Genomic DNA, 288,358 nt, shown 5'->3' on the forward strand with positions numbered 1-288,358 from the left:
CGTAGCATCTTTATTTGAGGTAATGTCTATGACCATTTGACCATTTGTCTATGTGGGTGACTAAGACCTTGTGTTTTCTATTTGCTGTGACCAGGTGTCTATCTGTGTTTAGTAGTGTTTTTAACTTTGTTTCTATCTTTGTATTTTGGTTTCTAAATTTTGTATGTCCTTATGTACTCGATATTTCACCACCTATCAAGTGTTTGATTGGCTCGTTGCTATTGGTGGTGTCGGTAATTGTGTGTCTTTCTCAAACTCGGATTACGTTGATGATCTGGCTGGAAGAGTTACAATGTACTTCACATGATCTATAGAGAGAAGAGAGATTGCAGAAAATAACGCTTTTGAAATATAAGAAATGCCCAGAAAAATCTCCAAAGAGGATATAGTTAAGGTACCGATTAACGTCGGTGATATAACCCGGAAAATTTTCAGGATATGACAGTGGTGGTAAAACTTGGAAAACCTGCATATACATGTATGCAAGTCCAACGAAAAAAACAAATACACTAAAACGAGAAATCACATTACCAAAAATTGCTTGTCTAGGACTGGAAGAGATGGAAATCCCTTGATGACTTCCATTGCAATACAATGATATAATAAGCACATAGTTCTTGCCACAATGAGATTGCCAAGACACGATAGTACATTAATTATTTTCTGGATTTCTTCATACTTGCATGCTACCAAATATACAACAAATATATTGAATTTCGTGAACATCTTTAATTCAACGAACATATTTATAGCTGTGTTGTGATTGTCATTGTATTGTATTTAACTGTAAATTAGAATATTAATTGCAGGGAACGTTTTACACACTGTGGCTGTGAAAGTGAAATTATATACATTTAATAAGTATCTATGAACAGTTTTATATTGAATCGATGCTAACGCTGCAAAATCTAAAAATTCACTGATGAAGATGTGTGTAAAAGTGATTATTTCATCCTTCAGTTGCATATTCCAGTAGTGATTAAAAGTTACTGTACTATGTGTACAAGAAACAACAACGTGCAATATTCAAATGATCCAATGTTTAAATGATCCAATTAAAAAGTCGCAATCTTCTCACGTCATAATCACTCCTCACTCTTAACCACTAGTTTCCCAGAGCAGTCATAACACATGCATGACTTTTTGATTAAGGCTTATAAAGTCGTCAAATGCCCTCGCACAAAAACCGATGACTCCATATTGTCATATACACTGAACGTGTTGTGTTATTGATATACATGTAACTCGCAATTTATAATATACACGTGACGGTGTCATACAAAATCTCGATTTTGCACGAAAACGTGCACTGTCTGGAAAAATGCACGGAAACGTTCACTGTATTAAAAAGTGCACGGAAAAGTGCACTGCATGAAGAATGCAATTTAGTGTTTACATATGCACAAAAGTTCTAAATCCATCTAGAACATCCATGTAAGAATATACGAAGTCTGTCACGTCTCAATGAAACATGACTTCATGTCTTTTCTCTTAATATCACAATAAAAGCACATATAAATGCTAAAACCGAAAATTGCATCTTAGCCGACGAGTTGCATCGAGGTTCCTTACAGAAACAGAGAAGTCCGGAACTGGGGCGCGATTCCTCCATACAGACAATGTTGATCATCAGTTTCAGGTTCAGTCGTGTGGAACAGGTCCTGACGTACGTCATCTCACCTTCAAGTTAAAATAGTCAGAGAAACATTTTTATTTGCATGTCAACAGATTTTAAAAAAAATAAAAATAAATATAGTTGATAATTGTTGTTTTCTATATAGTCAATGTGCAATGCTTTGGGTGAAATTTGTATTTTGTTATAATGCAGTGCTTGCCAAACGTGTATCATTTTGCTTGATTTGAATCAGGTGTTTTCGATTACATATTGATAGAAAAAAAATAATTACACCACAAATAAGGAATACAAAATGCATACTAGTCTGATCGATAATCCGATAATCTGTATACCTGTTTTGTCCATATTGGCGATTGGTCCGAGTTCAGTATCGTTAAAGAACTTAATATACTGTTGCTTACTGAATTTTATCTTGAGTTAAATTAAATACACGATATAAGCTTATAAAAATCGAAGTTCTTATTCGGACTAGTTGAACTAGTTTAATGGAAGTTGTGTTTTTAAAGTACATGTGCTAACTCTATCGCTGAGTGCTTACACTAAAATACTAGTATATACGCAGTACTTGACCAGCTATTTAATGTGGATTGTTCAATATGAATTATAATTGTTTCCAAAAGAACACGACCTGCATGCGTCATTTTTTAATTTAATCTTTTTCTATTTCAAAAGTTTAGAACTTCTAACGCATATTTGGCAAGTTGTTCTAAAATTTCATCGATTGCCTCAATTGATAAAACTGATATGGTGATCAATTATTTACAAACGTACTCCTATTTTTAACAACTGCAAAATTAATACTGTATATCAATACGGGAATGCAGGGAGGAAATACTGTATTTTAGGCAACAACTGATATCTTAGGAGAGAGAATAAGTCCGCAACTGTATACTTAACAATATTATGACTGGAAGATAACGGACAATATCATAGCAACAGCAAAACTCTTTTATACCGAATTTCAAGGAGCCACGAAAAGAACTTCAGTATAACCATTATTCGTTGAAAGTTTGTAGAGAATTCGTTATAAAATAGGGAATTACTGAGTAGTCCATATCTAATTTTACACGTTGCAATATTACTTAAGAGATACACAGCAATGTTAAAAGGTCACTGTGGTATGAACTTTGTTCACGTGACGTCCCGTGATCGAATACTATAAAGCCTGAATGGCTTTTCAGTAGATTTGATCTCGTACCAACCAAGTTCATATCCCGGTGAACTATTTAACATGTTGTTTATTACTTATATTCATGTTTGAGAAACAAGACTCAAATCGTTCAGAATTATGAACCTAATTGTTGTTATATAATGCAAAAAAACCAAACCATTAGCACGCGCAAGGGTCATGGTAACATTGTACATGTAAATATGATATCTTAACACGTTAAATAATTCACAAAGATATGAACTGTTTTGCTCTTCTGCAGGTTCATAAGAACAAATTACGACGATATACAACCAAATTGAACGATATTAACAGTTTAACAAAACATTTAAATCGCCATCTTGTGACGTAGTTTCTTAAAAAGTATAAGTGTAGGTGCAGTGAGATACCTTAATAAATCTATACACTATGTATAGGTAACATTGTTTCTGGAAATCATTCTCATAGCTGTAAGGCTTTGACCAAAGTTACTGACCAGGACGAGGCTGCCTGACCCACTTGACACAGTGTCCCTCACAGATAGAGACATTCTGGGCCAGCATGGTGGCGTTGAATGGGTCGGAGCAGTAGTTAGGATCATCAGAGGAAGTCTGACACTCGTAGCAATACAGTGGCTTCATGTCTGGAAAACAAGAAAATGTGTTAGTACGGCGTAGAAAGAGTGTAATCAGGATAATACAAATACAAGAAATACAATGCTCAACTCTGTAGTGCTAATATGACGCAATTAAAATGCAATCCTTTTAAGAAGATATTGTCAGTATAGGCATGCTGTCATCTGTTGCTCCTCCCTCCGTGTTACTTACACCCTTCACATTCCTCATCTTGTGCTCTGTTTAAATCAATGGTGATCAGAACTGAAAGAGAGGAAAAAAGAGATGAATAATTACATAGTAAGGATTAGATTTGTTCCTGTACAGAGCTGCTGCATTTTGTCCAATTTTCGTATTACATGTAAAAATGACATTCATTACAATGATAATGTAATGAATGATGATGTAATGTATGAATTGATATATATGATCATAGACATTACATTAATACGTACATTACAAATGATATCATGTCGTTCAAATGTTTATCGTGTATGTGCTTTTAATGCACAATGTATAGAAACTATTTATATACATGTATAAACAATACTGTATTTATTGAATACAAATTCCGTACTATAGTTATGAAAACCATTGATAATTCACGATATAATAAATACAATTTCTCGTTATTCAGATTATCATTGGAAATAACCTTATCAAAGAAAAATGTGACATATTTCTTTTCTTTCTTTGAATTCTTTCTTTCTTTGAATTCTTTCTTTCTTTTTCTCTTTCTTTCTTTCTTTCTTTCTTTCTTTATTATGCAAGTTTTAAGAGAGCTTTGAGAAATCCTATCAATTATGCACAAGAACATTGTTTTCCCAATTACTCGGCGTGAAATCAAATTAGCGCTCATGACGCTTTTAGAATTCGGGGTAAATCAGTAAATCAAACGTCCACGTTGTGTTTTCTTGTATTCTCACAAAATCATGTCCTTTTTGGGGGGAGGGGGGGGGGGCTTTGCCCCAATAGCGAAATATAAATTAGATTACAGAGTTATACATTTTCTTTACGTCATTCTTGCGATAAATAAAGATATACATGTATTATATATATATTATAGTTATGGTAAATCCCAACTTTATCTTGTTCGTTATAAGCATTATCATCTTCCCAAGTCAAAGGTTTCTGATCTGGATCAGAAACCCTTGACTTGGGAAGATGAAGCATTATAAGTCATACAGTCATGACAAAAATGATAAATGATTTTTTGGTTTTTTATTTGCATTTTAAAAATGAATATTCACTGTATGTATACTCTATTTGTAGGAGTGTCCGGATGCATCACCTACTGTTTACATATATATGAGTGTTGTACCGTAATTTATGAAAATTATAAACTGTTATTGACTTTATCGAGTGCCATGCGTTTTTCAAATAAAGGACCATCTGCAACATTCCGTTATACCAAATATACAAGTAAGGTAAACATTGAATCTATGTGCTGTAAATTAATGGGTTTTTTGTTCCAATCTGTCACCAGTTGTTATTTAAATTTTTCGATATGACCGGCAAAGAAGGTCAATTGTAAAAATTATTTTTTTATTGTATTTTCAACTCCTATACTTATGGCTACGACCTATCGCCGGTTCAGTGAAAGAGAAGTCAATTTGATCACAGGCGAGGTGTCAGCAATGCAAGATTTGTATTTTGATTTTAGTACATATTTAAAGCAATATTACTTTTTTATTTGATTTCTTTATTTCATTATTTGATTTTCTCTGGTATTTGTGTATCAAATAAATCAATCTTTAAGTTATTAAACCAATTTGTAGGTTTGAATCATTTTTGCTACTAAGAAAAAATATAAAGCCATTAAATTATTAATTGACACCTGTTGGTCGCGTTCGAAACAGTGTCCTCCGCATGTGAAACGATTATGTGAATCTATTGAAAAACCGTATATATGTATCTGGTAATTTTCGCGATGATCTAATTTTTGCTTTTACATCGCAAACTTTTTAATACACGGATATCATACCCGGTATTTTTTGCTTAAAGAAACTTTATAAATCGCAAAAATGACTGACACAAATTTAAAAATTAAACATTTTCCCCTTTTTTGAAAATTTTATGACACGTGAAAAAAACCCTTGATATACGTTAACTAGAATGGGCTATTCAATGATTGTGTGGCGGATCAACTTTTCATCAAACATGAAAATGTCCTTCACAAACACTTAAACCTTTAATCTTGGGGAGCTTTAATGATTTTTGTCCACTGCATAGATCCTTTTAGCTGTTAAATACAGATAAAGCATCAAATAAAAGATGACACTGGCATTTTGACCCGGAATCAAGGACACTCTAGTCCACACGAGAGATTTTGACAAACAGAATATCAAGGCTAACATTGATTAGGACGTCACCCGGACGTTATGACAAATATTGAGATAATCTTAAGGAGGTCGTACAGGATTTTCAGAGCGTACAAAACGGAGAAACATCTGCTGCATGCATTAGTAAAATTATACTTGTATGTTTTATATTTCTTTGTTCTTTTCCATTGATGCTTAAAAAGACATTGATCGTAAAACTTCGAGAGAGAAAATAAATATTTTGCTTAAAAATGAGGGCATTTCATTTGAATTTTCTTTGAATAGTGGGGTAAGATAAAAAGTATAATAAGAGAGAGAGAGAGAGAGAGAGAGAGAGAGAGAGAGAGAGAGAGAGAGAAGGATCTCTGAAGAGTTAACTTAAGCTTCATCCGCAATTCATGGAAGAGAAAATCATTACCTGGTACATATAACAAATAACTTTTGAAAGAAAAAAAGCTCTCTAACTGCTAATGATAATGTACGTGTACTCACTCAAAACTAAGTAGTGCAAATATCCGGCAAATTTATGCTCCATATTCCCTGCAAAATGCACATCTCCATGCTTTGGGAATGACGATGGAGTTTTCACAATGCTTGTGTACGAGGTGAGGGTATTGTCCTGTCCTAAATATCAATAAGTAACAGGACTCCAATCATACCGAATTACGCCAATTAGCAGGTTCCCCTCCCAATCGATGATAGAGGTGCCAGAAAATATTAACCTAACCATATAAACACTTCCCAACCTAGTGATGTCACGTGACCGCGACCCCAGAATCAAAATGAGCAACCAGGATGATGTTGTTGTCCTGAGTCAAGAGAACATCTAGCTTCAGTGTATGTCTCTCTGTGGTTCTTATAAACTTCATGTAACGTGTATATGTCTAGAGGAAACACCTATATCGAAATGATGCGGCGTCAGAAATCAATAGGGGTAAAAATGTTTCTCGCCCCGTGTAGGACAACGTGAAATGCTATTGAAGAGAAGAGCTAAGCTGTAATTAATTGCAATTATTACATTCTATTCGTGTACGATATGTAATTGGCACTCTGTTTAAGTGTTGTTGGTTTTTTCTTCTTCTCGTATTGCCTCATCAGCCCGTTTGCATTCAATTAGCTATTAAAAAGATACCATACATGTATATCGAACAGTGATAAAAGCGACTGATCTTTTTTGAAAGAATATAAAAACCCAACAATGATTATTGATTGATACCTAGGGTGACCCTTTGCTCGAGAACGATTTAGTTATAGATTTTGGGAAGGCAGCACGATGCCTAGGATAAACAAAAGGTTGAAATCATTAAAAGTAATCCAAACAATTAAAAATCTATTTTCAAGAAATGATAAATTCAACCTACTGTTGAAACTGCTAATGCGCGATTATTAGCGTAATTTTCCGAGCAACAAACAGCCCATTAAATCCGTTATTCAAAACTTGGCCATACAATTAGTTTGTACCGATTTCCAAACCAGTGGCCTCTTCCTGTCCACAGGTCCTGTGTTGCAGACAAGTGTTTCAATACATACTGTCCGATCGATGTATGAGACCCTTTTGTAACTGTATGTAAACATCCGAATCAAATACTACAGAATGGTTCGCAAACATATTCAGAGTCAGAATTTTTTTTTAACTTTGCTCTGCATGTTTCAATGCTAAATATAACCTAGGAAGGCCGAGTTATTGGCTATGTCTCGCGAGATGCGGTGATTGAATGGACCCAAACCAGCCTTCACTGAAATCTGAATAACGGTTTGAACAAGCATTCTTTTTGAGAATATCGATACCTATTAAATTACGAGTTTTCTCCATAGAGATAATTTACATTCATCTCACATAGCTATGGAAATTGAAACACTCAGAAATAAAAAAAAATGATTTAATTTCATTTTACCATGGTTAAAACAAATCAATTTGAATATTTAAAAAAAGTGGTAAACGTTATGACATATATTAACTTTTCTCAGATTTCTTGTATGACCTTTAAGCTTCTGTCAAAGCTAAAAGATATCAAACGGTTTGCAAAATCTTCAGATCGTTATTTTTTGTATGCAAGCATTTATCGTGTTTTCCCCTCCTCATTCGACGAATACGTCCTCGAACAGGTTTGAAGTTCCTCCGATCAAAAAGTTTTAAGCCAAACCTTAAGCCTGGAACAACATGGCTGTGTCTTCATGCATTTTGTTCGTAACTCATGTGCTGGATCGGTCGGTTATCGTTGATATCTTATGACATTCGCGTGGAAATAAGTTGATATCCAATAATATCCGCGTTGATATCCATTGTTATTTGCACTAATTCCTAAATATGCATTAACTCTGACTCATAGTCGGACCACTAGCAGATGTGCAAATGGTAAACGGGACTTATCCAACATGAACATACGCTTTCGTTAGTCTTTCAGTTTCTAGTGTGTTGCGCATTTGTTTTATCCAGCATGCTTGTCTACTTGTCCGTTTCTCAAACGGTCTTCGTTAGCTGACAGTTGCTTGTATTGAACTTTTACGTTAATGATGCCGTTTTACAGTAATTACAAAACCTCCAAACCCCGATGGGACGACTTTCATTTAAAGACAATAAAAGTATATACATGCAGTTCTATGTCATTTGTTTATTGGTTGGCCGTCCGATACATGTATCATGATCCGGTGAGATGTGTGTACAGATATACATGTAGGTGGCGTAAGTCGCGACGGAGTAAAAACAAGCACCTTGCGTTATATCTTTGTTTGTAATTAGAAAAAAATATACCCCTGCATAATAAAACACTTATACTCTATATTAAAACGCTATCATTGTATAATTATTCAGGGGTATATTTTCATTACAAATTTTAAAACGAAGCCGAGTACAGTTCGGGTGCGCATGACTTTGCGCATCTTTTTATTTTCATAAAGTCGTATGTGCAAAGTTATAAGTTTCTTTTGTACTGTGTTTTTTTTAACAACATTAATGTTATATGTAACGTTTCTTAATTAGGAAATAGTGATTTTATTACTCTCATGCGCGGATCCAGAAAATTTTTCCAGGGGGGGTCCGAAGGATAATTGTGTTTGCCAGGGGGGGTCCGAGGCATATTTTCGCGATAATTTTACTATGTAAATTTAATAAATTTTCATTTTCCAGGGGGGGGTCGGGACCCCCCCGACCCCCCCCCCCCCCCTCTAGATCCGCGCATGACTCTGATAGGATAATATGCTAAATTGGCGCAAACGCGTCATCGTTTCCCGGTATTGTAAACTATGCATAAAGCCGAAGAAAAAAGTATGATTCGCTCATTCATTCGAGACGGCCGCGATGGAATAAAAAAATATATTGACAAAGCATTAATAGAAACATATTAGCATTTTAAAAGTGTTATTTAGTTTTTAAAAAATTCATAAGCCCATTTATACTGGAATTAGCTGCAAGTCTGTAGCTCCCGGTCTGAAGAATTTTTTTTTTCAGACCGGAAGCTAATACCGCGATATGTCATTTGGGGGTAGGAGGTGTGGGGGTGGGTGGGGGTCGGGGTGATTTCACTCCTGGACTTAACCACGAGGTAAACATTTTTTGTTGTTGATAAATTTCATTATTTGGTGACTTTCTGTCAAACTTGGATAAATGTTTAATGGCAAAAATAGACAACTATAATTTAAAATATCTCTTTTCTTCAATATTTTTTGTATATTGTTTTTTTGCCCCCCCCCCCAAAAAAAAAGAAGATATTTAAAAAAAAACAGGGTAGTATATGTTCGGAGTCTTTTCATGTTCGTCTCAAGTTCACGCTATGATTTTATATCGTGATAAAAAATCATCAGACTAGATGGTTTCTTGACCTTGGCACGTCTTTACACTATGGAGAAAGTCAATACTGGGCAGCGATTTTGCAATTATAATTGCATGAATGCGCGGCCTGACCCTTCAGAGGAATCATTAAGAGTCTCACAGGTCCGTGGTATATTTACATGTATACATACACTCTACACCGAATTATACATATAATGCATGCTACCGTTGTTATATTTTCCTCCGAATAGATATCGATGGATTGGCAGGGCAGGGGGTCGTTTTTAATTATGCATGAATGCATTGATTTCAGAGGCAATTGTTGAATCGGACTTTCTTAGTACTAATCAGACCGATATATAAAAACCTGGATATAATCCGTACGTAATCTCAATATCTATTCCTGAGTACATAATTCATACAAACTCAATTAATTAAACTTTAACTTCAAAACAGTTCTTGCATTATTATACATGTATAATAAAACTTTTTCTTCAGAATTTCTTATTATTTTAATTTTTCGAAAAAGATGATAAAGAATGGGTTGTACGTGGAATGTTAGGTACATGTGCGATCCGCAGTCGCGACAGAATGGGGTGCGTTATATAACATCTTTTAGGCATTTCTATCTAATATCTGTAATCTTGTATGCCCTCTAACTCGTTTATCGACTCTCATCATATGCACATGGAGAGTTCTGTCATTCATTCAACTGTAACGTGACTAACATACTTTTAATTAGTTGGCTGAATGACAAAGGTTAGTCTTTTTTTCAGTCAGTTTGCGGAAAAATACGGTTTTGTTGTGTGTGACGTTGGTTCTTGTCTTTTGATCGGGATCGAGAAACACTATGAAAGTCACATGACATCACGATGGCGAGTACAACTGGAAAAGTCTCCAGTGTATTTAGGACGGGGTTATTTAATGGAAAAGTGGCGATTGTTACCGGTGGCAGCACTGGTATTGGTCGTGCAATTACACAAGAGCTTCTGTTTTTAGGTTTGGAACCACATCTACTCTTAACTATCGAATCAAAGTGGAAATTAATAAGATTATCTTTGATCAAGTTGATCTTGCGGTAAAAACGAATTCTTACAGAATCTTCATGCTTTAAAAATTTAATGTTAAGACCATGCCACAATTAACTTTTAGGATGTAAAGTAATTATCGCGTCAAGGAATGAGCAGAGACTTGCTTCTGCTGCAAATGTGATTAGAAATCAAATTCCTAGAGACAGCCCAGCTGAAATTGCTGACATTCAGTGTAACATACGGAAAGAAGAGCAGGTGCCAAAATCACAACACTTTTAGACAAAACTTTTTGTACCAGTGGTTAATAAAATGCATATGTTTAAATAATTCATGATTTATGAAATATGTTACTGACATACAATTATACTTGCCATTCAGGTTCAGAGACTAATTTCTGACACAATTAAGAAGTTTGGAAAAATTGATTTCCTTGTCAATAATGGAGGAGGGCAGTTTCCAGGTCCTGCATCATCATTTAGTCTTAAAGGATGGAATGCTGTCATCGAAACAAATCTGACAGGGACATTTCTCTGCTGTAGAGAAGGTATATATATAATACATGTACAAATTTAATAACTGTTGTAATAGTATTGTAGATTCCTATTAAAACACGAGGAATTAAAATCCATGTAAAATTGTGAAAAGCATGTCTCACAGATTTTAAAATATCAGTTTAATTTTTTGGACAGATGTATACTAAGTGAAACTCTGAAAAAATTTGGCAATTTTATATTCTCACAATTACATGTAATACAAAAAGGGAGAATCACAGAATTAATTACTCTTGTAAAATAAGGAATCTACAGTACAGTAAAACACGGTTATAACGAAGTGCCAGGGACGGGCGAATTAGCTTCGTTATAAGCGTAATTCGTTATATCCGTCAAGGTTACAACATGTTATATAGTAATGGGGAATGAAAATCACTTTGCTGTAAGCGTCAATTCATTATAAGCGTGTTCGCTATAACTGTGTTTTACTGTACATCAGGGTTGTCTCTAAGACCCGGGAGGCGGGGAATTTCCCCGCCTAAACTGACGTAATTACCCGGCTATTATTGCATTTCAAACACAATCTAGCTATAAGCTAGACCTCCAGACCCCCTTCTACTTTTTCATTTCTCCCTTCTACTTTAATTTTAGAGACAACCCTGGTACATGCATGTATACCATTTTGTGTGTTGAATTCGATTTAAAGAGAGAGAGAGAGAGAAAGAGAGAGAGAAATACGAAAAATTAAATTTTGATATGGCAAGCTTCCATATCTAGAATATCATAAAGATATTGACTTGGAATTCCAAACCAGTTCAATTTTTATTTCAAACTCTCTGGATTTCTCAAAATTTTTGATTGGCCCTATGAGGTTGTAGATAACAAAGATTAGGTTCGACTGTTTTATTGTCAATGCCCATGTTCAATATATTAAGTTGAATTTCTTGGGGTTTTTTTTCTAGTGTATAATCAGTGGATGGGTGAACATGGTGGTGTGATCATTAATATTGTTGCAGATTTTTGGAAAGGATTCCCAGGAATGAGGTTGGACAAAATCTATACTAACTTCAAAAAGATATTAAGTAATGCTTTAATTCACTGATGAGGACATTCAATTTTACAAATGTCCATACCATTTGGGTAATGTCAATATTTATCAAGTTCTTATGTTCCATTTAGTCATACTGGAGCCGCTCGTTCAGCAGTGGATAATCTGACTAAATCCTTGTCCATAGAGTGGGCCAACTCTGGAGTCCGTGTCAATGCAGTTGCCCCAGTAAGTAAAACTTTTTTTTTCATTTTTTTTTTCATCCAGCTGATGCTGTGACATAAATCCTAACAGATGAAATTTTTTTAAGTTCGTTTTTTATTGTTTTTTTTATTCCTCTTTTATATGTGGTACACTGTAGTGTTTAATATACTTTAGGGCATGGTCTATTCCGAGACAGCTGCTGCAAACTACAGTGATAAAGGATTATTTAGCCGAGCCATTCCCTCTATCCCAGCTAAACGATTAGGAACCCCTGCTGAGGTACATGCATGTTTACTGTAAAATTATTAATACTGCTCAATTTTCCTGAATTCCATTGGCACCTCTTGCCCACAAATGTCAATCCTCAATGAATCATGCAACTTAATAGTAAGTAAAATCACAATACTACCTACATGTCCTCAAATCTGTTGAAAAAAACTGTCAGTCCATGAAAAATCAGCCCCCACAAATTTTATTAATTTAAAAAATTATTCATTATATTTAATTGATTTAAGAGTATTCATTAAAGAAAAATGATTGCATTTCTAGATTTTATATACTGTAGAAGCACATATTTTCGCCAATGGGTCAAAATTTTGTTGTTTTTAAACCAAACGTACGGTAATCTCTCTGTATTCGTTAATACTTGGGTTAAAAATCCGTCATGGATTTAATTTTGTTGATTTATACTGCCAACAAAAATAACGAAAATAAATCCTCAACAAATATTTCTGCTCTAACATAAATGTATTGATCTGCTTTGGTGTAATTCATTTGCAATTTGAAGACATACTGCTTATGAAAAAGAATACCCAGTATTAAGTCTAATGGCTAATAAAACAGCTAAAGAGTATTCTTAGTTTTTTTGTAACATGAATTTTTGTAGATTTCAGCAGCTGTATGCTTTCTATTATCGCCTGCTGCAGCTTTTATCTCTGGAGAAACACTGAAAGTTGATGGTGCAGCTAGTTTGTACAGAACCACTGGCTGGGAAATCCCAGGTAAGCCTACACATACAGAGAAATGATGTACAATAATCATGACAATGTACATCACGACAGATTGTAGCACGACCGAGGGTGCAAACTTGATTTTCTACAGTTTTCTATAAATGAATCTATTTTAATTCTCCTTAAACTTCCTTTTTTGGTAGCGTAAAATAAATGTCCTATTAGAACCATTTTAACAAGACCTTGGACTTTTGGTTCAACGTAGCTATCTATTTCTTGCGTCAAAACAAGTTTAAAATGACGCAGTTTCAAGTGAAATATGCACCAATTGTGTAGTATTAGCTCAAAAGCCAGACAAATCTTGTTGATTTCAAAGAGCCATGGCTGAGTGGCCAGCAAAGAAATAGACAGGCCTACGTACGTCACATTGCTGTTTGACACAACTACCCAAAGTCCAAGCTCCTGTAAAAATGGTTCTATCTATTAACAAATTTATTCCGTTTTAGTACATACTAACAATTTACAAAAGAATAGGTCACTTTCTAACTCTGACTCTCGAACTACTCTCTCACACTCGCGCTTTCACCCATATACCGTATATACAAAAATGGGGGAAGCTCCACCGGAGCCTCTAGAACCCGGCAGCTCCTCTCAGTAGCTGCTGGTCAGTTATTACATATTATATATACACATGATTTTATTGACAAATCACTCTCTACAACTTGTATTTGAATAGAAATAACAAATTATTGGGAACATTTTTTAAAAAATGTGCAATTGATACATTTATTTTTTTTACATTCCTAATACACTCTAAGAAATCACAATCTATCAATCCGAGCTGATATTTACAAGGTATAATGGCTTCACGTGAAATGGGAAATATTTGTTTTTTTGTTTAACTGGCATAAATCATTATCATTTTTTGGCAAGTTTCAAAGGATTGCATTTCCTAAAGGTTTGTTGATTTTGTATAAAAAAAAAAAAATAAAAAACATGTACACAGAATTTTACACCTGATTAATTTTTTTTGAAAATTGGGAAAAAATAAAATCCCATTTAAAAAGTTCCTTGAATTACAAGACAGTAAGAAATAGAATTCATATGGTTTGCATCTCCCAATTTTAGTGGCGTCCAGAATTTCGGTGGAGTGCATTAAATATGAGTTACCTTCCTTTATACATATCTATAAAAACCCCAAACACATGAGTTGTATTTTGCACAAATGTGAACATGTGGCTTTTGATTTTTAAAATCCTAATTCATAGGCTTCAAGACAATTTTTTGTCTTAAGTAATACATGTAAGAAGATTATATGTGAAAATTATTGTTGCCATTACAATTTACATCATGCATCTCTTCTACTCTATTGTACACGTAGCTTGTTCCCCCAGGGGAAAAAGACTACTAGTTTTCCAGGGGGGAGGAGAGAGAAAAGGTGTGATATAACACAGTTTTTACTATATATGTATTTGTAAAGTGAAGTTTATAATTTAGTATGTTTATATAAGGAAGTAACAAAAACTGTCTCATCTTTCATCTAAATTATAAACTCAATCAAACAATACAGAGGAATGATTAAACAAAAGAAATTAAAACCATCACAGAAAACCCAACAGTTGCGTGCATGAACAAATCATAAATATTTGTTCCTCCATTTTAGATCACAAGAATATACCTGCATATGACTGGGAAACAGATGAAGATGAAAGGAAACCAAAACCAAAGCTTTAATATAACAGCAACAGACAGGTCCGGTTTTCTCATCTGGATTTCACATTCTGAACAAAAATTGGGAAAAGGTGTCTTTCCTAATTGAATAACTGTGATTTGAAATGTCCAATAGTATAAGTCCATGTAACTTTTGGATGAAATTGTATGTGCATTTTATAGCCAGTGACTAGGTGTATCTGGCCTCCAATCATAACTCTATGCATATAAATATACACTTCATACTGTTGTTTTAATTTGTATGAATTGAGAGAATGAATTTCAATTCTTGAATGCTGCACATACATGTACTTGTATTATGTCAGTATCTTGCATTTTCCCATGTTACTCAGTGATTATTAAATGACTAGTTTGGATATACTTCTAATGTTTAGTTAGTGAAAATTATTTGACAGCTAGCAATTTGTGTGGGGAGATAGTTACAGCTCATGTACTGGGGTGACTGTAAATGCTTGTACTAAAACATTTGGACATGTTGTCATTAAAATTTTTATAAAGACTATATTGGTTTTATTTTCTTATTTTCAATTAAGCTACACTAGGCATATTTATAGTGCTTTATGATCTTTTTTCGCTTGAATGATGTGTTGTGAGGTTCCATAAATAGATTTGAAGTGAATTGTGGATTAATGAGAATGTGAGATAGAAATACTTGTAAATGATTTTATCAAAAGGGCCATGTCATCCTGTTCCTTAAAACTTTTTCCTCTCTGACATGTGCTCTTTGTTTCACAGTGTCGTATTCCGACTTTTTACCCTGCATCTGTGTATCTTCTTATCGTGTACAATATATTCACAAAAGAATCTAATCATCGCTAATAGAAGAACTTAATTTGTGTTAACAATGAAAACTAAAAAGGACATTAGTTAGGATGAAAAAACAAACAAACTATAGTCTTTGAACATAAAGTAAACAAAGATCAACAGTCAAGTGCAATAGGCGACATACAAACGCATAACAGGGATAAGTTATGGAAGATCAAATAAAGACATGAATGAGGGGTGTACATGTAGTAGCAAGCTATGAACAAATCTTTCAACTCTGAACCATTCTGAAGTTAACGTCTTTTGGAAAAACTTTCTTCTCAAGAAATATGAAATACCATATCTTTATCAAAGAAAATAGAATATAGAAGGCTTCCTTTTAATTAAACAAATCTCTTCTTGTCAAAGACTTAAACACAAATCGTACAATATACAGATAAATTGCATATCACCTTAATCCCTGTTGATAAATGAAAAGACATTGCTTTTTTGAAATTTTGTATTCATTACTCATTCAGTAACACATATTGACAAATACTGCATGTACATGTATGAACATTGAAACAATCCTTCATTTACATCATACATGTATAATATTTTGTCATTAAAATCAAACATGTTGTAAATAAACATCATTAATACTTGTATGCCATTTTCTATTTTAATTAATGTTTAAATAATTGACTTTATTTAATACTTAGGGACATATAAAAGAAAACAATATCTCAAATAATCAAATAACATATAATGTTTTTTTTTTAAATTGACAACCAATAAACCAAAACAATTAACTAAATTACTTTAAATCAAAAGTGTACAAGTCATGTATAAAGGTTAAAAGGTTAAAAATGTTGCATTTCGTTGTGAGTGAAATTCCAACTTCTCACATTTGAAATACATCGTACACTATATAAAGAGCACCTGAGTTCACATGGCTTTTATTAGAGAGTTTTGATTCTCATTTAAATATTCTCATAATTTATTATTATAATTTTAATTCCCTCTCTTCTGGTAAAGGTGAGAAGTACCAGTCCACTTTCTGTGGGGTCACTTTTTCTAAAGTCGCTGGATTCCACTTTGGACTCTGATCTTTATCTACTAGAACTGAATAAAAATACAATGTATCAAAGATTTTGAAATCATTTCTTTTAATTATTCATGTATTATGTCCAGTAAATATACAGGGATATTATGAAACTTTGAAAACATGGATGCTTACTTTTGTTAAACATGTTTATAGGATAAAAGGATTAAAAGTTTCATCTTGTGTATAAGGAATATAATCCTGGGGCAAACATTATGATTCAGCTTGAATATTCTCAATACTGGTTTCTAAAATTTCACAATTTTATGACATTTCCTGTGGAACAATTTTGCTTGTAAAATAAAAATCTACCCCCTTGAGGCCATTCACAATAGTCATTGTACAAACAAACTTGAAACTTTTATACTCTAAGTGGTTTTAATATTCCACGATGTTAAAATTTCACAATTTCTCTAAAAGTACCAATCACGTTAGTTTTAATTTTACCCTCCAAGGAAACCAGTTGATCAAAGTATAAACAATAAAACATTTTAAAAACTTATGTTAATATTTACGAAGGATTTAATTTTGAGGAAAAAAGATAAATCATGAACATAGTGAAATTAAAATCATCGTGATTATTTGCCAATCTATAGTATACCAGCTTTCTGCAGCATTAACTTTTTCCAGCTATTTCTGATACAAATTTTGACCCCCTTTGGATTTTTCCTGAGCCCTTTAAGTTAAAGTTTGAACTCTAAAGCCCTTCCCCACAAGATGCACCGTGCAAAGGTTTGGCTCTGTGGACTTAGACAAGACGATGAAAATGTGAAGAGTAAATACCGAAACAATGACAAATATTGATCAGGAAAGTTGAGCCTTCAGCTCTGGCGATCTACAGAGATTAGGCATTCTTACGTGCTCTAACACCCTCGTAAAAGTCGTGGTCCTCTACACAGTGCTGACTAAGTCGGTATTCCATGACAAGAACATCCTGCAAGGTCATCGTCTCTGCCTCAAGAATCTGTCGCAGGGTTATTTTCATTGATGTAGGGGACTACAAATGTTCAGATTTTTAAATTTTTAAGAATTGTTTAAAAATCTAGAGAAACACATTATATGCAATATATAAAACACCAAACACAATCCTTAATCAAAATTAAACATGTATCTACACCAATATACATGCATGTATAAGTCTCATAAAACGTTGTACATTTATGTTTCATACTGTATAAAGGTATACCTGTTGTATTTTTGCCCCTTTTGCCCTTGTTGTCAACGGGAAAATTTAAGACTGGACTTAATGCAAGCTCAAATTATCTCTCTTATAACACAACTTTGTCTGGGTAAATTCAAACATGGCAAAAATTTCTTCAAGTAATAAGGGCAAAAATAACATGGGCGAAAATATACAGCCCATATATACAGTATTTGTGTAATATAAATCAAATGCAAAGGAATCTTGAGAGTTTACAATGCACTGCACTTCTTTTCCTTCTTTATACCATTTTGCTGAGTGTATCCAGCTGTTTCCTGGCCCATTCTGATCCCTCCATTTTCAAATTGTGTACGATTTCTTCAACTGTGTCGCCGTTGAACAGCCTGTCAATCTCCTCTATATGGGGCTCCAACACAAAATCTGTATCCGGTATGTCTGTGCTCTATAAATACACACATATCCATCTTTATAAAATGAAAAAATGAAATGCTGGAAAATTGACCCCAAAAATTGTTGCTACCTACCATGCTTTGGTACTTGTCCAAGACTTCCCCTATATCATGAGCACGTGCATTTTCCATTGCTAACAGGGATTTTTCTAAGTCTGCTAATTTATCTGACTGTACAAAATGAGTAGCCACCCCAGCTTTCAGCACATCTCTGCCTTTTAGTCTGAATCCACTGAGGGCCAAGTAAATCCCCAGTTTGCCTCCTAGTCGCGGCAAGAAGTACCCTCCTCCAACGTCAGGAAACAGACCTATAGAAACATACCAGTAAGTGTATAACAGACGGGTATGCGGGAGTCAGGTGTGCACAGGTATTGTCCATCAGTATCTTGATACGTCTTCCATAATTATATGTTTGATGATGTAAATTAAGCTCTGGGGAATATTACTGACTTTATAAATACTGTAAATTCCTAATTTAACGCAAGGAATTAATATCCGTGTAAAATCGTGAGAAGCCCGTCTCGTGAATTCTATAATCTTGCTTTCAATTTTGGAACACATGTAAACTACATGTACATCGAACTATGATAAAATTTCGACATTTGCGATTTTTTGTGTTCCCGCGATTTGATGGTAAATCATTGAATCGCGGTATTAAGTACTCGCGTAAAATAAGGGCGTAAAATAAGGAATTTACAGTACTGGTATACATTTTCCAATTATCTAATGAACTAGCTCCCACAAAGTCCAATTTTTTCAGACCGGGAGCTACAGACCTGCAGATACTAATAAAATTAACAGACTTAATTCAATCTAGACTTAATGTACATGCAGTACCGATCAGACCCCACCTAACAGAACGTAAACCCCAACTAAACCCTGGGTTTACTTTTGGGGTTTACTTAAGGTTTACTAGAGTAGACCCAGTGTAAACTCTGAGTAAACCCAAAGGAAAGCCAGAGTGGCAAAAGAGAGTAAACCCTGATCAGGAATATACCCCTAAAAGCAGATGCTGCAAGTGTATTTGGAATATAGAAGGGGCTGGATTAACAGGTAGTAGGATGGTAAGATAAAAGACGGGTCTGCTTCACACTTCAGTGTGTACAGTGGACCCAAAAAGCAAACCCAGAGTAAACCCATTGTAAACCCCGAGTGGACAAAAGTTTTCATAAAGCAGACCCAGAGTAAACCCCCCAAAGTACCGGTACATGTGTAAACCCGGGGTTTAGTTGGGGTCTGCTCTGGTATTAGGTTGGGTCTGATTGGTATTGTACATGTGTCATTATTTGAAGTGTGTAGAAATTTCACTGTTTGTAGGATGTTTCAATTTTGTTACCTTCATCGATTGTTTTGATTCTCATTGCACTTATATGTATACTGTGGAATCATTTCATTTCGTGGGGGCCAATTTTCGTGGATTGTTGGTTTTTTGCTTGTTCATGGGGATCTAATTTTGAGGATGAGTCAGTTTTCAGTCTCAGTAGGTAAATCAAACCTTTTATAATTAGTTTTCGTTGAGGATGTAATTTTGTGGGCGAGGGCTACCCACGAATACCACGAAAATTGAGCCACCATGAATTTTAATGATTCCACAGTATTCAATTAAGAAATAAACGGCAATTTAAAAAGTTCACCAAAATATGTACTTGGCTTCTCAGATGATTTGACCACACATCAACCAAGTTCATATCCCATGCAGTGAACTTTTTAACATTGCTGTTTATTACATATATTTACGTTTGAGAATGGCAAATCATTGAGAATCAATAATATAACAATATTTTACATTTACAATATTGCAACTGTCAAATGATGAGTGTGTGCCATAATCATTGAGATGTCATAAATTTGTAAAAAGTTCACAAAAAATTGAATGTTTTCGCCATCGAATAGGTTCATATAAGGAAGCGTATTTGCAAATGTTAATATTAATATTTAATAATTATTAAGTGGAAGTGCATGCATTACCTATGGCTGTCTCTGGCATTGCAAACAATGTTCTCTCTGTAGCAACCCTGAACATTCCATGCACTGATAACCCAACACCCTGTCAAAATAAACATATATCAAACAACATTATACAAGTACACCTGTAAACCAACTTTCATTCACAGCAACTTTATGTCATGATTTACTGGGTCTAAACTGGCTCGTGGTGACTAATTCTCACAATTGAGAATTCGATTATTTCAAAATAAATATACCAGAGACCTTTGATTGTTGCTTTGCGGCAGAAATATTCACATCAACAAGGCTCTTGTGAACCTCACAAAATATTCTAGCAGGCGAATAAAAGTTGGTTTACAGTATTCAGTTACAGTGTATGGGCTGTCAAAATTCCATACCACAGCTACATTTACATCTGTATAAGCTGTTTGTACTTACCCCTCCCATAGTTATACCATCTATCAGTGCAACGTATGGGATTTCATATGTGCCTGGAGAGTAAATCAACAAATGTTTTTAGGTATATATTTTTAAATAATATTCTTATCATAGGAACAAATTAACAAATCCTCACTGCCAGAAATCCAAACAATAACAACAATTAACAAATCAACAACATAATGAAAAAAAAAATACCAATGTTGGCTTTAAGCAGTTATTTTGTTTTTGATATCTTTTCAAGAATTATGAAGCAATGCTTTCAGATCTTACCAATTTTGTTATTAAGCATGTATTCCTCTTTAAAGAAATCTTGAGACAGTCTGTCACCAACTTTCCCTGCCTCCGTAACAGCTGCAGAACAAAAAAAAAAACTCCTCCTTTTAAGTTTAAATCATAGCTTAATATGGCTTTCATCATGCTCAATTTTAAAAAAAAGTTTCTCTATTAACAATCAAAATTCATAATTTCATAGTAGATTATGTTATAAGACTGGTCCCCCTTGGTCTAGTATCAGTGAAGCAAATACTGTAAACCAACTTTTATTCGCGTGTGAGAAATTTTCACGAGGTTCGCGAGAGCCTCGTTGTCGCGAATATTTCTCACCGCAAACCAGTCTTTATCATATGGTTGTTATAACAAAATACGGGTCTGGATAAGGCTTGGACGCGAACATTAATTTAGTCGGCGCGAACCAGTTTATTGGAAGTAAATCGCGAAATAAAGTAGCCGCGAGCGAATAAATGTTGGTTTACGGTATATAAGACAGATACACAGCCAGGTACAAAAACATACACATATACCAGCATGGTTCAATTTAAGAAACATATTACAGACCTCTGATATCACCCCCAGCACAAAATGCCTTATCCCCGGCTCCTTTAATAATCACCATTGTTGTGAGAGGTTCATTCTCCCATGCCTGGAAAATAAAAACATTGCAATCAAAATTTTTCTTCTACATATATATTGGACATTAATATCACAAGCATTATTGTGCAGCAGTGTGAAAAGAGGCCCTCAATGTCTTTCTTCATCTTACATGTACATACTGTATAGTGTATATTTACATTAGTATTTGCTTATTTCCATCAATACAAGTAAAGAAAAATACTAGCTGTCACATGACATTTTGAACTGACAAGGGCTATCTGCAGTATTTCTTTAGATAGTTAACATATGAGACAAGACTTGTTGATAAATGTTCAAAAAGTAATTCACCGTTAAGCCAATACAAGCATATTGTAACGAACTAAACAAAACAAAAAAAACTTCATGTACAATGTTCAAATATGGTCACTCAAATTCATCATACAAGAATGGTTTATTATGAATTCAAAATCAAGTTATGTGCATATAGTGTATTACTAACTGTTAATTGTGGGTGAATCTTCCTGATCATGGAAAGGTTCAACGAATTCAGAACTTTTGGTCTGTTGAGAGTTATCACCCCCTTAGTGTCGATTGTCTCTAATATCACATCATCTGGTGCTGATGTACTAAAGTTGTACGATGAAGTCATTTTCTAGACAGATAAAAAAATCATCAAAATTCTATAATAAAATAAAAAAAAGCAATAAAAGATTTTAATATTCAAAATTTATGATCAAAAATCAGCTAGATTTAATACCATTAAATCATTACGTAATTAATTGATGCTAAACATGATATGTACTCACAACATGCTGAAACACCACTGACAACCGCTGGAGACTTCTATAAACATTAATTATATTTTTTACGAGTAAAAGCGAAATGATGACAAAATGTATGAACATCTAGTGTATTCTTATATATTGATTCTATTATAAAACATAAAACGACTAATTATCATTTAATGTGTCTCATAAATCTCAGTGTTGGAAAGAAAAATGCAAAATTGTTTAAACTATCAATTAGCAGAAATATCTCGTTATTACATAATCAAAACTCCATAGCGTGAAATTTGATACCATACCGTCTTATCAGCATGTCTGTGTCCGAAGTACTTTCAACGCCTGAAAGAACAGATTAAATAGATATAAAAAAGCAAAGTGTTAATGCATACGGCAATTACACTTTGCTTAAAAATAGCAAAGACACTAGATAAATATGTTTGTTAAATATGTAAAATGATGAACAACTTAGTGTGTTCGGTAAATATATAGTTTTTAGCTGTTACACTGTAACGTTACGCGTCGGATTATAATTCTATCTTAAATAATTTCTTACTTTTCATTCCTTAAGCATAAATAACGGTACACTTAAAAGCCCACACTATTAAAAAATCTACCCTGATTTAGATGTTAGTCGCAATGTACTGAATAGATAAGCATGCAAATATTTGGGGATCTCACTTTACCTGATGAAGGACAACGAACTCTCCGGTCAATGAAGATAAGTTTAGTGGCCAAAATGACTAAACGAAGAACCGATGGATGATATGGCTGAGAAATATGAATCCGAAAGGACATGCTTTGCATATTGAATGAAATGCAATCTTATAACTTATGACATAATCGTAACAGATGAATCATATATCTATTCTCATAAAAAAGTCGTATTCAGAGGGCTTATTTGAATAATAATAAAAATATTTTTGTTAATAACCCGAATTCAGGTTATATTCAGTGATTGCAAATGATAAAAACCGCAAAAAATAATTTGCAGGGAAACGCGGAATGTTTTCTGCTTATGGTGACGGAGTTTGGGTATTCGGGGATATATAGGAAAAAAATCTATAGGTGATGAGATATCCATGTAGAAGACCTTTCGGTCGACATTCAGTTGACTGAATGGCAGAGCTTCTTCCTGTGATTCAAACACCTACTGCATGAAGTCCTTGTCTCAGTAACGAACAGACGAGGGTGTGATGATCATGCATGATCATATTCACTGATTAAAAATGTGAACTGAATTAGCGTTTGTTTATTTATTTATGTAGGTAAATATTTCACTTGCTTTAAGGCTCCGCTAAATTTGATCTGATAATAAAGAAGAAAAATTATTACAGCGATATGAAAAATGGGAATGTATTATTTTTTTTAATATATTGTTTTGACTTTAGTCTGTAGAATTCAGGGGTAACTGAATGGGTCGGTAAGTACGACTTGTTGAGGTTTCAGGGGGATTTAATGGAAACATCTCCCGGTCCTAAAAGAAATAAAATTTTCTATATTTCATAGCAGAGAGAGAGAGAGAGAGAGAGAGAGGGAGAGAGAGAGAGAGAGCGAGCTTGCTTACTACGGGATCAGTAAAGAAGTCTTCTATCTGTTTTCGTCTTGCCGCTCTGGCTCCCTAGATACTTCCCTGCAAGGTTTCTCATTATCACCCTTATAAATGACAAAAATGTCAAAAGTATATTTTGAATACATAAAATATTTCAGCAAATTTAACTTGGGATATATAAGCGATTTTGGATAATTAAGACGATGCTACTGCATGTATACTCCATCTGAAGTCTTTTTTTAGCCAATATCGTAATATCCTCTTCGAATTTATTAATTTTGAAAATTAATTCAATATGTTTTCTTTGTGCTTATGCAACACAAACCTCGTCTTCATTTGACGATCCAGTCTGGATCAAAGACCACTTCTTAGTTGAGCCCTCGCTTTGTAAATACGATGTTGCTGGTTGTTGTTTGTGTCGTTATTCAGTAAATAGAATTTTGGTAAAATGAAAATTAAGAAGCAGTTATAAAATGGAAAAAAGATAAATAAACGGATAAATAAATGGATACCGGTACAATTTTTATCTTGACTTAAAGTTGACATGTTTCTTACATGATGATCGTCCTTGACATCAGCGAGTTGGTGACCTAGCTTTGATAATCTGTGTGCAACTTCCGGTCTCTATAATTCCGTCACTCAGAGATTTCTGTGATAAATAAAGGTAGATTTATAGGACTGTGTAAATGAAATAAATAATCATGATATCACTATAATTGCTTTGAGATAATATTTTCAGGTAGGTTAGTGTCAAAGTTAACAACCTTGACGATATAGTTTCCACCATCGTTTGATGTGACCCTCGATAAAGAAAGAGGTTCTACAGGCCTGGATCTCGAGGTAACTTCTCCAGTTTTAGTATTCGAGATACAAATCTATGAATAGGCAAAAAAAAAATAAAATCAGATACTGTTCTTTCTCGCCCCACAAACGGTCACTATTTACTCTCTCACCAGACTCTTCTAAATTTTTCTCTCTTTTCTCGCTCACAACCCATCTAAGACCATTCAATCTACTCTCACCACGCTCTTCTTTAACTCCACTATGTTCCCTTTCTCTCTCTTTACTCTCGTCTCTCTTACCCCTCCCTCTCATCCAACCCTGTAACCCCCCCCCCCCCAATCTCTCTCAACCTACTCATCCGTATCTCTCACCCCTCAAACTCACCCCACTATCTCACTGTACTTTCTCGCACAACACAATCACCCCTCTCTCTCACACACAAATCACTCACCCCTCAATCTCTCTCGCCCCACTCACTAACCCCTTCTCTCTCTCGCCAAATTCACTCATCCCTCACACTCTCTTTCGCCACACTTACCTTTCTCTCTCTCTCGCCCACTTACTCTCCCCTCTTTCTCTCGCCCCACTCACTCCCCTCTCTCTCTCTCTGGCCGCATTCACACACCCCTTCTCTCTCGTCTCACTCAATTATCCTTCTCTCTCGCACCACTCACTCATCCCTCACCCTCTCTCTCTCGCTTACTCACCTCACTCTCTCCACTCACCCCCTCTCTCTCTCTCACCCCACACACTCACCCCTCACTCTCTCTTGCCCCACTCATCATCTCTCACTCTCTCGCCCCACCCACTTATCCCTCACTCTCTTGCCCTATTCACTCATTCCTCACCCTCTGTGTCTTCCCCACTCACTCACCCCTCTCTTCCTCCACTTACTTACCTATCTTACTCTCTCGCCCAATCACTCACCCATCTCTCGCTCCACTAACTCAACCCTGTTTTTCTCGCCCCACTCACATCCCTCACTCTCTCTTTCGCCCAACTCACTCACCTCTCACTCCACCCACCCCTCTCTCTTTCGCCCCCTTACTCTTCCCTCTATTTCTCGTTCCACTCACTCACTCCCTCTCTCTCTAGCTACTCTCACACATCCCGTCTCTCTCGCCCCCTCATTTCTCTCTCTCGCCCCACTAACTCAACCCCCTCTCTCTCTCGCACTACTTACTCTACCTAGTCTCTCTCTCGCCCAACTCACTCACCCCTCTCTCTCGCCCCACTCTCATTTGTTACTCTCTTTCGCCCCACCTACTCACCTCTCATTCCACTCACACCTCTCTCTTTCACCACACCTACTCTACCCTCTCTCTCTCTCTCTCCCGTCCCACTCACCCCTCTCTCTCTCGCCCCACTCACTCATTTGTTACTCTCTTTCGCCCCACCTACTCACCTCTCATTCCCATCACCCCTCTCTCTTTCACCACACCTACTCTACCCTCTCTCTCTCTCTCTCTCTCCCGTCCCACTCACCCCTTCTTTTGCTCGCCTTGCTCATACCTCACTCTCTTTCGCCCGACTCACTCGCCCCGCTCACTCACCTCTCTCTCTTTCGCCCCACATACTTACCCCTTCTTTCACTTGCCCCACTCATCCCTCACTCTCTTTTGCCCCACTCACCCCTCTCTCTCTCGCCCCACTCACTCACCCCTCTCTCTTGCCCCACTCACTCATCTCTCTCTCTCGCCCCACTTACTCACCCTCTCTCTCGCCCCACTCACCCTCTCTCTCTCCCCTCTCACGCCCATATCATTCACCCTCTCTCTCGCCCACTCACTCCTCTCTCTCACCCCACTCACCAATCCCTCTCTCTCGCCCCTCTCATTTCTCACGCCCTACTCTCTCACCCCTCACCCTCGCCCCACTCACTCACCCCTCTCTCTCGCCCCACTCACTCACCCCACTCACTCATCCCTCACCCCACTCACTCACCCCCCCTCTCTCTCTCTTGCCCCATTCACCCTCTCTCTCCTCTCACGCCCCACTCATTCACCCCTCTCCCTCGCCTCTCTCCCTCTCCCCTCTCACTCACCCCCTCTCTCTCTCGCCCCACTCACTCACCCCCCTCTCTCTCTCGCCCCACTCACTCATCCCTCTCTCTCTCGCCCTACTCACCCTCTCTCGCCCCACTCACTCACCCCTCTCTCTCGCCCCACTCACTCACCCCTCTCTCTCGCCCCACTCACTCACCTCTCTCGCCCCACTCACTCACCTCTCTCTCGCTCCACTCACTCACCTCTCTCTCGCTCCACTCACTCACCCCTCTCTCTCTCGCCCCACTCACCCTCTCTCCCCTCTCATTCACCCCTCTCTCTCGCCCCACTCACTCACCCCTCTCTCTCGCCCCACTCACTCACCCCTTTCTCTCGCCCCACTCACCCCTCTCACTCACCCCACTCACTCACCCCTCTCTTTCGCCCCACTCACTCACCCCTCTCACTCGCCCCACTCACTCACCTTTCTCTTTCGCCCCTCTCACTCGCCCCACTCACTCGCCCCACTCACCCCTCTCTCTTGCCCCACTCACTCACCCTCTCTCTCGCCCCACTCACTCACCCCTCTCTCTCGCCCCACTCACTCACCCCTCTCACTCACCCCTCTCACTCGCCCCACTCACTCACCTCTATTTCTCTTGCCCCAAACACTTACTCCTTCTCTCTCGCTCCACTCACTCATCCCTTTCTCCCTTGTTCCACCCACTCATCCCTCACTCACTCCCACTTACTCCTTGCTCTCTACACTCACTTTTTCTCAGCTCACTCACTCCCTCTCTCTCTAGCTACACTCACACATCTCACCTCTCGCCCGCCCCACTCTTTCTTTTTAGATGGGAGAAAGGGGTGAGGTGTGAGAGGGGATAGTTGGGTGAAAAAATGAGTGAAATGGGGGAGAGGAAAAAGCGTGGGGCGAGTGAGTGAATGAGTGAGCAAGTGCTTCCCTTACTCACACTTTCAATTTAATCTCCCGAACACTCACTCTCCCCCTGATCTCCTCCTCCTCACTCACTTCCTCTCCTAAAGATAACAACAAGACATATAACTTTATTCATATAACTTAAACCGTGTAAACATCCAAGTCCAAATCAAATTATTTTAAGAAGTTGCACAAATTTTCTTCAGTGGCGTCTCTGTACTTTTTCAAGAAATCAAACATACACAATCAAGACGTCTTTTATTGCCCGGGAGAATTCCAATACCAGCAGTTGCGTTTCGAGTTTCATGAACTAACTTCTTAATGATGAATCCTTTGTACATGTTATTCGTGATGCTCCTCAATAGGTTTTGATGCTCTGTCCTCTTCATTAGCTACAAAGACATAAACAAAGACATAGGTAATCACAACCTTGATCATAATAAATGTACATGAAATCATAGTTAATGTTCTTTTATCAAAGTATAGGATATTGCAGAGTGGTTTGCACAATATCATATCATAAAATACAAAATTGTTTGATAAAATATGTCATGATACAACATAGCTATAACAATATCATATTAAATAAAATAAAATTGTATCATGTTATATAATACATCATCGTTTCATATAATACAACATTGTGTCATAATTATGAAACAGTATCATATTTATATATACAATATCATATCCATAGACGAAATATCATATGATATGATATCATGTCATATGATACAATATATTACAACATAATATCTTAAAATATCTTATCATATAAAACAATATATTATATTATATGATAATTTTATATATATATATATATATATATATATATATATATATATATATATATATATATATATATATATATATATATATATATATATATATATATATATTTTATATATATATATATATATATATATATATATATATATATATATATATATATATATATATATATATATATATATATATATATATATATATATATATATATATATATGATATTGTATCATGTGATATTTTGTATCATATGATACAACATTATTAAACCACATGATACAATATTATATAATACAATATCATATGATTCAATATAAAAGGGATTAGGAATAATAATGATATATATCACATATCAACAATCGTATCTATCAAGCAATTCTGAGTGAGGAAGGGCAATGTTGTCATAGTATCCTTGGTGATGGAGTTTAGACCCTCTGTCTCGGCCTATATGTACCCCCCCCCCCCCCATCTCAAATTACTGATCATAGGCGTCGGAACGGGGGGGGGGCACTTTTTTGAAAAGGTAACTATTAGATACATAGCATCAGGGAGGGACTAGCCTCCCCACTTTTTTCGCAGCAAAAATAATTGTTCCTAAATTTACCTTAGTGAAGAAAAATATTGCAAGTGATACTGAAAATTGGTAATGAGATTATACTAGCACAAGATATATTTTGAATCAATGCAAACCTGTAATTAACTGTTCAAAAAACTTAAACCTAATCCAGCATCAAGATAATCGCGATCAAGCTCTGTATCTGAAGCTATCCCTATTTACACACCCATTGTTACATTTAACTGTTTAAGACTGTTTAAGTCTACTTCATTTTGTAAACAGTTCCAAGACCCTAACACAATTTAAGTTGTTCTAAAATTAGGGATGATAATCGGTTACAAAATTGCTTACCGGTTAATTGCATGAAGTTTCGACCGATTAACCGGTTACATGTAACCATATCAGAAATTACTTTTTGGAGACATATCTTTTTTATTTCATTTCAAAAAAAAATTTACGTGCACGAAGACTCAAATTACGTAAATTTGTCAGAATGGTCATGTTTAATGAGAACACTTCATTATTTAAAAAATGAGAGAAAATAGTAACGCACATGTGACAATGAACAAGCATTAAATAGCATGTGCATTTTTTTTTTCATAGTTACACTACATTGTCACTATCATCATATTAAACCAGCAATCCTTTCGTTTCAGTTTTTGTTAAAAAAAATACTATCGGATCAATAACGACAGATGATAATCGGCTTTTTAAGTTTGTTAACAATGATGCCTGTCGCAAAAAATATCTTTTTAGATGGCAGTGATGTACCTGGTAATAATAAATATTTCTTGCTAGACCAAAAAAATTTTGAAACAGTACTTATTCAGTTTCAGACCACCATTTCAGAGGATCAACGTTTTGTCTTCAGATTGTTTTGAAAAGCTGTTAGAAAGTCCAACAATTATTTAGCTTTACATTTGTTTTGGAGGGGTGGGGGTGTTGTTCTGTGCTGATGCGCTCAAGTTGCGCGCGTTTAATAAATGGTAAATCATCCAGCAGAAATGAGAATGTAATTTTGAAACTGTCAGTATATTTTATGCACCTTTCACACGTAGTTGTATTGTGTGGTCTATACAATGAAAAAATTTAAGATTATGAGATTTAGAGAACGAAGCAACCACATTATTAGCAATATTACATTTGTATGTACAAAAGCAAAGATTTTCCCATAAAAACGGCGACAGAAAGAATATGTATAGTATCAAAATGGGATTTCATGATCATTCACGCATAATTAACCCCCCCCCCCCCCAAAAAAAAAAAACGCCGCTGGACATTAAGGACAATTTCTAGGTGTTTAAACAGAAATAAGCACCTTTAACTCCAGTACACATCCCACGATTTAATCAACACGGTGTAATACCTAAACGGCTGCTATTGGTAAAAATAACGCGGTCAATGTTTCTATTCGAAAATTATAAGGCTACTAGCTGAAATAGTAAGTATTTTTCTTCGTACATTGAAGAAAATGCTCTTATATTCAAACATTTTAGCTTACTAGTGTAGTAGTTGACAACCCTTACGGAACAAAACCCATATTTTGACACTAAACTATCAGTCTATTTTGCTACAAAAAAAGGATTTAAATTAAACCATACAAGCGATTAATTGTCGTTGATTTGGGCACATGTCCAAGCAAACTAGTCTTTTGAACTTGATTGCGCCATATTTAAAGAAAATTCTAAGAAACTGAAGCGACATATTATTTGATATTAGTACTGTGTATAGTTTACTGGTCAGAATTTTCCATTTTAATCGTTTATTAAAAAACTATAAAGATATAACTTCAAAGAACCCATGTTACGGCTACTATTAGACAACAATACCGGTTTCTATTGGAAATATAAAGTTCCTAACTTTAATGAAGTTACTTCCCCGTTATGCATTGAATTAAACAATTATGTTCAGTGTTTCTATACTACACTGTGATCTAAAAGGAAATCAGTTATCTATTAATGAAAGCTCTTAGCGATGTTTGAAAATGTTAAATTATGAACGTTCATCGTTCTTGGTGCATGTTGAATTTTTATGAAATTTTTCCGATTTATTTCTAATCTGATTAACCGATTACAAAATTAGTTTCTACAATTTTAAATCTAGATAAGCAAAATCACTTCCGGTATCTGAAGCTACATCTATGATTCATTTACATAGTGAAATCAATCAAGCAAATTTGAATAATTACGATTATTTGCATAAACATGTGGCCAGCTCCAAAAATCTTAATCTCCTCCAGCATCCGAAACCTATGGCTTAGATTCAGCATCCAAGCCTGTGGAGTGCATCATTTTCAGAAACGTTCGGAATCCCTCTCCCTTGAATTGAATTTTCATATTAAATATTTGAATTCTTCGTTAATCCAGCTTGTGATCACGTAAATATCTAATGCAGGGAACGACAACACGTCTTGATCAGAGAAGCTCACTTGATTTTACTGCAGGTAAAGTATGTCTCGGTTTCTCCTTTCTTTCTCATTTTAATGATTATTTGGTTTTCACAATAATCTTGGTATGAAAAGTATATCAATTTAGCGAAAAATATGGATAAATGTTATGTTTGTTTGTTCAAATGTCGCCTTTATCTTTTCAGAATAAAGGACATTGCTTAAAATAGTTGGTCTACCTACTAAACTTCGTATTGCAAACGACATGAAAGTACCCGGAAGGTTATATTGATAAATTGAGCAAAATGTTCAAAAAGTGTCCAAACGATTCCCAATGGTTTTCATTTCTGACAATTTCTCAGTGAAAAAAGGGAACATGTCATACGAATAAAATTTGATGGGACAGGGTTTAGTATAAATATTTTTAAAAAAAAAAACACACTTACAGAAGATAAAAGTACAAGTTGCGAAACTTTGATGATGATGATGATGATGATGATGATGATGATGATGATGATGATGATGATGATGATGATTGTAAACAAGCTGTTCAACGTCTTTCTTTGCTGTAACAAAATAGTTCCCCTAGAATGAAAAAAATTAAGAACATTAATTTGTATTTTACAAATGACTTACGGTGGTATGGGATACCTCCAGATTGTGACGTATTATTTATCGAAATAAACAATGAAATCAAATATAACTTTGTAAGCACTTTCTACTCCATGTTTGTAATCTAACAGCGTAGCGCAGTGGGTAAGAGGGTTCACTTCGGATCTGTAAGTCATGCGTTCGAATTTCTCTTGGGATTTTAAAACTTTTACCTTTCCTAAAAATTTTAAAACGTATTTTTCGAATAAATATTGGGAAATTTGAAAATTCTTAACCGGTGAAAGTATTCAATTGTATATCGACAGATGTCCCATACCACCTTAATGTTCCTCGAGCTCTTCCCACCAATAAATCATTTGATAAACTAGACAACATTGAGATCATGACGATCTCAAAGGGCCCCGCTTAGTGGACATAATGATGAGAAGTATTTCAGAGAATTTTGCTTTGACCTTGACTTCGAAATTTTCCACCTGGCATAGAATGTCTAATTCAATCTCATTACCAATTACATAGAGGCATTTTTGTTCAATCTGAACAGATTAACCAAATGGTAAATAATCTAATGGTCTTAAACTGATTATAAAGAGATATGCTATAGTCTTCACATTGACTTGGTTCAAGGTCAATGAACCTGAACGCCATTAACCAAAAAGTCTGTTATACATGTATATATATAATATCATAATTATATATTTTGGCAATATTTTTAGTCAGTTTCGGGCAGAAACAAGCCAGTTCAAGAAATGTTTACATTCTTATCCTCAAATGTACAAGATGGCAGCACACCTCCCTTAAGCAAGACCTATTTACAGTAACTTTACTCTGTACAATGTACATTCAAAAAGTATGAATTATCCAGGGATGGATTGACCCAATCTAGATCCTCGTGTGTATTGGTATACCCCTTTTAATAAATAACTACATTTTTTAAACAATAAAAGAATGTACTACGCGGATCAATTATTGTTCCATCGTAAGGGGTGGGAAATCCGAGTTTTAATGTTCCCGAGCTCCCTGAACTCCGCACATGCAATGAATAACTCTTGCTAAAATAATTTAAGCTCCATGTAACTTTAGACAACTTACATGTTTTTTGTTATTGTTGTTTTTTTAAAAAGAGAAAACAAATATGTTCAAGTTTGTTAAGGTTACGCCCATGCACTTGTATAAAAATACCAAGTATTATTCCCTCTATTTCTTATATAGTTAATTCATAGCTCTAAAGAATCAGCCAGACTGAAATCTACACGCCCCGTTCATAGATTGGTCGAAATCTACAGCGGCTGAAACTGAGAAGAAATTGAAAGGTCTGAAACTGACACGCCCTGTTTATCGATTAAATTGGTCTAAATATACAGCGACCTACGAAATATCACGGACTGCACGAAATAATCATGATGATGTCAGACTCAAAGTATCACAGGAGACGATTTGGCTGTTGCTTTTAGCTAACGTACTTGGTATGTACATTAACAGTAATTTAGTAAATTTTACTTACTTTTCTTAATCAATTTATTAATTAGTTAAAAGGAAGATGTAAATATAAACAATAACATGCTCTCTTTGATGATTTATGTGGGTTATGAAGGTAGCAATCATTGCAGAAAAAATTTACATAACCCCTAATGTCGCTACCTTCATATCCCGAATGAATCCCCAAGGAAAGCATTTTATTGTTTAAATGAATACTAACAGACATTTTTAACATTTTTGGGGGGCAGACATTGCATGTTTTAATATTAGACAATTTAATTAAACATACAGAACGTACGTACCAGTTTTGCATAGCAATAGAATTACTAATTTTAAAAAAATGTTTGCTATACATTCATTTTTTTAAAATATAATTCAGGCACGTAGCATCGTTTTTTTAATGTTGAAAGGGTGGACTATCCCGAATATTTTCAAGCAAACAAACAAAAACAAAACTTTGCTATTTATTAAAATACAAAATCAATAGGGGTGGTGGCAGTTCGTTCAAAATTCATTTTTTATATACGCTCTATAAATTTAATCAAGAGAAAATTTCTTATTTGCAAAATAAGGGGGGGAGGGAGGGAGTCGCCCCTTGTCTACTCCCCCATTACCATCTGACCACCTTAAACTACATGTACGTGTCTGATTGTAACTAAAGCATTTTAACTTACTTTTGAAGACCCGTGTTGAATTTCTATTGTAATTGTCTTCCGTCAGTGTAGTGTTTCGTTTCTAATTGCTAAGATTTCCCAGCTACAAGCCTTTCTTTGTCAGTTTCAGCGCAGGCGCAGGGAAAGATTAAGAGATTTCTTCTACATGTAATATAAAAAAGAAGGCAATGTGAATAAATATTTTTTAATAAACGCATTAAAGAACGCATTCGCAGTCATGTAGCTACGGGCGCTGATCTAGAGAAGGATGTCAAAGAGTTTGAATATCTCACCCTTCAGAAAATATCAAACCCTATACATTTACATAATTAAATTACGGAAAAGTAAGATTTTGGTTTCCCAGGCAAGCAAAAATATTCCTCGGACCCACCCCCCTCTCCCAATTTGAATTTTTTTTTATCAGTTTAGCAGAGCTGTTGCAAGTAAAATTTGGATGTTTCACTGCCATTGTTTAACAAATTCCAGGATAAATACCAATTGCACGAATTTTTTGTTTAAAATAAAAGGTAAAAAGTTGTTGATTGTCGAATAGATTGTTAAACGCAAAAATACAGGCACGTAGCAACCACTTTTTCTCGCAGCTACAATTTTTCTTTAATTTACATGTAAAAAATACAACCCGCACTTTTTTGGGAGTATGAAAATAAGGAAATGAAGAGTGAACTTAAAATTAAAGAGATACTTTGTTTGGCTTGTCAACCCCCCCCCCCCCCCCCCAAAACACACACACTTTCAAAAACGATGCTACGTGCCTGAAATAAATCACCAAATGACATAAAAATGCGAACATGTAGTGCAAATGTATTTGAATTTCTACGTACCTTTTGAATTTTACCAGCTCTTTAAACTAAAACAAATTTCCAGACAGGATTCTGTTCTTGTAGGCCGCGCAAGACTATTTAACGCCCATTACCCTCGAAGACTGCTCAGAACAATGTGTGTCCCTGCTCTTGGTCACGTCGGCAATCAGATCGACCGTACGATGAGCGATCATCATGGACACACTTGTTGGGCAATCAACCTTTAACCATGGAGTCAATGAATTTCAGACAGAACAGGTGTCATATTATACTCATGAATCAACTACCATCTAGGTGAACCTTGAGGCACCGAAATTTTAAATGAATATGATATTTCTGTCAAAATTATGTTAAGTTACATGATGCAAAAATATGGGCAAAGATATAGAAAATATTAATTTTTCTTAAAAAGTACAGTGTAAGATCAATATACTTAATTATATACTTGTAATTGTACATGTATCATGTATTAGGTAGAATAAATTAAAAAAAATTAGGAAGCAATTTCTACAGTACCGGTTAAAAAATATATCTTATTATGCAAAACTTTGGACAGCAGAAAGAATATTTTGCAAATTGAACACTGAATTTTCAAAAACAAACGAACGCTAGATGGCGCGCAAGACTCTCGTTTTCCGTTTCTAAGTACCGAACGTTATTTTTACCCAAATATCATTGCGTCGTATTTTTTTTATGACGTCATAATCGTTCCCGAATTAAAAATGAAAGTTGTGCGGGTTTCAACAGCGTTGAAAGGAGGAGATTTTGTTTTTGTGCGAATTAGTTTTTTTTAGTTTAAACAATATTTATTTAGTGAATTTCATCATACATATTATAATAACAGTACACAGAAGATTGAGAAACAAGCCAAAATGCTTATGTTAATCTCGCTCTCGTCATTTTACAAATGAGAGGTGGGTAAAATTTTCAATTACAATAACACTGCATATAAACATTGATTAGGAAAAATGTAGGAAAAAGAAAAAAGAAAATGAAAGGCGAGAAAAGAATAGCTGGAATTGAGTATTGGGACAATTGTATCAAACCAATAGATAATGTCTATACTAATAGACTAAGGTTACTTTAACATGTATTAATATTGAACCATAATGTTGCTTAGTAGCTCTAAATAAGCATTATATATCTGTGAACATACAGGTACATACAAATATGGTATTTAATGTAATACAGTAGTTATAGTAAAACAAAAGGTGAACTCAGAACCTTTTACTTTCAACAAGAAATTTCTGGACAAGGTAAAATAATATTGTTGTTTTCACTTTCAGATAAATTAGCGTTACCATATAACAATAATTCAACATTAAGAAAATATGGAAGTGTCCTAACTCTGGAATATGTATTACAGTGTAATAAAAAATGGTCAGTACTTTCAACTTCGCCGCAAATACAAAGAGGCGAGTCGCTTAATTTTCTTTGAAACAAATGAAGATTAAGACCACTACATTCTAGTCTTAATTTGGAGTGAAGAGTTTGGCCTATTCTGGTACCTAAATGCGAATGCGAATTCTTAAAGTTTTCATTGGAATTACCGAAAAAAAAACGCGATGGAACTTCCAAGCAAATTATGTTTGATTAAAAACTATGCAATATGTTGTTAAAAAAAGATTTGAGCAAACATATTCTTAAGTAAAAAGAATTCATCAAACATAGATATATCTGTTTTACGACATATGAAGTTTCAGGATCTGTTGATAACATCGCCCATGCCCTTTTGATGACATTTATGCAGGCCACCAAATGTCTTTTCTTTATGCTTGTAATATATATTTACATATTCAGATGATGAATATTCATCACATTCTTGCGTTGATAAAGAAAATGGAGGAAGGGGGGGGGGGGGGCGGACCCCCCCCCCCGCAAATTTAAATTTCTTTAAATCTACAGTATAGAATTACCAAAAATATATCGCAGACCCCCTAGAAAACTCAAAATACCGGCAGACCCCTCCTTAGAAAAATTTTCTGGACCCGCTCATGATATTTATTCTTTACTTTGGTCAGGTATTGGCTTCTCGTGATGGAACATTAAGGCGAGAAGATGAGCTGATCTCCTTTTACATCCGAAAGGTAACAAAACATCCCAAATCCTAACTTAGACCTGACTGATCTTTAACATATTAGTCAGAGTATGTTATTCCGTTATTAATTCACACTTTTTCTTTTCGCTTTAGGTGGTTGTCCTGAATATTAAGACTGTAGAAATTATTTTCAGACCCAGATTTACAGAACCAGTTGATCTGAACTGGGCCACATCAAACGATGCTGGAGACTGCATTGTCAAGGTAGTTCGTTTTTTGACACCAAAAGGCAAGACTATTTACCATTTACATTTTTTTCTACTTCATCTGATCTTAAAATACATGTATAATTATAATAATCGCGACTTTTCCCTTCAGAAATCGGTGAATGACGGGATGAAAGAGACAGGGGGATACAGTCACGTGATCACAGGAAGAAACTCTAAAACCACCGAAGTCAAGGGCGATAATGAAGTAAGTAAAGTTTGACTCAGCATTTATTAATTCATTCATTTTTTCTTCCTAATTTCTATCATCATATCTTTTTCTCCTGTGTAGAAACACGACAGGAACAACAACCAGCGTCGGAAACAGACCAAGGGGCCGACTACAAACTGGTCTCCAATTCAATCTGTTCCTGCAGCTATACAGGAGGTTTGTATCGTAACTACGATTTAGAGATTTATAGATGCATGTGGATGATGTGTCACATTGTTAATAAAAAAAAAACTTTCAAATTTTAAGGAAAAAATTAAAGAATTGTTGTTGTTTATCAGGGCAATAACAGTGAAACAAAAGGACAAGAAAAGGTGAAGGCCCGAGCGGCAAGACGAAGACAGAGATTGAAGATTTCTTTACTGATCCCGTGGTAAGCTCTCTCTCTCTCTCTCTCTCTCTCTCTCTCTCTCTCTCTCTCTCTCTCTCTCTCTTAAAATGACGAAGCGGTGATCTGATAATGATAAAAATAAGATAAAGCTCCAGTAATCCAGCAATCAGTATAATGCTAAATAATGGAACGGAGTTTGTTTAAATGTTTGAACATAACATAAACGAAAAATGTTTATCAATTTAATCTAAAAACAAAACAGATTATGGGTCAAACATAGATCTATGTACTAGGAAAGAATCAAGATAACCCCGAAAACATTATATATAATAAAAAAGATATTGTTTAAACATTTTATTGTGACATCATCGATCATAATTATGTACAGTATAGGACCCTTATTTCTGACGTCATAATACGATGACTTCATCGTTACGTCACAATCAACTTCAATATCAACGTCACAATGCATTCAGATAGTTACAGCTGAAACATTGAGAAGGTGAGTAAATCGCAGTGATTAATATTATTGAATATTTTGAACACTGATTAGATAGTAACGTGAAAATTTAATCAAAACAGTTGTCTTGTAGGTTCATGTCATATTACAAAAAGAAATAAGTTCTTCTGACGATGGCAACGTGTATTGGCTATTACGATGAAGTCGAGAGAGAGATGGAAAGGGTGAGCAATTCTACAGCAACCTCATTATCCACAATGCATCCGTGAGCCATGCACCAATCTTCAAAATGAACAAACGATTACTGTCTATCTAACCACCCCGTATCGCGGGTATTTCACAAGCAGTTTTTAATTTAATTTTTACTTAATTTGTAGAGATTTTTCCCGAGGGAGGTGATCGACGAGTACCAAGACTCCTTCTATAGACAGTATGGGATTATACCAAATACTGCAAGGCCGCTACTGAGTGACTTAACCCACCAAAAGGTGGCTATACAATCTAATTGCAGGCAGCGTGTCCTGGAAATTAATTGATTTTGCATAATATTGAGTTATTAAATATTTATAAAATAATCATTTCAAATAAAACTTTTTATAATCATCAATCATACTTTATTTCCTCTGTTAAGAGATATATGACAACATACAACTAGCATATGATTATATACAATTTATATACACACACACACACACACACACACACACACACACACACACACACATTACATGTACACATACATGAAAATGAAAACAAGAGAAAAAGTTATTTACAGTGTCCCATAGGGGTAATAGCCTTGAAGTGGATCAGGTAGTAGCGGAAGTGGCAACTGTTATGGATCGGAAGTATGCTGCCGCTGTCGCCCGAACAAGATTGAAGTTCAGAATGTGGAATGATTTATTGTCCGATTCATGACTTGTACGACGCCCGAGAAGTACATGAAATAGGTCGTTTTCAGAAAGACCACATAGTTCCGCGCATAATTCTATGTTGAAACAGTTTGTTATTATGTTCCACCAATTTTCACGTATTACCACAGTAGCTGGACAGACACAAGAAGAATGTTGAAACACGTCGACAAAGGATTTACCGCACAGAATACATGAATAGGGATTTCCATTGAAACTTACACTTGTGCAGAGTTTACAGATGAACTTGCAGAGTTTGATTTCCGAATAGTTTTCAGGTATATTCCAAATCGAGGAGGGTTTTGACTCTCTGAAAATTTCTGTGAAAACTAGGAAGTCAGGGTCATGAGACATCCGCGCTTTTCGTTGAGAAAGGTGTGAATTAGTAACATTGTTGCGGACAATTTTCTTCCAGCAAGGTTTCTCGGGAAAGGTTCCGTCTTTTAGAAAATCCCACAAGTAAACTGTAAGGTTGTAAGATTGGAGAACCTTTATAATATCAGGAATAAAGCCAAACTGATTTACGGAAAGATCGTGTAAGTAAGAAAATAATCTCGTTAGAAATATCCTTTTTGTTAGCGTTTTTGGGTCTAAACGACAAAGTCTCCCAAAGAATAAAAGCTTCCGAACGTCAATCTCTGCGTTGATAGGTAAGACGTCAAAAAAGGATTCGCACATGTCTGATCTGCACAGTTTTGGTAAATCCAGCGAGTTCTTACAGACAAAGTGTTGAAATGCGTTTAGTTTGTTTTTGTCTGTTAGAGACAAGTTGCACCAAAGTTCGCATCCATAAAGCACTGATGGGAGTACAATTTTTTTGTATAGATGGGATAACGTATTAGGGTTAAGAAATGGTGTGCCAAGATCGGATAATGCAAAGTAGGATTTTCGTCCTTTGTTGCATGCTTCGTTTATTCTATCTGAAAGTTTACACTTGTGGTTGATTACGATTCCTAGATGGTTGTAAGATTGTTCACAAGACACTTTTGCAGGACCTAGATGCCAGTTTGTGTTATCTAGTTTAGCTTTTTTAGCGCGAAACTGTAGAACACATGATTTAGACGCATTAAATGTAAATCGCCACTTGCAGGAATAGTTGTATGCAATATTTAACAGTGTTTGTAGCGCAAGCGGAGAAATACCAATTAGAGCCAAGTCATCTGCTAAGGAAGTGCAGCTGCTAGGTATATTGAGTATACCTGTGTTTGGACTACCGGACTGTATGGCATGGATGAGATCATTTATGTAGACAAGATAAAGGAACGTTGATAGTACGCCACCCTGTCGAACACCTTGTTGTACGGGAAACCACTCTGAATGAGTTTGATTTACGACAATTGAGCTTAGGGTGTTTTGGTGGCATTTGTTAATGAGAGACCATAATTTGCCATTAATACCAAGTTCATATAGTTTAAACATTAGTCCAGGCCTCCACACCGTGTCAAATGCCTTGCTGGTGTCAAGAAAACATACGAATACATTGCTTCCTTGTTCTAAATTATGTATTATTGTCTCTTGGAGATTAAATGACGCTGTCAGACAACCTAGTTCCTTCTGAAAACCCTGTTGTTGAGAATGTGGAAAATCTTTAGTTTGTAAAAGTTGTTGATTGATTCGATTGTACACAACCTTTTCAAAAAGTTTAAAGAGGCATGGTAATAAGGCTATTGGTCTGTAGTTGTTGCAGGAATCTTTAGACTTGTTTCCTCCTTTATGTAATGGAACTATAAGACCACGTTTCCAACAGAGAGGGATATAGTTATATTGCACAATAGCATTAAACAGCTTCAAAATACAAGCGATAAGTGATGCACCACCATGAATTATGTGTTCATTGGTTACAGAGTCGTCACCGGGTGCTTTACGTAATTTGAGTGTATTTATGGCTGACGTTATTTCTGCTGTTGTAAGTTGACCCCCTGGTATATACCCTGTATCCTCTTCACATTCAGTCGTAAGATGTTGGTACTTATCACTAATCGTGTTTCTGAATGCGTGATCGAAACTATCGTCCTCCAACGGAGTATATAGTTTCCTATAGAACGAAGCGAACGTTTCCGCAACACCTTGTGGGTCTGTATGAGTAACTCCTTCTTCGTCGCGGATTTCTGGGTAGATTCGGGATCTCCTTGGCTTTCTGCGTTTGGTTAATTTCCAAAACAGGCGGACGTCAATTTCTGCGGCTTTGTCAATGTCACTGTATACTTTTCGCATATATTTTTCGTGTTCCTCATTAAGAGCATTTCGAAATTGTCGCTTTGCCCGCTTGTACTCTCGGTATGGCTTAAATTCCATCCCACGGGGTCTTCCCTCGGACACCCATACCCTACGTTTGTTCCGTTCAATTGTATGTAGATTTTTGACAAATTTAGTCCATTCTGGTCTAGTGTAAGGGTTGTATTTGGAAAAGGGGACCGAGTTTTGAGCGCAAGTAATTAATATTTCCGTTATATCACTGACGAATTTATCAATGTCTTTATCCACCCTGATTTCGCTTAGTAGTAACTTGTGTATGTTGCGTTCCACTTGGTTTCTATATGTTACAATGGATTCAGGTGTTGCCTTGTGCCATGCGGGTAATATGGTGTTAGAGTTCATTAGAGAGTGCCTTTGAATTTTAAGGTCAAAATATGCTAAAACCGGTAGATGATCAGATGTGATGGAAAATGCACCCTCCTCAATAATCTTATACCGTTTCAACCCATTGAGAACATGTTTGTCAAAAAGAATATAGTCTAGTGTTGTACTCTTCTGGGTAAACGTGAACTGTTCCCCCTCAACGACAAAATCCTTGTTTTGGATACACAATTGATACTTGGAGACAAAATTAGATAATAATTCCGCCTTAATCAGGTTTGTATCACTTGTGTCAACTAAACTTCCGTTGAAGTCACCTGCAATAATAACTTTACCATAACATGAGTAATATGTGTATAGGTTTTCGAGTATGCTAAGTTCTTGCGTGTAAGCATCAATATTGCTATCAGCTGGCAAATAAACACCGATTATGTAGTATGTGTTACCAGAATGATCATCGAGTTTAATTCCTATAATTCGTCTGGTATTATAACAACTGACCTCTTTTACAGAAAACATTAGGGATTTCTTATACATGATAGCGACGCCCCCTTTACCGGTGAACGCCGAATTACCGTGCATTATATTTTCATCGTCAAGTTTGACAAAACAAGCATATTCATTGTGAATAGAGTCAAGATAATTGTGTGTACTTTCTTTAAGTTTATGCTCTGTTATGACCACAATATCACACTTTTCTTTTTCTAAAAGAGTTGATAAACAAGTTGTAGATGAGATCACACCCCTTACGTTCCATGTCATCAACACAACCATTGAGATAGTAAAGTGTAAAATACTAGTTTTGTTCCACATGTATGTTTAGGTATTTGTCTGGGTGCGGACGTCAGTAGGAGTTTGATCAGTAGTTGACATGGGCGTCAGTGTCCCAGTCCTCCTTATCAAGTTGGTTCGCACATTTTTCCTCCCATTCCCTATTACTCATCCATCGCCTGCATCGAACTCCTTCAGGCCAAAAATCGGGAGCTTCAACAGTTTTAACAAATTCTAACGGAATGTTTACTTTTGCAGACAGGCGGGATCGGTAATATTTCGGTGTGAATAACATTAAATGGGTTGTTTTTACTCCTTTGCACTCGATAAAGTTAGCTATTCCGGACTTTGTAGATTTTTTATCAATGCCCGATAGATAATATCTTGCGGTCTTTCGATAGGTTACACCAATGAAAATATTTTCTTCATGTTTAGCCGGTATTTTCGATTTTTGTTTATCATCTAGCGTTACCACGCAAGACTTGCCATCATACTCGACTGATCTGAAGTCTGGTTTTCCTCTTGATTCGTTAACGGTAGAGTCTTTCTCTAAGGTTCTTTTTTCCTCAGGGCTCAGTGACCGCGACCGTAATACTTCAGAGTTAGTGAAGCGAGACGGTGCAGAACCGTTATATCGACTGTCACCCAAAGTTGATCTCGTAGAGGTGCACAGTGGGGAGCTTATAATCTGGGTCGAATCTACTTGGGATCTTGAAGAACAGAAAGTTTTGTGAGGTGTGACGACACTTTCGCGTAATTCATGCACTTTTTCGGCTATTATTTGTTGGGTGCGGTCTAGTGATGTAGCGGGTGATGTTGTCAGCGAAGGGTCATCTGCCTGCTCCGATCCCCTACATGATTCGCTAATACTAACGTTACTCCCTCTTCGGTTTTTGATTGTATCTTTGATAGTACTCGCATATGTTTTGCTTGGACTTAGCGCGCTGATTTGTTTTTGAAAATTGGTGCTTACTTTCGAGAGCCGTTTTAACTCTTCGTTGGTTTTGGTTTTGTCCATTTGATATTCCATTTTTTCTGTGTCCAAAATCTTAAAATTGTCGGACGTGAGCTTTTGGAAAGCATCATATTTAGTAAACCTTGACATTGATTCTCCCTTGAGACGGTCATGATCGGACTGAAGTTGTTCGAAATCTGATTTAAGTGTGTTGAAATCAGATGTTAAAGAGACAATTGTTTTATCCTTAGAATTGACTAAGTTCTCTAAGCTTGCTACTTTTTGTACGAGTAATTGAATTGTGGTCTTTATTTCTACAGCGTTGATTTTGTTCAGGTCTGACACATATGAAGAACTCTTGTTCTTATCGAAAATCTCGCTGACACAAGACTTATCACCCATGAGAAACATATACAAAATATAACAGTCTTTAGCATATTTTGTAATGCTTGAACCGCCTTTTGTGGATTTTCTACTCAAGAGTTTACCTGGTGGACAGTCTGGTAGGGTTTTTGCACGCGAGCACAAAGCATTTCGATACCAGCAGATAAGTGTTTCATCATTCGAACACAAGTCTAGCAGCTTAGTCATGTAACATTCTTTTGGTAAGTTTTGAAGCTGAGTATCTAAATTCTCAATATCAATCGTATCTACTGCAGTATGATATTCATTATCTGCTAACACTGGGGAGGTTTGTGACACAAAGTTACTAAGCATATTAGGGTGACCTTCTTCGTAAGGAGTACTCACGGTTTGCGAAGTAAACAATGCCGCAAAATCATCGTTATCCATCGAATTTTCACAATTCAACACATCTGTCAAAAGATTACTTCTAGAATCATTTGCTGTACCAATTTGGCGATCATTGACGCTCTCAGAAAGGTTTAGAATTGTTTTGTTTTGGTGAGGCGGTTTGACGCGCCCGCTACTACTGGCTGCCATTTTAAGAAAAAAACAAATTTTAAGGAAAAAATTAAAGAATTGTTGTTGTTTATCAGGGCAATAACAGTGAAACAAAAGGACAAGAAAAGGTGAAGGCCCGAGCGGCAAGACGAAGACAGAGATTGAAGATTTCTTTACTGATCCCGTGGTAAGCTCTCTCTCTCTCTCTCTCTCTCTCTCTCTCTCTCTCTCTCTCTCTCTCTTTAAAATGACGAAGCGGTGATCTGATAATGATAAAAATAAGATAAAGCTCCAGTAATCCAGCAATCAGTATAATGCTAAATAATGGAACGGAGTTTGTTTAAATGTTTGAACATAACATAAACGAAAAATGTTTATCAATTTAATCTAAAAACAAAACAGATTATGGGTCAAACATAGATCTATGTACTAGGAAAGAATCAAGATAACCCCGAAAACATTATATATAATAAAAAAGATATTGTTTAAACATTTTATTGTGACATCATCGATCATAATTATGTACAGTATAGGACCCTTATTTCTGACGTCATAATACGATGACTTCATCGTTACGTCACAATCAACTTCAATATCAACGTCACAATGCATTCAGATAGTTACAGCTGAAACATTGAGAAGGTGAGTAAATCGCAGTGATTAATATTATTGAATATTTTGAACACTGATTAGATAGTAACGTGAAAATTTAATCAAAACAGTTGTCTTGTAGGTTCATGTCATATTACAAAAAGAAATAAGTTCTTCTGACGATGGCAACGTGTATTGGCTATTACGATGAAGTCGAGAGAGAGATGGAAAGGGTGAGCAATTCTACAGCAACCTCATTATCCACAATGCATCCGTGAGCCATGCACCAATCTTCAAAATGAACAAACGATTACTGTCTATCTAACCACCCCGTATCGCGGGTATTTCACAAGCAGTTTTTAATTTAATTTTTACTTAATTTGTAGAGATTTTTCCCGAGGGAGGTGATCGACGAGTACCAAGACTCCTTCTATAGACAGTATGGGATTATACCAAATACTGCAAGGCCGCTACTGAGTGACTTAACCCACCAAAAGGTGGCTATACAATCTAATTGCAGGCAGCGTGTCCTGGAAATTAATTGATTTTGCATAATATTGAGTTATTAAATATTTATAAAATAATCATTTCAAATAAAACTTTTTATAATCATATTTTCTACCTTTTTGTTTGCGAATAATGTAATAGGTAATTAATTCTGATTAAATTCTATCTTATGTATAACAATTAAGATTTTTTTTCTAGAAACAGCGAGAAGACGCTTTAAGCATTGAGAAAGTCTTGAACCGAGTAAAGGTACAACTCTTTATATTTCTAAACTTTAAGGGAATAAATGATATGACAGTGATATCCATGTGTCCATATCTGGCAACTTTATTTAGAAATAAAGATTTACTTTAGATTTTACTCGTCAGAATAATATGATTACCGTTAGTTAAACCGGTATACATCTATGACATTTTGGCAAGGCTGCTTTTTCCGTGATAGCGTTCAGTATTATAGTGCCTAAAATCTTGTTTAGTCAAAGACACGTCTTTATCCTCGTTACTTTCACCTCAATATATGATTTAATAGACGTGATTGATTCATTTAAAATAATATTCGTCACTGAACATTTATGCTTCTAAACACAGGAGTACTTTAGAGAAATCCTCAAGGATTGCAGAAAAAGCATCAGAAGCGAACTTTTAAAAGGCAGACTTCCTAACCACGTCTTGGTAAAGGTATGTTATACATCAAATTGACACATTTTATGGAATAATCATGCATGCAATCATATATTATTTCCTTTGCATTTATTCTTTAAAAAATCATTCAAACATCATTCTGTTTGTTACTTTAAACAGGCCAAAAAGCTACTTGATATGTTTAAAGCAAAGAGAAAGTATCTAAAGAAAATGCGCCCGGAACAGTTTCTGGTGAGTAATGAAACTACATGTATTTTATTGTAATCTAACAAAAAAACATTCATGCATACTATATGTGTAACAAATTTATCAATGCATACTTTAGTGGGAATTGTACAAATACATGTACATGCGTGTATGAAAATAATTAGTTCCGGTTTTAACCTCTTTCTAGACTCTTCTAAACGACCACAATATAACAACAGAATATTTGAGGCAGTACATGCTGGACAAGCCGAAGCACTCTGCAAAAGAGAAAACAGACCTCTCATGGTGTGTCACAAAGCAAAAACCGGAACTGACGTCAGGGAACAGAAAATGGGATATCTCAATGGACAAACTACTGAAGGTGGAGATAGAGCAAGAGGAAGATGAAGAGGATGACGGTTTTGCGCCTCGTAAATTGTTCCTTTCTGGCATAGAAAGCTTCAAGCCAACCCCTGCAAAGGATGAGGTGCAGATCATGGAATGGTAAATAGCACTAAAAATATTTATACAGCAGATACATGTGTATAATTGTTATTCATTAGTGTATATTGTACTGTGCAATAGAGTTACGTGTACTTTGTCAGCTACAGGTATGTATAATTCCATGTTTGTTTATCATTACAGCAAGACCATTCGTCTGAGACGTTGATTGCAATCATTCCTAACCTTAGAAAAATTTGAAGAGGATGTTTGCTTAGTTCTGGAAAAAAACCCAGCTGAATCACACATTTGTTGCAATATTTTGACATTTTAAAGGAAATAATGCTCATCGATGGACGTATTTACAAATGAAAAGAAAAGAGAGTGTTTGAACCAAAGACCCGTGAACAGTTCTTGATCTACACTATTTCATGTTTTAAATGCTATAGGATGCAATTGACTTTTAACCTAAAGTTTTGGAAATCTTGTAATACACTAGTATTGGCTCTAGAACTGCATGATTACAGGTTCTCATTTTATATATTTTTTTACTATCAATTTTACATAGTTACATATACATGAGTTGATTTCGATTCTTTTCTATTCTCTTTTCTTTGTCAATTTTCTTATTAGTGTGATATCTTTATATTAAAAATTGAAACATTATTGCAGAGTTTACATTGAATGCAGGTCATTTTTTAACGGAAAAAGATTGAATACTAGTATTTTGACGATTTAATTTTCTCTCTTTGTAATAAATTTGTTGTTTGAACATTTTGTTGTCATGTGTTGTCAATTATACTAAATTTGTTTATGACTTGAACAACAAATCACCATTACCTTCTCATATTAATACTGAATAAATTGAGATAACCACTAGATGAAAAGTCGCTTGGCTCAAAGAAAGACCTGAATATACGTACGGATTATCCAGGTAAAACTTCATCTAATTGTACATGCGCTAAAACAAAGCCTATATATACCACGAATCCGTTCTATTACTATGGACAACATATTTCCTTTTAGATGTATTGGAAACCTATATCAATTTGTAGGTTACTGTATTATTTCATTACTGGTATTTTTATAGTCTAGGGTCATTTCTTGAAACACAATCGTTTATGAAAATATGACCCATCGATTCACGGATCTCGGACTTCGACCTCTGGTAATTAGAATACGAAAAATTACACAAATCGCAAAAAAAAAAAAAAACAAGGCGATCGGCGATAAATAAAAAAACGACAAAGAAAACGGACGAATATGGAGGTCAATGACTGATAGAAATGTTGATCCTTATTGCAAGGGGGTGGACGAAAATGGATATCATGACCCATTAACAAGAATGAAATTGTCACAACAGTTGGTGTCAAATGAATTTCCTTTCTTTACCTCAATTTTTAGATGTGTAACACACTACAGATGATAAAATTTTTACCGACACAAGGAAATACTACGTTGATTGATAAATCGATATATTCATCTACATGTGAGTTAATTTCCCATGAGACCTAATCTCACTGCAGCTAGGTTTTTGCTGAGTAAACATTGAATCAACACCCGTGTAGCTTCCATTTGATACGAAATTTCACAAACAAATTACCTAGAAACCACAGTTTGCCCCGAAACAAAAGATCTAAATGATGAATAGTTCCGCTCTCAGGAATTTACATATTATATTATTTATACGCTATGCACAAATATCGAAGTTATTATGAAAACATGTTTAGATATGTTAGATAACAGAAAATAATGAAATTCAATTATAAAATATATTTACCACGGCATATAAATCTTCAAAAGTTACTCATACTGAATATCCTGTAAAACTGTACTGGATAAATAAAATAAAAATTCATCATTTAACTGGATATATGATTTCAAGTCATTTTGATTTCAAAACTTTTACTAGTATTGCAATGGTTAAACAGACATTTACAACCAAGGGAATAATATTCGAACTTGCATAATTATATGCATTATACTCATATTTAACACAAAAGGTCAACAATGTTACCTTATATACATAAGAATAAATCATTAAAATTGTTTAAAATCTTCACCCAATGCATGCATGGTTGATCAAATTCCACACAAGAGGTTCGTACTTAAATGAAAAGTTTTCTGTAATGTAGGTATATTGGAACAGGTGACAAAAACTCTCTTTGAAAAAGCTATTTTGTATAATTGTAAAAACATCTTTTGAATAAAAGGAATAAATGGATTAACTGACCAATATTTACATTCAATTAGAGTCTTGAAGTCAAACCATACACTGATGTGTGCATTATTGTACTTCACATATGAAGAACCCCAATACAGTATAACAACGTATTTCTATTAAGAAATATTGATTGTATGGATAATTCAAGAAAGTACTTGCATAAAATCTCTCAAATCAAAACAAAAACTGAACAAAATATCTGAATACTAAAGTAAGTGTAAAATGTTGGCACTCATTCTATTATGACAAAACAAAGTTTAATATAGTTGAAGTTAAATGTGTTACATGTATGTTTGAAATTTTATGCATTTCTGGTCTACAATGGTGTAAAATAGAACACTATTCTATAAATGTACAATGTAAAATATACAATGAACATCAAATCAGACATAAGCATAAAAATACACGTCATGGTATTGTCTTATTTGGAGTCAATCATGTTTTTCTCCGTTTATGTTTTGTACATGTCAAAAATATTGCATTTAATACCGGGCAAGGGAACACATTGAAAGACTGGAGACCAATTGTATGTTATGATTCCTCGTCTTCGACTATTTCTTGTAACGCTTCTTCATCCATCCTTTTTTCTAGTTTTATAGCGACCTTGACCTTTGCCCAATCTCTCCGGACGGAACTCCCACTCCCTGGGTACATCATGCTACTGATGACACTTCCGGGGTGCCCTCGTCCTAGAAAAAAGTTTATTCACAACAGAAAATGTAAGTTTTACTCACTAGTAAATAATATAACTGCTTAAAAAAAATTATTATTTTATAATATTATTTTATTAATTAATTAAAGACTAATTATATATAAGGCCTGCATATTTCCACAAGCCTCATATCTATCAATATGAGAATCATGATACTAACCAGCATGTCTTAACCCTCCAACATGAGACTCCGGTTCCTCGTAATGCTCTTGCAGATACTCAACATTCAAATGCAGCATTTTTGATTCTAAAGGTAAACAACACAACGTGTTAGTGCCAATCCTAAATTTCGAAAATCCTTATTAATTAAAAAAAAATTTCATAAACGATGTTATTTAAAACATTCATTACTAATGCCTATTAAATTCTACGTAGATAAGTTCTTAAAAGTCCTCCACCCATCTGGAAACAGTTCTGTATGGAAGCCCAAACGTCTAAACAACTTAAATCTAGCACGTGTTTGACATGAAAATAAAAGAAAAAATTTCGATTTTGGGGAAAAATCGACTTTTACAATTTTTACCACTATTTATAAAAACCAAAGTCCCTGTAGTATTCGAGCTCTGGACCTGCAGATCAAAGTTTCGACCACTGCGCTAGAGCGATATACACCAACTACTGGCAACGTAAACAGTTTCTTAATGGGTTAAAATCGCCATTTTAGTGACGTACTTCCATAAAAAGTAGAAGCCACAGGGTGTCGAGTATCTTTCATTGAAAATATTCTCAATCAAGTATATCATATGATGTTGAAAACAACAATATTATTAAAAATCCTCGAAATATTTACTTTGAGCTTCAATTTCCCAGCTGTAGTGAAGATTGTCACCAATGTTTTTATCTTTCTTCATTAGTTCAAATTTGGTTTTTCTAAGTGGTGCTTCTGAACCCTCCAACCCCTTTCTTTGGTTAAGCTTGGACCAATGTCGTTCCTTATGCTACAGCAGAGAAATATATAGTTTCAATTATTTACGTCAATGATAAGCATTTTCAAAAGATTGAATAATACTTGCATCTGTTGAATAGGCTAAATGTTTAGTTGTTTAATTTCTATCAGCAGCTGGTTGAATCAGCGGAGAGTTGTATCATAATGTATATTATATGCAACCGGAATGCAATCATTACATAACCACGTACTCTGGCCGCAAGCTCGTCACTCTTTTCTTGTTTTTCCAAATCCATTTCCAACTCTTCTTCTGTGCGAACGGCGAACTCTGCCAGTTTTTGTTCGACGTGTGTTTTAACTATATTTAATATGATAAAGTTATAGATTTGTTAGATACACAATCACTAAGGTAAATTCTTTTTATTATTTTTTAAAATATGAAGCATACCGATATCTTAACACCGTAATGATAAATAAAAATAGCGTTTCCCGGTGTTATAATGTTACATTCTTATGTTGCTTTTTTCAGATAATTATCAATAACTCTTCTACAATATTTACCATTAGGATCGTCAATTGCTCTCAAAGCACATAGGTTGATAACAAGCAACCAACAAGGTGTATCCCCAGCCTCTATCCCATCTTTCACCAGACTTAAACACGTGACGCTTTGATATCGTAAGATGGTGTCGTCACCATTTGGATTAATTTTCATCTGGATAGCCATTTGACACTTAAATTCCTCCATGTCAAATATCTGTGAGATAATTAATATTAACAATTGTATTCATGTGTATATTCATATTAGATTTTGTATTGCAGTTTAGAATTAACAGAAAAATATGTATCAAAAACATATCCAATACTGTTGACAGACCAATCTCACATTTATATCATTTTTCCCTGTTCAAAATTCGTTCTGATACTTTTGTGCTGATTTAACGAAAACTTGTAACATAATTATCTTCCACTTAAACACGTCTTGGAAAAAACCAAATGCAGCGAGGTTCCAAGAAGCGAAAATGAAGCTGATACAAAAAATTTTCCTAGCAAACAGTACACCACTGTACTTAAACGTACGTGAATAACTAGGTTGAACATATCAAAATAAGCGGGCTAATACGCCTTGGCAATTAACCACACACACATAAAAACAGATGAAAATTCAAGATATGAAAACACTCATTTAAAACTGTTTAATAAAATCTATGTTGCATGTACATTTAAGGTAAAAATAGCATCAAAACAAAATATAATGTAGATACGATGTATTAGTGTATTGTAAAGTTTACCTTCACGGGCACATGGTGAGGCAGTTTCCCCTCGTGATTGATGACATCCAGAGAGAAGCAGTGTTCTGAGGGGTCGTCATGGCCTCTCACGATCACGGGGTTCTTGCCTAGCCGTGTCGCCGTGATGCTCCCGTCCATGTCTTTCCGGAGTTTTACTCCCTACCGGGAAATGAATCGATCGCTTAGACATTCTTCAATACATATGTAATTAATTGCAAGGGATGATTAGATTGTATCATGAATAAATGACGATCAAATATAAGTTCTTTATAATTGTTTCAACGTAATTTTAATAAAACATTTCTTAATTAAAGAAAAAACATTTCTTTTCTCTGTTTACTCGAGTGAAGAATGTAGGTGAGCAGTTTTTTGTTTTTTACTACGGTGACTGTATTTACCTTAAAATTATTTCACAACCGTTACAAACTCTACAAGGAATCATTCGTGTTACAGTTATAAACGCACCTGGCCAACATAAGGCAATATACTGGCTGTTTCGTCGTCCCGATATTCATTACGGAAGTAGGACAGGCTTATTCTTTGAAGGTAAACAAAAACCATATTCAGTAATTGATATTAATAAATGTACCATGATTAAAAATCCATAGAAAATGTGATTTTTTTTAAATGGCCATTCCGAATACGAAATGTTCATATACAAAAACTTTAAAACATGAAATCTCTCTATTTTTCTTGTTGTTATTGAATATTTTTTGAAAGGAAATGTTGCTACATGACCCGCTATCTTTGTTAAATAGCAATATGAAATGATAATAAAAAACGTGCTTTATCGAGGCGACAGTGAGCCTTAAATCATGAACAGGAAGTTAATAGTAAAAGTATTTGTTTGCATTGTTTGTTTGTTTTTTTTCTCTTTACTTTAATTGTCTAAATAAACATTAATATTTGAAAAATAGCAATAAAAAAACTACCCTCGAAAGTTATTAACAATAATGTCATTTTAGGATCACAGAAACTAACTTTGTTATGTTCAAACTAATAAAACGGAGAGGGTACACGAAAGCTTCAAAGTAACAGTTGAAAAAAATGTCCTTAGTTACCTTTCTCCGTCAAACTCTGAACCAACTTTTCCGTCGATGGTCACCTCTCTCTCTAGTATGTAAAACTTTTGAACAATTCTATCTCTTTCGAGGTAAACTATTTTGCACCAGGCATCAGGATCAACAGATTTCCATTTTGCGTATAAATGAGCCAGAGATTCCTGAATTAGAAAAATGGAATTTTTTATTTATAAACAAATTGTAGAATGTATTATTATAATACGACATCGGAAATGGTTATCATTTTAGCATGTGTATTTTTCCCCTGCCTTAAAATTGTTGAAATTGATCTTGTCACCGGATTTGTCAAATGTGCTAATTATGGTTACATGTATATATTGTATGTGCAAATGAAACTTATATCATATTAATAAAAAAATGTTTAGTATGTGTATACGGAAAAAAATAAGATAATATACCTTGGATACTATATGTATGTATACTGTTCCTAATGATAAAATATCTCTACATTTTGTACACTAAATACAATGTACATTGTTTTTAAATCTTGGATTCGACGATTACCTGTAAGTAAGTAGAATTTTCTTTACGATACCCCGTTTCCTAAATTCAAGTATTTAATGTTAACAAACGAAAAAAACCCCCAAAACACTAGCAACTGACATTAGGAGGAGAAAAAAAATAGACTGGCAAACCTGAATAATACTGTTCTCCATGGATTAGAATTACATGTAACACATGTCACAACCACCGAGTCCCCAAACACTGATGATAGAACATTAACCCAGGCGCTATATACGCTGTGTTCGACTGTGCATAAACGTTGAAATCGATACAGGGCGACTATAGGAGGACGGACGCTTTATAACGCACGAAACATATTGTTATGGGTGTGTTTATCAATTACAAGGCCATCTTAAATTTGTGCAGGTGACTGTGTTACATGGTGATTATTTAAATAACCACTTCCTTCTTTAATATTTTGTCATCCCACATATTAAAATCATATTATCAAACTTTTTTTTACCAAGTATACGAAAAAGTATTTCAAATGTACAAAATTATACATATATGCATAAATATTTTGTGGTATTTTTCTAATTAAAAATCAATATAAGTTATTTTTTTGGCTCTAGATATGAGGAACTATACCTGGGCAATTTGATACAATTGACGTCTTGAAGCACCATACCCAGATCTAAACGGATGGAAAGTAAAAAAAGTTTTGAGAAAAAAAGAAACTCATTGCAATCGTTTAAATCAAATATTATTTCCTTTATTACCAAGCCATTCTGAGGCTGTGAAATGAATTTATCATCAAATTGCTTTAAAAGGTGTCATGTTATTTGTATTCTTTGTTAACTGTTCTATTTAATCCATTACGAGTTACCAGTAATTCACTGCTTTCATTTATACCTAGAATTATAATACTCGGATTGCACCTGACCACCGTAGTGAAAACTATCCTCCATTCTATCATAGTCTGGAGCGTCGTATATATCGTCATCCATACGCCTCGGTAGTCCTCTCCTGACATACTGAGATTGTCTGGTACTTCTTCTCCTCAGTTCTTGCTCTTCCAGCTGTTCAATTCAAAATGAGGATTTTAAAGTAGCATTATGACTTGCATACTGGTGGAGTCAAAATTAACTGTAACTCAATTTTCGTATAATTATTCTGTGGGTAGCTCCTTGCCAAAAATTAACATTCACGTGCAAAATGAATAAACGAAAACATTTTTTAATTATTGCACGCAAAAGCTGATGAACTACATACTTAACAACCCGACGAGCCATTACAACATTAGCAAATCACAAAAAAGCCTCATTAAATGATCCCACGTTTTATTATATGAGACTTAACTCTTTGTGTCTGTAAATAAAACACGCAAAAGGAAAAAAAAATACTTTATCACTCTTACTTTTTTTTTATAATGATGTTTGTCAAGATCATTCGTTGAAACCATTATATGAAACAGCTGATCTCCTGTTTTGGCCACAATGTTTCCAAGAGAGAACACTTGATCTTTGCAATATGTTATATATTGCATCATGTCCAGAAACTTTCTACGGGCAAGATACATCTGAATTGTAGTTTGAATCAAACGAAGATCCGAGATAAACTTTTCCAAACACATGTTTAGTTGATCCACATGCCAGTATTTCAGAAACACCTGCGAGGCAAAAAAAGTTTCTGGTAAGTCCATATGATTCACACTGAGAGAGAGAGAGAGAGAGAGAGAGAGAGAGAGAGAGAGAGAGAGAGAGAGATTCGTTTTAGTGTTTGGTAAAGCAGTCAGATCATACCTTTGATTTTCCAATTTGATAGTCGTACAGTTGAGCTTTCTGTAATATTCTATCGCAGTTGGCTGGATTTATTTCAACGGATCCAGTAACAGGAAAGCCGACTACTTTATACCTAATTTATGATTGCATGAAAACAATATTTTATTGCAAATGTTTATCATTTTTTAAAAAAAATGCTTGATAAATGGTAACAAAAGTAGGCCCCTTGAATTATTAACACAAAATAACTAGAAATTAACATACATGTATTAATTTTATCTTCAGAGTCAAGAGTAAACCGATGAATGTCAAACTATTAGAATCTCACAATACCTAATGTTTTTAGCAATTTATAAGAAACATCCACAAGTGAGAGGTAGACAATACCTGTTAATGAAATCTTGCATGTGCATACGAGTAGGATATCCCAATTTTCTTATTCTGGTCGTGTCGAATACACCAGTGTTGAGAAGCTGATTATGAACAAGTTTTACGTCAAAAAATCCGTATTGTTTTTCTGCATTTGCCCGAATACATCTACATAGAACAAAACATTAACTGAGTGAAATCGAATTGATGAAAGAATTTAAAATAAAACAATGCTATACAAAGCTAGCCTTACCGAACGAACTGGGGTTCTGATGCTTTGAGATTCTCCATAAGAGACGCAAGTGAATTCTGAAGAAAAAACAAAACAGTAAACTTAAATAGGCATTAACTTGACTTAAAATATCAAGTAATTAAATGCTAATGAAGAATAATCGGATAATACAATTATATTCAGTTTCTGAATTAAATTTATTTAGCATATTAAATAAAATCATAGTTCCAAGAAATTCATTTTAATCAATTTATAAGATTTATTTTACATATAAGTCTTATTGTTATAATCGACGAAACGCTTATTTTTTCAAATATAAACATGTTTTGCTAAGTTGTCAAACTATTCGTTGTTCAGTAGTTCACGTAAACCCATATTAAAACATAACCTTTATTACAAACCCTAGTTCTTTTTTCATAAAGGACGAAGTGTCTAACATATTTGACCTACCCTGAAATGAACACTTGTTGAAGTACTTGACGAATTGGGTATAGCAGGGAGTGGGCGATCTATATTTGTTCTAAATATAAAAAAAATCCGCTGATATAAGAATAAACATAACGATTGATCAAAATAATTTCATTGTCCCTGTAAAAGGTAGAGCTGAAGGACAATTTCGCTATCACTAATCTTCACCTTTGTTTTATTTTCTTTCCTGCTCGTTTTGAGAGGGTTTCCCCTGGACCTAACGCTGGCATGTTTGGTTGGTTCCACTCAGGTACCGTCCATTGGCTGTTCCGTTTGTCAATGTTTCTAACAATGTTCAAGCAAAATAATATGAAAATAATATTAAGACAATCCGAAGAATTTATAAAATGTAATGTCGCTTTTTTGAAAAAAAAAAAAACCCTATCATATGTAATAGACTGTATTACCTGGTGTAACTGTCAGGTCGGTCATCAAATAGCTCATTGATTAACCAGTTGTGACTATTTTGCATAAGGCTTATGAAATTGGTACCCAACGTCTCTCTGTTTTTCTTAATAAAACCAATGGCGTTGTATGTGACCTGTTTAATGCAATATTATTAATATGTAAAATTGCAAAGGAGTCAGAATGTAATGCTAAAACAAAGTGAGTTTCAAATTCTTAATATGATGTCGCGGCTTATTGATTCTTAAACTAAGGCATTTAAAACAACAGTCAAAGACAAACAAACAGAAAAACAAAAAATAAAAAAAACCTCCAAAAAACTTAACTTAAAAACCCCAACTTACCTGGCCTGCGTAGTGTTCGATTGTAAAAACCGGATCTCTTGATTTGCACCTTTTATATACATCATTCTTCCCGAATTCTTTATTCATGTGATCTACAAATGTGCCATCTGTTGACATTTGCAATCTGCATTCATCTTCCAAAATGGCAAACAATCCGATAGGTCTCTATTCAAGATATAACAATACGTAAGTCTGAAGATACTTCAAAAATTAAATTCATGATAATATAGTAAAATGATCACAGATAGAGTATTATAAGCTTCAAACTCACATCAAAGAAGAGACCAAGAATTTCGTTATTGTTGGTAAATTTGATCTTTGGCTGTTTAATACCCTCTGCTTGATATTCTTGCAGTTCCCAGGAAAATATGTAAGTATTGAAAAAGCTCTGCAATTGTTCATTAGCACTGTTAATGCACAACTGTTCAAAACTGTTCACTTGAAACCTCTCAAATCCAGCCATGTCCAGTAAGCTTATAATTCCAGCATCAATATACCTATACATGTAGATTACAAAGAAAGAGTTAAATATAGGTTTTGATTAAAAAAAAAGTGTATCATATACTGTAAATTCCTAATTAAAAGCGTGGAATTAATATCCGCGTAAAATCGCGAGAGACACGTTTCGCGAATTCTAAAATCTCGCTTTTAATTTTAGGACACATGTAATCTACATGAAACTATGATAAAATTTATACATTCGCGATTTTATGTTCTTGCGATTTGATGGAAAATCGTTGAATCGCGGAATTAAGTACTCGCGTAAAATAAGGAATCTACAGTAATGAAACTGTGAATATATATCTAAATGATCCTCAATGTGTGCCTTGATAACTTTATGTATAAGTTATATTTTCTGTTACTTATTTAATGTAATTTACATCAATTTATGAAATTTTTGTGTCAACAGATACCCATTTGTAGCCGGGCTCTGCTTGGCAAATCGCCAATGTTACTATAAATAGCACAATTTCAAAAGTAAACAAAAAGCCAAACAGCGTCAAAATAAAAGCTTCCTCCATACCAAATAGTTACACAAAGAGCCACGTTTTGTCAAAAGTGTCGGCATTTTGTTTCTTTTTTTAAGTTTTCTTATTAATAATGTGTTTTTAAAAAAGACTGTGCATTTTGGACACATACAATGCACATGAATTTCCATGAACTACTTTGCTGCGCGATGAAGAAATCAGTATTGAATACTTAGAACTTGTTGCAAAATTAAAGGCAGCAACTATTGAACTTTTTTTCTTCTAGACAGACATAATTTTGTTTATAGCCGCTTACAAAATTTGGTCGCTCTCTGACGCTTTGCCGACATTAAAAGCATGAGAGAGAGAGAGAGAAAGAGAGAGAGAGAGAGAGAGAGAGAGAGAGATTTTCAGTCTTTACTACGCAATATGCATAAAGACACACCAACAGAGCCCGGCTTTCAGTATTTCAGTACTTTGATTTATTCAGACCCACTTAACTGTGTTGAACAATAAACCTATAGAAGATGTATTCAAATAAATTACGACGTGTTAACCTAGCACCAAATGAAGACCCATAAGGAGAGAAACAAAAAAAAAAGATTACAAAAACTGACCGATCTTGGTCGTCCTGGACATGAATGACTTGGTTGATTCTTTTCACTATCCAAGTAAACAGTCGGCTATATAGGGCTTTACACAAGGCATCCCTGCCATCACACGCCTCGTGCATTGACTTCAGTCTCACGATCCTCTCGCCTTCACAGAATAATAAAATAAAACTTAAATTTCAAGACACCTTACCAATAGCTGATCATCATGCCATGCACATTTCAAAACGATTGTAAGATTATTTTAAAAAGAAGAATAACTGAATGTTGTTATAAAGGTTTTAATCTATGCTAACCTCTGACAAAGCTTGATGAAGCTATCAGGACTGTTACCAGGTCGTCAGCTTGCAGGGAGAGTAGTCGGCTTCCTAAGCAAATATATTATGTATTAGAATATATTCTTAAAAAGTTAACAAACGATTACATGTAAGTAGAAAAAGAATGGAGTAAAAAGAAATAGTTACCGTAATCCACCTCGTCTTCGTTCACTATGATGAGCTGCTGAAGTTCGGGGTCTGGAGCAAAGTCGATGTTACTGAGATGCAGGATGCCAGCCATGATGGCAAAAATTATATTAACGATCTGAAAAGTAGCAAACACATTGAATACCGTTGTAATTATTGACGAATTCTTTGAAGTATTTTCATGAATTGTGTCTCACCTGAGAAGGAAACCCTGTGTCATTCATGGCTTCTTTCAATTCTTCAAATCCGCTCCTGTTTGCCTCATAATCCATTTGAGAAGTAAAAACTGGTGCCCCGTGTCTAGGGTCCGTGATTCTACGTTGGTAGAATAGATATGTACAATTTCTATTGCTACATGTATACTTCTAGTATAGGGTCAAAATTCAATTCAAAAAAATGAGTTTTAGTGGGCGTTTAGCTTAGTTTGTATCAGTCAAAAATTCCGAATATTTCAACTTCAAGTTTGAATATTTTCCTTTACCTTTATATATAGTTCTTCTCTTTAGAAGATTAAAAGATTATCAAAATGGAAAGGGACACGACCACAACAAATAATATTACCTGTAGTGTTCCGGACGACTCAGATAGAAATGTTCGATTTCGTATTGAGACAATCCAGCAAACATATAGTAGAATATATGGAAGGACCTTTCACCATTTCCACAGTGTACGACTCGACTTTTCTCTAACATGTGTTCCGTCACCTTTGCTGAATAGACATGCAAATGAAAACTGTAATAATTGCTTGATTTTGTGTAAAAATACTCTGAAACATGCTTGTATTTACAGGGTTTTGAGCATTAAACCCTTTACCTCCAATAATCTTTCCTTGCTTGTTGAACATGACTTCAATGAGCTTCCCAAATCTACTGGAATTGTCGTTCATTGTTGTCTTAGCGTTTCCAAAAGCCTCTAGTATAGGGTTTATCTGTAATGAAAGTCACAATTTTTTATCCTCTTGCCCATTTAATAAAACGTACATTGTAACTTTTGTTTTTGTAACTTTTGTTACTATATGTATAAATACATATAATACTGATATTTATTTTGTAAATGACCCAACCTCGACTATTTGTTCGGCAAGTTTAGTTGGCTCCTGTGACTTTGACATACGGGCTAGCTGGGCTATTGTCATTTTCGTGCTCTCCGTTTTACCTACCAACGATATTGGGCAATAAGGAAGCAATGCACGAAGATTGATAAAACATCACATTTTTGTTGCAAAGAACATGTAGTATAAAAATACTTATAATGAAATTATACAGATGAATTGAAATTATTCATATCTCTTATTCTAATAGATTACAATGTTACATGTACATGTATCTACATCAATGATATTTTAATAAAATGATAATAATAATATTTCTACAAACGCATTATGCACTCAACAGATGTATCACCTGCACATATAATGAAATGCAAGAAACTATTCTAACATGAGACGTTCGCTACCTGCTCCTGATTCGCCGCTGACTAGAATAGCTTGGTTGACTCTGCCCCATATCAAATTCCTGTAGGCTTTACTTGCAATTGCATATATGTGTGGAGACTGATCTTTAAGACTCTTGGCTTCAGAATAAACCAACCCCACCTGAAAATAATAATCTTATTTCATTACTGTATATAAAAATATAAACGAGGATTCTTCAGTAATTATATTTGCTTAAAGTAGCTATGTTTTGGCAAGGAGGGCAAATCTGTCGCAGACAGTAAATTTTAGTATTTAACAAGTAAATTCGTTTTGTCCATACCTCCCCTCCATAAATTGGCAGCATCATGTTTGGGTTGACGGCCACTAGTATGTCTCCAAGATAAGTCTAAAAAAAAATTAATCATTTGAACGTAAATATTGTTACCAAAATATGTATTACATGTATACTCTTTAGATTTATGTACTGTTAGATGAATGGAGAGTGTATGATTTAGCGGGTACACTTTTTGCGCTTCTTTTGGTTTTATTACAATGTTCTTAAAACATACAGTAGATGAAAATATCATTTATAATGTATTTTAAGATAATGATCATTAAATCAGGATCATTGATTGTCTCAATTGTATCTGATATGATTTGTGAAGCCTATTACATGTACTTTAAATTTCACAGCGCTGAAAATGAAAATTCACAATATTAAAGACGACAGTACTGATTTGTTTTTTATGAATGAATGTAAAACACCCGTCACTATTCAAAAACATGTAGTTTAAGTGACTGCAACAAATCATGGGCGAACGATCTGTATTGTATTTACTTTAATTGAAGGTAGAAAACATAGCAAAACATCTCCTTTTTTTTTTTAAAATTCCACTTAATGATTTGTATGCAAATTTAGCTATTATATAGTATTTCTAACTTTTATTGCGAGGTTTATTGTTTGCATAATTTAAAGTTTGTTAACTAGAAACAGTCAGCTTGCTTATAATGCCTAATATTTTGTAAGCGAAATTCTGCAATAAATTTTCTAAAATATCTGCATGACTAAACAAAGTTCTGAGGGTTGCGTGAATCATGTGAGTGTGTAGTATTAGTTTGCATCTGATTCTATAACTACAAATAATACTAGAATTACGATTATTCGTTGTGGCAAACCCTGGCGTTAAGGGGTCATGATCACAAATTAAACAAATCTTAGTTTCATCAAAATATACAATATAAAGTCAGATATTACTTTAAATAGTTTTCTTATAATTTTCTCCAAAAATATATTTGTTCCCGTTATACGTCTAAGTTCACAGTCAAGAAAACTTAAACTGACAAAATTTTTAATTTGTAAGACACTTCATTAAATGTATAAAATGGAAGAGATTTTTAATGGTTTTCCTTATATTAAAGTTTGGTATCTATCTTGCAGCTCTAAAGCATTTCTGGTAGTCAGAGTGCAAACAAGTTGGGATGTTTAATCAACGGATGACCAATATTGAAACTTTCTTTTAACTATCGGCGTATCTAGATCAATGTTTGTTGAAGATTTTCATTCACTTTATTCCCCGAATTTCATATGTCTCGATGATTCCCATCTTTGGATGTTTTGTGTCTAGCTTTGATTGAAATACTCGAAAGAAGTTAAAATATGAAGAGATAACAAAAGGTGGATTGCAAATAGAGTGACAAAAAGTTTTAAAAGACAACATATATTTAGATACCATTTGTGATTAGGTAACAGCGAGTAGCTACGAAATATTTCAAATGGTAATGTTGATAACTTTATTTCAGAAGAAGATAATTGTTGGCAACCTCTAAGTGTACACATTAAACGAATCGCCATGTATTGCAATATAGTTGTTTTAAGATAGTGCTTAGTTTTTGAGTGACAGACAATAAGGTGTAAACCCGATACAACATTTGCGAATATTGGGGTCAGATATCATGACAACATAATTAAACTTTAGTCACGTAGGGTTGAACCATCTTCCAAAACCAAGGATTTCTGATCCCCATCTCTGCCCACAAACGGCGGGTTGTAAACCCTTGACTTGGGAAGAAGGATTCAACAAGTGCCATCAATTCTACATGTTAAGTTTACAGTTTATAACACTTTGAAAGGATGCAACGAGTTATTAAAGGGTATCTTACATATATGATATTTCTTTCATATCGTCGTTTTAATTCATGAAGAAGAGAATCCTCTGTCAGATCCCCAATAACTGCCATATCGTCGCCATAACTCTTTTCTGGTACTGCCATTTTGTTTTCTGCTTAGAAACCACTTGATGACATTATTTTTTTATCCTGTAAAAAAAACTTCATGGTTGCAACGGAATGTTTTATATCTTGATACATTGAAATTACTTATCTCTAGATAATTTTTTTTTCTAAACATGGTATCTTTAATCAATACAGCAAACTCGGAACGCTGTGCTTTTTATGTCTAGATTCAGTTGCTTTGATTTGATAGTGAACAACCAAAAATACACAAAAGGTCAAGTTTCCTATTATTTTATTCATTCTAACATTAAATTGTGATATAAAAACACGTTGAATATAATTTTTAAATGATCTTAAAGCCGTAGGGAAAATGATACTAGTACAGAAAATATTGTTTTGAATGAGGAAGTATTAAAGCAATTTAAGACCTTAATCTCTGTAACCTATTCAACCCGTAATGGACAATAAACTACACAGTAAACTGCCGTGAGAATGAATTGCAATTATGCGAGGGATCCATTGTAAACAGCTGATAGTTCACCCGTGTGTATTTCTACATCGTAAAGACTCCTCTATAGGTTGTAATGTTGCCTTTCAGACCGACCCTGCCTTATTTTATTTTTGTACGCTTTGCAAACTAAACACAATTCTAAAGAAAGACGAAGAATAATATGATAGAAACGATTAAACTACATGAGTTTCAAAATATCTTTTTAAATACAATTGAATTAAGAGCTGTATGTATTAACGAATTTCTTTACGGTCTAACAATTACAGTGTAAAGGACACCAAGTGTGTCTGTTTAAGTTTTTCAAGGTTACTAGAGCTAGTGTATCTTTTTCTCTTTATTACAGATGAATGCAACGTTGATAGGTCTGACATTTCATTGTACAAAATAGGTGGAATGCTACTTATCTTATGAGCGTTCAGAGCAAAACTAACATTCCTTGTTCATATTTGGATTTAATTAATAGGGTTTTTTGTAAGAACTCTGCAATTGATTTGATGTAATTATGTAAACAACGAGCAAATTTTTAAATTTTCTACACAGGAATGTGAGGGTCTATTCATTTTTTATTAGATGATTAAGAAGTAGAAATGGACAGTTATGATTTCAATGATATCGGACATTCGAAGACAAACTGGGTCTTATTTTTAACTTTCAACAAACCATATTATTAGATAACAGAATTCTATATCAGTTTATGTATTACTAAGATGACTTTTAATAGAAATGACATAGCTAACTATAGGATACTTTAGGTTCACATGCATCAAATTTATTTTGGCAGTTTCTTAAAAAAATCATTTTTTTTTCAAACTCGTGTATGACAAATTTACGGTAGTTTGTTATGAAGAGGTTTAGAATAACAGCACTCCTTTGCAGTGATTCATTTACATGTAGGTCCCAATAATCATCAATTATATCAAATTGACAATAATTTTAATAAGCAGTTTTATACCTCTAGATTTAGATTAAAAAACAAAGTCCATTCTTTGAAGTAGACATTGTGTTTAAGATTAATGTGTAAATCCAGCAGTAAATCATTTATTTCTATTTCAAATATGTTATACGGTTTTTTTTCTTGAATTCATGTCATGCACTACATATGAATTATCGATATAAAGTAATGATTTTCAAAGATCCCAAGAACTTTCCTAAATCGAGTAACTGTAAACGCAGACAAGGTCTCGTTACAAAAAAGTAATGCACTTTATTCAAGTATTTATCGATTTTTGCCATTTTATACCACGGTCTTCTTTTAGTTCGCAACATTACTCAAAGAGAAAACGGTCTTATGAAGTTTACACTTTTTACATATATGCAAGGTTCAAGATATGGTCTATATAAAAGACGAGTATTTCAAACTGATTTAAAATACATGAATCCGAGTTGATATCGAAGTTATCGAGTAAGCAGGTGTTGTAAAATGTTTTGCTCTTGGAAGTTATCTAGAAGATAAGAGCTAATTCATACCTTTAAAAAACGTCAATTGCAACATCTTCAACACTTGTTCTTAAAAGTCGCCATATTCTATTTTAGGTTTTACCTACTTCGAGATCGTTAATATAACACATTTCCTCGTCAGGTTAGCAGATACAACACAACAGTTCAGCAACATCAAATGTCATCATATATAAACATCTTGTTAACTAATTATTTCTTTATCGATAGAAACTGAATATACAAATACACTGCAGCGATTGCTTTTGCGAGAATTTAGATTCTTAGAGTGATCGTTAATAGTGCTTGTCCTATTTCTAATCCAATCAAGTACAACACTTTAAACTCATAATCAATCTCCGTTTGAATGATCAATGACACAAGAGCTATTGTAATCAATACCTACCGTCAAGATTATACAACTTCCATGACATCATGAACAACAACATCCAAATATAGCGACCACATCGCCATCCATTTTTTTACCCACACACAAAATGAAAATCGCCGCGGCACAGTGTAAATTTTTAGGTAAAATCACGTTTAAAGGGTAGAATTACAGCTGCTTTGTATTGTCGGGGCACCCAGTAAGGGGTTGAGATCACTAGAAAGAGTGCAGTATTTCAATAATCTTATCAGCTGATTGCTGGGACGCCTGTCAATTGCAAGGAGACTCGATATGGATAACCTCCGTATGCTCCTCTTAATATAAACTGTATTGAATATCGTTATCAGCAAATTCGTTTAGGAGTAGGACTACCTACTTTTTACAAACACGTGTACACTTTCTATTTTGTGTGTATTTACAACAGTAAACTAGCATTATGGTTTGTGCCTTTGATTTTTCTTTTATCCCTAATATTAAGATAGTATGCATAACTTAATTATTCAAGATATTAGACTCATTAAGTTTCGGTTTATTCTTGCTGATGTACATGTAGATACGTAGTTTCCCCCCTTTGTATTTTGGGTCGTCATGTATTGATTTCTGGATGCACCTGTTACATGCATGGCAGATCATCAATAAATCTTTACAAGAAGGAAGTAAAATTCAGCGTCATCGGTTCAGTGTAATAAGGCTTTTTTAAACCCAAATAATAAGCAAGATATGTCTCAATTCAATTTTTTTACACCTGCATAGCGGGTCAATAACCGAAATATCGTATGTAAACTTTTAATCTCATAATAAATTTGTTCGATGATGGATTTATGTGACTTCTTTACATTTTCAAGAAGCAGGAAGTTCAGATGATTCGATACCTTTATATTGATTTAAGTTGGTTAGTCATCTCTGCATTGTAGCATGAGATAAAACAGGCTTGTTTGGTCATTCTTCAAGTATGTGCAATATTCCGCCAAATTTTACTCAAATGCTGAATTTATTTTTTTTTTAAAAGTTTGTTACTCCACAAGATTAGTGTTACTTCGATAATTTGCTTTCTAATTATTTCAAAAATATTTTTTATATCTGAATTCCATCAAAAATCTCATCTCAGTTATCTAAAAACACTTCCATATTTGCAATGTATAATGCGATATGGATAAAAATATTAATAAGGAACATCATTTGACTAAGTCTAGTTTTATTTACTATGCAAAGGCTACACCGAATGGCAGACGAGGACTGATTAACATCAACAAATAAAAACAACAATAAATGGATACAGCTGGGTTGCAAGCACATCACTATTCACAAATACATGTATAATCATACAATATCAGCAAAAGTTATACATCTTCCTTGATTAAGAATATTTTATCCATTTGTATGCACGGAATGTACTAATCAAGCCTGAGCAATGGCGTTAAACCTATACAAAAATATCTTCTTACAAAGTAAGAAAAAAATATTTTCACAACCAACATATTTATACATTCTTGTAAAATCCAAAAGGGTATGTAATGAAATCGTTGTTTCTTTAAAGATAATATAAAGAATAGCATTCATTAAATATGAAGGCCTTAATACTTTTCAGATACTCATTAGAAATGATATAGAGATATTTATATATTTATCACAGGGTTCTTTGAGACTTCAAGTTTCATGATTTATTGTTCTGCAAACATAAAACTCTATCACATGATCCCAGACACAAACAAAAACTTGAAAAAGGACAAACGTATTGTAAATAAATGTAAAAACGGACGGATTAAGTGCAATATACAAACCAAGTAACAAGAAATAAAATTAAATTTTAACAAGAACATAAAATTCTATAATACCTACATGTAAATATTAATTATTTTTCAGTTACTACTGATATGAATAAAAATTTCCAAAAATTATCTTAATAACAGACTTCGTCAAATATAGAAATATGCTACATTTAAGCAATTTAAGATATCACTATTTAAAATATGCAAATAATTCGTTAGGCTAAATTACCTTTCAACCTGTTCATGAAGCACTTTCTACATAGTAAAAATTCTTAGTTTATTACATTACACTAGCTTTATTTGATAAACACCTAAACTGAAAGCACATCTTGTCTACATAGAAAAAATACAACGCAACATATTTAATCATTTAACTTGACTAAGGTTGAGCGGCAGCTTTATTAAGGCCAAGATAGTTCACAATTTCTCCTCTAATTTTCTCTGATATGGCATTTCCTGGTGAGACAGTTATGTCTAAGATGGTAGTGTTACATTTGAGTAACTCCACTAGCTTCCTTCCTCCTTCATCAGAAATAGACCCTTCCTCTAACTCCAGCACCTTCAGTGTTTGATTGTCTTTCAATCCACTGACAAGACCAGCGATGCCATCATCCTCAATCTTGTTGAAGTCCAGAGTCAACGTATGAAGGGTGGTGTTCTTTTTCAGCGCCTTTCCGAGTCGTTTCCATCCCGCCACTGTGATTTTGGTGTTCCCATTTAGGTTCAGTGTTTTCAGTGATGTGTTGGATTCTAGAAGAGTCGATATATGTTCAACTCCCTCATCTCCGATGGCAGTATCTCCAAGATCCAGTTCCAGAAGCCGACAGTATTTTGGTGGATTTTCTTCGTCTTTGTGGGAAAGATATGCGCTATGAATATCTTTCAGGCTTTCTGAAATGTACTTGATTCCTGTGTCTCCGACTGGGTTCCCATGAAGTCTGTTAAAGTCCAATAACAAAATTACATTGTAAAACTACACTACCAGTACATAAATTGAAACTGTAGTTACAAAAATTCATTTAAATTGTCATGTTAATAAATTTTCTAGTAATAAAGTATTCATATCTTTTAATTGCACTGAAGATAAACTTCTTACAATAGAATCTGTAGCGACGGTTTCTCCACAAGAAGTTCTCCAATCTCTTTTGCAGAAGTTGCGTTGAGTTTATTCAGGTTCATATTGATCATCTACAATCAAAAGGAGAATGTAATGAAGGTCACAAAAATGGATACCTAAAATGAACCTTCCTGATATCAATAATTAAAGATTACCTACCTGTATTTCTGATTTTGTTGTTTTCAGAGCTTTTAGAATGTTTTCAAACTTGTCACTGTCCAGACACGCATTTCTGAGTGAGAATGTCTTGATGTCGTCTTTCTTAGCCAAATAGTCCGAAATTTCAGTTACCTGAAATAAAATCAAAATTTCTTAATAACAGTTAAAACAACTAAGCATAAAAGTGTTTTACTTAAGAAATGTAAAATAAATCAATTAAAACCCATTTTATTCGAAATGTGTTTACCTGTTCGTTGGATAGAGCTATGCTGTTAAGATCTATATCAGATTTCCCCTCAAACATTGGTGTAACGGATCCCTCAACTGGGATGCCTGGTTTTACTCCAATTCGGGACAAATAAGATGTAGCACCCTTTCCACCAGCCTCTACCTCATCAGGATCATTTCCTGTCAAAAATTAATGCAGATATATCACTTAATACGTTTTTGAGACATTTTCACATGAATGCTTATTACTTGCTGTTGAATACTAATGGTCAGAATCAGTTTTGACAAGATTTACCATTTTTAATAAATAAAAGCAATTGGAAAATTGAAAAGTTTCACAAAACAAGTGTTCTACCTCCATGCATGTTTTCACCATCAGTGTCACTGTTGAAAATCGAGACTTTCTTGTCAGTATCACTCTCGCTGATAGGCAAATCTTTTTGTTCTTTAACAGACTTCGCATTGGAATCACTCTTTATATCTTTTTCCTCAGGTTTTTCTGCAATTAGTTTAAATTTTAAATTTCAGTAAATTTTATTTTTGATATTTCAAATAAGCATAACTAAAGTCTCGCAGTGTATACAACGGCAAATATATATCAGGATTTAGTATTTTAATCTATATTCATTAAATTAAAAGAAATGTTGAAGTAATGGTCGTTTAAAAAAATTAAAACAAAAGGTCTCATCGCAGAAAGTAATGTTTTTTCAACAACACAAACTAAATTTAAGGATAGGATTGACGATCAATCTACCAGAAAAGTGAACAAGATTTCATTACAAAAATACATCTAAAAGAGATTTGAAAGAAATACACTTAACACAAATCCATAGAATGTTTTTTCTTATGCGTATACTAGAGCTTCAGAAAGAAACAATTAAAACTATTAATTATGAAACATGTTGACGTTATAAATATGCTCGGTTTATCAACTGATCGCATCGCCCTAATACCCGTTGATTCTTGATGTTAATTATCAAATTATCAAAAACTTGCACAAAACTTCTCTAGTTAAAATTCAATTTCTACTACATGTACTTCAAAATCAAAAGATTAATATTTTTCATCCAAAACCAGAATGAGAATTCTTCTTTAACACAGCAATCATAAAAACTACGCAAATAAAAATCAATAAACAGGCCATTAACTAAAAATCAACTGATTAAGTGAAAACCACAACTATTTCAATGCCACCATGTGCATGCGAAAACTTTACAATCTACTTTTTTCCCATACCTATTTCTAACTGTCTTGATTCACGGAAGGGCGTCAGTGGAGCAGAATTATAAATATTAACAGAGGAACATAGGAAGATGTTAGTCGAAAGGTGAATGTAACATACAACATAAATAATTCGGTGTCTGATCTGAATGAATTTTATGACCAGTGCAATTCTTTTGGGAGGGCAGCAGCGGCATATTATTACATAGGATTAAAAAAAATGTGGACAAAGACACAAGAACTACTTTTAAAAAGAGTTTGTGAAAATTAATTGTACTTCAATGGACGGGGAGGTGGTGTATAAAACGTATCCTTTCATTATTCAAGTTTCTTTACAAAAATTCCAAACATTCAAAAATAGAATTGTTCTTCTAAGGCATTACCTAACAAATACTGCACCAATAAAAATAATATAGATGCAAAACTACATTAATCTGAATTGAAATTCTTAAATCTATATTATTAAAAAAAGTAAGATTTAAATTCCTTCCCTTTCTACAACAGTATTTGTTACCATCTAGATGCATTATTTAAATCTGGTTAAAATAAGAGACAGAAGATTAGTGGATTGAGAACAAAGAACAAAGACAGACATATAGGAGTGCACTACAACAGCATGTTAGTCAAATTATAAGAGAAAGAGAGAGAGAGGGGGTGTTAGGTGGGTACTGCTCCAGAAGATTGCTGCTCGCCCTGCCCTGTAGATGAGAAAACAGATGTGTTAATTGTTGACAGTTATCTTATCCTAACGTAGTCATCAAGTTATCACAGTTATCTTATCCTAACGTAGTCATCAATAACTCTTGACTGAGCTTTAAACAATTGCTTATGGCAACATTGCCCTCACTAGCAAGATATATTTAATCAGAATCATCATATTGAAGTAAATAAAAAAAATTATGATATGAAATCATAGTTTGCTCCATTTGTGTAAAAGCTTTTGAACACAGTGCATTACCTTTGGATTTCTTTTTCTCTTCCTCGTTCTCGCTTTCAGAGTCGGAAGATGAAGAACCAGAATCAGAACTGCTGTCTTCGCTACCACTTGACTCATCTGTACATTTATGATACAGTAACATATAAGTAAAACAAACTATACATCTAAATTAAGGTTTTATCATTAAAGTAAACTTCTAAAAATTAAATAAGAGAAATGATAAAAAAAGCAATCTAATAACCTTTTTTTGTTTCTGTATCTGGTGCTGGCTTTTCAACTATCTTTTCAATGACCGGAGAAGACACCTTTGGTCCAGGGGGTGGTGAGGGTACTTTTGTCACAACAGGTTTCTCGGATCTATCAGTTTCTGTTTCTGACGAGTCACTACTGCCAGAACTGGAACTACTTGAAATTACCGCCGGTTTTGTTGTGGCTTCTCCTGGCTTTTCCACTTGCTTTTCTATGACAGGGGATGAGGGTTTCGGTCCCGGAGGTGGGGAGGGTACTTTCGTCACAGGGGGTTTCTCTGATCTGTCAGTTTCTGTTCCTGATGAGTCACTACTGCCTGAACTGGAACTACTTGAACTTGACGCCGGTTTTGTTGTGGCATCCGCTGGTTTTTGCACTCTTTTTTCTATGACAGGAGATGAGGGTTTCGGTCCCGGAGGTGGGGATGGTACTTTCGTCACAGGAGGTTTCTCTGACCTGTCAGTTTCTGTTTCTGATGAGTCGCTGCTGCTTGAACTGGAACTTGAAACAGATTTTGTAGGCTTTGCTTGTTCTTCTGACTTTGTAATAACAGTTTCTTCTTTTCTCTGAACAGGAGGGGACGATGGCTTTACGGATGGTTTAGGGGCTTCCGTCTCCGTTTCCGATGAACTACTAGAACCACTGCTTGAACTACTTGACTTTTTCGCATCTTTCAACTCCTCAGACACTGGAAGAGGAACACTCGCCTTCCTTTGCTCTTCAATGGTCACGCTTTGCTGTTCAATGTTTCCACTTAGGGGGCTAGATTTATTCTTTCCATCTTCTGTTCTAGCTGTCGTCGACTCTGAGTCACTTGAACTGCTCGATGAGGAAGAAGAAGATGGTTTCCTGCTAAATTTTGTAACAGCGGGTGGGGATGGGCTTTTCCTTGGTGGTGATGGAATCTTTGTTGTCTTATCAGATTCTGACTCACTTGATGAACTGCTAGATTTCTTTTTGGAAACAAAGCTCGAGGTTTTCTTCTTTCTACTATCTGAATCAGAATCTGAACTACTCTTTTTATCCTTTGTAGCTTTTGCTCCAAACTTTCTTTTTGCTTCTGTGGAACTGGTACTGGAGCTTGAACTTCTTCTAATTTTTTTCTTTTTCTCATCATTTTCCGACTCGCTGGAGGAGGACGAGGAATGCTTTGTTGTGCTAGGGAATTGTTTCTTACCTCCATCTGAAGACGAGTTCGATGAAGTAGAACTCTTTCTGAAACTTTTCAATTTGTCTTGTCGTGGTGGCGAATCCTCGTATTGTTTTTTATATTGAAATTCCTTAGGAAGTGGAGACCGTGGTCTAAAAGATTCTTCCTCTGTAATGGATTTTCCAACATCACCACTTGTAACCGATTCTGTATAACTCGTGTAATTAAATTCAACAGGTACGGAATCCTTCCTAACTATTGGTGTAGGTCTTGGTTGAGAATCTAACTGCCTTGACTTTCCTATTAAAACTTTATCTGTTTCCTCCTTATCCTCAGGCTCTGATACGTGCACAGTTGAAGTAGATGAGGCCGAGGATATAGATGCTCTACGAACCGGTGAGGGAGACCGTCTTCCTGGGGGTGATGGTGATCTTCTGGCAGGTTCTGGGGATGGCGACTTCCTTTTAGGCTCTGGAGAAGGTGATTTTCTTTTTTCAACAGGCGATGGAGACCTATCTTTTGATTGGGATTTCGCAACAATGACTTTTTCAGGAGTTCTAGACCTTGACCTTGAACTTGATGAGCTAGATGATGAGCTGAAAATAAAAGGTCCGAGTTGAATTAAAAATAAAATATGTTTGTCAAGAAATCCAAAACAGAGGATTGGGCTTAAAAAATGAAATGCCCTTGCTTTATCCATACCTCGAACTACGTTGACGTCTGATAATTGTCTTTTCTTGTGATTGAACTATAGCAGAAGAAAAAAATAACTAACATGAAAATTTACAGAGTCTCCAACACATGACACCTTTTCCGTCTGCATTTTGATATAAAAATTCATAAAAGTAAGAAACGTGACAATTCTGGAGGAGGACAATTTAGTGTTGCATTAATATTCATTGCATATCATTGGTTTGCGACAAAATGAGCAATTAAATAAATGACAAAACCAACAAAGAGATTACCAAAAAGAGCAACTGTGAAAATTAGAGTACAATATTTCAACATTCATTATTATACCTTTAGTTGCGGCATTCTGCTCCTTGCTATATTTTTCTCCATCTGGGTATTCTTCCTCATCAGAATATCCAGATACCTGTATATATATATCAAACAAATTAAGAGGGTTCGATGGTCATGGCTAATTTTAGACTGTATTGATCTCCTTTAAAGAGTAGTTCTTTATAAAAATATAAGTAAATACCCAAACTTATAAGGTAAAATATATGGATTTTTTTCTATACTAAATAATAGTTTATAACTAAACATATAATATCTTAAAAATCTTAGGGAGGTCTTGTGATAATTTGTAGACCACCAAGCCACCTTTAGAAGCCTCGGTATAAACTATGATTTTACAGAATAAATTAATTTTTTCCTGTCTTTACTCAAAATATTTACCTTTCTGATTTCGCTAACACTTTCTTTATCCGTCTCCGTTTTCTCAGTTCTGGTATCCTCATCGGCGGCCAGGCCTACTATTTTTTTCTTTTTCTTGTCTTCATACACGAAATGTGAAACAGCGTTTCTATCACCCTCCTCCTCCTCCTCAGACTCGGAGTGAGATGGCGACGATGATCTTGAAGATGACCGCGAGGAATGGGATGATGCGGATTCTGGTTTTTCTGTAATTATTAAAATCTTTTATTTTAAAAACACATCTTCAATGAACTCTTTTCATCAAATTATAAAAAGGGTATTGTTATCATCTTCAAAAGTGAATAGAAATCTTACCTTTATTTCTTTGCCAGAAAATTTCTGCTCTGCACAGAACTCCCATTTCAAAGCAATTGTAATTATAATTTATGTATGTAGGAGTAGTATTGTGTGTACTCTATATACATTTTAAATCCATTAAAATTCAAAATGTTTAATGCAAAAAAAGGAACAAATATGATCGCATCTCTATTTATTAAACATAAATGAACAATGGTATATTTTTTCTTTTCACCTCGTGAAATACAATTGTAAGATTTAAAAAATAAATTAAGCTTTAAGTAAATATATGATATTATATATTTAAAACAAAATGATAAAAATCACAAAAACACTGGACAAAAAAAAAGGATTTTGATTAACAATACAGACACAAAGTAATAGTAATAATGTGTTGATAAACCACTTCGAAATCCCGCTCAAGAAAGTGATATTTCTATGTGTCCTTTCACCGCCTCTTGTTTTTAGACGACCGTTATTCCCTTTGGTATTGGCAGGCATTTCTTTCTTTCTTGCCTTGTGTATTTAAACGATTGTTTTTTCTTCTGATATAACTGACAAACATTCTTCTCTTTCTTTTAATTCAGCTGAAATGAACATGGCGCGTATTCTTTCAAAATTTAAGTCAAAATGTATAGAGTGACATGGAAGCTGAATTTTGTCGTTCAATAAAAAAAATGGCAAACTTTTTATGCTTCTTTTTACTATAAAAAACCCCAAAACACTTGTTTTTCAGACTTGTACAATCTTAAAGAGAGAGGAAACAAATTACCCATCAGATCTGCCTTATAAATATGATACTTTTTACCATACACTTTCTATAAGTAAAGAAAAAATCTATATATTTTAGATTTGACGTTCTAAACATATTTTTGAAAGAGTGTTTTGTTAAAGGAGATTTATATTATCTACAAATCTACTATTTAGCCCTCTTAGAATGTTGAATTTTTCAAAATTCCAAATAAGTGTTGCAAACAAACATCCAACAATAAAATCAATCAATTTTAATCAATCTTAAATAGCTAGTCAATAAGTTGAATGGTTGAAATTTTCAAAAAAAGAGCAAAAACATAATTTTTCATAAACATGCAAAATGAAACAGATCGATTCACAAACACATAATATCCGCAGGAAAAACAATGAAGCAGAGAAAAGAAGTCTAGTAATCGGTATAAAACCGACTGACCAATACAAAAGTCTCTAAGGCAACAACCTTTGCAAGAGTAAAGCAGAGTGAAAATACGATGGAAATACGGGTTACACCTTGCAGCCAGGCATTTCATGACAGCACAGTTAACAAGCACATATTTTAAGGTGTGCATTGCTGAAGACGACTTAGGTACGTATAGTGAAAAACATGCTTAATAGGCATGCTTTATTTATTTGAGAGATGTGCAGTGCTTTGACTTGTGGAATGCTCCTCAGATATTGTTGACATAACATCAATATTATAAGCTACCGCCATAACTTTTTTGTAAGTTTCTTTGTCTAAATTTTCTAAATTATCTAAGTCGATCATCTGACCATCAATTTCCAAGAAGTTTGGGGTACCATCAGTCGATTTGTCATTTTGAAAATCTTTTGGGTATTTGACCTCTTCTCCATTCATATAGAATTTAATATCCGTTTCTGAAGACTCTGAACTAGAACTTACAGAAGCATTAGAATCTTTCCTCTCACAAAGTTTTTGGTTTTTCGCTTCTTGATCAGTTTGAATTTTATCAGTATCAGTTTGAGCTTTCTTCACATGCTCCTCCTTGTTTCCGTTCATTTTGTCTTGTTCATTTAGTGTGTTAAGAGCAGTAACCTCTTTGTGTCCTTGATCGGTATCCTTTATCTCGATTTCATCGACCTTATTTTTAGAAGTTGAATTTGATTTGTCAATTCCGCTGGAAATGACACTCGCTTCTTTTACGGCAATGCGTGGTGAATTATGTCCTGTGTTCTCTTTACTTCTATCAGGCACTTTTTCTTTCCCTTCGTTTGTCTTGAATATGGTTTTTTTTATTGCCATCTGATCTGTCTCTGCATACTGGACAATCAATGCTCCCGATTTTGCTTTCACGAGGCGTGGCAATTCCTGTGATTTGTTCAAAGATTCACTAACATCTACCACATCAACCACGGGACAAGCAATGGATCTTACCTCTTCTTTCTCAATTGGGATAGGTTCTAAATTTGATATTTCCGAATCATCATGGATGTCTTGCAATTCAACTTGAGGAATGAAATTATTTTCATCTGCTGTTAAATGCAGTGACTTTTCCTCATTTATTCCACGAGTAAACGACGTCGAGATTTCTTCAATTTTTGTTTCTCTTAATACTAAATGGTCTGTGTGTAAACTCGCTGTATTTTCGCTATCAAAATTGGCACTGTCGGTCACAGCATTTGATCTATCATTGATCTGTTCATCGTTTTTCCTACTTTCCTCATTTGACATGCCTTCGATCACTCTCTTAACAATTAATGATGCTTCCTCACTCGTACACAAAGAGAAATCGTCCTCATTTTGCTCAGTTAGTGAATTCTGTTGTATTTCTAAAGTCGTTTCTCTATCAACAGCCTCAAACAAATTATGCAAAGCTTCCTGGCGCTTTAACGGTCTTGGTTTGCTGAATTCTTCTTTTTGTTTAGGTAAGCTCTCTGCAGAATAGACCTTTTCTTCTTCAGGAGAACTTTTTACGTTTGTTTCTGGCGGACCATGTGTATATATAACATGCTCTTTCACAGTAGATTCCTCAGCTAAACAGTGTGTGACTTGTCCATCGGGGTCAGTGCGAGGTGTAATGGGCTTCTCTTGATTCCTGATCTTCCCATCTGTATGTTTATCAAATAACTTCATCTCTTCTGATTTAACTCTTTGCAACACATCTTCAACTATTAATTCAGCTTCCTTTGTTGTATCTATGGACACGGTATCTTCTTTTTTGTCGTTCGATGTTAAAGTCTTATCTATTGAATCGCTTTCCTTAACACAAGGTTGTCCCATTGATAACTTAACTTTTTGCAATACATGCTCAACAATTATTCCTGCTTCTATGCTTATATCTAATAAACTTTCTTCGTCTTTTTGTGCATTTTCGCAATCCATTTCTTTTTTGGGGTCACTTATTGAGTTAAGGGTTTTCAGCAAATCGTCAACAATAAGATCTGCTTCTGCACTCGTGTCTAAAGATATTCTATCTTGTTGCTGGTCATCTGATGCGCAACTCAAGGGGACGTCTTCTTCAGAACTCTTGTGAACAAGGATCGAAGACTCCGAATCATCACTAAATTTGATGGTTTCACCTTTTTCTTTCACTAATGTGTTTCGTGGGGTTGAACATTTCGTAGAGGAGGAAAAATCATCTGTGATCATTTCCCTTACCTTAACATCAACAGTCTCAGTGTACAATGTTTCATCTTTTGCTATATAAACAAAGGTTTTGGGTTTGACAACTTCAATTTCTTTTTTCTTTACAACAATCGGCATTGATTGAGATCGCCTTTGTTTTGTTAGCATGCTTTCTTCATGAAATAGATATGCATTCTCGGATTTTTGTCTCATGAATGGTGACGATGAATTGTATGCGTTCTCATTTTCCTTTGAACACTGTGCAGCATCGGTGAGTGAAAGTTCCTTCACTGTTTCATGTTCCTGACCCTGTTTTCTTTTGTCCTGTTCATCAAAATAGGTGCTATAATCTGTGTACTGATACTCGACAGGTATATGCATTTCTTCTACAGACGTTTGTACTTCGCCGTCTAATTGATCTTGGCTGTTTTTAGGAATATCAAATATTTCATGTATTTCATCGCAAACATTTATTTCGTCTCTGTTTGGTAAGATATCTACATCCTGAAAGTCAAATAAATTGGTCTTGTGCAATTCTGACACATCACTTTTAATTGGTTTGTGAGGAGTGTCTGGATCAGATATCTTATCTAATAAACTGACAACCATATCGAAATCTTTATCACTTATGCTGTGGAATTTATCCTCTACAGAAAGGTTGTCAAAATCTTCTAGGTAAAATTGCTTAATTTTCGTATTTCGTTTCGACGGTTGCTTTTCTAGTTCCTGACTATGGTCATATTTGATTTCTTCCACTGTATCCGTTTCCTTTCTTAAATCAAAGGTTAAAGCAACTTTTTCCTCCTCACTTGTATTCATGTTTGCCTCATGTTCTGTTTCAGAAATTACGACACCTTCTTTACCAATTAGAGGGTCATCGTTCTGATTTGATGTTGAATTAACATTTACAGCTTCTTCAACTTTTTCTGTAGGTTCGTTATCGTTAACAATGCAGGCAAAATCTTTCTCTGTTTGCTTAAAGGTATTAATAGCTTTCATTGCTGTATCTATTGCTTGTTGCGAGGCTTCCACAACCTGTTTGGATGATTCGTTCACTTGTTTGGAAGACTCATTCACTTGCTTTGAAGATTCATTGACTTGTTTACTTGATTCTAATACTTCTTTTGAAGAGTTAACTACTAGTTTTGATGACTCAGTGACTTGTTGGATTGAGATAGCCATTTGTTTTTGCGACTCCAAGACAGCTTTCACGACTTCTTGTGATGCTTCTAAAGCCTGTTCAACGCTTCTATGGCTATCAAAGCTTCTAATACTAGCATCAGATAATCTTCTTGCTCTCCCATTAGTCTCTGATGATATTCTACCGCTATCAGTTAAAGAGCTTGCACTTGAAACCTTCTTCTTTCTCTTTTTCTTTTCTAAAACAATAGGTTGTAGTTTCTTTTTCCCATTAGGCTGATTTTCAAATGGTAAAGAAGACAATGACGTTTGGGAACCAAGTCTTCCTGATTCCTTTTCAAGGGAGCTGGATGAACCAAATCCTTCAGAAGTTGTTTCTTTTTGTCCGTCTTGATCGCTTTCTGAATCAACAGACATTCTCGACTGCATTTCTCTTTTCTTTCTTCTTACTTTCATCAGAAGTGTTGCAAGAGGTCCAATTATGTTCATGTCTTCATACGTTGTTTTTAAGGGACCCTGTCTCAGTTCTTCATTTTCGCTATCCTCTTCTACATAAAATTTCTTTTCCTCATCAAATGACTTCATGCTTATTGTTTCGGGATTTGGTTGTGCATTCTCATTTACAGACACACATGCATTTTCATCATGCTGTGAAAGCTTGTCTCCATTACATGCATAAGCTTCATCGTAATACTCACCACATCTGGATGCGTTTGGAACTGAATTTTTGTGGTCTTGTGTTTTTTGCTTTTCATCTTGATCTTTAAGGGAAATAACTGTGCTTTCACTAGAACCTTCAAAGTCATCAGAGTAATTATCATCTGATTGTTTGTCCTGCGGTTTGTTGTCATGCTCTATTACTTTATTTTCAGCATCATCCTTTTCATTTCTTTTCTTTTTGGAATCCCCTTGGCTTTCACTTTCTTTCTCAACTTTCATGTTATCATTTTCTTTAATTTTCCGAGGAGATTCCAAGTCAGTCTCTATTTCAGAAACTTCATCACAAGTATCCATAGCACCTTCATCTTCATTATTTACTAATGCATTTGGGTTCCCATCTTTCACATCTTCTGGTTTTACATCCTCAATTTTAGCTTTATCATCTTCATCATTCACTATCTCTGGCCTACTTAATGAGGACTCTGGTGTTCCCATTTTTTGTACCTCAGCATTAAATCTGACTTGTTTGTTTGTCGTTTTCAGATTTTGCTCTTTACCATTTATTTCCCCTTCTTCATTTTCTTTTTTGTCTCCTGACTTTTTCTCAAATGAACAAGGATTTTCTAAACCCTCAATGGTCTCGCCGTGAATTTCTGAAATATTACAAAGAATTTCTTGCAAATTTTTTTCATTATTGTATTATAGAAACTCTTTTAAAAGTTTTAACAAATTGAAATATCCTGCTTTAAAAATGAGCAATACTGACTTACTACAGAATGAAAAAAAATTGAATCTATATAAATATCTTGACTTGAGTTATCAAAGATTGCAACTAACCTTACAACGAGATTCTCAACATCTGGTACATTGTGGTAAGTGATGACCAGGGGGTGGTGTTGTGTACAGGTTGGTGATGGGCAGTTCTCAAACAACATCAGTTTATTAGTGACTTCAGTTTAACAAAGGCCAGAAAACGCAAGCATATAAACAAATAATGAGTGAAAAAATCAGCTGTGCTTTGTGTTTGATTTAAAATTAATAAAGGAAAGTCTGAGGAATTCGGGATGCAATTTAATTTTTTGTTCATATTTAATCAACCAAACTATTAAATTGCATATCATAGTTTTTAAAAACCAAATATAAAAAACAAGTAGGGTCTTCAAAAACAAACAAGATGGGGGAAGGCATGATTATTCTAAATTTATTACAAAAAGATTCTGTACATATAAGCACAATATAAAGTGATCATTGGCTAATTTTGGATAAATTAATTCACACATGCAATTTCATACTTTAACCTTGGTCAGGGAAAATCATTAATTGGCAAGAGTATATTTATATATACCAAAAATCCTATATGATTATCGTTTTATGTGAGCAACTTTTAAGCCCAGAATATATATTATCTGCCCTGCCAAGGAAAAAATATGAAATCAACATGCTAATCTAAAATCTAATATATAAATTTTACTCAAAGGCATGATATAATTCTAACATGGACAAGTTTCTATTTACATCAATCATAATGAAAAATATAGAGAAAATAAGAAAACATTTAAATGTGGTTTACAAACATATATTCCATTTAAAAATAAAACCAAGAAAGTCGAAGATTTTCACTGACCAAGGTGTTTGAATTCTAATTGTGATAACTTCACACAGATTTTAATTTTTGTCACAAAACAGACAGTTCACAATAAATTTTAATCACCATTATTTGAAGAATCATCCTGATCTCCTGTCAATTGTGGAGAGGAATAATGTAGAATCAATCAAGAAAAGGTTGCAAACAAAGTGAACACTTTGTCTTGTATTAACTATTTAAAGCCTCAAGAACAATGAAATAAAATATTGAATATTATACCACTTTTTTTCTAAATTGTCAAAGTTCTTCTCTTTTTTTTTTTTTTTTTACTAAACATTGATAAAATATAGTCACAGTTCTTTTTTGTTTTTTTCTTATAAACTATAATAAAATAAAGTATCTATCTAAAAAGTAAATAAATATAATATCAATGAAAAAAATGTAAATACAGCATCTTGATAGTTATTGTTTTCTTGTATCTACAAAAGCAATAGGTATGTGTGTAGAAAACGGCCTTCTAATTCAACTGAAACTATGCTTGTGATTAAGGGTCAACAGAAGTATACACTTATCACATTTGGTCAATAATATTGAGTGCATTCATCGATCAGTCTGTAAAATCAATGCAATAAATGGTCCAACAATTGCTTTGAAATGTGGAGTTCTGTTACAGATATAACCATAAAAAATATTGAGAAACTTTTACGATTTTTTCCTCAGATGAAAACCTTACCTTTTTCTTCATCCTTTTTCTCTTCTTCTTCATCTTCATCATCATCAAAATCATCGTCATATTTTTCATCTGTAAAGATATTGTAATCTAGTTTAAAGCATATTTTATGTCATAATATTTCATTAAGTTTGTAGGGGAGTTCATGTTAAGAAAAGTAAAATTAATTGTTACAAGTAGATCTAGTCATAATGAATATAGAAACAATATCATAAATCTTAGAAAGATACTTTACTAAAGATACAACTGTATACATTTATAGGGTATATTATTTTCAAAAAGCAAGCGTGCTAAACACATATACAAGTTGGTACACAAAACATAATCATTACAATTCCAATGCAAACATGGATGAAATGCAGGTTTGCAAAGCTTGTAAAGGTTAACATGACAAATACTAAATTTTCTAATTCTGTATGATTGTTCTAAATATATACACATCATTTTCCATGATACCAATAATGAAGATTTAGTGATTGTGACATTACCTATATTTGTGATGTTGAGACACAGAAGTACTTTACATGTATGTGGTTTAATTAAAGTGTTTTTTTTTAAATACATAAATGATACGAATGAAAATTTTAAGTAAGGAAATATTAAGAGTGTTTAAAAATTTAAAAAGTTATTTAAGAGTGAAATATGAAGTATGTGTAATCAAGATGATGTGTGGTGTTTAGAATTGCACAATAGCGGTGAGTTTCAAGAGGACACTAAACACAGAAAAACAGCAGGGGTACCTGCTTCCTCAGGGGAAATAACCTCATCTTTCACTTCCTCTTTAACCTTTGGACTTTCCTTGTTTTTAAATTTACTAACTGTGTAAATCAAATGTAAAGGTTGCATCACAAATATGCTTTTAATATGATATTCAATATTATCATTATCACATCAGCTCTAATGAAATAAATGTGTGTATGATTGACTACAATATTTCCAACACCAACAATTAAACTATGATAGCATACATCTGCAAAAATATAAGCATTGACTTAATTTGTTTCTTTTTAAAGGGAATACTGTTTTAGAAAACAACAATTGGAACATATAAGGTGATTTATCAGACAATGTTTAATAGCATCATCGTAGAAAACCCTTTCCTGACAAGCAGTGATTTGCATTTCAAAATCGAAAACAACAACAAAAAAAGGGCAGGACATGCTTTCAAATAAAGAAACATTTGGGATCAAAAATATCTCACATAGACTTCAGAATGAAAAATGTTTAAAAGTAATCTCAATTAACGTAATCTAATTTTCTGGCTGTTAAACTCTCATTTCATGCTGAAATAATATGACATATATGTGTAGCTGGCATTTCGAATCTACAGCTGCCCACAAACTAAGGGATGACACTAGCATGCTATAACACATAGAATTCTACCATCTTTCTCCCTATCCTCAGTAGGGTTTGGGTCAATGAAAGTGTCACATTTGTTCTTTTGTTGAGTGGAATCATCCTCCACAGGAATTTCCACATTTTCATCCTCCTCCTCATTCACTGGTCAGTGGATATACATTGTAGATAATGTTAATATAACCCTAATCAACTTGTTTCCATTTTTGATACTTATCAATTGAAGTAAAAAGAAAGATTCTGTGGATATGTTGACCAGTTTCCATGGTAAATACATACCTTCACTACTCAGTTCCTGTACATGGCGTCTATCGACAACAATGACCTCCTCCTTCAATTGTTCAGGCTGTTTCTGGGTCTTTGGGGGCCTCTTCAAAGATCTTGGACTAGCCTTACTGGTCAGCTTACACCTAGACAACCATTTAACAGAGTTGAATTTTCTACTGACTAAGGTTTGGAAAAATAATTAATAGTTCAAACTTATACAAACTTATAGATATTTGCACACTGAGGTTTAAATGTACACTGGCCCTTAATTATGCTCACTTGTAACATGGAGTGGCACCTTCCACTTTTAGGAGACTGAAATGGCCCATCTTCCCGCCAAGTTTTACTCCCTTTGCATGCTTATACTCGCAGCAAGTGCTGACACGACAGTCTACCCGACCATCCATGAAAATGGACAGACTGAAGGGGAAGCCGCGGTGTCGACGAGAAATAAAACTGAAGGTGTCTACAACAATCAAATGAACAAACTGATTCTTGCATTTGTTAAAGTCATGACATTTAATAAAAAAAATAATTGTACAATCATATAGTCTAGAATGTGTTTGTTGTCTTTAAAAAGTAAAATTTGCAATTATAGCTTTAGTATCTTGATCACCAATATCTCCAAAACCATATGCATGAATATGCCAAAGTTATCATTCTTTCTTCAGACCACATCAAGTTTAAATGTATATGAGATAAATAACTTTGACTGTAAATAAGCAACAGAAATGAACATACCACCAGGTTTCAGATTTTCTTTAAACACAGTCAAGGTATTTCCTCCACAGTGTTGTTGGTCAATAGAAATATTCTGGGTGGGGTCATACTGATCCCTGGGGAGGGTCAGGTTAGGCCCATGGTACTTCATAGTGATCTCACAAAGGGTCTGCACCTCCCCCTGGTGCAACATGGCAGGTTCCTGTCGGTGCAGCATCAGTGTTCCCTGTGGGTCAAATTAAATATATATATTTACATACAATTAAAGTATTTTTTTGCCATTATTGTTATTAATACACCATATCTTTAAAAAAAATTCACTTTTTAAAAATTTCATCTAAAAGATATTGAAGAATTTGTTCTGTAATGTACCGGTAGATGCAATGAAAATACATTGGTAAATGATTATGTGAAAACCTTTACCTTTTAAGCCAAAAGCATTTAATCGCCACTGTTGTTGCTATATAACTAAATTGCTAACTTGACATTACTAATAGCAACTTCCTTAAAGTAAATATCTAATACAAAAACACACATTTGTTTGCTATTGTTGAAAACATTTGCCTATCAGTTTTGTATTCTTTTGGTATTAATCCTCAAATTTATTACATTTGGAATGATAATTCAAATCAAAATGCATAACATCTTGAAAAGTGTTACCTTTTGGCAATTGTATATGTATAAAGCTAATATCTGATTGTTAAAGATGGCCGTTTTCAATGAAGCATTGCAAAAAGTCAAAAAAGGCATTTATTTTCTTGTGGCATAAATTTGATCAAATAAAATATGTCTATATATTGCATGCATATGCAATCTCATCATACAAGATGATTAGATCCAATGAGAATCCATAAAACTGTCTACACTGTGTTGCTAAAAGGTAAACATAAAAATTATCAACATGCATGCAATGGTTTTATATGAGTACTCTGGTACATGCATCAATAAAATCAATAACTAGTTAATAAGCAATTCGCTAATTTGAAAAAATAACTACGAATATGTGTAAACATTAAACTAAAAAAAAACTCATCTAATATCTAAATGCTTTTTCCCAAAATTTAAAAGCATCAGGTTTCCCACCATCATGCTGTTAGATAACTGAGGCATGCTAAAATGAACTTGTTACAACTCAGAATAAAAGGGGGGTGTGCAAGGAGATACTATGCATACTTCCACAACTCTTGGTCTATTAAGAGGTCGTCTTTGGTAGCCGTTTCGAGGGCCTCGGGAAGGGGTACCCTTTAAAGAGTGGTCCCGCTCAGAGCTTACACTATAGCTCCTCTCGGAACCTCTCTCTGATGATTGTGCAGACTGAAATTCCATGGACATTGAAGGTGATAAATCATTAAAAATGGTTTTATATGAGTTTAGTATACAAAGAAATGAATCAGGTTGCAAATTCAAACAATGCTGTCACAGAACAAACAATCTATATTAGACCTGAATAGAGGATGAAAAATGAAAACCTGCCTTATCAGTAAATTTCTTTACTCTTACACATATATTTTGTTGACAATTTGGTTAAATGGGTCAAATCAATTCAAGAATTGATCCAAATATATCAAGATGCCTGAAGAGGGGAAGAAAAGGTTGACACCAATTGCCAATATAAAAGACAAGTAGTAAATTATGATACCTTCTTCTCCCTTGGGCTTAAACTGCGATGGGGTTCTGCAGTCCTTGGGCGGGAGCGAATGCGAGGTCGTGACCCCACGCGGTTGCCACGGTGGCTCCGGGGAGGAGTGGGAAGAGGGGAGTGCAGATATGGAGACATAGATTCCTGCTCAATACGAGACAACTGAAGGGCATATTTCCTCAAGGCTGCGGAGTCCAGCTGTTCAGAGAGAGAAAAGGATTAAGCATTACTTACTTGTAGACTTAATGTATATTATTGATACTGATTTCATACAGTCCCTGAAATGTTCTACTTTCACTTTTTTCCGTGCGTTCACCATGCGCTCACCATGTGTTCATGTATTTACTTTGCACTCTGTTTGCGCTCTGCATTCGCTCATCTTTCACTGTTCATAAGCGCTCACTAACTTCCATTTAGCATGCATGAGCTCACATTTTGCTCCGGTTGCGCTCAACTTTTGCTCACCGGTTATTCACCGTTCAAGTGGGAAAGTAGAACATTTCAGGGACTGTAACAATTCCTAGATTATCATTCATTACTTAAAAGTTTTAGAAATCACATTTTAAATGAATAACTTTTAAAAAGATATGCTTGAATTCCCTTCCCTTAAAAAAAACTCCCTGCTTTTCATTATGTCTTTCAGATAAGAATCTTTAAAGAAATTTTAATGAAATACAAAAATACTTACAGCATAAAGGTGCTTAGTATCAATTTCCTGGGGCTTAGCCTTGGTTGTTCGAAAGTCCTCACGTCCATTTGGACTCAGTTCACGGCCATGTTCATCCACATATACAACCTGATAATTCACGTGTTAACATCTTTGAATCAAAGTTATACTTGTAGCTTTATGCCTGAAAATTTTATTTGCAAAATTTCTAAAATTTCATCACAAATTCTGTTGTTTTGGTAATATAATAGTAAAATCTAAAAGTTTTAATATCTGATACTCAATTTAAACATAAACGTTTTAATAAAATTGTATAAGAAAAAGTACATTAATTTTGTATATGTGTGTTTTTTTTATTTCCTGAATTAACAACTAAAAGAAAAATAAATATCATTTGTTACATGTATTAATTCAAAAGTAAGTCTTTGCGTTATACATATATTACATATAATTGTATATGAAGCAATCCAGCAACATCATTCATTACAATGGATTAAAAAGCATTAAACCATGTAAGCAGCTAGCAACCACATTATTGACATTATAATTAAGTTTTACAACTAAATCACATAAGCCTAATTAGCTATGATTTTTCTAAAATTCTTAAGATATAGAGTCTAAAAGTCTTATGTTGTGTACATATTAATCAACTGACAACTAGCAAGAGCATCATATGCATATACATGTATTAAAGCATCTACTTTTGCTACTTTTATGTGATTTAACAATGAAAGACTACTGCATATACTGTGTACTTAAAAGAATATATGTATGTTTGATGCTTATTTAATAAGATTTTTTTTTAAAACTGATGTTCTTTCAGTTAATTGCTGCTGCATGCATTACTTAATTAAGTAATTAAAACACAGATGAGAGCTTAATTATTGCCATGCAATGAACATGCAATTCTTTCAAATTATTTAAGTTGATCTGACAAATGATGTAAATTATAAATACTGCAAGTTGCATAGGTGCACATTATGACGTATATTTATATGTATACATGAATATATGCCAACATTGTGAAATTGTAACGATTGTCATCATGCATGTATTTCAACATTGCAATCATCATTCTGCTGACAGTGAAGTTTTGAAAGTGGGGACCTGAGTGACTTACATTCTCATAATGATTTCCCGAGGGGGCACTTTGCGGCCTATACCTCTGTTGATTAGCTGTTTCAGGGCGGCTGGCGGAACGACTTGACCGCGGGGATAAATACGGCAAAATCTCTTCATCCCCTTTTCTCCCTCTTGAGCTCTAGCATTAAAAAGCATTAACAGGTACAGAATACAAATATCACTTCAAAACTCCATTAAGGGATTAATTCTGCAATACCACACTGTTAATGTGTTAGCTTAATTATCACCATAGTTCTAGATAATGTAATGTTAGTTGAAACAATGCACTAAGAGGACTTAAAATATTGGACTCTGTCGCATTCTAATGCCCTGGAAAACAACTCAGTTTTATCTTCATAATGTTATAGATACTACTAAAAAATGGTTGTTGCATGTAAATCATTGCTTTTCTGACCAAAAAAATCAATACGGCATATATATATATTCGATCATTACTAGGGCCAATGATTCCCCTGAACAGCTTTATCAATTATTCAAGCCAGCTTGTCTTTGTACAAGACAAGTGAATCCTTCTCCATTCAATGCGTTACTGTGTTCTTGAATATGTACAAGGTATTCCCTTAGAATTATTTTTCTATTTAGTTGACCTTGCAAATTGAACTTACAGAATATACCACAATTTTTTCATCTTTTTAAAACCTACACATCAATCATGTTTGTATTTAAAAAAAAACATGTACAGTGATATTTTAATGTTCATTAGGAAAAATTTCTGCTTAACTAGTTATACCCATAATGGGTTGGGCACCGTTGCCGGGGTATGTTTATTAAAACACTTTTCAAGGATTTGTCCATTCAAATGCATTATACATATGCATATGATATAGCACTTAACTCTTTAAAGCCATCAATAAAACATTAATTAAAGTGTAATCAATTTTCACTTAATTTTTAATCATTCAAAATCAATGCATGAAAAAAAAATCACATCTAATTAGCTATTAGGCAATCTAAGATCTACATTTCAGATTAATTTTGCCATTTAATATTAATGGTACAAGTGTACTTCAGTTGATACACCTTAACAAATTTGAACATTTTTGATAATCTTCAAGACCATTTATTATTTTTTTTGTCTTTAGATTTATAAGCATTTAATCTTTTATCGGATCAATGAATCTCTATAACAGTTTATTGAACAGTTTAAGCTGATTGAGTTACAGGTATTAAAATCTGATGCACTTGTACAATTCTATCAACCTAATCCTTAAGTTTTGAATTTCATTAAGCTTTTAAGAGTATCGGTAATTCATGCACATATATCACAAACGTCTTCGTTTTGAGTTGAAGTGTGGCCTGTCTGCAATATTGAAGCAATACTGTGGAGTTTAATAAAACAACTCTTTCTGTATGCACATTCTACAGTTACATGTATTACCACTCAGTGCATGATAATTAAAGAATTAGTCACACACAAATTTAATAAGTGATGCCTATACCAAATGAAAACAACAAAAGTTTATAATAACACATCTATTAAAGAAGTCAACTCTGGTCAATGAAGACACTTTCACAAACTTTTTCTTCCTCCTCCTCTTCCTCTGGGGGTGGCGGGGGTGGGGTTGGAGTGGGGGGTGGGACCCATTTGGTTCGTGGTGACAGAAGTGGCAGCAAATAAGAGTCATTGCTGTGTTTATCATTCTAAAATATGTCATATGCTATATGTACGTCCACACCAAGAGACAAACTTGAAACTATATATCACCATCTGAGTAATTGCTCTGACAACTTCCCATACCAAAAAAAAGCACTAAAAAGTTATACCTATGAGCCCTTAAAAAAGTTACAAAAAAGTCATAACTAAGTTAGCACAATTTGGAACCATCTGATCAATTATGGTTCCAAATTAGCATCAAAAAGTTATACCTATATTGTAACTTTTTGCTTAAGTACAAAAAAGTCATAACTAGAGTGTAACTATTGACAATTTATTTTTTTCATAAAAATAAATAGGTATAAAAAAGTTATCAAAAAGTTATAATAAAGTTATCATTTAGGTACAAAAAAGTTACAAATTAAAGTTACAGAAAAGTTATCATTTAGGTACAAAAAAGTTATACATATAGGTACAGAAAAGTTATCATTTAGGTACAGAAAAGTTATAGATGTAGGTACAGAAAAGTTATACATATAGTTACAGAAAAGTTATCATTTAGGTACAGAAAAGTTATACGTATAGTTACAGAAAAGTTATCATTTAGGTACAGAAAAGTTATAGACGTAGGTACAGAAAAGTTATACATATAGTTACAGAAAAGTTATAGATGTAGGTACAGAAAAGTTATACATATAGGTACAGAAAAGTTATACATATAGTTACAGAAAAGTTATCATTTAGGTACAGAAAAGTTATACATATAGTTACAAAAAAGTTATCATTTAGGTACAGAAAAGTTATAGATGTAGGTACAGATAAGTTATACATAAAGTTACAGAAAAGTTATTGTTTTGGTACAGAAAAGTTATAGATGTAGGTACAAAAAAGTTATCATTTAGGTACAGAAAAGTTACACAGAAAAATTACAGATGTAGGCAAAAAATATCTATCTGTATCATAAACTTCAGATAAAAAAAAAACCCCAGGTACATGTACAGGTGTTATACTGATAAAAAAAAAAGTCCCTAATGTTGACATAAAGAACTTTTCATCAAATTGCTTTTGCTCTTGAATAGGAATTTAAAATCATATCTGTTCATGTGAGCAAAAGAACACAAGTCAATGTTTTTGTTAATCAATATGTTTACCGAATTATATTTACATCTAATGCGTATGCTTTCTTCCATTTCTAATGGAAACTTATAGTTAACGCCTTGTTTAACGATTGGTCGAAACTTACAATGACCTTAGAAAAATCACTGAAATAATCAGGAGGATATCAGACTCACATTCCCATTGAAGACAATTTGGCTGTTTCTTTTAGCTAACGTACTGATGCACATTAAGAATAATATAGTAAATTTAACATACTCTTTACAAACAATTTATTAATTTGTTCAAAGAAAGATGTAAATATAAACAATATAATGCTTTCTTTGACGATTCATTCAGGTAATGAAGGGAGCAATTATTGCAGAAAATTTTTACATAACTCGCTAATGCGGGTAATGTATTTTTTCTGCAATGTCGCTACATTCATATCCCGCATATATCACCAAAGAAAGCATTTTATTGTTTACATAATTATCACAAATCATTACAGACCCTATAGGCAAGTTTTTAAAATAAAGCAATAATCTAACATAAAAGCATTTGGGATTACATGTGTGTCTAATGTTCTTGCTCAATTTGAATAGAAAGTTTGAGAAACATTATTTTGTAAACCAAAATTTGACCAAAACCTTCATAAAGCATGTTTTAGGTTAAATTCCTAACATATACTAGCATGATTTTGTTCCAAATATACTAGAATGATTTTTAAAACAGTCCTGGTTCTAGATGATACCAATGACCTGCAGTAATTTATCAGCAAACAACTGGATCTGTTTCTTGAATCTGTTCCTAAAATGTATAAAAAAGAATGTTTCATTATGGCAATTTCTTACTATACATGTGCTTTCATTGTTACTGTTAAAATCCTTGACAACTACCTTATACTTAAAACATAATTATATAGCATACCCATGTTGAATATAAATGTGACCAGCACCTGGCAGGTGAAAACTGGTTTCTGTTGACATGGCTGCATGTATTTCTATGGGAACGGTTGCTCTTGCTCTTTCATAGTATTATCCTCGTCCTCCATTAATCTAAAAGAAGGCAATAAAATTTAAAACATGACACTGTTTGACAATTTTCAATATACGTAGCATAAATTATTATTAAATATCAGTAAAACTTTTCAATTCTCTGTTGACCTGCCCCCCCCCCCCCCCCCCCCCCCCTCTAAAAAGTCAACATTGATACAGCAGTTGCCATTATATTCTCAGATTTACAATAATTCATTTACTAAAAGATATACATAATATATGGTTAAAATCTGTATATCTTTACTTGATAAACACACACACTTACCTTTTTTCATCTTGTATTAATGATGTATCTTCAATCTGGTGTACAGTCTGCTAGCTGGACTTGGTTGGGATTTTTTCTGCAATACAATGATACTCTTTTTAAAACGGTCGGCCATAATTTGATTATATATAGAATGTACATCACTAGATATACATGGCTGCATAGACTTTGATATAGATGATAAAATCATGCATTTCATATTAAAATTCTAGAAATATTCCAAATGGAATTCATTTCTAAGTGCAAAGCAATAATATAGAAATTGAGATAAGCAAACACAAATGAATTATTTCAAATGACTTGTTTGTATATCAGACTTACCCTGAATGGAAATGGTCATCCACAACTAAAGCCATATCATCCAGGTCTTAAGCATGTCTATCTTTATGAAACCACTGCTTGCAGTTTCATTACTACATACAACACGCTGTGATTCTGCACATTTCTTGAAAAAATCTGGAAAATCTTCACAACAACTCCTGTCTTCTTTGCCCATTTCAAAATTTGATGGCGGAATGGCAATTGTCCAATCAGAATTCACGAAAGTCCAAGTTTGAAATTTTGACCAATCACGATACAGCCACGATTAATACCGGGATAAATCTTTAAATTTATTTTAGTTAAAAAACAATATTATTTACTTAATATTATCTTAAGAATTCTGCATTTAAATGAAACAAATTTTAGTAATACTTTCTTTCCTTACAACCTGTTAGTTTATTAACCGATCATCAAAACTTGGCATTTCCGGTCTCAAGAGCCGCCATTTTGAATAATTTGAGGGAATTTTAAAAACTAAATGAATTTAAATACCAATGCATTTTTACAATTGATGAATATGTAAAACCAAAAATTATAACATCTTTTTGAAATAAAACATGTTTCCCAAAGTTTAAAACACAGTCCTTATAGCTATGTGCTGTTATAAATTACGATGAGAGATAGGCTAGTACTGGGAAAACATACAGATGGAAATAGCAGTACTGTTCTTTGTTAACAGCATGTCTATTTATCAAATATGTGAATAAATATGGTGACCCCATCTCATAATAACAAACAATGCCACCACCCCTCCCCCACCCCACCCCCCTTTTCTTCGCATGCATTCGATGTCGTGGGAAAATTCTGAATCAATTTATAGGAATCTACTCTATTCCTTTATTCATGGGGAAGGCCATGAAAAGTTGGGAAAATTTTCAGTGATAATATAAAGTTGATGCTACCCCTTAGTATTTAACAGTGTTTAAACGAAATCGTAATATGTCTAATGATGTTCAACAGACAGATAACAAAATAATGCTTGCAGGAGCAAAATAAAAATGTCTGCTGGTCAAAACACACACATAAACTTTTTATCTTAAACAAACATCAGTGTCATCACAGCACGGACTAATCATGACCTCTTTAGACACCCTTTACTGTTAACCTGGGATGTGTGTGCGTTCAGGCGGAAAGTGATTTCCTGTTTCTGCCTTATAAAAACAATAAAATTTTGGACAGGTATTTGTGTTGCAATTGATGGACTGGATTCCCGTTATAATGGTTATGTCATTGTTTTCAAACAAATCTTAGTGATTTTACTACCCAGTGTGTGATTAACCTACATCTACCCCCCCCACCCCCACACTCATGGTGATTTTTATAAAAAAAAGAAAAAAAAAGTTATAACGATATTTTATATTAGTTTTTAGATTTATTGTGATAAAAGTCTACTTTAGACTTGAAACTCTTGGATAAGATACTCTTAAATTTTTAGTGTAAAAATGACAAAGTCCAAACACATTCACAAATTGATTAAGTTCAATGTAGGTACATTTTAGTTATACTGAAAAGTTTCTAAGTTCAATGTAGGTACATTTCAGTTATACTAAAAAGTTTCTAAGTTCAATGTAGGTACATTTCAGTTATACTAAGAAATTTCTAAGTTCAATGTAGGTACATTTCAGTTATACTAAGAAATTTCTAAGTTCAATGTAGGTACAATTTAGTTATACTGAAAAGTTTCTAAGTTCAATGTAGGTACATTTCAGTTATACTGAAAAGTTTCTAAGTTCAATGTAGGTACATTTTAGTTATACTGAAAAGTTTCTAAGTTCAATGTAGGTACATTTTAGTTATACTAAGAAATTTCTAAGTTCCATGTAGGTACATTTTAGTTATAGGGCAAAAAGTTTAAGTCCAATCTAGGTACAAAAAAGTTATAACTTTTATGTGCCCAAATCTTGGGTACATAAAAGTTACACTTTAGTTACAGAAAAGTTATGACTAAGTGTAACTTTTTTTTGTATGGGTTAACATCGATCTCCAAGCTACATGCATTTATTTAATATCTAATTTCTAATCTTTTGACAAATTAAGTCATTTACTAAAATGCAACGCACATTCCTATAATTCAATCATTTCCTGCACGCAATTTACTCATGAATTCAATTAATATATTGATCGAACATCAGCATGTGTAAATTGATGAAACTTTACATAATGACTCTGAGTCATACTAATTGTCATGCAATAAAACTTATTGACAAACCTGACATACCTACAATTTTAGTAAATGTAATTCTAATGGAGAGTCTCTATGGAACTTATACCTGGCGTACAATTAGGTTGCAAGTAAACGAGAACTAAAGAGAACATATTGAATTTTCTTCCTGCACCAAAGTCCTGCGTTACTAAGAAATTAATCACTACTGTGATAAAATCAATAGTCTTTGGGCCCTGATAAGATATACTCATGAAAAAATAATAATCCAGACAAATCTTGCACATTAAAATGATGAGGATTTAACATATCAATAGATATTTTGCAGGCCTGAGGAACAAATTCTGTTTACCATGAAGCATTAAGGCATTGATCTGAACTGTCTACAGTACTCATCTGCAAAACAGTGCACATGACACAAATATGTGTAGGAAAATGAAATTTACACACTTTTTAAAAAAAGATCTGCACTGTTCAATTTGATGGATATAATATATATATTCTATTAAATATCTATAAAAATTGGTTATGCACATGCATGTATATTACAATATGCATTCGAATAAATATGTTGAATGTCGGGGGATTTTATTCACCATGTATGAGCTAGTGTATTCATGCAATTTGCTCTGTCCCTTGTATACATGTCATGATATTATACATATATGACGTACAGCAGGATAAAAATTAGTGATGTGTCTACAGGGAGATAACTCTGAAGCAGGAATGTTTCCATAGTGACACCAGATACCCTTAAAAAGCAAACTGGCGGGATTCGGTTACTGCAATTGTACATGAATGAACCTAGCAGATGCAAACTATCTAACATGCATAGCAATATTACACTGCTTTTTTGACATTAACTTGAGTCCTACAGATCACTGTATACTTCATTGAAATTGTACTGCTAGTGACTCTGCAGAAGACCTTGAATTGTCACCCATAGTATATAATATGATAGACTACTTGCAGACACCGGCAATCAAATGTGTGAATTTCATTCTCACCCGATAACGATTTCTACCAATTTTCTCCTCCTTAACCACTGTTTTATCCTAGTTGTAAATAACACAGATATATTTTATATAGGAGCTAGTCATGGAGTTTTCTTCAGCATGCTTGCTCTTTCAGACTGTGACAGATGTTAAAACACAACGATATATGTATTGTACATCCCAAACATCTGAACATGAATACATCCTAAGCAGTAACATGCACTCTTATCGTAAATGTTCCATTCCATTAATGGCTGTGTTCAATCAGTTTCATATGCTGGTCAGAGTATCATAAAAACTTTATTGTCTTCTTTAAAATTTTGATCATTCAAAAAATTTCAATTTCACAACCTGCTCACTTAAAACATTTATAGGTTGCAAAATTCTGAGCTAATGATGATGATGCTAGAATAAATGAATATATAAATCACAATTCTTTCCTCCCTTTTCCCATCACTGATATTGGGCCTATGTAATTCTTAAGTCTCTTACCCTCACTCTTCTAACGAGCTCAATCTTGGCAATCTCCTCCAGCTTTCTCCGGATTTCCACTTGCCGGGTGCGTTCCATGTCCAGCGACTTGTGTACAATGGCCTGAGCTAACATGTCCTTCACATGCTTCTTGTGCTCTTTTCTAGCCATGTTGAGTCTATACTGATTTTCTGATAACAGTTCCCCGCGTTTGTTCACCTAAAATTGAATTTTCATATAATTTCATGTTTAACATGACCCGTATAGTAATTTTCTTCATTTGAAACAAAATTTATCTTCCAGTGACTGCAAACAAATGTTTGCCATATCAAAAATTTTATGAAAAAAACATACTTTAATACTAGTATACGAATCAATACAAGTTATTTTTCACTTTTTTTTTTGGTAGAGTTATATGCAAATTATCAATCTGGTTAAAAAAAATAATAAAGGGCAGAGTTCTTGAAATCTTTCGGTCCTGTCGGCAAGACCGATAAAAATAACCAAGGACCGATTACTTGAGGTTGCCTGTCAGTCCAAATGACCGGTAGATATGGACAGAGTAACTTGCGAAAATATAACTAATTTTCGTACAAAAGCAACAGAAATATGATGAAAACTCTAGCCTCTGTGTAATCACTGAGGATATCCGAACGCATAGGATAAATCTAGAGGAGTTTTTCCGCATTTTTTTCGCGCTCTCTAGACTTATCATACATTTTCGGAACACCTCAGTAATTATTACTTCCGTTGCTTTCGATAAGTTTGGCGAGTATTTCGTACATATTGAAACGGTGCGTTTATAATGCAGCTAACAGATGTAGTCAGACAATAGGAATAAGTCTTTCAATCATTTTCCAACCTAGATTTCGTCAGAAATCATGGGGAAAATTGGAGAACTTGTTTAAAACATAGCGTGAACTGAGGGCCCTATATAAATCAAAGATGGCGAGTGTTGTCTCGGTACGTTTTTTCAATGTACATTGCATACACCGAAACAGGGTTTTCAGTGAATGTTTTTATTGCAATACACAGAAAAACACACACAAAAATCCCAATGTAATCATTTATAATTTTTTTCGGGAAATAATAAGAACTCCGCTATCTGACAACCGAGCCCTAGTTACATATAAGATGTGCAGAAAGAGAATGAGAAAGAGAGAACAAGAAGAAAGTTGATAATTACAGAGGGAAGGAAATAAAAATAATAAATGAAGTGATAAATAAGAATGTTATCAGGGGCCAGAATGTGAAAGTTAGGAGAAATCAGAATAATTAAGGTAAAAATGAGAGAAATAAGAAGGCAAATATACATCGTACATGTAGTTTTTTCATCTTTCTATTGAAAATGTTTGGACTGACAGAAATCAGTCTGGACTGACAAACCCCTGATGGTTGTCAGTCCAAATGACTGACAGTGGAAAAAAGATTTCAAGAACTCTGATAAAGGGTATTAAAAGATTTGATAATGTCCAAAAGTTTCTCTCTTAATTAAATATACATAGCATGCTTGTGCAGTAGAACTGAGCTCATACCAGTCCGGCCTTGCGAAGGTGTCTTCTCATGCGGGTGTTGGAGAAGTACCCTGACAGGTTCCTGTCCGTCAGGCTGTTGTAGGTGGCCAGAGGCCTGTTTCATACCCAAAAAAAATCAGATCATTAGAAAATTGATAATATAAAACCAATTAATAAAAGCCCATGTATTCAGGCTTCAGAAGAGGGAGTTCTAACACTTGATTGAGTCACATTCATGAAATCAATTTAAAGTAGTCTGTACTATATTTGTTAAGATATTTTTACAAAGATTTGTTTGCCTCAGTTTCAGTTTCTGGACCGCCCAAATGTCTCACTACCACACTCAAGATATTTTTGTCTCTATCATATCCAATCATAATTCTGGTTGTTTGAAGACCTTATTTCTCTCTTCGTTAAAATGAAATAATTTTTCTCCAACTTACCAAGCTTAAGTTTGAACATTGTATCTGATCATGAGGGCAAACAACCATTGTTTTTAAGGTGCATGGTCTTAATATACAAAATAAAAACTATTTCATCAGCTTTGCAATAATTTACAGTGAAATATTATGTGTAGCTACATATTAACACAATAACATAAATATTACATGTAAGGGGTAATTGATAGATCGATCTACGCATGCATGCATGTTTATAAGTACATATACCTTTTTTAAAACTATATGATATACTGACATTCGTCTTTGTCAAGTTATCTAGATGAATCAATGACTATAAAGAGAATTAAGTTGCAAAGCATATTATTATAATTTCAGAATGATTTTCAATTATTTGTAATTCATATACATGTAACATGTTTATGCTATGATTTAAACATCAAAATCATGTAAACTTTCCATGAATATCCATTTAATTCTGAAGTAATTGATTCTTCATAAAACTCAGGAGCATTCATTTTCATGATATCCTACAGCCACCTAATCTCCTTAGCAGTGATAAGGTCTCAACACACTAAATCTGCTCCCTGGCTTGTGTGACGATTTATCAAACAAATTATTCAAATCAGCGACCCCCTATTCTAAGTAGCATGATACTAGGAGACTCAAAATTACAGGCTAAACATACCCCCGACTGGTTGTTGGTGCAAATATTGATTGATTCGAAGTTAAACATAGAAACCAAAACAGACATGCATTGTTTGGTCTATATCAACATTAGGCATTTTATATATGCATGCTTGGGAAACTTAAAGAGTTTATAGTCATGCGATGTAAAAAACTCTCTCAAACTCTCTCTCTCTCCCTCTCTCTCTCCCTTCTCTCTCTCTCTCCTCTCTCTCTCTCTCTCTCTCTCTCTCTCTCTCTCTCTCTCTCTCTCTCTCTCTCTCTCTCTCTCTCTCTCTCTCTCTCCTGTAAAACATTAAAAACAACCCCAAGTTCACCCTATTATAAATTTATTGATTTTAAAAAGGAGAAATATTAATCAAAGCTTCATTAACTATATATTTTCTGAGTAAAAAATGATAAAAAATTTAATGTTTTATGAGACCTGTGTGAAGAGAGAATGCCTGAATACACAAATGACTTGAAATGTAAATAACACTGCATGTTTATTTTATATGCAATTAATCATGCATGCAGCAGATATTTAAATAAAATGAATCAAATACGCTATGTATACTGCTAACATGATAACTTGCCCTTACATTAATTAAGCTACTGGTATCTGTCTGAAAAGCTAATATTACCGGTAACATTGGGAATTGTGTTCAGAACTGTATCTAAATTAATTAACACCTCAAAAAAGATATTAACTTGCATAACTAAAATTTAAGTTTTTGTCAATGAAAGATTCATAATGAATTTAGACAGTCGATGATCTCCATCCTGCAGTGTTTATAAATTTAAACTGACCCATTATGAATATACTCATCATATATATCTCTGTCATGTAGGTTTCCTTTGAGAAAACTTGCATTAAAAGATCTTTATGTACAATAGAAAACAAATGATCGAACTTTTGAAAGATATATCGATCAATATATAAAACCAATGATTAAAAAAAGTACATCATGAAAAAAATCAAGCTTTTTTTATTTTTTCCAGACCATATACCGGAGGTTAATAAAACCATGCAATTTAATAAGAATATGAAGGCAGTAAAATCTATATAATGCATGGGGTTCATTCCCCAGATTTGATGTTTAAAAATTATATTGAAAATTCACCAAGTATTTTTTTTATGAAGGTCACTCTATAGATACCGGGTAATAAGACTTTATTTGTCAGTGGTATATTTAATCAATGTGTAAAATGTTCATTTCAAAATATTTCTTAATAAAGGTTTATTGTTAGTGTCTTTAAAAATATTAGCAATATTTGTAACTGATAAAAATTAATTATCTTATCTTCAACTTAATTCGGTCATAATAATTGTAATGGTACATTCAACATGTTCAAAGAGGTGCACCTAATTTCAATAATTTTGTTTAAATTAGATTTCATCTCATGAACCCATGCCCATACTCCATTATGGTTAAAAGTAGACACCTTATTTTTTCAATACTAAAATTTACAGATATATAATCTACTTGAAGCTATCAATGCATTGATTAACATTACAGAAATCCTGTTCATCAACTTACCCTTCGTAAACGTGACTCATTTTTACTTTATGCGTTCGTATAAATTGGTTTCATCAATCCATGTCTCGAAATTACTCCATCATTATGGGAAAAACTAGGAACAACAGTTTTCAACACAGCTCGTCGCCGGGGTGAACCACGTGATCAAACAAAGTGCGAGATTCCCGAGTGCTCTCTAGACTTTACCATTCACATACACATAAATCCTGTTTCCGAAATTACGGAAGTTGATAAATAATCTAAAATCAGACACCACTCATTCGCTGAATATATAATCCCGGAAAATATAAAGGTTTAATCGTGTTTTGAATATATAAATATGTGTTATTTATGTCAAACGAAAACAATGTAAAAAATTAATAAAAAATAATCACTACAGAATAAGGACGTACATCAAGAAAAAAAAAAGAAAGAAGAAAATTATTTTACTTCGTAAAAGGTTTTTTCTTTTACTCACATCCTCGTTGCATCATGGCGACGCCAGGGAAAAAAGCTCCGACTCAAAGTCCAGAACCTGAAAATGGTCTTTCTGTCGCGTATCTTGTTGCTTACAATGTGTTGCAGATGATAGGGTAAGATAAATATGAAATATTTGTTTCATATTTGCAATGTGTAGCATTATTGATTTATTCTGTGCTGAGTGTGCTCCTTTGAGGGGAGGGTTGCTCCCTGGGTAACAGTCAAATCGACACATGTTCATTTAGGCATTTACACATCTATAGTCAATTCGGTACTGAATGAAATAGAAAAAACTGTCAAGTATAATTAATTATTTTTTTAAAAAATGCATTTAAGTATGCATCTATTGTTGAGTGAAAGATGACTTGGAACAGACCAGGATTCAAAAGTAGGACTGGCCTTAATCTATAGTCAAGTAATATAACAACTCAGCTATCTGACAATGACAGTTGAACCAATTAGACTGTCACATTCCTCCCAGCTTTTCTATTTTGAGAAGTGGACACTGGACAGGCATAGCCTACATCCACGTCTCTTCGCAAGCCCTCATATTTTAAATTAATTGATTCTGGAAAATGTGTAAATGTGGGAACCAGAGACGGTTTAGGCTTCGACCCATATTTCGACTCCAGTTTCCCTATATTTTCGTAAAGACCCATTATTTCTTCATTTTTAACATAAATGCATGCATATATCAAAAAACAATGAACACTAACCTGCTGTCTGTATACTCCTAATTGACAATTCTAGTATATTAAACTGAACCCAGCTAATGCTTGTTGGGGTCGTCTTCTGTGATATGGTTCACTTTTGATATCCAATCTGTGTCTTATGCCCAGGTTGGTTTCAGTGTAATATTTATAAAGATAAGTAAATGTATATACTGAATTAACTTGAGAATACCATACTGTGCATGTACATGTATCTTCATAAATGTAAAAGTGGGATTAATTCTCTCTGAAAGAGTCTTTGTGTTTTCATTGTCATTCATCTTATTTTATTTATTTCTAGATGGACACTCTTAATGTTTAAATTAGTCTATCACATGGCCTTCGAACAAACTGTTGCTGGATTGTATGACGAAGTCGCAACTTTCCTGAATATTTTTCAAACGGCAGCAATTTTAGAGGTAAGTCAAGTTATATACAGAAATTTCATAAATGTGATGTGCATTAAACAGAATTATGCATTCCATTTTTTTTTTAATTTGTGATTTTTATATTTTTTTTATTCACCATTAGTTATTTTTTAACTACAAAGTTTCCATGACAAAATGAAGGTTATTTTAGAGTTCTTTGATTTAATATGCACACTGATTTTGCAAACCACAAATTATTGGTGAGAATTTGTTCAAATATTGAACTGCTGTATCCCTGGTACTTTTTCAATGTACATGTAAGATTGAACATAATATAGACAAAGTGTAAAAAGATTTATTGCTGTACTTCACTGAACCTGTGACAGATTCTTCACTGTGCTCTGGGGTTGGTGCGGTCCAATGTGGTGCTTACAGCCTTCCAGGTGTTCTCCAGAGTTTTTCTCACCTGGGCAATTACCTACAGTGTTCCATCGGTAAGTCTTATGATTACCTTTATCAATGGCATATTGTACTATTTTGTACAATACAGTACGTGTATTAGAGATATCAGTTACTGGTGACTTAGTTATTTGTCATATTTACATGGAAAGTCTTCATGTGCTTTTGAAAACTGTCCCTTGCCAAGTCTGTCTATTTCTATCAACTGGATTGATAATTTATTGGGACTGTATTGGGACATTAACTGAAAATATACTTTTGTTTATCAGGCTGCCAAAGTAAAAAGTATTCTTTGCCACAATTTATGTTCTATGATGGATAATGTCAATTCGCATGATGAAATCATAAACAAATATTGACTAATTCTATTTACAGTCTCAAAGTTCATATGGGGTCCTCTTGTTTGTAACTGCTTGGACAATCACGGAAATCATCCGATATTCATTCTACTTTTTTACACTACTTGGAGGTGTCCCATATCTTATTGTATGGTGTCGGTAAGTCTAGAAGTTGTATGCTGATATACATGTATGTACAGGTATTACGGGTACATGCAGTTGATTACCCATTCAGAGTTTGCAGGTGTACAGTCCTATCTATGTAATAGTTAGATCATATCTTATTTGCGTAAATTTTACTTAATATAATCTAACTTACTTAGAACATAACCCACTTTTTCATTGGCTGATCAAACGTTCTGCACCAGTCAGGCATTATCTCTCTTTTGTTTACGACTCTGTTAGCTGTCAATCGAAATATGACTTCGCCTTGAATTTAGAGAAATTCTTAACGGTTAAAAACATCACTTAATAGAATAGTTAGCAACTGCTGATTGGATGAAAAAGTGGGTTATGTTCTAAGTTTGGGTTCAAGGGGGTTTAAATGAACTAAACTGCTCAAGCAGTTCCTTTATTTTCCAATACAGCTATGGAATGGATTGCCTTTAAATGTATATTTACTCATGAGAAAATGCCAAAAAAAATGTTTCTTTGCAATTCTGCTCCTAACCCCACTCGTACAGTACACATGCATACACTCAGGCCAAAATGAAATTTTGTTTGTTTGGAATTGCCTCCTGCCTTATTGAATTATCCCCTGCTGATAAAATTTTATGTGGAGATTTTTATTTGTTTTACCAAAAAAATTCCCTCCCTCCCTACTGGGCCTAGAAACCTCTAGGCAGCAATTTCAAACAAACATTTTTTTAAAGGTTGGCCTCATGCTTCCATTACCCCCTTTGTGACTATGTTTGTTTTTATGTCTGATTCTTATCAATAAAACTTGAACATGTAAGCTCAATCAGATTCTATTGAAATGTAATTTTTTTATTTCAGGTACACCTTCTTCATTGTCCTGTATCCCATAGGAGTAACAGTAAGTATGAAAAAAGAATAATCCTGAATATATCTATTTTTTTTTTAAATTTTAAATTTTTTTTTATGACAATAATACAATAAAAAAAAATAGAATAATAAGTTAACAAAATCTCATAAATAAGAAATATTTGCATGCACCATTTGGTAAAGTGTTGTTTGACGTTTTTTGAGAAGCCCTAACTTTTACAGTTGATTCTGACACTGGCATCCAAATCTGCATTATTTGACAAGAAAAGAATTGATGATAATCGATCATTATATGTTTTCCTAAGTCATCCTATGTAAAGAGCATAGAGCTTGAACAATTTCAATTGTGAGAATGAATCTTAATATATTGAATAGTGTTTGGGTAATATGAAAAAAATGCTCAGAATGAGGGGAGACAGAACACCATCCTTATTCAAAATGGGTAACTGCAGTACATTTTATCAATTTCTTTATGTCTGAAGGAATCAATTCAGGTATTCAAAAAAAAAATTCTGAAGGAATAAGGAGCAGATTTGGTTGAGGGAGAGGGTTTGAGGTTAGGTTGGTATTGGTTTAAATATAAATTAAAAGTATTCTTTAAAAAATATACACTACAGCCAGATGAGTCTGTAAAAGTCAGCACTTTTCCCCAAAAGCTAACATTATATACTATAGCATTGAATCCTGATTTTTTGAAGTATACACTCTCATAACTGCAGCGGTGTGTGCATACAAATTGAGTAACGCGCTAACGCGCGTTACTCAATTTGTATGCACACACCGCTGCAGTTATGAGAGTGTATACTTCAAAAAATCAGGATTCAATGCTTATATTTACATTTTTTTTAACTTCTTGCCTTGTCTGCAAATGTGATTCATACCTTAAAATTCCTATCTTATCCTAAGGGTAAGTTAATATTGATGGAAGAGCCACAATAACAGCCACAAGCGTGAACTTTGATTTTCGCTTGTGACGTTGCAGTTTACAGCGTTCAACGTTTGTGACGTCATAATAAAACTCGTCAATTTGACCTTTGACTACTTGTTGCATTTAGAGGCATTTAAACATCACAGAATTTAATGGAAAAACACAGTAGAATGTAAATATATAAGCATATGCGAAAAAGGAGAACAATGAAAAAATAAAATCAACATAAAAAAAAACATGTTCACACAAGTTGTGTCCAGAAAAATAAAACACAATCACATATGTTGGCCCATGGTGTCTACAGCTTGGTGCAACTTTTCTCAAACTAAGAACATTAATCACTTTTTATAGATTATAGCACAAAAATAAACAGAAGTATGAAATAGTCGTCTGATCTTGTGTGTTTTAGAGCATTTGATTGAATTTAACATTTTTTTCCAGGGAGAACTTATAACTGTCTATAGCAGTCTAAAAGAAGTCCATGACAAGAAACTGTATTACCTTCAACTGCCAAATGCAGCCAACATTGCATTTAACTACTTCTATTTCCTTGTCTTCTTTATGATCATGTATATTCCAGGTAAGGAGAGAGAGAGAGAGAGAGAGAGAGAGAGAGAGAGAGAGAGCTTATTTCTGTAGTATTTTGATATGCTGCTTTTCATGCAAATCTGTTACTGTTTCGTTTCGTTTTGCTTAACAGTTTTCCCTCAACTCTACACTCATATGCTGGGACAGAGAAGGAAAGTGTTGGGAAAGATTGATAAACCCAAGACTCAGTGAACATGGTGGGAAATCCAGTGTTTTTAAATAAATGCTTTTATAAAGTGAGGACTGAATGCACCATTGAATAAATGGAAAAGTAAACAACCTGAATGGTCAATTGTCCATTTTTTTCTTTCCAATTAAGGACACACGAGATGTTCCTCAATTTGATATACATGTAATTTTCTTTGATATATTATTTCTTATTTATTTACAGTTAAACCTGTTAATTCCTAAAAATTCAGGGTACATTACATGTACCAGGCTCTTGTCGGAGCTAAAACATTTGGAATTTTCTTTAAAATAGCGTGCAAAATTCATTTGAATGCTTACGAATAGAGATATATATTTTCAATTGAACACGTTATATCTAAAAAAAAGTATCATAAAACATGAAAATATAATTATGGAATTACTTAGTGGAAATCTTCACTTTGTGGAGAAAGGAAAAAATGGAAGAAAGGCTGCCTCTGACTTCAATGAAGTTAATTTTGTTAATTTTCCTGTTCTAAAACAAGGGCGACATAAAATCAATTATATCATACTTTCATTTGAGCTAGGAAACAGGAAAGCAAGAAAAATATGCAATTTAGCCTATTCTCAGTATCCCTATATAAATTAACATATAGGATCTCTCATAATTTGGATGGTGTAGGATTTTTATCCATGAGTTGTGTGTTTTCTCTATCCCCGAGCCTTGGCAAGATTATGTGCAGTTATGCAAGAATGATTCAAATAAGAAAACTTTTAAAGATTTGGCGAAAAGTTAAAAATTGAATGAAAACAGAAAATGACATTTCCCACCCAAATACGATACTACGTGCCAGCTGGAATGGTACCGTATTGGTCGTTGTTCAAGATACTGTTGTCTACTTTGCCTAGATTATTGTGGGTACTATAATCGTAAGTTTTATCGCAGTCAAAATCTTTGGATGTATTATAGACATCACTACCGATATTGGTGACATCAGCACATGATTTGCTTACGTCATACACATTGACATCTCCTAAATTGTGAGTGTCTTGGTGCTCATGTAGATGATCATAGTCATTTTCAAGATGAGTTTCATCATAGACGGGTTGTTTTGGTTTTTCGATAAGCTGGTGTTCATTTGGTTCTGGTTTTGGTTGAATATGTCTTGCCCGCTTTCTAAAATGTTGATGAATAAACAACTTACGGAGTCTGAGAATATTTTTGATTTTCATAATAAAGTGTTTTAAATGGGTTGTCATTAAATATGCTGATTTCTTACCTCTTAATATAAATTATGATCAGCAAAATAAGCAAGACAGTGGCTGTTCCAGCAATTCCACCAATCACTATATTAGTAATTTGATTGGGCGCTAAAAAATGCAACTGAATTACTCGACTTTTGAAAATATTTTACATTTTAAAAGCATCTATTTTGTAATATATTCGACACTATATATATTATCTTTGAATAATTGATGAATTTCTTACGAAAGCTTATTTTGCAAAAAAAGGTTAAATCTAGTTTCCCAGTTAATTATGAGTTTTATAGGAAATTTCATGGATTACGAAAGAAGAGAATGCATGATTATAAGTAATCTGTTGTTATGAATATTCATGCACCTATTTATTTTCACATTTATAATTATTATTTAAAACATTAGCGTGGCAAATAAGGTGCATCGGAGCATAAATGTAGGGGAACACAACCCTACCCCTCCCATTGGAATAAACATGTTTGAAACTATTATTTTTAATGTAATGAGAAGAAAAGGAAAACAAAAAAAAAAACATACACAACGGTTTTCCGACATCTTACTTAGAATGTATTCAGATTGCTAAAAGTTTTTTTTCTCAGAGGATGGTGTGATAGAGCCGTAGATAAATGAGTTAACTTTGTTTTGCTGTATGCTGAATAATATTTCGTTGACAATATTCCTCATCATGGAAAGGTTCTAACAAATTGCGATTTACTAGTAAACTCGTGTATTTGAATTTCTTTGAAAAAAACCCGACAATACACCATGCAAAATGTCGTTACGTGAATTTGAAATATCTAAATTCTTACAAACCCTGCATTTCTGACTGTCTTTTGTCTTTTGTTGATTTTTGATGTGGATTTTCAGTACTTGTAACAATTTTTTGCGTTGTTTCGCCTTTCGTTTCATCTAAAAAAATAATATATGTAAATTACTTACATGTAGGTATGTTTATTTTCGTTAGAAATCGTCAAAAAAGTGATGGACGCAGAAACTTAGGGACAGGGTATAGTAACAGGCTAATGGTATTTTAGCATTTCATTCATTTAAACAATAAAATGCGTCCTTTGGTGATATGAATGTAGCGGCGACGGGATGTAATTTTTCTGCAATAATCGCTACCTTCATAACCGGCATTAATCATCAAAGAAAGCATTTTATTGTTTATATTTACATTTTTCTTTCAACAAATTAATGTAAGTAAGTGAATTTAACTGAATTATTGATACTTTACATCAGTGTTTTATAAAAAGCAAGAAACAGCCAAATCGCCGTCTATCGGAATTTGAGTCTGATGTCAACATTACGTGATTATTTCGTGCAGTCCGTGATTTTTCTGAGGTTACTAAAGGTTTCGTCCAATCGATAAACGGGGCGTGTAGATTTCAGTCCCGTCGGTATGGTGTCCGGATAGGGCCATTTGCGTTAGCGCGACATCGCGTTCAGATAAACGAGACATCGCGCTAACACACAACACGCCGTCGCGCTAACGCAACTTTGCACAACACGCCGTCGCGCTAACACAACTTTGCACAAACATGCCATCGCGCTAACATACAATACACTATCGCGCTAACACACAACACGCCGTCGCGCTAACGCAACTTTGCATAACACGCCGTTGCGCTAACACAACTTTGCACAACACGCCGTCGCGCTAACACAACTTTGCACAACACGCCGTCGCGCTAACACAACTTTGCACAACACGCCGTCGCGCCAACGCAACCATTGCAAGTTTCACAGTCTAGTAGGAAGTCGTGTCCGGAAATATTAGACTGCGCATGCTGAAATTTGTAGGCCTGCATGCAAGCATGGATGAAAAATAAATAAAATGTACTTTGAAATACATATATTATTTTCAATTATTATCAATACATTTGAATAAAAATATAGTTACTAGTATGTCACTGTATAAGGATATGCTAGAGTGCATATAAATTATTAATGAATCTACCAATTGATAAATTTACCTTAAATATTTGATGTAATTAATTAATTCAGCAATGATATATTTATAACATGTACATGTCACAAATTCATATTAGGTGCTCTGTATATTATCAAAGCAAAGAAATTTTAAAATGTAAAATTACAGGTATATAACATGTCACAGTGGCGTCGGAAGCAAATTGAAAGTGGGGGGCTAGACTGATCCTCAGAAATATTGAGAGAAAAAAACCTTATTCCCAAAATCATGAAAATCCTAATCCGTGGGGGGGTTGGGGGTTATTCCTTTTACTCAAACTTCTAAATCTTTCAAACGTACATTACGGAACAATTATGTTTCCTGCGAAAAAAAGGGGGGGGGGGGGCTGAACCCCCTATTCTGCTATGTTCCTAATGGTAAGGTATAACTTAGCAAACCCCCCCCCCCCCCCCCCCCCCCCCGGTTGCGACGTATATGTGTCATGAATATATTATTGTTGATTTAATGAATTTTATTAGATATTTAAGGTAAATGTTTCAATTGGTAGATTTTATAATAATTCATATCCTTATACAGTGACACACTAGTAACTATATTTTTATTTATATGCATTGATGATAAATGAAAATAATATATATATTTCAAAGTACATTTTATTTATTTTTCATCCATGCTTGCGTGAATGCATACATATTTAAGCATGCGCAGTTTGATATTTCCGGACACGGCTTCCTACTAGACTGTGAAACTTGCAAAGTTGCGTTAGAGCGACGGCGTGTTGTGCAAAGTTGTGTTAGCGCGACGGCGTGTTGTGTGTTAGCGCGACGGCGTGTTGTGCAAAGTTGCGTTAGCGCGACGGCGTGTTGTTTGTTAGTGCGACGGCGTGTTGTGCAAAGTTGCGTTAGCGCGACGGCGTGTTGTGTGTTAGCGCGATGTCTCGTTTATCTGAACGCGATGTCGCGCTAACGCAAATGGCCATATCAGGACACCATACGTCGGTATATACAGAGCTATAAATTACACCCAATTTTCGTAACAAAAAAGAGGGAATCATACTTGGTGGGTGTAAATATATTTCTTTGACCGTGGAATTGGACTTAGTATCTAATACTAGATTCTCTCACGCTCTTTATGCGTGTTAAAATGGTAACTCGATATCTTTTAATTTGTACTTTTGGGAAATTTAAGAGACGAACGTATATATAATCATAACTACAAGTATCTTTGGGGTCAAATGCTGGTACGGGTCTCAAGAGGTGTTACTTATGTCACTAGGTTTCACCATTTAAAACCTTGAGTTAATGCCCACCGTCTCTATATAGGTTTTGTCAGCAATTCAGTCACGTGCCACACCTCCTCGTGGTGGCCCTGGTAATGCTTAAGGATGACGTTTACTCAGGGTTTGAGTTCTCGCATACGGATTGTTATAAAGTTCAATGTCATGAGTTTTTGTATTATCATCATTCAATTTTTTGTAAAATTGGATCAAAAATGGGTAGGAATTTGAAAAGTGATAGAGGAAATTCGGACAGGAATATTTATAAAAATTGTGAAGGAAAACTTAATGCTTTGTATGTATTTAGTGTCACTGCCATTCATAAATTGTTTTTCATTTTCAAAAGTGTTGAGCAATTTGTATTATTTTCACAATTAAGAAAATCTCAATCATAGTATAAAATTTTCGATGATTTTCCTTTAATTTTCCAAAAATATACAATGGACATTAACTCAAAAAGTAGGTCATTGACCTACTTTTTTGAAAATGAAAAATAACACTACAATAAAAGGTCTATAACCCACACTAGTTGGTTTTTCATTATCATCAGTGGAATTTTTTTTCATTCTGAGTAAACGTCATCCTTAAGTAGCTAAGTGGCAGTGGCAAAAGGCGAGTATCCGGCGCCTTGAAATAACTGGAACCGGTTTCTATGGGAAGGTCACACTGACAGAAAAACCACTGGCTCTCCGAGTCCAGGGAGTTGAGTAGGGCTAACAACCCTAACTCAGAAAAAAGTACATTTGTATTGTTACGGAAACAGTAACGAGGAACAAATCTATACCTGTGAATGAGAGTCTCCTTAGGACCAGCACTGGAACAAGTGTGACTGTAGGTAGTGAAAGCCATTGGGAAACTACGAACATGAATAGGGAGGCCCCCAACACGGCCAAAACCAAGATCAGAATAGGATTCTGGAATGTACGCCACCGGTAAACCAGCACAAATCGGAAAATCAGCACAAATAACAGCAGAGATGAGAAGATACAAACTTCATGTGCTGGGAGTTAGTGAAAGTAGATGGACTGATTCAGGTAGAATGCGAACAACAACAGGTGAAACACTATTGTATTCTGGTCGAGAAGATGGACAACGTCATGAGGGGTTGCTATTATCCTGAAAAAGGGGATTGAAAAGTCTTTGATGGAATGGAAGCCAATCTGTAATAGAATGTTAACAGTACGGCTTAGAGGAAAGCAAGTCAATATGACAATATTCCAATGCCATGCACCCGTAAACGATGCAGATTAAAAGGTCAAGAATGCTTTTTGTGAACAACTACAGCATGAACTAGACAACACACTAGACCATGATATTAAGATCATCATGGGTGATTTGAATGCCAAAGTCGGAGTTGATAATAAACTGTACAACAGGGCAATGGTAGATCATGGTTATGGAATTATGAATGAAAATGGAGAGAGACTCGCAGATTTTTGTACTACCAACAAGTATGTCATTAGAGGAACACTATTTCCTCACTGAAACATCTACAAGTTAACCTGACACTCTCCAAGCATGATAGATAAAAACCAGATTGATCACAACATGATAAATGGAAAATGAAGACGATATTTAATGGATGAAAGAGTGAAGAGAGTTGCCGATGTTGTTAGTGATCACCACCTGATTATAGCAAATATCAAACTAAAACTACGTAACAGAAAGGGAAAAACATGGCAAGAAAGAAATTCGACTTGGACAAACTTAAAGACACCAAAACACGAAATGATTTCAACATCATGCTCAGAAATAAGTTTACATGTAACATACTTAGAAATTTGGAACTAGAGAACAACATACAAGTAACATCAATCGATAAAAAGTGGGTGGGGGGGGGGGGGGGTCAGCAACATCTACATAGAAACTATTGAAAATGTATTGGATATAGGCAAAAACAACGGAGTAAGACTGGATAACACCTAGCACATGGGAAATGATTGGCTCAAGAAGAGATGCCAAAAAGGAAGTAAATGAGGCTAAATCAGTAAAACTTAGAGACACATCAAAAGGAATACAGAGAAATTCAGAAGGAAGTAAAAAAAGGTTATACGCACAGATAAGAGATAACACACATAGATGCCAAAGCAACACAAACAGAAGAGGCAGTAAGTAGAGGAGAGCAAGGAAACCTTTACAAAATAACAAAGGCAGTGAGTGGCAGGAATAGGCCATCTCCAAATCTACATGTACCAGTCAAGGACAAAAGAGGAAAGCTACTGTCACCAGAGAAAGAGATGGGAAAATGATGGACAGAGCATTTTAAGGAAATCCTGAACAGCCCACCTCCAACCCATGAATCTGATATCAGTGATCCAGCAGCTGACCTAAACATCAGCATTGAACCACCATAAATTCCAGAGATTGTCCCTGCAGTACAATATCTAAAAATGGAAAAACCCTTGGATAAGACAACTTAAATGCAGAATTATTCAAAACAGAACCTTTCCTTACAGCCACAAATTTACAGCCAATTTTTCACGACATCTGGGAAAGAATCAAAGTACTGAAGTACTGAAAGCCGGGCTCTTTTGATGTCTCTTTATGCATAGTGTAGTAAAGACTGAAAATCTCGCTCTCTCTCTCTCTCTCTCTCTCTCTCTCTTTCTCTCTCTCTCTCTCATGCTTTTATTGTCGGCAAAGCGTCAGAGAGCGACCACATTTTGTAAGCAGCTATAAACAAAAATATGTTTGTCTAGTATAGAAAAAAATTAATAGTTGCTGCCTTGAATTTTGCAACAAGCGTTATATATTCAATCCCCATTTCTTCAACGCGCAGCAAAGTAGTTAATGAAAATTCATGCGCATTGTATGTGTCCAAAATGCATAGTCTTGTTTTTAAAACACGATATTAATAAGAAAACTAAAAAAGATAGACAATTCTCTCGAAATTAAAAAAAGAAACAAAATGCCATCATTTTTGACAAAACGTGGCTCTTTGTGTAACTATTTAGTATAGCGGAAGCTTTTACTTTGACACTGTTTGGTTTTTTGTTTACATTTGAAGTTGTGCTATTTATAGTAACATTGGCGATTTGCCTGCCCACAGCCAGGACTCAGTTTTCAGCAGAGCCCGGCTAAAAACCATACCAATGAATGGAACAATGGAGTCATCATTAAAATACCAAAAAAGGCAACCTGAATAACTGCAACAATTGGCGAGGAATAACACCTCTTTCCATCCCTAGTAAGATCATGGCCAAAATCATCATCAGACTATCCATAGCAGTAGATGTCAAACTGCGTAAAGAATAAGCAGGATTCAGACCAAATCTTTACATAAGAAACATCATAGAACAATGTACAGAATGGTAACGGTAATTATATATTAACTTTATTAATTTTGAAAAAGCCTTTGACAGCATTCATAAGAACAGTCTCTGGAAAATTGTGCGGTCATATGGCATCCCACAACATCTGATAGATATTATCAAGATCTTTTATGTCAACTTCAGATGCAGAGTTGGAAACACCATCATCGAGTTTGATGTTAAACAGGAGTCCGTAAGACTGTGTAATGTCATCAACACTTTTTTCATTATAGCCATTGACTGGATCATGAAGAATACATCATCAGACATCCCGAGAGGCATCAGATTGGGAACATTTACAGCACTAGAAGACCCGGACATAGCCTTATTCTCTCACTCCCACCAACACATTCAAGAGAAGACCAACAAACTCCACAAATACGCAGGAAGCATTGGGCTAAAGATAAACACCAATAAAAATCAGAGGCCATGACCCTAAATGTTAACAACCCAACAGCTGTCAAAGTGGAAGATCACATCCTCCCATGCACCAACACCTTTACGTACTTTGGTATCGAAGTAACAACAGACAGTGGAGCAGAGACTGATATCAGTCAGAGACTATCCAAGGCAAGAGCAGCATTTAATAACCTGCAAACTGATAGCCTAAGGTTACTTAGTCAGTATACCACTAGAACAAAACTAAAACTAAACAAAAGCTGCATTTTACCTATCTTTTGTACGGATCAGAGCTTGAGAATGACAAAGACTGATCTGAGCAAACTGTTAACTTTCCATACAAAGTCTCCGAGACGGATCTTAAGATTATTTTGCCCCAATATCATCTCAAATCAGGACCTTCTCGACAGGTGTCAGCAAGAGGACATGACCACTGTCATCTTCAGAAGACGGTGGTACTGGCTCGGTCATGTATTTAGGAGGGAATCGGACAGTATTATAAAGACAGCTCTATTCTGGACACCAGAGGGAAAACGGAAGAGAAGAAGGCCCAAAGTCACTTGGCGGCGGACAGTGGAAGTCGTATAAAAGCTGGGGCACAATCCAAAAGCTATCCAATGACAGACACGGATGGAGAATGCTCGTTGCTGCTCTATACGCCAATGGTGTCACGGGCAGTAAGTAAGGGAGTCACAAGTATCTTTGAGATAATGTTCCTCATTCGTCAGAGTGTTATTTAGATTAGCTAGCAAGTAAAAAGCTTGCATTTTGATATTATATTTAGATGAATGTAAAAGAATGGTACATCGTTGACATACAACTCATTTATATATAACAGCTATGCGTTGCAATTTTCCTCGATTTCTGAAGAAATCCGATCGTGCATACACAGGTACAAAACGATTCACAATCTGACCAGTTTCAATCAATTTTTCCTCATGTGAATAAAAAACTGTACATTCACCTTCCTCGAGCTTTTTGATACAGTTACTGCATCAAAATGCATCATTGCATGAGCAGTGATTGATTAATGACGACGCACGGACTGATAAGAGTCAGACTTCTGCATAGTGCTTAACATTTTTAGTTATGCAACGTATTTTAAAGTTAATGAAATAGCAATATTTACCTACTCTCACTCTCTATTTATTGATAAATAAAGAGGAATATGTAGAGATATGCGAAGACAAAAAGACAATAAAAGTCCTCCTGACATTTTACAGTATTTGTATGTTTATAGTAAATATAATTTACAGTACAAATGAAGATTCTAGTTGGTTCAACTATATCAAGTTTAGAACTTGGGAATGTAAAGAATAATGAAAGAAATGTCAAATAAGGATGCAGAAAAATGTACGTTTATTTCAATCAAATTTAAAAAAAATTGTCTAAGTTAAAATGTTGACAAAGCCACGCATACCTTTTTCATGACATTCATAATAATAATTTTCCAGGCATGATCCAAACTCAACATTTCCTAGTTCAGGGTCATAGTAGCCACACTTGATTGATGTGGTCAGTAATTTTGGATCTAGATATATTTAAGACAAGATATCAATGTGAATGATATTGTATTTTTATTAAGAAAAGGTGTACAATTTTTAATCACACAATGCTATCATCATCAACATCATCATCATCGTTATCATTTATCAACATCATGCACCGCAATTATTATCATTATAAAGGAATTATGTTTTATTCTTACCAAATTGATAGTTTATGTAACTCCATATACGATGCCCAATCCAAAATCGTGATGAAGGAAAAATGGTATTCGAGGATTCTGAATTTACATTTCTTTCTTTAATTTCGTTTAAAGATGTTAAATGTCCTTCACATTCAATTTTGAAATCGTCCCAAGTCATATTCTCTTTTTGGTTCAGACGTATGCCGTCCGCTAAATTTGATAAACAGGCAAATTGTTAAGTCCGACAACCAACAACACACGATTTAATGCTTGAAATTGATGATAAATTGTAACCAATGGTAGTAATGAAAATATACGTAATATCAACACCTTAATATATAGACGCATATTTAAAAAGGATATCATATGGAACTGACAAGCCTCAAGTAAGGGTGACCGCTTTTATTGCTATGAACTGCTCATTTACATGATTACTGTTATATTGCAATAAAACATCCATATTCTGCAGAAATATATTGGCTTTTTATTTTTCTAATCAATATTTACTATTTGAAAGCCCTGTGCAATATGCTCCTTTTTGTTCACTGCAGTTACTAAATGTTGCTTTTTTCACACTGGGCTGCACGGATCCACATCCTGCGATCTGATTGGCTGTGAAATCTGAGTGGCAATAAACGGAGTACATATAAAGGTTACAACAATGTACAAACTTTTAACTCTGATCTTCCCACCCTTACGATATTCCCCAAATGAAAATGACTATTTTTTACATTGTACATGTTATGTCATGTAATAATATAAAATTATGCATGCACGAGAGACACAATGCTTATCCGTGACTGAATCACCTGATTAGTTTCATAAATGATAATACATATTCTAGCAGGATAAATTTCGTTATCTGGATAACAATGAAATGGTCATAAATTCATTATTTCTCAAGGTTTGAGATGTTCAAACTTTACTGGAACTCTTTGTTACTAGTTAATTTTAAACTTGTTACAGCCCCCTCTGCTCTTTTGGGATGCTGAAAATTCCCTTTTTTACACAATTGTCTATGACTTTTGGTGATATTTTATTGTAGTATTTATCTTAATATGTAATTACTCACATTGTAAAACTTTGTACCCCCCCCCCTTTTAATAGCAGAGACGTCATGGGTACAGCAAACTTTAAAGAGGCCCATTTTATTTATTCTGGCGAAAAGAAGTTTATCTTTCTCCGACATTTATCTCGTATATTTAAAACTGTGGTCACTTTAACATTCATCTAACATATTGTGGCACATGATATTCAGTGTGCACATGTATATTGCGTGATAACATTTATATTGAAATTTATTGTAACCATTACCCGGCACTATTGGTATTAATGCGGTTAGAACAACATTCATATCAAAGAACAGACACATATTGATTTTGAGCCTGAAAAATAAGCACCATTGCACAATTGAAACACTAGCTTTTAGACTCGCTTTGTAACTGAATCCCAAAGCATTTTTCGTTTTTAGCTCACCGAGACATAGTAGGGGGAAGCTTATGCTTAACCCTATGGGTCGGCGTTCGTACCTGGTTAAAGGTTTTGGAGCAGGCCCCAAATCTAACCTATTACTAGTTCTAACTTCACCAAACCTCCATGAATACTGAATCTGAGCATAAACTTTTAATGCGTGAGCAGGTTAATTATAAGGTTGTTGGAGCAGGTTAAAGTTTTTTAAGCAGGTGCCACTTGATGGCTATATCTACATGTAAGTAATAACTGGTCCTATCTACACCAAACTTGAACTGATGGTGCATCGTATAATACTTTTTTGGATGCTGAAGGAGGTTAAGCTTTTTAAAGCTTCGCATCTTCTATGATCTGATAATTCCTGCATGGTTAATCGACCTGCTCTGGTCATTTATATCAAGATACTGTTGTGATTAGATAGATAGAACGAAAGATAGATAGATAGATAGATAGATAGATAGATAGATAGATAGATAGATTATTACATGTTATTTTTATATCACATCCTATATTAGCCGAGGTCGCTGTATATTAGCCAGAGAGCCGTCTTATCTTATATTATTATCTTTGATTGCCTATCTGTACATATTGATATTAAGCTTGATCATGCGTACGAAAACATTAATTATTCCTTTGCATCATGATACTTATGTTGCCCCGCTTAGTGTTATGTTGCCCTTTGTATATTTCTTTTTCATTAATGTTTTACAAAAGTATTAAGATATTAAATATTATTCAAATAAAAGAGAAGGAAGTTTTACGTAGTATTAAAACTTACTGTAAGAAACGTCGATTTCATATACTGCATACGAACTGTTGTCACCTTGGCATTTTACTGCTGTATAAGATGTGTCTCCCTGGGGAATGGTGTCTTCAAGAGATTTGTTGAGACAAGAACAACTATTTCCCTACAATGAAATGTAAGACATACATACACATGATTGTTTTTTAACATCATACAGATTGTGTAGAATTATATTACAAAGGTAATAAATCGTTTGCACGGTTTGATCTTAATTAATAATAATTGGCATTAATTGTATTTTATTTTGCATTTTAAGCCAATTTATAAAAACTAGTACATGTATGCGATGGAAATTAATATTCAGGGTACCTTTACCACGAAAATAAGCTTGTCTTGTTAACATTCTGAATTTTAAATATTCTTGGCGACAAATAAGATGCAAAATTAATTTTTCAAACAAAAATATATATGTATATAACAAATATATATATAAACACATATGATCTTTGTAAAATTTATTACGTTACATAATTGCATGTAAAACAAAATTAATTTTTCAAACAAAAATATATATGTATATAACAAATATATATATAAACACATATGATTTTTGTAAAATGTATTACGTTACATAATTGCATGTAAAACTAACTTGAAGGATAGTTTTCTGTCAAATACGTGTACACAAAATGTTTTCATACTTAAAATAAGTTTAAATTGAGTCTTTTATTCACATCGTTTAATGGTAAGATAATTTCAATATCTAAATTTTCAAAATTGTGTTAACATACCTTCATAAGTAGAGTCTTTATATTCGCTTCCCTATTAGTTTGATTAAACCAACAGAAATGGTAGCAGTTAGTAATGTTGTTCTTCTCCATCACTGTGCTTGATTTAATTATTTGACTCGTTAAATTGTGACAACCTGTGAAAATCCGATCATAGCCCTACCATTCGTTTGAAAACAACCGTTTTTATTGTCATTTCGCGAACAATGAATTCAAAACATCCATCTCTAGTATATTGCATATATACAGCGATAAAGTGTATTTACCTACCTTTTGTAATAATTGGATAGGTCATTATTTGTACAAAAGGTTGCCAGATTTTGGAACTGTGTTCACCATTACAATTGTCTGCATTAAATATCTTGAGATTGCAAGAATTAATTGCGTTTTTCCAATTGTCTGCACCTCTGTACGTTCTACTTGCAAATAATGGTAGAACTACAAATTGGAAATATGGATCATTATTATACGTTTTAAGCGAAAACATATAAATTTTATTGTTTGCACTGAGGAAGTTTCTGAAGAATAATTCAAAATGAACTCAAAAAGTTATAATAAGAACAATATCTTATTTATATATAGAAGCAAACAGGTTTTACTACAAGATGATTATATATATATATATATATATATATATATATATATATATATATATATATATATATATATATATATATATATATATATATATATATTGGTTGGTTGTAATATATAGGAACAGCAATCAAAAGAAAGGGAAAATATTTTTTTTTAATTTTTGTTACTCTAAGAGCATTCTGTGAGACTGAAAATATTGACGACTCTGTCTTAAGTTATTTTGTAAAACCGAGCTCTGATCCCAATGGATATCAAATTACTACATGCAACACATTTTACATAATTCTATGATTTAAACCCCTGTGTGTCTCTTTAACTTGCTCCTTATAGATAATGTCTAAAATTATGATATTCGTAATAACAATTTAATTCAAAGAAGACGCATTTTATTTATTTATTTGGTCCCCTTTCTTCTCGAGAATTCAAGACATGATTTACTTGCCAATATACAGTACAAATGGAAAAGAAAAAAAATTAAAGATATTTGTAACCGCTAGACATTCGATATTTGCATATCTCTATAATTAATATCAAACGTTTACTTCTCAAAAGTATTTCATTATTTTGAATTGCCGTTGCTTTATTTTTTTTCAAATTTTTTATTCCTTGGATTTCAACATAAAAAAGCTTGAAAATTTGCTTGAAGCTTGCAATTTATTAATTTATTATTTATTAGTATTAAATCAACAAATCATATCAAATCATATCCTCAGTACAGCTGTATCTATTCGGAAAAATGAAAATACATGTATACATTTACATTTCCCAGTGTCTTTGTTAGTGATAACGATACGATCTACTCTATAATATTTAGTCCAATACATATCATCAATTTTTGTTTTAATATTTAATCATTCAGCTGTTGAAATCATATAAGTAATAAGGAATCAATAATTTAATATTATGAGGTAGTCAAATACTGCCGGGATTGATCAAAATAAGAAAATAATCAATCGACTGCCAACTTCACGCTTGATTAAGTTAATTAGCTAATTAAAATTGTCCGAGTTAATAAAGTTAAAAACGGGGGTTCAAATTTTCATTTATTGTATTGTATTGTTTATTACCAAGAACCATACGATTCATAGGTTTAACATATATACATAAGTGAACAAACATATGAAAACAATTTTTAAAAACAGAAACAAAAAAGAAAGACCATCACAATCTTGTATTAGACTGCGTGTGCACACAGCAGTCTGCAAAATTTACATAACAGAAGTAAACAGGATAATGAAGAGTATACTATCAAAACAAAAACTAATTATAATTTTATCGTAATTTTGAGCATTTATATAAGTATTTTCCCAAATTGCACAACTCTTTGATATTCTTTGTTGAAAGTAATTGAATAAGTTTAAAAACAGAAGGCTTTTCATAATAATATTTTTTTACATACAACTTTCTTATTTCCTTATAAAATGGACAGATTAAAATAAAATGAAACTCATCTTCAATCTGTGATAGAGATTATAAATCCACCTGTATCTCAAACGACCGTGTAGTGAGCGACCAGCGTGCTAGTTTCCCTTCGTCATCGAAAGCGCGATTTATGTCTTGCCTAGATGGCCCAGTGGTTAGAGCGGTGGCCGCTCACTGCTAGGAGAATGAGTTCCAGAGGTCGTAAGTTCTAGCCCCGGCATCATTTTTTGTGTTGTTTAAAATAAGAATAATATGTTTAATTTATTTAATTCTCTATCTCTAACATGAACTGATATGTTGATAACTTAGGTCACAATTTTACACAAAGTTAGAGGGATTTGGAGAACTGAGTAACCACCTCCTCATTCAACTCCCATTTTTATCGTAGCTGTCCATAAATCTTCCTGCATAAAATTGAAACTGAGAACATTTAATCCTTTTCAAAGATCATAAACCATAGAGCTAAACAGAGACATGGAAAATTGTGCATATCACATATACGTAACTAACGAATCTTATCTTAATTAATACAATGCTAACTTGATACGTTTTTTTTTCAAATACCTCGGACAATGATTTAAAATACATACCCCAACACATATAATAGATGATGAAAAACATAGCTCCCGTCGTTTTTAGTTTTAGTTTAAAACTATCTTTTAGACGTTTGACGTCTCATTTAAAAAGCGGAAATTTATCATCGTCTAAGAACGTATCTGAATGACATACAGAGCTGAGATCTTCCTGCACACATCCACACTACAAACACACTGTGGCACAGTATAACTATTACGAAAACACACATATATACTTTCCCCTCTCTAGCTTTGCTTTCATCTTTTACACGCCTGCTGTTTTCGTTTGATAACGTAATAAACGTCTCATTTTCCAGAACGGAAACTTCTCCTTATCTTAAAAGTATAGTTACATGAATGTATGACATATCTAGACAGGGCAGAGATCTTCCTGCATTCACAAACACACATTGTGACATACATGTAAAGTTAGTATTGAGAACACACACATATTCTCTCTCTCTCTCTCTCTCTCTCTCTCTCTCTTCCAAGTCCATTTCTGATTAGTGTAATTATTTTTAGACTTCAGATCGTCTGTATTTTTAAGAGGCGAACTGTTTTGATATGTGAAATGTTTTTCTTGAAAATCAACAATGACGGTTCTGAGTAACTATTACATGCAAATGATATTTAATCTCCTTAAGATCAGAAAACATATTTTTCATAAGTAGTTAGCTAATTCGATTAGTCGGACGATTGATATAAGTAATCCGAGCAATAGTCAAGTACTCAAATGCAGTTCTAAATCAAGTGGATACTAAAGGCGGTTTGTTACAGATAAACTATATAGAATTCCATGAATGAAATTATATAATTAATACAACCTGACATCATTTAATCAAATTGAATATATATTTAATTCGTATTTCGCGATGTAGGTTTTTAAAGGATTACGTTTACTCAGAATGAAAAAAAATACACTGATGATGATGAAAAACCATTTCTTGTATGTAAACTTTTTAATATTAGTGTACTGCCTAAAATGTTTAAGCGGAAAACTAAATCTGCAAAATTTTTAGCCTAATTCCATATTAAGGTAAAAATATCAAATGTAATGTCAATAATAATTCATTTCATAAATATTTTTGTGTTTAGAACATGTTTTACTCATGACATTGAACTTTATAACGATCAGAATTTGAGAACTCAAATCCTGAGTAAACAACACCATTAAAAAGAACAGTTCATTTTGTTTTGCTGTTTCAATGATACTGTTTGCGATTGTGTTACATCAAACTGTTTTTGGATCATTCCCCGAAATGAAAACCTTTAATTTTTGTCTGAAATATCTGTACACATAAGTTGATAAGTCCATAAAGGATAAGTTGATCTAAATTTATACTGTTGGCTTTATATCAGCTTGAAAGCATATTATTTTGTAAGGCTGTGTTAATCACGTTTTTCTTCCATAAAGGATAAGTTAATAAAAATTTATACTGTTGGCTTTGTTTCAGCTTAAAAGCTTGTCATGTGTTTTATTCTAATGTTGTTTCTTAATACGTAACAAATACAACGAATATGAAAAAAAGAGATAAAAGAAAACCCAACCTAGAGTAACAAGACAGCAAAGACGACAATCTATACGGTTGTGATTTTGAAATGTTTAGTTAATATTTGTTTTCTACTAGCTCGTTTCAATGCTAGAAATAGCTGACATAACTTTAAATCAAATAAATGCCGAACAAACATACAATCTTTAAACAAAAGGATTATCTTTCCTTCAGTTATTTGGGTAAAGTTTTCATATGGTCAAAATTGATATTGATCAGTTCCATGAAAACATATTTTTTCTCCCATAGATTTACGGTAAGATCTTTGTAGCATATCACTGTAATACTAGTAATTTATTTTGCGAGTCCGTTGATCAAAAGAGTTTTCAAGAAAGGCGATGCCTGTGAGTCCAGCCCAAACACAATATCTACTTGTGCCCCCCTAGAGCTAGATTTTAATTTGAAAACAATAATTTTACAATATGACTTGGCCAAAAAAGAGAAAATGTCCAAAATGTTCTTTGTTGTTATGTTGACATTTTTTGACATATGGTTAAAATTAATTCTTTCATTATTGTATATTAAAGTCAACTTGAGCACATAGTTTTATAGACAGAGATGTTATTTTTCCTTATTTGGATAAATAATCTTTTAACTCTATAACAATAAACCGATTTGATCAGAAAAAAAGAAAATCAACAAAAAAAGAAAAATCTTAAACATTGAATGATGTTCTTCCATCATGTAATACACTATTATTTTAAATATAAAAAAAAATCAGCTAAAAAGATTGCCGTGATTATTTTGTTTTCAACAAAATACTTCAAAATGTTATAACAGGTACATATATGAAAAAGAATTTTATACAGAATGAATTTATTTCATCTTAAACGTGATCAGATATTGTATATTGTTTCATTTTATATGAATCGTTTGTATTCTACATTGTTTGGCTTTAGGCAGTTGACTTGGAGATAAGTTAAATATTTATTATTTTTATACCCGCACTTTCTAAAGAAAGTTCGGGTATATTGTTGTTACTCTGTTCCGTCTGTCTGTCACGTTTTACTTTCTCAAACTGCTCTTACATCTTATGAACCAGCAAACTGAACTCTTGGAGTTCGATTTGGGGTATCATGTTGTTTTGTAAAAAGGTTTCAAAAATTCTCTGTTAGTCCTGGGGGTAAAATAATTGGTAAAATATGACGTTTTTACACAAAAAACCTTCTTCCTGGAACTCCTCCTACATTTATAACAGTAGACAAATCATCTTTTGGAATATGTTTTAGGGTATCCTATAGATGCGCAATAAGGTTTCGGATTTTTCAATTTTGTCCTGGGGGTCATTTAATGGCTGAAAAATGACGTTTTTTGGGTTTTTTTAACAAAAAAACTGGTTTCAAAAACGTCATTTTTTTTTACAGTAGCCAAATGATCTTCTAACATATGATTTGGGGTGTCATATTGAGGTGTGATCAGGTTCCAGAATTTTTTTTTCATTAAGGGGATCAGTGGACAACAAAAAATGACGGTTTTTTTGCAAAAAAAGTATGGTTCCCAGAACTCCTCTTACAACTTTTGGAGTAGCTACGTCATCTCTTGGGATATAATTGGGGCTATCCTCTAGATGTGCAATAAGGTTTTAAGAATTTAAATTTCATCCAGGGAGTCAAATATTAGCAGAAAATTGGCGTTTATCACTAAAAAAAAACATAGATCCAAGAGCTCTTCTTCTGATTTAATGGATAGACACATCATATCTTGGGATATGATAGGGACTGTTCTATAGATGTGCAGTGAGGTTTTAAAAATTTAGATTTCATCCAGGGAGTCGAAAAGTAGCAGACAATTGACGTTTATCACTTCAAAAAAACATAGATCCTAGAATTCCTTTTATGATTTAATGGATAGACACATCATATCTTGGGATATGATAGGAACTGTTCCATAGATGTGCATTACGGTTTTGAAAAATTAAATTTAACCCTGAGACCCATTACCTACATACCTTTTAATGCCATTTAAGGATGAAGAATATATATGGTTAAGGGGTGGGGATCTCAACCGTTTTCGAGATATTCGTGCACTTCCTGTTCGAGGGGGGTCACGACCACCCCCGGGGCCCATGACCTACATACCGTTTGATGCCCCTTGACACAAGGAACAAGAATATATATGGTTTCAGGGTGGGGATCTCAACTGTTTTGAAGATATTAAGGGACTTGCTGTTTGAGGGCGTCAGGACCATCCACAGGGCCCATGACCTACATAAAATTTGATGCCCCTTGACATCAGAAACATGAATATCAAACCCTGACTAGTCATCTGAAATTGGAAACATTATATTAGATTAGATTGTACATTTGGTATTGACTTCAAATATTATTCTTGATCATTTAAATCAAAACGTTATGTAGATGGGCATACTTTTGGATAAACCTCGTGTGAGTAACATAAATTTTCTTACTTTGGTAAAACTAATTTAATTTCATTACTACAGTGAAGCATTGCTTGACTGTTATATGATTATTTATTGTGCAATTAATGTATTTGAAAGACGGAAAGCAATTTGATTGAAAATAAAATTTGATCGATTGAAATGCAGATGTCGGAACAATTATCTAATGATGACGGTTTTAGTATCATTCTTAACATTTGCTATTAACTTTTCGTCTGTTTTAGGAAATAATACTTTGAATATATTAATAACCTTCAGCAGCATTTTTAAGATTTTTTTTATTACTGTGACACCTAGGAAGTACATTCATTTGTCCTTCATTCGTTCGCATATTGTTTTTACTTCTTTATTTCTAATATTTGATTTTCGACATGATCAAATAGTTTCAGTCACAATATGACTGTAAATTCACAATATTAACAGAATGTCACAGAGTCAATTTTCGCATGGACGTTCGGATATCGTTTATGACAAATTCGCAAGAATGCTTTTTGGAGGTATTTATCCTTGCAAAAACTCTACAAATCTTTTATGAAAATCATATGTATATCCCGCGGTTTGTCGAGAGCCATTCAATTCACAAATATTCTACACTCACCTTATGATTGATGTTATCTTACATTCCATAAACGGCAAAAAAGGTATTTGAATAAGAATTTCTTGGTTTTTTTTTGTATCAACCATATTGCCTTAATCAAACTTATTTATATGGAGGTGTGATATTAATAAAATAGTGGATTCCCTTGTTTTATCTTTTTATGCCTTTTTTGGTTTGATTTTGACTTTGTTTTGTAAGATTTTCCTCAGACGGCTTTCTTTAAAAGATAAATTATTTTTTTTTACTTTTTGATTTAACCCCCCCCCCCCCCCCCAGAAAATAATAAGTTGTGAAAAATTGATTATAAAGAATTACAAAGACAAATATGTTACAATGTTTAATTTTGTTATCATTCCACAAAGTACTTTTCTAAAAATCAACAGTACTGGGCCTCACATATATACCCCATAATGTTGTTGCTATATGGATAGAGATAGCCCCAAGCTAAGTTTGATTGGAAAATCGCTCCGTACAAAACAAAGGTTCTGGCGGCAACCATTGTGTCTCTCAAAGGCATCGCCCCAAAGGCTTGGTATTTCATAGAATCTCCATCAGCATAAGACCACATTCCGTTCTTGCTAATGCCCCCGAAGAACCAACCATCACCTCTTTCTGCAAGTACGGATTCATAAAGAATTATTACAAGAGTGATAAAAAGGAAGACTGATAGCGAGCGCAGCTCGCCGGCGCGCAGCGCCGGCGAGCGAAGCGAGCTCTAAGAACCAGTGTGCGCGGGAAAAAGAACGAGCTAAACCTACAGTTCATCAAACAAAATTTTTTGTCTACGTCCCATAATGCTCTCTAATGTTTTCACCCGTGGTGCTATGCCAAAAATGGCCGACTTTTAACTCGTAATTTACGGTGTCTTAAGGTTTGAAGACACGGTTTGAGTACCGCATATGCTTTGGCGAGACTCAAGAAATTTGTTACATGCTTCCATACCTTCGTATATCGAGTCGAGATACGTAAACAAAGACGAACAAATCATGGATGACGTCACAGTGCTCTCGCTCTATATTTCCCGCGATAAATTCAGAGGTGGATCAAACATCTGTAATGCGTTTACTAGCTATTTCAGTATAGACTGCGATACTTGCCTCATTGACATATGATTTGTTTGTTGTTTTACATAGAGATTATATAAATAAATACTAGCAAGAGCCATACTTTACTCAATTTTTAAGCTAATTGTGCATGCATGTACAGTAGGCAGGTAAGTATATGAGTAGGCAGGAAATAAACAATAGGACACTTTGAACTAAATAAAAAGGAATAAAGAAAAAAAATAAACAGTTAAAAAATTTATGTAGATATTGCATATAGTCAAACCATTAAATTTAAAGGTGGGAAATTACACACCTACAAGGGGTGTTGCGCTGTATGTATCATAACCATTAAAATTGGTACCTTTGGCATACTCATTGTAGAGCAATACTCTCTCAAAAATTCTTTGACGTTCGGTGATACTTAAATAACACTAGGTTGACAATGATGCAAGGTATGTGTAATTCTTGCTGCGCTCGCCAGAACGGTAGCACCGTAAAACATATTAAAAATTCATAGAAATTTATAAAAACTATTTGACTTTTGTATTTAAGATAATGAAAGCAGTGAGTTTTGATATTTTTCTGTGCAATTCTTTGAAGCATTGACTTTATCTCAAAAATAATTCAGGCAATAAGTACATGTATAATAAGCTTTAGAAAAAAAGCGGAAGATAGTTGAAATTAGATTGAAAATAAGGGTCTTATTAAAAGGTTATCACCACAGTGACGTCATAATGTAGAAATGACGTCAAGAAGGTTGTCCTATTTTGATAAATTAATGTTTTGTTGCAAAATATGTTTTCCGATTGTTTTTCGACTTGAAAAAATCGAGCGCAGGCTTGCTCATGAGCCATTTTAGCATGATGTGTATTTTAATATAAACAAAAACAAAAGCTCATTTCGGTGACGTCATAGAAAAACAATGAATTAGCAATGATGACTAAAAATCAATATTAAAGTGATAGGCATCCTCCATATGATGATTTATGGAGATTTGATTTTTATTTTATACTTTTCAAGAATTGATTAAAATTAGGGGGCAGGTATTTGACCATACCAAATTCCTTCGCAAAAAAATCAATTGTAGTTATGATAAAGTATATTATGTTTATCAAAAGGCTTGTTAAAAAAAAGTCATTTCAATTTGGCAGCACTAGTAATCATTTTCAAGGAAGATGCTAGAAAGCCAATGACAAAACAAAATCTCTGGTAGTAAAAATTATCATAAGTTGATTTTATATTACCACGTAACTCGCACTTCAGCATTTCCTTTATGATTAGGTCTTCAGCTCTTGATTGTATTTTCAAAAGGTCCCATCCATGTCCCATGGTTTGGCAATTTTTTCTAGCCTGCTCCCATGTAATCCTGGTGTTTCCCGGTGGTACAATCTTGTACTTTTCCCCGAATACATAATCTTCAATTATATCAATAAACAGTGTTAAATGTTCATGTTTAAAACAAGGAAAATAATTGCTTTCTATAAATGGATGTAAAAAACACTTTCTCTGAAATGAAATCTTAATCAATATGTATTAGTATAATAGTAACTCATACAGGGTACTAAGCATACATGTGTTAAGTCATAACATACCAAATGAAATTACTGCCACCAAAAGAGCAAATAATCCAAAGAACTTCTGGAAAATGCAAAATTCCAAAATCAATATAAATAATAATAAAAACATAAAACGTTATTGATTTTATTTTCACTTTTCTTGAATTTGACACCAATTGCAAGATGCGTGAACATGATCTGTTAAGAATGTAACCGTAAACTTGCAGAAAAGGTTTAATTTGAATATATTGTCTAACGACCTTAAATCTTATTTTAATAAAATGTTGAACTTACCATTTCAAAAAAAGAAAATACCTATAGCTGTTTAAAAAGGTTTATATACACAGACAGTTCAACAGATGTGAGGAATGATTAAATATGTTTTCAAGCAATGCAACAGATGAAGCAAATTATGATTCATATTCAATAGACTGTTATTAATCAAATACGTTATTGTTTGTTGACAATGTTTATTTTATCCCAATTGAGAGATAATGCCAAGCATGTATATATATTTTGTATTTAAAAATTTCAGATCCAATGCTCAAAAGAAACACCTTCCGAAAAGTATTTACTTTAGTAATAAGGAATCATTTTTTGAGTAGTACATGTATGAGATGATAATTTTGGTCGGGGCGTGGTCAAATCCAATAAGCCCGAAGAGCTTTATAATATATTTGATTTCTGCTTTTATCATTGTTTACATAATCACGTACATTAAATAATCACACAATACACGCACGTAGCATTGTTTTTTAAAGTAGGGGCGCGTCCTAAAAACCTTGACAAGCAAAAAAAAAAAAAAAAAATTATACGGGGGGGGGGGGGGGGGGATGACATGAGTATGCGTTTACCTAATTATAACGTCATTTTCATCAGCTTCCTTACATATATGTATAGTTCTTAAATGCACTGCACATAATATTTATTACTAATTTACATAATATACTTCTTAAGGAAAAACTGGACTGTTAATTACAATAGTATGCCGTTAACTATTGCTTGAACATGATCTTAATTTAGATCAAAGTAGTGATTAAATACCACGCAAAAAAAGAACGCAAAAAATGATTTAAAAGGAAACATTTACAATCCTACAAGGTATAAAATGAATCATTAAAACATAATTTTGTCCCTGTTATCACAAATGTTTCCACAACTGGAATTTACTTGATTTAACTGGATTCCGGTATGAACAAAAATATACAACTTGCATTTTTACAAACAGGAATAGAATAAACTGTGTTCAAGATATTCCTAAGTAAAGGTCATTTTTGTGCCATCTGCTTTGCGTATATTTTAAAGACAAAGACATATATTTACATTCTACTGTGTTTTTCCATTAAATTCCGTGATGTTTAAATGCCTCTAAATGCAACACCTATTCACTGCGTATGAATTTACGAGTAATTTACATAAGTAGTTCTCAAACAGTGATTTCTATGTTATCGGTTAAAAAATGTATTTCATGAATGCTGTCAAAACACCATGTTTTATAATTATTCAACAAAAAGTTGACTTTATTGTTAAAAGCAACAGTTTAAGAATTATTTATCATGGATTATATTTTCATGCTCGTCGATCTCATCTCAACAGTCTATGTGAAAACCAGTTTAAACCGGTTTTAAAAAACAGCTGTTCTTGCTGTTACTTATTCACTCCCTCCGTGATCTGCACTTTATATCGATTTATTTAAGTAAACATTGATTTCTTCAGTAAGGGAATGTAAATATAAGCATTGAATGATTTATTTTTGACGTCGTCGTGTCAATAACTGCCGCCAGGTGAGCAGACAAATTATCATAACGCGCTAACGCGCGTTATTCAATTTGTCTGCTCACCTGACGGCAGTTATTGACACGACGACGTCAAAAATAAATCATTCAATGCTATAGTAAGGTTATAAATTGTTTGCTCCACGTTCGTAAAAGCATTAAGATGTCGGGAATTAATGTGAATTTTTAATCAAAACATACTTTATATATATCATCTAGGTGAGATGGAACGTTACATAAAAAAAGTTTTGTATCAATTTATCAATAAAAGGACGTTCCGTTCAATATCTTTTGTGAGCCATACGCAAACAATTAAGGATATTATCAAATATATATTTTGATTTTTAATACTTAGTGTATATTTTTAATATTATAAAGGGTTTATTCCATTAAATTTTCATGTCATTACAATGAAATACATAAAAGCTTTTAATCGGCGTGAACTCCAGAAAAATTTAAACGTTATGTATTTATTGACCCTTGTCCAATCAATCGTAGAAAGTAGAGTTGAGACCTAACCGCTCGTGACTGGATTTTGAGAGAGATTGGGTTGATGGAGTATTTATAGATGACACAGATAAGCAAACTATCTATCAATAGTTATAATATGACAAATCAAGGTCGATCAATTAAATCTATGGAAAATTAGGTTCAGAATGGTTTTAACTGACTAAGAAAACTATGAAGAAAGTGTGACACTTTAAACTAACGTGTGCACTAGCAAAAGTTAAAGCCTATGTTCAATTTCAGGGAGACTCGGCATACTTTGTTTCCAATGCTACCGGTAATCTTGTTATGAAAAGCAGGGTTTTTTTTTAAATTCGTACAATTTTAGGTGTTTGGCATTACTTTATCCCAGTATCTAGACAGCGTTGCTCCCGGTGAAAGAACTTTCTAAACACTTCAAATTTACATTTGGCACACCTTCATATTTTTATATTTACACTGTACCAAGCATAATTTCCTCTATTTCTTACGGAAACTTATAGTTAATTCATAGCACTATAGAAACAGCCAGACTGAAATCTACACGTCCCATTTATCGATTGGTCGAAATCTACAGCGGCTGAAAGTGACAGGACTGAAATTGACACGCCCTGTATATCGATTGGTCTGAACCTACAGCGACCTTAGTAAAATCCCGGACTTGCACGAAATAATCATGACGATGCCAGACTCAAAGTCTCACAGGAGACGATTTGGCCGTTTCTTTTAGCTAACGTACTTTTGTACATAAACAGTAAATTAGTGAATTTTACTAACTTTTCATAATCAGTTTATTAATTAGTTAAAGAAAGATGTTAATATAAACAATAAAATGCTTTCTTTGATGATTCATGCGGGTTATGAAGGTAGCGATCATTGCAGGAAAAATTTACATAACCCGCTAACGCGGAAGCATTTTATTGTTTAAATATATGTACTTTCGTTTGAAATATTGACTATAACTTTTTTTCCTTTCACAATTTCTGGGTAGTAAGTGGAGGAGTCAGGTACTGAATTTGAATCCACTTGCAGTTGGGCTTTTAATTTACCAACAGCCTGTACATTCTCATATTGCTGTCTCAGATTCAATATACCAGAGAATGTATTAATGTCATGATCAAAATTTGCGATTTTTTCATGAATTTTATTTCCATAAATCATTTACAAAATATAAATAACTGTTTTGCGTGATAATACAGGTATTTGAATTATCCTTATTCTATGTACTCTCTTCTGCCAGTCTTACCACATTGCATGAAAATGAGAATTTTTAATAAAAATGTAATTAATATGATACCAGATTTAAGACGGCTTGATGGTCATGGCCGTATTTAGGCGTAAAAATCTCCCTTAAAAGATGAACTCTTCACAAAAATAAAGGAAAATATCTAAATTTATAAAGCTTTATAAATGATATCTTAAAATTTTAGGTAGATCTGATGGTTAATTAGTTGACCTTTCAGCCTCCTTAAAATACATATATCTACAAGCTTGTCCAAGCAGTCTTCTCTATGTACATGGTAAAAGAATTATCCAATAAAAAATGTACAGCTTTAATCATGACATGTTAAAAAACCAAGTTACAGGTATATGGGTGAAACACAGAGATTTTCTGATCTTCTACAATATTTAATATCTGAATTCAATATCTGTGCCGCAATTTAACTTTATCTTATCAGACTGTTCGATATCTTTACTAAACAGGATAAAAAACACCATCGTGAAAAGAGAGCAACAGAAAAGAAATAACTCTTCATGTGTATACACATCCAAAACAAACAAACAGAAGGGCTCTAGTCTTGTTTTCTGTCTTGACAAAATTGCTGGATGACATCACAGTTTCACTTTTGAGTTTCACACTAGTTTAAGCCATAATGGCTGCACCCTCTTTTTTCACCTCCAAGCGATTCCCTGATCCAGAAAAACCAGATGCTCCCTGAAAATAGAAAACAAATACATGTATTCTTCATGTTGGACCTAGTTTGATCTATCAGGTCTGTGCTAAGTTGGAAACATATACACTGTCCTCTAGTAATAGGAGATAACTCCTGTGGATGAATACATTTGATTATTAAATGGTAGCAACTAAGTAGCAATGACAATGGCAGAAAATTTCAGCGGAATACACAGGTACTAGTACTTCAAACAATTAGGAAGTCAGAGTCTTACATATTTCAGACGGAAAATTTCAAAAGGCATGTTCAGCCTAAACAAAATTTAATTTTTACTAAATGTTTTAAGGAAACCATAAAAATTTCACCGATTACTGATGTCAAAAAACTTCTTGTGTCAAATTCCAAATCAAATGAGATCATAATATTCTATAAATTTGCAATTGCAATTTTTGAATTTTTAAAAATAAAAACTCTATGTAATTGTACATGTATGAACATGTACTATGTAGAGAGAAAGACAAAAAATCATGTTAACTTTACCTTCAGTGGGATGATGTCAGATTCCTTCATAGGTTTGCTGTTTATTGGATCAAGCATGTCTTTCTTCAAAAGTTTTTCCACACAATCCAGGGTAACCACACTCCCTCTGTTCATTAAAAAGACATAGTGTAGAGAGAGAGAGAGAGAGAGAGAGAGGAGAGAGAGAGAGAGAGAGAGAGAGGAGAGAGAGGAGAGAGAGAGGAGAGAGAGAGAGAGAGAGAGAGAGAGAAAGAGAGATGGAATCTGTATTGCTTTATAAATAATAACTTATGATTCATTAAATGAAAAGAGTTAGAATTATATAGCATAATGATTGCTTAATTAATACTTTTTTTCTCCAATTCAGTTTTATTTAAAACTTAATGAGTGTTATCATCATAGAAGCTGAGCTATTTTTTCCTTGTGACTATTTCAAAAAGTTGCCTTACGATGTCTTCAACACTGCACAAGGTACTGAGTTTCCCAATACATCATTTGTTACAGCACAGACATATCTTGCCTTGAAAAAAAAGGATCAATATTTCATGCTAGAAATTGGAAATCATTAGATTATTCTAACATTAATAAAAATTATTTTCTTGGTTGGGTTTACAGGTGTCAGGATTGCGGGCATTGCAAGTTCCATAACTCACATAAAGCATTTATTGTTTCGATATGGTTACATCTTTCATTTATAAATCATTCCCACTGAAATTAAATAAAACAACTCTAAATATAATAATACATGTATTCATTGACAGACCCATTTATTAGGTAACAACTTAAGTCTAGTGCTAATGTGACAAATTAAAATGTTATGAAACTGGGCTTTTCCATTTTCATTGGCCAACATAATATGGAAACATGTAGGCATTTGCACAGACTTTTACATGTGGTCTAAACTGACTAATATCAGTTTTTGATTATCACTTCCTTCATTTTATCAAAGGATTTTGTACCTGTTTCAGAAATCTGCCTACAAGAGCTATGGTTTGCTTCCTAACTTGGTCATATCATGCAGCTAGAGCTGGCTTATTGATTTCAGCAGGGTACATCAACCCCCATCAGCTATCAACTTTCATAGTTTACATCATATATGCATAATAAACAACCTGGTTTCTTAAGAAACTTAGGAAAAACTAACCATCAGGTATAAATAAATAAATGTATACATACATTCATGAAATAATGAATTACCGGCTTTCAGCCGATATTGCCTCTGTTTCTGGAATTTCATACTTATTTATGTATTTGTCTCAGAGCAACAAAAAAATTGATGTATTTTTAAAATATGAGGTCTTTAATTGATACTCTAGTTTTGTGGGGACTCAGGGGATAAAAATGAGTATAACAGTTACTGCAGTGTTACCTGTTTGGCTATTAATGAAGTCTTCTCATCCCTATCCTTTATTGGTGTAAAATGGACAGGAAAGAGGTCTTTGAGTTTGATTGGCTTCCCACTCATGGGGCATCTGACTTTTTCATCCTTGAAAGATTCACAAGATTAACTAGAGCAATGATTAAGGACTTTAAGAAACTGTGTGTTATTTGAAACACTTTAAAAAAAATCATTTTAAAAAATTGTTTGAAAATCATTTCAATACCTGAATGAATTTTTTTTTCATTTTTAGCCAAAAGAGCACAATAATGTCTTAAGGTGGCTCACTACACCATGAAATATTTTCTCAAATCAGCAGAAAATTACTTGATTATGATAGATATCATTATGGATAAGAAGTATCAAAGTCTAATATGCAAAAAAATGTGCAATTTTGGATGAAAAATTACATTTTCAAAAATTTAATTCAGTTAACATGAACAAAAGCTCTAGGCAGATTCGAACTAATGATCTGCGTTTCAGAAGCCCAATACTTTATCCATTGAGCTACGATGATATTCATCTGAATCGATTGATACAAACAGTTTAAGAAAACATTTAAACGGCCATCTTGTGATGTAGTGTCTTAAAAAGTATAAGTCTCAGTGTAGTGAAGTACCTTAATAACATTTTAAATCAGTTAAGAATTCTTGTTACAACTTTTTTTTAATTGCACTTTAATAAAGAAACACTGCCAAAAATGTTTAGTTTTTTAAAATCTACATAAAATTAAAAAAAAACAACAAATTATCATTTTGTTCACACTATGCATGTATCAATAATAAACCAGCATTACTGGTTTATCCATTTTTGTAGCATTAGCTGCTGGTGTCATAGAGGGGACCCAGAAACTTGGTAAGTCTTTGTTTTTGCCTTCCTGCATGTTACTGACACTGGATGTTGATGGTCTGTCAGCTAAAAAAAGGAAAAAAAATATACCAGGTACATCCTTAATCCATATCTAACTGACTTAGTCACCATAACAGGCCATTAGATCATCCGATACATCAGTGTAATGCTTACACATAACTATAAGAAGATAGGGATTGATCAATGCATGTGAAAAACATAAACATGTACCACTAAAGGTAGATACAATATTATATCGTTAAAATGACAGGACCCGATTTAAATCATAAGGACCCGGTTTAATGATAGAATTCATCCCACATACTCGCTTCACAGCAAATGAAAAAAATATCGCATTGTATATCGCCTAAATTTTCATATGATTTGTCTCAAATACAAGTACCTACAATTTATCTTTTATAATCCCACTTTACCACATTAATTGTTTTTGCAACAAAATCACTGACACTTTTAACATCATATTTGAAAATTTGCTTTTTATGGTTGCCATGTTAATGATAAAATCCGAGAGATTCTGAGTGTAATTTTCGACAAAGTGACAGGTAAATTCAAACATGTATATTAACAAAAGGCCTTGGTACCATCTATAAAATGGATTTTTTGTGGACTTAACTATATATGCATGTTCAAAATGGTTTGTAATGTATAAAAATGTGTTTTTTCCCCTGAAGATTATTTTAAACAGACTCAAAATCGATATGAAGCAGTGGCTGTTACATTGCAAGTATATGGGACAAATTCTTATTGTGACCGAGCGTAGCCTGGTCACAGTAAGACTATTCTTTCTACACTTAAGGAAGCATTTGGAAATTGATGCAAGGATGGGGCCATCCACTTCCTGGTGATTTCAATTAAGAACACATACCTGTCTGTTTGGTGATAGGGGCTTGGGAATTAGCCTTCATAAATTCTTGTTTCTTTGATTCATTCTCAGCTTTTGCTAATTCTGCAAGTTCTTCCTATTCAAAAATCATTTTACCAAATTGTAAAATTCCTTTTTAATCAAGACAATCAGAAATGAAAATAAATGAATAATATTTATTTTAGATATCCATTGTGAACTACATGCATGTATGATACATATTACATTGCTTTTCGTTTAATATTACAAGATCTAACCTTTTCTCTGTTTTTCTGCTTTTCGTATTCTTTCTGTTTACGGGCTAGTTCTTTCTTCTGCTTAATAATGTATTCAAGAATTGCCTCTTTGTCAAACAAGTATCCATCTTGACTACAAAAAAAATTTCTTAAATGCATTTCAAATTTTCTTTCTCTATGACAAGTTACCCAAAAATAACTCTACTGGGGTAATCTTTTAAGTTTCAAAACAAAAAGAAAGCATTAATAAACAAAATAAAACAAAAGCAAAACAAACTCATTGCATTATATCAATCAAAACAATTATAAGTTCTTTAGATGTTCTTATATCTTCCCAAAAATCATGAATTAACAATATCATGTACCTCATTAGTTATTTGGTGTAAAAAGAAATGTAACAGACTGGCTGATCAATTAAATAAGTACACTTACGTTACAACTGGGTTTCTACAGGGTTGTAAAGTCAGGTTACAGCAGTCAAAATCCTATCAACATTAACAGATTCTTTTCTAATTTACCCAAAGATTCAACAAATTACATGTTCATGTAAATATATGAAATAAATAAATTGCTTATGATAAAAATACCCTTTCATAGTAACTAAGGTACCCTCTTTTGCAGGGCAAATTCATTTAGTTTGGCAAAGTTAATGTAGGTAGATACATATGTAGTTCAATGATGTAAAATAAACAATAGATGTTACATCATATTTCACCAAACTTTGTCAGTTTGCATTTCGAAAGAGAGGCACCACAGTATCACAGAGAGGACTATTAGTAAATTTAAGAAAATAAACATCAGAAATCAATTTTTAACAATATTATAACAAAATCCTATATCTAGATTAACAAAAAAAATATATGTAAATGGTGATAATAAGATCACATAAACTGAATAAAATTACATTAAATCAATAAATCAGCATACATTGTGCTTTTCATTTTTTATCATTGTTTATCAACTGACCTAACGAAGAAATTATGTCACAGAGTCACACACCTTTATTGAGTCTTTTCCAAGCCGAGACTTTTTTGATCCATATCCAGATTGATTTGTGTCTTTTTGACGTTCATGGTAGGAGTATACTGTTCCGGCAGTGCAATTTCTGGAGTGACGGGTCATTATAGATTCCTACTAAATAAAATTACGTAAATATCACTATGTTTTGGGTTTTTTTAAATGCCCGTCCTAAAAACAAACAAAGCTGTTAAGCAACACAATCCATGACCATGGATGCACATGTACTGCTATACTAAACAAGACAGAAATGATTTGGGGGAAAAGCTGTACATATTTTGGGGCATAAATTTATGAATTTAGATAAACAGTCATAGTGAGGGTAAAAGTAATTTCGTCTGTTCGTTTGTTTTCCAGTTCCTCTAAAGAAAAATGTTCACATGCCTCTGAATAGGATATACAACTCTTGCGTCGTTTATTCTATTAAAAATCTGTAGTCTAAGTTATCTAAGTATTACTGCTTTGTTACCAAACTCTCTTCTTTTCACATATCATTCAACGATACAAAATCTGATCTTACAGTAAAACTTACTGTCTTATTTCTTCGAAGCTTTTTAACACCGGAAATAATTTTCGAACTCTACAAAGAGTTCAATTTTTTACGGGCAACCTACAAAATTCCGAAAAAATATTTTTTTCCGTGTGAACTTAATCTTTGAAACGTTAATCCTTTATACAGGTGTCATAACAGGCTGGAAGGGGTTCCTGTCTCTGGACCAGTAGAGGGGGTTGTTGTATCTTCCGTCACCTTCCACGGGAATTGGAGTTTGTCTTGGGAACCCATGGCTCTCCAGAACATCTTTCAGGTGAGTTCTTTCCCTTTTCAGGTCTTCTCTGACCATGTCAACAATTCGGGGTCCTACCTTGTTTGCATTATACTGCAAACCACTATAGGATGGGGCTGGGCAGTTGAGGGCCATGAAGACTTCCTGGAGTGTAGTCCCCATAATGGGGTTGTCCAACAGGGCTGCCCACAGGCTGATGTTAGGTTTGGCTGCATTAGGTCCTCTCAGTCCAGTTTCTACCTCCTCGAACAGTTTAGTGCCCTCGGTTCGGAATGTGCAGTACATGCACCTCAAAGTCTCTTTCCAGCATACCCCTCTCTGTTGCTCGGCATTGAAATCAAACTGCAGGTTGGTAGGGCAGTTCGGGCTAGCTTGTTGATGTAGATGGAAAGCCTTGTTGAACATTTCGCATGTCTTCCCTGCATGTAGCAGTCTGTATGTATTGTTCTCTGGGCTAGGAGTAGCGGTAGCTTGAGGCTGTTTGCATGTGGTCCTCGGCCGCAGTTGCATGATGGGCTGTTTGGACTGTAGCTGCTCTGCATTGTCTGTTAGGATTCTTTCTCCAGTCTTGCTGATTGCAAAATTTTCATGGCCCCTCACATACTTGGGCTTAGGATCTTTATTTTTCCATCCGCCATGGGGCGGTCCCCTTTTGCGGCCATCTAGGGCTTTGAAAAGACCTCTATTTCTCTGGCTTTTTCCTTTCATTTTTCTGTCTGATTCTTTTAATGTTGCTTTGTTTGCTCTCTCTCTTCACTCAATAAACTACTGATCATGTTTTAAGGCAATTGAGTGCCAACTTCTTAGGAAGTAGCCATGACTAATTTCAATTGCTCTAGCATCTGATGGTCAGCCAGAGCTGGCAGCACCATAGCCAATCGGGCTGTCATGGGTGATGAATGTAGCAGACCCTGAAGTGCTTGCAGTGTAGTAACAGACAAGGTAGTTCTCCATAGAAACCACATATTTTTGTTTGTAAGTAACAACACATTTTTTAATTTTAATGAGTTTAATTATTAAAATCATCATATTTAAGCAACTTTTTCACAATCAATTGACAATAAAATCAGTTCCACATCACTCAAGTTATGCACAACACACTCATACACAAGTTTGATGTTCTAACATGATTATATAAAAATTTCATTTTCATTGATTAATGAGAAGTAATTAAAAATTTCAATTAACAATCACACATGAAGTCATTCAGAATGCTCATAGTAGACACAGTTATTTGGTAAACAGGGGCATTTTTTATTTGGCCTACATTTCTTTATAAGCTTCAGTAACAAAAAAATTTCTATACCATCACATACACATATCATTCACATTGATATTAAGGTGGTTGGTTTGTTTTAAAAAAAATGTTGCTTTTATTGCAGGTGTCATAACAGTATTTCACTAGAGGTTCACGTCAAAACATGGCGGACCCCAAATAATTCCAGAGTTTTTCCCTTGATTGCAGGGGTTTACTAGAGAGGTAGGTGCCCAGATTTTTTCTGAGATATAAAACAACACATGTATTTTCATTCAAAACTGGAGTGAAAGAAAAATGTGCCCTGTAAATATTTTTTCTAAATTTTATTTCAGGAGTGAGTGAACAGGCCCATAACATGGCAATAAAGCACCTATGTGACTTTGATGTAAACAAACTTTGATGCCTTGCTGGACTGGTATGTATTTTATGGTACCTAAATGTTTAGTAAGAATAGTACTACATGATGTGAACGGGAAACATCTGACAAGTTTGATTTGAGTGACTGAGGTGAGACTAAAGGTGAGTAATTTTGGTAAGAATATATAGCGGAAATTAATACTGTTGTGACACCTGCATAACTCAATACGCGCGCAGATCCTGAAAAAATTTGTGGGGGGGGGGGGGTGTTGGTTTCGAGGGTATATAAGAAGGGCCGCTTGACCGATTTTCGATTGTACTTTTTACTAATTTAACAAGTTTGAATTTTCATTGGGCGAACATATGTACATGTGGATAATTTACTGAGAAAAAGGGTAAAGACTCGGGGTCTAGATACGGTATTTAGGGGCGGGTATGAAGGGGGGGGGGGGGGGGGTTCGGTCCGGTCCTCATGATCATCATAGTGTCTTCAAGCAGCTGTGTGATGCCCTACGGACCGGGCCTTCAACATCATGAACGTAGCTTAGTCATGGTTATAAGATAGAATGTTCTATCGTTAAAATGTTTATAATTTATGTCTCATGGTATTTTGATATCTCCAGGAGGATAGAATGTTTTCAGGAATTGTCATTCCGATTATTTGCTCCCTTCTCATCAGTACACTCGCGCCCGACGTGTTACATGTAGGAGAAGAGGGGTGCATGGATATAATATAGACTGGGGAGTCATATACGGTACGGAAAATTACACAGAAAAAATAGATAAACACCTATGTCACTGTCTCCGTGAGCGTTGCTGCCCACTTGATTATTGATACCGGGTATCGCCCCTACCGCTGATATTCTGTACAGCATTAAAAACGTTTAAGTCATTGTCTTTGTACATGTACTACAGAACTTACAAGCTTATTGTGTGAAAACCGTGCAAGAAAATTGATACTTATGTTTTGAGTACCCTGGATAAAATTTGATATTTATAGCTTATAAGTTTTTTACACCGAAACATCCTTAGTCACTGTGGTATTTGTAAAGTGCACTATGTGTAAATTGAACGCGTAGAATTTCAAAGTTTTGTAATTTTCTGAACGAAATCAAGACAACTTTTTTCTAGACCTGAAACTCGAACGCTCAAATAAATGGGAAAATATTTTTCTTTTTATTATATCTAATGTTGAAATACATGTATAATTGCAGTTAAATTAGGAATGCTTTGCATTTTATTTCACTTTACTTACTTATACTACATGTATATATTATGACTTTTGTCATTGGAATTCGAGTATGCTAAGTAAATCCTCTTGTAAAATTTATCCAAATGATTGGCAATCCAAAGTAGTTTAAAAATACAGAGATAAGATTAATTTTATAAAAGGCATTTGTGATACAAAGTATCAAAACATTAAAAAGTTTTAACGTCATCTGATGAAGGGGATGAATTTTTACTTTTTCGGTTACCCAAGAGTTACAGTTATTTAATTAGTGAATTATTGAATCCCTTTATTTTGAAATTTTATCACACTAAACCTCTAATCATAAATTAAGGGAAGAAGGAAGGGTTTAACAAATTTTGAAAATTGAATTAATACAGTTTATACATATAAGTTGACCAACGTTCTCACACAGTATTACAACAAATCACAGCATTAATGGAGATCTTGAAAGAATAAATTATTATATATGCATGTGCATTTTGCACCCTCCCTGGGTCTCACCACCAGTCCACGGATCACTATTTTTAAAAAAAATATCAGAAATTATACAGCTGCACGTTTTTTTTTCCCCATATCGTTGATCAGAGAGCTCTTTATATTGAAGAGATTGTTACTTAATTCAAAACATTCAAATTATATGATTTTTATTTAATAGCTTAATTGACTGAATATTTAATACCAATATCAGGCTCGTATAAAAAAAAAAAAAGAAGACATAATTTTGTTTCTTGAATTTGTCCTATATGTACAATTACCAATTTTTGAATCTACAGTTAAAAGGTATTACCTAATAAATTACGGTAATTAGTAATTAACTTTAGCTTAAAAATCACAGTAGTAATTTACAAATTTTCTTTTTATTTTTAGAAACTTTTCTCTTGAATCCTCGGTTCATTCACAATAATAGTGAAGCATGTAATTTGTTAGAAAAAATTATTATTCTCTTATAAAACTGAGTAAATACTAATTAGGGATAGTCCAAACAATTTACGTGGCATAATTATCTGGCACAATTAAATCTTCTTTTCCAAGTCGTTAAAAGTACCACAGTATTGGATTGTGTTAACTTAACGTTTCATAACGTGTGCAAATAAAGGGGTTGGATACGGAGTGTAAGGTTACAAACACTGTGTCGGATAATTATGCCAGTGCCAGGGTGGCACACGTCTAAGCTGCATGTACATGTATCGTAAAAATTATAAAATGCCATATTATAGATCATTGAGTTTATAATCACCTTTGTTATCAACGTTAAAACAAATTCATACAGGAAAAAAACAACTTCTCCCATGGGAAAACAAATTTCCTACAGGATATTTGGAATTTCCTACCGGAATAAAAGAATTTCCTGTAAACAATAAATATCGATGGGATTTAACGAAACTCCATTAGGATTTAAAATCCGATAGATATTCTAATTCACTATAGGATAACTACAAGTCTGAAACAAATTTCTGCTGGAAATACTTTTCTCTTAAATGAAATTTACTTCCTATATAGGATATTTTTTTTAGAAAATCGTATTGAATTTTCTATATTTTCTCTAAGAAAATTATTTCTCCTATGGGAATTATTATTTTCCTATAGGATATAAATGTTTAAAGGTAAATATCTCACCTGTCAGCCAATGACACTAAAATCAGAAGTTGTTATATACCCTCAAGATCATTTGGTATATTACATGTATGAGGATTTTTACGAAACTGCATCTTAAGCGGGTGCAAAAATGCCATCTTGCCTCTGGTTTTGGTAGCCGAATTAATCTACGGGAAACTTGGGATTACGGACCCGAATTTCCCGTAAAGCTGCATGCTGGCTACAGTTCTCCAGCTAGGATATCCTGATAGTTTATCATCAATCGGCCACTTAAACTTTTACCGCAGTAGTTTTGGAATGAAAACTGAGCAGCAGTTGTATCATTGGAAAAAACATGTATCATTAAAATTTCATGGTTTCCAAGCATCATTTTTTTTTTTAAATTAATCATAATGGAGATCGTGTGTGCATTTATATTGAAGCACCTAGTGAACATGCATGTTCAAGTAAATCTACTCAAAATACATGTGGTAGAAATGCATAAACGATTGGAGAAAAATTTGATTTGATTTATAATTGGTAATAAGCATATATGTGTAAACAATTATACTAATATTTCACAGGGGACAAGAAGTACAGTCCTTTTCACGCGTTTAGTGTCCATGAGCCAACTTTTAAGATGACAACAATTGCATGGTAATTAACTAACAATAATTACGAATTCGAATTTACTCTTAGGTACAGTGCATGTGTATGAAGAATATGTTGCAATTAGTTAATGTAAATAGAATGATCGACATACTTATTGATGAAGAAGACTGCATGGAGAGTCAAAAGGCGTCCAGAGCACGAATAAACTTATTTTTCATTCTGAGCTTGATATCTTCTACGCGACATCCGTTAAGGACATTGTTAATGACTATGTCATGCATGTATATCTTTAAAAGCAACATATAATTTGACTTTGAAATTGAATACATTTCATGCGCGGATCGAATATATTAACAGTCATTGCGTTGTGCCTTGATTTCTCTTTCTCAAAATTGAATTTATTTATTCTAATTTAACAACGCATTTGGTTAAACGAAACAGAGTAATTACATTCTGTTTATTAGTGTAAAAACCACACTGACAAATTATTTGTCTGCTTAATTATCTGGTGACCTCTTGCAAAGAAACTCAACAATGTCAGCTATTCTCTGGGGATCTCACCTCATGATCTGGTCATTAGCACACACAAAAGAAACCTACGCCTTCTACCTTATATTTCACGTTTTGTAAGCCGCCTCTTAAATTAACACGAACTTCACGACCCCAATATCATGCAGTGTACAACATCCGCTCCTTTTACAAACAAAACTAAGAAGAGAGAAGACAACACAAGAACATTACAATCATTTCGAAAAAAAAAAACACCCAATAAATTCAAATCAACTTAAAAAAAAGAAGAGTTGATAAATTGTATTAGATAAGTAGACTAATTGTAATTCAATAAATGAGTTAAAAGATACTATGAACTAGTTATTGTCAATTATAGAAAAAGTACTTGGGTAGGACACGTAAATTTTTATCCAAACAGATGAAGCGTCATATCTGAATCATCCCTAGTAACGAGAACTGTTCGTTTCCCGTTCCCGACATGGAACCCCTTGTATCCGAACCGAAGACACCCGGAAGATGCGTACCAATTGCAAGTTCCGGTGATGTTCCCCGGAAGTGAGTAATAAAACCCCTCAGCAGTGGTGCTCGGAGGCAGATTCTCCAAAATATCGACGCCTTTCTTCCTGTCCATGTATGGTTTGTTCTCGTCCACGCTAGCCACTACTATATTTCTCCCATGGAATCGGAACAATGTAAATCCCCCACAGGTGCTCATCCAGTGCTTGTCTGGACCGTCTATCGGGTCATATACCACCGCGAACCAGTGTCGCCATGGATACTTGTTTTGGAGATGGTTATACATCAGGTGGACAAAAGAATAATGATCTAGGCCACGTTTGGTTTCGGCCATCTGAATGACGTCAGCTTCTGCTTGTTCCCGCCACTTGGATTTCACAACTTGGTCAATCTGCGTGATGTGATTCGTTACTTGTTTGATTTTTTGTCCCCAGTCGTGTTTCATATATTTGTAACTCTCGGAATAGTTTTTAACGATAAGATACGACATCTCGACATTGACTCCCTGTAACAATAATTTGAGTACACTCATCATAAAAAGCTGCATCGCTTGTCTGTTATATTGAGTTAAAGGAAGAGCGATGTCAAACATACTTTGGTAAAATATGCTATTTTCACTCATAACGGAGTGAAACAATTTTTTAGCACTGTTTTGAAAATCCGACTCGTAATTCAGAATGAACAGTCTCACTTGTTCGGAAAAAGCGTCAGCCGGAACGCTGTGTAGAATTTCCAGTTCCTGGGCCGCCACGCGGATCTTCTGTTCCGTGTTCCCTAGTTGCATTTGGATACGATGTTCTTCCATTTTGTGTATCAAGTTCTCCAATTTCACAGATAAACCCTTAAATTCACGATCAACTTCAATCATAAGGTTCTTTAACAGTCTCGAGTCCAAAGAATTTGCGGATTTCTCGCCTCCCGACATTTTTTCTGCTCTCAAGCTAAGTAGAGCTGGAGCAATCATTTCTGTAAATTTCTCAGCGAAATTGCCAACGTTATTTATTTTGTCCACAAACGAACCATTACCGTTGTCTAGCGCCTTGGCGGTGTTTAAAATATCCGTGACATTTTTAATCAAAGCGTTTTCATTAGCAGTTTTTCCGATCAGCAAACACAAAATCAAAATAAGTGCATCCCTGGTCATATCCATAGTATAGACTACTTTATTTTACAGCGAAATGTGGTTTTGACGTGGATTCAGAACGTATATAAAAAGTGACACATAAATAATTTGACAAGGCTCGAGTCGGCAATTTTAAGAACAATTAAAAAAAAAACAACTTACATCAAATATTACATTAACATACTACACCACGTTAACAAATGTTTTGTCATCTACAGGGGCGAAAACAAACCTCAGGCGGTCAAAACGAGACGTTGAATTAACATTTCAATTAAGAATTTAGAAGATTTGATACATTACTAACTGTAATCTCGTTTCCTCAAATTGCGAAGTATTCTCAGTGTGCCTCATGAGATCCTACTGTAAGAAAAATTCTCTATGTCTTATTAATTCAAGCATGTGTTATATAAGTAGCTACTGGTCATTAACACACTTCTTCCTGTTTAAAAACAGCCGAGAAATAGATATTTTATTGCTCTTGTAGTTTGCTTGTCAAAAATGCAAAATTTATTATTTGATGGTATTATGAAATTCTATTGATTATACAATATACATGTACTTAAAACAATACTTTTTTTTAAAAAGAGAAATGGTGTTTTTATCGTTCACGCAGACAGAGCCATTCTAATTTAAAAACGCACGTTGTTACAAGAATGCAGCACACATGAGTAATATATTGCTATTTTTTTAACACATAGTGTAATTCATTTTTAAATAGACTCGTATTTCGTAGACTCGTATTTCGTGGGGGGAAATATATTAAATATGAACCAAGAAAAATTATACAATTTTGAAAAATTAGTTTATGAGGAAGCGTGACTTAAGGTGAAAAAAGCTTCTGTCATAAAACTAACACAATCTATTTTCATGAGAAGGATTTCATGACTTTGTACATGCACGTCCGTTATATCTTCATGTATTTCGAAGACTATGTGGAAGTTGCTGCATTGTTTTTTATCAAAATCTTTTTATACTTTAGAGCGATCGGCCGCATTGTCAACACCTTCTTTAAGAATGTGAACTATAACTGTTTATAATATAGTTGTTCTTTTTTTTAAGTTTCTTCAATAGTTTTAGTAGTAGCGCTAGATTTTGTTTTCTTAAAAGTTGTTTTTACCTATGTTATTTATTTCTTTTGTCCTGAAGAAGGGACTGGTTGTCCCAAAAATTTGACAATATCAATTGTTCGTGTCGTTAGCTATATATATATATATATATATATATATATATATATATATATATATATATATATATATATATATATATATATATATATATATATATATATATATATATATATATCTATATATATATATATATATATAGACACACACACACACACACACACAAACCTACTCACCTAAAACGTTATTACATGTAATCTCATTAACTGTAATAAAATGTTTTAGATAGAGAAAAATATTGCCAATTATATCGCAGTGATAATTTATTAATAATTCATTACTTAAGTCAAGAGCTTTTTCTGCTTTGACTAGGGAAGCCTCTATCTGAATCATCGCCGATTATATTACTAACTCTATTGTCGTTCAATGTTGTCACGTCAAGTCTCGAACGTCGCACGAGAGCGCCGTCCTCCGCGTGAAGTCTAAAATGGAGGCTTTCATTTCCTTGAGAGCGGCATGCTCTTGTCATATTAATACCGAGAGAAGCCAAAGAGTTACAAATTTTTGAAAGAATCGAATAAAAATTTTCCAAATTAGTTCGCAGTTTAACTGTAATTTCCTCCCTTTGAAGAGTGAATTGACAGTGAATATGTTTAATTAAACTGGGGGTTTTTAATCATCGAGTAGTTTTAATATTTTCCAGGCAGTACAGAGTATCCTTATAAGTGTCTTTTGTCTCTCTTATCAAGAAATAACACACAAATCAAGTCAATTCATTCTGGGATGATACGATTTATAAAAGAGCTGCAGTCAGATAAAGGGGGTTAGATTTCATTTTTACCATGGAAGGACATAAAACCGACGAAAGCGACGCAAAGGAGATAGAAGATTTTGTAGAATGCGATATTGATACCAACTACGCTGATGACGTCATAGCCTTAGACACAGACAGTGGTGTAGAAGACATTGTGAGCCCGAGAGAACCTATCTCAAATACCTCCATTCTCAAGTTTTCCATTTGTAACATTCTAAGACTTCCAGACAAAGAACGTGAATCAAACCAGCCAAAGACATCAGGTATGTGTTGCCGCTTATGTTTTACAATGTAAGTTCTTTAGAAATAGACCATAGATTAGAAAAAATACAAATATAATAATTAAATCATTTAACGCATCTGAGAAATTCATATCCAAAATGTATTGAATTTTAACAGGTTTCGAATCTAATTCTACCTGCAACAAAACTTAATTTTATTAACATGTATTTACATTTCCCATTGTCTTTGTCTATGATAACACTACTAATCGATTTTGTAATGTATAGTCCAATACATTTCGTCAATAACTATTTAAATATTTAATCGTACAATTGTTGAAATTATATAACTATTATAATAGGTAATAAGGAATCAATCTTTGACTATTCTGATGTTATCAAATACGGATGTGGATGATCAAATCTATCATAAAGTCTTTTTCGTTTTATTGGATTTGATCACCCCGACCGTATTTGATCACCTCATAATAATCAAAGGATTTCTTTTTCTTTAATGCAAGCATGATTTATTGAATTTGATAGTAACCTTAGTGAGTTGTTTAACTTTCAGATTCTTGTTTGCCCATCATTTCTTCTACTGAACACAAAGCAAGTGATCTTGCAAGCAGCATTAAAAGCAAACGCAACCGAACCACCTTTTCGACGAAACAGCTGCAGGAACTGGAAAAGGTGTTCCGAAAAACTCATTATCCGGATGTATTTCTCAGAGAAAAACTGGCGTCAAAAATCAAACTCCCAGAATCAAGGATACAGGTAAAGAGCAAATTAAAAGTATGTTTGCCAGGTGTTTCGGTAATTATCACATTTATATAATTTAGTACTTATACTATGTGATATTCATCCAATTTTAATGTGTCTGTGTCGGCCGGCGAGATTCAGTGGTAAAGACATTAATAGATTAACACATATGTTGCTCTACATAATATTTGCATGACACTATCAGGTAACTATTTATTTAAAAAATGTGACGGACGAACCTGACCATTACATCACTGGTTCTATTGTCATGGACAATTTAATTTACAATGTTCCGTTGAACGATGTCATTGAAATCATGGTATCTATTTGACAATGTTCTCAATTGAATAAACTCTGAATTAAGAAAGAACTAAAATAGAATTTAAAGAAGAGGCCCATGGGCCACATCGCTCACCTGAGGAACAATAGGTATGATAAAATCAGCTCAATGGAGTCATAATACAAACTATCTGGACAATATACAATAATTCATGTAAATCCTGTATAAATAAAATCCATTTTCCCCTGGATATTCTTATGTTTATAATCATTAGTCCCTTTTCTAACAGGATGATTTTATGGTTATATCATGTGTTGAGTATTGCAGTTCTCATAAAGATCCCTAACAATAGTTTATATATGGGATGTAAACGTACAGTAAACTCTCAACCTTCTCGTGAGGCCAAAGAATTGTCCTGGGGCCAAAGTCTTAACAATTATAAAGAATCATCTGGCTGATTAGTTTCTGAGAAGATTTTTAAAGATTTACCCTATAAATTCCTTTGTTAAACTTTGACCCCCCCCCCCCATTGTGGCCCCACCCTACCCCTGGGGATCATTATTTTTACAACTTTGAATCTACACTACCTGAGGATGCTTTCACACAAGTTCCAGCTTTCCTGGCTGATTAGTTTCTGAAAAGAAGATTTTTAAAGATGACTCTGTTTATTCCTATGTAAAACATCGACCTCCCATTGTGGCCCAAACCTACCCCCAGGGGTCATGCTTTTCACAAATTTGAATCTACACGAACTGAGGATGCTTCCACACATGTTTTAGCTTTCCTGGCTAATTAGTTTCTGAGAAGAAGATTTTTAAAGATTTACTGTATATAATCATATGTTTAACTTCAATCCCCCATTGTGGCCCCAACCTACCCCCAGGGGTCATGATTTTCACAACTTTGAATCTTCACTACCTGAGGATGCTTCCACACAAGTTCCAGCTTTGCCTTCGAATTAGTTACTCATAAGAAGATTTTTAAAGATTTACTGTATATATTCCTATGTTAAACTTCGATCCCCCTTTGTGGCCCAACCCTACCCCCGGGGGTCATGATTTTTACAACTTTGAATTTAGACTACCTGAGGATGCATTCACACAAGTGTCAGCTTTCCTGGCTGATTAGTTTCTGAGAAGAAGATTTTTAAAGATTAACTGTGTATATTCCTATGTAAAACGTCGATCTCCCATTGTGGCCCAAACCTACCCCCAGGGGTCATGATTTTCACAAATTTGAATCTTCACTACATAAGGATGCATCCACACAAGTGTCAGCTTTCCTGGCCAATTAGTTTCTGAGAAGAAGATTTTTAAAGATTTACTTTTTATATTCATATGTTAAACTTCGACCCTCCATTGTGGCCCCACCCTATCCCCAGGGGTCATGATTTTCACATCTTTGAATCTACACTACCTGAGGATGCTTCCACACAAGTTTCAGCTTTCCTGGCCAATTAGTTTCTGAGAAGAGGATGTCTAAAAATTTACTCTATTCATTTGTTAAACTTCGACCCCCCATTGTGGCCCCATTCTCAGGTGAGCTAAAAAGGTTAAGTTTACAATTCAATAAGTTGGTTTCTGAGAGAACAGATTTTGAAAATTTTCGTAATAAATATTGACAATTTTTTTACTTTTTAAAGCGCTAAGCATAGCTCAGCCCTTTATTGTCGTTAGACTTCAACTTCCGGTGCATCGAATAACCGCCCCCTCTAAGCAAAAGTATACATCATTTAAACTGGTTAGGGAACCAGTTTCAGGGGTTTATGCACATAACTGCAAGGGCTATTGTGAATCTAATTTACGGGTTATTGTGAAATTAATGTACGGGGCTTACATACATCATTGCAGGGACTGTCATGCAGTGATGAGGAAATATAGTGCGTATACAGAAGCTGAAATGCTATATACATATATCTGTTATATACATACAGAAGCTGGGTTAGCGCTTTTCAGTACTATCAGTACTTTGATTTAATCTTTAGCTTTTAAGATCTGTGTACAAACATAGAATTGTTAGCAAATCTCTGTATCTTGCTTATAATTCGAAGCAAACACTCAAACATGGTTAGTAAATAGAAATTGTTAACAATTAAACACAAGAAACATGCACTACATGTATAACAAATAAAGAACACAATTTATTTTTTCGAAATGAATCATATATATACATGTATATACCTACATATTTCCGTAAGCGATATCAAACTCTATTTAAACTGAATAAACTAGAGAAAATGCCGAGCATCTCAACAAAAACCTATTGCATTAATCTACCATTACGCAAAAAATAATGCCGAATTACCGATAGAATGAATTGTATTTCAGTACTCCTACATCAGATTTTGCTTAATTTGCGCAGGTAAACAGTTAACGTAACTGTTTGATTTACCGAAGTCTCTGTTTGATTTGATACGTAAAAATCACGAAATACAGACGACAGTTTCCAGGTTACAAAGCATAAATAATGAAAACGAAACGAAAATCAGAACAAGCTAACATCAACGTCATGTGTGAAAACTGTCAACGCATTGAAATATTTAGCCTCAATTTACTTCACAAAATCGGCACCAATATATTTTTCATGTTTCAAAAATTTCCCTTCATACGCGAACTGTTGCACAACAAGCAAATTCATCATAGTCAGATCGACCCTTTTTCGTATAATGTCATGGCTGCTTTAAACAAAGAACCTCGTTTTAGATGTATGGAATACGAGTCTTGGTAAAATGGGTAAGCAAAACCGGGCCGTGGCAAAATAAAAGCCGGGGCAGATCGGCAATCGTCAATTCCAAATACGCATTATTTTGCAGCAATATTTACAGCAAATACAAATATACTGGTCCATCAAATATCCTGAAATTTTAATGAGATTGGCAGATTAATAACTGCTTATCTTTTGTTTTGCCCAGGCCAAGTCTTGTCTACCCATTTTACCGGATGCCGAATCCGAGGCTATTAAACTGATTGAAACACGCCTTTCCTTTATTATTATTTTCGTAATAACTCAGATTTGAAACAGAATTAGACCTTAATTTTTGCAATTTATATTTTCCTTCCCATAAGGATAATTTATGCTAAACTACGTTGAATAGGAATCAGTAGCTCTTGAGAAGAAGATTTTTAAAAATGCACCCCCCCCTTTTTCTACAGTTTCAAGGTTTTCTCCGCTTTGAATACAGATCGGACTTTTATTTCTGCAATTTATATTCGCCCTCCCATAAGGATGCTTTGTGCCAAATTTGGTTGAAATTGGATAAGCGGTTTTAGAGAAGAAGTTCAAAATGTAAAAAGTTTACAGACGGACAGACAGACGGACGGACGGACGGACGGACGGACAGACGGACGACGGACAAAAAGTGATCAGAATAGCTCACTTGAGCTTTCAGCTCAGGTGAGCTAAAAAAACTAAACATGTGAAACATACTTTGGAGTCAGTTAGTGTACCTACAGTAACTAAGTTTCACGGCAATCTTTTGTCGGTGTTATGAACCGTCTCAGTGTATTATTACGTTTCCTATAGGGTAATATTGGGAATAACGTTTTTCATCTCGTATAATACCGTACAATACAATAACAAATTAGTCTTTTTCCTGTTAATTTTTTGTTTTTAACAAGGAAAATATCAAGTTTGAAAATGGAGCATTCAACCAAAAATTTCCTAAAACGTGAAAGAACAAATTTTACTTCTTAATTTTATTAAGTTCATTAATGGAATCTGAAGAAATTCTTAAAACATAAAAGCATGCATTATTTTACAACAATGATCAATATATTACCGGATGAATCCCAAGTCACCCTTAAATGATAGTGTCGCAACAATTGAGAGTGAATACTAGTATTTCTCTGTGGTACTTGTTTACAAACAAACTTAAGAGTTTAACTGTTTAAAAAACTAAACAATTAGCCACTTATAGTGCTGTTCATAGGAAATAAGCTATTATTACAGAAAGAAATATTCATAAGCAAAAAAAAAAAAAAAAAAAAGGCCCGAAAAATTATCGTCTCCAATGAGATTTAAAAAAAATTGTTTACTAAACTAAATTTATTTTAGGTGTGGTTTCAAAACAGGCGAGCAAAATGGCGAAAGAGGGAGAAGTTGGCACTGGGAGCGGGCTTTGTGACCTATGGATTGCCTTTCTCTTTGTCCTGGGCAGCCCATCATTCATCCTTAATGGTAAATCGGTTTATCTATAGTACACGCAAAATTCAAACAAAATACTGTTTCATCTTAGTACCTATGCAAAACCTGTTTAAAATAAGTATCTAATAATAACTCTTTCTGTCCTTATCTTTGTCCATCGGCCTGTCTGTCTTTCTCAAAATTATTTCTCGCATTTTTTTTTATTATGGTGTAAAGAATCAATATGCTGTGTATCTTCACATTTAGAAAACACACATCAAGTTAGAGTTTTGTTAAGATTGGTCAACGGGTGATGAAGTAACTCATTTTCAACAACCCGGTTTTTAAAAAAAATCATTTCTCAGAATAATTATGTATGAAAATATGTTTACAAAAAACATCTTTGCCAATATTTCCTGGAAACTTTTATCTAGCGCTTAAAACGACAAAAGGGTTCCGGTGAGATACATGTATTTTGTATGGAATACTCTCTCAGAATGCTTGTTAGATAACGCGTGCAGTTATAATACGGATGTTCAGTGGTGTATCGAAATCTTCAGATTGCGACACATGTCAGAACCTCAAACCCGATCATCTTATTGATTTTAAAAGTTTGTTAGTAAATATTACTTCATCACTTGTTTTCTTTTAATGCAAAATGTACAAATTTTCATGTTTTGCAGTTGATTATGTAACCGCCTAGGTAAATTTTACTTATTTCTTTGAATTATACAAAGAACGACCCATTACATAAACCGTGCCTATCATCAGAACAGCATCTTGTAATAGCAAGAAATTTTCAGGATATTACGTCGCACTTTCGCTATTTCAAAATCTCTGTTTACGCCGAAAATACACTTAAATAATAGATCATCACACTGATTTTCAATTTTAAAGATTTAAAAAACACGAATAAAATTTTTTTTCAAGCCGTTCTCACCGATTTTTCATGGGGAGTCAAATTACAGAAGTTTCGTCAATATTTCACACCTTATGAATATTGATAATTGCTGTGCAGAGCGTACGTAACCTTAAAACTCGTATCTCATACATTTACCAAAACAAGATCGGGGTCGAGGTACAATAGGTAATATCGGTGCAAATTTAATAAATGAATGAACAATAAACACACCCTTTCCATTAAATGATGCACAGAACAATCAAAGGTGTATCATGTTGACAAGAACGTAAAAGGACTTCCCGGTATTAATTAAAGAGATACAATCTTCGATCAATAATTGATTGAATTCCGAGTAGTTAATCGGCAGATGAACTTTCCAACTAAGACTCGTAATATCATTGAGGAAACAAATTCTGGATTTAGAACGGTCTCAGACTCGTCGCCGGTATTTTATGGACTTTTTATCTCTTTTACAGTTTTATACAATTCCTTTATTGAGACGTGTTAACAATATTTCAATAGCATAGCTTTGGAATTGTGGAACTTTTATTGTGAAATGCTTGACTCAACAATCAGCATTCATTGACAGACAATTAAAAGATGGGGACAATAAATTTCAAACGAATGTAAAATGCAAAAATTTGTAAACGAATACGCTTTTTTCCACCCTAAAATCACAATTTAGAAACTTTCCAAATGGAAAACGAAACGTCACGGTGTAGTTTAATGAGAATATATTTGCAAATTTAACATTGAATTGGAGACATCTTTTTTATTGTATCGTGTAAATGATAAAACACCCATGCTGGTGGATCCTCTTGTCTCACGGGAAGAAAAACTACACTATTTTAATTATAAAAAAAATTACTCTATAAAAATCTCAAATAAACAGAATATCTTAAAAACGTGACCAGTGTATCGACTATTTTTGTTTTATATAATTATGATCAAGTAAAACATTTATTTATATTCATAAGTGTTTTCATTCGTCTATATTAACTTCCTACATTCTGTTGACTTTTGGTATATTGAAAATAAGAACAGCTATATGAAATAAACACACCGGCTATTCTAAACTAATAGGTTTATGAGTCAAAATAAAAATGCCTTTGTTTTGTACGTATACATGCAATTTTTTAGCATGCCAATAATATCTTCTATTAATATGCATGTACATGTATGTTATAATATTAAAATGCCAATCTTGTTAGATACAAAGTCAGTGGGCAATCCATGTTGTAGATCTTGGCACACCCTACATCTTCATCCCAATAACTGTTTTTATTTGTCTCTTTAGTCTCACAGTGCTTTGATGACATCGGTAATGGAGCTGACAAACCATCGACAACAGGTGGCGCAAGAGGCGCCAAAATACAAAGCGTTCGGCGAGCAATCTGATCCCCTGAATATCAGACACACGAACCCAACCTTTAAACGTAGAACAGATATGTTGTCGCCATTGTCCGCTCAGAGGTGAAAGAATCATATCTCAATGCATCACGAATTGTTATCATTTATTAACCAATAAATATATTTTAATTACATCAGAGGTATCCCCCCCCCCTCTCTCTCTCTCTCCACCCACAGTGGCTACTGCTGTATACATTGTCTGTGGAGTGAATATCTGCTGTTTTAATTTCCTAATACGGTATCCAGGTTAACAATGTTGATTTAACCCCCATAAAAAGAATTCACTCGAGGCATGTGTGTTGATACAGCCGACGTGCTCTTTCAAGATTCTACCGATTCGGCTCTAATCATTGATTCTTGTTAATAAGCTATTCTCTTTTTATAGTTCTATAACGGCCACAGTTACTAGAAATACTTTGGAGGTAACTTTTTATAGTTTTAATTAATTTACTAGTCATAAATTCCAAATTGTTTTTAAAAATTTTGCAGATAAACTTACGTCATTATTTAACTTTAAAAGACTTATATATATGATATGAAAATCTTATACACTTTTAGTCCCAGAACAATATTATTTACGTCATGATTGCTCTTTCTTTCATTGGTATTGAATGCATAAGAAATTATCCGTATTTTGAATGGAAGAGTACCTTTACAGTTCAAAAAAGGGTTGTGATTTATTTGATTACTTCCAATAAGATACATCTTTATATTCACGTGTGTGTGTGTGTCAGAGAGAGAGAGAGAGAGAGAGAGAGAGAGAGAGAGAGAGAGAGAGAAATGAACATCGATAGCAACTTTAATGATAGGGAAGGAAAGCTTACATGCATATATGTAATTATCTTTTATGTACAACTGTTTGTTCATCAAATGTATAAATAATAACACTGCATGCAAATATCATAATTTATTTAGTTAAATTCATAATGCGGTTTTAATGTACATCTACATGTATATAATTATATCTCCTTCTTTTGTAATTTAAATTTAAGTTTGAATAAAACTGTTGAGAGCAAACAAATTAAAATGTGCGGTACATATATCACTGTGTGGTAAATGTTTATACATAACTACCCGGGGCGAAAACTCACAAGGATTGTGCTTCTATATTATCTATAGTTTACATCGATCGTTGAGGGTAGCTACAGTTCGGGTTTCAGGATCTAATATGATTTCTAGAAAAATCACTTAATTAGAAACAGGAAATCCCTGTACTAGAGGGAAATCCACATTTAAATCCTTGGTGTTCGGGAAGAACCTTCTCGTTGAAAACGAGTCCCCATAATCCTACGTGTTTGAGAAACCTGCATGTAGTTTGTGACGTCATGCCATTTAAGTAATATAAAGAAAAATACTGCCATATCAAGTACTATTGGTTTTAAGAAGTATAAAATACCAAGTAGATACCTGCGGAAATCTGTGATATACATTTCGTTAGAAAAGGTAGACTAAGGTAAGAAAATATTTGATTCATTATTTTATTACTTTAAGATAATGGAAGTTGCAGATATTGAATTACATTGTATCTACTAGTATTTCTAAGCATTTCTTAACATACTATTATATGTAGCATTACAATATTAGTCAGCAGTGTTTAAAAAAGTGTAAACAAGTTATAAAAATTTATCTTTGTACTTTTTTATGCCAAGGAAATCTCCGTCCTTTTACGCTTTATTTACGTTATGTGAATATATTTCTTAAAATGTATTATTGGCCAGTGTACACGTGTTTTCATGCTGACGTTTGCGTGATCATTGTTCGGTATAGTCTTGGTACTGAGTAGTGAGCTGACATGTCCCAGATTGGTGCAAGGTAGTCGTTGTATTAACCTTTACTTTTATTGTCATAAACACAGTTTGCAAATACACGTGTCTTCATCTAATACACCGATAGGCATGGAAGAGGTTAACGAGAATTTCAAATCAATGCAGAAAAGGAAAAAAATCGAATGAACATCCGGGTCATTGAAGTAAAAGCAAAGAAGCAAATGAGATCATAACCTGATGCTATGAATTCCCAATTGCCAAAAAAGTTGAGAAAAAATAGAAGGAAAAAATTTTAAAATGTTATAAATTAGAGTTCCACAGATCTAAACTTAGTTGCTACACAAGGGGAACTGTTTGTCATGTACTACTTTTAGAGCCATCGTCTTCTGCAACGTATGCAAATAAAGCAAACACGCCGGAAAACGTTATAATAGCATCTAAAGGTTAAGTGGTACATGTATAAGTTGTATGCTAAATGCGAACCAATTTTTTGGGCATGCATAGTAATATTTTAGATAGCACGACAACGCTTCGTCCATGAGTTAGCCAAATTAAAATAGATGCAATCTACAGGCTAGTAAAAAGATAAGTTCACACACCTCATGTATTCCTTAAATTTTGACCTATGTTGACAACCTGCTGCTAATTAATCTTTAAGTCACTGGATCAGTATACTGAATATTGGACATGTACGGATGTACGGATGTACTAGTGTTCAACACTTCCGATTATCCTTATTCATGTAATGCAATTTCAAAATTTCATTCCAAAATGCACTTTAAGTACACTGGGAAAAAATTCCGCGGAAAATTTGTGCCCGCGTTCATAGCGTAAATTAATACCACGCGGACAAAAGTATGTCTACAGTATCTTTACAACGAAATTGAAATGTATTCAACATATTGAAAACGTGTTAAAACTCTTAACTTTGCCCCTCAATTTTGTGAATAGTAATTTTAGACGGGGAAGGCGGGGGGTGGGGGTGGGGGGTGGTGGACAATGAAAATCCCTTTGATACTAGATCAGGCAGCCAAACGCCAGACGGACCAAAACATAATGCTTTCATCTTCGAACTTCAAATCTGTCTTTTTGACTATTGTTGTAAGTTTAAATTTTTAATGTAGCCCTATATTGTTGTAAGAGCAAGAGAGCTCTAAAATGTTATTTTTCGATGCAGAAAAAAATTTAAAACCTACATTTACGTAAACTGTTTATTGGCATGCTATCAGTACATGTTTTCAAGTAGGACACAAACTGATAGACAGACAAACGAATTGCAAATACTAATTGGAATTCGATTTCGATTTTTCGGGACAATAGAAATGGTCATATAAATATAATTCATCTCAAGAATGGGGAAGGGGATTCGAAATTGGCATGAGAGCAAATACAAATGCTCTTTCATTAAAACAAAGGTGACCAATCGTTCATGCAACGTAATGCAGGAAAGCGAGATAAACCTATATTTTCAAGTCCTTATTTTACTGACATTTACGTGTTTATGTTACATGTATTATTTCATATCAAACTTACATAAGCTCATAAAAGTGCAATATGTAACCTTTTGTCTCCGTCGCGGGTTTAATTTTCAAAAACAATATACTCTTTAAATTGACGTCAACAACCTAGATCGGTATCCGGTATACAGTATTTTTTTAGGGAAAATAAACAAACATAAAAAATATTTAAGGGGTGTGTGTGTTGCTGCTTGGTTTGTAAATATAACAAGTGTTTTGTTGTTTTACGTAATATTTCACACGGGCATCGTTTTCAGGAAACATTATATATTCATGATTGAAAATTCCATTTTATCTGCAACTCCTTTAAGGGAAATTAGCATAGGAATTGCAACAATTCATCAAAACATTTGCACTTTATTTTTCAAAATATGCAAGTGTCACGTATGTACTTGACTATAATTACAAAAACAAATATATATTTGTTCATTGTATATATAAAATTATGATTTTAAACACCACTCTACTTGCGCAAAATACATACTGCATGCATATAGTACTTTGAGAAAGATTCACAAGCACAGTGCCTGGATGCTTATTAGAATTACAGGAATATACTCAAAAATACATTACCCATTGGATGTTTTAATGGTTACTGAAGCAACAACATATATGTTATTATCAGATTACAGTGTAAGAAGCCATTGGAGTAAAATACAACACCTCTTATCGCGGTAATTTGACAAGACGTGTGGTTTTAGGGTACGTAAAATACTGTAATTTCCTTATATTACGCAAGTACTTAATTCCACGATCCCGCTGTTTTGTATCAAATCGCGAGAATATAAAATCGCGAACGCAGAACATTTATCAATATTTCTTATAGTTCCCAACTCTCAGAAAATAATAGCGAGGTTTTAAAATCCGCGAGGCATGCTTCTCGCGATTTTACGCGGATATAAATTCCTCGCGTTTAATTAGGAATTTACTGTAATTCGACCATAAACTGTTGACAAACAACTGCTTCATTTTCTGAGGAGTTCATAATTTTTGTCGTGAATTGATATGTTGTAGTTGTTTTCCCCAAATTGAATCCTTTTGTAATATATACAATAAATATGATAAAAGCAAAACAAAGGTTAACCGTTGATGAAGAAATGTTCAATATGCTTTTCAGACTTCCAAAAGTATTAGAGTTTAATCCGTCTCCGTGTCATTAGGCACATAAGGCCGGTGCTTACCCCCCAGTTTCCGTGGTGTTAAGCGGAGGAGAGTCACACAATTTCCAATTTTTTTGTTGTTACAGAGCATGTTCAAAAAGTTTGAAGATTTTACCTTATCCGTTTGATTTCTACAATATGATATGTAAAGACTATTGGTTTTACTTTCTTTTCATTCACGCACACGTGAATTTGTGCATGAATGTTTTTCATTGTCATTTGTATAAAAGGTTCATCAGCACAGTTTGCGGACATATAAACTCAAAGGTCTTGCAACAACAAATACTAGTATGTCGCCGAACTCGGATGTATTATCAGTTAAGACGGACTTATTGACCGATGGGAGGCTGGGAAGATCTGATGATTAATATTTAATACTTACAGACACCTCAATTACGACAAAGTTATACTAATACGTTTAATAATTTCAAATCAAATCGTCGTGTTTACGCAAGCAATTTTAAATACTGTAACACAGACATGTTAACACGACAAATGAATAAGAAGATACGAGAGTGGTGTATCTGCATATACTGTTGCCTTCTGACTCAAATTCTGAATTGATAGTGATGTATTATTCTGGGTCTTACTAATCGGCTAACATTGTTTATTGAACTCTACGATTTCTAGTTTATGTCAATTTAGACAATATTATTACGAAAATTGAATCATGAAAATTCATCACTAGAAAAAAAATCTAGATCCGGAAAGATTCAATGAAACATTTCTGAAAAGGTCACAAAAAACTATTTTATTGATTGCATTGTTTAAGTTATCTGATGTGTATTGCATTTGATTAACATGTTCTATCTTGACACGTAATAAGTATGCATATTATATTTGTTCTCGGCAATAGTACATACTGACTCAGAGCTTTCCCTTCTACCAAAGAAATTGTTTCTGGTCTTTTGCCTGCTCAGGCAATAAATGAATTTTCTATAACCTAATTCGATTTTTAGTATTTTAAGTTAGTGTTTAGAAATGTATATTATAGAAACTTATTATACCATTATGCATTAAGATAATTGTAAATCATTATGTAGATTACAAATTTTTAGAGCGACAGTAAAACAAACATAATGCAGGGATCTTATAACAGTGCATGGTCACGATTTTGGCCAAAAATTATTTTTTCGATTTTAATATTCACAATGCTTCAGTAAGGCATTTTTGATAGGCAACCAAAATTTGAGTGTCATTCGTTGAGTTATAAGCGAGATACATAGCTTACAATTCTTAGATAGTCAAATCAGTTTGAATTTTTTTCACTGGTATATTGAACTTACCTAAATAAAAACAGGGCACAAGCCTTGTTTACATGACAGAGAACTGTAAGCTCTGTATCTTGCTTATTATCTCAACGGCTGACTCTAAAATTTCATTTGATCATTAGAAATGCATTCCTAAAGCATTGTAAATAATAAAAACAGAAAAATACAATTTAACCAAAATCGTGACCATGTCCTTTTAACTCTGAAAATCCCGCTGCAATTGTTTACCACTGACGTCTGCGCAATGTTACACATAAATTCGAAACTTAGATCTGATTTTGCCGATTGACTGGCGATCTGATAGATCGCACTCTATTGGCCGGGAGTTTAATAGATCGGGTTCAAAAGTTATGAAAAACCGAGTACAATGAAAATAGACGGAAATATTTAATTTGTAATAAAACAACCAAATCCCTTTTATTAGGTAGAACATGGAAAAAAAATATTTATTTGCTTCAATCTATGGCAATGACGTTCTAATTTTATAAAATGATTTCCGAAGATATTAATTGTTTGATATTTCCGGAACAGACTTAATAGATTTGAAAGTTATTGGCATGTTTTAATTACATGTAGTACGTGTTTCCAACAGAATGTTTTAATAAACAGGTGCGAAATCCTCGAAAACCATGTAGGATGTGATAATCAATGACTGATTTTGTCATGTGGTCATAAAATGTTCATGTACTTCCGTTTTAATGCCCACTCATCTGGTCACAGTAATTTGATCGTGGCATCTGGCACAGATAGTACTGCCTACATGTATCTCCGCGTGAACATCGAACACGTGTGTCGTTAATACAGTGTGAATATTTAAAATTTTACATAAAATAAAGACGCTTCCAAGAAAGTTGTGTTTTGTGGATATATCACTGAATTTATGAATTTTGCTCAAATCTCTGATTTCAAAACAAAAAAGGGGGTGGGATTATCATGGAATTCTAATTTATATATATTCGACTTACCCGCTGGAAAACATCGTGCAAGGTGATTAATCAAATATTAATCAAAAGTCGATAAAACATAATATATTATAAATCATGATATCTCATACATTTACTTTTTATATGCACAAAGAAGGAGTTCGTTTCATAAAGAGCTAGTGCTCCTATACTCTGTCCCGAGTTTTTGCTTCCACCACTTTTTGCCTGATATTTCGATAATCATAAATACCTTTGTGCTTAAACTACGTTCATCCACTAATACGAAAAATGTCCAGATTATCTGTTTTGAAACGCCCCCTCTATCGCTTCAAGTTTCAATACACATCCAAAAATAAAAAGTCTACGGGGATTTTGCATTGCATTAGCCATGAAATAGCCCGGTTGATAACGTTGAAAAGTTGCACGAGGTATCCCGTGTACCTGTACTTTTGAATGGAAAAAAGATGAAAACATTTCCCATTATAAATCTCCTTAAGAAATTTGTTTTCGTTCCTGTGAACTTTTATGAGTGAAAAATGATAATTGTTCAATGAAGATATCGATTTCAACTGTATTTCATTCACAGGTATGTGTATTTTTATTAAAAATCATCAAAAAGTGAACGAAGCAATAACTTGGGACATACTATAGACTTACCGTTACGCAAGAGTAAGTAAGAATGCTTTGTAAATAAAGTCTCAGAACCGCGATGACTTCCAACTTAATAGAATGAATATAAGTACAATGTATAAATACTTTATATTGTTATTGAAAACATCTGTATATATTGGGTGTGCTCATATTCAGAATTAATCAAGAGAATTAACAAGAATACACATACTTCTTGCATGGTTCAACCAAAATTTTATCATATACCATGCTGAAGCTTGTTGTTCCCTTGGATATTCTGATATTCATAGCAAGAAGTCATCCAAAATTCAGAATTGCCTTACGACATGATTGAAGATTAGTTAAAGTTTAATTGAACAGATTTAAACAAATCCGATGTCAGATGAAAAATGTTTTCCATATTCTTGCGGTATTGCTTTCATTTTTGGAAACAATTTACAAAATCGGTCCTATTCATATCCAACAACACCATTTACATGTAAGTAGTTCAATAATGGGGCATTTATTATCCGTATTGACATCCCACACCAACACATATGTAAATAATTATCCAATTATTATTTAGTTTATACGTATGATATGTCAACATACACGCTACATATATTTGGAGTAGATCAATATATGGTGGTGGAAAAAATATTAATTTTATTAATACAATAAACATATCGTATATATTAAACTGCCCCTGATGGACTTCACAATAAAAATATGAAAGCAATCTGAATGCTTCAATTCGTTTTGAAAAAAATTACAGAAGGACACTATAATAAATGTTACGAACATGAAGATTATTGTAAAACTATCATTGAATCAAGCTTCAATGACCGACCACTCACGATTTAGGACCAAAATTTAGACAGACAGAAGCAGGAAATGGCAGCTCTTATTCACCACATGAAAATCAATATTTCAATTGACTATTTTGTACAGTAATGGGGTATGTAAGGGAATCCATCGAAGAAAGGAAACGCAAATGGATCACATTCGTGAGATTTAAGTATCCCCTCCCTCTATTGTAAAGATAACGAACTCCTGCATTTGTATCAGTCTCCTCAAATTTTTGTCGGGAATATTATTTCCATTGTATTTAATTTTCCATCAAGATGATAGCAATTAGAAGACGTTTCCTTGCCCTCGCCATTCCTTTAACATTAATGGAACTCTTTCGAGGATGGATGACATAATAATTCGTCCGATGACTCTTCTGTAACGAATGAAAAAAGGGGTCGTGTTCTACACGTTTATTTTGGATTCCGTCACATTGCTTATTGATTGTATTAATAGAACAACCTGTGCCACTGAAGAGTCTGCGAATGAATTCAAGCACATTATGCACTTTGAGGAAGTGCTCGTGATATTTTTTGCTAAAATAAAGAAGTGCATGAAGGTCACGGAGGTTTGAAAATGGGCTCAACTTTAATTGATAATAGTTAAGATTTTGCAAGTCATGCGAAGATTTACGCATCTGTGTTTATTCACTTTGCTCTTTGACAATCCTGTATGAGAAATAGAATATGTAGTACGCTACAAGCGGTGAGAAAGTACACTATCGTCTGCAATTATTTATGGCTGTGTCTTTATTGTATCTGAGTGGAAAGTTTGAAACCTGTACATTCTTCATAAAGCATGCTCAGATCCCGCTTTGTCCGTCTGTCTGCGTGGCAGATATTTTAAAGCAGAAGATTGCCTCTTAAGCTACCATGTTATTGCTGTCAAAATAACTAGCATAAAAATGAAGATATCAATAACGGATTTAATATAATTATCACTAGACCTTTGGAAAATGATTATGATAGGTTGAGTGTTTATGAATTCAATGTATGTTGAAATTCACTATTTTCATTGGTTCAGCGGTTATTTGCTATATTCCGGTAGGCTTAAAGATGACAAGGGTTGAATCCATGTAAATTTGTTCATTGCATGCGAGTCCAACCCAAGTACTACGAATCTGACGTTACAGTAAATGCACTGCTAGGATTTTATGTTTTCTTTGGAAGATCAGCGGTAAGTGCTATGAGATTGTTTGCAACGGTTGTTGCTTTTATACATGTGAAGTATAGGCTCGTCACCAGCACGTTTTGTTTGAATAACTTTTTTACCTAGTAAAACTACAATGAAGCACTAAAAGCCAACGAAATACAACATGCACTTTTAAACCACCTTTGACAAAAGATGACCATTCGATACTAGTATTTGATAAAAGAATTAAAATCTTTACACTTTGAATATAGTATCGAAAATTTTAACACGTCAAATATCAAAACAGAAAAAGAATATGAATTGTACATAAATGTAATAAAAATATAGACTAGGAGGCTTCAATCGTTTCATTCTCCTTTTGCCTGTATTTTGCGATTCTGCGAGCGCGGAATTTCTCGAGAATTACCGATAACGCCCACTACATAGTGCTCGTTCAACAGCGTTATTTAAACAGCTGATTGATGCCGCCTTTTCACAGAGTCGAGAAAGAAATGTATATTTTTACGGCTAATAAGTTGATTAAGACTGGAGTTTAAAAAAAATATGGTAAGTTAGTTTTTAAGATGAATAATTGTTTTTAGTGTAAGTCGATTAATTTTAACAAATTTGAAGTATGATTTGAAAAAAGTTTTCCCAGCATGTATGCAATGTTTAACTAACAAAATATTCATTGAAGTTTTAAATTATTTTGAATTTTTCTTATAATACAAAATTAGGTTCTAAATTGATTATCATTGTAAATTTTAGTTTCTTTGTTTAATTTCGAAGAATCTCAATATAAACCCTTTGAAATATATTTGAGCGACAGAAGAGAAATTGAAAGAAGAGTTATTTCAGTGATAGAACAGAATATTATAAATACATACCTGATAAATTCAATATAGTAGTCTGGTGACTAAATCATTCTTGAAAAGAAATTTTTCTTATACCTTTTGATGAAGAAAAAAACGGATAAGAGATATGAAACATTAAAATTGTGATGAAAATATTTTACTTGCAACTTTTTTTTATAGGAATGCTTTACATAATTCAATCTATGTAGGAAATTAGTCATACGTAAATTCTCTAAAAGCTAACGGTACTTTTAATTTAGGTGCAAAGACATATGGTTAATAAAATTAAATTTTCTAGAGTTTGTAATTTCAATTTTATATATTGGGCCCAAAAACATATCTATCATAGAATTAACTTAATGTATATAAAAAAACATTTACAAACTGTAGATTTAGGTACATGTAGCAGGTACATTTGTATCTGTATGCAATGATGTAATAATGTTGCCATTTGGATGTCTATTACACTAAAGAGGGTCTAATTATCGACTTGATAGAAGCATCTGTTCAAACAGTTTCATTACTATTCTTGTTACTTCAATTTCATGGATATGACCTCAATTAGTCCTAAAGTACATACCGGTATTGCGTAGACTATTTGTATGTATACGTATTGAACACACCGTTTGGTCACGTGTTCCTTGAAAAACAAGTCTTGCGCATATCCGGTAATTATATAAATGTCATAACGACGATTTTTTGTGTCTATAAATATAGACAACTCTTCGGAGGGCCTGGCAAATAGGATGAATTTAAGGAGAAAAACTAGTAATAGTATTAAATACGATTAAACTTATATTTAATATACATAAATCTATATTTACACAGGATAAAAATCCTCTCATTTCACAAATACCATTTAACATAAATTATACAATTTAAAAGAAGCACTTTTAGACTAGTGCTTGATTTGTTATTGTTATAGCATATTACTATATAAATATTAATGCTTGTTATGTACGGGAATACGGAATTTTGTGATACCCTTGTCAGGTATTGTTTTCCAATATTTATGCAAATACCTGTACTGGCACTGTACCAGTTATCGGCTAAAATTCAACGTTTTCTTTTCGTAATTCCTTATTTTTTGATATTTTTGGATAAAACTTGACATACCTTAAATATTGAACTCCTTATTTATCAATCTGTTAGTTTATATCATTATTAAGAACCCAAAACATCTTGTTTTGTGCTTTTTAGCACGGCCCGAATTTGCCGAGTTTTTACGATTTACTGTACCAGTTATCGGCTTCGTGATAATAACGTGGTAAAATCCCTGTACATGTTGATTTTATACTCTGCTAAATGTAAATTGAATTATGCCCATTGTAGGGTCAGACTAAAGTAGTCGGGATTATGATGCATTATAAACAAAAATCATAAAATTGTTTGTTTATTATCATACAGTAATACACCAAATCGTATACTATTCAATACATAATTGTGCAATCAGGCGTTCAACTGCGCCACGAATCTCTCGGAAATTAGTGAATTCCTTTTGTTTATACATGTTATATGTATTTATATTATATGTCAAATCAAAGAAGGGATATAATAACGTATCACAGAGAGGTAGTATTCTATTTTTAACTTATTACGTCACTTCCCCTTGCTGAAAGTGCAAAGATGTAAAATCAGCGGTAAACAATGATCGTTTAAGCTCATGTTTAAATTATATTCAAGAAAATTTTCAAGCAAACTTACTTTTCTTTATTCGAAAAAGACGTCTGAATTAAAAAATCTTGGATTGTCGCGTGCTTTTAACCCGAACTCTCAGTTTAGCCGATAACTGGTCTTAGCCGATAACTCGTACAGTACCAGTATTCAGTTTCAAATCGTGGAATATTAATAACGTAACGTAAAGGTTCAAGTTTCCCTAAATGCAGTCCATTGTTTAATAATGCAATTCATTGTTTAATGCTGTTATTACAAACCACATCAACATGTGGAAATTCAGTAAATAATGCAGGCTTTATGCATCAACATCTCAAATGATATTAAAAATATTGATATTCCAATCAACGTCAATCAACCCCCTCTTCTAATTTACGTTAACAATGATCATTTGTGTGAACAACCGTGAATGCAAGTAGCCCTTGCAACAATAGATTGTCGTTTCTGAAAGCAACCAAGGAAGTTATTTCAGTTATTGTATAGTGCCGTGTGATAATTAGTCTATCAGAACTGGCTCTTGCTTTAACTATAAAGTTATTGAGCACTGCTTATTAAACCCATTCAAAAATCCTCTTTATATATAATTCTACAATGGAAAGGAACGCGTATTTCCTCTTGGAAATGTCTTTCTATAAATTGTAAACAAGCCCTATTACCAAGAATCTTGATATTACTGGTTCCCATTCAAGTTATATTTGTAAAAGATTCCATGTTTAGATGCCGAATGATTACTACATGTATTATGTCCAATTCAAATACAAAAGGTTCACAAATTCACAGTTTTATCAATGGCACCTATTATAATTGCATTGAATATATACATCTGTAGCTTGTTAGAGGATGAACACCATAAATTTAAGCTTTCATGGGGAGATACTTTGACAATATAAGACTTCATCGGAAATAGTGATTGACAATGAGTAGGGGGGGGGGGGGGAGTATTGACGAAAAGTACCAATCTCTTGAAATACAAAAAAATATATCCAGAATAAAATCGTAATCTCTCATTGATACACTAGTATGTTTACTAACGACCCTGGCCCACTTGATAAACACACGACAACTGTCGTGCTGGATCAAACGTGTTCTGTCCACATATATACATGGAGTTATAGGTAACAAATTGTTGTATAGTGCACGTACACATCCGTATCAATATCTATTAGACAAATTAAAATACAGCCTTCTACTAACTTCTTTATTTTGGATTGTCTTGCAAAAGGCACGGATAAACTGAATATAGAGATTTTCCATGAGGAATATTTTCATGATCTTGTTTCATATAAAGAAGCTATAGAAAAAGGTTTGATCTTAAGTAAATACTGTATACTTAATGAGGACATCAACCCATGGATCTGTTTTGTACAAAACATCGACAAATATACCGATTATAAGGTACAGGCTTTTTGTGAAAGAATTTCGGCCAGTGCAGCCTGTGGTGGTTTGAGGGGGTTAGGGGTTGGGTGATGGAGGTGGCTATATGGTCGGTCGATTTTATATCTAGATAATATATTATTAAAAGAGTGCAACATATGTCCTACAGATTTCGTACGCTATGCAGTAGCCACATTAATTAATTAATACGTTATGTCTGGTTACAAAACGTATCCACTGCTAACGTTTCAATTTTTCAGGATTTTTATCAGATATTGTCTACCATCTTGGACCTTAAAATCAAAAAGGTCAAGGCAAAAAAGACACAAAATACGCAGAAACTAGTACACCCTGATTATCAATGCTCAATATTGACACACATGTATCAATGGTACATAGTGTGCTCGTTCTAATTCACCAGTCTCAAATTTATTTTGAGCCACGTATATCAAGGTAAAATTTTGTTCACAAATGTAATCCCGAAATGATTTCAGTGGGATGACAAGGTCGTACTGTTTATTTTTGGTCACCACAGCTGTACTACTTTATTAGTTCATGCCAGGAAAATGTTACCTGATCACAAACATGTTCGCGACTACGCATGAGTGTACACTGTATGTGGAATATTTGCGCATCGTTTCAAATTCTGTTGCAATTTTTCGACTTGGATAGTATTGATTATCCAATGTAAGTAATAGATGTGATAGATGTTTTTTTCTCTCCATTTTCTTTAAACCACTTTTTAACCAATGAATTATGATGTGTGATTTGTTAAAAATTGTGCTGATGTTCCGACGAATATTTATCCCTCCAATTTGCTAACAAAGTATTTTGACTTAAAAGTAACAAACAAAATGTGAACATTATACTCCACAGAAACTTGAAACAGTAAACGATGCCTATGAATTAGTACACATAATCAATAGGCATACCTAAAAACATCCCATTTACACTTCCTTATATTGCACATGCGCATTGTATTTTTGTGTAAAACAAAAAAAAATTAAATGTTTTACTTACTTAAATAATGACATATTTGATAGAGGCCGACTGTACAAGGAAAAAATGAAAATTGTAATGGTCTTGGAGAAACGGAATTGGTTTGCATAGAAAACTCATCAGAGTATCCAATTGGACCAAAAATCTATCTACAGAAGGTTTTTTTGTCGTTTCAGGTCTCGATTTGCATTCCTGGGATGTGGTCTGATAAATTCTGTCAATACTATGTATGTTATGTTGTCATGATATCAGTCTGTGTATTGTCCGTACATTCACAACCTTCCGAAAGACAGAAGGGACTCATCAGCGACAAAAATGTGCTCCAAAGATACTTACAATTGCGGACATTAGCAAATAAGAGGTTGCACAAAGTCAACCATATCAATGGTTTTCGTCAGTCGCTTGGCAAGTTGGATCATATATACTCACATAAAGGTCAGTAACTCATAGTCAGCAATTATTTCATATGTAGTTAAAAATGTGCTGACGTCCTTCAAAATGCCCACCGAATAAGTATGTAAAAATGTGCATCTTTCACATAAGTACACACCAAATTTTAACTTAAATTGAGTAAGTAAAAAACTGATCAAAAACAGGGGGTTCTTTTACTTATGGAATAAGGAATCATTCTTTTAGTATTGTGAGGTGATGATTTTTGGTCGGGGCGTGATCAAATCCAATGAAGCCCGAAGTGCGTTATGATAGATTTGAAAACGCCCTGACCAAAACTATCACCTCATTATATTCAAGGGATGATTCCTTATTACTTCTATTTATATTATTTTCAGAAATTGTAATATTTAATAAATAGTATTAAATATTAGATCACTAATTATGCAACCCACACTTCGCACCCCAGTAATACATCATTTGAGTTTATTGAACTTATATTACAAAATTGACACTAGAATTTATATGCAGGAAATTATCTATACATGTAAGCTCTTATTTTGAATAAGCATTTTAAGTAAAGGGACCAGATTGCTTTAAAAATAACATTGTTATAATTATACAAATGTGAGTAAAAGGATAATTGCCTCCTAAGAATATTTGAATTGAAAGGGGGGGGGGGGGGTGTCCAGACCTCTGCTCCCACTTCGTTACGTGCCTGATGTTCCAGTACATTCATATAGCCTTTATAGCGTCATAATATTGTTCATCTGTAAAAGTAGAAGGGGTTGAATCCTGCAATGGACCTTTTAATAAGAACGTAAAAAACCTAAAGAATTTGCAATTGGTGTTTGTACATGCAAAATTAAAGAAAGACATAGCTACATATCTTTAAGTCATTTTAATATCAGATTGGTAAATTGGACAAAATGTCATAAATGTGTGTCGACTACTAGTTACATGTACAACCGAGGTACAGAGTTCAGAATTCTTTGTGTTTCGTTAACAAGATTATAGGTTTTATTTTGGTGTTTTTCACGAGTTCGCTGCAGAACTGTAGCTATACAGTTTGTCTAAAATACAAATATACGATTATAGCTTTACGTTATTTGTAAACAACAACGTTGAACGAGCTTTGTTTACATAACAATGAATTCTAAACAGTGTATCTTGCGTTGGTCAATAATTAGAACAGCCCTTAAAATCAATTTAAAAATAGTGATCATGCCCCTTATGTTCTCTTTTATGGTATGCTATATATGTGTAGTACATGTAACGTGCGTGAAAGAATCATGCAAACTATATTTATCGTGTGTGCATAATGGAGTATTTTTCAGTACGTGAAAGAAAACTGTCAAAATAATGATTGAACTTCTAAAATTCAATGAAAACCCCCAAAAATTTAAGCTCACCATTTGCCTCGAGTTTCAATATTAAAGTATAACCTTGAATACATTACCCAACGCTATTTATTTTCTGTTAAAGCGACTTGGACACGATTTGACTTAAATTTTTCAAATTTTATTTTTCCATTTTCAATGTTTATACTGATAAATATAGAAGTTTATAATGCTATGTCAAAATTTGAAAGTCAAATAATAAGTTATAAGCAAGATACAGAGTTCATAATTCTTTGTTTTGTAAACAAAGCTCGAATATTGTCATTTTTACATATGTGTTGTATTTGTGCAAGTTTCAATCAAATTTAATTTGATAATAGTAGTTATAAAGATATTGAACAATTTTAAAATGTTTTTTACATGTCATTTTGTCTAAGAAATGGTAATTCTCTACATTACCGTGTACATTTTTTGTAAACAACTATAAGACTCTAGCTTTGTTTACATCAATTCTTACCTCTGTATCTCGCTTTTAACTTGACTTTAACATTCAATATTTTGGTCAATCATTTAAAATGCACCAGTAAACCATTTTATACATAAAAAATAAAAATATTTTTTTTTATCTCAAATCGTGACCAAGTCCCAACTCTAAAAGTTATAAACATCTAGACATAAATTGATTAGGTGGGTGATCAGTTTTACTTTAAAATTACAGTGCATAAAAGTTTTAACGACATTTCTATTTTTAAGTATCTTTTGGTTCAAAACAAAACAATGTAACCTAAGAGAAGGCTTTATTGTGTTCCTTTTTTGCATAAACTTTACGTTAAATATGATAAGTATACACTTTTTTAAAAATATTTCTTGAAATGCATGCACATCATTTAACGGAAAACTCCTCTTTGGAAAAAATAAATAAAAAAATAAAACATGAACATTTCTTTTTGCAGATAAATACAGTATTTTAAAGAGACAAGCTCGGGATAAGAGAGACACAGTTGGTAAGTTCACCTCCTCACTGACGCATCTATTGCAATACGATTGTACGAGGAGCGACCTCATTCATATTTGTTTTGAAACAAAACAGACTATGATAGCTTGGCAATCTGCTCAAATTCGCTCTAGAATAGAGAGCCCGATTTTAAATTGATAAAAAAAGTATGAAGGGTTAAAGAGTGCTACGTAATAAATTTCAATGACTTTAATAATTTTTTTGAATGCTCTAAATATCGTATATCGTGGTTATCGAAGCTCGGCGTCTGTAGAAATAGTGAACCCACGGTTGGAACTCTGACAAGTACGTTTCCAATTTGTAATAAATTCTTAGCATATTTAAAGAAATAAATATGTTTCCAAAGGTATTGGTCAAAATAAGGCCATTTAATAATACATTTTATTTTACTTTAATTTGAGATTAGATTTTTTACAGCTGTGATAGATGATGGGTAGCGGGGTTAAAATACAAGATCTCTCTGCAGGGAAATTTTTATGTTCCAACTAATAGAAAAATTGTCAGATTACGTTCCTAACGAATAATCTGATAATAAATATGCAAATATCATTATCAATTTCTCTCTAAAACCAATAAATCCGGCGTTTGAACATAAACTTATTTTGTATTAAATTATTGAACCCATTAAAATCTCAGAAATTCTACTTTTTTCCCCATAATTTTATACATTTTCAATTAGAGTGACAGAATTATGAGTTGATAGCCAAGTTACGCTATGCGTCGAAATAGCAGTCATCTTTCATGTTGGGAAAGAAACCTCGCCAACTGCATGAGAGCATTATCAAGTGTGCAGACTCATATTATAAATAGAACCATCTAAATAAACAAATAATTAATAACCACCGTATCATTATGATAAACTGCAAAACTTATGATCGTGGGCATCTAAGACAGGCACATCTTTAGCATACAGCATACCTTCAAATGTCAGAATATAGGGGCTTTCCAAGTAATCAAACCACATATATATCGACGAAACACAATTCTAATTTGTCCATCTATCGATTACATATGGAAGCAGTTTATATTCGAACAATTACTCCGAGATAGGAGTTGTCACTTATATTGTTCGATAAAATAATCAGGCAGCTAAAATTAAACACACACCATCAGGTTTCCCCTTTACTCATTTTGAAAGAGTAATTATGTGAATCTATTAATGGACGTAATTAACCTTTATGTTAACCCAAGATAGATCTTAATTGTGCTCTAGTTTAGAATTTGTAAAGAAATGTTTGCTCAACAAAACCCAAAATAGAGGGAAGGTTTTAAAACGAGAACACGATAACACATAGACATCTACGTTTTGTAATTAAGAAGTTCTTGGTTATTAAAGCCGAGAGTAAAGGGAATCTTTTGAGTCGTATTCAATGTCAAAAAGTGAAACGCAATTAAATTTTTAATTAAACGGTCAGAAAACTGCTGTTGGCTTTTTTTTAATCTTCGATTTCAAATGTATACTACTCGGTAAGCGAAATTGCGTTTTAATAGAAATGTCAGCTTATCTTTTTTCATTTTTTAATGTACCATTTTTCGAAATTTCAATTTTACACAAAAATGTTATGGCCATCGGACATAAAATTAACAAAGAACCATTAAGAATCAAAAATTTATATCTTGTTTATCCATTCAAATGTTTTCGATCTTTGTGAGCTGAAGCGTTTATGAAAGTAGCAAACAGCAGAGAAATACTTTTAATGGTTATGTATTTTTTCTGCATTTACCGCGAACTTCATTGTCCATATGAACCACTAAACCAACGTATGTACGTAGCTGTCTTAAACGTAATTGGTGCATTTTTTATTCGAAAAAAAGCGTCGATTTAAAGGTGTTTTGATTTGTGAGCTAGATAGAAACACCTAAATATTTTATACCGAAAGTCACAGGCTTCATTATAATGGCTCCAATAATTACAAAAATGCAAATACTCAAACCCGGGCAAATTATTCGAACTGTTAGATCGTAATTCGGTTTTGTGAGTGACTACATAAACACATTGGGATGTCATAACACAAAAGGGTAAATTCCCAGAAATAGTCATCATTTAAGAATGAACGAATCCAGGTTAACATATAAAATGTATATTTTAGAATTATAAAAAACGGTTAAGAATTGTCAATTTATTGTTTAAAAAATTCATGATATGAATTCTTCGTTGCATTTTTAAAAATACCAAAATACCTGTGCATCAAATTGTGTCATTAATATATTACATGTACATGCAAAAGTATTACAACGAGGAACGTACATATTTATTGAACTCTCTCTCTCTGTCATCAATAAATGTTGATTTTGATATTGCTGATAATCTTTCCGTGGGTTCAAAAATTAAAATAAACGTACAAACTTAATACAAGGCATCGTTTATCATACAAAATGACGTGAATATTTTACAAATGGTCAGCGGCCAAGAGATAATACGTTAGTACATTATCAGTTGTTTGCTGCTCGTATTTGCCTAACGTCAATCCACGAGAATACTGAGCCTTGTATGGGTAATAATTATCGGTTGGTATGGACTGCTAGGAATTATAGGACAGTTACTACCATTCGTCTCTATGACATAGTCTTTACCAGGTGTGTACAGCAAACGATGTATACTCGTACTCTTTCAGAGTCGCATGCTGCATATAAGTGATAATATAATCAGTGTCAGGCACGAGTGTAAAAACAAAGTTAACTGATTTCCAACAATATTATTTCCATCGAAATTACTGATGTAATAAGTAAGAAAAAGGGAATAAAACACAATTTCACCGGTTGAAATGGTGTGTATTTCTTCAAGCTGATAATGACCCGACCTTGTTTCATTCTTCAATAAATTTTACGATAATAAATTTCGCGAGTTATTTTTTCGTTATCCATCACATCTAAAAAGCGGGAAAATATATCAGCAGAATTTATGTTCTATGGTGTGCGACATTTCTCCTATTTTATAAGTCATATCTTTAAAATTTGCAAATTTACCATTTACTGCAGGATACTGAAAAATATCTTCTTTCTTGTCACAGGGTTCGCAGGAAGTGACATCTTGGATACACTATTGTCCACATTACTGCGTCCAGGCAGTTCCGACCAACCCTCAAACTTCCGCACACCATTTCCACGTCTGAGTGTGAATGCAGATTTCAATTTCCTTCGAAATCAAATGCAGTCCAGCGGTTGAAAATTGTTGACAATCTATCCTAAAGAATTGATCTGATATTTGTTTCTCTATTTTTGTTGTTGTTTGTTAGGTGCAAATTCGATCATGTTACATAATTACATTTTCATTTCTAAAGGTTGTATACTTTTGTTTATTTATTTCATATCATAGCTCTACATTCTTTGTGTTTATATTGTTACATGTTTACAATCTTACACACGCCACTTTACCTTCTTAGAGTATACAAGTATTATTTTCTAAAGTATACAAGTATTTGTGACGTTTTCGCTCAATACAAAAGATGTGAAGACTTTAAGTTATTCATTCAAATCACAGTCTCTTTTAAAAATCAAAATTTGACAGACCCTCTTTGTGGAAAAATTTACAGTTTGTTACCCCAATGCTTTATAATGTATAAACTCCTTCTCAATGTTTCGTTTAACTGGAAATAAACACTTATAATACATCTGTTTGCTTCATCGATTTATTTTAACGACAACCTGGTTAGATAACTGTATACATGTATGATAATGTGATAAATATAAAGGTGTGTACACGTGCACTTGAGCCACGTATTGCCAGGGCTTATATTCATGTGTAATGCGTGAGCACTATAGCGCGGACTCTAATACCCACGCATAAAAATATGTTACCGAGGTTAAACCGAATGCTACAACGAAAAGTCAGCTTGCGCATACATATCCCCAGTGATCTTGCTGGCCATTTTTTACATCATTATTTTTTTTTTTTACAAATTCTATGAAAACTGACAAATAAGGGATTGTATTAATATATATTCATTATAGTTATTATTATAATTAAATATTGTACATGCGTGAAAAGATTAAGGCAATGTTAAGGATGGAGAGCGCCTAGGGTTAAAACTTCTTTGTGACATTTCCGTGATACTTCTTTCCTGACCTTCACTACTTCTTTTCGGACTTATTAACATTAGGGATTTTGGTATAATGATGTTACATGTAACATATATTCAGTGTATCATTTCCCCTTAATTTAGCATTGGAACACGGCGTATGAGCACAAGTAAACGTCATCACGTGTTTTGAAAAAATCTATTATTGTACGATTAAATGAAACTCGCATAAACATACTGATAGGTACTCAAGAAAAATAGTTGTTAAATCATCTGAAACTTTCGATCTCGATATAGTTATTCCAGCATATTTTCTGGCACTATATCTTTAACTGCGAGAATGCGCTAAATAACATGATTTATGGCTTTTCATCAATTTTTCATATCCATGAGAAAGAGCTTATATATAATAGCTTTAAAATACAAACATGAGAGAAAGACTTTAAGATACAAACATATTTTATACAAATAAATACCCAAATAAATATATGTATACATATAAGCATGGAATGATTAGAAAATGGCATTTATAGGCATGCATTAAGTTATTGATGCTTTTACCAATTTTTACATGTATCATATACTTGGTATAAAATACAGGGGTTTTGCACCCCTAATATGAAAACAAGGTACGCGACTTTATCACACCCTCCTGAATCATCACCTTTATTAACACCTTTTCGAAACACTTTGTACTTTTAATTTAGAGTGCCCAGAATATATATATATATATATATATATATATATATATATATATATATATATATATATATATATAATCTTTTCGGTGCAAATTGATCTTCAGCTAATTTATGGAGTATACAACCTAATCCAAATAAGATGTTTGGAAAAAAAAGTCTTCATAAAAGGGGAAGGGAAGGGCGGAAGTAGGATGGGAAATTTGTCGGATTGTTTATATTCTAGCTCCAGGTGCCGACAATTTTAAACGTTTGGTAAAAAGAGACCTGTAGAAATTTAATGGTCAATCTTCAATAATATTTACAATGAAGCGCATTGAAGTGGTAAAAGTTTTCGTTTGAATGGAATGTCCTACACTTTGTATCGAACGTCAATTGTTACATAAGACACGCCCAACATGCATACAATTTAATTCTACAGGCATACAATGCACAGGAAGTAAAAGTATAATGGTTACCCGACTGATTGATCTAATCCAAATAATTACAAGTTCACTGTAAGGCCACATTTCTAACTCCTCCCCTAATACCCACCACAAATAAAAACCCTCAACCCCCGCCCCATCGGCAGCGAATTTCATAATTTAGGAACAGTACACAGTAAAATATGTACTGAAAAACAACGCATTTCGTTGATCACTAACGACTGTGAAAGTAAAGAAGAAAATATGAAATATAATACATTTTTACTAAGTGGCCATATTGGCCCTACCTAAGGTCCTGAACCCCTGACTCAGGGGCCATGAATTTCACAATTTAGGCAGTTTCATGAATATCATAACCAAGCATTAAGTTAATCTCCCCTCTGCTGTGTATGAAGAGAAGATTAAATAAATATATTTTCACATTATGGCCATATTAGCCCTCGCTTTTGATGGACGGCTCTATGAACATCATATTCGTGCAATAACAAAATATTCTAAGATTAAAAGCATTTCATCATATGGGCATAGGTCCCGCCTTATGACCTGAACCCCCGATACGGACCATGGATTGCATTCAGATTACCACCCCCCCCCCCCCCCCCCCTGCTTTGGATACAAACAATATTCTAACTATAACTATATGGCAGTTACGGCCGTCCTAGAGTCTGAATCCCCGATACACTACAGGGGTCATTATTTTCATACTTTTAGTGGAGGGCTTCTTGAAACCAGAACCACGCATTTAGTTTATCTCAAATATATAAAAGATTAGAGGAGATTTTCTAAGATTGAATACAATTATTTCACTACTAGTATATGGCCATATTGGCCGCACCTTATGGCCTGAACCCCTGACTTAGGGACCATTAGTATAAGAATTTAGGTAGAAGGTTTTATGGACGTCATAACTATGGATAATTTAATTTTGATTTGCCAACAGGTAGACGATGATTTATGTTTTGGTTATATATTTCACAATTTACATGTGTATTCTTTTAATCTTTCTAGTTATGCTTCAAACAACAAGAGGCCCAAGGCCCTTTGCATTTTAAGCTTCATTTTAAACCCCGAGTAGTTTTCAAGATTAAGTTAAAATTGTTAATGGATGACACACAACAATTACCCTTATTAAAAAATACATGCTCAATATATAGAGGATATCAATATTATGTGATTTTATATTATTTTGCTTTATCCAATGAATTGAAATGGTGTATATATATTAGCAAGGCTTGCCGAGCGAATATTTAAGGAATAAGGAATCATTCTTCAAGTATTTTGAGTTTATCATTTTGGTCGGGGCGTGATCCAATCCAGAAGGCTTTATGATAGATTGATTACGCCCCGACCGATATTATCACCTCATATTATTCAAAGACTAATTCTTTATTACTTATATTAATATTTTGTACAATTTTTAGTTTAGCCATTGTACGATCATCTCTGCTAGCCAAGAGACCGGTTCGTTTTTCTCATCTCCAATCGGACACTTGGCTAGCGATGTTGTACGATTAAATTAAATATTGCCATTTAAAAATAAAATAAGTAATTGATATAGCATCACCCGTTTGATAAAGCAAAGGTTTATCACACGGGTAAAGAGATAAAAGGCCATATTTAACCTCCCCCCCCCCCCCCCCCCAAAAAAAGCTTCAACTTCTATCTTATGGCCTGGGCAGTTACAACCATTTTAAAGTATTCCATCCATAACTATCATATTTCATATATAGTAAATTGCAAGATTGATTACTAAAATCTCAGTGTGATTTTTAGGAATTTAGTAAGTAATAAAGATTTACCTTTAAAATCTAATATTAATAAATTTATCATATGTTGGAAGTTAACATTGAAGTCTATGGACAAAATGCATTTCAAATATATTTCTTTAGTACAAGTAATCTTCTCACATTTCTCTCGGTAAAAAGTTGCAATAGCTTTCCTTTTCTTCGAATATGCTAATATAATTCATTGTTTTCCATACATACTTTAAAAAAATGATTTTTTTTTTTAAAAATTCCTAAAGGGCAGACAACTCTTGAAAAAAGTTTTAAGTGCAAAAAGTTTACTTAATTGACTACATACATACACCTGAGTTAAGTTTATGTCAACCTCATTATAGCTTTAAAATACGTATTTGATGTGGTATAGATCAGTCAAAATTGTTAAATTCGCCTTAGTTATCATAATGGATTGATTTCACAGAACCATGACTGAGTGGCCGACACTGATATATACAGGCCTACGTCACATTGCTGTTTGACTCAACTAACCAAAGTCCAAGCCGTTGTTAAAATGGTTCTAATTTCACTATTTAACATCAATAAAAATGCATAACTTTATCTCCCAAGAATGTGATAGTACAGAGAAAATATTATACTGTAGTATAATTTTCACGATATGACCATATTGGCCTCGCCGTAGGGCATGAACCTCTGATTCAAGGACCATGAATTTTTCAATTTAGGTAGAGGACTTCATGAACAACCGAGTTTTTCTCATAAATATGTGGGAGTAGAGGAGAATTTTGTGGGATTTAATATATTTCCACTTTATGAACCCAAATTTGGCCCATCCTAGCGCCTGAACCCCTCTCCCTAGCTGCAATTGTGACTAATGTTACCCAAAACATTTATAATTAATTCTATACTTATTTACTTTCAATAACTCTACTTAAAGAATCCACGAACATCACTTCCTGTGGAGCTATTTTGCTATTGAAAGCAGACGCCATATTGTTTTATCTGAATATATCAATGTCAAGGTATGCACTTTTTCAATCGTAATTATGTATAAGGTCCATAAATGTGATAGTAAAAAGATTTACAAACATTAAAACCAAGTTTTCTTAAAAAATGATCAGTGAAATTTTTAATTAAAGCAGTTGAAAATTAATATTTCGTTTTTAGACTAGTGATTAGACATTTTCTAAAAAGAGAATGAGCTTGGCAAATATGTCCTTGGTAATTATTGTCCATATAGTTACCACTGAAAAGTTGCACATTGGATATGTTTGGTTATACCAGTTACATTTTCATTTATGTATAATTTATGATTTGTGGCAAATGCAGAATTAAGTATCAAGCTTTTCAGTTGAAAAACGTAAACGAATATTAACAAATCTTACATGGATATAAGGCAAATATTTTCTTTTCCCTTTCGAGCGTCATGTACAGATCAATATTTTCGGGTGTTGCTAAAACGCATAACGAAACGCGAAACGAAATATATTTATGTATTAATCACTTGAAAATGATGTAAAATGGACTAGAAAATGGTCAACTAATATACGACAAGATGAATGAATCGTAGTCAATACTAAGTATTTTATGTAATGAATCTCGCACAAATTGATATTGCATACGTTTGCTTGACCTAAAAACGAAATAATAAAAAATTTAAATTAAGATGAAATTTAGGAAATGAAATAATTACAGACCCTGAAACGTGCTACTACACCTCTAAAACGAACCGTACCGTTCCGTGCAAGAAACGAACCGTACCGTTCACAAAACGAAACGTACCGTTCACAAAGCGTACCGTACCGTTCACAAAACGAACCGTACCGTTCACAAAGCGAACCGTACCGTTCACAAAGCGAACCGTATCGTGCAAAAAGCGTGCAAGATAATTTATGCAAGACCCGCCTCTAGACGGACAAAAAAGCGTACCGTACCGTGCAATAAGCGTGCAACTTCCATATACGGCTTATTGACCTAATGTCTTTAGATGAGTACGGACGGAGATTATCGCTGACCAGATAAGTTCAATATTTAGCTAGATTTTTTATACGGGATAAGATAACACATAATAAGATTAAAAACTGTTATTCTTATTAAAACAGTTACAAAAATATTTCCTTTCTTAGACCGTAATCATTTCTTTGTTTTTCGACAAAACTTGCATCGCCGATTTCTTAAACATTGTAAACTATTAACGTTCACACAATTATATTTATTAAATAATTGTATTAAATGCAAGCATTGAACGGGAAAAAGTACACGCATTCCATAAAATAACTTTCAACTTTATTTCCCGCATAGCTGGTAATGGCATCGTGATTTCACATGAACAAAAATCACTCGCGCGAAACACGAGTACAGAAGCTGATCTTTGGTTCTATACACAACAGGTGTTATTGTCTTTCTTTGTTTTTTTAACAGTCATTGTACTTTACAACTAACTGTATATTTGGACGCTTAAACAGGTGTACACGAGATGCCGGTATTCACACCTTTCCACGGACACCTGTTAGCTAGGTAACTCATCACAATCTGTCGTGTGTATAGTCTAAATATATCTTACTTATACTTTGTTAGTTTCATGGCTTTTTTTAATCTCTAGAAAACAAAAGAACTGTCTGTAGAAATGAACACAAACAACTACACGTAAGACTATCGGCGTGTGGATCCGTAGAAAAATTCAGCGACTCTGTACATGCGGGATTTTCACAGATTAACTTGCGATAAAATATCATTTACCGGGTACATTAATGCATCAAAAAAATGATTAATTACATCATAAATAGCTGAATGAGATGACAAGTACATGTAAGCACAAACACAGCTCTTTTTAAATTTATTTTCAATCTAATATCTGTGATGTGAAATAGCGTCGAAATTTTAACCGTCGAGATCAATCTATATGTACATGGTCCACTGTACAAACTTTTAGTCATTGTGTTATAATCGTTGTGAAAACCATGAGTCTAAAATAAATGAATTAAATTCATACAAATAAAAATCTAATAATTCAAAATTGTTTGCACACAATCACATACACCCTCAAATTGAGAGAGAGAGAGAGAGAGAGTGAGAGAGAGAGAGAGCTTTTGTGTTGATTATAATACTTAAATTTAAGTTTTATTACTGAACTTTATTATTTCGCATTAAGTTTCTATAGTTGGTCATTTGAGCGGGATTTTATCTCAGGACTCCACGTGCTTCGCCTGTCAATCAGTTTAAGTATAACAGTACAGGCCATGCGCCGCGTGCTACTTGGCTCCTCCTATAGGGCTAGAAGAAAATTATCGAATGAAACATTTTTGTTTTATGTTTTCTTAAATCCCTATTGAAAAGAGTGTTCCTATTTTAAATTATTCAAAAATAATTTCTTTCCGATTTCATGATTATAATTCAGGTACTGGCGACCAGAGTCGTTTTCCCTCGCTGTCGTATTATTTTGTTACTTGATAAATTCTTATATATTTATCACTTTTAACATTTATTTGTTGATTAGCGGGTATTTTTTCGTGTCCTATTTACAAAAAGTTTGTGTGTAAAAAGGTAAATAAAATATAAACAGGTTAGTCAGCATTTGTAAAACGTCAGCTAAATCGCATGCATACAGTGAAGAGCGGACACTTGTTCAACAGAATGATAAATATCGACATTACATATATAAAAGGTATTGACTTGTTGTGTATATCCAGTTGTGTACATATCGTAAGAATATGTTACATGTACATGTATAGTTTAACGAAAAAACAAAAACTAATTGTCATATTTTGACTATACACGCGATCTTAGTTCAGATAAGAGGAGCGATGACGGGTTACATGAAGGTATCATCTGTGTATACGAACAATTGCAGAAAATCATAGAATCAATATTTAAATGAATAAAATTCGTGTCAAAAAACTATATAACAGTTTAATTCAAGATTTCTTATCTGAAATTCATTGTTTATCTTATCATTAATTTTACATCGTCTATTCACTAAGGCAATCGGCGATCAGCAGTAGTACTACAGTAGTACGCAATAAAGAATGATCATACGAATTATGAATAATAACAACTAGCCGAGAATCAAGACAACGATAAAGGAAACTAAAGAAATATCGGAATAAAGTCGGGGCAATTTTTTGTAGAAATTTTTAATGGATTAGAAATATTTAATGACTTCAACTCAAGTACATGTATAGAAATAAAAACTTAAGACGATTTGTAAAATTATCGACAGCTCGCTGAATTAACAAAAATATATCGCATTAAAGTCAAACAGTTCTTTTAATCTATCTTAATGATTACATTTAACTAAATTAAATACTAATAATAACAGATTGATCAAAATTAAAATAACCCCCGCTTCCCGGTTGTCACTGAGTACACGTTTCGCACAACGTATCAAAAACGGGGGAACGGATGGAAGTCCTGATTTTAAATAGATCGATTGAAATACTTTTGTAATATACCATGTAAATAAAGAAAAATTCTTGTCATAATTACCACCATGCTGAAGTAGATCGGGACAAAAATAAACAAAATTATATCAAGAAAAATCAAAGCGTGCAGGCCACGCCTACCTCATTAATGAAGCGCGCAAACCGTTCACAAAGCGTGCAGCTATTTTTAGCAAAGCGTACCGTGCAAGAAGCGAACCGTTCCGTTCACAAAGCGTACCGTACCGTTCACAAAGCGAACCGTACCGTTCACAAAACGAACCGTACCGTTCACAAAGCGAACCGTACCGTTCAAAAAGCGTAACGAACCGAACCGTGCAACTGGTGTAGTAGCACGTTTCAGGGTCTGTAACTATTACTTTATATTTCATTTCTTATATTAAATGAACTAACATTGAAGCCTAATTGCCGGATAAGGCGTTGGATCTGTAAATCAGAAATTCAAAACCTATTGGGAATTTTACATCTGTGACCTTCATAACTAATTTCTTATATTATATACCCCAATTCAATGGAAATCTCTTGATCAAAGTGATCCACCTTGGTTACATGGTTTTGTTAAAGATCACGTGCACGACTCGTTTAACAAATTTATAAGAACGATAGTTGCAAATCGTCTTAATTCTTCATGTCAGTCTTGCGATATTTCTACAGAATGACTACAAAATGTACATTGATACACGATATTCCTACGAATTATTAAGGTTTGTACGAATATATATCTGGTATGTAATTGATAGTGATTATTTGACAAATTAATTATGGTACTGAAATATAAAACACTGAGATGAAAATTTGTGGGTAAAGATGACTCACAAAATCCATATTGTGACAATTTTTCAAACTGTGACTAAAGTTGTAATAATAAATTACTGACGGAGTTTTATTAGTGTAATTATAAACAAACCATGAAGATCGTGATAATGGTTTAGTTCATGAATTGTTTTTAAAACATGAATCAGCAACAGTTATGTTTAATTTCTTTCCTGAAAAAGATTATCAATAAAGAATAATATTCATTTTTAAGAAGAAATTGCAGGTATATGTTAAATTTTGAAACAGAATGTTGTGAAATACTAAACAATGTACTTCATAATCAGAAGAAAGAAAGATCGGGAAACACTATTCTTGTATTTCTGTTTTAACTTCAAGTTTACTCGCAAAGTTCTTGTATTGTATTTGCCCTCAGCTACCTGTTTTCTTATAATTGTATTCGCATTAGATCGAACTACATTCCTACTCTTTTAACGAAATTTGAGAAACAATCGCAGAAACTAAAATCAAAGTACTGATAGTACTGAAAAGCGCTAACCCAGCTTCTGTTTGTAAAAGATATATGTATATAACATTTTATTTTCTGTATACGCAATATATTTCCTCATCACTGCGTGGCAGCCCCTACAATGATGTATGTAAGCCCTGTACATCAAATTCACAGTAGCCCGGTCTAGCCCGTGCAGCTCCTGAAACTGGTTCCCTCACCAGTTTAAATGATGTAAACTTCTGCTCATAGGGGGCGGTTATTCCTTGCACCGGAAGTAGAAGTCTAACGACAATAAAGCGCTGAGCTATGCTTAGCGCTTTAAAAATATTCGAAGTAGATCGTAGGATATTCGTAGTATTGCAAATACTTCGAAATTTTGAGAGTTTCTACGACTGTTGAATGACTATGTGCATGAGTGAAGAGCGACTGTCGTGCAAAAATCTATGATACTTAATATTGTTATATGGACACAATTCTTTTGAACATGCTAAAAAAAACCGTATCCATATACTTAAAAAAAAAGTATCCATATACTTCAAAAATATAATGTAGATTTTGATTAATATTAGAGTACATGCAAGGCTATTTTAAAATCAATAGTTTGAATTTATAATTACTATTGATGAAGCAACATAACAGTAGTATCTTTCACAATAACGAAATACATGTACATACACGTATACATATATATTTATGGAATATGAACAAACTGGTCACGTTACAATTGATATAATATCTAATTTTGAATAATTCAATAACATTAATGAGACAGAGGAAAGGGATAGACTTATGATTCAGTATCACCATCAATTCAGTCTTTTCTCTCATAGCTACTGCTCTCTACCTTCTGAGACCGAATAACATGATGACGACAACACATCTTCTGTTATTGAGAACCAAGACTTGCCTGACGCTTTTTCAAGTGAAGGAGTGTAGAGCTCAGGTCAAAGACTTTGTCACTAGTATGACGGGGGTCGAAGGAAGGATCTTCTATCTCCCTGGCATTGGTGGTGGAGTCATTTGTCTTATTTAGTGTAGACCTCCTATGGCACAAGGTTTTCATTGGACCACTAGGTTAGTAAGGTCTTCCTGTGGGTACGACTCCCTTTCAAGGCTTACTTTTGCAGCTCTCCACAGCAGTGGAAGACTTTGCATGGCTTAATGCAAAAAGTAAAGTAAGCTTCAAATGTGACTGCAGCTTTGTGTTGGCTTTTATAATACATATACATATGTGTTATTTTTGTACTCTCTCTCTTTATATATATATATATATATATATATATATATATATATATATATATATATATATATATATATATATATATATATATATATATATTAATGAACATACAAGAAATTTAAATACTTACCAAACTGTACGCTGACAATATCCATGCTGTACTATGGTCAGTGAGATGGTCCATTTTCAGCGATGCAGACATACAACCGATAGCAATGATTTTTTATGGAGGCTTTACAATGTTGAGGAATTTATCTATACGATTATTAATTAAAGTGTATATAAACCAAGAAATTAAACAACTTTTGTTGTTTATTTAAACATTACTTAAAAATGCGGATGTTGCCGTCTGGAAGCGTTTGTGGGTCTATTGTGATTTGTCTTACCATAGAAATGCTTCACATCAAAATTGTTAATTTGGCCTTGAAGTTTTGAAAAAGATAAAAATGTATATTGTTATCGCACGACGAATAAACTGCAATAGGTCACCTGATTGACTCAGGTTAGGGTGTCGTAAAAATCTTCAAAAAAATAACATAACAGCAAATTTATTAATGCTTAAAATTGTCAAGGATCTTTATCGTGCCAGCACCAACAATAATTTCCATATAGTTTTATATTGCATAAAAAAAACTAACTACCTCACATTAAGACTAGCGTCAAAAACGGATTAATCCGCCTGTCCTTATTCGATTTTGTGTAAAATTTCCAACTTGAAGATTTCTCTATTAAAACGCCCCTCTTGCTTATCAGATTTCATTACACGGTTTAAAAAAAAAGTTTAGGAGGATTTTGCATTGTAACAGACATGAAAGTAACCAATTGATAAATAATAGGTTGGAAAATTGTGCGAGGCATTCCAAAATGCTCCATAATGAATAAAAGATGTCAACATTTCATTTCCCATAATAAATCGTAGGTTTGCTAATGAAAACGCTATTGTGTCAACACAGAAGTTTAAAAATATTTTCAAATACCCACCATTTTAGAGGAAAAATATTGCAAGTTTGTTTTTGCATGGTGTGAAGATCTTAAATTTCCCTTTGCAAACAATTTTACATCTATATATTTTAGATAATGATTAAAGTTATAGATCTACATGTTTCATTTAAAAAGTTTAATCATGCCAAGAGCATATTTAAAAAAAAAAACCACGCAACTCCATACACCGGGATATAATTACCACTATAAAACTATTGGAGAGATATTATGTGCAAAACAAATATTTTCAATGAAAATCATTTCCCAGTCATCTATGTTGGTGATCTTAAATTGGATCCTAAGTCTGTCCAAAGATATAGCTTCCATCACTTTTTGATGATTTTCAATAAAATACACATACCTGTGAAAGAAATACAGTTCAAATCGATAAAAGGAATATATCCAAGATAATTTTCTTGACACAATATCATCTTTCACTCATAAAAGTTCACAGAAACGAAAACAAATTTCTTACGAAGATTTTCAATGGAAAATGTAAAATGTTTACATCTTTTCACCATTATTAATAACTCGGAATACCTCGCAGAATATTTCAACGGTATCATCCGGGCTAGTTCATGGGTGATGCAATGCAAAATCCCTGTAGACGTTCTATTTTGGGTTGTGTATTGAAGCCTGAAGCGATAAAAGGGGATTTTCAAAACAGATGATCTGGACTTTTTTTTATTTCAGTGGATGGACATAGTTTGAGCACAAAGGCCTCAATTTATGACTATGAATTGAATTATCAAGCGAAAAATAGAGGAAGTAATATGTAAATCAAGCGAAAAGTAGAGGAAGTAATATGTAATCAAAGCTGACATGAATTCATAAAAACGTATTATTTCCCTTTTATCTCGGACTACCGACATATTGGTTGTTGATTTCTATTATTACGAGAGCACCATCGATGCTTGACCGCATTGAGGTATTTCATTTACCCAAACACGTGACATTGGACGGAAAGATTGAAGAAACGCGTTTTGACCAAAACAACCACTGCACTGGAAGGAATATCCAATGAAAGGCGGAACAAAACATACTGAAATCCAGGCACAAACAATGAAATATTTTAAAAAACCTCGATTAATGTAGAACGTTCTCCTATGTCGTATTGTTATACTATCGCACATGAGCAAACCACATACTGTAGCAGGTCGTGCAGTGACAGCATGGACTTAGAGAAGAGACTGTAACGTTAAAACTTTTTTGGACTCACTATAGCTCTTCTACTCTGTTGGATGTAGTGCGGCCGCGGTCTGTACAAGGAAATACAGGTTTATTAGTAATTCTTTCATAGAATAAACAATATTTTGTGTTATATTCATTGTAGTTCCCTTTTTAATCACAAATATTAGTATAATGCGTAGTTAATGCATTTAAAAGTTCATGTATCCTGAATGCCTCGATCGGAAAGCAACCGACCCGTCCGACTTACTCGGCCGGTATATATACATCAGCAGTTGAGAAGAGGTGGAAATTAATATGGCGACCTAATATGGCGAACTAATGCTTTTTTTAAAATTCATGTCTGCTTTAATATTGACATTGACAACACGTCTTGTGAGGAGATAATAAATATGCTACTATTCTGAAATAGCATTCAAAACTTCTTATTTCAAGTTAGACTTCTCATTCTCTACCTCTCTCAAATCTAGAATGTCCATTGACCTGTCTTTCATACTTAAACGTGAAAAGAATGCAAGCAATCTGTTGTCCCGTCAAATATTCTGCTGCTGAAAATACATATTCTACATCATTCTTCTCCCTTTGCATTGCTTTTGCTGCGTCAAATTGGTCTACCTTACTTCCTGTCCTCCTGTCACTCAAAGAGTGAAACCATGAAATTCGTCCGTTTGAGTTGTCTGAGAAAACGGTTCGTTTTTTCTTTCCTTTGATGGATCATTCCTTTGTCAAAGGAGTTTGGCAATCGACATTGAGATGAAAATGTGAAGAATAAAGATAATATATTCTGTTATCATTCTGGGATTTGGCTTGATCTTTCTTGTAAAATGACGACATTTTAAGTATGAATTTTTTAACCAATTTTTTTTAAGATAACTCAGCGACTAATCTTTGTAGATGGTTATAAATTAACACAATAGTTTTTTAAGGTATGCCATATGATGGGATTCAGTTTTGTATTAATCAAATGTTAAGTTCTTGTTAAATGACGCCCTTGGTTATTTTTAGCCTAAGATTTAAAACACTTTTTTTCAAAGATTTCTCAGCAATTATTCATTGCATATGCTTGAAATCTTAACACACTCTTTGTTAAGACGTCATTTTTATACAATATCCATTAATTAATGATCCTTAGGAGAGGAGTGCATAAACTTAAATTAAGCAATTCGTTTATATAAACATGAGTTTCAGGTTGACCGAAAACAGAATAGACAAAGAATAATTATATAGAAGCATTTTAAATTATACATGCATACTGAAAAGGGTATGTCTACGAGAACCTATTTGGTTCAGATGATAAAAGTCTTACTTATAGCATAGTCTATCAAAATTCTTTTTTATCGACTATCGCGATTTTTCTCCCAAAGCTCATTACGTCACTTGCATCTATTCATAAAAAAAAATCATGCAATATTTTCAAATGTATACTGGCACTGTACCAGTTATCGGATAAAATTTAACGTTTTCTTTTCGTGTTTCCTTATTTCATGATATTTTTGGATAAAACTTGTCATACTTTAAATAGTGAACTCCTTATTTATCAATGTGTTAGTTTATATCATTATTTAAAAACCAAAACATCTTGTTTTGAGCTTTTTAGCACGCCCCGAATTTGTCGAGTTTTTACGATTTACTGTACCAGTTATCGGCTTTGTGATTATAACATAGTAAAATCCCTGTACATGTTGATTTTATACTCTGCTAAATGAAATTTGAATTATGCCCCTTGTGGAGTTAGACTTAAGTAGTCGGGGTTATGATACATTATAAACAAAACTCATAAAATTATTCGTTTATTATCATACGGTAATACACCAAATTGTAGACTATTCAATACGTAATTGTGCAATCAGGTGTTCAATTGCGCTACGAATCTCTCAGAAATTAGTAAATTCCTTTTGTTTATACATGTTTTATGTATTGATATTATATGTCTAATCAAAGAAGAGATATGATAACGTATCTCAAAGAGGTAATATTCTAGTTTTAACTTATTACGTCACTTCCCTTCCTCCTGAAAGGGCAAAGATGTAAAATCAGCGGTAAACAATGATCGTTTAAGCTCCTGTATAAGACATATTCAAGAAAGTTTTCAAGCAAACTTATTTTTCTTTAATTGGAACAGACGACAGAATTTAAAAAAAAGTTGGATAGTCGCGTGCTATAAACCCGAACTCTCAGTTTAGCCGATAACAGGTACAGTACCAGTAGTGTTGTTGGTTTTTTTATACTGTTGCTTTCTAATTTGATCGAGTTTTTTTATTATTTTTATTTTATTTTTAGAAAGAGGGGGAGAAAAGAGATTGTTCTTCTTTGAAAAGTTGCGTGTATTATTAAGGTGCTAATACGTTTGAAATGGTTTTTAAAAGTTTAAAAAGCATTATGATTTAAGGAGTTTTAATGTTTTAAAGACTACTAGACTAAGTAAAAAAAAGTAAATGGGTTGACAGATCAGTCGAAATCTGCTGTGACTTTATGGATAACCAATATAAAAAATTGAATACTGAACATGCGACAAGTGGAATTTCCATGCAAATTATTCCTACTTCACAATTATATCAAAAGATAGATAACTCTCAGAGATATGATGGAAATACTGCATTAAGACAGAATAATGTAGCTTCCCCCCCCCCCCCCCAAAAAAAAAACCAAACAAACAAAAAACAATAAACATGATCTTTTTTGCAAGGATAGTGATACGAGTCAATATTGTAACTGTATTAAGTCGGAAGAAAGCACTTACCTCACCGTTATCTGGATATGACGTTTCTCTGAATTTCTCTGATTTGTCACAATGTGTACAACGTAATGTAATATGATAAACAAGCACAAGGTAGCAAGTAACTACTATTTATGTACAATATATTGATAATAAACATTAAAAAATTGTCATTGTTACAATCACGTAGGGACAGGGGAACAGTGATAGTAAGGAGCAAACAATGTAATTATAGTGGTGCGTTTCTAACTATCATTGATATAAACAAAAATTGTGAATTTGTTAGACAAAAAACAATTTATATGCAAGCCCTGCATTTGGATGGACCTCGTCTTAAAAGTTATCAAATTGAAAATTTTGAAATTTTTTACGATTGCACCCATTTCTTCCCCCCCCCCCTTTTTTTTATAAAATATTTTTGGCCAGACGAATGGATCTTGTACCATTTAATGTATTTAATTTACAAATGTCTTCGTTAATTTGAATGATATCTTTCTAATTGGATTTTTGCTGATATGTGATATGTTCACACTGATGAATACTTTTCCGTAAATTGCCCTTCTTTTGCCGAAAATTTATTTAACTTGTCAAAGACACGGTAGAAATTGTGGCAAAATGTACTTTGCAATTGAAAGTCCGAAGCTTTTGAAAAGATTGATTATCTGCTTGAATTGTGGTATGAACTTTTTGAGATGAATGATTACAAATTTTTGTCACAAATTGATGAGTATTTGATGAGAATTTTTCCGTTAGATTGCAAATTTCGACAAAAAACATGGTATTTGTACATTGAGAGTTATCTTTTACCAACTTAAGAATATTTTTTGTCTCTCGTCATTTTTTCTATAATTGCTCCAGGTATTACGAGGAGGGATATTTTCCAATGTAACAGAAAAGGCTGATAGCTTTGAATATTTTGTTGAAATCCTCTCTGCTGGAATCGCTGGGTATTATTATATGCATTTTCTTAATACAAAAAATTCATCAATTTAAGTATCTTGACCAAATGTTCACATTTTATTCAAAATTGTGTAAGATAATGAGTATGAACAGTAGCATGCTTAACGCTTTTATACCGCCATTGTTTTAACTTCTGGTGGGAAGTTTATGAGTATATCTTCTTATAGGAACTGCTTTTAATATTGTATGATAAACAGTAATACTAGCTTAATCAATTTGACCAATATTTCAATGATCTTTCCCAATTTGAAAGCTACTGTCCCCTTTTTATGAATTGGAAATTCATGTAATACATGTTCAGTTACTAACTGACACGTCTCCCACCGATGACCTCTGAATCTGTAATCTTGAAGAAAGAAGCTACTCTGCTGTTGCTGTTAACAAAATGTTTAATGATTCTTTCAGGTTTGGTTCGTCTAAAAGATGTTGAAATGTTGATGCTGTTTCTTTGGCAATCGACTAAAGATCTCCCTGTTCCTAGTGGTTGTAAATTGGGGGTATTTACACAATGACATACCCTGTCTTCATTTACCAGAAATGAGGGATGCAAGGCAAAGTCAGAATCATTATTATTTTTTCCTGTGGATTTAGCTCGGGAGAGAGCAACAAAGAGAGCTCCTGGACTTCTTGACTCAAATGCTCTTGTACCGGGGTTGATAACAATCTATTTATTGACTCCCCCATCTCCTATTGTCATGCCTTGAAAACGACGAATGGTGGATGCCCATCCAAGACGAAGTAGAAGTTTTCTTTTACAGAAATGACTTCTGCATGTGCAGTCAATTTTACGTTCAACGGGAATAAAAGGAACAATTTTGGGGTACTGAGATAAAAAAGAATAAGGAATAATTTGGAATATTAACCATAACGTCTGACAATGGAGGTGGTCTTCTATCATTGAGATTTATTAAGTCTTCAACAATGTCTATAGCACCATTAGATAAACCGAAACGTACAGACATACTGACAGTAAGCATAACTTAAAGTTGCTGTAACCATTTGCCTTGAGATGGTTTTGCGTTGTATGTTCTCAGATTAGTAAGAACACCCCTAAGCTCTTTTTCTTGCTCTCTTTGTCGAATTATTGCTTTTAAAAAAACAACCTTTTTAAAATCTCTCCAGACTAAATGGTCATGCATTGATGCTGGAGATTTGTTTTTCGGAGTAATATAAACAAGGAGACCGAGAACAGGAGGAAGTTAAATATCATCCCCAAAAAAGACCACTACTGGAAGTCCACCCAGTATATGCCTGTTCCACATCTGCTATGAAATCCATCCATACGTTGTGGAACCAATTAAGGATCTTTTATCCACTAAAATTGAACGGAAGTTAGAACAGTTGTCCTTGAGAGTTTCTCTCAGTGATTCATCTGGGAAAGACATATCTTTTCCACGATATTGTGTTGGTAATTAAAGAAAAATATATAATGTAACACCTGCAATTAAATACACTGTTGCCTGTTGGACGCAAAATTTAATAAGAAAAAATTTTCCAGAACCAGCTGTACCAGAAACTTCCATTCTCAAAGGCTTATAATTATCAGCTTTGTTTTTAAACTTTAACAGAGTATTCAAAACAATATTAAATGCTTAAAGTTGATCTCAGTTCATGTTGGTAAGGTCTACATCAGGAATGTTCAAATATTGGTTTGCACAGGCAGCACTCTCCAATTTGTTCCACCATTCTTCACAAAGTCTTCAGGGTATTGGAAACACGTCTCAGCCCAGTCGTGTTTAGGTCCACCATCATCAAAATCAAAACCACATCATCAATATTGAATAGGGGCGAATTGCTTCCATCCACTCAGGTTGGTCAATATAGTTCTTCTCAGTGGGATTTTCTTGGGATAAATTTTTAAACTGCTTGAATTTTGCTCGTTCTATATCGTCTTAAACAAAATTTGGGAATGTATCTACATATAAAAATTCAATTAATTACTCTGTCCGGGAGGTATCATCAGACTTTATATCGAGTTGATCACTAATTTGGTCAATGAAATAAAAGAGATGTCCAGCAGAAATTACTGGCATTTTGCCATTTCTACAAATATATTGATATAAAGAGTTTTGGTTATCATCATGTCCGGATAAATATTGATCAACTAATGTACATTTTGTTATTGTGTTTAGTGTAAGTTGCTGGAGCACCCTGAAACCTGTTAAACGGGCATTTTGAAAAGAATGACGAACGAAAAAAAAGGATAGATGAGAGCTTATAACAGGCTTCAACAGAGGAAACATCTCTTTTGACTGTATTCATTAAAAGTTAAGTAGAGAGAGAACTTGCAGATTTACTAGTGGAATCATCAGCACAGTTCACCATATTAGAAAAAAGATCAGAAATGGCACCAGTTGGCTCATTGCCTTTACCTGTGATATATTTTTCGGTTGCAAGGATATCATCAACCGATGGATTGGCAGAACAAACTTTGGAAGGATAAGGGATATATCTCCATTAGCTCTCCAGCCTTGCGTGTGAAATTTGGAACGTTGAACTAAAGCAGAGTGATCCCTCTCCATTTCCAAACATAGTGAATCATTTTGGTCTTTAACTATGGCTGGTGAGGATCGAGTAGGCTTTGGAAATTCCATCCTGCACTTTTTCATGTTTGAAGTTGAATTTGATTTTGAAGAACGTAAACAATAATCGGAACAGCGATGTAAATTAAAACGATTGGAATAGCGATGTAAATTAAAATGATTGGATAACATTAAGTGGTCTTCCAGTAGGGTTTCTTGAGTCTGGCTGACATCCATGAGAAGTTTGTAAACAGGGTAATGTCTTTTTCTGAAGGAGGGAGAGCAGAACCATCTGGCGGGGGACACAATTTTTTATTTGGATTACCCAATTCATCTATACCTGCTCATCAGAGAGGCCATTGACAATAGCATCAATGTATCAAGTTATGGGGCTGTTTATGTGATCTCCAACACAGACCATGCAAGTGACTCATCCTTCTGGATTTGGCAAACTCTTGGCGATACCAGTATGTATCAACCCTAAAGAGAGGACCCATAACCTTGTTAAAATAGGACTGTGTTCTTTAGTCAAAATATTGTGCTGCAATGTGTGCATGGTCCTGAAGAGTTTTGAATAGAATATTTTTGTCATTGAGATCTACAGATGAACAAGTTGTTTCTTCAACATGTTGAATTGCTAATCTATAAATCTTAAGTTTGATAGCTCTAATGGTACTTCACCTGGATCTGCAGAAAACATTTTATGTTTTTTTATTCTGAAGCAACGATGACATACTCCATGTGAAGACATGTTCATTTCAAGCCATCTTTCCTTATAAATAGTTCACAATTGAAAAGATAGAGACAATTGTTCAAGTTTGAATGCTCTATTGAGGTGCATTGCTTTATCATACTGAGGGGGGTGGGGATGTGAGACTTCATTTTCATTAAGTGAACACTTTTACTTTTCATGTACCTGTATATCCTTTATCTCCTAGTCTTTCTTCTTAGAGATGATTCATTTTCTGCAGGGCTTTTATACTGCACACAAAATTTTTTGCATAAAATATTTCGGATGGGTTTCAATTTCGGTCGCAAAATTTTCATTTTTTTGGTTATGTTTTGAGTTTTTTTTTTCTTTTTAATGAGAATGGGAATGAGAAGAGTGAACGTGGTCATTTTGTTTTTCTGATTGAGTTTTGTGTAGAAGCACAACTGTGCTTTAAAACTAAAAAATGTATGCCAACATTTTGATTTTTAAATTCATCTGTATTTTGTACTGCTGTTTGATTAAATGGGCATGCTTTTGAAAAAGTGTGGACTTTTGCTAATGCACTTCCATTAGTATTAAATTTTTATTATCTTTTTTTTCGTTGCAAAGGAATGGTTTTAACAAATTAAGTCTTTAAAATAAACTTTTCCCACTTAAACTGGGCTTTTATCATGTTTATCATTTTGATTCTGATAATAAAACATTGGTACATGTTTTTTAGAAACTGGTTAGGCTGGTTTTTCAAAAGAAGATGAAAAGTTTTCAGGTTTGAAATTTAATCGTACGTGAGAAATGTAATCATTCTAGATCTGATTCATTAATCAAGTCAAAAATTGATTTTCCTTAAAAAAAAAAAAACAACTTGGAAGAGACTGTTTTTTTTTTTGCACGAGGAAGCATATTCTTTGCAGTTCCCACTGCTAGGTACGTTTTTGACACCAAAAACCCACCTTTTGTTTCATTCAGTCAAGTTTATATCTTGGCAGTGCATGCTTACAAATGTAGGCCACTTGTTTTTCTACCGATAATTAAAAACCTAAATCAACGTTAACCTCTTTAATGCAATAGATGATTAAACTGTATAATTGAACAAAGTTCTTAATGTTATATATGCTACCGTGTGCTCGTTCTTACCAACCGGATTTCTTTCAGCGGTGTGTTGACAAACACGGCAGACGACCAAGAATGTTCATTTTCTAACAATTTCTTAAAACATTATTTTAAACTAAGTGGACTAGCTGATTAGCTTAAACTGTCTACCCCTGGACTGCATCAGGAGCATAATTGTCGTTCCTATCCTCCATAGGCGGGTTTCATCATGCAGACGCTGGGCTGAACTCAATAAAGGTTACTCAGTGGAAAATTTTCGCTTTATATATATTCATCGTTGTTGCTTTTATATATCACAGCACTGTTTATAAATACACGACATAGTTTTACACACATTCACAATTCTTTGTTATATTCATTAGTTTTTCCTTCACACACACACACACACACACACACACACACACATATATATATATATTTATATATATATATATATATATATATATATATATATATATATAAATTTTATATTTACAATGGGGTTTTCTTATATATACTTTTCTTTTTATATATCTTATGTGACACTAACAGCTTCCATGAAAAAGGGAATGGAAGTGTTTCATAGAATAATTTTTCTTCGATGTGTTCGATGAATCTAAATTCAATGTAACTAGTGATGTCAATTTTACTAGTAGAGGCTAGTCGATTTTTTGTGGCTTTAGTCGAGCGATAGTCGAGTACTCGTTGATTTATTAAAATAAAATGACGCTACTATTACACACACCTTATCTTTATCTGAAAAACATAATTATATGCATTTAAAGTATTTTATCTGAAATAAATTAAAGTATTTTATCTAAACATCCGTTAGCAAATGCCCTCTATCTTGAGACGCATACACTAAATGAGCTACTTATCATATAAGGTAAATCGAACGTGTCTTGTTTCATGTTAAGTCATTGTCCTGTGCCTATTCAACATTTTTAAGTAGAATAAACGCCTTGAGATAAATATCAATATGATTTGATATTGATATGATTAATAATGATACAAAGATCTAAAGTAATAACTATTGACAACCCTAAATGTTACTATTTGATTTGATAATAAATTAAAATAAAAAGAAACATCAAATGTTCCTCCTCAATTACATGTACGCCTGAATACTTTTATTCAAAATATTATAAATTTGGCGTCTTAAAAAAACACCAGGGGCTCTACTAAAATTAAATTTATCTTACGGATCTTAATGCTCTGAAAATAAAGCGGTAAATGTAATTCGTTATTATATTATTATGTTTTAATAGTCGCTTCTTTTATATTGTCAGAAGATGATTCTCTAGGGATTTTCTAGCAAATTTCCCTTAATGCTCGATAATTCCTTGGTTTCAAGTTTCACCCGACATTTTTACCAGGTGCTCTAGAGGTGTAATATTTAAAACCTAATAGTAATTTTAATAATTGGGAGAATTTTACCGCCAGGAAAACCCTCTGTTTTAAGAAAATGGCGCCTTGAGTTGTCTTTTAAAAGAAAAAAAACAACCGTCTTTATGTTGACGGGCTCTTCAACCATTTTACGTTTGCCGCTGACGGCTCTTGGACTTACCGGTAACTTGAACGGAAATCCAACATCGATACTTTATGTGAAACACACTTATGTGATCCGTTCACGTTTGATAAGTATTGCGATACGTTAATGATCTAATAATGATCTGATAAGTTGTTGATCAATCGACTATTGAATCGATTTTAAAACTCCTTTATCACATAGTGATTTTTTAAACAACGACAGTGTACTAGTAACCAAGTTAATTTATATTAAATGAATATGTGATAAATGAAGTTAAAATTTGCAATGTATTGTTAGTTTTTAAATTGATATACATGTTAATCTATAATTTACGCAATTTTAACGTTCCTAAATCAATATATTTTCAAGCAATGAATTTAATCATTAAATTTTGGTATTAAGTGCCTGTCCATTGATCGAAGAATATTAAATTTCATTAAATCAATATTTTGAATAATAAATTATATCGATTTCAAATATGGTAATAAAGTGAACATTTATTTATATAGGTAACTTGATTCACTCCATCATAAAATAAATTGTCACTTGACCATATTAAATCAAATATATTTTGACTTCTATTTTGTAAAATCTACTTTGATTTCCTGTGCATGGTTTGTAACGATAAACTGTATGCATGATGTATATATTACTAATGAAACTGAATATTTTAAAAGATTGACAAATTAGGACATGCGGGTCTCTATTTATCTAAAGGTTACAATTTTTGAGATTCCTCCTACTTGTTCCCCTTGCCTCCTCCCCCCCCCCCCCCCCCACTTCGGAAGAAGTGATGTTTTCACACGTCTGGAAAACAAAAACATATGAACAAAAAAAAAATGCGGGGTAAACAGTAATAGGATTCTCGGATTAAATTTGAGATTGCAAAATTAAGCTTAAAATTTAATCATACGACACCCTGACAGGTCGATTCGATGTAAGGGTTAATATGGAATACAAGTTATCATTAAGGCCGGTTTGCCTCTTGTTACTAATTACATTGACTTAATTATGAACATATCTTTATCCACAAAAGATACAATAAAAGTGTTTTATTTATCGCTATTGTTGATCAGAACGTTGCACAATTGGAACAATAGATTCTTCCATACTTAAAGGTCACATGAAAGGATATCCTATGCATATTGAGTTTATATATACGGGAATGAGTCAAAAGTGCCTATTTAATAAGACTGGCATTGTACTTTTGATATTTTATGCAAAATATCAGTGCCAGAGTCGATCAAAATCACTCGGTCGGGGAGAAAAGAACATCGACTTACGCACCTTACCCCCTATCTCATGACGTCAGTAAATCCCACTAAAGCTCTGTATTGAATACAAATATCCATGTCATTTAGCAGTAGATTTGAATTTTAAAATACTATTAGATATAAAAACTATATTAAAAAAATATAATTATAAAGTATTCAACCATGGCAGTATATTTCGTCCAAAGAAATTAAATCGTTTGCGATTTTCTTTTTCATTTGATAGATATTCAGTTTAGATAACGAGTTATTTTCGTCATTAATCTACATGTATATATGCTTTTTTTCAATAAGTTGAAATGAAATTGTAAAATTCAAAGATAACTGCTCGGGTTTTTCTTATCCATTTGCAAGTTCACGCAATTCAAATTTTTTTTTCGAAACGGTTTATAGGCGTTCTGTCCTTTCACTTCACGGTTGAATTTTTCGTTTCAAACTGACAATGTTATGGTACCATATGTTACCATTTCATTTAACTATAAATATATTATTTTAGTCGAAGATAAATTTCTTCTAATGTATTGATTTTGAAACTTGTACTAGTTTGTGTGGTGTTTTGATTTTACAATGTGTGTGTGCGGTGTTTGCTCAGAGATTCCTTCTATCTCCATCTCTTCCGCATTTTGTCTTTCGTTCTTTTATTATCCTCTCGCGCAACTTGTTGCGAGGGGGATATAGCATCGCTGCTGTGCGTGTGTGTGTTTGTATGTGTGTGTGTCCATTGTCAGCTCTTTAGCAAATAGCAAAATTCCAAGAAAACCCTCCATGGAATATTCATCAAACTTTGAACACTTCTTTGGTATGGTAAAAGGACACACTCTATTGATCTCCAAGTCAGTTGATTCAATATTTTTTAAATTATTGAAAAAAGCGATGTAAAAACATGAATTTTATGTACGACTTGACAATAGACATTTCCGGTAATTTTATGTACGACTTTAAGTAAATCACTACCGTGTGCAGTTCAAATCAACAACTTGATATTTTTGGGATTTTAATCTAGTAAAGGTAAAAAAAAAGAAAACGTTTGGAAGTATTGGAGGGTTAGAAGATTGCCCATAGGTAAAAGTTGAAGCGGGCAAGAAATTAAAGTCATCCGATTGATATCGAAACAAGCAGTCGACTTTCGGACAAATTTCCCGTATTACTTACAATAGAACTAGTCCAAAATTCGAAGGATACTTTGACAGATATCGCAGATTTATCACGTGAAGATTGTTTCATATCAATAATATCTGCATATCTACTACTATGGGTTGACATACTACAAGCAACTAGAATTGTCCATTATTGAACTTTAAAGCATATGTGTACATGTTTTGAGTTTCTGCTAGGAATAGGAAAACTGTGCAATCACGTACATGTACCCCCCCCCCCCCCCCCCCCCACAATTTATACACAAAGATTTGGGATTCTGATAAAATAGAAATTATGAATTCAAAGTGGTTTTTAGAAATACTTCCTTCATATTTATTTTGATCTGATAAATTTTGATCTGAAAAATTTACATGTAGTTTCCTTAATAATGCATTTCCCCCTAAAACGAGTATTGTACTATTGTTGCGAGGGGATGCTGCGCTTTGCGGTGCTCTTGTTATTATTGATGCTGAATAAAGCTCTTTGGATTATCTTTCCAATACAACGTAGAAATTTAGTGGTTTAAAGTATGCTGCTAGAGTCGGTGGAAACTTTGATAATCTTAAGGCTCTCACGTTTTCGTTGGAAACACATGCATGTGGTCCACGTATTGCAGTCCTTTTTTAAAGGACAGCAACGTGTAAGATCTAATAATCAAATAAAATTTAAGAATATTATTATTATTATTTGCTGGAGCGTTTTTTTTCATTATATTATAGAAAATTAAATTACACGTTATAAGTACTCGAGAAACCTTGCGCTCATGACCGCCAACCATGAAAAAATGTACTTTAGATTATAGTTTTCTATTAATAATGTAATAGTTTGTGTTATATCTGGATCAAGATTATATTAATTTAAAGAAAGGTGTAAACAACTCAGGAAAGGCACAAAGTTTTGTCGGATAATTACATGTAATGCAAGTGCCAAGGTGACTTTTTAGCACTCGTCTTAGAGTCAGCTCCCCAAAAGAGCCATGCATGTATATGTCGTGTGATTGATTGCCAGAAAGTAACTTGTTATGTTTTTTTGTGAGCAGCACCTGACAGATCATATTAAGAATCGTCTTGATACTGCTCGTTTAATAAACACTTAAGATGTAAATATAGACACATGATCGAATGTTTGTGTAATGGATCGTTGCTTGGCTCTCCTTAGGGTTGGTCTTTTACGTATTCTCAGCCAAGCAGGTGATCACGATTTGACTAGTTCAATTCGATGTATATCTGGTAGAATAATACAGATTCAAACGAATGTTCGCAAATTACGATTACTTTATTACAAATCGAAATTAAGTGTCGATGAATTAAGTCATCGACGCCATTTTAATTATTCATCAGGATTTACAAAATCACGAATTCCATTACAGAGGCATTAGATAGGTATATAAATGATTTTGGTAAGATATAAATTTTGAAACGCTCTGGACGGAAAGATGCAACGATTCTTACTGAGTGGCGTATCACTTGTGCATAGAAGCTTTAATATGGTAAGTTTTTTTTCAATATGTTGATGAAGAGTGAAAAAATCCTTAAAAGCATATTTGATCTTATTAAAAGAGCTATATCAATTACCGTGAAGAAAAAACCACCTTTTGCATTAAAATATAATTATCTGGGTTAAATAATATCGACTGCAGTTGTAACTGGTATTGTAAAAAATAAAACAAGGTTTTACATAATTATTGATCCTTATATAATTAGTAAATAAGAAAAGTAATACTTCGAGGATTTGTTGACACATTTTGTAACGTTCCAAGTATTTAATAGGTTCTTTATTCATATTTCAGAGCAGTCATATGAATTTTATCTCATTACTTGGATTTTTACTTTTAACTTCAACATACAGCTACGTAATTGAGTATAGAAGCGACGCAATAATACCTCAAAGGTGAGAATTACTCTAAATGATAGTCGATAAAATGGAATGTACATGTATCTATAAATATTCGTTCTACGGCAATGCTTGATTCACACTGTCGCTTAAGGTTGCTCACTACACCTTGAAATAGTTTCTCAGACCTGTGAGCAATACATACGTTGTTATGAAAGACAGCAATGTGTATAAGAAGTATAAGTAAGATAGGCGAAAAATATGCAATTTTGGGTAAATTATTATGATTTCCAAAAAATTAATTCAGTATAGATGCACAAAAGCCGCAGTTCGGAGCTATGATGATATTCAATCAAATTGATTGATACAAACAATTGAACAAAACATATAATTCGCCATCTTGTGACGGAGTGTCTTAAAAAGTGTAAGTCTCGTTGAAGAGAGGTACCTTAGAAACAAATATTATTTGTTTAATTTGTAGGAATACAAATAACGTTTTACTTAAAAAGAGTAACAAAAAGAATATCTTCATGAAGTTACGATATATCTTTTCACAAAAATCCATCAACAATATTCACTTAATTGTTTTAAATTACTTTTTATATTGCAGGAATTTTTCGCAATTAGAGAAAATAATTTTGGCTTCCTTGCAGACGGAAAACAGGTAATATAAGACTAAACGAGAAAAAAACCAAAATTTTTTTTACAATTTAAAGTCGAATAAAATTGTATATAAACGAAATGAATCATTAATTAGTTAAATATTTACTTCTTGGGTAATAACATTTCAAAATTATTCTTAATAAGTTATGTGTTCAATGATTCCAAAAAATATTCGATTATTTCATTACAAAATCAATTTTTTGTCTATTTTCTGTCTTCATTACTTTTCTCTTTTTGTATTCTTTCTTGTTCATTCGTTTATTCTTGTTTGTTTATGAATCTTCTGTTTGATTATCATCTATTTCTGATTATACTATTAATCTAATTACACAATGTTATCATAATCTTGTTTGAAAGTAGAGGACAAAAAACACGCAATGCCTGCTGTCAGATCCTATTTTAAATTGTAATAAAATATTAGTCAAAGTAAAGTAGGAAATCAAAATGTATTAGAAATGATTATGTCCAACTGTCAATTTCAAGGATATATTACACTATGTTTACGCAATTCAATAATTAAAATGTAAGTCTGAATAAAAGAAGATGAGTGGATAAGGCGTGTCAAATGCCCATACGCGGTCGGACAGGCTACTGAAAAATTAAAGTATCAATAAATCTAAATCATTTAAAATAATATACATTTAACGAATCATTGATTTTTAACCTAAAGGTATGTTCAATACTTGGAATATGTTGACTCAAACAGGCGTATACGTATCAAAACCTGCAAATACTGTCAAACTTCAAGGCATTTTCTTTTATAGAGTGGGTCTGTGCTCCATATTTTTCTCATAGTCTAATTAAGGTATATTGGAAAACGAACCGATTTCAATCAACAAAAACGTGGAGAGATGACCCACTATACTAAAAAAATATCATTCTGTATCCCAACAATTGACCGTTTTGAAAAAATAATACAAGTAGTTCGTGGCCTTAGTCACACATAATATTTAAAAAGCCCACTTTGTTGTGTCTGAAATGGCTCAGTGGTTAGAGTACCTGGCATAAGCTAACCCTATATATCTAGGGTTTTTATGTTACGGGTTCGATCTTACCAAAATATCCAACAATTTTTTTTTCTTATTTTTTGTTAAATATATTAAAAAAAGACAATAGTTAGAAATTTTGCTTTTGTAAAGTTGTATTTTAATATATTTGAATAGATTTAATTGGGGAAAAATAAATTCAAAACTGTATTTCACTACTAAACCGAATCGCATTTGCGCCATCTTATTTCCCCATCTTCAAATTTGACCCTTCAATTTAGTTTCCAGATTAACTGGATTTTTTTCAAGACTGAATGTAATCACGCTTCACATGCCAAGTTTAGAACCGAACATAAAAGATGGCTGTATCTGAATTTATATATGTATTTTAGGAATCAACCATATCAAAAACGAAATATAGCTAATTTAGACTTTACTGTGGGGTCCGGCTATCTTCATCAAAGAAATTACCTGATGTTTCAAAAAAGTAAGTACGAAGTTTTCACTTGTCAAGAAATAAACCTTTATTACTTGAAAAAAAAAAACCCAAACAAAAAGAGTATGTAATCACTTTATACACATTATAATAAACTTCCTCTTTTGTTATTCGATTTTAGTACCAAAGAGAATGCAATTTCTAGATCTGTGCAATAAAAATTTTAAACGAGCAAATGTTTTAAATCTTTGATTCATTTCTTTCTATTGTAGTGTTACAAGCTTTAAATGCAGGAAACAACCCAACAGGAAGATAATATTACGACTGTTTTTAATAAAAGAGTAAAACTATATGTTTGTTATCCCATTAAATATATCTATGAGAGAATGTTTGGTTTTTAACATGCATTTTTACATCTTAAACTTTACAAATTTAAACTTTTGAGTGTTAATGAAATAGTTAAAGGAAATTAAGACTGTTATATTTACATTATTTTATATGTAAGACATAATCTGAACTAATGCATGCAAGGTAGAAGAGCAAAGCTGGTAAAATCAATAGCTAAGTGAATCGGTGTGCATTCAAGTACGCAATACCTGGGTTATTCAACGGTCAATTTCATGACAGCAGTAGACATTGCAACATTTATATCAATTACTCATATTCTATAACGAAAAATGCCAGTAAAGAAGTTAATCATAACACATTTAGTTGCATAAGAAAAATATAATGAAATCGTTTCATTGTGTGGGATGGGGCTATAGTTTTATCGATGTTTTTCCGTCTGTGTGTCGGTCTTTTTTTTCTAAACTTCGTTTACGAGACTTATTTTAATTACAGTTTGGAAAATTGTAAAACATATGTGTTTTGTTAAGATATATCAACAGCTGATTACCGGTATACAAAAACATAACAAGAAATACATGTTTTGTTAACAAGCTTAGAAAATATAATGTTTTTTTACATTACCATTTTTAGCTCACCTGAACCGAAGGTTCAAGTGAGCTTTTCTGATCACCCGTTGTCCGTCGTCCGTCCGTCCGTCTGTAAACTTTTCACATTTTCAACTTCTTCTCAAAAACCACTGGGCCAAATTTAACCAAATTTGGTAAAAAGCATTCTTATGGAAAGGGGATTATAAATTGTTAAAATAAAGGGTACAGCCCTTTTCAAAAGGGATATAATTGCGAAACAGTGAGTATAGGGCGCATGTCTTTAAAAATCTTCTTCTCAAGAACCACTGCACCAGAAATGCCAATTTTTACACAAAAGCTTGTATATATAGTGAAGATTTTAAATTGTAAAAATCGTGACCCTCGGACAAAATATATTGGACCAAAACTGGGGCTCCAGGCGGGGTTCAAAGTTTAACATAGAAATTCATAGGAAAATGTTTAAAAAATCTTCTTCTCAAGAACCACTGCACCAGGAATGCCAATATTTACACAAAAGCTTGTATATATAGTGAAGATTCTAAATTATAAAAATGGTGACCCTCGGACCAAAACTGGGGCCCCAGGCGGGGTTCGAAGTTTAACATAGAAATACATAGGAAAATGTTTTAAAAATCTTCTTCTCAAGAACCACTGCACCAGAAATGCCAACTTTTACACAAAAGCTTGCATACATGTATATTGTGAAGATTCTAAATTGTAAAAATCGTGACCCTCGTACCAAAACTGGGCCCCCAAGCGGGGTTCAGAGTTTTACATAGAAATACATTGGAAAAATGTTTTCATGACTTTTGTTCCATTTATTCAACTAAATTGTGCACCAAAAAACCCAACTGTGTCTCCCTGATTATTGACAACTCATTGCATAAGTATATAAGGTTGTTTAATCAAGAAATGACGGATGAATACGATAAGGTGTAAAAATTCACTAAATATTATTTTAGTTCACGCTTACATTTAATTTGGATACCATGCCCGATAAAAATAAAAATTAATTTGTAAATTGATTTGTTATCGGGCACGGTCTCCAAAATAAATGTAAGCGATAAATTTATCTTGTGAATTTGTTGCAATATTGCAGCTAGTTTGGTTGAGGATAGAAACGGCAGATCAACGCACGTGGTGTGGATTTATTTATAAACAATCATACCATAGATAATCTTGTTTCACACGGGAATTAAATTTTTAAAAAAAGTATGTTTTATTATAATTAGGGAAAAACTGTTAATGTGTTCCCCTCGTATACAAATGATGAACCCGTAAAATTTGCTCAAAGAGTGTTTAAAGCAGAAAGAAGATAATTTATTTTTGAACTTTGAAATTTCTTCGATTTTTGTAACCATGATGAGTTATGATTCATTGTATTACAAATGCATCACTACGTATTTTATAAGGAAATATACTGAGTATACATTCACATGGTAATGTTAAAATTGCATATAAAAATAAAGTTGCATATTGTGGTATTAATGGACTTATTGTACGTACGACCTAACTCTGATAGCGCGTGCACGGATCTTTATCTCGCGGGATCCCTGGTCGAGGACGGTGTATGGCGAGGGCTATTGAGAAAACATGTTGATGAACCCATGTTTTATGTGTATTTGTATGTTCTCTGCTTGGCAATAAATACTATAATATGTACTAATATAGTTACACAAAATATTTTAAGTCTTATATTATTTGATATACGACTATTGGTACAGAAATTTAAATTAATGATACCTATTTTTAAGAAAATGTCAGCTCGAGGCCTTTGTGGGCGTTCCAGCCTTTGATATGTATTATGAAGATTCTAAATTGTAGAAATCGTGACCCTCAGACCAAAACTGCAGCCCCAAGTGGGGTTCAAAGTTTAACATAGAACTACATATGAAAAATGTTTAAAATTTTTTTCTCAAGAACCCCTTCACCAAAAATGCCAATATATACACAAAAGGTTGTATATATAATGAAGATTCTAAATTGTAAAAATCGGGACCCCGAACAAAAAGTGGGGCCCCAGGAGGGGTTTAGATTTTAACATATATAGGAAAATGTTTTAAAATCTTCTTCTCAAGAACTATTTATAAAAGCCGTGACCTCAATCTAATACTGGGGCCCCAAGAGGTGTTCAAAGTTTAGCATAGAAATATAGAGGGAAAATGTTGAAAAATCTTTTTCTAGGGAACTATAATGCTTCAGCTTGTGGGATAACTATGCAAGCATCCTTGAATAATGTAGATTCCAAATAATTAAAACTTTAGCACTGGACTAATACTGTGGCCCCAAGAGGGGTTCAGAGTTTAACATATAAAGCTATATTGAAAATGTTTTAAAAAAGTTTTTCTCGAGAACAGTTTGTGAGATTACTATGCAAGGATCCTCAAATAGTGTAAACTCTAATGTAGTGGAACCAAGAGTTATCTTTCTTTATGTTCTGTACAGTCTGAGAGTTATTCCTCTTGAAGTGGAACTCTTCTACGTTCAGTTTTTCAGGCTGTGTACGTGCGGTCCCACCGCAGTGCTACACATTTTCATGCCTATGTTACTATTTATGTTGTTCAAGCCAACCATAACCTCGGACCATTACTGGGTCCCCAGAAAAGGGTTCAATGTTTAAAATAGAAAAAAAGCATATGCTACGAAATGTAATGTTACAAGGAACTACTGTTTAGGTGAGCGATGTGGCCCATGGGCCTCTTGTTATTCCAGTGACCTTAAACTTACACAGAAAACTAAAGCTCATGTTTTTTTTCAGATTTATATAAAGTTGAATTTCATTTGATAACTTATTGATGTGAAGACGTTGCTTTAAAGACGGTAAGCTTTTTAAAAAAAACTATACTCGTAAAGAAAGATCTTTAAATTTAAACTACTCAGTTTTTGGGAGTTGATTTTAATCAACTCTCCCATGCAGTTACTCTGGCAAACCGAAAATGAAACAGTGTTTGGATCTTGGCACAAATTATCACCGCTGACGAGATTTAGTTCTTTAAAATAATCGATAAATTCGATGAAATGTACCTTGAAGCTTTGGTTTTTAAGAAACTTATTTATGAATACCTTGAAAATAGTCAGATGTTAAATAGTACGAACAATTTAGATATTTTTTGCAGTCGTATGTATTCATAAGCCAGAGTTCAATAAAGTCTCGTTCAACCATCGGCTGTCTCCGTAAATCTCCGACAAGCAGATAATCATTCTATATTTAGAGGTCGCGTCATCAAGCTATCACGTGACCTGGTGTACACATTCTCTTGCTTATTGGAGATTAACGAAGACAGTCAGTCATCTGGTTGAACGAGACTTGAGTTGATTATTGCTTGGACCCATACAATTTTTTTGAATATTTCGATTACTTATACATAGTTTGATGGAATTAATTCTATCTTTAATCATTACACAACACGATTCATAGGGGTTTTTCTCAAAATTCTTGTCGGAAAAGTCCGAAAATTTATATTATAAAAATGTGCATAATTCAAAGACAGATTATACACTACTTGCCAAGCAAAGTAACATGTCGTTGATTTTAAAATGAATGATAATTGATAAAATCAACTTCCGTCAGTACTTCAGTACTTTGATTTTTAATTGGCTTCATCCTTTAACACAAATTCTACCGAATTTTCAGGAAAACTATTTAGCTTATAAAATGACATCTTTTTGTTAAATTTGTGGCTGCTAGTATTGTTTCGGTTACGCAATACTCTGAGATTGCTTGTTTTTTTTTAATATCCCAGAATTTAAACTATATCATTTTTACATAATGAAAATATAATTAAGATTTTTCCTTATAAACAGACCTCTAACTCGTAAGGTTTAAGGTTGTCGCCAATTGCCGGTAAAGTGTTGGTTTTATAGTTTATTCAAAGTTTCCGTCACTTTTTGTGGATTTTAAACCAAAAAAAACCCACTAACCTATTCGAATGAAATCATCTAAGGCTTTATGTCTTTTTATCCAAAAAATTTTACGAAAACACATTTTTTATTTTTTTTTATTTTTTGTAGTGCATCATTTTTTAAAGTGCGTTTTCAAAGTTACGAAAATGTAACACGTAAATATCTTGGGATCGGTCAATGACGAAATATTTGACCTTTAGTGATGAATTCCTTTTTAACCCAGTACTTGAAATTTAAATTGTATTTGTCTGTACATGTTAAGTACAGGTGTTTGCGTTATCATAATGTGAATGACCAGCGAGATATAAGCTAAGCACTCTTTAATATTGAAGGTTAGTGTCGTATCAGGTTTACATTAATAAACTCTGTAAAGTTGTTATCTTATGTTTTAAAAACTATGCTTTACATGGTCATATATCACATCCACATTTTTACTAATTATATATATATATACTCTAGCCCTCTGCTTTTTACCACTAAATTTGTACGTTGTATAGCCCTGACATTTTATCTCAGAATTTAAAGGGTTCATAGTTCTAAAATAATTATGATCTATCTATGAATGAAGTTTGCATGTATAGTATCAGGCATTCGGTGAATTATACTATTTGCACACACATTACGATTCGCACTACTTTGTTCCCTATGCAGTGACAGCTTTGTGTAAATTAAAAATTTCATATTTTGATGCATTTTTCTTGAGATTTGATCTTTTATACAGTGACATAATTATTTAATCATACTTAAATGCTTAAAAAAATTAATCGGGAAGTTATCTAGCCTTATAGCTACTATAAGAGTAAACTTAAGTTACGTGTGCATTCGGAAAACAACAAAACATTGCAAATTATGCTATTTGATGCATGTTGTAGTTTCGGCATAACATTTACTTATTTCATAATACAGTTCATATCACATGCCAATTATTTCTTTAAAAGGAATACTTTGTTTCTGTACTGTTTACCTACAACTTTACAATTACAGCGCCTTTGAAATTATGTGTGCATATGGCACGGAATCCCGATCGCGATTCAGATGAACGTATGCTAGCCTGGTTCCCTGAGCTACCCATTATGCACAGGAACCAGGCTAGCTCATGCGCAGGCTGAATTTTCCCCATAGCATCCGGTTTAACCTCGCTTATATATTTTCTGCGTGGACCTCAGGGTCCACGCAATAAAGTTGATATCTTCTGTTTTAAAAACTACGCTTCACATGGTCATATATTACATCCACGTTTTTACCAATATATATATATATATATATATATATATATATATATATATATATATATATATATAGATATATATATATATAAATCACATCTTCGTAAACTACTTTTATCATAGAATGTATATCACATTTAGATTGATATTAGTCATCGTTAAATACTTGTTCTTCAATGGCGGCAAATAAATTAGCTTATTCCCGCAGCACTTATACAGATATAAATATTGCATTTTTTAAAAAGAATATTTACATTCAAATGTTTAGAGTGCTGATTTGCTCAAGTACCATTTTTACAAATGTTTCTGTTTATATATATATAGTTTGAAATGGTACTTAAACAAGGATGCGCTCGATGAATCCCAGTCAATAAAACCATTCGATATAAAGACGTAATTTCTACATTAATATTATATCAGCACTGGGGGTAGTATCCGTTTACATACTATTTTTTAATAGGATTTCAACTACCTTTTACTTTACTTTAAAGCTCTCTTTCAAACATTAACTTAAACAAATTTTGTTAAATAAATTCAATAGGATTAAACAACATGCATGACCTATGTATATCCTCTCCTTAAAAACAATAATAATAATGAAAAAGATATGATTATACCGCATATAGTCATTTTGATCAAAATAAATTTATATTTGTAGCATTGGTTTATTATGAACTGAAGTATTGCAATTTTTTTCCCCCAATCAATGTACATTTCTTGTATAGTAAGATTATTCCTGACAAAAATTCGTTTCCATTAAAGAAAATTTTAATTCTTGCATTTTTCGATTGTAATTCGACTTTAAGATTTCGGCTAATCGATAGAAATAACCAAGTTAGTCATTTTATATATTAAAAAAATAGAAAAAACCCTCTTTGGCCATGCCCAAATTCAAAATAAAAATTATATTTAAAATAACGCCAATATATTTGTATTTGCATGTGTTTTCTGTCTTTTTCCGTTAACTTTAAAAATGTTTGTTCGTCAGGGGAGTTTTCTATATCTACTTTAAAAAAAAAAAACAACACACACACACACTTCCCTGGTCGGTTGACCTAAAGTTAGCGTAAAGAAACACGATTTTCTTCAGGGCCATAATACAATCAAAAACTAATATATATAATAATGGCGTGATTTGCTGACATTATTAATGTCGAGGGTGTATTTGCAGTACTTTAAAGCAGATATTTGATTCTGTACTCACTTTCATAGCTACGATAAAAAGAAGCCTGACGCTAGACTTTTGTTGAAGGAGACACTTAAGAGATAAAATAGGAAAAGGCGCCTTAATAACCTGCTAGTAACCTACTAATGTCTAGACCAGTGCACAAATTCACTGTCATTAGCTCACATGCGCAACAATAGCCTTCAAAAAGCTGTAGATCGTGACTCGAGTATCAGATACAAAATATCTAGACAAAATTGTATAGTATTTATCTTGAGTTCTAAAGAATTTCTTTTTTTAACATATGCTTTAGTTGAACATTGAGCTCCTTTAGTTGTTTCATTTCTTTCAGAATAACATTTTTAACTCACCTGAGCTGAAAGCTCAAGTGAGCTATTCTGATCACATTTTGACTGTCGTCCGTCTGTCTGTCTGTAAACTTTTGACATTTTCAACATCTTCTCAAGAACCACTGGGCCAATTTCAACCAAACTTGGCATAAAGCATCCTTAGCCTAAGGGGATTCAAAGCTATGAAAATTAAGGATCACGCCCTTTTGCAAAGGGAGATAATTAAGAATTTATGAAAATTTTCGAGAAATTTTCAAAAATCTTCTCACGACCCATAAGACCAGGAAAGCTGCAACTTGAGTGAAAGCATCCTCAGCTAGTGTAGATTCAAAGTTGTGAAAATCATGACCCCCGGGGGTAGGTTTGGGCCACAATGGGGGGGGGGGGGGGTCGAAATTTAACATAGGAATATATAGAGTAAATCTTTAAAAATCTTTTTCTCAGAAACTAATCAGCCAGGAAAGCTAAAAGTTGTATGGAAGCATCCTCAGGTAGTGTAGATTCATAGTTGTGAAAATCATGACCCCCAGGGGTAGGTTGGGGCCACAATGGGGGGTCGAATTTTAACATAGGAATATATAGAGTAAATCTTAAAAAATCTTCTTCTCAGAAACTAATCAGGCAGGGAAGCTGAAACTTGTGTGGAAGCATCTTCAGGTAGTGTAGATTCATAGTTGTGAAAATCATGACTTCCGGGGGTAGGTTGGGGCCACAATGGGGGGGTCGAAGGTTAACATAGGAATATATAGAGTAAATCTTTTAAAATCTTCTCAGAAACTAATCACCCAGGAAAGCTGAAACTTGTGTTGCAGCATCCTCAGCTAGTGTAGATTCAAAGTTGTGAAAATCATGACCCCCGGGAGTAGGGTAGGGTCAAAAGGGGGGAGGGGTCGAAGTTTAACATAGGAATATATAGAGTAAATCATTAAAAAACTTCCAAGAAACTAATCAGCCAGGAAAGCTGAAACTTGTGTGGAAGCATCCTCAGGTAGTGTAGATTCAAAGTTGTGAAAATCATAACCCCCGTGGTAGGATGGGGCCACAAAGGGGGGGGGGAGGTGTCGAAGTTTATCATAGGAATATATAGAGTAAATCTGTTAAAATCTTCTTCTCAGAAACTAATCAGCCAGATGATTCTTTATAATTGTTAAGACTTTGGCCCCAGGACAATTCTTTGACCTCACAAGAAGGTTCAGAGTTTGATGTAGGTTTATATCCCATATATAAACTATTGTGTAGGATCTTTTTTAAAACTGCAATACTCAACATGTGATATGACTATAAAATCATCCTGTTAGAAAAGGGACTAATGATTATAAACATAGAATATCTAGGGGGAAAAATGGATTTTATTCATACAGGATCTACATGTATTATTGTACATTGTCCACATAGTTTGTATTATGACTCCATTAAGCTGATTTTATCATACTTATTGTTCCTCAGGTGAGCGATGTGGCCCATGGGCCTCTTGTTTAAAATTGTTCTTTATTGATTCCTATGAGTTGAACATACAGGTATCTGCTCTATTAGAAGATGCTTTCACACAAGATTCGGCTTTTTTGGCCAAATGATTTCTGAAAAGAAGATTGAACGAGTTTTTCTCATATATTCCTCTGTAAATTTCGATCCTAACCCTGATCCGTCCTTTAGTTATGTTTTATTGAAAAGATATTTAAGAATTTTTATCATTTTTTTTTCAAAACTCAATCCCTCATTTTGGCTCCATCCGTTGGGATGATTTTAAAACAACAATGAAACTACATCACCTCAAAATGCTTCCACTCAAAATTAAGCTTTTCTGGCTGAATGATTTAAGAAAAGATATTTCAAAAACATCAAAGATTTTTCAACATTTTCTCCCCTTCTAAAAGGATGCATTCTTTTTATTTGAACACATTTAAATCCCTTTTACTCAAAACTACTTATGGCCAAGTTTGGTTGAAATTGCTCCAGTGTTTTGAAGAAGTTAATTTGTGAAAAATTTATGACGATGATCACGACAGACAACGAACACATTTTGATAGAAAAGCTCACTTTAGCCTTCGGCTCAGGTGAACTAAAAATGTTAACATTTAAGACAAAATGAACTATATGTTCATTTTCGTGACCTCAGAGTTCAATTAAGGTCACCACCTGTCAAAATTTACTCAAAATGAAGATTGATGTATTTATAGTAAAGTTCAATTGTCAATCTTTTAATTGTAATGCCGCGATCAGCCTTGAACGATCCACATGTATCAAAGATAAGATTTCTGAGACTACTATAGGTAATACACGACCTGTTTGTAAAATGTTTGTCCCTAATTCAATTACTTTAGTCATCATTGAGACCGTCAATTAAATTTGAAATCCTTGATCATTACTTGGTTTTATTTCTCTGGAATTGTATTTTGGTGGACCTTTGGGAATAAATTAGTGATTATAATTTTTATTTATGTTCTTATTCGTTCCACTCAACCGAACATAAATTATTTACAATAATAACAAAACACATGATTAGTGAAGGAAGCGCTTATTTTGCTGCATTTATTTACACGTACAAATACATATAAAGATTCTTCAAACTTCTTTCTGAAATAAAACATTTTACATAGTGCACAGTCCTTGATTTTTAAATGTCACTAAATAAATGGGTGGGTGGGTGGGGATTGTGCAAATGCGGTAAAGAAAAGCCTTCGAATGAGTGATAATCGTGCTTAACTTGAATAAATGTTCTACAGGTTATACGCTATAAATAGTAGCCAATGGCTACAGGTTTAAATATATAAAACCAAAACATATAACATGTGCTCTAGTACCTATGATAAATTAATTTACATTTACTTTTCATTAGGTACTCCTGTATATTACTAGTTGTCTTTCCCAATCGACCATTGTCAAAAGCCAAAAATCTTGGTCTAATGTTAAGCGCTGGCTGGTTATTGACAACCAAATCATGTGCCCCTTTTACAATTTTCTTGCAATATTTATTTCTATATATATAGTTGACCTTGCTGGTTTACCGGATATGTGACTGTCGTTCATGTGGCGTATGATGCTTTTAGTTGTTGTTCTGCTCTGTACAGAACACAGCTTTATTTTTGTCCTTTCAGGTACTGTGTAATTTTAATTTTGTGTTATTTAATGCTATTTGTAATTACCAATGAAAATCAAAGTAGACATCCTTAGTACGTATGGTCTATCTTTGTTGCTTTGGTTTGTTTGGCTGAATCAGTTCTATTGTGAATGACTAAATGTATATTATTTTGACCTCATCTATTCTGAGTATTTGTATTATTTATTGAGAGGTATCCAACTATCAATGTCAGAATGAAATTAGTCTGCCTTCATCGTTTGGCCATTTATACAAATGTTATTCTGCAAATATATTGTTATACCGGTTGTCTGTTTAGATCTCTACTCCATCTTCCCTCTTATGTTCAGATTTTAATCTGGATTCATGTATATACATTAATTTTTCATTTGCTGCTTTTGTTTTATTATAGTCCTTGCCACGCAGCCTTCGGGTGGGTGGTTTGGTGGCCTAGTTTTTTGGTTTCTACCCACCTTTTTTTGTGGGCATGCAGTTTTTTTGGATGCTTGTTTTTACTTATGTGTCTACAGAAGGAATTCTGTCATGTATTTTTTGTACATGTGTTATATAATATTTCTAGCCCTTCGGCCCCCTATCTTGTGTTTTGTGTAGATATTTATCTTTCATATGTGTGTATAATAGGGGGTCATGGTTGCATTCAGCACCACATGTTTTATTACTATGTAACATGTTTTTGAATGCCCCCTATTTTGTATATATCGTTTCGTCATTTACTAAAAAATGACAATTTTCATTCTTACTCATGTGTTCTGTTTTATGCCTGCTTAAGAAAAAAACAAGCTCAGTCTCCTTGGCTAGAACATAAAAGCTAAGGAACATAAAGGACACATTTCTTTAGTTTTTACCTAATGACGCACAGCGCATCTCAGCTGTATTTCATATCCTCTTCGCCAACAGTTCATTCTACAATTTTTGTACACACGACGAAATTAGTTCCAGATGTGTATCAAAACTTATTATAAATCAAAGCGGTCCCAGTTGTGAAATGAAAAGATATAGCAGAAAAAACTGATTGACCGCCAGTTCAACATCAGATGTCTCCCCAGAGGTATTGTGTTGAATAAGCTTGACAGACGATTTAATTGCTTCCTTGTTTATTTTAAAATATATTGATTGTATTTTTCTGCTATAGATTACCAGTGAAATTGTGTCAATTGAAGTACAAATGTAAAAATTCGTGGATAAAGCAAAATTTACAATTATTCCTGAGCTTTACTGTACACTTTAGTACCGTTTGAACATTTCATTTTAATCCGCATGTAATAAATTGTGAAATATTTTCTAAATATGTAAAATATGTTATAACTACTTTTTATTTTCAATAATCAAATTGAATATATATTCATTTGATAGTCATAACTTGATGGTCAATATTCCAATGTACACTTAAGTACTATGAAATAAAAACAATTACTACACAGTACACTTTTCCTGACTTGGCCGAGTGAATATAATACCCGGCAAGCATTCTCAAGAAGAAGTGGCCGTTCAATTGTACGAGAATATTTTCATCATTTAAAAAATACAATCATCAATGTACTACAAAAAGCATAAGCAATCCGAGACCAAATGTCAGACAAATATATCACAGACCTGTATTTGTTTTAGGTCGGCAAAGATAGAAATGAAATATTAAAACCTGGCACAAACCTCATATAATTACCATAAAGTAGAATTGCAAGCAAACAAACTAAAACATCTCAATCTCTGAAATCTGAACATCATTAAGACTTGAAATCATATGTTCCAATTTGATAAAAATTGGAGTTAGTTAAATCCTTATAAAAATGTATAATATCTAAATAAAATCTCTAAATGCTCACATTTACCGGTTTAACTACTTAAGTTTTGCAGGGCAAAATGACATGGTTTGTTGAAATATGACGTAACATCAATTGTTTCATTTACGTCATTTAATTATCTACCTACTGAATTGTCGGCAAAGTATATCATTTTGCCCTGCAAGAGAGCAGTACCGCAGTTATCGTGAAGGGGTCTACTCAAGGGCGATCGAGCGACGGAAAACATATCGATTAATATTGATTTGATAAATCATATTCATCTTACCTACCCCCCCCCCCCCCCCTCCCCCACACAAAAAATCAAACATCCAACGATCTCGCATGAAACAAATATTTTCATCACAATAAATGAATGAATTGTTTAATGTAACAAAATAAATTTTTCAACACGCGGGGGTGTTAAGGAAGCATATGGAATCTGAGTTACATGTAATTTCGTGAAATCACAAATCTGAGTTATTATGTACATATTCAAATATCTAAGCAACGAAACGTAGACCGAAAACAAATAAAAAAAAATACTGAAGACAATTTTTCTCTAGAAATTAGTTTGTATTACGTAGATTTAAATATTGATGACGTCATGACTAAAAGTTGAATGTCGTGTGAATTTGCTCGGAAAGCATTGTAAACATATTCAAAATATAACTAATCTAAGAACTCTAATAAAGTATTGTGGTGTGATTTATTGAGAACTGAACATATGAATACTGGTAGAGATGTTAGTTTTATCAATCATTCGCTAAAAGGTTGTAAATTTGCTTTTATTTCTCGGCCAGGCTTTCCTCTGTCGTTGTTTACGATATAAAAATCCGTTTAGAACAACACTACCCCGTATAAATTGAACTTGAAATTTTATAAGTATCGTTAGTTTGATCAATGCTTAAATTCAAAAGTGCTGCTAGAATCCCATGTTGTGTGTTGCTTTGATGTAATTTGCCGTTTTCCATGCAAAATTTATAAAAGTTGGGAAGGTTTTACTTTTAAATAAGGAAAACAATAGGCTTCTAGCAGCGGTTTTGATTAAACTGAGATGTTTTGCCTTCACTTGGTATGTTTGTTTTATTTTGTAGTGTATCAGTCCTGATACATGTGTTTTGGACTAGGTGAGAGAGCAACTGGAAGCTAGGGCTGTATCGCCCTCGGGGCTGATATTTCTCGGTCTCAGTCCGTCGTCAAGGGGTTGTATTGCCCTCAAATTTAAAATCGTTTATTCCCAAATATCTTTGCTTTAAATTAAGACTAGTTTTTAAAATAACGATAGAATAACAAATAAATAGTACAAATCATCAGTTGAAACGTCTAAATATTTTTATTAATTGATGAAAATTGAAAAATAATATATCAAAAATAGCGTCAAAGAGTGATATGTATCTAAGCAAGGGGAGGTAACCACACAACGATTGTGTATTCAGAACAATATCACGCTTTATTTAATATCAATCAACATCTAAAGTAAATTATGGAGGATATAGAGAAGGGTGAAACGAGACTAAATCTTAGAAAACCAGAGATTAGACTGTAAAAATTAAGTGATTAAAGTAACGGACGCGTTTATGAACGTTCTCAAACAACTTGGATTATGGATTTTAATGAATTGAATCTGACAGGAAACTTACGAAATCTCTTTGAAGGAAATTGACTCGTTGCGAAGGATGGAAATTTCTCTCTCGATTATTTTGAAGATATCTAGAAGATAGTGCTTCATTTCAGACGATAGACTCTCTTCTACTGTATTTAAAACGACAATGGTTTGTCAACAAAGTCCGACAACTCTTACAGTTCTTAACACATATAAAAAAGAAAAAAAACGAACGAGTTTTGTAAATCCGAAAACTATAGCTTCCTCATAATAAATTATATTCCTTATTTGGAATTTGAATAAAAGTCTTTGATTTTAGATACATGATATAAACAACATAACACTGTTGTTTTGATCTCGTCCCTGGTATCAGCCCTCGGATGGTATCGGCCCGCGCCCTTCGGGCTTTGGCCGATACCAACCGCTCGGGCTGATACCAGGGCCGAGATCAAAACAACAGTGTGACATTCTATATATCTCATTTTATGTTAAGGAATATACGTAAGCTATTTATAGTTGTCACGTGATAATGCACCAATGTGGCATGATGTACTACCCGATTTTAATGCACTGACATCTATTTTAAAGGATAATACTAAGTTTTTGATCTTATTCAAAATAATAATTTAATTTCAAGATTTTGAATATAACAGTCAAAATACATGTAAGACGCTAAATTGACAGTATACTTCTTTAACACCCCCGCGCAAACACTTATTTTTTGAATGCATGAAACCTTTATAATGGTGCATCTATTTCATATATGCTAAAGAATTTTTTAAAAAGCGTATATTTATTTTTTTTCTCATACTTTGGAATAAGTAGCAAAAAGCGCAAATCGAATTTAATAGAGGATAGATTGTTAGATGATGACTCTGAAGTTGCTGAAACTTTATCAATAGATCCGAACAGAACATTTTTTAATGGTGAGGAAAATGATGTACGTTCAAAAGATGCTGATGAAGGTGTCTTTTTGATGAGATGAAAAAAAAATGCAATTGTGAAAAGAAGAGTTTTGACAATTTCACCACACAGGAGATTGTTCGTCACATATGCTGACTACAAGAAAAAGAAATCATGACAACATTAAATCATTTTGGATTTCGCCCAAAACCTAAAAGTCCTCGAAAACAAGTGAAGTATATGTACACACTTTCCATAGTGAGCAAATCTGTAGATCTGCTTTTCAGATTGTATACGATGTAAAAAAAACACACTTTATATAGTCTTCAGAAGCATGTCCAAAACCCCCAAACGCCTTCAAGTTCAATGAGATTCTGAATATTGATCAATAACAGCAGAACTACGCCCCTCCAGATGGTATGTTAGATTGGTTTAGATTGGTTTTCGTGTTTGCGCATGTCAGTTTATATCATTTTAATTTTAGCACGAACTTTGAGAATTAATATCACTACGCCACCCAAGGCAGACGGTTGATGTCTGCTACGACTTACTATTTATTTAGTAGTCTTAAATTCCTGTTATACATAACGAGTTATTTTTATAACATATATGTTTAAATACTATCAAACGTACAGATTGGGAGTGTTTTGGTAATTTTATAATTATATACGATTACAGATCACCTGTGGAAACCATTTATTCAATAATAGACAAAGTAAAAGAATAAATTCACTGTCATTCAACAATAAGGTCTGGGAGTTCTGGTTCTCAACGTAGCTCGGAAAATATATATAATAGCCACCCCATGGCATATGGTTGAAATGCACTCCTTATATTTATCAAAGTACTGAAGTACTGAAAGCCGAGCTCTTTTGGTGTGTCTTTATGCATGTTGTGTGGTAAAGACTGAAAATCTCTCTCTCTCTCTCTCTCTCTCTCTCTCTCTCTCTCTCTCTCGTGCCTTTAATGTCGGCAAATAGTCAGAGAGCAACCGAATTTTGTAAGCAGCTATAAACAAAAATATGTCTGTATAGAAGAAAAAAATTCAACCGTTGCTGCCTTGACTTATATATTCAATCCCCATTTCTTCAACGCGCAGCAAAGTAGTTCATGGAAATTCGTGCGCATTGTATGTGTCCAATATGCAGACTAAAAAAGATAAACAATTCTCTCGAAATTAAAAAAAAGGAAACAAAATGCCAACACTTTTGACAAAACTTGGCTCGTTGTGTAACTATTTGGTATAGCTGAAACTTTAACTTTGACGCTGTTTGGTTTTTTGTTTACTTTTGAAGTTGTGCTATTTATAGTAACATTGGCGATTTGCCTGCCAACAGCCAGGACTCTGCTTTCAGAAGAGCCCGGCTTAAAATCAGTAGCCCAAGGACCGATGTGCGCCATTTACGTGAAAACCATAAAAATGTTATTAAAGAAGCTGTTGATGATGCAGAAAAGCTAGAGGTAAGGATTAATTTTAAAAATCATCTTCAAATGATAAGAAGAGAAAACAAGAGGCCCATGGGCAACATCGCTCACCTGAGGAACAATAGGTATGATAAAATCAGCTCAATGGAGTCATAATACAAACTTTCTGGACAATGCACAATAATACATGTAGATCCTGTATAAATAAAATCCATTTTCCCCTGGATATTCTTATGTTTATAATCATTAGTCCCTTCTCTAACAGGATGATTTTATAGTCATATCATATGTTGAGTATTGCAGTTCTCAAAAAGATCCCCAACAATAGTTTATATATGGGATATAAACGTACATCAAACTCTGAACTTTCTCGTGAGGCCAAAGAATTGTCTTGGGGCCAAAGTCTTAACAATTACAAAGAATGGCTGATTAGTTTCTGAGAAGATTTTTAAAGATTTACCCTATATATTCTTTTGTCAAACTTTGACCCCCCCCCCATGTGGCCCCACCCTACCCCTGGGGATCATTATTTTCACAACTTTGAATCTACACTACCTGAGGATGCTTTCACACAAGTTTCAGCTTTCCTGGCTGATTAGATTCTGAGAAGAAGATTTTTAAAGATTTACTCTGTTTATTCCTATGTAAAACATCGACCTCCCATTGTAGCCCAAAACTACCCCCAGGGGTCATGTTTTCACAAATTTGAATCTACACTACCTGAGGATGCTTCCACACAAGTTTCAGTTTTCCTGGCTGGTTTCTAAGAAGAAGATTTTTAAAGATTTACTCTATATATTCATTTGTTAAACTTCGACCCCCCCATTGTGGCCCCACCCTCAGGTGAGCTAAAAAGGTTAAGTTTACAATTCAATAAGTTGGTTTCTGGAAGAACAGACTTTGAAAATTGTTTCGTAATAAATATTGACAATTTTTTTAAATTTTTTAATCTTTAGCTTTTAAGATCTGTGTACAAACATAGAATTGTGAGCAAATCTATGTACCTTGCTTATAATTCGAAGCTTAACACTCAAATATGGTTAGTAAATAGAAATTGTAGATAATTAAACACAAGAAACATGCACTACATGTATAACAAATAAAGAACACAATTTATTTTTTTCGAAATGAATCATATATATACACATGTTTATACCTACATATTTCCGTCAGCGATATCAATCTCTATTTAAACTGAATAAACTCGAGTAAATGCCGAGCATCTCAAAAAAACCTATTGCATTAATCTACCATTACGCAAAAGATAATGCCGAATTACCGATAGAATGAATTGTATTTCAGTATCCCTACATCAGATTTTGCTTAATTTGCGCAGGTAAACAGTTAATTGTTTGATTTACCGAAGTCTCTGTTTGATTTGATACGTAAAAATCACGAAATACAGACGATAGTTCCCGGGTTACAAAGCATAAATAATGAAAACGAAACGAAAATCAGAACAAGATAACACTTACGTCATGTGAGAAAACTGTCAACGCATTGAAATATTTAGCCTTAATTTACTTCACAAAATCGGAACCAATTTATTTTGCATGTTTCAAAAATATCCCTTCATAAGTGAACGGTTGCATAGCAAGCAAATTCATCATAGTCAGATCGACCCTTTTTCGTATAATGTCATGGCTGCTTTAAAAAAAGAACCTCGTTTTAGAAGTATGAAATACGAGTCTTGGTAAAATGGGTATGCAAACCCGGGCCGTGGCAAAATAAAAGCCGGGGCAGATCGGCAATCGTCAATTCCAAATACGCATTATTTTGCAGCAATATTTACAGCGAATACAAATATACTGGTCCATCAAAAATCCCGAAATTTTAATGAGATTGGCAGATTAATAACTGCCAATCTTTTGTTTTGCTCAGGTCAAGTCTTGCCAACCCATTTTACCGTATGCCGAGCCCGAAGCTATTAAACTGATTGAAACACGCCTTTCCTTTATTATTATTTTCGTAATAACTCAGATTTGAAACAGAATTAGCACTTAATTTTTGCAATTTATATTTTCCTTCCCATAAGGATAATTTATGCTAAACTACGTTGAATTGAACTCGGTAGTTCTTGAGAAGAAGATTTTTAAAAATGCACCCCCCTTTTTCTACAGTTTCAAGGTTTTCTCCGCTTTGAATACAGATCGGACTTTTATTTCTGCAATTTATATTCGCCCTCCCATAAGGATGCTTTGTGCCAAATTTGGTTGAAATTGGATAAGCGGTTTTAGAGAAGAAGTTCAAAATGTAAAAAGTTTACAGACGGACGGACAGACGGACAAAATGTGATCAGAATAGCTCACTTGAGCTTTCAGCTCAGGTGAGCTAAAAACGGACCTACCAAGAAGCCGTGGCAGATTCCATCACAAAGCTTTAAGACATTACGAGAGGATATGATCCATGCTCCAAGTCGTACACAATAGTGCAATATACTTTTTTTCAGCAAATTTATTAGCCTCATCACTCAAGACAAATGGCTCTACTTTACTTCTTGGTTCCTCGTAAATTTCACCTTTTTTGGAGTGAGAGTAGATGGAATATCAAGGCAGTACTACTTTGTCGACGGAAACTAAACTATAATATATATTCTATTATTTTTACTTATGAAATTTGTACATGAACATATACCCCGCATAGAAAACGTTAAGCCTGTAGGATTAGTTCTTTTTTATATTAAATTGCATGTATTGTAATCCTATAAACCTTGAATAACAGAAACAAGGACCAAATGCTGTTATATCAATGCTACATCAATGCTTACATAAGTTTAGAATGGATAAAAATGAGTGCATTATCCATAAAAATCTTGCAGGCAATTCTGTTCTTTTGCTTTTAGAGCATGCTGACATTTTATCGTTTTGTTTTTAAAATATAAGCAAAACAAAAGTTTTATTTTCCTTTCTAAACAGTGCATACACATTTATCGAACAATATTATGCAATTATTTTTGGTACTTACATTGGTTTCTTCAAGGACTGGGACTTCCAACAGTTTAGACTGGATGTTCTCAACAGCTGCAACAGTGCATCCGGACATTGGATTGAATTCAGTCTCTCATCAATTTCTGATAGAATCTACAATGCGATCAATCTGATGAAAAATTTGCCACTGGGCAATATATATTTTACAATTCTATATTGCACAGAAAGGAGTGTATGATACAGGTTGAACAAATCTTTATCTTTACAAAACTAGAAATGAAGCAGTTACCCTTGCCTATACAACCGATTTGAGACGTCATCGTTGGATATGAGTTTTGGTTTTTACTTTGAATATATTGCATATGCACTGAACTTACTTTCGATGTTTATAAGAACATAACTTACCCTTGAAGCCTTCCGCTTGGAAACCCCCCTCCCCTGGCTATCTTCATGACCCTAAGAGTTCCTTGGGAGTCTGCGAGGCGTTTACCACTTGTTTCCGTTTCTATATCATCCCTATCCTGTTATGGTAGGGTTTTTTTGAAGGGATTTCGATCGAACAATCCGTCCAATGGTTTCCATAATCCGGTATTTTTTTTCCTGATGTTTTCACAAAACTGATTCACTGACGCAAAATCTCCGGAGGATCAAAAGGAAAGATATGAAGGCTTACATTATCGTCCTTGTAAGTCTTGCAACATCCCCAGGCAACACATGTCTAGACTGCAATAGAAGGTATCCAAAAACGTCCAAATAAGGGGAAAAGTCACCAAATAACAGAACACTGTCACATTCCATTGCACACACAGTCTAATATTCAAAATCGAGCCCATAAAATAGTCAGCCCTTGTTACGGGAGGAAACGTCCCAATAAAGAAAATAAAGATGCCATATTGTTTTGTTGGGTTGAGGGCGATATACTTTTAAGAAAGAGAACATGTTCTTGATGTTTCTTGTTCGTTCTTGACATTGTCTCCAAAAGACCCCCTTTGGAAACTGACATGAAATGGAAAGTTGAATGAACTGGTCAGAACAGTATGAACGTGTGCCGACCGGTCAAAACAGGTAGAACCAAGATCATTATTAGGTAACTAAGATCTATAAAAAGTAATTATTATGCAACTTTGCTCGCAGGTCACAAATCGACAAATGTAAAGCCTACAATTTTACCAAAATGCTAGCTGCAGGAATTAAATAAGTATCACGTAATCGCCGGAATGGACTTTAATAAACACAATAATTAGTTAATCAGCCATCTATAACGGATCTTTAGTTCAAAAATATAAGTTTAAGAAGAAGACATTGGGGTACGGTTGAAACTTAACAAAAAGAGGAGTATCGGTTTAACGAATGTGCTGGTTTTTGATATATAATTCCCAAGGTAATATTATAAATATAGTGCCTGTTCGGGAGGGTAACTGTTGAAATTGACACCCGGAAAGCCATTGTCAACCGACGCAAAGCGGAGGTTGACAATGGATTTCGAAGGGTGTCAATTTCAACAGTTACCCTCCTAAACAGGCACTAATTATTGTATTATACCCTATGTCTTAATTTTAAAGAAAATTCTACTACAGTTATTGCCAAGATCAAAGAGATGCCGCGGACATTATTCTCCAATATACCACAAACGTCATCAGTAAATTACAGATCAGAAATACCTATTTGTCTCGCACTGACCATGAAAGTACAACTTCACACCGTAAAATGTTTTAAAATCATGTCAATTTCACGTGTTAGTTCCAGTCGAAACGATGTGTTTTGCCTTAAATGTTTATTTTTTAGAGATCAATGCGGCTGTTCCTAGGACCTCCCCAGCACATTTTCACTGCATGTTTTTACATAAAATATATAACGTGTAGTAGTTATAATCGTATTCAATTGCCCTTAAAATATTAGAAATATAACTCAAAGATATTTTATAAATAAGTGAAGAGTATTCAAAATCCGAAGAAAAATTCTGTCGTCTGCATGTGATTCCTTTGATCGATACACATGTAAACATACATGTAACTAACAAAACCATTCGGGTTACATAGGCGTCGGAACTGGGGGGGGGGGGGGGGGGGGGCTAGGGGGGGCTTAGCCCCCCCCCCCCCCCCCACTTTTTTTGCAAATTTATACCTTACCATTAGAAACATAGCATAATAAAGGGTTCAGCCCCCCCCCCCCACTTTTTCTCGCAGGAAAGATTATTGTTTCTAAATTTACCTTGAAAGATTGAAAAGTTGGATTTACAAGCATACTACTCCCCCCCCCCCCCCCCCTGATTAGGAATTTCCTGACTTTTGGGGAAAAAAAAATTTGGGTAAGTAATTTTTTTCTTACGGGAAGTATAGGTATCCCCCCCCCCCCCCCAACGGATTAGGATTTCCATGATTTTGGGAATTACTTTTTTCTCAATATTTCAGAGGATTAGTCTAGCCCCCCCACTTTCAATTTGCTTCCGACGCCAGTGAGAAATGCTTGAAACGTTGTATGTTCAATATCCGCATTCAATATGAAAATAAATAACTCACTAACTGAGCTTTGCAGTAAAGCGTCGAGAGCTGTGTATCTCATTTATAACAGGGCGACAAAACAAAAAAAAATTCAAATGTTCAGCTGAAATTGCGATTATTTCCCATTTAAGAAAGTATGATTAAACATACTTTTGCTGCTTCTTCTTACTTTTTCGCCATGAAAAAAAAAATCTAGTTGCTTTATCGAAGTTTTCAGACATGAAGACAGCTCATTAATTATACAATTCGGATTTGATTTTGGAAACGGCAATTTGTACAAAATTGCGTCCATAAAAGGAAGGCATATATTTTTAAGGAGTGAGACATTTAAGTAGGCTAAAATAAAATAAAAAGTTTTAATCAAATGATTGTCATTTAATTTCTTGATATAGTATTACTCTTCACTTTTTTCCCAGTGCTTCGTTAAACGTCATGACGATGATACGACACTGTTACACGAGACACCGCAAATATATAGAAGCTACTTCTCGAACCATTAACAAAGTTAAGTTTATATGGTTTTTAAGTAAAAGTTGGGATCACAAGTCATTTGAGAGGAAAAAAGGGTAGTGTATTGTTTCAGTTTCATCACGCAGTTTATTATCAACAGTTTCTCCTTAATTAAAAGGCGGCAATACTAGAGGTGTATATAAAGGGCCTTTTTAAAACACAATTCACCATTAGTACTGCACTCTTTGGACTACTTTGTAAGTTGACTTTATTTCCTTACTTTAAAATTTTCTTGGACCCAAACATTTAAACACGCATAAGTATTTAAAGGTTGTGAGAAGATATGTAAATTTAAACCTTTACCTGTTTTAAAACGGGATATTTTCTTTGGATCTAGTATGTTTCAACGTTTTCTCCTTCCAAAAGAGTCGTTTCTCAAATCATTTACAAAATTGCAAATACAGCGCAGGGTGTTTCAGTGTTTGTTTTAGGAGAAAGCTGTGTTCGTTGATTGTTTGGTATTCATTTATGTATAAGATAATTGTTAGCATGTATGTGAAAGGGATTCAACAGATATCATTCGTTTTCATCCAGACTTTGTTGGAACAAGTCTTTTTATGGAAATTATTCCATTTACTTCATTCTAGATGTATGATAGATCATATTCATGAACCTTAAAATGAGTAGCATTTTTAATCAAAAACATAGCACACTTGGCACTATATGAACGAGTTTCTGATAAGAGGGGTTGAGGTTAAGACAAGTCACGTTTTTAACGATTGCATTATCATTTTTATTTCAAATGTAAAGAGCCTAGTATTTAAAAATAACATCAAATTTTAAAAAAGCTGAATCTTGAGTTCGATGGTTAAATAAAGAAGGTGTTGCAGTTCCTATGTTAATTTTCCCTAAAGGAGTTGCAGATAAAATAGAAAAATCAAAGTTACAGAATTCGTTGTAAAAAAAATTTCCATGCAAAGTTGTACATAAAGCAATGTAGAATTTTATTTGGGAAGTTTGTACTAACTTATTTAAGAATGGTTAAAAATAGAATTTAGAAATGGTTACACAGACAAATATGGCAGAATTCACGCTATATAAAAGGGAAATCCTCATCATTGTGAAAAAATACCTCCTTGAAACAAAGCTAATTTAATCTTAACGTTTAGAGTAAGACAATTTCTTGAAATCTGCCATTTCCGATTTTTATTTCAAAGAGGCATATTTTTAATAAATCTGACTTTTGGAAAAAATCATTAATACCTTTGAAGTCTAAAAATGACGTATTAAGGTAGCTCCATACTCGTAAAATTCTCTGAGGAAAGTTGAAAAACCGAACTGATTTCGACTTGATAGACTTAAATGTCATCAATTGTTAGAAAAAATATACAGGTCATCACACTTTTTGAGATGCCAGATAAACATAAACTAACGCATATTTTAGCATTAGAAAATTGTATTTTTTTCTGTTAAAAGTGAAATCTTGTAGGCAGAAATGTGTTTTTCTTGTTTAATTTTAATGTCAACTTTATCAGAAAACTAAAATTACAAAAATATTTTAAAATTAATCGTTGGAATAAGAAAAACTATAGCATTTAGACATACAACTGAAAGAAAAGTCAGAAAAAGAGTTATTTCCCCTTTGCATGGATAAAATATATAAAAATTTGGAAATTTAGTATAAAATTAAGTGCGAAAATATCTTGAACCTACCAATAATTCTAATTACATCCATGTGATTATATTCACATAAAATAAATAAAACTATCTTGCACAATTTTTAAAGAATTCAAAGTTTTACAAAAAAGTGTGACGTCACAGAACACTGGATCTACTTTAAATTTTCCCTTTTAATTCATGTCTAGATTAGTCGAGTGGTAACGCAGTTAGAATAGAATAAGACCGTGTCTTATATTTTTGACTGGGTTCGAATCCCGAAAAAGTTGGATTTTTTTTTAAAATTTTATTTCTTTTAATCGCATGGAAAGGTAATGCATAGAGATAATTTAAGAATGTAAGAATACAATATTTAAACTCTTGTTAATGTAATATTGTGCATGCCTGCTTATATTTCTTTCAACACTACTGTGTGAAGTCCCCGGTATAAACTTGAAAAACATTTTCTTCTGAACAAGAGATTATAAAGCAATGTACTTAGTATGCATCAATGTAGAGGTAGATTTTCCACCCTTTTTATGAAATAACGGGTATGCCGATTTCAAAGATACATGTACAGGTTGTTAAAAGCAAACAAAATCATTTTAGAAAGTTTGAATGGGTGATGAAGCAATAGGTTACTGAAAATATGTGCGTAAAAAATTGTACTTTTTTACTAGACTTCGCGTTTATTTAGATACTGTAGAAACATAGAAACACATGATGATTATAATTACAACTCTGACGGATTTGAAGAGCCATAATAAGATTTATTCATATATCTCAAGAATGATATTTTAAACACGCTAGAAAGTAGATATTAAATTGAGATATGTTAACATTCGAATACAGAAAACATGTATATGGTTATCTTTCTGACTGTATTTGGTGGCTGTCGTGTTCGATAGAAATGCGCGTAAAATGTTTGTTTGTTTTGCCTTCGTACGGAACATACCCGCTATGTAAATATAGTCGTCTACGTAATGTGTCTATATTTAGATGTGGCTCTCAAGCGATACGGATATTTAAAGGTCCTTTCTACGTTAGGGAATAGTCCCACTGTTTTGCAACACCTTCTTTTCATACCTGGTTTGAAATGTAAACATTTTGCACTTTAATTTTGAAAGTTGCCTTTATTCTAGTATAAATTTCAACTTACCTGATAAAATACTGGAACCAAATTATAAGGTTTTTTTATTCAAGGGGATTTTGTGGGCTATATGTTTTTGTTTTTTTTTTGCACATAATCCAACACGTTCAAGGTATTTTAAATCTTAATTTGTTCTCTAAATAGTTTAAAACATGATTATAACTTTATCTGGAGTCATTGTTTGAAAAAAAAAACTGTTTCAAAAAAAGATACCTGCTTTCCTGTCCGATTTATCTTCAAAAAGATTCATTTCAACCAAAGAAAAATGATGTAATATTTTGATATCAAAAATCAATGAGAAGCACATTTTTCTCTAAAACTGTTTTAAGGGAAAAAAATCTATTTTACTTTTTGAGTCACAATTTGGAAGTTTTGGCCAAGCATTAATTATTTTACATTGGTTTTAAATGGTGTAAGATATTCTGGGACACCCTGTACCTTTCTTTCTAAGCCTAAAGAATCGAAGTTGCATATATTTTTTCGCCAAATTGACTTTTATCATACTGATGTGCATCACGCAATATTTTATAATAATGTAATTTTTGCTGATTCCTAGTTGTAGTTAAATTTGATAATTTAAGCATCAAAAAGAGACTGTTTACATGTAGTTGCATAGATTCTTTTTCCTTGCGTCTATCCCGTAATGATGTTTAGGTTTGATATTAATAAAAAGTAGGGTGGGCTTTTTGGGGGGGCGGGGGGGGGGGGTGTTTCTTTTTAAACTGACGTACATTTTGGAAAAACGTTTTCACTCACCTTTTCTCACCACCATCGTTTGCAGATCAAGATCACTTAACAAAAATATCAGTTATTTGCAGTTTCCGTTTAATTCTTCGCTGAGTTTCCTCATACTGAAATGAAACTTGGTGTGCAGATTAATCATAAAAATATCTAGGTCAAATTATTTTTTGGGTACGATCGAGCAATTTTGATAAAGTTATGCCCATTCATTATTCAAGTTATTTGCCTTCCTTTTATGATCGATATCTCTGCAAAGGTTGAACAAATTAATACATGTAACTTATTTATCATGAAGAACGTGTTTTTGCCAAAGATGTGATGTAGAAGATTTATGCAACCTATACATCTAAAACTTTTTAGCTTAAACACGTCATATTTGATACATTGATGCATCTCAGATAGTACCGGCAGCTATAAATGGCTACAATTGATTTTAAAGGGGTATGATCACGACTTTGGTCAAAAACTGTTTTTCCGAATTTAATGTTTACAATGCTTCAGTAAGACATTTTTAATAGGCAACCAAAACTTGAGGGTCTTTCGATGAGTTATAAGCGAGTTACAGAGCTTACACTATTTTGATGTGAAAAGAATGCTTTTGATTACATTTTGAATGTTGAAGTGATAATTTCAGTTTTATAATGAATGTGTTAAATATTAAGAACTGTTTTATTTATTCTTAAAATGAATAACAAGATAGACAAAAGCTGCGTGAAAAAGATTTTTTACTGATATATTGAACGTATGTTAACAAAAACAGGACACGAGTCTTGTTTACAAGGATTGTAAGCTCTTTATCTTGCTTATTGCTCTATGACTGGCTAAAATTTCATATGATCATTAGAAATGCAGTCCTTAAGCATAGTGTCAAATAAAAGCAGAAAATAAAATTTGACCCGAATCGTGACCATGCCCCTTTAAGTTCATGTAATTTAATGTTATTAAATTTTGTTTATATAAAATCATGTAGAGCAGATCGTATTTCATCTGCGTTGGATCACGTGTTACTCTTAGCCAATCACAGTATCGCAGCAGCCTGTTTGTAGCTTGCAGTTGAACAGTAAACACTCAAAGTATTTTATACTGATTCCTTTGGAATATACCATAATTTATTTGGATTTATCGTCGAAAATTAACGCGGATCATAAACAACTTTGTGATAGGTGTTATTTATAGTGAAAAGTAACTAACGTTAATCCACGTGTGTTGTGTTTACAAGACACGGCTGAGTGCCTTCAGCCCTTGACTTTTAACCTCTTACATGTGATATTAATAGACTAGACATGACTGGAAGAAAGCGAAAACAGGCGAGCCAACCCGTTAGAAATGTTCGTACACGCAGTGAAAATCCCCGATGGGATGAAAACGAGCCTGAAAATTGGTCGGTGACCGAGTTAATTCGGAGACTTCGAGAGGCAAGTATCTTGGTGCCAGCTTCTTTGAAAAAGTCGCAGTTGATTCAGATATATCGAGACAATGTTTTGAATTCAAATCAATCAAGTGACAGAACAAGACCAAGCGAGGAAGGAATTGACTCTAACGTGATTCAAAATGGCGACGTCTTACCCGTACTTCCGGTAACTTCATCTGTCGTTATCGAAAGTGGGGCTGGGCGGATGTCCACTGAAGCGAAAGTAGACTCGCTCACCCATGCTGTAGAAAACATACAACAGTCATTGGTATCATTGACGAACGCAGTTAGCAGCATTCAGGCTCACAACGGGAACAGAAACCTGGCAATGACGTACGGAACAACAACCGACCTATATACACGGGTCTCTTCCGATTCTGTTCCGTTTATAGAGATGGTGTCCACAACTCCGCAACAACATTATACAAGGTAAAGATGTTAATTTGGCTACTTTACTTTTGCCCCGTGAAAATGAAGAACATAAAATCCAAGATAACGAGGGTCAAGTCATATTAATCAAACCAAACCACGATGTCAGACTGCAGAGAAATCAATCAATAAGCGAATTTATCCTGGCCTTCTCCAAATTTAAAAACGTCATGTGTGAGGTTTATCCTGAGAGACGACAAGAGTTGGATGCATATGAGAGGGACATCGTAGAGATGGCATCCATGACGCGTGGGCCAGCTTTTTACGATTATCACAAGGCATTTTCCGCAAGAGCAAGTGCCCTGATCCATCAAAGAAATATAAGAGTCGATTGGTCAGTTAGAGACACGAAACTGTTTACTTCCATATTCGTGGGTCAAACTGTGATTAGATGTGACAGCTGCAACAGTTTGACGCACACAGCTCATTTTTGCCCAAAAGCTAAATTAAATCCTGTCCAAAATAACCCTGTGCATTCTAAATAAAGAGGATCGTTCAATCAACTTGATGTCCAAGGCAGACCGCGATTAGCACACAAAGGAAAAGAGATATGTAACAATTTCAATGGAGAAAATGGCTGTAACAGACAATCCTGTAATTTAGTTCATATCTGCTCAGCCTGCAAGTTAGGGAAACATGCATCTATTCAGTGCAAAACCGCTGTTTGACAAAAAGACGGAAATACAATGGAGAAACAGTGACTAGAGAATACATCTACAAAAACGGATTCTTGTGTGAAGAGAAATACATGTGTAACGCCAATTAACATCTTGGCCTTTAAACTTGAATTACAACACCACCCAGATAGAGATTTTGTGAGTACTTTTATCAATGGTTTGGAAAGAGGATTTGACACAGGAATTGCCCAATTACCAGCTACAACATTAGAATGCAAAAATCTAAGTTCCGCTAAAAAGAATCCTGATGTAGTGGACAATTTACTCAAAAATGAATTAGACAAGGGATCCTTAGATGGACCGTTTGAAAAGCCACCCTGTGACATATATCGTATAAGCCCGATTGGTGTGGTGGAAGGAAAATATTCGAAGAAATATAGATTGATAGTCGATCTATCATCACCTCACGAACACATTTCTGAAGTCAGTATCAACAGTCTTATTGATAAGGAAGATTACTCACTCCAGTACGTTCGAATTGATGATGCTATTAATATTTTGAAGGAATTAGGTGATAATTCACTTATGTGCAAGACAGACATTGTGGATGCTTTCAAATTATTGCCTTTATCGGCATCTGTGGAACCCTACGTAGGTATGGAATAAAGTGGAGTGATAAATATTATTTCTACAAAAGATTAGTTTTTGGATGCAGAAGTAGTCCAAAAATCTTTGACATGCTTTCTCAGGCCGTCTGCTGGATTTTGAACAATAATTACCATATTAAGCATATATTACATTTGTTAGATGATTTCTTGACTATTGACCCAACAGGCGATGAAGGATTCCGAAGCATGGCGATACTGACAATGGTGTTCAATAAATTAGGAATTCCAATATCAGAGAAGAAAACAAAAGGTCCATGTGAGGAGATGGAGTACTTGGGAATAATATTGGACTCATCTAAGATGGAAGCACGCATACCTATAGAGAAAGTTGAGCGCCTATTCTTCCTCATTGTGAATTTAAAGTCAAAACGTTCATGTACAAAACGAGAGCTTCTTTGTATCTTAGGCCATTTCAACTTTGCAGCACGCATAATACCAGCAGGAAGATCGTTTACTTCCTATTTACTAACATTGGCACATTCTGTAAAGAAATTACATCATCATGTGAATTTAACAAAAGAATGCAGAAATGATCTGGTTATGTGGGAGACATTCTTAAAGCAATGGAATGGAAAGTCTTTCTTTTTGGATGAAAATGTGACCAGCGCTTCTGATATTTGCTTATATACAGATGCTTCTTCTACTATGGGATTTGGAGGCTACTGCGATGGTTAATGGTTTCTAGGAAAATGGCCGTCAGAAATTCAAAATTTAGGAGATGACCCCTTATCTATGGCTTTGCTGGAACTTTATCCTATCGTGGTTGCAGCTGTATTATGGGGCCACAAGTGGTCGGGAATGAGGATAAAATTCTGGTGTGATAATCTTGCCACTGTTCAAATCATTAAAAAACGTTGATCAAAATCACCAATGATTATGACATTACTTAGAAAACTAACTTGGATATCAGCCATTGACAATTTCATTATTTTATGTGACCATGTTCCAGGAAAAATAAACATTATAGCTGACTCTTTATCTCGATTCCAGATGTCACGATTCCGCGAAGCAGCTCCGGCGGCAGCAGCAACTCCAACCCCAGTTCCATCCATACAAGAGTTAATCCTGTATTAGAAAGAGAATCTAGGATGTTATGCGAGGCATCCATTAATGATAATACCAGGTGTACCTATAGAACTGGATTTACTATATTCTGTCAATTTCTATCGTCCATTGGAATTGAAGCAAGGGATTATCATCCTCCAGAAATTTCTGAGCAGATCTTGATATACATGTACTTCGTTACCCACTGCTGCAATATGCTCAAATTGAGTCACAGTACTATCAAATTGTATCTTGCGGCGGTGAGATTCCATTACATCAAGGCTGGAGTGCCAAATCCGTTGTGTTCGGCAACAGATACTTGTGTGAGGTTACAAACAGTGATGAGAGGAATTCAGAAGCAAAAGTGCACAAAGGAGAAAAGAAGACCCATAACATATAGTGTGTTAGTTCAAATCCATAATGCATTAAAAAGAGGAATGTTCGGAGTATTTCTTGATACTATGTTGCAAGCGGCTTGTTCCACAGCATTCTTCGCCTATCTCCGATGTGGGGAATTTACCATAAACAACACAAAACACGACAATATACTGCGTACGGAAGACATGGTTATGGATACTGAAGAAACAGCTTTTACTCTCATTCTGAGAAGATCCAAAACCGACCCTTTTCAAAAAGGAATACAAATCCGTTTATTTCAATTCGGTCAAACCGTGTGTCCAGTGCAGTGTATGAAAAAGTACTTGATGTTCCGACGAAGCTGGTTCAACCGTAATGTGTCCTCGGCGTTATTCGTAGATGAGATTGGAAATCCTTTATCAAGACATTTATTCATATCAAAACTAAAACAGATTCTAAAATCGCTGGGTTTTGATGATGAGATATCCAGGGACATTCATTAAGGATTGGAGCAGCTACATCCGCGGCCGCAGGACAGGTAGAGGATCACCTGATCAAAACCTTGGGAAGATGGAGTTCCCATTGCTATACCAGTTACATTCGCTCCGATGACCAAACTTTATCGCGTGCTAAACAAGCTATATGTTGTCTTTAAATTCTAAAACTATGCGAGTCGGGTGTATTGATTTTCAATTGATTACTTACTTTGCATATGTATTGCCAATATCTCATGATTGTTGAAATGGACCGATGTTTGTTATTGTTATGTGTAGCTTAGAATAATGACTTTGCATAGGTGTTATCCTTTAACTGCAGTTACTATGTACTTATTTGTTGCAGGATACAATGTTTAATTATTTTGCTAAATTTGTAATGTTTGGCCATGTAATGTTTGGCCATGTAATGTTTGGCCATGTGTTATTATACCCCAAAAGAATTGTACAATGTTCACTCATTTTGTTATCAGCACAAACACACGCACACAGGCCATCGGCCTTCCACATCAGCCATCGGCTACTACATATCTGGCCATCGGCCTTCTACATCACATCTCAAGCCATCGGCTACTACATATCTTTTCTAGATATTGCAGGCCTTATTGCCTCATTCAGTTTGTAATATTTTGTTTGCGTGTGTATTTTTTATATTACTGTATGTTATGTTGCGTAATAGCTGAGTAGTTCCCAGAAGGCAATTTGAATAAATTTGTAACATCTTTATTTTAGTTGGTTTTATATAAAATGTAATTTAAGGTTCCTCGACACACCAAAATTTTATTTTATGGATCGATAGAGAATCTTTTTTGAAACATGATTCCACAAAACAGATATCAATATCGGCTTTCGGTTATTTTATACGAATTTTTTTGTATTTTTTCAGTGAAATAGGAAAAACTGTTTTGCAGACAAACAGAATATATTAGAGCTTAATACTTGTTGTCAATTAATGTGTAATATAATTATAAATAAATTCATGCCAAAGATCGTTTGGTCAAGTGTTTAATTTTTTAATTAAAAAAATATATCTGAAAATCAAAATTGTAATTCTTTAATATCTTTTTAATCTATGGATAAAATTTTAAAAATAACATATAGTCACATAAACTATTTACTAAACAATAATATTTTACAAAGAAATTGAAATGACAATGCGAAATTTTGGAAAAATTGCTATTTATCAAATTTGAACCGATCCCGATTGAAAAAAAACTGATCCCGATCAGAAATATTTTAAAATTGAAATTTTACAAATAAACTGCAGTTTTTTTCTAAGTAATTGATATAAATTATAAAGTTAGTAAATGACGAAACCATTTTACAGCTAGACAACCTGAAATTTTTGCAAAATTCTGATTCATTCTAACTTTATGTGATTTCGTTCGGGATCAGTTTAATTACAATCGGGATCGGTTCGATTTTAAAATTTTCCATTTATACTTTAATTTCACTATTTGGTTTCAATTTCTTGTTGAAATATAATTGTACAGCAATTGTTAAATGCGAGTAACAGTTTATCTGCAGTTTTTATCCATAGATTTAAAAAATATCTACAATCCTTTTTTTTCATTTTCATAAATATTTTTTTTACAAAAATATTTCAAAGTTTATCTGGCCGTTTTTGATATGTATTTATAGATAATTGTATTGTGCATTAATTGATAACAAATTTTTAGCTCTAATATATCTTGTTCGCAGCTAAAACGATGTTTCCGGTTTCTATAAAAAAAAATACAAAAAAATTCATATAAAATAATCAGAGGCCGATATAGGTTTCATTTTTGAATAATCATTTCTCAAAGAGAATTCTTCATCGATCCATCAAATAATGCATTGGTGTGTCGAGCCACCTTAATGTTATTAAATGTTGTTTATACAAAATCATCTGTGTTGGATCACGTGTTACTCTTAGCCAATCATATTATCGCAGCAGCCTGTTTGTAGCTTGCAGTTGAACAGTAATCACTCAAAGTACCACCGTCCTCCCCACCACCACCTTGATCTGATCTTGGGTAACTACTTGCATTTCACACATGGTCAATTGGCCATGTGTTATTATACCCCAAAAGAATTGTACAATGTTCACTCATTTTGTCATCAGTACAAACACACGCACACAGGCCATCTGCCTTCCACATCAGCCATCGGCTTCTACATATCAGGCCATCGGCCTTCTACATCACATCTCAAGCCATCGGCTACTACATATTTTTCCTAGATATTGCAGGCCTTATTGCCCCATTCAGTTTGTAATATTTTGTTTGCGTGTGTATTTTTTATATTACTGTATGTTATGTTGCGTAATAGCTGAGTAGTTCCCAGAAAGCAATTTGAATAAATTTGTAACATCTTTATTTTAGTTGGTTTTATATAAAAAAAAGTTTATTTTAATTTCATTTCCATTATCTTGCCTATAATGTATACTGCCTATAATAAAGGCTTGTGTACTCTATAATGTATATCCCAGGGAGGAAGGCAGGCATAAGTGTTTCATAAACATCTCTTGTCACATTTATTTTCAGAAAAGATGACAAAACTAAGCTATATAGCTTTGACATTTGCCTGTGTTTTGTCATCAGGAATCTGCAAGGTCTTGCCGGATTTGTAAGTACATACATTATCATTTCAGTAATGCAAATGCAAAAACTTTAAATTAATATTACATGTACTATTTCTGGGATACCTTAAAGGTAAAATTAACGATATTTTCTTTTTATTTTACATTTAAAAAAAACTAGAAATAAAAGCCCGCGCAAGTGCGGTAAATAATTTTTACTCTCAAAAAGAGCTTTGTATTTTATTTTATTTTGTGTACATATTTTTGGCATATACCTTTTTTCCTTAATTGTGTTTTATTTCTAAAACTATTATTTAAAATCAATTTTTGAAATTAAAAAGTAACTGGTTTGATATTTGGAGAAGCAGGCAGATGAAAATCTAAACTGATATTGATTATATGAGGTATAATTTCTTTTTACTGCAGCTGAGTATAAAATTAAAATATTTCGGCTTTTGACTGTAGTCTGTATGTGTTTTATTGTTTCAAATGAATATATAATATCTTCATTTTAGCATCATTTATTGTATTAAATGTCAAACCTTAATCACATATACATACATCATGATTTATATATCAAAGTGGAAGTTGTGTAGTGCGTTGTCATAGTATCTCTTTTTTTAAATATTGTTCTTCAGGTTAAATTTAGCTATAATTTTAAACAGATATTTCAAATAAAAGCCTACTTTGAAACAAAGGGGGGGGGGGCTGGTTTATCAAAAATGAATATTTTTAATTAATTTCATGACAATAACTGATGAGTTAAAATTCATTTCTAGTTTACAGACATCATCTTAACTAATTTTGAAATACCAAAGGTGCGAGCAGTTACTCTAATGCAAGTATTTTGAGAGTTTTTTTTTTTTTTTTTTTTTTGGAGGGGGAAGTCGTCATGTCTAAGTTCAGAAGTGTCCGTTTGCATCAAATTGACTTCTATCATTTTTATAATTCTTTCTGTGAAAAAAAGACACATTATATGTATATATACTAAGTATTGATTTTTAGTACTTGAAAATCCAGCGGAACTTGGCTATGAATTCGATGTTTTTCGAATATAATTATCTTTTTTTTCAAGACCGGTCCCGATGCGCTTCGCTTTTTTCATTCATGCTTAAAACAAACTTTATTTTTTAGGTGTTACAAATACCTCAAGAGGAAAATATATTGTAAAGTATTATTGTATTTTAATATACCAATATGCGATATTGTGTTGAAAGTAAAATGCAATCAAATACGGCGTCAAGTGCACATGCACTAATTATGTAAGTTAAACACAAACTGGTCATTACCCTTATCATTGTAGGCAATATGACTTGGAATTCTTCAACAAGCTTCCACTGGAAACCGACTTGCAAAGGTAAAGTGTTGTCTTACAACATTGTTTAGTTGTTTTATCACTGACTCGTTTACATGGCAGTCTACGTGTTAAACTGTTCTTTATTCAGGGCTTGACTTTTCAATATTGGATTGTTATAAAACTTATACCATTTGTTAAATGTGTTCAAATCACAGCAAATAAAATCAAATAAAATTGACATAACTTTTTGATAAGGAATTAAGCACAAACAAAATAGACTTGATTCAAAAGATATGAAATTGCGAATATTTTTTTCTATTGATGTGTTCCGCTTAAACATTTTTGATGGCACTATCATATTAATGTTAAAATTGTTTCTATTGGATTTATGACGAATTATTTTTGATAAACACATGACCCGTGACGCAAAATAATATTGAAAAATGCAGAAGAAAAACAATAAAAACATACATAATTTTTTATTTCATTGACATCGGATATATTTAACATCAGCAGATCAAGGTCAATTTTAGTAGTTTAGAATATTAATGCTTACGTGTGAGTAGTGTTATCCTCGTTCAGTTTTCTGGTAAAATTGAATCAACACTTGGTAGAGTTTGGAAAAATTGATAGAGGATTTGAACTGGAATATATCTTAAAAACAGTTGTTCAAAATCTTCCTCTTTTATCAAATAAGATACACTGGCCTTTATGAATATTTAAATTTGTAAAGAGTGAATTTATTTGTAGTATTTCATCTTCGCCAGCCAAGGGTTTTCGGTCCACTTTGCTCCCCATAAACCCTTGGCGGATTTCATTACGAAAACTCGGTGATATTGTGGCGCTATCTAGCGAGCAACTTGAGTTGCGCCCCCTGAATATTTACATTTTAATCGAATTAAACTAGAGGTACTGTGAGCAAGCTCACAATTGATAACCCCCGCTAAGAAAAAATCATAACTCGTATTTTTTCTATTATAGAAAATATTGGATGAATCTATTTCACTACCATTTTTTATAAATAACAACTGCTCTATTTTTTGAAACTGTTAATGCTAATATGAGTACACAAACAATTTCTATTCCTTAAATTCCATTTTAGTTCAAGTTATCTGTTAAATAAAATGCACGATGACATTTGCATCCTTATGTTAACAAACATGACTGGAATCAAACAAAATTCCACATGTCAAGCAGCCATTTAATATATAAACATTTTAAATTATTGGTATACTGAGCATGATCTTTTTTTAACAATGACCTTGAACTTCCTCAATTGACATTGGGTCAAGGTCATGACACACCCTCAGGTTTTAAGCAATCTTGATGTGAACTAAGAACTTCCAAGGTTTCTCCATAAGAAAGATACAGACCGGACACAAATTTTGCACTTTTTTTGCCAGTGACCTTGCCCAAATTAATGACCTTAGGTCAAGGTCACGACACACCCTTAAGTCACAAGGAATCTCATGTATGGGACTCACACCAAAGTAATTAAAAAATTATAAAACTAGGTTCAACGGAGAGCACTGTATTTCCTCTAACAGAATATAAAAAAAATTAATAGATCAATATGTTTGTTTCCATGGGAACGGTACCCAAACATACCCTTGTTGGAAATGCTCCAGCTCATTAAAGTACACCGCTTGCAACAGAAATGAAGCAATGCTAAAGAGTTTGCAATTATTATTGCAGTTATTACATAACACATTAACAGAAGAAAATATTTTGTCAACGCCTCAGTATTTTACAAACTGCAACCGAATTTCCTCTGCATAGTTCTAATTTGTTGCTTTTTGTGTTTACCTTCAATGCAAAATGGTCAAAACATATTATTTAATATAATAAAAAGTCTTATTTTTGAACTGAAATAAAATGTTCAAACTTTATGCTTTCACTGGAAAAGGAGAGACTCATATGTCAATGACTAAAAAGATATTGCAGTCTGAATTTCCTCTGGTCTGTTTTTTCAATTTCGCGCTATTTCACTTAAACACTATTCTAATGTAGATAAAATAATCAATACCAACTTTTTGTTCAATTAACACTCAGTCAATTAATAATATCTTTGTTACAATGCTAGTACTATGTAAAATTCACCAAAAAAGTAAAAAATATTCCCAAATTTCCTCGGTTTAACTTGAAATTCCTCTGTTAAAGTACACATTTTAAAACTATTTGCACCTTATAACAAGATACCAGGTAGGAACAAAATAATTCCAATAGGTATAAAGAAATAAATATTTAATTTATGATTTGCTACATGTATCTCATAATTATTTTTTCAACTTTGAAACATATAAAAGGATCGAAATCAGCATTACATCATGTACAATATGCAAAGTACAAATGGGAAATTTAATTTTAAGCCATTCGGTAGAACAACATTACTGTTACAACCATATATTATTAAAGCTCCAGACACTGTTTTAACTGAAAAAAGACACCATCTGAGGTTGAGTTTTAAATTTAAAAAATTGTACTTGACACCTATTTCACACCTATTTGAAATTTATTTTGCTGTCAATATGTGTATACCATAACAAATATCATTACCTTAAGTGTTCAATCTGTCTTCCTATTTTAAAATACATCTCCTGACGTCATGGGTTTCCGATAGTTTAACACCTAACGCCACACATAACGCCTGTCAGTTAACAATTTTTATTTAAACTGAATCAATTTTCATCTTGTTATATCCGGAATGTTTGCACGCTAGGTTCTATATGTTGTTTGTGTCATGCGCATGAATACATAATAATAAAGTAGTTCCAAGATGGCAGCCTCTGTTGTGATCCATGTGGTATAGTGGTAGGGCGAATATGTAACATATTGGCGACGAGGATAAACTCCGGTAACCTCAAATTATTCCAAATTGTCTGTTTCTAACCCGTCCCATTATATTTTGGATTTGTGGTAATGGCGGCGTTTGGTTTAATTGGAAAGATTGACCCATTTGACGAGACTATCGAACCGTGGGAATCTTACGTCGAACGATTTGAGCAGTACCTCACAGTGAATGAGATAGACCCTGGAAAAAAGGTATCGTCTTTATTATGTCTCATCGGTGGACGATTATATTCTCTTCTGCGGGACTTGACTTTTCCTGATAAACCAGCTGAGAAGACTTATCAGGACTTGGTGACATTACTCAACAGCCATTTGTCCCCTAAGCCCATCAAAACAGCAGAACGCTTTCGTTTCGATAAAAGAGACCAGAAAGAAGGAGAAACAATATCGGAGTATGTAGCTCAGTTAAAGAAACTCTCGATTTATTGTGATTTTAATGCTTCGCTAAATGAAAAGTTGAGGGATAGAGTGGTACATGTATGTGGTATAAGACACCCACACATTCAAATACGCTTGCTGTCAGAGAAAGACTTGACATTTGAAAGAGCTATGGAGACCAGTGTGGCAATGGAGGCGGCAGCTAAGGATGCAACAGAATTAGTACAGGCTAGGAATTGGACAGATACAGGAGCCGTGAACAGACTGCATGTGAAGAATAGACGTTCCAGAGGAAACGACATGAAAAATGAAGTACAGTGTTACACTGTATCGGTGTGGTGAGAAAGGACATATAGCGAAAGACTGTCGGTCAGGAGGAGCACGGTGTTATCGTTGTAATGGAAGTGGCCACATAGCAAAGGACTGTAAATTCAGGAATGCAGTGTGTGCCACAACTGTCATAATACGGGACAAATAAAGAATGCGTGTAAAACTTCAAAACCTCAAATGCCTCCGTCTGGAAAACATCAAAGAATGACCCTCAGGATTTGAGTGATGACAACTATATAGCTAGTTAAGAACTGAACAATTTAACAAGTGTGGACATCATATGGATCCATCTGAAAATAAATGAAATGAGGATGAAAATGGAATTGGTCACTGGTTCAGCTATTTCGGTCATGGCGGAGGAAGAATTCAGGAGGAAGTTCAGAGATCTGAAGTTAAAAACTGCAGACATCACTCTACGCACGTACTCGGGAGAACACATCAAGCCAGTGGGTTATATGGATGTGGAAGTGGAATACGGTGGAACTATACAGACATTGCCATTATACATAGTTGAAAAGGGAGGACCAGCTCTTCTTGGCAGGGATTGGTTGAGAAAAATTCAAATTGACTGGAGATTGATTAAGGACACGCATGTCATTAACAATGTGAAGCCTACCAGCGTAAGTGAAATTATAAACAAATATAAAGATGCCTTTGTTGATGAATTTGGAACTGTGAAGGGCATTACAGCAAAACTGACACTTAGAGAAAACAAACCAAAATATGTCATGGCCAGGACTGTTCCTTTTTCCATATGAACAAAGGTGGAAGAAGAACTCAAGAGATTAGAAGCGGAGGGAACTCTGACCAAAGTACAGCATAGTGATTGGGCAACTCAAATTGTGCCTGTTCTAAAGAAAAATGGAAGCATCAGAATATGTGGCGATTTCAAGGTTAAGCTTAACCCACTACTCAATGTTGATCAGTATCCATTACCTAAAATTGATGACATCTTCGCCAACCTTAATGGTGGAACGCATTTCTCCAAGATCGATTTGAAGCAAGCATACTTGCAACTTCCAGTGGATGAATCGTGCAAGGGGCTACTTACCATTAGCACACATAACGGGTTATATCGTTATAATCGCATGGCCTTTGGAATAGCGTCAGCGCCTGCTATTTGGCAGAGGGCCATTGAGCAAGTATTACAAGGAGTCCCTGGAACTCAGTGCATGTTAGACGACATGGTTATAACCGGCAAGAATAATGAAGAACATCTCAGGAATTTGGACATGGTACTTGAGCGATTGAGCCAATATGGACTGAGAGCAAATCTAGAGAAGTGCGAATTCTTCAAGGAAAGCATTATCTTTTGTGGACATGTGATTGATAGAAATGGTCTACACAAGACACCAGAGAAGATTGATGCCATAGTTAAAGCACCTTCCCCACGTAATGTCTCTCAACTGAGATCGTTCTTAGGTTTAGTGCACTATTATGGTAAATTCTTACCTGACTTGGCAACTGTGCTTGGACCATTGCATAACTTGTTGCGAAAAGACAGCCATTGGAATTGGACAGAATCCTGTGAAGAATCTTTCAACAAGGTGAAAGACTTAGTAGCATCAGATCTGGTTCTTACACATTATAGCCCTGACTTGCCTATTTCCCTGGCATGTGATGCATCACCTTATGGACTCGGTGCAGTTATTTCTCATGAGCTACCTGATGGAACAGAGAGACCAATCGCATTCGCCTCTCGCACATTAGCACCAGCAGAGAAAAACTATTCTCAGATTGATAAAGAAGCCTTGGGAATCATATGGGGGATCAAGAAATTCCATTCGTACTTTTTTGGTAGGAAATTCAATTTGATCACCGACCATCAGCCTTTGATACACATTTTCAGTCCTCAGAGAGGAGTCCCAGTTACAGCATCTTCAACATTACAGCGCTATTCTCTCTTCTTGTCTGCTTATGACTACGAAATTGGATTCCGTAAAACTTCGAAGCATGCGAATGCAGATTCCATGTCACGCTTACCACTGAAAAGCAAAGAGTCTGATATAACCATAGATATGGTGGACGCTTTTTATCTTGGACATATTGAAACTCTACCAGTTTCCAGCAAAAACATTCAAAACGAAACTCGTAAAGACGTAGTTCTAGGTGGTGTCATGTCGTGCATTAACAGTGATTGGACTTCTACTGACAAAGATGGAGACTTAGCACCATACTACTCACGACGAAGTGAACTATCTATTCATCATGGCTGTATCATGTGGGGAGTTAGAGTCATTATACCTACCAAACTCCGCAACTTGGTGATTTCACAGATACATGAAGGACATCTAGGAGTGGTCAAAATGAAAACACTTGCTAGGAGTTTCTGTTGGTGGCCAGGAATTGACCAGGATATTGAAACTATCGACAAAAGATGTAATGGATGTCAACAAAACCAGAATTCGCCTAAGGGAGCACCATTTAATGCTTGGGAGTGGCCAACCAAGCCATGGGAGCGAATTCACATATATTTTGCAGGACCGTTTTTAGGATATATGTTTCTTTTAATGGTGGATTCAAATTCAAAGTGGCCAGAGGTGGTGAAAATGAGCCCAACCACATCAACCCGTACTATTGATGTTCTGAGAACCATATTCTCCAGAAATGGACTTCCAGTAATAATTGTGAGTGACAATGGCCCACAATTTACCTCGAGAGAATTTGAAGAGTTCTTGATTGCTAACGGCATAAAGCAAATCAAGACATCACCGTACCACCCATCTAGTAATGGACTCGCAGAGCGTTTTGTCCAAACTTTCAAGCAAAACATGAAATGCAGTAAGAATGATGCAGGGAGCATTGAAAGAAAACTGGCAAAGCTCATGATGGGGAGGGAGTTAAGAACGAAAATGGATCTATTGAGGCCAAACACAGAGTTACATGTCAAGCAGAAGCAAGAAGAAATGTGTTTACAGAGAACTACACAGAACAGAGAATTTGAACCAGGACAGTCGGTAATGATGCGTGATTATCGTGGGAAGGATAAATTGATTCCGGGAATGATTGCTCAAAGAACTGGACTTGTTTTCTATCGTGTGCAAGTGGACCCTTCAACACAGTGGAGGATGCATGCAGATCAGATTGTAACATCACAGATTCCAATCATGTTACCAGATGTTGAGATACCTGAGCCGAGTGATTCAAGTTCAGTTTCAATGGACAATTGGGCAGAGAAGTTGAAAACTACGAACAGCAGATCCTTACCGTCGATTTTATCGGACAGTGCAAAGAGATCAACTCCGTTGGTTAAACCTATTGTTGCGAAAAACATGGAGTCTATTCAGTCTACACCGCTGAAATCAACTGCACCCATCAAGTCAGAGAGACGTTACTCGTTACGTAACCGTCACCCAAAAATCCTGGAAGATTATGTATACACCAAGTAACTCTGGAAACCCCAAACCAATTTGTTATTTAGTTTAAGTTTTAAGTTGTACTGTGTTTTGGGGCATAATAATCCCCTGTGCAACTTACAGGAACCAAGAGGTTTCCTTGCAATTAATCCTAGTCAAGAATGTTTGTATTTTGTATGTATCTTTATTTACATGCTAAGGTCGTAATGCATGTGTATTATAGGAAGCCTGTATATATATATATATATATATATATATATATATAAAGGAAAATTCTTGGGAACTTGCTATGCAATAACAATAACACAGACAACCAACAATATCTGACAGTTAGCATAAGTAATATGGTAAAATGAAACATGTATGTACATTATTCTTAAGGAGGGAGAAGATGTTATATCCGGAATGTTTGCATGCTCGGTTCTATATGTTGTTTGTGTCATGCGCATGAATACATAATAATAAAGTAGTTCCAAGATGGCAGCCTCTGTTGTGATCCATGTGGTATGGTGGTAGGGCGAATATGTAACAAATCTCACTCAGAAATAGCATCTGAAATTACTGATACAAAATCAAAGTTAGTTGTCATCATATGCAGTTTCTACTTGTAGCTAATATATAAACTTGATGCCACATAATTCGACTAATGTTATGCATAGAGACGACAGGAGATTGCGTATGTGTGGTTTAACATCATTTTGGAATGAACTCATGCGGTGAAAATCGACTACTCGAAACATCTGATTTTCTGATACATGTGACGACATGATACAAATTCTGATATATTTTAGAATTATCTATTAATAATGAAAGACATTAAGAATTCTACTGGGTTCTGATATGTGTATTGAACCATACTGTCAAAATTTGTACATGATTATAATTATTTGTTTTATGAAATTACACCTCAGGTGCTTGGACCTTTACTCACGAATATGTACGATGCCTACTTATATTTAATTTATTTAGGTATAGGTATCTTACACATTCATGAGCAGAGACCAATGCAAGCACCAGTGCATTACACCGACAGAAGAGAAGTTCGATGATGTCCATACCAATTTTACTTTTACTCTTATCTCAGTGAGATTCGCCAAAACTGAAAAACCGAAGAAACGTGTGTCAAAAATTTTCAGTCTTGACGAACTTAACCTCGCTGATATTACCAATTACTTTTACTCTATCAATGAATGTAGGTCAAACCTGTACAGATCGCTTTTGCTGGCGTCGAGTCATCTTCCTCGATCTGTGATGAGAATTATTCAGCTGTAATATCAAAATATGTGATTGGTCTGCCCAAGAGAGCGTCCACGTTCGCATTATGTGACTAGGCCATCCTTTTTCTGAGCTTTAGCAACCTTAATGTCTTTTCAGCGTTCAAAATCAAATCCACGTTTCCTCCGCATTGCCGAAAACCGAACCGATATTTATGTCGTAAAATAAGATTTTTGGGTTTAATTAACTTTTATTATCATTTATGTTCACGTTTTATTTTAAAAAGAAACTATGAAATCCTTTCCACAATAATTTTTTTTGTTTAATACCTTAGAATTGAACCAACAGATTTAACGTCTGCGAATTGGTTTACGTCATTCGGAGTTGAGCGGTAGATTCAAAATCCTGAGTCCCATACTTCCTTAAATACGAATTAGGTTATAACCTAGGGAAAGCACGGGATGTTTTATTCATAGTGTTTTGTAAGAACCTGTACCGGGAGTGAAAAAGTCGATCTATATGAAAGCTTTCCTGCCATAAAACCAGGTATCTCCGGACCAAAGAAATTAAATAAAACACATCTCATTGAACCCTTAAAAACAATAATCATAAGCAGGAACGTATATACTAATGGGATAGACAACTTCTACATTCGCCACGTTTACTTCCCATGCTATCAGGGGACCTCGACAAGTTTGTAGAACTATGTTCATTCCCAGTAAAACATACTGGTTTTTTTTAAAACAATCTGGTTAGACCATCGTTGGGGAGGCACTGTACTCGAGAACTTGTGTCTCAACTTGTTAAAAACACCGAATGTTTTACCAAAGATCACCCTTGTGTTTTCTTTTAAAGTTTATATTCACTAGCACTGCGATTGGATCAGCTAATCGCAGCTGCGGCCAGTCATAAAACGGAGCTTGTCACCGAGTTTTCGTAATGAAATTCGCCAAGGGTTTATGGGGAGCGAAGTGGACCGAAAACCCTTAGCTAGCGAAGATGGTAGTATTTATACAATTCTGAAAATCTAAATATTTGTGTAAGAGTTTGAATGATTTTTGTTAATCATTAAAATAATAATCAAAGGCCATGAATCCGAAAAGAATGTCTATTTGTTAGTTTTTTTTAAAGGGAAAAATAAAACTACAATGACACTGTGTAGAAACGGACTTGGTAACGCACTTTATCCTAGTCCAAGATGGTGATAGGGAAGCACGCTTCGATTTGTTTACACAAGATTTACGCATTTGTTGGGGTAGTATGACGAAATAAATACACTAATTTACACAATTTGAAGTGTATAAACAAAACAATTGCAAAACATTTGCAGAATCTTTCCTTACAAAAGCGATAAAGCAGGGATTGTTTTTACTATGATTGTGTAAAGCAAGTTCATGACTAAAGGGTAAAGATTTTTAAAACTTCAAACGTGATTAGGGTAACGCTGTAAGAAATTTCTTATAGAGAGCATAAATGTCTTCTGAGATACTTTTCTTAAGGGGCTATTTTTGTAGATTAGAAACGTACTCTTCTAGCAAATCTATAACCCATTGCGTAATACACAACAACACTGAAAAATACACGATTTAATTACACGTATTGCTATTTGACGTCTGACAAAGACATATGTATATATGATAAATATCTAATAAATAAAGATTGCCAAGATATTTCAATTCATTAATTATAACGCTATGAACAGATTTTCTCACTTTTCTACAATGACCATGTCGAAGTCACGCTATTTTATCCCCCTTCCTCGCAATCACGTACTTTAACGCATATTCCCGTTACCCTGTAATTTTGATTTTTGTCTATTACTTTACGATTAAAACTTGTAATTTGAGGTATTTTAAGCTTTTAATTCAGCAAAATGTCTGCACGAAGAAATATTTGTTACCGTTACAGCGATTGGAAGTCGTGGAATGCGGTTCACATCAGGCGCGTAAAGCCTTACGAGGAATGCGTGCGAGAACCGTGTAAAACGTTTCATCAGGTTATTGAGAATTCATTACGAACATTTGACTCATAGAAAACAATAAACACTGTACTAATCTTTAAAGCTAACATGAATTCATAAAAGCATTTGGTCGCCATATTAGCTTCGATTGCTCCTCTACTGCCACTGGTTGAGAAAGTTACGGTCGGTTGCTTTCCGATCGAGGCATTCAGGTTGCACAGACTTCTAAATTCATGAACTACACATTGTAGTAAAATGTTTGTAATAAAGACTAATGGAAACAACAATTAATAAAACACAAAATATATTTATTCGTAGAAGGAATTTCCAAGGTACCCGTATACTATTGCACAGATAGTGCTGTCTTACCGGTACTTCGCATGCACATCGAACACGTGTGTCGTTCATACAGAGAGCATAGCGGCTGCATCTTTTTGAAAACCCCGGTAGCACTTCATCCAACACAATAGCTAAATCATATAGTAAATCCAAGTTTGTAACAAAGTAGCATCGTTTCCATCGGTTTCTACAAAAACGTTCCGTTTATAAAATTCTTGCGACATTGCTCGATCTGCCACAGTTTGTAGTTTGCGCATGTGCGATGTTATACATGTAACATACACAGGAAAACGGCCTACAATTATCGAGGATTATTGAAGTATATGTGTCTGGATTTCAGTCTGTCTTGTTATGTCGCTCATTGGAAATTCCTGCCAGTGCAGTTTTTGTCATATAATTTTTGTTTAAAACGCGTTTCGGCACGTCTTTTCGTCCAAGGTAATGTGTTCGGGTGTATGAAATACCTGAATGCGGTGAAGCATGAATAGTGCTCTCGGCCTTATATAGGGGGTGTTTTAAGCGATGAGCAGAACAATAGAAATCGACAACTAATATGGCGGTAGTCGGAGATAAAAGGGAAATAATGCGTATTTATGAATTCATGTCAGCTTTAAGCAAACTTGTATTCTTTTTCAACAAACAAAAGACGCAGCACAGTTAAGGCTGGAATTTGGAGGCGGGGCTTATTTTGATCAACTTTGAACTCATGAATATTCATTAGATATGTAATTTAACGTAAATAGCATCTATTAATGGTAGTTGATTAGTTTTTGGATTTAATTTCTTGTTGAAGAGAGTTAAATCAAGTATTAAACCCCTCATTGTGCAATAATGATCTTTATTTACTTATTTTCAATGAAAACATTAATTGTCGTTTGGTTCCGATCCGCTCCCTTCCGACGCTTGTATCGATCCGTGACGTGTCGACTATTTTTAGCTGGTAGCAAAATGGCAGGCATGGATGTAAACATGTGCGCCGAGATCATGTTGTGAATTGATACTATGCGTGTGGATGTCGAACTATGCAGGAGATATGGTAAGTATTGGTCAAATCATTTCATAAACTAACGCAAACAGTATGATAAAGAATGTAAACGCAGTACTTATTGTGTGCTGAAACAACAAAGTGATGTACGGATCGATAACGTTATGTGTTTTCATACGACCACATGTTGTAAATAATTATGAAGTTTTATTACTTTTCAAAGCACTAGCATGTCATTTTGTTACACAAATGATTATCTATACTTTAATTGCATATAACTTATTATTTTAAAAAATATTTAAAGAGTATTTAAATCCAACTTGTTGAAAACGTCTTGGACAAATAAATGTCGATGGCGATTTATCAGCTTTTCACCATGACATCAGATTTTACCTGAATGCACAACCTTCCAGTTCCACATTGATTATTTATCAGCGACGCCTTACATGTATCAATGTAGATGATAAGTAGTGCCACTGTTTTAGACTGTGTTGGTATATTTACATGGACTGGTATATAATCAATATTTTAATTTTTGCATGTGTACCAATTAATTAAAAGAAATCATTTTTACTCTGACAAATTGCCTTAAAGTATCACTTCAGGCTTCAGGATCATGAAGGAATATTAGACTAAGTCAAAATTTCAGGCAACCATAATATTATTGTTCATCATAAAATATCGATTAAAATTTGTAATTGACAAATCTATATCAAGACAATGTTAGTTGCATTTCAATTTTGTCAGTGATTTCAATCTAGAGGCGTTAAGACAGTGTACAATTTTTGACTTAAGTCTAAGATTGCTTCATGATCCTGAAGCCTGACTGCTGATCCATGTGGCTTCAAATGAAAATGTCACTGCTTAGCTTGTTTACATTGAAATTAAATAGTCTTAATATTTATTTAGAATTAATTTCAATATAACAGTGTGTCATAATTTATATTACCAGTATATGTAAAATTATGGTCTAGAATAAAAAAAAAAAAGATGATACAAGATAGGTTAATTGTTGTGAGAATTATTACCTCTGAGTCTCTAATATTGTATTGTTTTGCTGACCAGTCTTAACTATCAACATGATCATGCAGGTTGTTTAACATGTTTAATTTATCAGAACAATTTTAAATGAAAGGTGCGGGGTACCCGTGTCATCTTAAATATCAACATGATCAGGTTTTTTAACATGTTTAAATTATCAGAACAATTTTAAAATGAAATTATTTGTCAGGTGCATTGACTGTCCTTGCAGACAATTAAAGATTTTTTTCAAAGCAATACAGTTATCTTTGTTAGGTAACATTACATTGTTAATAGCTACAACTAGATTGTCATCGCCTTCATTCAACTCGCTTCATGCAATTACTGTACACCCTGCTTCCAATGACAGGGGTCAGTCAAAACATTTCGTTGAGACTTATCTGAAGTTAAGGCGGCTATGTCGATTCAAAGCTTTTATGTAGTGCACTGTAAAATTTTGACTTTATTTGTTTTAATTGACCGGAATACATAATCTAGAAAGAAAAAGAGTGATAGCCTTGAGGTTTCAAAATAAGAGGTGCTATTTTTTGTTTTTCACACCTTTATTAGCTGATCGCCAGCCTCAAAGACTTCATACTAATCAACTATTACTTGTATCGCTGCATAAAATTTGAGTTCAAGTCTAAATAACTGGTAATTTTTATAATTTCATTTACGCTGTACCTTATACATGTATTTCATTTGTAGACTCCTATACTACTTGTGTTGTGTAGAAGAGGTGAAAGATGCGGGGTACCCGTGTCATGGTGTTTGATTCCATATGATGTATGCTCCAGTGACTCATTACAATCAACTGCTTCAGCCCCTAAGTTGAACTATCCAATTGCATCTAACATGTTTTTGGTAAGATTTAAAAATACAGTGCCTTACATATATATTTTCTGTGGGTGGAGACTACACTGCATGTATTTGTGTGTTTTCATTCTGCTGGAAATGTAATTAAACTTGCTTTGAGAGTATGCACTATATCGCAAACATTGATTGCTTAGCATTATCCCTTGACGATAAAGATTGTTTTAATAGGGGGGGGGGGGGGGGGGATTCTTTCTGCTATTGTAAACATTTATGTCTAAGTCATCTTGGAGTATTAAGTTCTCTTGATTTTATTTAGTATATTGGGAACATTTGTTAATTGCCACAAGAAAATCTGTAATGTTAATAATAATATATATTTATATTTAATATATAAAGAAATCAAAATTTAGGAAGAAAGAACATAAAATATATGTACATGTAAATGTCCAAGTGGCATTTCCAATTATTCTTCTATGTAACGGTGTGTTTTTTCACAGAGGCTACATGTAACTCTTTGCTCATAGGGTTGTATTTTATCAAAAAAGATTTCTCAGGGTGAAAGTTCATTTTATGTCATTTGACATTGTTTAGTTTATACTGTTGTAAAGTGCAAGTGCTAAAATATATAATGTTAATACCGGTATGTTAAACTTTGTAGGCTTATGCGTGAGACCATCTGTATCAATTGGTGAATTGGCTGGTTCTACCTCCCTATGTTCCTGCCTGTTACCCAGCTTTTCCTATGTGGAGACCATCGGCATAATTTTGTATGAGGAAAACAATTATATGCATTGATAACCTCCAAACAGAAATATCAACATGATTATACATGTTAATTATACATATACAAACCTAATCTTAGTACATGTATTTATATGTTGAATCTGAGCTAAGGATTTTGCAACTCTTGGTGTTTTTTTTTAAATTATTAGCAATGATATTTAAAACTTAAACAGTCAAAATTAATGTTCATATGCAAATATTATTTATTTAAACCATTATTTATTTGTTAACAGTTTCCTGACTATGAGTTATTTTTTCAATATTCCCTTGAAAAATGAATAATAAATGTTTGAAAATCTATGTATTTGTTGTTGTGATCAACACTCAAAATCTAGGAATTTACATTTTTGTTCATGTATTGTTGTTTGAGTATTTGTTTATTAAGAAGGGGGTGAGGGTAAGAGTTTTGTGCTTGTCCTTTCTTAAAAACTAACAGCAATGTTGAGGAATACTTTCAAAAAAATAAACAGCAATTTTGAAAGAGAATGTGTTTTAAAATATATTTCATTTACCAATTATTGATTTAGGTAAAAAATAAAATGAAAAAATGCACGGCTTTGATTGTCGCTGAATACATGCACGGATCTTTTTTTTTTGGGGGGGGGGGGGGGGGGGTGGTCAGCTAGAGGGAACCAGATCCCCCCTGCAAAATTCAAATTTATTTAAATTACATTACAAAATTATACCTTGGACCACCCCCTTCCTGGCAAACTCAAATAACTGTCGGACCCCCCCCCCCCCCGGAATAACTTTCTGGATCCGCGCATGGAATATAAAGAGGTAATGCATGTCGTAGTTATCTCTCATGTTTTTTTTCTTTTGATGAATTATTGACCCACGCTGTCACTTGAAATTTATAAATGTATAATATTTATTTCTACTTAAGTTACAATTTTGCCTCCAGCAATACAACCAAGGGAAAATATCGCAAAATGCTCGTAATGTAATTCACATTTCCCGCAACACTATATCCACAGAGTTATTTCCCTTAGCCGAAATCTAGATCGGCATTGCGTTTGAAAAGGGGGTTAAGTTAAGGAAAATACATGTACATCATCTTCAACGCATTTTCGCAAGGGCATAACCTGCATGGATACTTTTGATATTTTACACAGTGATCAAGAAGGTTTTGAGGTGACTGAAAAATACTGCTGCTTTGTTTCATTCTCCGGATTTGTCTTTTTCGTTGATGAAAAATGACGTGATACCCCCGTAAATGATGGATTGTCGAGTGTATTTTTGGAAATGGCGTTGTAATTAACTCGATTCCATTTAAGCAGCAGTGATTTTTGGGTGAAGGAGATCACATTTTACTTATACATGCAAAACAAATAAATGTACAACGGGGGTATGCCCTTGCGATATTGAAAAATATGTGTGACATAGAAAAATGTCTATAAATATCGATGTCACGTGATAGGCACGTGATGACGGTAAATGCACATGTGTGTCGTAACACATGGGTCACTTGAGTTAAGCTAATATTATTATGGGAAAAGCTGTATGCGAGTTTTGATTAATACGACCATCATATTTGTAGCTCGTTTTTGATGACATATTTCTTGGTAATTTAAGCATATGCAACCTTAACAGTGCTGCGGAATAAGACAGTTGTGAGACGGAGGCTGCCTATTAAGAATGCCCATAACGTTTCCGTATCGGTACAATATTCAAATACGCAATCCGTCAACATGTTTTATATGGTTAACAAATTTTCATAATGACGTCATTCCATAGGCAATCCGAATCAACTGTAAGTGAAACTGTGACGTTGTAAAACGCATGATTGGGTACAGTTATCATACATAACCTCGGACATCGGCTAACTGCCAGAACTTGATTATCAAATTTTGGGTATTTGATTTCATTGGGTTTAATTGATTTTAAAGCTGTGTAGTATCATTTGGAATGATAGAAAATTCAACAACAAAAAATAATGAAAAATATTCTGTTCATATTCTATGAAATGCGAATTATTTACTCTTATCAACCCTCTTAACGGAAAATAACAAGATATTTAATTACAATGATTACAATATATTTGTCCAAGCAATTATTTTTGAAAATATACGCCGTTGTACAGCCAGATTTTGGTCTGAAATCTAAATCATTTATTTTATTCTTTCCATAACAATGTTTAGAATTTTAAAAAAGGAAATCATAAAGCAGTGATACACTGCGGGAACTTCATGTTTGTTTCGTTATGCGTATCTTCTAGTAGATTTGAATTTTTTCTGGTTTTATGTTCGGAAAATATTCTTCTGCGCGGTTAGTATGATCAAAGAAAAAAATAATCATTTGATTGCAAGGCATCTCCCGTCATGTTGTTAATTTTGAATTCTATTCTCGGTGTGTGCAAATAAAAAATTAACAACGTATTTTCACCACCCACGAAATTTACAACATGGGCACCCCTAAAAAATAATAATAATGTGAATAATTACGTTTCAAAAGCGGTTTGCAAACTGTTTAGCGTCCGGCAAAGCGTGCAGTGTTTCGTGAAAACTGTTAAGCACTTCAGTTGAACCGCCGTTTAGCAAGCATGTGGTAAAGTAGTACACTTTAGGGTCTGTAGTTTAAAAAAAAATTAAATCATATGTTATATTTCCAAATACTAAAGCACGATGTGATGTGTTTCTTCCATACTAAGAAATTTAACAAACGTTCGAATAACAATTTATATGTTAATATAATAAATGTAGATGAAAAATAAAGATGTACATTGTAACATTATGTATGTATAATTTTTGAATGCACATTGATGAAACTAGATGTAGAAAACGAACTCATTTATCCAAATTCAAATTATGCACAGCAAAAAAAAATCTTCGAAATCAATTATTATGACGACCTTTATTACGTTTGAATACGTTATAAACGCACCGCAAACTTTACTCTATAAAGTATGGGTTTTTTTAACGTCATCGTTACACAAATGCGCCGTGGGAAAAAGAATAATGCATACCACGGCAAATTGCGTTACTTTATGCTAAATTATTGATTTCTACTGTTTATCATGTTAAATAAAAATATTTCGACATGCATTTTGAAAATTTATTCCAATCTCCGTAATCTACCGAGGTCATAATGAAAATTCCCGAGACCTCAGTCAAAAGTATGGCGTCTTAAACAACAGTAGCTGTGATGGATATCGGAAAAAAAAGTCTATTTCAATATTACAAATTGTTTAAAGCAGTTACAAAGTCAAACTATGAGAAAGCAGTTACAAAGTCAAGCTATGTAAATATTTAAATGTTAAACAAGTTACTTTACTCTAGTCATAATACATGTACTTCACTCTAATCGCAAAATATCGCTTCATCAGCTTTACCCTCGTTTGGAGGAAATCTTCGGCTCGCGTTATCTCTATAAGTACGAGCGATTTAAAACTAACATCGCCTAACATATACTGCGCAATAATTTTTAGAATCAACCATGGAAGGGGTGAAAACTTGTGGGGAAAAATTTGAAGCGTGCTTCCCTTTCGCCACATTTGACTAGGGTAAAGCACGTTACCCTAGACCGTTTCTACAGTGAATGGAGGCTCTAAAACTTCAATAAAGAGTTATTATAGTGCATTATTTTTCATTTGTTTCGTTTTAATAAGGAATTAGCCTTATGTAATGATGAACAGGGGCCTTTGAACCTTATACGATCAAGGGTTTTCTTTAATATTAAATAAAGTTATATTTTATTACTTCTTCACAAACTTTTTTTTTATTTCAGAGAGGAATCGTTTTCAATGCCACTGAACAACCTTAATCAATTCCTGACTGATTTGCAACGGTATAATTCTTGCAAAGAATATATAAAGACAGACTGTTCTATATTCTATGACTGTTATTTTACGTAGTACATTGGTTTTTTACAGCCTGTTTACCGTAAAATTCGACGTGTGCGCACCCCTTGTCATAATGGTGAATTACTTTGCAAATCTTGACGAAACAAGAGATGTTCGTAAAACACTTATGCCCCCCTCTCTTGGAAACATCTGTGAAGAAAATGAACCTAAACTGCAAATAATTGGAATTTTTCTACGTCCAAGGCACATAATTCTGTCACAAAATGCTTGATTGTTTCCAAAATTAAACTTATAAATATTATTTTGAATAATCTGTTTAAGAGCAACGATGACAAAATCTATAAAGCATAAAAATGAACAAAAACATAATTTTTTCGATCGGAAGTCGAAATGCTCTTGTAACAGAAAAAAAGAATATTGTACTCTATAACTTTCCCTAAGGTAGTATTATCTTTAAGAATTTCTTACAATCACTTTCTTATATCTTAAGTAATGAAAAATATGAATTACTAGTTCTAGTTCACGTCCTATACAGGTACCGTTGTATTTTCACTTCATATACTGAACCATAATGACCAAATTTAATCAAATGAATACATGCATTGGAAAGGTGATAATAAAGTCTTTAAATTCAGTTTTTACATGTATGTAATGATTTTGTACCTAATCCTTGGGGTTTTTTCTTCTCGCATTCCTACTAGTGTGATATCGGTTAGTCCAGTGAGAGATTTGTTTGTCTTACTATGTATATTACTACGCCGCTTTGAAACGTAAACACACACTGTCTACTCTAGAGAAACGCATAATCATTATGATTGATTGAGATTATCCATTAAGTAATTGTTTTGCTTAATGAATTACAATTTATTATATTTTCATTGATGAAATAGTTATAATCTATCATTTTGACTTGCACCTTTTAAAGCACGCGGAGGGATAAACCGAAAGTAATCTTTTAAACATCATAACAGAGAGTTGTCAGACATCGTTTGTTAATGTAAAATGCGAGAAAAATTATCATTCATTATATACTCATAGTTTTTCTGATCACTTTTTGTCTGGCGTCCGTCTGTCTGTCCCTGGACAATTTTTGGACCCCACGGGAAATTCAAAGTATGATGTTATTTAATATTTAAATACCGCGGAATCATTGAATTTCGTTTTGGCTCAATTTTCATGGAATTCGATGGTACCTCTCATGTACAATAACATCCTCCACGAATGTGATAAATTAGGGTAATAAAGTCAAATTTCCTTTTGTAGATATATAAGAATACACGAAATTACGTCCCCACGAACCTGTAAAATTTAAGCCATCCACGAAAATTGGCCCCCACGAAATTTAAAGATTCCACAGTGAACAATTATTTAAGATCTTTCAGAGAAACGCAACGCTTAATGTGTGATATGAGTATAAGCATCCTGTAACAAAAGGACCTTAATGATTTAACTCTCGATTACCTTAAAAAATTGATATCTTTTTATGCAGAATCTATTTTACTGCCATGTTCAAGTATTTTGTAAAGGACGACAAATAACATTTTATTATGGATATTGTTGTTGAAGCTCCATGTCTCTCTTGTTATTTAATACAATCGCCCTATTTTACAGAAAATCAAGAGCAATTATACGATCTGTTCAACCAGGTTTTCTTGACAACCTTGATATCACCAGAAGAAAATTACGATTGGGTATGTATTGAAACTAACATATTTTCATTGCAATCTTAGCATATCTTGCCTTTCCGACGTGTGGTAAAAGAACTTTGAATGTATAACGTAGTCATCAATGACACTCTATTTAAATTTATAAATGACACGTAGAAACTCATCACATTTTATTTTATTTTATTGTTGAAATATTTGCTTTCCCTTGGGAAAAAAGATAAACCATTAAAATTATACTAAGAAGTAAAACAGGTTACTATTTATTAATGTGAAAATTTTCCAGTCAAATGCATCATTAGATTATTCCTGGTAAGCTGTCCAACTTGCTTAAGTCAATGACCCGACGCTGAAAGCTCATGTGAGCATTTCTGATCACATTTTGTCTGTCCGTCTGTAAACTTTTCACATTTTCAATATCTTCTCCAGAACTACTGGACCGATTTCAACCAAATTTGACACAAAGCACCCTTAGGTATATGGAATTCAAAGTTGTGAAAATTAAGAACTACGCTTTTTTCAAAGGGGAAAAAATTAGGTATAATTGAAAAGTGTTGAGAAATTTGTGTAGAAGCATTCTCAGGTAGTGTAAATTCAAAGTTCTAAAAATCATGACACCCATGGGTAAGGTGGGGCCAACATAAGGGGTTTATCTTTTACCTAGGAATATGTAGAGTAAAACATTCAAAATCTTTCTTTCAGAGGCTTTTCACCTAGGAAATCTGAAACTTATGAAAAAGCATCCTCTGGTGGTGTAGAATCAAAGTTGTGAAAATCATGACCCCGCGGGTAGGGTAGGGCCGCAATTGGAGGGGTGTTTCGAATATAAAGGGTAAATTTTTGAAAATGTTCTTGGAACCTAATCAGACAGAAAACTAAAACTTATGTAAAAGCAACCTCACGTAGTGTAGATTCAAAGTTCTGAAAATCATGACCCCCAGGGGTAGGGTGGGGCCACAATGAGGGTCAATTTTTTTATAGGAATATATATAAAAAAATCTTTAATCAAAGAGAATCAAAGGGAAACCAATTGGCCAGAAAAGCTGAAACTTGTGTGGAAGCATCCTCAGAAATGGGTACATGTAGACTGAAGGTTTGTTCAAATCATGATCCCCGGTGTTAGGATTGGGTCACAACGTAAAAAGTGGGGGGGGGGGGGGGGGCAAAAAATTACATAGGAATAAAAAGAGAAAAAAATTTAAAATCTTTTTTTAGAAACCATTTATTTTGACATTTTGCTGATTATTCAAAATTGTTTAGACTGGCCCCTGGACGATTCTTAGGCCTTACAAGGGGGGTTCAGAGTTTGATGTAAGTTTATATCCCAAATGTAAACAATTGTTTATAATCATTTTGAGAATTGCAATGCTCAACATGTGAAATGGCTATAAATCATCATTTTAAAAAAGGGACTTGATTATTACCATAAAAATATCCACGGTAAAAAAAACATAATTTTTTTTATTTTTACTGGATCTACATGTATTATACTACATTGTCCACATAGTTTGTATTATGACTCAATTGAGTCATTTTTCATCATACATATTGTTCCTCAGGTGTTATGGGCAGGGCCAAAAAGGCATAAAAAGGCACTATTTCTGAAAATCCTACCTACTCCCACACATGTTGGGATAAAAACTGATTGGTTGGTTATGATGTTTGTGAAGCCCTTTACCAAAGTTGTGAAATTCAATGCCCCTTGATCTGGAGTTCAAGACCTAGGGCGGGACAAATTTGGCCTTAAAATGAAAATGTATGAAATCTTTAAACATTTTCTTCTCAACTTCAGCAATAGTAAAGATAAAATGAATTCATAAACCTCATATCTGTCCAGGAGGCCCTCTACAAACATTGTGAAAATTATGATTCCTGGGTCAGGGGGCCCTTGGGAGGGGCCATTATGGATGCATAGTGAACATGTAGTTAATCTTTAGCAGTTTCAGCATATTAGGGTTTAGACTCTAATATGAAACTTTAATTGCAAAAATAATACCCTCTGCCATGTCAATTTAGGGGCTATGGTACTCTGGTGACCCCTGGTCTGTAGGCCTCTTTTATTAGTTTTTATAAATAATTTTTCAATCGTTAAAACAGATTTTTAATGGTACAAACGAATTAAAATCGTACAAATGCATTTCTAATGGTACAAACGAATTAAAATCGTACAAATGCATCTCTAATGGTACAAACGAACTAAAATCGTACAAATGCATCTCTAATGGTGCGAACGAATTTTGACAATAATTTAGATGTTTTAAAATCTAAAGAAATGACTATATATGGTTTGAGCTCAAAATAGTCCCCTAAAATGAATCTAATTCTTTGTTTTATTTGTACAAATATACATTTCCAGTTTTTACAGATATTTTTTTTATTTCAATTAAAGTGTCCACAATTTAAAAATATGACATCATTAAGTTCCTGCCATTTTCGCATTCTTAGCGTAAAACGGCTTTTTTTTCAAGAACTATATATAGTTCTTTTTACTGTATGCAACTCACTCTTCATTGTTTGTAATATTTATTAGAATTCCTTTTTTTTCAGAACTCCTCGAGAAGTTATTAAATGGATCACGATGATCTCAAGGGAAACGCAAAAGATGGATCGTATGAAAATTATAGACTGATGTTGCAATGTATAAATTTTAATCTACTTACAAATTCATTATACGGCCATTTATTGGTCGTGTTTACAATTTACAAAAAAAAAATAGAATTGAATTCCCAAGCATAACAGTGTTGTGCATTGCGCATGTGATTTTTTGAATGTTCACTTACAAGGCAATGAAGTGTCCGCAGTTGTCACAAAATATTGATACTTTTGAGTTCAATTTACTCAAACTCTAATTGTTAATTTTAAAAAATTAAAAAAAAATGACTGGTAGTTATATGAAGCAATTTAGTCTATCAGACATTTGTTTGATTTTCCAGTAATAAGTATCCTCATAAGTTTTCTGGTATACCAAATTAAACACTTCAGTTCTATTATACAGTCTTGAGAATTAATATTGTTTTTAAAAAAAAAATATTTTTTTACATGAAATAGTAACTGTTCCTTTGAATGAGTGTATGCCTGTTGATTGTTTATTTTCAATAAATATATAGAACCATTTCACACCTGAAGGTATTTTAATAGTCGTCAACATTGTTTGGAAGTTCAATATTCACATACTAGTAATCCATGTCATATATATTTTGTTTTGAATATAATCTTTGAAATATTTTAAACAATAAACCGACATTTGAGCACAATTGCTTTTCGACTGACAACTCAGGAAGTCTCATGTTTGCACTTAAAGGTTCATTTTTGGAGTCTTAGTCCTTATCCAAGACTGTTGACCTCGTTTGCATTTAATGATCAATCGTTTATATTATTCATTTTCGTTTCGTTTAATGCATGTTAAAACGGACTTTGACAATTATGCACTTTAAAAACAAGAGGCCAATAGGCCTTAACGGTCACCTAAGTATCATAGCCCATACACAAACTTGTCGAGGAGTCTCATATATGCATTTTATAAGTTTCATTCTGGAGTTGAAAAATTATACTATTATAATGACGACCACCTTCTTGCCTATTTTTTTTCAAAAGGACTATGAAACCTATCATTTCAAAAAAAAAAAAAATCAAAATAGAGTGCATGACCTGATAATAAAAATGTACAAGGCTTTGATAGAAGATAATTTTCCCACATTTGTTAACTTTCAAGATAGGTTTCATATGTATATTTTTTCATAGCTAATTTAAAACGTGGTGGCTAGTATACATGTTTCATTTAAAACAACCTCCCATCCCCATGCCCAGGGGCAGACAGAAACTCTCCCTTTGGGCATTTAAACAAAAAATAATCAGTTGTATACCATTGGATCTATTATGTGTTATATTCAACATACATTAACTTAGGCTCACCATCTGATATTAATACCAAAATGAATTTACATGTACTACTGTTTATCAGTGATTTTGGTTTGCCAATTACTACTTTACTATTAATGAGTCTATTTGTTTACTTAAAAAAGTTCAAAAACTGTTTTTGTTTCAAATAAAAAAAATACTTGCATAACTGTTTTGATCATAATTCTTCTAAATTACATAATATTTGATGATTTTATAACTCCATTATGAAGAAGCAAGGGAAGACAACTCCATTAGGAAGAAACAAGAGAAGATAACTCCATTAACTTTCACAATATCTTAACTTTGATAGACAGCTTCATTCTTTTTTTTATAAATATGTGCATTAAATCATATCTGTTTTTAAAGTTCCTGAGCAGAATAATAAATATATGCCCCCTCCCACTGCTAACCATAATCATTGCCTTACATGTAGGTGACATGAAATACTATTAAAGATTTTGTTTTAAATAAGTAGTCGGTTTATATTCCGTGTCAATAGACGTTTTTTAAACATTCTATATACATAAACACTTAATGACCATTTTGGCCACACATTGCATTAAGAATCCATACCCTTTACACTTTGAGTGTTTTGGCATTGCCCTAGATTTAAATCCCTACATGCCTCACAGCAAAACTATTGGCTTTGTAGTTTTCAAGAAGCTGAAAATGTTAAATTGTTAATGCACGACACACACCGCACGACGGCAGATGCAGAGCAATTGCATAAGGTCACCTGAGTGACTCAGGTGATTTAAAAAATTCAAACGACGTTAATTTTGGTACAAAGTTAACGCACTTTGAGAATAAAAAATACTTTTTCAAAGTGCGTTGATATCGATATTAACGCACTTTAAAAATAATGTTGAGGGTTTAGTCGAAATAATTTTATTTTAAATAAATGATTGTTTTAACCTTGTTACGCTTAAAGAGAATTTTTTTTTTTGGTAAAACCAATGCATTCTCAGCTAACTTAATAAACAGTTTCTCGATTAGATTTTTTTTCTAATAGGCTTATACCAGAAACAAAAATGATTTATATATATTGATAATGCAGGTCAATATATAATGTATTTTAAATGGCTTCAATTGCATATGTGCTTTTACAAAACATGATGTGAAAAAAATGCGTTAGTTATGTTAATCAAAGACAGAATGATCTTTTAGAATAACAGTGCAAGAAAAACAGCAACACCTTGATGCTTATTTTTAAGTTAATAATAATTTGATATTTGTCAAGGTACATGTAATTTTTTTAAAATGAGGTGATTTATTTGATTAGAGGTTTTATGTTGACACACTTATACATTCTTTTACATACATATGCCAATGGGGATTTTATTGTATGGCCAGCTCGTTTTTTAACATCCCTGTAATTAATTTACAACAAAGCGTATTTCTTTTTTTGATCTTCAACGCTTACTCCAAGTTGTGCAGATCATAGATGTTTTGTAAGGAAAATAAGGGGTTAGGAAAATCCTTCCTGACTCAGAGACGGGTAAATAAGATTCACTAAGAATCCGTTTTGCTGTTTTCACATGTTACCTTTCTACCTGAAAACACTCCCTGGGGACGCGATGCAGACATAGATTTATCTTAATTATGACATGGACTCTGTTTTTCTCATGGGAGATTTTTAATGCTTGGATTGGAAAAAAATGTGATTTTAATCATGAATTTGACAAAGTTTGTGATAGAGTGATACTGGATAACATTTGTAACAAACAAGGTCAGTCATTTCTTGAATTTTTTAATAAATCTGTCCATCATACATCCATTTCTACACGGCAAGTTGTATTCAGCGCGTCGGCGCGCTCATCTCTTTAATTCCAAGTAAAATCTTCCCGTAGTCAAACACTCAAATTTCGTCGATTTTTTTTTTCATTTAAAAGCATTATCGCTTACATTCATGTCAAGATATATCGAGCCCGTAGGTTAATTACCTTGTCAAATACTTTTGATTCACTTCATGGCGGTAGAGCTTTTATTTATCGCAGATTTATTCTTTAGTTACCCAAACCAATGGGTTTTTTGTATTTCATTTTAAATTCATGATTCGACTTTGGATTTTGTCTATTTTGCTATAACTTTGAGCGGATAGAGCTTTGGCTTTTATTTTCTTTGGACATCACCTTACAATTAATATTTTTAATCTTTAATATGACATTGATCCTGGAGTCTAATGTCATACAGAGTATCAGTGTTTTACAAACACATACTGTCCGTATTTACATGTATTAATACCAACTTAGAATGTATAATCGTCTGGAAATTGAATTTGAGCCAAAAGCCCAATTGGCCAAAACATTATAAACCGGGGTATGGGGGCGTCCAGTATGTAAACTTACATGTATAGCTAAATGATTTAATTGCAAGATTTATCCATACTGTCGTTAGTGTGACTGATATCAAATATATGTTTACACACGGCTAATCGTCGTCTGAGCAATAATATCATAAGGTTAATTTTGGGAAGAACTGAAAAAAAATTGGGCAAAAGAACTCATATATCCCTATGGAAAGTTATACTGCAGATGGAGGAATTGCCTCTACCAGATCAGATGTTCTCAAAACATGGGAGGCAGAATTTTCAAAATTATACACACTTAGTGACACTAACTTTGACCAAGAATTCTACAATGAATGCCTACAACATAAACAATCTCTTAAAGATAACACGGCGCTTCCCTCTTACGTACCAAATAGATTACTTACCAAGATTATTACTAGGGAGGAAGTTGCTCATGCCATATTAAATTCAAAAGAAGGAAAGGATCCTGGGTTCGATTAGATGTATTATGAAGTCATCAAGAACTATGAAACCGTACACCAGAAATTATTTCAGTTGTGTTTTCAAACAGGAAAAGTACATGTAACACAGCAGTGGAGGAAACTCTTATTTACCCTATCCCCATGGACACACAGTTCGTCTGCATTCGAAGAGAATAGGTGACAGTGAGTAGCAATGGGGATGTTGAGGCAGTACAGGAGGTAGTGGAGGATGAATTAGTGGAGGAAGTTGAGGCAGATGAGATTCAGATGGCTGCTGCAGCTTCAGAGTGAAATGATGATGATGATGATGATGATGATGATGCTTAGGTAGGAAAGATTTGATAGAACTACGAAAAAAAATCTTATGCTATGCTAATGGAAATGATGTAATCATATGAAATAAACTCAATAAAGTTGAAGATATTATGTGTTCAAATTAATTGCATTTAATAAGCCTCTGATCAATAGCTAGGAATAAATTTATTCAACAAAATTTAAACATTAATGAAGGTCCACCAGATTTTGGGAAGGTCCACCAAAAATTCTTGATCAGTGGACCTGCGGTCCACCAAGGTTAAAAAGTTAGTGTCAAACCCTGTTAGACCCAAGAATACCGTTAAACTATAAAGGAATTAGCTTATTGTCTGTGGTGGCCAATTGTTATATGCATTTTTTTCTAGAGGAAAACGACGTCATAGTGGACGAACAGAATGACATCAGAAAGGATAGGTAATATGTAGATCATGTATTTACATTAAATAGTTCAATACAGAACCGTACATATACATTTGCTACATTTGTAGACCGCAACCTCCTTCAATACAAACTTCAGCTTAATAGCATAGATGGATGTATGTACAACGCAATAGCCAGTCTTTATACGGACACAAAATTATGTGTATCTATAAGTTACCTTACAAAGGACTGCAAAAAATAGCATTGTCTAGCCGTTTAACTAAAAGTCATATTTTGAAAATTGTCTTATTAAATCTTTTTTTGTATAATAATATATACATTTATATATATTTTCATTCAATATAAATGACTTGGTCAAACAAAGAGAGATAACTTTGTATTTTAGGTTAAAATAGCTCATATCATAATAAAACTAGCGGAAAACGGAATTTTTAAAAAACATCTTTCCCCCCGTGAAACAAAAATTCCTTTTGAGTGGTTTTATATAGTGTTATTTAGCGTATTCATACCAAAGGGTTTGTTTCACCGGGGGGGGGGGGGGGGGGGGTGTCTACCAAAATACATAAAGAAACACATTTTTGTACTAAATTTAATCTACATTTAAGGGGAGGAAAATAAAGTGAAAATGATAAAAAGATGTTTTTACATCTGTAAAACAATTTATTTAATGAAAAATTCATTCTTGAATTAGACATAAGTGTCCAAATACCGTATAAAAGTCATTATCATAAGTTCATATTTTGACGAAACGGTTCTTGCAGAAAATCGCTAAAAACATGTTTAATACGCAGATTCATTTGATTTAAAAATCATTTAGTATATATTAGTTTGATAAAATATTGGCGCTTCTGATTGGTCGAAAAATTTCTTTGATACCTGCATCAATAAAATTTTGTCAGGATCTTCTTTTTTCATCTGTTCTTTTTTAACACTATTTATAGAATGGGAATTTCCAAAATAAACCATATGGAGAAATGATGTTTACTTTACTAATTTGCATAGCGGCCATATTGGAATCGCTATGGCGAACAATAGAAATAATTAAAAAGAAGTGTTATCAAAAATGAGCAATTCGGAAAAATTATTCCTCATTTAGCTTTGTACTTTAGTCCATCCCGGATCGGAATCTGTCAGTTTTGTTTACAAATGGCGGAGAGAAAGTGGTTCTTTTTACGTTTGTAAAATCGAAGCGGGGCTTATTTAATTAGTTGGAATAAAGCGTGCTACAGTGATGAAAAAGTCAGGAAGCGATTTTCAAATCATGGTATAAAACTTGCCAATTAAGTAGTTCCTCGTATGACCAAGAAGTCTTCAGTGCAAATTGTATGTGACTAAAATTTAGGTTTAAATGAAGGAATTTTAGTCGGTTCCTTTTTAATTTGAAATTGACAATTTTGTCCTTTTTACACAAAACTTCGCTAAGCCTTAGCAACTACTGGTATGCGTATGTTCTTAACTGGAATGTGCTTTATTCGGTATGTGTGGGTTTTTTTAAGATCATCGTACATGTAAAATGGCATCAGTTTGTATCTTTAAATACATACAAATGAAATAAAAGAATCAAGTTTTCTCATTTTTAATGTTTTTGGCAGAAGTAACGTATTAAGTAAATTCATTGAGATAAAAAGTGATGCCACAACATGTTAATAAACATATAAATGTTTATATTCATTCTTTACATAAATATTATGAAAATACATATATTCTATTTATAATATATTAATTCATAATATACATATATTCTCTAATACAGTGTATATAAAATCTCTGACGATACCATCATTTTTACATATGATGAAAATGTAGCACCCCGATCTTTATTTTGACTTGACACATGATTCATATACATTCTAATATATATTTTTTAATGCCAATACATTTGATTTTGTACTCATTAATTTTTTTCTTTTTCCCTTTCTGCCAAAAATACATGTTGTATTTTTTAAACACACACTTCATTCGCTCTGATCTAATTTAATTTTTTCTGAATCGTACCCTGAGGGATTCGGCTGTGGGGTCATGTTTGTTTGATTTTCGGTGGTGTATCATTTTGATATTATCATTACACTCTTCAACGTCCTGACCAGTAAATTGTTTAATACCACTAGGGGTCTTCAGAAGTTTTGGCACATGATATACCGTTATGTGCATGTAAGGTGTTACATTTTATTGTCAAAACCCTCAAGAATATGACTAAGTAAAATTAATGTTAATAACCCACTGTTTTGCTAAATCACAGAACTGGCTCATCATATCTTGGGATGGGGACCATGTGTTTATGATTGTATAAATGTAGTGAAAATCGTCCCACAAATGACTGATTTTTTCTCTGGCATTTACAGGGACTCCCTCACAAACAAGTAGTTTGCTATCTTAAATTAGATAATAGTTCTTTTTTCATATCTGACCCTGTGAGGCTAAATAAATCCACTCTAGACTTTTGGAGAAAGAATCTCCCTTGCCATCCCTTGTTGTACTTTCCCATACTGAAAAGGATACCCAACAACTGATCTAAATTCATTGCATTTTCAATAAGATTTTTATTACGTACATCAATTATATTCTTATCATCAGATGCAACTCGTCAACAACAATATGATCAAGATCAATGTTGAGTAAAGGGGGGGGGGGGGGGGGGTACAGTGAACCATAGTTAAATTTTTCCTTCTTGGAGATTTCTTTCATTTCCTCAATAGATTTTTTTCATTTTCCCTGTCCAAAAAAATCCTTATCCTTTTTCATATCAAAACGGTCATTTTTTTCAATTGAGCAATATATACAAGAAAATTTAGAGTTTGCAGCATTCATGCCCAGCACTGTTCATAAGAATTTCACGTGACCACTCAAAAAAAAATCTAGTCTGTAATTTAATTTGTAAGGTTTGAAGTGTAGGACATAATTATAACCTTCATTATTTTTTCTTCAAGTAATGCATTAAATTCCTGAAAAATTTCTGCAAAAGATTCTTTAATTGAAACAAATTTTCTTTTGCATCCACAATTGCAATTGTAGTCTGACCATGTAATGGCATAACTTCTTCACCCTTATTAAGAACGGCTAGACTTTAAATGAGGAAGTTAGACATACGAGACGTTTTTGCCCCATCAGCTGCAATTTTTAAATGCACGACTGGGGGACTATCTCTTTGTTCGTCAGATTTTTTTTCTAATGTCTGCTCAAGTGTTTCCATAATATTTAGCTGAGCCCCAGGGGATTCACCAGTTGTTTTGCTAATTTGGCACATACATGTACCATTAATTGACTGTCTGCACTGTTTTACTAAGTAAGATCTTATGAGGCCTTCATTTTGAATAGCAATTGCATGGTAAGTTTCATCTGATATTCCAAAGGAATCTAAAATATACAAAAGACTTTTCACCTTTTCTTTCTCATCATCAGACAAACACTCATAGGAACTTGAGATAGACTTGGGTTTATCTGTAATGTTAAACATTTTCCCATTTTTATCAGCCACTTTTGTTTCTTTGAATTACAATCCAAAAGATTTCGAGAATCAAAGAGTTTGATTTACCCTCTGTTTAAATATGTGATCTGCTTTTTGTGTCCCCTATTTCTTTTCCCCTACTTTGAAAAGGGCCTTTTAAAGTTTCAATGTATTTGTTAATGGACTCATTTGCATTCTGAAACTCAGAAAGTAAATTTTCATGCTGCTCACATTTTTCAATTGTTGAATTTAATTTTGCTTGAGCAGTTGCAAGATCTTTGTCGAGCTTAGCAAATCTGATTTTATGATTTTTTTCCTTCTTCAAACCTCAACTCATCCCTGCTCAGAATTTCATTTTCAAACACACGAAACCTTAGGCTTTGGTCAATGGTTTCCTTTCTTTTTCTCCCCTTAACTTGTTATCCCCTCCCGCAATTTGTTGCTAGGGGGATATAGCATCGCTGCTGTGCGTGTGTATGTATGTCTCCGTGTGTCTATCGAGAGCTCTTTAGCAAAATTCAAAGAAAACCCTCACATGAATATTCATCAATCTTTGTACACTTCTTTAGCATGTTCAAAGGACAAACTCTATTGATTTCCTAGCCAAAAAATTCAATTTTTTTAAAATTGTCATAAAAAACGAAGTTAAGACAGGAATTTATTGTACGACTTGACAATAGACATTTCGGTAATTTTAAAAAATAGGTACGACTTGAAGTAAATCGCTTCCGTATGCAGTAGTCTTGTCCCATGATCCCCTGCTCTTCGATTGGGGTCATGTAACAGCTGCAGCCATGTTTAATGGCGGCGCCCATGGCGATGAATTGTGGTCGGATTAACCGGTTTGAAATAAAATTCAAAGTGTGGTTGTTTTGAGGTAAAGTGATGTTTGTTATGTAGACTGTCATGATTTTCACACTTCATTCATCACTTCCGATAGATTTTTAGAGCATGACAGGAGTTAAATCGTTATTAATACGCATTCTAATTTTGTAAACAAGTTTTGCACTGCTGCAAATCTTAGCCGGTTCGTGTATTTCCAGGAGTGTCTTAGTTTTCCTTTTAACATTAAAAGACAACATTTGTATCAGGGTTCCAAAATATCAAGCTTAAATTTGTAAGGTCTTGGTTTACTCGGGTTTCGACCTATAGGTATCCAAATTTCCTCGACGACAACACGATGTTTATCTATTCCTACATTAACCCAGTTTTCCCTTGACAATCACAGACCAGGTGGGGTCACAGGGGCTCCTTTTTTACTAAAGTATAAATATATATCTAGCAATTAAAGAAATGAGGTGCTAATTTAAAGAAATAAATCTTTCTTTGAGAAATATGGGGTGATCAAAGCCGTATGACTTTGTGTTAGATTTAATCACGTTCAACCATATTGGGTCATTCCACAGGCCTTTGAATTTCTACCAATAAGCTGTTCAATGTATAGGAAGAGAGAGATATATACTCTCTCTCCAAAATCTATATATAAATATATATCTCTTCCCATGTAGAACAGCTTATTGATAAAAAAATAAAAAAGAGGCCCGTGGTTGCACCATAATATTCAAAGAATGAATCCTTATTACTTTTGTAATTGTGTGTATTAGGTTTATAATAGGCTCAGCACTGCCACGCTCCCACTAGCACTAGCTAGTGAGTTAACCCTTCAGCTCAGTCGGTAGAGTGTAGGTTTTAAACTAGAGTCCTGGGTTCGAGCCTAGTTGTTGTCATTCCTCCTCTTCTATTACAGTTATGTGACAATTGTAAAAACCTTTAAATATGTGTACATTGTATTTTTTTCTTAAATCAATTTTCTTATACAGAGTACTCCCAATGGATTTAGAATTAATATTAAGAGAAAAAAAGCCTTAGCTTCGTACAATCTATCATTGAACACAGAGTTAAATTATCTTCGCCCAAAGCAACTGCAGTGCCTCCATGAAGTTGTTCAAAAGGATTTAATAGCAGGTCTACCCACTGGATATGGGAAATCTCTTGTGTATGAACTTTTGCCCTTTTATTGTAAGTTTGTGAAGAACATATCTTGTACAGTAATTGTGATTGTGCCCTTAAATTCTATTCTGCAACAAGAGGTTGAAAAACTAGGGGACAGTATTGTTCATGTCAAGCAGGATATTACTCTGCTACCCAAAAAACAGTTCTACATTGGACACCCAGAAGATATTTTAAACTCTGCTTCAACTATTTTTCAAGCCACCAGAAATGTACAAGACACTTTCATAGTTGTTGATGAAGCGCATTGTGTGCTGGAATGGGGGAATGACTTTCGTCCTGATTTTAGGTTAATTGCCGAGCTTACATGTAGAACGTATTTTGAAAACGTTAAATTTCTAGCACTGACTGCAACAGCTAGCAGAGATGCACAGAGTGCCATAGCTAAGCATCTAGAAATGAAAAACTTCACATCTATCAATAGCACTCCTGCCCTGAATCCAAATATAAGTGTATTTCTATCCAAAAGAATTCCCTCCACTGGTGGAGACAACTCTGTGAAAGGGGCCTATGATTTCGTCTTTAAGCCACTTTTTTTAGAACTCCTTCAACTGAAAGAAAGGTTCCCTCTGACATTAGTATACACAAAGCTCCAGTGGTGTGGTTACGGGGTGGAGTTGGCCAGCCGTTTGGTTCCGTCTAATGTTCTAGAACAAAATACCGGTAGTGATCTGCCATCAGTTGTGCAGTATCATGCTCAACAACCAAAAGAGGTTTTTTTTCATTAATTTTCTTTAACTGTCTGTAATTGTAATTTAAATATAAATGTAATTAGTTTGTAAAATACTTAAAATGCGACAGAAATTTTTGTTCCGTCAGACACACAAGAGTAAAATCAGTATACCCCCTTCTCCTTCAGAACGGGGGTGGGTATAAAAAAACATGATGTTAAGATTTTAAACTTTATTTTTCATAAATGACACATTTCCAGTAATAAGTTTGATGTCAATCTATAGCTAGCATTTATATGCCCTATAATTCCATTTAAGATTAATCAAGCAATAGTCAATGCAATTGCCAGGCCTGATTCCCCAATAAAGCTTGTCTTTGCTACAGTAGCTTTGGGTATGGGTTGCGATTTAAGACATGTGAAGCGGGTGGTACATGCTGGTCCCCCTTCCTGTATGGAAGGTTTGTCTTATATTCAAGACTTCTCTAGTTTTTTTCAGGGACAATTTTTACAATATTACATTTAAACCTTTTACTTTTCATTATTATAGTATATGTCCAAGAAATAGGCAGAGCAGGGCGCGATGGTTCTCAGGCTGAAGCAGTTTTATACTGGAATGCAACAGATCTCTGTCATGACTTTATTGACAAGTCTTTTAAAGATTTCTGCAAGAGCAATGATATATGTAGAAGAGTGTTTATAACAAACTACTTCAACACTGTCTACCCAAGCTCTGTGGAAAACTGCTGTGATATCTGCATGGGAAAAACTTACAGCACTGAACATTTTAAAACCCCTAAATTGACACAAAGGCAAATCATGAGAGACTCTTTACAAGCTTATGTTTCTATTGATACTTCCAACTCTTTAAGTGAACATTTCATTATGATCATTACAGATGTTTTTGAACATTTACATGAATCGAAGCAAATCCAGAACATTTATCTTCCTGAACATGTGGCCCACACAGTACTAAATATTAAGCATGCTATTTCTGCTTTTTGATGTGCTTTACAAATCTATCATATGACATGAAACTGTAGGCTCATCGTATTATGAGGATATTGTATAAATACAGAAGTATCAACTATAAAAATACTAGTTACTGTACATTGTTTTATGGTTTTCTTACATGAGGTGCTATGAGCACATTTTACAAGTAAATGAAGGTACCATTACAAGCATGGACACAAACACTGGCACATGACACCATATACATGTGGATACATATGTTCTCAATTAATGATTGCTAGTTATATAGAAATATTCTATTTTAGATCAAAATCACTACAAGTAATTAATCGTGCAATGAAATGTTTTTAGAGGTTGTTGATAAGTCATTTCATAGTATAACAGCCAGTTTTTTCCATAAATGAAATCTTATACTACACACAATGTTCAACTAAATAGAAGTTTGGTGTTAGTCCACTCTCTCAATGAATACAAAGTATTAATTAAATTAAGAAATAAGCCAATATGGTCAACCTCAAAAGCTTCAAATAAGACACCATTTGTATTAATGTAAACGTTATGATGATGTTTCATTGATATTCAAATGAACACAGCTGGACAGCAGGTTTGAATGCATTTTCAAAAAATTCAATTTTCATAAGAAATTTCAAAGAAAATACTTCAAGTAAGTTATGTACAAGTAAAAAGTGATACATTTTTAAAATACCCACTGTCAAAATGAACTACTTCCCATATTCAAACATCAAAGTATCTTTATGATATATTAACCAAGCCTGGTATTTTGCCTGATCTAACTTTGCATGATATGGAGCTAAAATGTCTGTGAATTTGGTATATTCTCTTCCAATAACAGTTTGAAATGGATGCACGGTTCTGAGCTCCCTTATGACTTTCTCTTCTTCATCCTGTGAAGTCTTGGCTTTGTGGTGTTTTGCTCTAACAATTACATTGCTCGCTGAATCATAAGCATCACAGATAGCAGATATCCCTGATATTGCTTTAGATTTTTTCACCATACTCTCTGACTTGTTACTAGGGCCTGAGGTCTGGAACAAAATTTTCAATTTTTTCACAATATGCTCCATTTGGAGGTCAGCAGGAATGCTTGAATCAATTTTCCCCCTGTTGTATACAAACAATCCATAAAAACTGCGATGTACCTCTTGTAGACTATAAGATGATTGTTGATGACATAAAAATCTCAAACACTCTAAAGCATACTTGCTGTTGTTGCTGGATGTTTTGTAGACAGGCATTAAATATTTCATCAGTGAAATCATACGGTCTCGATCTGGAGTCTTACAAATGTCTAAGAAATCCATTAATAAAAGCCCAAGCTGTAAAACACAGTGTCCATAATGCTTCACTTTGTCATACTCATGATGAGTTGTCTTTTGTTGACAAATTTGATGTATATGCAGTTGTGCAGATGACCCATCAGGTAAATTCACAGTTACTGGAATCATAGTACACTTGATTCACTTCTGTCAACAATTTGAGTTGCATCTGTATTTTCTGCAAACACATAGGTTCTGACAAAATGTTCCATAACCTCCTGTGCTGATTTCTCCCCAATGAGGTTTCTAGTGGATAAGGATTTTAAGTCTTCCAGTCCGAAGTAATCGCACAATGCCTCAATGATGTAACTGCTTGTGAAGGTGAGGAAGAAGTCTTTGTTGTGGTCATAGTTGTGCTGAACATCCTTTTTTACTGTTCTCCTTCCTAACTTAATGCGAGCAGAATTCATTGTTCCCTTTTCATAGGAATGTTCATTAAACAACACATTGAAAATGAGGGATAAAAGGTTCATTCCAGCATGCCAGAGTTCAAAGGTGATTGGTTGCATGTGCTGTAGACGCTGTTTTTCTGTCAGACAGGCATTCCGGCTTAGGATAGCACGTAGTCTTTTGGCACCACTAAATCTCTCTCTTGTGAGCTGGTCACCACCAATGTGCACTTTTGCTAGGGGAACTTCTGCTGACTGGTAGATCTCTTCTATGTAGTGTTCATAGTGGTCTAGAATTTGAACAACGTCAGCATATTTCTGTTCATTAAATGGAAGGACTGGCAGGGCAACAACTAAATTCCTCCTCCTCATATCTTCTACACAAGGTCCAGGGAGGACCTGTTAAAGATGAACACTCTATATAAGAATTAGGATAACATTTTAGAAGTCAGATCAATAAAAATATATCCACGTACCATCTGGTGTTCGAGGTATATATATTTCTAGAAATGATAAACCATAAAAGAATTCAATAGGTTGCTTATCATGTGATAATTTAATACATTCTGTGCTAGTTAAGATAGGAAGTCCAACTGAGGTAAATGCTTCACAGCCACTCTACTGACAAGCACAATGTAGTCATTTATAATTCTGCCCTCATCGACATGGGTAGGAAGGAAAGCCTAAAAACCACATATTTCAAATAACAATTATTTGCATATAATATTTTGTTTCATACATGTATCCATATATATTTTGTCCACTAGTTTGTTGTTAATAAAGAGATAATTATTGATACTCATAATAATACAATCAAATTCTGATCAAGATTAATAAATGTACATCTAACAAACCATAAAATAACTTCGATTTAAACTTAATGTATTGTTCATAAAATAGAAGGTACCTCAAGAGGTAGATCTTTGGACAGACACTGGGGAACATCGGACAGTTCAGCAAAGGCCTTTTTCTGGGTTACAATGGCTGAGGCAAACCAGTTGTACATGGTTCCTTTTGCATTGGACCTCTCGTGTTTAACCCCAACTGAGATGTTTATATTGTCACCTATAAGCCTAAAGGGATTTTCATTCTTCAGCGACTGGATTACAGCATCATAATTATGTTTGCCAATTTCATCCACTAAACGTCCAGCACCTTGAAAACACGTTGTTACCCCAACTACAGCCAGTCGGTCATACACCTGTAAAAAATGCATGTACATGTACTTTCCAAAATTATTTGTTGTTAGGTTGCATACAAACTGTACCAAGTAAGATTGATTTTTTAAAAAAAAATTGTGAATTATAAGTTACCACTGGTAACCAAAAAATGTTTGATTATTCTCAGATGATTTATTTCATGGTAGTTAGTTTGATAAAATTGTCATTAAATATTCATTTCACTGCTATCAAAATAGTACTTGAGGTATTCTTGCAGCAACTGAGTTGTATATTGAGTTATTCAATATTTTAAAGTAAATACCAAAATTTGTGGATTTACATCATAAAGTTCTTATCTCACCTTTCTAGGACTTTCTAGGATGTATCATTGAAAAAACAGTATGAGATCAATCAAACATCTGTAAATTAGTCAACTGAAATAATAACAAAAATGAAAAAAAAAACAAACAAACAATCAAAAAACACCAAATGAAACAACAAAGGAATAAATTAAAATTAATCAACAAATGTTAAACTACTTTTGATATAAATTTAATCATTATGAGCTGTGTTGATAAAATTTGTGACGAGTTCATAGTTACTCGAATGACAGAGATAATTGAGGTTTATAAATAGTGAATGTTATTTGTATTTATGTTAGTAAATTATATATAGGGTTTAACTGAAGCAAAATTACTGTTGTTTTCCTGTACAAATTAGAACCCTTAGTTTCAGTAATGTTGAAGCCAACATCAATGATACACACTAAGATTATTCTTTCTAACTGACACTGTCAAACATGAAAAAAATCCAGATATTCATGAATTTTCCTCAAATTTCAATATGATGTATTTTTATATGTTTCAAATTGAATATACATAATTGACTTTTCATTTGTTAAAAGTAAAAGCAATTTCAAATAAGAATTGTTTATTCTAAAACCTGTGTTTGCACTTAATTTACATATATGTACATGTTTAATTTACATAATTAAATATATTTACTCACACAAGCAGGCTGTCTTTTACACTCTTGCAGAGGTGTTTTCCCAGTTGGGGAACTTAATTCCCTACACCTCTTTTTGGAGACATCCGAGACAAGATTGGTAGCAGGAAGGAAGGAAGAAATTCTATCCATTTTCTGAAAAAATTCTCAAAATTTTGAATTGTTTGATGCTTCATTCAATACTTATTTTATATCTCAGTATTTGCACATATAGTTTAATAATACTTTGAATAAAAACAATTACATTATATCAAAATTAAAAAATCGTATAAACAGCAACCAGAAATATATATTGAAAAAGGAGCCCCCTGGGACCCCGCCTGGTCTGTGATTGTCAAGGGAAAACTGGGTTAATGTAGGAATAGATAAACAAATCGTGTTGTTGAGGAAATTCGGATACCTATAGGTCGAAACCCGAGTAAACCAGGAAGACCTTACAAATTTAAGCTTGATATTTTGGAATCCTGATACAAATGTTGTCTTTTATGTTAAAAGGAAAACTAAGACACTCCTGGAAATACACGAACCGGCTAGGATTTGCAGCAGTGCAAAACTTGTTTACAAAATTAGAATGCGTATTAATAACGATTAAACGCCTATCATGCTCTAAAAATCTATCAGAAGTGAAGAATGAAGTGTGAAAATCATGACAGTCTACATAACAAACATCACTTTACCTCAAAACAACCACACTTTGAATTTTATTTCAAACCGGTTAATCCGACCACAATTCATCGCCATGGGCGCCGCCATTAAACATGGCTGCAGCTGTTACATGACCCCAATCGAAGAGCAGGGGATCATGGGACAAGACTACTGTATGCAGTTAAAATCAACAACTTGGCATTTTTTGGGATTTAAATCATAGTAAGGGTAAACAAGAGGCCAATTGGCTTTAACGATCACCTGAGTAGCATATATCCAATACACAAACTTGTCCTGGAGTCTCATATATGCATCTAATTAATTGGGTTTCATACTGGAGTAGAAAAATTATAAATTTGTAATGACAACCACATATAATTCAAAAAGAACTGTGAAGCCTATAATTTTGGTGAAAAACTAAAAGATCTGGTCTACAAAATAATGAATTCAGTTTTCCTTTCAGGTGTGTGGGAGTAAAGAAGATAATTTTGTAACGTTATATGCATTAACATCTATACATCCATTTTGGCCCTGCCCTAGAGTCAAAACCCATACCCCAGGGGACATAAAAATTAAAATTTCAGTACAGGACTTCCTGGTTAACATAATTATTAGTCGTTTTTTTTATACAGATGTGTGAGAATAGAGAAGAAGATTTTTACACATTATATGCATTAACACTTTATTGCCATATTGCCCCCCCCCCTTATGTCCTGAACCCCTGACCCAGGGGCCATGAATTTCACAATTTAGGTAAAGGAGATTGTGGATATCATAACCATGTATTCAGTTATTTGCCCACATGTGTGGGAGTAGAGAAGAAGATGTTTTAAGATTTAAATCATTTTTACTATATGGCCATATTGGCCCCACCCTAGAGCATGAACACCTAACAAAGGGGTCATGAATTTCACAATTAAGGTAGAGGGCTTCATAGTCTTCATAATCATGCATTTAGATTTTAACAAATATATATTGGAGTAGAGAAGATTTTCTAAGATTTAATACATTTTTACTATTTGGCCATATCGGCCCCACCCTAGAGCCTGAACCCCTGACCGAGGGGTCATGGATTTCACAATTTAGGAAGAGGGCTTCATGGACATCATAATCATGCATTTAGTTTTTAACAAATATATATGGTAGTAGAGAAGAAGATTTTCTAAGATTTAATACATTTTTACTAAATGGCCATATTGGCCCCACCCTAGAGCCAGAACCCCTGACCCAGGGGCCATAAATTTCACAATTTTGGTAGAGGCCCTCATGGACATCATAACCATGCATTCAGTTTTTTCCTAACATGTGTGGAAGTAGAGAAGAAGATTTTTGAAAATTTGGGGTTTTTTTTTTAATATTTTGCCCCGCCCGTGGCACCCACGGGGTGGTAGAGCCATAAATTTCACAATTTAGATTCTTCTGACCATAGAGATGCTTCACACCAAAAATGGTAACGATTGGCCTGGTAGTTTTCAAGAAGTTAAAAATGTAAAATTGTTAACGCACGACGACGGACGAAGACCAATTGCAATAGGTCACCTGAGTCACTCAGGTGACCTAAAAACGGAAATGTAGTATTGGAGGGTTAGAAGATTGCTCATAGTTAAAAGTTGAAGCAGGCAAGAGATTAAAGTCATCCGATTTACATCGAAACAAGCAGTCGACTTTCGGACAAATTTTCCCGTATTACTTGCAATAGAACTAGTCCAAAATTCAAGAAAGACTTTGACAGGTATCGCAGGTTTAACACGCGAAAATTGTTTCATATTAATAATAGCTGCACATCTACTACTTGTCGGGTTGACATACGAAAAGCAACTAGAATTGTCGATCAGAGCAGACTACAGCAGCTGTAAAAATCGATAGATCTTCAGCTACGTTTCATAAAAATACGGACCGTTTATGTATGTTTATATACAAATGAATGTCACTAAATCAGTAAATAAAGCTATATTATTAAACTTTAAACCATGAGAAAAGGATGCTTATGACATTTTTGACAAAACAGAGAAATAACGTCACAAACATGACTTTACGTCATAACGTCGTCTGAAAAGCGTTAATTATATAACGTGTCATTTTCATTGCGTATAGTTTTCATACCTTACTTTTAAATTTAATTTTCACATTATTTTAAATAATCTCTTATTATACTTTATTTGCACACAGATTTGATGATCTTCATGTATTTCTGTTTTTTCTCGAAATTAGCTTAATGCTCAAAATTGGCTATGATTTGGAGAAGTTTTATAGAAATATTTTGCTATTAATTTTAGGTGTCTGCTTCATTTTATTTTTTACAGAGCATTGATATTAACATTTTTACATCACAAATAAAAAAAAATTATCTTATTTCAAAGTTAGTTTATCATTATTCCGACCACATACTGTAGATTCTTTTCCATCAAATCGCGAGAACATAAAATTGCGAATGCCGAATTTTTAATATAGTTAATTAAATGTAGGTAACATATGTCAAGAAATAAAAGTGAGATTTTAAAATTCGCAAGATGCGCTTCTCACAATTTTACGCGGATATTAATTCCTCGCGTTTAAATAGGAATCTACGCTAATAGTGCGTGGATTAAGAAAGCAAAAAAAGAACCTAAGAAATACATGTACTATCGTCTTTATTCAGCAAGTACCATTGCCGGTATTTTTTATCTTTAAACATCTTTTTATAAATCATTTTCAGATAAATTACTGAAAATGCAGTAACTAGAAACATTTCTGGTTGAACAAGCTGAAAGAACACAGTAAAAAAAGTCTATTTAAAAAGCAGACAGATGAAAGTCTGCAGTACTGCACACTTCTCACTGATCTGGTAAATACTTGTATTGTTTAATATCTCTTAAGTTTAAATAACAAGTGCTTGTGTTTCCTCACACAATCTTAATGCTGAGTAAATCTTAACATTGCATTTACATGTACAAAATGAATGTAATACATGCCCGAAAAAACCCCCCAATTCCTTGTTTTTATTCTCAACGAGGCCGAGTCTACTTATTTCTACCTTATATATTTTTATGAAATTTTTTGCATGAAGTTAAATGATATATCAGCAATATATCATTTTTTTTTAGATAAAAAAAAATTAGCGACCCCGATTTCCCATGTGTTCTTGAATGTTATCATTTTTTTAGAAGGCCCTATGGGAATTTGTTGAAAATGCGCTAAATCTCACTTTTTTCGCATATTTTTGGTATCTCTGCCCATGATTTTTTTATTCCACCGATCGATTTAAAAATTGTTTAGAACCTGATTGTGAGTGTTTCAGCTCTGTCAGTATCTATGGAGCTACATGTGTAAGATTCACATCTGTTTTTTTTATGAATTAGAGGTGTATAATAAGCGCAACTCAAACTATTAAATGCTTTCTCTGATTCATGCACGATATGAAGGTGGCAACATTGCAATAAATAAATAAAAATTAACAAAACAGGCCCTAGCGGGTTATGTAATTTTTTTCTGTGATGATCGATACCGTCATAGCCCGCATGAATTATCAATTAACCTATTTAATTTCAAATAATCTATTAACATCCTTATTTTAACAAATTAATGAATTGGTCGTAAAGAGTATGTAAAATTAACTAAAACATTGTTAATGTACATCAAAATGTTAAATAAACGGAAAGTCTAGGTCGTCTTAAATGGGAGGTTGAGTCTGACATCATCATGATTCTTTCGTGCAGTCGAGGATAAGTTTTCTTAGCTAGGCCGATCAAGGTTTCGACCAATCGATAAACAAAGCGTGTGGATTTCCGTCCTATCAGTTTCTACAGAGTTTAAATTATTTTCTTTGAAAATTGAGGGAATCATACTTGTCTGATGTGAATATAAACAAAGAAGTTAACTCAATGTACAACTTAACCAAAACATTATTTCATGTTTCTATCGGCTGTGATTTTGTTAAAAATCGTTTTAAATAGACGTTTTCTTCTATTTTGTATTGAAAATTGCTATGTTAATATTTAAATTCTGATTTTTTAATTCTTTCCTTATGATGTCGATTTTGTTTGTAATACTGTTTCATTTATTTAAAGGTGATACACAGTCAAATTCTTGATTAGTGGTCCGATTCCTTGTAATGAACACGAGTGAATTTAAATATGGAGAAAGTCACTATCTGGATGATGGTTCCTGAGAATGATTCAGAAATTATGTAATCATACTCGATGTTATCTTCTTTTTTTTTTAAATGAAAACTTCCTATTTCAAGTTATATATTTAAACAAAGAGCCATATCAACAAAATGGTCATGGAATAGTGCGAAGGAGATAAAAGAAAAAAGTGATACCTATTACAGGTTAACTCAAACCTACTTATACATTGAACTGATTTCTAAATATACGTAACAAACAAAAACTAGACGATAAACAAAATTGTACATTGTGTTCTTGCATTTTTTTTTAAAATACATGATTCTTTAAGTCGCACGCAGTATGCTTAAAAAGTGAGGAACTGTTATCGTGCCAGTCGGTGTCACAAAGGTTCGGAATACTTTTCCAAACATGAGTAGTTAGTGATAATTTATGACAAAAAATGTTTGACAACATAATTACAGCTCATATTTTTACTACCATATATAAAATTATTGACTCGCTATTTTCTGTTTTAAAACCGATAAATCATGATTGAAAAAACTGATTAATATTATAAACGTTGAACCTACCTCATGTTTTTTTTATCAGAACTTATTTTTTGATTCGATTAGCGTTAATTACTCAGTAACTTTGTAATCGTGAAGACCAATCTTAATACTTGTTCATTTTCTTGTGACCATTACTGAAGAACTTGAGAATTCAGACGGTTTCACGATCCCGTCCGAACCTGAGATTTATTTTCACATTTATTTTAGTCGATGGAGCGGATTCACAAAATTATATAAGGCTTTAATGAAGTGGGTAAGATTTACAACTGATTTTGGAATGTAGGATACATAGAGACTAATTATACATCTAGAAGTCAGCGCACTGGCGGTGTATTTAAATGCATGCATGCGCTTTGGATTATGGGCAGTTGAGAGTTATCCTAAACTGACGGTGAAATATATCTTCAAAACACAGAATCAATCTCTGCATACTGTATGTTTCTCTATCATACTAAACCTCCGTATTTGCTGTGGAATAGTCACACGCGGATGATAAGTGTCCGGATGTTGTTTTTCATGTGTGGGCACGCCCGAAATGTGTAAGCAAAGACATTGGTGGGGGGGGGGGGGGGCTTAGCAATTGTACATGTAGAAAAACAATCATAGTATTTTGAAAAAAAATGTCTAGAAGCGATCGGAAAGTAAAAATATCCTACATACACTAAAAAATACCATTTAAAATCATGTGAAATTTATCAATATTGAATTGGGTGAATACCATCCGATCCAGGGAAGGGGCGCTCTTTTCCATCAATTCTGCATGAAGTCGAATGGAAAATCTTTTGAACAGAAAGGGTGGTGTAAACGGCATGATCCCGACAGTGGTAAATTAACTACTTTTTCTTATTGTGTTTATCTGTAAGTATACAGGTTAAAAGTCTACTTCAGAACCTTTTATTTAAACTTCAAAAGAATAGTTCAGTGTTGCTACTATATAATTGCATCAATAATGGATCCTGAATAAACAAAATTGTATAATACGTTATTTCTGATATTGTTTTCAAAGTTCAAGAATTAAACATGACATATTTAATCATGTCACGAAAATCGCATATGTTTAAGAAGAAAAACTACTAATATATTTTAGCTATTGATTGTTTATATGGAAAAGATAGTGTATATGTAAATGAAATATGTTCACATAGAATAATCCATTAACTGGTTACTCGTTGATGTCCCAAAATAAACTGAAACTAAGCAACCGCCATATCTTTTTTTGAATAATCACTTTTCACTGGCAGACAACCGCGCTGTCATTAGAATTTAAAAAACAATAATAACATACCTTTGTTCTTGAAATAAATGAATAGCATATATGCTAGCATGCAACTATATGTAACAATGTGATAAGATACTGATAAAAAGTGCTGTATTTTACGTTTATTAAACGACTAATTCACAGTAATATTTGATGACTTTTACTTCACAAAATTGTTGACGTTGCGAATGTGAAACACGACGTCATGATTTTCCTATTGAAATAACATCACTGTTAATGGGTAAAAACCTCTACTTAGAATTAGCGTATAGCCATAAAATTTTAGATTTTAGAACTTTAAGATGTGTTTAATTCAATTATGTAAAATTCTAAAAATGTGCAAAAAATGTCATAAGCACCCTTTTCTCATGGGCGCAATCATATGTGCTGAGTTTCTGCTAGGAATGAAACTGTGCATCCATGTGAATATATCCCCCCCCCCCCCACAATATACACCACAAAGCTTGGAGATTGGAATAAAAGAGATCTTATGAATTCAAAGTGGTTTTAAGAAATACTTGTGTCATTTATTTTGATTTGATAAATTTACATGTATTTTCCTAAATAATGCATTTTCCTCTACAACAAGTCGCTTAGCGGTGCCCTTGCTTGATCTTTTTTTTTTTGCTTTAGAAACAATGATATGAAACTTTTTTTCAGAATTTAATACATTTTCTCTTATTGGTAATATATTTGGTTTCAGTTTAGAATTAATTACATGTGTATATGAACAATTTTGTTTGTCTACCGTTTCTGATATTTGTAGTACACGGCCTCTCTTCAAAAGCAATACGTATCCAATTTTTTCCTTGTATTTTAGTTGCAAGCATTTTTGGAAACCACAATCCGTAGTTACATCATTTTTTTCTTCTGATACCTTAAACTCCATCTACATTTAAAAAAAAAAAAACAAAAAACAAAAAAAACTATTTTTTGTACTTTTTATTTGTCAGTTTTTGGTATAAATATCTCAGTACTTAATTCAATTTTCCAATATTCAATAGGTCTTCTCGGAGCTTATACAAATTTATCATTTATAATATTATAGTGTGGCTTGCTCAACTTAAGTTGGGGTTTGACAAGTATTGGAAAGTGAATAGGTCTTCCCTCACCATGTTTTGAGTAGTTAAACTCATCCCAGGTGTTTGACACAAAGAGAAATCTATGAAAATCTTATTTATTGAAGAGAACATCTCTGTGGTCACCGTCTGTGCCAAAAAGTTGACGATGGGTAGATAAGGGTATTTCAAAAACAGAAATGGGATCCTGTTCTTCTAGACAGGCGTTGCTGTATTGTAGAAAGAAACTGGTCACTGAAATATCTGATGTTATCTACAGACAAGAGGCTATACCAACTTTATAGTCTTGTAGGATATGGCAGGGGCTGTGGGTCTTAAGTTCCCACGTACACTGAAAAATGGAAAAGCCTTCCCACTCAATCAGGAATTCCTCAGCCTATAAAAAAATAAAGTTTACAATGAATGGTTTTTCTTTTTTATTTCTTTTTTCTGACATACAGTGTACATTTTTTTAAAAATCTTAATATTAATAATTATTTTTTATAATGAATTGAGATTTTTGTTTTTGACAGTAAATTATTGGGTATGTAGAAATGCATGCACAGAGAAAGAGAAGGGGGATGTCTATGGAACCCCTCCCCCCTCCTTGAAATTAGCAGAGTTTAAAACAAAAGCAAAACAATAAATACTGGGTATTTAAAAGGAGGGATGGCTAGTTTTTATACATGGAGGATAGAAATACTTTACATAAATGAAAAGCTGTTAATTAATAAAACTATAAGTTCGGTGTGTTTGTGGGTTTTTTGTTTTGGGGGATGGGGGTCATCAAAAGCATTGGGAAAAGTCTTATTTATTTACATCGGGGACAAATTGACGCGGACGTCTGAGTAAACATTGGATTGAAACTTTAATTATGGAAGTGTATTCACGCTTCCACGCCCCGCCCACTGATAGCAACCAAAATTACGTGACCTCAGACTCCGACAAACTTTGTAAACAACATGGCAGTCGACTTGCAACTTGTACCGGATAGTTTTAATCTTAGTTCATTTACTTTTGATTTCTCGCAGAAAAATCAAACAAAAGGGCACATTTATTTCAGGGAAGGTTACATTCATAAAATTACTGTAACAAAAAACGAAGATAATACTGAATTATTGCCGCAAGATGTTACCGAAGCATGAGGAAAGGAGAGTCGCCGCATCGTTTACATGTTGATTTAGCGGAATCTGTAGTGAAAGATGCATATTGTTCATGCACAGCCGGGTAAAATATATAGTTTAACATGTGTTACGTTATTGTGTTTTGTTGTCTTCACTTTAAAAGTGCATGCTTTCGATTGGATTACAATTCTAATTTGTACTACAACTTAATGTTTACTACAGTTTACAAACTTTAATCCAATTAATTAATGTTTTTCCTTTTCAAACAAGTCCGCAACATTTGGTATATCAGCCTATTTGGAAGTTGAATAAAATCATCAACATTAAGATTGTTTTACTCTGTTGTTTATTTTTTTAACAATTCAGAGTAGCCACTGCTTTAATGTACATGATCATCACGTACATTAAAGCAGTGGCTACTCTGAATTGCTTAAAAAATAAAGTGTCTAAAAACAACACAACAATAAATAAAATATAATTTATATACTTGTTATAATTCATTTTACAATAACATATACCAGTAATGAATGAATATGACATTCTAACATGACACTTAAAGGGTCTCTGGCACATGCTCCCACATTGTTGGCCTGGTTAGGTGTATCCAGCAGTTTAAATTGCTTAGACTTAAAGAAGTACCTGCCGAGCAGGCATGTACAAGCCTTCCTTAACAGTGGAACATCCCAAGAGGAAACAAGATCAAACCTGCTTCTGTAAATCAAATTACAGTTGTTAAATCCAAAGAGATCCACAAAAAAGTTCCTATACTGCCAATAGAAATAAAGTCCAGGTACAAAACACACTTACACATGTAATGTTACGAGTGAAAATCAACCATCAGAATAAAACTAAGATTCTTTGATTTCAAAATCACCAATACCTTGGAAATATCTACAATAACAATTTTATTGCTTAAAAAAACCCCAGAGTTCAAGAGTTAACCGATGAGTCGCTCCACTTGCTGAGATCAGTGAAAGGATCACCAATATCAAGACTAGTTACATCACAAGTCTCCAAAATAAGCAGCGAATTTAGTGATGTAAAGCTTGGATCAACATTAAGCTATCAGGTGTGTTACATTGTACAACAGAAAATTAAAAACCTGTAAATGAATTACTTCTTTTTTAATACTGGTTCTTGGAAAAGTGTAAGCAAGGCACACACTGTCCAAACTTTGTTGATTGATCCAAATATACTGGTTGGAATACAATGTGAAACTACCTTAAAAGTTCTTATTTTACGAATTGCATGTTCCACATGTATGCGATGAGCTGCAATTTTTTGAGTGATGTCAAAATCCGACTGTGACATTTGTCTTCCACTTTTCACAAAGGATGGCAAGTTTAGATGTAACTTCAATGATTCTAGTTCTGATTATATGGTAAATCCTTTATCTGCCATAATACAGTCACCCTGATGAATGTAGCCAGCAACCATAAGTTGATGTAGGAGTTTGCAAAATCCACTTTTCTCTGTGATAGTCACATCTGACATAGAACCAGTAAAGAACTCACTGACAAACACTATATTTCCCATTGGATCACAAGCTAACAGTCCTTTTATTGTTGTTCCTGATTTGTAATCAGAATATATCTGGGATTGCAGTTTTAAAGATGAAGGTTTCTGTGTTTTCAACTCTGTACAATCAATGATGGCAAGAGTTCTTGGAAATTCAGACTTAAACTGTAGTGGCATATTTCTAATGATTTCATCTCGATAAGGCCATATCGGTATTGCACCTAACATCATATATATGTGATCAATCCATGCATTTAATATCTCACTGACAGATTGGGTAGAAATACAAAAACGTGCAGCTAAATCTTTTAAACTAAAAGTTATGTCTGAGCCGCATTAGTGTTACCAAGAGCTGTGTTTCCAGGTTCATCCTCTTAACTTCTTTCCTCTTCTTTATAAATTCTGGCAAATGTTGAGATGTCAGAAACTCTAACAATGTTACAAATGTAGAATGCTTTAAATTAGTATAATGAAGAAATAATCCTGGAACTTTTTTCTCTTGTTGCAGAATTTTCTGGACTGTTAAATCAGGTTCTGGATCTTTGGAGGATTGAGATGTTGCCGATAACTGCTGCTGCAAGTGGTGGATCAAAACTCTTTGTTGATGAAGGGTTTCCAAAGTTGAATTAAGATTATCTTGTAGTTCATGCACTTGTGCTGCAGCAGTTAGTAAACCTAATGAGTCTACAAGAAAAATCAATTGATTTTAACCCCATTTGTGGTACACAAATTTTAAGAATTAAAAATTTAAATTTAATAATATTGTTTAGCTTGTACATGTATATGGTACATTACACATAAAACTACATATGTATTTCATTTCTTTTCTTTATAGTTTCTTTTTGATTTCGGTCAAAAACATGTAGTCTATAATTGAACAAAGGGATATTAATGTACTGTGGAAACACTATGTTTCCACTAGCATCAAAGGTAAAATTACACCCATGGTACAACGATTTGCTGACACAGGAACTTGTCATTCCCAGACCTCATGAGTTAGAAAAATCTACAAGGAACCTGTCCGAGAATCCTGAATAGTTTAAATATAGAGCAATTCGCGATCGCATATCAGATGCACCGCATTGTCAAAAGAAAAAAGCATCCAAATGAAGCACTGTTGAATTCTTTGTTTTAGAGCAGCTCAAACTTCAAAACAGCAGCAACTGAATATGGGTTGAGCAGAGAAAAGCAAGCCAGAGAAATTTTTGCTTAAAAATAGTCAGCAGTGAATTCATTTTTTATTATTGTGGTTTAGTTGTAAATAATGAATTTCCTTTTTTGGCAGCTACTCCAGATGGGATTGTATCCAACGTAAACATTTAGCCCCATTTGTGGTTGGTTTGGGAAATGGGATGAATCTAACGTTTTGTACTCTCTCTAGGTACCTGGTGTCACTGTTGCATGTTCCACACGAACAAGTTTTAACCATTGTGATTAAAGAAATCACAAATATATAATAAAGCACACAACTATGTGTATTTGTTTCACATTCCGGTGCATTACCTTGAATTACGGAAGCTGAGTTTTTCGGAGGTAATGGCCAACAAAGTTTCCGTGATCCTGATTGGCTGTGAGAAGATAGCAACCGCGTCACTAGTGAGTGAATTTTCAATCCACCTCAGCGTTTCGTACTTGCTATGCAAGTCAAAGCGATCAAAAACGTTTATTTTAAAGCGATTGCATATTTTTTTCATCCAGGGACGTAGCATCAAGGGGGGATTTTTATCGCAGCAAAGATTTTTTTTAAATTTACATACTAGTATATAAAAAATGAATTATCATTGACTTACCCCCTCCCCCCATCCCACTTCTTTGGGAATATGCAAAAATTGAAATGAAATAATGAATTTCACACAGAAAAAGAATTTATAGGTAGACTTAGTCTCTAAACCCCCCTTCCCGATGAAGATTTTCATGATTTGGGGATTTTTTTATATTTTTTTTTTTTGCTTTTCAAGATTTTTTCAAAGAACCCCCCCCCCCCCCCCATTATTTGCAGAAACGATGCTACGTGCCTGTCATCAATAAGTACGTATATAATTGGCAAATGTGAGAGATTCCAATTCGGGAGAGATTATACGCAAGGGAAAGCATTGACCTTTGACTTCAGAGAATCAGTTTTCACAAGTCTGAAATTAAGTAGGGCTATATTGTTGCAATGCGGATAAGTTTTAAAAAAAAGTTCAATGAGACGAAGTTGAAAGAAAACCATGCCAGCTTGTATTGTATAATAAACACGGATAAGTCGTTTTAGACACTTCATGTACCTGGTATTAACAATTTACTTAAAGTTGAATGACTGGTCACATTTGAACTCAAGGAGAGAGTAATAAAAATGGGATCTCTATGTACGTTGTTCACACGGTTTTTTTTTATTGTACACTACACCGTTGAAATCAATTTAATTTTAATGTAGAGGAAGTCCTTGAGTTTCCAAAAAGTTTACAATAATGACTCGCAAGTTGTACATTTTCTTTCATCGAAGGAGTATAATTTATCTTTGTTTTGACAATTTTAGAGGGGCGCGCGCCGGGTGCATCCCCTCTGAATCTGCCACTGGTGTTCGTTATTTATCTAAAAAGTAAAGAACAACTTACGAGATAGAAGAAAATGAAATGGGTATATTAAGCTAGACGACCGAGAGATTTGAGAATATTCATCAATATTGCACAGCTATCTGAAGTTTAAAAAGAATTACATGTAAATCGGAATTACAAATACTTTCATATATTCGGTTCTTTATTTATTGATTTACGGTTTCAGTCCAATGTTTTCTCAGACGTCCGCGTCAATTTGTCCCCGCTCATTCCAAATGTTTTGACTGTAACAGGTGAAATGGATGTTAACTGTATTTTTCTACTCTTGCAAGTTTATGTTCAATAAAGGTTTATAGGGTATGTTACGTTTAAAGATATTAAAAATAAGAGGCTGCGTGGAATAGAGAGGGTGTAAATAAAAGAAAATAGGTTTTTGATTGTATGATGATATGTACATGTACTAGGCCTGTACATAGTTTTCCCCTCATGCAGTTATATGTATTATATTCTGTTTTGAATCTAACCGAAAATACTTTATTTTACAAAAAGATCTCTATATACAAGTACCAGACCCCACGCAATTAGCAAGGTCATTGTATTCAGATTAAACAAAATTAAATTGCTCACTTTTTCCAATCTTTCGTGGGTGGATTATTCTCTTTATATTGTATGTTCCAGGCAGGACCTGCCGACGGACTTCTTTGATTAGCAACAGAAATATTCGTTGTTACTCACTTTAAAAAATCTATTTGCTTTCCTCGGGTTTTGGAAGTCATTTGCAGGGGGAGATAATACAATTCACAAAAGGGGGAGGTAATGCTATTATAAGGGATACGACCCAAAAGTATGAATATTTATTTGTTCATTGTCAATTGTCAGTTGTAAAAGATTAGTGCTAATGTTTCTCGACCTGTTGCAACACTGCTGTTGTCATAGGCAAAATCCCATCGTGAGGCCTGGACCGGTAAATGTCCGAGTAAAAATAAACTGGCGACTTCGAGGGAATAATGACGTATATCTCTGCTATTTTAAGACCCATCAACTTTAAATTCGGCATGAGTGTATCTCAGACATTACTTTTCTGAGAAATACATGCATATTGCGAGTGTTTTAAAAATTAATTGATT

General features: G+C 33.7%; 19 protein-coding genes, 4 long non-coding RNA genes and 1 pseudogene across 32 annotated transcripts; 11 read left to right on the forward strand and 13 right to left on the reverse strand.

The window, feature by feature from the left end:
* Positions 1 to 718: 718 nt before the first annotated feature.
* LOC128185419 (uncharacterized) lies at positions 719 to 7,198 on the reverse strand. Its single transcript, XM_052855019.1, has 5 exons — positions 7,080 to 7,198; positions 6,211 to 6,337; positions 3,611 to 3,661; positions 3,280 to 3,426; positions 719 to 1,680 (listed from the first exon to the last, which is right to left on the reverse strand). The coding sequence occupies exons 2-5, from the start codon at positions 6,251 to 6,253 to the stop codon at positions 1,478 to 1,480; spliced, it is 444 nt and encodes a 147-aa protein (XP_052710979.1). The 5' UTR covers positions 6,254 to 6,337; positions 7,080 to 7,198; the 3' UTR covers positions 719 to 1,477.
* Positions 7,199 to 10,329: 3,131 nt separating this feature from the next.
* On the forward strand, positions 10,330 to 15,444 carry LOC128186863 (peroxisomal trans-2-enoyl-CoA reductase-like). Its single transcript, XM_052856804.1, has 8 exons — positions 10,330 to 10,486; positions 10,640 to 10,773; positions 10,897 to 11,062; positions 11,972 to 12,053; positions 12,189 to 12,285; positions 12,436 to 12,540; positions 13,148 to 13,262; positions 14,875 to 15,444. The coding sequence occupies exons 1-8, from the start codon at positions 10,360 to 10,362 to the stop codon at positions 14,943 to 14,945; spliced, it is 897 nt and encodes a 298-aa protein (XP_052712764.1). The 5' UTR covers positions 10,330 to 10,359; the 3' UTR covers positions 14,946 to 15,444.
* Positions 15,445 to 16,090: 646 nt separating this feature from the next.
* On the reverse strand, positions 16,091 to 24,418 carry LOC128186840 (3-hydroxyisobutyryl-CoA hydrolase, mitochondrial-like). 4 transcript variants are annotated; one of them, XM_052856785.1, is made up of 13 exons: positions 24,320 to 24,418; positions 24,010 to 24,098; positions 22,745 to 22,784; positions 22,467 to 22,503; positions 22,160 to 22,312; positions 21,625 to 21,709; positions 21,061 to 21,141; positions 20,788 to 20,840; positions 20,371 to 20,449; positions 18,478 to 18,710; positions 18,240 to 18,395; positions 17,650 to 17,788; positions 16,091 to 16,811 (listed from the first exon to the last, which is right to left on the reverse strand). In XM_052856785.1, the coding sequence occupies exons 3-13, from the start codon at positions 22,756 to 22,758 to the stop codon at positions 16,693 to 16,695; spliced, it is 1,149 nt and encodes a 382-aa protein (XP_052712745.1). In that variant the 5' UTR covers positions 22,759 to 22,784; positions 24,010 to 24,098; positions 24,320 to 24,418; the 3' UTR covers positions 16,091 to 16,692. The 4 variants fall into 4 exon arrangements, with proteins under 4 accessions (XP_052712745.1, XP_052712733.1, XP_052712754.1 ...); XM_052856773.1 differs by lacking the exons at positions 24,010 to 24,098; positions 24,320 to 24,418 and adding an exon at positions 23,129 to 23,255; XM_052856794.1 differs by lacking the exons at positions 24,010 to 24,098; positions 24,320 to 24,418 and adding an exon at positions 23,060 to 23,084.
* LOC128186870 (uncharacterized) lies at positions 24,330 to 31,861 on the reverse strand. Its single transcript, XM_052856816.1, has 4 exons — positions 31,233 to 31,861; positions 27,945 to 28,094; positions 24,759 to 24,869; positions 24,330 to 24,643 (listed from the first exon to the last, which is right to left on the reverse strand). The coding sequence occupies exons 1-4, from the start codon at positions 31,311 to 31,313 to the stop codon at positions 24,569 to 24,571; spliced, it is 417 nt and encodes a 138-aa protein (XP_052712776.1). The 5' UTR covers positions 31,314 to 31,861; the 3' UTR covers positions 24,330 to 24,568.
* A 71-nt stretch (positions 31,862 to 31,932) lies between these two features.
* On the reverse strand, positions 31,933 to 35,212 carry LOC128186877 (uncharacterized). The gene is made up of 3 exons (XR_008243989.1): positions 35,014 to 35,212; positions 34,193 to 34,333; positions 31,933 to 32,015 (listed from the first exon to the last, which is right to left on the reverse strand). It is a non-coding gene; the product is annotated as an uncharacterized LOC128186877 (long non-coding RNA).
* A 1,774-nt stretch (positions 35,213 to 36,986) lies between these two features.
* LOC128177630 (uncharacterized) lies at positions 36,987 to 37,902 on the forward strand. Its single transcript, XM_052844431.1, has 5 exons — positions 36,987 to 37,079; positions 37,184 to 37,294; positions 37,409 to 37,504; positions 37,589 to 37,684; positions 37,807 to 37,902. Exons 1-5 carry the CDS (start codon positions 36,987 to 36,989, stop codon positions 37,900 to 37,902), a joined length of 492 nt encoding a protein of 163 aa, XP_052700391.1.
* Positions 37,903 to 38,246: 344 nt separating this feature from the next.
* On the forward strand, positions 38,247 to 38,814 carry LOC128175087 (uncharacterized). Its single transcript, XR_008242633.1, has 3 exons — positions 38,247 to 38,358; positions 38,450 to 38,540; positions 38,694 to 38,814. It is a non-coding gene; the product is annotated as an uncharacterized LOC128175087 (long non-coding RNA).
* A 6,146-nt stretch (positions 38,815 to 44,960) lies between these two features.
* On the forward strand, positions 44,961 to 47,495 carry LOC128165894 (uncharacterized). Its single transcript, XM_052830837.1, has 8 exons — positions 44,961 to 45,072; positions 45,164 to 45,254; positions 45,408 to 45,518; positions 45,727 to 45,777; positions 46,116 to 46,205; positions 46,329 to 46,400; positions 46,564 to 46,859; positions 47,001 to 47,495. The coding sequence occupies exons 2-8, from the start codon at positions 45,204 to 45,206 to the stop codon at positions 47,023 to 47,025; spliced, it is 696 nt and encodes a 231-aa protein (XP_052686797.1). The 5' UTR covers positions 44,961 to 45,072; positions 45,164 to 45,203; the 3' UTR covers positions 47,026 to 47,495.
* Positions 47,496 to 48,684: 1,189 nt separating this feature from the next.
* LOC128157534 (myosin-IIIa-like) lies at positions 48,685 to 65,297 on the reverse strand. Of its 2 annotated transcripts, none has more exons than XM_052820128.1 (30): positions 65,076 to 65,297; positions 62,653 to 62,808; positions 60,833 to 60,898; positions 60,534 to 60,672; positions 60,142 to 60,233; positions 59,892 to 60,006; positions 59,640 to 59,787; positions 59,276 to 59,393; positions 59,079 to 59,196; positions 58,911 to 58,982; positions 58,621 to 58,762; positions 57,307 to 57,532; positions 57,036 to 57,200; positions 56,694 to 56,827; positions 56,455 to 56,571; positions 56,269 to 56,338; positions 55,840 to 55,895; positions 55,605 to 55,754; positions 55,239 to 55,350; positions 54,854 to 55,105; positions 54,349 to 54,515; positions 54,085 to 54,130; positions 52,972 to 53,132; positions 52,376 to 52,448; positions 51,911 to 52,069; positions 51,180 to 51,375; positions 50,870 to 50,976; positions 50,523 to 50,670; positions 49,893 to 49,979; positions 48,685 to 49,709 (listed from the first exon to the last, which is right to left on the reverse strand). In XM_052820128.1, exons 2-30 carry the CDS (start codon positions 62,761 to 62,763, stop codon positions 49,552 to 49,554), a joined length of 3,705 nt encoding a protein of 1,234 aa, XP_052676088.1. In that variant the 5' UTR covers positions 62,764 to 62,808; positions 65,076 to 65,297; the 3' UTR covers positions 48,685 to 49,551. The 2 variants fall into 2 exon arrangements, with proteins under 2 accessions (XP_052676088.1, XP_052676099.1); XM_052820139.1 differs by lacking the exon at positions 65,076 to 65,297 and adding an exon at positions 64,703 to 64,963.
* A 938-nt stretch (positions 65,298 to 66,235) lies between these two features.
* LOC128163884 (glutamate-rich protein 3-like) lies at positions 66,236 to 99,086 on the reverse strand. Of its 5 annotated transcripts, none has more exons than XM_052827583.1 (22): positions 98,927 to 99,086; positions 96,343 to 96,436; positions 94,829 to 95,026; positions 86,825 to 86,965; positions 85,726 to 85,833; positions 85,038 to 85,235; positions 84,572 to 84,712; positions 83,420 to 83,624; positions 82,958 to 83,144; positions 82,691 to 82,821; positions 81,796 to 81,873; positions 81,059 to 81,127; positions 73,289 to 73,512; positions 72,908 to 72,983; positions 72,590 to 72,635; positions 70,730 to 72,483; positions 70,510 to 70,605; positions 68,686 to 68,829; positions 68,350 to 68,510; positions 68,103 to 68,234; positions 67,923 to 68,014; positions 66,236 to 67,764 (listed from the first exon to the last, which is right to left on the reverse strand). In XM_052827583.1, the coding sequence occupies exons 1-22, from the start codon at positions 98,944 to 98,946 to the stop codon at positions 67,206 to 67,208; spliced, it is 4,854 nt and encodes a 1,617-aa protein (XP_052683543.1). In that variant the 5' UTR covers positions 98,947 to 99,086; the 3' UTR covers positions 66,236 to 67,205. The 5 variants fall into 5 exon arrangements, with proteins under 5 accessions (XP_052683543.1, XP_052683528.1, XP_052683537.1 ...); XM_052827568.1 differs by lacking the exon at positions 81,796 to 81,873 and adding an exon at positions 82,439 to 82,555; XM_052827577.1 differs by lacking the exons at positions 81,796 to 81,873; positions 86,825 to 86,965 and adding exons at positions 82,439 to 82,555; positions 88,366 to 88,488.
* Positions 73,551 to 78,772, reverse strand: LOC128163918 (uncharacterized). Its single transcript, XM_052827611.1, has 2 exons — positions 75,258 to 78,772; positions 73,551 to 74,190 (listed from the first exon to the last, which is right to left on the reverse strand). Exons 1-2 carry the CDS (start codon positions 78,663 to 78,665, stop codon positions 74,182 to 74,184), a joined length of 3,417 nt encoding a protein of 1,138 aa, XP_052683571.1. The 5' UTR covers positions 78,666 to 78,772; the 3' UTR covers positions 73,551 to 74,181.
* LOC128163945 (uncharacterized) lies at positions 90,208 to 92,469 on the reverse strand. The gene is made up of 4 exons (XR_008240880.1): positions 91,181 to 92,469; positions 90,860 to 90,935; positions 90,467 to 90,594; positions 90,208 to 90,346 (listed from the first exon to the last, which is right to left on the reverse strand). It is a non-coding gene; the product is annotated as an uncharacterized LOC128163945 (long non-coding RNA).
* A 267-nt stretch (positions 99,087 to 99,353) lies between the features above and the next one.
* Positions 99,354 to 104,066, forward strand: LOC128163936 (very-long-chain (3R)-3-hydroxyacyl-CoA dehydratase 2-like). The gene is made up of 7 exons (XM_052827630.1): positions 99,354 to 99,498; positions 100,397 to 100,514; positions 100,850 to 100,957; positions 101,298 to 101,419; positions 102,257 to 102,296; positions 103,635 to 103,773; positions 103,894 to 104,066. The coding sequence occupies exons 1-7, from the start codon at positions 99,398 to 99,400 to the stop codon at positions 103,971 to 103,973; spliced, it is 708 nt and encodes a 235-aa protein (XP_052683590.1). The 5' UTR covers positions 99,354 to 99,397; the 3' UTR covers positions 103,974 to 104,066.
* A 51-nt stretch (positions 104,067 to 104,117) lies between these two features.
* Positions 104,118 to 119,668, reverse strand: LOC128163926 (uncharacterized). The gene is made up of 10 exons (XM_052827622.1): positions 119,404 to 119,668; positions 117,065 to 117,232; positions 116,798 to 116,931; positions 116,040 to 116,169; positions 114,299 to 114,412; positions 113,810 to 114,001; positions 113,522 to 113,632; positions 105,999 to 106,094; positions 105,209 to 105,299; positions 104,118 to 105,105 (listed from the first exon to the last, which is right to left on the reverse strand). Exons 1-10 carry the CDS (start codon positions 119,432 to 119,434, stop codon positions 104,772 to 104,774), a joined length of 1,401 nt encoding a protein of 466 aa, XP_052683582.1. The 5' UTR covers positions 119,435 to 119,668; the 3' UTR covers positions 104,118 to 104,771.
* Positions 119,669 to 124,266: 4,598 nt separating this feature from the next.
* Positions 124,267 to 127,157, reverse strand: LOC128166559 (uncharacterized). Its single transcript, XM_052831821.1, has 3 exons — positions 126,573 to 127,157; positions 126,225 to 126,395; positions 124,267 to 124,546 (listed from the first exon to the last, which is right to left on the reverse strand). Exons 1-3 carry the CDS (start codon positions 126,664 to 126,666, stop codon positions 124,311 to 124,313), a joined length of 501 nt encoding a protein of 166 aa, XP_052687781.1. The 5' UTR covers positions 126,667 to 127,157; the 3' UTR covers positions 124,267 to 124,310.
* Positions 127,158 to 129,914: 2,757 nt separating this feature from the next.
* LOC128168067 (nitric oxide synthase-interacting protein-like) lies at positions 129,915 to 136,156 on the reverse strand. The gene is made up of 10 exons (XM_052834164.1): positions 136,107 to 136,156; positions 135,557 to 135,691; positions 134,990 to 135,042; positions 134,579 to 134,690; positions 134,325 to 134,418; positions 133,386 to 133,504; positions 132,581 to 132,697; positions 131,661 to 131,731; positions 131,233 to 131,338; positions 129,915 to 130,733 (listed from the first exon to the last, which is right to left on the reverse strand). Exons 2-10 carry the CDS (start codon positions 135,677 to 135,679, stop codon positions 130,662 to 130,664), a joined length of 867 nt encoding a protein of 288 aa, XP_052690124.1. The 5' UTR covers positions 135,680 to 135,691; positions 136,107 to 136,156; the 3' UTR covers positions 129,915 to 130,661.
* A 5,588-nt stretch (positions 136,157 to 141,744) lies between these two features.
* On the reverse strand, positions 141,745 to 143,871 carry LOC128157103 (uncharacterized). The gene has a single exon (XM_052819480.1). The coding sequence runs from the start codon at positions 143,566 to 143,568 to the stop codon at positions 142,309 to 142,311; it is 1,260 nt and encodes a 419-aa protein (XP_052675440.1). The 5' UTR covers positions 143,569 to 143,871; the 3' UTR covers positions 141,745 to 142,308.
* Positions 143,872 to 145,430: 1,559 nt separating this feature from the next.
* LOC128163661 (aristaless-related homeobox protein-like) lies at positions 145,431 to 154,184 on the forward strand. Its single transcript, XM_052827288.1, has 4 exons — positions 145,431 to 145,742; positions 146,272 to 146,474; positions 150,793 to 150,915; positions 153,060 to 154,184. The coding sequence occupies exons 1-4, from the start codon at positions 145,508 to 145,510 to the stop codon at positions 153,237 to 153,239; spliced, it is 741 nt and encodes a 246-aa protein (XP_052683248.1). The 5' UTR covers positions 145,431 to 145,507; the 3' UTR covers positions 153,240 to 154,184.
* Positions 154,185 to 162,300: 8,116 nt separating this feature from the next.
* On the forward strand, positions 162,301 to 173,657 carry LOC128163669 (uncharacterized). Of its 2 annotated transcripts, none has more exons than XM_052827301.1 (4): positions 162,301 to 162,443; positions 167,476 to 167,734; positions 169,983 to 170,033; positions 173,056 to 173,657. In XM_052827301.1, exons 1-4 carry the CDS (start codon positions 162,360 to 162,362, stop codon positions 173,208 to 173,210), a joined length of 549 nt encoding a protein of 182 aa, XP_052683261.1. In that variant the 5' UTR covers positions 162,301 to 162,359; the 3' UTR covers positions 173,211 to 173,657. The 2 variants fall into 2 exon arrangements, with proteins under 2 accessions (XP_052683261.1, XP_052683267.1); XM_052827307.1 differs by lacking the exon at positions 162,301 to 162,443 and adding an exon at positions 162,842 to 162,965.
* Positions 173,658 to 199,326: 25,669 nt separating this feature from the next.
* Positions 199,327 to 202,280, forward strand: LOC128160046 (uncharacterized). The gene is made up of 5 exons (XM_052823311.1): positions 199,327 to 199,464; positions 199,765 to 199,865; positions 200,419 to 200,472; positions 201,850 to 201,944; positions 202,166 to 202,280. The coding sequence occupies exons 1-5, from the start codon at positions 199,411 to 199,413 to the stop codon at positions 202,207 to 202,209; spliced, it is 348 nt and encodes a 115-aa protein (XP_052679271.1). The 5' UTR covers positions 199,327 to 199,410; the 3' UTR covers positions 202,210 to 202,280.
* A 28,504-nt stretch (positions 202,281 to 230,784) lies between these two features.
* On the forward strand, positions 230,785 to 233,128 carry LOC128171549 (uncharacterized; annotated as a pseudogene).
* Positions 233,129 to 235,256: 2,128 nt separating this feature from the next.
* Positions 235,257 to 258,975, forward strand: LOC128182104 (uncharacterized). Its single transcript, XM_052850749.1, has 5 exons — positions 235,257 to 235,333; positions 236,590 to 236,643; positions 254,342 to 254,401; positions 256,029 to 256,108; positions 258,629 to 258,975. The coding sequence occupies exons 1-5, from the start codon at positions 235,257 to 235,259 to the stop codon at positions 258,661 to 258,663; spliced, it is 306 nt and encodes a 101-aa protein (XP_052706709.1). The 3' UTR covers positions 258,664 to 258,975.
* On the forward strand, positions 247,664 to 251,193 carry LOC128182202 (uncharacterized). The gene is made up of 3 exons (XR_008243399.1): positions 247,664 to 248,047; positions 249,725 to 249,880; positions 250,491 to 251,193. It is a non-coding gene; the product is annotated as an uncharacterized LOC128182202 (long non-coding RNA).
* Positions 258,976 to 269,724: 10,749 nt separating the features above from the next.
* Positions 269,725 to 275,193, reverse strand: LOC128171753 (uncharacterized). Its single transcript, XM_052837523.1, has 4 exons — positions 275,115 to 275,193; positions 274,441 to 274,572; positions 273,180 to 273,473; positions 269,725 to 272,671 (listed from the first exon to the last, which is right to left on the reverse strand). Exons 2-4 carry the CDS (start codon positions 274,567 to 274,569, stop codon positions 272,009 to 272,011), a joined length of 1,086 nt encoding a protein of 361 aa, XP_052693483.1. The 5' UTR covers positions 274,570 to 274,572; positions 275,115 to 275,193; the 3' UTR covers positions 269,725 to 272,008.
* Positions 275,194 to 288,358: the final 13,165 nt, after the last annotated feature.

This window comes from Crassostrea angulata, chromosome 1 (genome assembly GCF_025612915.1).
Source record: "Crassostrea angulata isolate pt1a10 chromosome 1, ASM2561291v2, whole genome shotgun sequence".
In the NCBI taxonomy this organism is placed as follows: Eukaryota; Metazoa; Mollusca; class Bivalvia; order Ostreida; family Ostreidae; genus Magallana; species Magallana angulata.

Bases quoted from the DNA above. Each gene is read 5' to 3' on its own strand.
- LOC128185419 (XM_052855019.1), bottom strand. From the start codon at position 6,253: ATGGAGCATAAATTTGCCGGATATTTGCACTACTTAGTTTTGA. The intron at 3,662-6,210 runs GTGAGTACACGT...CCTCTCTTTCAG, and splicing joins TTTGCACTACTTAGTTTTGA to TTCTGATCACCATTGATTTA. The intron at 3,427-3,610 runs GTAAGTAACACG...CTTGTTTTCCAG, and splicing joins AGATGAGGAATGTGAAGGGT to ACATGAAGCCACTGTATTGC.
- LOC128186863 (XM_052856804.1), top strand. From the start codon at position 10,360: ATGGCGAGTACAACTGGAAAAGTCTCCAGTGTATTTAGGACGGGGTTA. The intron at 11,063-11,971 runs GTATATATATAA...TTTTTTTTCTAG, and splicing joins ATTTCTCTGCTGTAGAGAAG to TGTATAATCAGTGGATGGGT. The intron at 13,263-14,874 runs GTAAGCCTACAC...CCTCCATTTTAG, and splicing joins CACTGGCTGGGAAATCCCAG to ATCACAAGAATATACCTGCA.
- LOC128186840 (XM_052856773.1), bottom strand. From the start codon at position 23,249: ATGCAAAGCATGTCCTTTCGGATTCATATTTCTCAGCCATATCATCCA. The intron at 20,450-20,787 runs GTAAGTACAAAC...TTATTTTGACAG, and splicing joins ATGGTATAACTATGGGAGGG to GGTGTTGGGTTATCAGTGCA. The intron at 16,812-17,649 runs GTAAGAATGCCT...ATTTTTATTCAG, and splicing joins TTACGAGGGTGTTAGAGCAC to TTCTAGTAGATAAAGATCAG.
- LOC128186870 (XM_052856816.1), bottom strand. From the start codon at position 31,313: ATGCTGAATCTAAGCCATAGGTTTCGGATGCTGGAGGAGATTAAGATT. The intron at 28,095-31,232 runs GTAATTATTCAA...ATGTCTTTGTAG, and splicing joins ACATGTTTATGCAAATAATC to CTAATGAAGAGGACAGAGCA. The intron at 24,870-27,944 runs GTATGTTTGATT...GCCTATTCATAG, and splicing joins ATAAAAGACGTCTTGATTGT to ATTTGTATCTCGAATACTAA.
- LOC128177630 (XM_052844431.1), top strand. From the start codon at position 36,987: ATGATATTTATTCTTTACTTTGGTCAGGTATTGGCTTCTCGTGATGGA. The intron at 37,295-37,408 runs GTAGTTCGTTTT...TTTTCCCTTCAG, and splicing joins CTGGAGACTGCATTGTCAAG to AAATCGGTGAATGACGGGAT. The intron at 37,685-37,806 runs GTTTGTATCGTA...GTTGTTTATCAG, and splicing joins TTCCTGCAGCTATACAGGAG to GGCAATAACAGTGAAACAAA.
- LOC128165894 (XM_052830837.1), top strand. From the start codon at position 45,204: ATGGCAACGTGTATTGGCTATTACGATGAAGTCGAGAGAGAGATGGAA. The intron at 45,519-45,726 runs GTGGCTATACAA...TTTTTTTTCTAG, and splicing joins GTGACTTAACCCACCAAAAG to AAACAGCGAGAAGACGCTTT. The intron at 46,860-47,000 runs GTAAATAGCACT...TTATCATTACAG, and splicing joins GAGGTGCAGATCATGGAATG to CAAGACCATTCGTCTGAGAC.
- LOC128157534 (XM_052820128.1), bottom strand. From the start codon at position 62,763: ATGGCAGTACCAGAAAAGAGTTATGGCGACGATATGGCAGTTATTGGG. The intron at 60,899-62,652 runs GTAAGATACCCT...ATTTTTTTTTAG, and splicing joins ATGAAAGAAATATCATATAT to ACTTATCTTGGAGACATACT. The intron at 59,394-59,639 runs GTAATATTATTT...CTACCAACGTAG, and splicing joins AGTCGTCCGGAACACTACAG to AATCACGGACCCTAGACACG.
- LOC128163918 (XM_052827611.1), bottom strand. From the start codon at position 78,665: ATGAAGTCATTTGATGAGGAAAAGAAATTTTATGTAGAAGAGGATAGC.
- LOC128163884 (XM_052827568.1), bottom strand. From the start codon at position 98,946: ATGAGTCACGTTTACGAAGG. The intron at 81,128-82,438 runs GTAGAATTCTAT...ATATCTTTACAG, and splicing joins TGAGGATAGGGAGAAAGATG to ATGAAAAATATGACGATGAT. The intron at 73,513-81,058 runs GTAAGGTTTTCA...TAATAATTACAG, and splicing joins GAAAAAGGATGAAGAAAAAG to AAAAACCAGAATCCGCATCA.
- LOC128163936 (XM_052827630.1), top strand. From the start codon at position 99,398: ATGGCGACGCCAGGGAAAAAAGCTCCGACTCAAAGTCCAGAACCTGAA. The intron at 101,420-102,256 runs GTAAGTCTAGAA...TTTTTATTTCAG, and splicing joins TATCTTATTGTATGGTGTCG to GTACACCTTCTTCATTGTCC. The intron at 103,774-103,893 runs GTAAGGAGAGAG...TTTGCTTAACAG, and splicing joins TATGATCATGTATATTCCAG to TTTTCCCTCAACTCTACACT.
- LOC128163926 (XM_052827622.1), bottom strand. From the start codon at position 119,434: ATGTTTTTCATCATCTATTATATGTGTTGGG. The intron at 116,932-117,064 runs GTAGGTAAATAC...GGATTTTCACAG, and splicing joins CTATCCAATTATTACAAAAG to GTTGTCACAATTTAACGAGT. The intron at 113,633-113,809 runs GTAAGAATAAAA...AAATATATCTAG, and splicing joins TTACATAAACTATCAATTTG to ATCCAAAATTACTGACCACA.
- LOC128166559 (XM_052831821.1), bottom strand. From the start codon at position 126,666: ATGTTTTTATTATTATTTATATTGATTTTGGAATTTTGCATTTTCCAG. The intron at 126,396-126,572 runs GTATGTTATGAC...ATATAATTGAAG, and splicing joins GGTGGCAGTAATTTCATTTG to ATTATGTATTCGGGGAAAAG. The intron at 124,547-126,224 runs GTAATATAAAAT...CCGTACTTGCAG, and splicing joins GCTGAAGTGCGAGTTACGTG to AAAGAGGTGATGGTTGGTTC.
- LOC128168067 (XM_052834164.1), bottom strand. From the start codon at position 135,679: ATGACCCGTCACTCCAGAAATTGCACTGCCGGAACAGTATACTCCTAC. The intron at 134,691-134,989 runs GTAAGTGTACTT...TTTTTTTTGTAG, and splicing joins TGTAGAAACCCAGTTGTAAC to TCAAGATGGATACTTGTTTG. The intron at 132,698-133,385 runs GTAATGCTGGTT...GAATCTTTCAAG, and splicing joins CTACAAAAATGGATAAACCA to GATGAAAAAGTCAGATGCCC.
- LOC128157103 (XM_052819480.1), bottom strand. From the start codon at position 143,568: ATGGATATGACCAGGGATGCACTTATTTTGATTTTGTGTTTGCTGATC.
- LOC128163661 (XM_052827288.1), top strand. From the start codon at position 145,508: ATGGAAGGACATAAAACCGACGAAAGCGACGCAAAGGAGATAGAAGAT. The intron at 145,743-146,271 runs GTATGTGTTGCC...TTTAACTTTCAG, and splicing joins AAACCAGCCAAAGACATCAG to ATTCTTGTTTGCCCATCATT. The intron at 146,475-150,792 runs GTAAAGAGCAAA...AATTTATTTTAG, and splicing joins TCCCAGAATCAAGGATACAG to GTGTGGTTTCAAAACAGGCG.
- LOC128163669 (XM_052827301.1), top strand. From the start codon at position 162,360: ATGCGAGTCCAACCCAAGTACTACGAATCTGACGTTACAGTAAATGCA. The intron at 167,735-169,982 runs GTCAGTAACTCA...TTCTTTTTGCAG, and splicing joins TCATATATACTCACATAAAG to ATAAATACAGTATTTTAAAG. The intron at 170,034-173,055 runs GTAAGTTCACCT...TTCTTGTCACAG, and splicing joins GGATAAGAGAGACACAGTTG to GGTTCGCAGGAAGTGACATC.
- LOC128160046 (XM_052823311.1), top strand. From the start codon at position 199,411: ATGCAACGATTCTTACTGAGTGGCGTATCACTTGTGCATAGAAGCTTT. The intron at 199,866-200,418 runs GTGAGAATTACT...TTTATATTGCAG, and splicing joins GACGCAATAATACCTCAAAG to GAATTTTTCGCAATTAGAGA. The intron at 201,945-202,165 runs GTAAGTACGAAG...TTTCTATTGTAG, and splicing joins TTACCTGATGTTTCAAAAAA to TGTTACAAGCTTTAAATGCA.
- LOC128182104 (XM_052850749.1), top strand. From the start codon at position 235,257: ATGACAAAACTAAGCTATATAGCTTTGACATTTGCCTGTGTTTTGTCA. The intron at 254,402-256,028 runs GTATAATTCTTG...CCTATTTTACAG, and splicing joins TTCCTGACTGATTTGCAACG to AAAATCAAGAGCAATTATAC. The intron at 256,109-258,628 runs GTATGTATTGAA...CTTTTTTTTCAG, and splicing joins CAGAAGAAAATTACGATTGG to AACTCCTCGAGAAGTTATTA.
- LOC128171753 (XM_052837523.1), bottom strand. From the start codon at position 274,569: ATGGATAGAATTTCTTCCTTCCTTCCTGCTACCAATCTTGTCTCGGAT. The intron at 273,474-274,440 runs GTGAGTAAATAT...CATTTTTTACAG, and splicing joins GTAAAAGACAGCCTGCTTGT to GTGTATGACCGACTGGCTGT. The intron at 272,672-273,179 runs GTACCTTCTATT...CATCTTTAACAG, and splicing joins CCAAAGATCTACCTCTTGAG to GTCCTCCCTGGACCTTGTGT.